Source organism: Accipiter gentilis, chromosome 18 (genome assembly GCF_929443795.1).
Source record: "Accipiter gentilis chromosome 18, bAccGen1.1, whole genome shotgun sequence".
NCBI classification, from domain to species: Eukaryota; Metazoa; Chordata; class Aves; order Accipitriformes; family Accipitridae; genus Astur; species Astur gentilis.
Window position 1 is genome coordinate 5,368,879 of NC_064897.1, and position 288,358 is coordinate 5,657,236.

Genomic DNA, 288,358 nt, shown 5'->3' on the forward strand with positions numbered 1-288,358 from the left:
TTCCTTTTGTTTCTTCATCCTTTAGTTTCCCCAAATATGGCGGTTGTCAAGGATTAGTACTAGTTTGGAAGAATGCCAATAATTTATACTGGTGCTCTGTCCAGATCAAGGTATTCAATGAACTGCAGTGTTACACAGTAAGAAAATTTTTGTTCTACCTCCTTGGGGTGCATTACAATAGGAAATACTCCTAAAATATAAGGGGCATTATGCAGGGAGATTTTCAAAGTTAACTGTTGAGTGCCTTGAGACAGGTCTGCTGAAGTGAAAGTTGAAGTAGATTCACCAATAGCAGCATATTTCAAGGGCTACAGTGTGGCAACTCAGCAGGGAAGATGATTATCAAAACAAAACCACATCAGACCCCAAGGAAACCATAAAATACAGATACTTAGAAAATTATAGACTTAAAGGACTTTTCCCACTTGAGTTAATTTGGGAAAAAAAACCCCAACAAAAAAACAACAACCAGAGATAGAGGCTTGTGTTACAATTGATGTTGAAATTGATTTTTGGACAAGCTAAACATTATTGTACATGAAAAACCTTAATATTTGATTTCTTTTTGGAACTGTTTTAGTATACTAGGGACACTTTCCTCTCTTGTGATGCTGGTACATGAATCAAGGATAGAAGATACTTTTGCATACTGTTTCAAGAAATTTTTGAGCACTTTAAATCAAGGAAACATACATTTAATAGTTTATGAATTTGTTTTCTAGACCAGTATTAGTTTACTATACATGCACTAGAAGTTGCACACTTAATTTTTAGACGCTAGAAAAGTCTTAGAAGATTAGTGACTATTTAGATTGTAGGCTTCAAAGAACTCTGTAAGATACTGTAATTTTACCGAGTATGTACTTAACAAAATCACAGCCTAATTTTTATCAGTCTTCTGCAGTTACTGAGAGCATAGCATTAGTGGTGTCATTTTCTTAGCACAGAGAAAAACTGAGTAATAACTACATGTCATCTTTCATTGATACTTATTACCTGTCATTAAAATAGTATTGAAAAGTATTGAGATATAATATTAATGTAATCATTTTAGTGGAAAATCAAAAAAAAAGTGGTTTCATTTTTTTCTCATCTACCAAATTCTGACACAGAAAAAAGTAACAGACATCTGATAATGGTCACTATAAACCATTAAACTTGGAAAAATAAATAAAAAATTTATAATAAGCAATGCATTTACTCTTACTTATTTTCAAAATGGAGAAAATGAGCTAATTAGACAAGTCTGCATTTTGAAGGGACATTTTCCCTTACATAAGAAGAAAAGTATAAAGTTAAGTATATTATATACTAATTCTCATAACCCAAAAGATACAGCTGTGCTTTAAAAACACAGTGAAAATGTAATTACCTAATTTAGCTTGGTAAAGAGCTACTTTTTCTTGACTTTTTGCCCAGAATATGCTTATTCCTTCTGCAAAAACAGTATGGCAAACTCTAAAAAGAAAAGGAACATGTTGCAGAGGCAGAACAGTATATGTTCATTACAAACTTAACATACTTAAGGATTACTGCCTTCAGTAATCAGTAATAGAAATTTGCATTGATCTGTACAAAGAGAATGATACCTTCATAGTCAAAAAAGTGAAATCTTCAGTTTATTGACAAAACAGGAGCAGGCAGTCCTGGCTTGAAAGTATGTTTGAACACCATTCTGGAAAGGATCTCCTTAAGTCCTGAGAATCTGAATTTTCACTTTTAGTATTATAGAAACCAATGAGGTGACTACTGACTCAAACTTTATTGGACTCCTTGAATGTCCACATATTAATATAGAATATTCAAAAAGTTCTCTTGCAAAGATTTTTTTTCCCCCTTGTACATCTAAGAAGATGGACTGACTGACCTATGTAATGATCTTTAGCTGGGATAATACTGCAGTGGAAGATTAACTAATGCAGAAAACAAGAGCCCTTAGAATTGCTGTTTTTGTCTGCTGAGGATGAATGTTTCAGAAATGTCCATCAAACTTTCAACTTTTATAGTCATTGAGGCACAACCCTTTTATTTTTTTTTAATGCGTGGTGTAACTTGTAAAGACTGATAAAGGTACATACGTTATTTACAGAAAAAATCCACGTTCTATGGCCACCTTTGGTAACACTGCTGTCAGGTGTAATGGGACATATAGCCTAGACCATCACATTTTCTGTTTCTTCATATAGTATGGAATAAGAAAACTACTGCAGTGTACCATTCCAGTGCCATAATACTAAATCTTTTTCATCGTGTCTTTTAATGCACTGTTCATTAAGTAAGTTGTACCAGATGCTCAATCTGTTTTGTTCACAGAATAGGTTCAGTAGTGAAAATAACCCGTTAAGCTTCCCCAGTTCATCACACCATGGTATGTCTTTCATGACTTGGATGCTCCACCTCAGTTTCTGCCACTTGACGCCACGTCCTCTCGGCCCTTCACAGCAACCACAGAGAGGACTGCCCAAAAGCTTGTCTTCTCCTCCTGTCCAGACCAGGGCAGGGGGTGGTTTCATCTTCACTGTCCGGTCAGTTCTCGATTCATTTTCGGTGATGACGCAGAAGGGTGGCAGCTGGTACTAACTAAACGTGCTGCTGCTCTTTGAGGAGCAAGCTTGAAGCAACGGGCCCAAGCCACCAGGCAGGCAGGCCGAGCAACCACGTTTTGAGTGCACAACCCAAGGCCCAGAGGCAAAGGCTCCATCCAGGGGCCGGGGCTGCTCCGAGACCGGCACCAGCCGGCGAGTCCAGCGGCGTTGGGTTTCCGTGACGAGCCCGATAAGGAACAATAAGGCCCCGTCTCAGGACAACCCGCCGCTCCCTGGGTCGCCCCATCGACACCGGCGGGGCGGCCGTTACCTCGGCGGGTGCGGCCGTTACCTCGGCGGGTGCGGCCGTTACCTCAGCCCGGCGGCCGTTACCTCAGCCCGGCGGCAGTAGCGCGCCTCCCGCCCCCTGCGCGCGCCCTCAGCCGGGCACCCAATCAGCGGCCGCCGGCTTTCAGCGCGCGCGTGCGGGGGGGAGGGGGGGGGGAAGTGCCACGTGACTCGCGTGGTGCCGGAGGGAGCGGCGTGAAATCCACATCCGGGTGAGGCCGGGCTGGCGGGCGGGCGGTTTTTCCCGGAGCGGGCGGCCGGCCGGCCCTGAGGGGCGAAGCGCGCGTGCTGCCTGGGCGGGAGCGTGGCGGCGGCGGCGGCCGCCGGGTCCGTCTCTGACTGACCGGGGCGGGCTGAAGCGGAGGGGGGCAGCCGCCTTCCGTCCTCCTGTGTAGAGGCTGCCCACCCGAGCCGAGTTAAGCCTAGCGGGGGGTGGTGGGGGGCGAGGAAGGCAGGCGCTGTTTCCAGCTGGTTCGCCGCCCTCCCCTCAGCGGGGTTGCGGAGCCTGGAGCTGGGCTGGTACCGGCGGTTGGCGGAGCCTGGCTGGAGCGGTTGCCGCAGGTGATCGATTGTCTCTGCGAGGCCTGCCTTCATCTGCCCGACTGTTCCTCCGGTACTGCCCCCGGGGTCCAGGCCCTACCTGTGCCACAGCTGCGGCCCGCCAGTGTCGACAGCCGTGTGCTGAGGGGGCTGCTCTTAGTGACGAGACTTAAGGGTTGCTACGAAAGGGGATTTTAAAAGTAGCTTAGAGGAACAACAGGAGCCTTCCTTCCCTGCACCAGAAAATTGATATCCCTGTCAACAGGAAGGAGAACCTTGTGAGTAGTTCTCTAGCCCAGAGGTTTGGAAATCTTGGCTATCACTTCTCTGCTCCCCCGCTTCTGAGGCCAAACTGTGCCTGGCCAAATTTTCAAACACTGTCCAGAAGCTTAAGTTGTGGTGAAATATCTAGTTCGATTTTTTCAGAGGTGCCTGTGTGCCTCATGTCTGTTACTCTAAATGGAGTTAGATGTTGAAATATTTCTGAAAATCTGTCCAAATCTTAAAGCATCTAAAACATTTTCTGTAAATCTGATCTTTAAACGTTTTAGTTTTTGAGGCTTCTCATATGTATAATAGGGTTGACTATATCCTCTTGATACCTCAGCACCTGAGCTTAACCTTTTGCTCTGGGATGCTCCCTTGATGAACTCTCTCTGCAGCTTTGGTTCGTCTCAGGAGACAATAGTTTATCTTGTAAGCCATTTTCCTTTCCTACCTTAGCAGTTCTTTTTGCTGAACACCTACATATTGTGAATGCATTTCTTGTCCGTCTTACTGCAGCATTTTGGTGGAGCTTTGGGTAGTTTTTTGTCACAGTGCTTGAACACCTGTTTCTGTAGACTTGCTTAATTGTTTTTGTTCTTGGTGCTTTCTGGCTGTTTTACTTTCTCCTGCTCTTCAGATTTTGCTCTTCTGCATATGTTTCTTAAACTTACGACTTTATTCTGAGTGCCTCCATATCCATGGCTTGAATGTCTAAGTAACTGTTGGTGCTAATGTTCTAGTAATTCATTGGTTTTTCGTCTTGGATGTCAGTTTCTCAGTCACTGATACAGGAAGCAGCCTGATGACTGTTTTCAAACAGAGTTTGCAGGACAGGCAACGTCTATTAACAAGTGTAGTAGTGAACTCCATGTTGGTAGTAGTTGAAAGAAAAGAATCACAGCAGTGTTCAAACAGGTGATGCCTGGATGCTCAATGAATATTAGATAATCCCAGAGCCTATTTCAGAACCTCTTAAAGAGATTCTTGAATGTGGTGGAAATTTATTTTGTGCTATTTTGAAAGGAAGGCAATTAAATACAGGAGACTAGGAGAATAACTTCTGTGCTGTGTGTCTCAACATGTCTTCGTGAATAGCTTCACCAATAATGCCTTCTGCTGTTAGTCTGGGATATCACAGCTTCCGCATGCTGAGATGGTATTTTACTGTATCTCATCTGAGGAGGTAGGTGGATTTTGTACACACCAAATTGAGACAGTGGATATTAAAATAGAGTCTGTCACCTTTGGATGTGTTTTTAGCCAAATCTTTAGTCTGACCATTGCTATGATTAAGTTGAAGTCTTCCTTCCAGTTTAATTCTACCTAGAGATAGAAATGACTGAAAACTGAGTATACCTGATGACACATCTACATCTGTGATGTTCGTACATAAACTTCCACAAAGGTTTTGAGACATATTGATTAGCCAGTGCCTCACTAGAACTCTTAATGCAGTTTAAGTACTTTTCCATTTAATTACATTCCCCTTGATTATTTTCTGCATGTCTTCGAATGCCATGGACTGTTAGACTAGCTCTGTTGTGTTTCTTTCCAAGTGACACAACTACTGCCAGAGCTTAGTGAAGAATATATGTTGTCTAGACAATGTTAGCTGGTTATGTGGTGTCAGACTGACGTTCAGGGTGATGATAGCTACATAGATTTGTAGGTGCCAGAATACAATTATGTTATAATGCATTTTTCTGGTCCAGAGGCACAGTTGGATTGCAATCTTAAGGGCAATAACTGGCATTCTCCAAATGTTTACAGAACTGCTAAGACATCTAAGTATGGTGTGTATCTGAGCAGTTGGCTTGATTCCTCCTGACTTACTGAAAACCAACTTCCAGGAAAGCTTGCAACACCAAATGGAAAAAAGATTGTGGTATGATGGAAACAAGGTTTTTGTGAATCTTTAAATGTAAAGTTCAGAATACCTCTTGCCCGTGTTCATTTGAGTCCATTCACGTTCACAAGGTGGTTGTTTCAGTCTGCAATGGTCTGATATGCTTGTGTGTTTTGTAATCTTCTATTGTCCATTTGTGCAGTTTTTGACACTTAACTGCTCTTACAAGAAAGTACTTTCTGCTTATGTAAAACTAATTTGATCATAATAATGAAGGAAACAACTGTTGTTAAACCAATCTTGATACTTTTTCAGTGATGTTTTTTTCTATTGTATAGGGCTTTTTCCATGGCACATTAGAGGTCTCAGGCTGCAGACAGTCATACCTTTTAAGTCATGCAGACTAGATCTACCTTTAAGTGCTTGTAAGTGGTAGATTATCTAAAAAGTGTTGCAAGGTTAACATCTGTTACATTTCACTACTTTGTTACTTTGATACTTACAAGAATGCATCAGAAATTCAAGGTGGGGGTTGTTTTTCTGTTTTGGTTATCTTGTGCTTCTAAAGACTTAAGGTTTATGTGGAAATAACCCTTTCTCGTGTTAGTAAAAATAAATACCTTAAATTTTAAAGTTGGATTTAAGTTTTCTGGTAAGGTCTGTTGCAACCTTTACCTTCCTTTATCCCTTTGTGTCCCTTAAACAATGGTACCTGCTCTCCAGACCTGAGCCTCCAGAAGTGGTGCTATTTTTGCAGAAAGGAATTAAATGACTTATAATTTTCTTAATGTAGCATAACATAGTATCTAGACTTTCTTAACGTACAGTAGGATTTATATTGTTTCTTCCTGAAGAGTTTGGGATTGACCAATGTGAAGAATTTTGCTTTTCTGACATAGCAGGCTTTTTTCCTTTACATTGTTCAGCTGACAGTTTTATTTTTGGATTGTCCAAAATTAATTCTGGGGGTTCTGTCCACTCTTTTGGTGAAACCAAGGCTTAAAAATGTAATTTCCATTATAGGGTATGGTTGGAGAAGCAGAATTATGTAGCCATAAATTTCTTTTTAAGCAATCATAGAGGGCTTCTTGAATTAAAAGAAAGTGAATTAAATTTGTTACTTTACATGTACTTGCTTGTTAAAGTGGCGATGGATATTCCTAAAGAGATTTTTATGGATGGCATTTTTATAGAACTCTTCTGCAGTTTTTCAGCAGCTGAATGTGGCATCTGTCTGCCTTGGTTTGTGTATGTGAGGCTAATATTTCCTGTTGATCACATTGTTACAGGTACTGTCTAGTAAACATTTCAAGCCTTTGAAACAGAGCTAGAGGAATGGACAAAATATTTACAAAGGTGTTCTGGATCCTCAGAAATAAAAATGGTTCTCATGCCTGTATAACACCTATATAAGAAAAGCAGGTTTTGCTATTTGTCATTAAAGGGATCACAGTTCAGTTTTTGTATGTCTTTCAGAGACGAATCTGGAAATGGCTTTAGTTTAAGTTGCTGATTTCAGCCGATATAAAAACATGTCTTCTGTTATATTTGCACAAAGTTCCAAGTTTTAATTTTAAGAAAATCAAGCATGTCCAAACTATAGTGCAACTTAGTAAAAAAGATCTAATATCTCAGGCAGTTTATGGAACACTGGGCAATGTTTGTGTATGCTTATTGGTTGTGTTTCAGTTTTTGTATGCATTGAGGAATTGTACTCTGATTATGAAGTATTGCATTCTTAAGAGCTGTTGTGTGGCAACACAGCCATGCCAAAGCACTAGATTCTTTTGATCTGAATAGAAGCAGAAAAACATGCAATTTGCAATCACGTGTTTCAAGTGATGATAAATGTGTATGAAAATGTAATGAAAATTTCATACTTACCTCAATATGAATGTTATGAGCTGGAAAGCATCTCCTATGAGGAGCAGCTAAGGTCACTGGGTTTGTCTAGTTTGGGGAAAAGGAGGCTGAGGGGCGACGTCATGGCTCTCTACAGCTTCCTGAGGAGGGAATGCGCAGAGGGAGGTGCTGAGCTCTTCTCCCTGGGATCCAGTGAGAGGGTGTGTGGGAATGGTTCAAAGCTGCGCCGGGGAGGTTTAGACTGCATGTTAGGAAGCATTTCTTTACCAAGAGGGTGGTCAGACACTGGAACAGGCTTCCTAGAGAGGTGATCGATGCCCCAAGCCTGTCAGTGTTTGAGGCATTTGGACAATGCCCTTAACAACGGGCTTTAACTTTGGGTCAGCCCTGAAGTGATCAGGCAGTTGGACCAGATGATTGTTGTAGGTCCTTTCCAACTGAAATATTCCATTCTGTGAACACTCTGGGGAAGAGATGGAGCTCTGGGTGAATAGATGTGAGCTGAAAGGGATGACAAACATTTGCTCTAAGCTATGGACTTTTCAAGAAAATAACTGCTGTAGATATACTTGCTGTTGCACATGTTCTTTTGGGTACACTGAATGGAGGTGGGAGAAATTTGTAAGAATGTGAGCAGATTTATAGATGCTTCATCTGTTGTTATGTACCCAGAATAGGTACCTGCTTTCTGTGAAAATCTTGTCATTAATCCTTGCTGAGGTTGGGGTCCATGTTTCCCTGGTACAGTTTGGGGCTTTTTGTTATGTACAGGGTGTCTCTCCGTCAGGAACTACCCCCTGAGCCTGGCTGCAGAGGATTACTGTTACAATCTGTAAAGGCTACTTTTAAAGTCCTGGAAATTGCTTAGGGATTGCCCGGCACCTTCGTTGGGCAAAGTATATTCTTAAAGATTATGGTGTGTAGGTGCCTCCTACAAATGAAGAATTGGGCTTCTGAATTTTCTGTCCATATATTTACATGAGACATATCTTCTGTAATGCTGAAGAAAGCTTAAAGCTTTTGAAATTTCAGTGGATAAGTGGGATTTCTTCTGGCTTTAGGTCAGCATCTAAAGGGAATGGTAACCTCAAGGCAACATAATTCTGCAGTTTATATAGGCTATATGGTAAAGCATTAGGAAAAATGAAAAGGAGGCAAAATGTATTTAATTTTGTTTCCCCACACAAATTCATTGAGATGCATTGACTCCATTTTAGAAACGGGTTGTGGAGTCCCACAGTTAGTCGTTGTTCCTTGAGAGTCTGGTGGATTTCAGTTTGTTATTGTAGAATTGTCACTGTTTCCAGTATGCTTTGCTAATGTTTTTATGTATCAATAATGTTACTAATAATGAATTAATGAAATGTAAAACCAAAAAAATTAAACATTTTATTAGTTTTTATTAAAGTGCTTATTTATTTTCTTAACTAAATGTAAAAATATTTTAAAAATGTTTTGCCAATTGTTAAACTCATTAAAACTTAGAGGACCACTCATGTTAGAAAGGGGCAGGATATGGACTGTAATTTGCATTTAACAGCCTATGGAGATACAAGAAAGCATTAGTAGGATCATGTCATCATTGTGCTCATGCAGATCCTGTTCTGAAAAATAATTTAGGGACTCAAGTCTTTCTAAGAGGCTTTGTTTTCTAAGTTGATTTTTTTGTATTTCTGATGCTAATTCAGTTTTTATAATATGGTTGTGATGAAAATGTTCTCAATATTTAAAACCCAATAAAGGTTACTGCAAAAGGTCTAAATATCTATCAAATGGATTTTTTTTTAATGGAATAGGATAAATAATTTTATATTGGAATTTTGTAAATGTATATATTCATAAGGTGAGAACAGATTATAATATGATTTTATAATTAGATTTCCAGATTGGGTTCTATCTGGTATTGAGACAGGTCTTTATCTTCTTGTAGGTGTATCTTTTGCCTTGTTTGGTACAGCAGCCCTTGTCTGGAATGCTTGGATTTTAGAAAGACTGTTTTTACCTGAGGTCTCTGAATGTCAGTTTTCATTCCTTTTCCACGTTAGATTTGTGATTACTCTACGAGTAGTAGTAAGAAAATGGAAAGTATTTGATCTGTGATGTGGTAGGAGCTTGTGGCCAATGACAGTCCTGTTTAAAAAAAAAAAAAAAAAAAAATTTTCTGTGTGATAGGAAAAGCTTTCTGCATTTCACTTCTAGAGGAGTTACAGACTGACTTTAGAGAGAAGTGTTTGCTAAGACATGGAAAAAAAAAAGGGCAAAACAGACTACATGCATTCTCACTGGTTAGCACAAACCAGTGATTTTTATTTGGTGTCCATCTGAAGTTTTCTAGAAGTGTTGCAGCTTGTATGTTTTGTTTTGGTGGTGTCTTTTTGTTTGTTTGTTGGTTTTTTTTTTACCAAAAATGTTTATAATGACCTTCTTAATGCATGAGGGTAGGGCTTATCGGAATGTCTTGGGGACATAGTGATGGGGGTCCAGAATCTATCACCTCAAAATCAGTGGTCCAAATTCAGTCCAGCTTGTTAGCAGACAAATTATTTTGTTTAAAATGAGCTGCGAAGTTGACCATGTCATACACACCTATGATTTCCATTTGAGTTAAGATTTAACTGCTGTAAGTCAGTAGCTGTAAGATAATTTTAAAATTTTAGGACTGGCTGTTCATCATTCATTATCTTAGGGTGGTTTTTGTTTGGTTTTTGGTGGTTTTTTTTTTGGGGGGGGGGGGGGGGGATTATTTAGTCACTTCCTTATGGCCAAGATGTCAGAGTTTGATACAGGTTTAGTTGGGCAGAAGTGATATAGCAGCTGGGACTAAGACTTTGTATTTTTAATGTCTTTTTGTGTGTATTTGTTGTGAAGAACTCCAGGCACACCTGATGTAGGACTTAGAATTTAAAAACAACTGAAACTGCTAACAAAGAAAAGGAAGTTGATGGTGGTTTTTTCTGATTGTTTTTTTTTTTTTTTTTTTTTTTTTTTGTAAGATAAAGATCCTGTGTCCTCAAACACCTTAAGTTAAGAGGTAAGGGAAGAAATACATTGCATAGTCTGATCAGAGAAAACTATGAGGACAATTGGTGACCCTTTGAAATGTGTTTTATGCCTTACTACTCTAAGCGGCAGCAGACTTCAGTTTGAGTTAATGGTGCCTACTCACTTAACCCAACTGTGAAAAGTGAATATAATCCCCTACTCCATTTAAATGCAGAGCGAAACAGGTTGCTTAACCTAGCTCTGAAAGTAGCTTAACATTTTAAAAAAAACCAAACAAATGAAACCCCTTCATCTGAGAAGCAGAAACTAACAACCCATTGCAGCAACTCAAAACCAATTTGAACTCAGTATACAATATGATGAAGGGATTCTCTGTAACAATGTGTTACAAGCCTTAAAATTAGAATTTCATAAGCAATTTTTTATGTCCTTCCCTGGGGATTATATTCAAGTGAAATAATTCAAGATAAAACCAGTCTTTGTTTCACTGGTACATTGTTTAGATTTCTGTTTTCTACTGGGGTGTAAAGTTAGGGGGAAAGGAGCTGTCAGAAAACTAGCCTAATGTTCTGCATATGGTTTTGGCTATGATGGGTAAAACCTAGGGATCTAACTTCACTGACTGATAATAGACCTGTTAGGACGATAAAACAAAAATGCATATGGTAGAAATAGGTAACTATTGACTTAAGCTGGGGCAGAGAGGGATGACATAAAAAAAAAAAAAAAAAATTCTGAGTGGTTCACCTAACCTATTTGTTTACAAATTATATTTTTCTACAGCAATTTCCTGATGGTTTGTGCAAGGGACTGTCAGTGTCTTTAGTTAATGTGTGTCTGTGCTAAGCCAGGCAGCAGATTCTTGTGTCATGAGGCTGCAGTTAAGCCCGGGCAGTGGACATTGGTCAACAGGTAGTATCACTGCTGCAGTTACAAATTTTCTCATGACCTTCTCCAAGAAGTTTGTCCACAGAACAAACTTATTTTCCATTTTTAGTTCTGTGTATTCAGGCTGAATATGTGGGTATTATTTTTCTGACTGCTGTCCCCTGCAATAGGGGAAGAGACTAAAAGATTGCTGATTTAATATGCTTCTGATTGTGAGGGTATCTGCAATGTATGGGCTGTGAAGAACAGTATAACTAATTTAAGTTACCATGTATCATGCTTTACCATCTACTTCCTGCAGGTGTTTGTGTCTGATCACAGTCCATTGAAAGGCCATGCCTTGCTACAAGAAGTGTAGCTCCTATTTAAAAGACACTGTTATTGAGTGGTATATAAAGATTTTTGGGTGTTGAAGAGATAAGTCCTGACTACATTTGCTGGAAGACATCCCTTGGTACAATAGTTGGTGAAATTTATATTCGGAGTACCATCTAGATCAGAGAAGTAAGTGAATCTGGATGTTAAGTAAGTGTTATTTGTGGGAATTAATGTGTGTGAGGGGGTAGGTAATAACAGTAATAGATTACACTTATTAATTGAGCTAGGCAGCAGGTAAAATTTGAAGATTCAAAATGCAAAACTTCCAAAGGTTTGGAAATGTTGTAGATAGTTGAGAGACCAAACTAATTTGAACTTCAAATAGGGGACATGAAAATAGCACTTATTCATTCATTGCTAGTCAGTTCTTTTCTCTTCCAGGCCAGCAAAAAGTTAGCTTTTCATGCAAATAGCACTGGCTGTGCTTTTCTGTTAATAGTTCTGAAAAACCTTTGAGACAGTTTGCACCTAGAGGTTATTTAGTGGCTATGACAACGAGTCCTTAGCTCAGTTTGCAGTGGTAATGGCAAACTTAGTCAGATTGAGGTACAAAACTGCTAAACCAAAACTGAAGTGCTTTGAGTATTCATATAGAAGTCAATATAAGCAATATTCTTTTGAAGTAGTCTTGGTGTCTATGCAAATATGTATAGTGCCCTTGACAAGTAAAGACTAATGCTAAATTCACTCTTAAGCCACTCCTTCTTTCCATTAGACATCCTATAGGATGATTTAATTTCAAATGTTTCAGGGTATGAAAACATTTTGTTGCTTAAAGTGCTTTCTGTACGTGCTTTAGATTCTGAAGTTCCGTTAGCTTGTAAATAATTAAATATACAAAATAACTGCTAAATATGCTGAATAATGTACTAAATAATTTTAAGTTCATTCCATGTCTCCTTCAGGTTTTTGAATAAGGTGGATGTAGGTAAAAGCTGTCCGATGTTCTGTGTACTGTTGCCAAAACTTGGTCTTGTAGTTCTTTACAGTTGAATTTTTCCTTATTAAATACTTTGCCAGAACACACTGCTAGACTTGATTTCATTTATCTTGAGGTGGGCTTGAGAGAAAGGTTGGAATTGTATTACTTTGAATTTGTTTTAGTATCATTTTATATTAAATACCTACGTTTTCACTTTAATATCTTTTATTCATTGCAGAACACAGGACAGTGATTTTTATCTTTCTTTTAATTTCTGAGGAAAAGAGAGCTACAGTCAACTTCTTTACACTAGGCTTACTCTTTTTTCAGAACTTCAACAACACTTTCCTCTGTTACAGTTCTTGAGTTTACTGTGTGTGTATAGAGAGAAATAAACTGGAAATCCTGTCTCTGAGGATTGGAATTTAGTGTAGTTTTAGATGGAAAACAAAATATTTTAGCATACACTTGCCAGTTAAGCTTTTAAAAGGACTTTCCATGGGGTGCAACTTCTGAAATAATGCAGAGTTTCTAAAGAGGTTTCCATGTGAGATATATATATATGCCACAGTCTACTTGCTTTTAGTTTATAAGCTGCTGGAGTGAAAATCAGTATCTTGGACTGATCAACTGTAGATTGTAGAAAAGTTGTACTTAGTTTGAAATGATGGTTTTCAGTGAAGTCTTGTGGCCTGTGATATGTTCTGCTGGTGGGTTCTCAAGTTTTTCTCATGTTTTTCTGTGTTACATGGGAAACTTTAAACATTTTGGTTTATTCCGTCCCCCCCGCCCCCCCGACAAGTTCTTGCACACTTGATTAGCACTAATGTATAGTAACATTGTAAAATGACTGGAAAGAGTCTCAGAAACTGAATTTAAACCCACTTTTGTTTAAAAGTTACAGTCCACTTAAAAATTATTCATACAGAAATTTAATATTACTGTATGATGAATGATAAAATAATGAGATATTGATACTCCAGGATCAGACTGATTTTATTATTAGAACATAAAAAATAGTTTCTGCTTTAGGATTTTTGTGAATACTTTTTTTCTAGTTAATGAGTGCTTAAAAAGTGTGTGATACAGCTGTAACTATTGATACTGAAGGTACCTGAGATTTGGTGGAGTTATCCTTATAAATACATGGATGAGCTGCCTTTAATGTTTATGAAGAGGCCTGACTTGCCCTTTGTTGAGGTTGAAAGAGCAATATTGGTTTGAGAACCATATTCTCTTTAAAAGGAGAAGAGACAAGAATTAATGAGCTTGAAAATCTCAAAAATAGAGGCAAATTGTATTCATTGCTGGAAACTATTAAATTTAAATTGACTGTGTGCCCTGAAGACTTTGGTATACATAGATTCCTTTTGTTTTACTATTTGCAAATAAGTGTGTTCTCTCTTCCCCCCCCCCCCCCCCCCCCCCCCCGCCATGTTGCCCCAGTGGTACGTGCAAAGGCGAACAAAGTTATGAGCTGGGTTTTTTGGTTTTTTTTTTGTTTTTTTTTTCTTTAAATTATAGCAAGCAGAAACTTATGTAATATAAGTCCTTAATATTTTCAATGCATACTTTTCAAAGTAAACCACCTCTGTCATGCATTTGAAAGGGGCCAAGGTAATACTGTTAGAAAATGAACTTACCAGTAAAAGGTTTCAAAATGCTTTTTTACAAGGGTAAAGATACTGACCTGATGGATTGTCTTAATGTATTCCAGAGTGTGTTTAAGAAGGATTTAGGAAGTTAACTTATCCAGTTATTGTGATGTGGACTGTGTTAAAGATGTGTTTTGGTAAAATGGATGCATATCAAAGTTGAGTAAAGAATACTGAGTAGTGAGAGTGCTCAAAAATAGTTATTAAAAAAAATTAAGTCACTTTTCATTTGCTGCTGGTCTACATAGTATATGTAAAACACACACTCAGAAATTAAGTGATTACCTTTCTAACATACCTGAATCTTTTTTCTTAAAAAAATAAAAATGTTAACAAAGTTGTTGCAAAAACATAACACATTTTTATTTCAAATGGTTGTTTTCAGGTAGCAGCTATGCTTACATTTTTCAAATTTCCTCATAGCATAAAATACACTGTGATCTGATTCCAGTGTCTAGTTTAGAAGTCTAGATAAGAAATAAGAGTTTTTTATTTAAGAAAAATGAAAATGTATTTAATTGTATGTCAACATTGGATCCCATGGAAAAATGCACACATCTGTATTTAACCTGGTTAAACTATAAATGACTGTAGAACATCTGGAGTTAGTGAAGGTGATGAAGGATAGAGCACTGGCAGTATCTTTGTTACAGCAGGGGCTACTGTATAGTTCTTGCTTATTAATCCAATCCTGGTTTCTCCATTAGGTTTGAATTATAGAACCATGTGCTAAATAAAAAAGTGAGGGAAGGGTGAAAGAAGACCAACAGTTTGCAGAGTTGAATTTAGTTGTAGTCCTCTGGTACACTGCACCTCCCATTCAGTACCCTGGTGACAGACAGCCAGGCTGTATTCTGAGCTGCTCTCAATAAATGCACTAGGCTTGAATTTCTTAAAATTGTTTTGGCATTTGGGATTAAAAAAATAATTGTCTTTGTTCTTATTTAGTGAAATGTTTTATGATAATAATCCATATAAATTGTGTACTCAGCAATAGTGGTTTGATTATAGAAGTAGCCTAATGTACTACTTATTATGAATGAAGGAAAATAGTTGTGATTTTTCTGTTAATGCTTTTTTTACAATCTGACATTTATAAAAAGACTGGATTAGCTGAAGTTATCCATTCACATGAATTTTTTCTTAAAGTCTCTACAGAAAATTAGCAATTACCTGAAACTTTTAATTGTTAAATGTATTGGTTTTTTTATTATTATTGAGTGTTAGTATAGGGTATTAATGGTTCTTGTTCAAATATTCAAGCTTTTTCTTGCTGACTTTAGTCAAGCAAAACTTGTCTTCATTGGGAATTTTGCTGACTAAAGACTATGTAATTGCCCAGTAATTAATGTAGTTAAAAGATATCACTCTACACATAGTTTACTCTTTGGAACCTGAATGTTCTGCCTGTTTACTCAGTGTTGCCAGAAGGGATCACTTCTGCATAGTAATTTTTGGATAAATTTCAGTGGTTCTCTTTAAAAAGTGCTGGTTTAAAAGCTATTAAGCTCTGTGAATATATAAGGTCCATGTTAACTTAAATAATTCCATGAATTCTCAAGTATATTATATACAAGTTCACTATATACATATATAAATAAATAAATGCCCACTGTAGTTTGTTATTATTTTGTCTTGTATATGTATTCAACATGCATGGTAGCTTTATACTTTAGGATGAATATCTCTTAGGCATGCATTTATTTCCAATTTAACAAAGGTCTTGGAGGATATACACAATTGTGATTTAAAATAAATTACATGAGAGAAAGAACAATTAGTTTCCGTTCGACTGGAAAGATGTGGAGCATTTTGAATTAGGCACACTGTCATGGATGAGTGCTTGTCAGCATATATTGCCCATAGTTCATGAACTTTGTGCATTAAATTTATTCTGCATTTTAGCTGTGAGGCAATGTATGTTTTTATGAATTATCTGGGGGTTTTGTGTGTGTGTGCTAATGTAATGTGGTGATGGATATCCTTACTCCTCTAATACCACGTTGCCATCAATGCCATCATTGCTGCAAAGAGAAGTACTGTAGAAGGCAGAGGCATTTTGAAGGTGATCAATGTCTGTGTAGTGACACAACAGATTATGTTGGTTTTGCTATTTCTGGAAGGATCTGCTTGCTAAGCCTTGTTATACGATGATATTTTAACTGCTAAGGGAATTGAGGAGGAGTTGTACAGATCTTGGAAAAGAAAATTGTTGGGTTTGTGCTTGTAGGGCATGCCTGGCATGCTCCCTGCCTAGCTTTGTAGGCTAGCTAAGGAGACAAAATTGGATTATAGGATGGGTAGAGAATCTGGCTGGTATCATGTTGTCTGTTTGGGTGTGGGAGGAGTTTAATTCCTCTTGAATGAGAAATAATTTTTGCTTAATTAACTGATGAGTAATATTCTTGATATCAATGCCCTCATCCCATACTTGGTACTTAAATTACTTAAACATTCTGGTAACTTGCTGGATACGGGACCTCTTAGAAATGTCTTCCTCTTTCTGAAATGTGTATGGTAGTGCCTATCCATCTTTGTCAAAAGCTTTGGGGCTAGAGAAGAAGAGTATACTAGAAATGCATAGTAGGTATAAAGAATCAACTTGTAGGAAGAAATTATTTTAAAGCATTGTGTTCTGACTGAAAAGGAAAGGACTTAAGTGTTGAGCCCTAATCCCATCTTCGTTCTAGCCTGATCTATGATCTCTGCTCCCAGCTTCTTCATCATACTACAAAGGCATCAAAGACAATCAACCTTTTCCATGAGTAGTGAATGTATGTTCTCTGTTGCAATCAAGAAAAATATTATTATGATAGTATCCTTTTGGTCAAGGGTCATGTGATGAAAGTGTTGTGTTACATGCTTAGGAGTAGACCAAAATGAAGAAGAAAAAAGGAAAGATAATGTACATAGATGTTCTGGCAGCAATGTTTTCTGTTGGAAAGCAAATCAGCGTTTTTGTTTTACTTGTTTAAGGGTTGGGAGTTGTACAATGTGAAATCTTTCCAGTTTGCTTCATAAGAGTCATATGAAAATGAATTTAAAATCACATCTTGGGTTGCTTCTCCATGAATTGAACCTTTTCTTTAGGAGAGTATGAAAAATCAAATTCATCTGCTTCATTTGAGAACAAAAGGTCATCAAGTCTTTCCAACTATTTGTAAAGGGAGAAAAAGGTGCAGTGATGATGCATTCTTCTTTCTGTGTGGGAGGGAATGCCTGGTCTTTTCTGCTTCTAACAGTACCTCCAGAACTTGCAAAACAAGGGATTAAAAACTTTTTTAAATGACCAGTCATGTTTTATTTCATAGAACCTGAATTTCCAGTAGGTGGTTGGTGTGGAAGGAAGGGGGAAGAATGTTGTTACAGTTATTTAAGGTGTTCTGTTTCAAGACTAGCAACTGAGACAGGTAAAATCACGAAGACTTGGAAATCTGAGACATAATTCTTATTCTTTTTCATAATATCATCTCATGTCACAGAAATATGTTAATATATTTTTCTTGCCTCAGATTAGTACTGTGTCCCCATGAGAAAGAAGTACTGTACTTCCCAAGTTTGGAGGAAGCTGAGGGAAGGAGTTTTATTAATTGGAAAAGTGAGTCTTCCTGTCCATTAGGAGACATACAGTAATAATAAAGCAATGCTATTTATTTTTATTTAGTATAGTTGGTATCGCATCCTGTTGTGCATAATAGAGTTACACATAATAGAGTGCTAGTGTTTGGGTTTTTTTATGTATCCATGGTCACCTGTCAGCTTTTCTAACATAAAGATAGAATAATATTATGTAAACTGACATTTTGTAGTGTTTGCAAACTGTCTATATACAATTAAAGGAAAACAATATCCTTTTCATACTGTTTAACTCTAAGGTTTACTGAGTATCCTTTATATTTGGACCTTTCCTATTTTATTTTTAATTAAGAGAAAAAGCCTCATTTTAACTACATATCAAGGTGATCTACTGAATTTTTAAGCTTTTTTTTTTTACATGAAAGATTCATTTTCTGGTGGAAGTAGTGTTGGTTTTTAGAATCAGTGATTCACTCAGCACTAAGTTTGCATCATAGTGCATCATGCTAGAAATCTAGTATTACCCTGTTTCTTGTGTTTTTTAAAATGGTTTTTTTCTATAAAATATATATTCCTTCTCAATATGTAAGGACTTGAGCACTCCTCTCTTAGCATTAATGACATTTATTTGTACAAGTTACCACACATCCATATGAGCATGTATTCAGAGACTTATGTTTTTGTTTGACATGTTGTTATATTAAATTGTGTTGCTATGATGCTCTAACTGTTACTAAGATTGTGTCAAATCTTTTATTTTTGGATATCTAATTATGTAACAAAGTTCCCTTGAGGTAGAACTTGGTGGTTTTTACTCTTGGAAAGCTTCTCCCTTCATCATACAGACACCTCTTTCTAAGTTCTAGAAAACACATTAGTGTGACTTGGGAGTAAAAAGAATTGATTGCATTTAGGAACACTGGATATTAACAGAAAAGAACAGAGAAGCAGAAATATTTCAGATGTTAGTCTGAGTTCTTGAAGCTTAATAATGTTTTAAGTGGAAATGCATTTGAAATACCTATGATCCTTCTATTTTACTTTTAACCCCTGTTTCTTAAGTTTATCAAACATGCACTATAAAAAAAAAGACAACTATTTATCCTAGTATTCCCACACCCTTAACAGTGGATGTTTCTATACCATTAATTTCTTTGCTTCTAAGTAAAAAGTTTGTGTTACATGAATAAGCACTTTACAAAAACTAAGCATATAGTTGGAATGCCCAGTTGCATGAACTGTCTGGAACTGATATCTAGCTCTTCTTTTGCGAGAGAAGCAGTAAATAGCAAAGCGCTGTTATCTTGCAAGGCCAAGAGGAAGATACAGACTGAGACTACTAAAACTGGCTCAAAAAGCCATTCTGTCATTATGAAACATTAGGTTTTCTGAAAAAAAGAATTGCTATTTGTAGATGGCTCACCATATTCACAGTCAAATCATGCAATTTAATGACTTTTAGGGAGGGTTTTGAACAAATTAATGAATTAACTAAGTTTTCTATTACTTCCACAGAAGAAACATCCCCATGCAATTTTTCTTCCTTGTTAAGATTTTTTTTCTTAATGCTAAGTTTACCTTAGTCTTCTTTAAGAAACATCTCTGAGTACAGAGATTTATGTAAGACATTTTTTCTTTGAACTCATGATGAAAATATTAGGGTTTTGCTACTTTTGTCCCTCCTACAACAGTGAAGATTTCTAGAGGTACTCTTTCTCTTTCGTGCTTCTCTCTTGAAGTTGGTTCATTTGTCATTAGCAAACCCAATCCTAAAATGATCCTGGACAGATATTGGTAGTTATTAGTACAGTTCAACTGAAGAACAATCTCAAAGATGGATTCACTTTTTTACAGCCTCTGCTTCTGTGATTCTGGATATTTTTTTTTTTTTTAACTATACTATTCTGGATAAAACTGAAAGCAATGAATCATAGACCATGCATGGAAGGGACAGACATCTGGAGGTTTTCTAGTCCAAACCTCTGCTTAAAGCAGGTCTGGTTAGAGCAGGTGTTTCAGAGCCCTGTCCAGTTGAGTTCTGAATATCTTCAGGGATGAAGAATCCGCAATGGCTGTGGGCAGCCTGTTCCAATATCTGGTCAGAATTTTCATCATTCTGACTTTTGTCCTATGGATCTTGTCCTAATCCCCATGCAACTCTGAGAACAGCCTGGCTCTGTCTTTTAGAGGATTGTGTCCAATTTTATGGTCTCTAGTATAATAAGAATACTTTAAAAATGAGAGTTAGTATTTAGCCTACTGTGGTCACTTTTGCTCAGGTATTTGCAGGGCCATTGGTTTCTGTCTATGTGACCTAGTTAGTGGATAACAAGTCACACTTCCCTTTTTTTTTTTTTTTTTTTTTTTTTTTTTTTTTGTAGAGTACAAACTAATTTCCAGGGCTTCTGATTATTATTATTCTGAATAAGGGTTACAGAGATTGTTGATCTGGACTTGGATGTTGATTAATTATAGATATATTGTATTGCCTAGCTGTGCATAACAGAAATGTTAATTCCAGTTTAATTCAAGCTACTTTTGGAGGGTTTTTTTTGGGGGTGGATGGGGAGAAGGCTTGGTGAGGGGAGAGGTTTTTCTTCCAGAAAGCACAATATGTTTGAATTGTATCAGCTTTGTCAGACTTCTCAGAGCAGTTTATGTACATTTTGTAAAAGTGGCTTTTGAAGTAAAAAGATATTTGTGATAGAGAAAGTTTATAGAGGGTTATTAGAGAAATTTAAAAATGAGTTAGTTAACTGTGCGATTCTTTATTTTTATAGTGAAACAAAAACTAGTCTTTCCATGTTCTGTCCAGAAGAAACCAGTTATGTGAAGACTGAAGACCTTGGAAGGATTTTCTATAAAATCTTGAGTTACTGAAGTTGAAGTTGTTAGAATTAAGTCTTGAGAAAGTGTCTATAGATTTTGGAGACAAAGAAATAAGCTGAATAATAAGGCGATATGATACTTCTGCGGGAGTTGATAAGGTTTTTTTATTTGAACTCATCTTTGAATATATAGAATGAAAAAGTTGGTATTTTCTAACTGGAAAATTCTTAAAGTTGGGAGAAGCTGACAAGGAATTATGGGCAAAAATGTAAAAAAAGATCCTCAGTCAAGAACTACATGTTACTATAATTACTCATGTTAGTAGGTAACCCTCTGGAATTAAATCCACATTTGTCTTGTTAGAGATTAGTTTTTTGCTTTTGTCTGTCTGTGTCCCCCCCCTCCCCCCGTCCATGAATAGATGTCAGTGACCAAGACATTTGGAAGCCAAAGTATACAGAGCTTATCTCTCTTTAGCCTTTTAATTGAAAATACGTGCTAAAAGTACCTCTATGATACTTGCAAAGTCTTTTCTTCTGAATGATGCTATCCTCTGAGTACTTATGGTTATGCATGGAATCCCTATGCGGTCCTTTGGTTGTGGTCTGGTATAGAGAAAAAAATGGTACATGCATGTGGTAGATCTCTACCTCAGGAAATACTCTGAAGTCAACCTTGGCAGTTATTTCTGAATCACAAGCAGAACAGTATTTTAGATGTTGGCCTAAGGTTTGCGCCATTTTATTGATCTAGGAGAAGGCACTTCACTCCCAATTTATATTCATTCTTTCCTATACATAAATGCAATTTTACATATGTGTTTTACATATATGTAGAGTTCAGAACAATGAGTGAAAGTCATGAAGTTTGTATCTAATATTGCACCTTTTTTTCCCCACTAGTACTTTATTTTGCTCACAGTCTATATCCTTTTGTTTTTTGTCACTCACAGAATAGTATTCTAAATTACTTGAGTGCACCATACCTTTTACAACTACATTTCTTAACAGCTTTTCAGAGATTGGAATTCACAGAACATAGGTTTGGTAGCTTTCTGATGTTAGTTTCTTCTAGGATATGTCTGAAGAATTGCCTGTTCTTGAATGCATTTTTCACACAAGGCTGTGGTGGTTTTTCCTCTCCTGTGTCTTAGGTGAATTTGAAAACCAGTACCTGCCTTCTCTGTAGGAGCTATCAGAGCCCCTTTTCTTCTTGTGGGTAAAAATGGAACTCTCACTTTCTTTTTTTTGTGAAGCTGTATTTGACCTAGGGAAGTGAAATGGACCTGGTGTTTGCACTTTATTGCTTTTTCCTGCTTTAAGCACTGTTTAAAAAGCCCAAAGTGTATGCTGAAGAAGAGAACCCACAAGCTCTAAACCACAAATTTTTGTGGAACTGATTTTGCAGATTATCTTACTACCTATTTTTGTGGAGTTTCAGAGATTTTTTTTTTTTTTTTTTTTGCTCATATTAGCTCAGTATCTTTTAGATGAGAATGAATTTTAAAGAATACTTTTATTCCAATTTCTTTAATAAGGATTATGTCCAACTAAAGAAGAGGTTTTGTTTTGTTTGTGATTTCATGCAGTTGAAAATTTTGCCACCCTTATGATGCTTATAAAAGGTATATTTATTGGTGTTTAAACATATGCTGTGGTTCATTGTTCTTCTAAATTTTTTTTTTTTAAAATAAAGGTGGAAGTGAAAACTCTTGCAGATTGCATAAGTTGTTCTTGTTACGTGAAACTGATACAAATGCTACAGTTTTGCTGCTACTGTTTTGTTACATATGGTACTGTTATATGTAAGTAGTGTTATTTCAAAATTATTCGTGAAGCTAGGCATGAAATTTCATATTATAGGATATAGAATCTTAAATGCTTCGTACAGGATCTGGATCTTTTGGGCCATGGGGTGTCTCCTGAGAAAAGGAATAAGAGGTAAAAAAAAAAATTGTCATTGGTTGGGTTTTTTTTGGGGGGAGGGGACAGGTGGGGAGTGGTGGTGTTTTGTTTTGGTTTGGTTTTAGTTCTTAAATTCACTGTAGGAATTGATAGGAAAGTTTTAGCTATTGACTTTTATTTTATATACTCATATTTTGTGTAAATCAATCCTTGACGTTTATTGTCACACTCCTTAATGTGCTGTTCTCATCTCTAAGCATTGAAACTTTCTGGAGACTCTTCAGAATAAATGGATAAATTAATAGATGACCAGTGTGAATGGGAAGAGAAAATATCTGGGTATCTGCTCTAGTGTTTGCTGTCACCTTCTTAGACTGGAGTACTTGCAGATATTCTAAACTTGACTGTATGTGGCATTAAACTGCCTAATATAGTGTCTAAGGTGGCCTTGCTTTCAGGTGGGGTTGCATCAGGTGTCCTCCTGAGATGCTTCCCAAACTAAATTTGTTCTGTGATTCCTTGAATATATTCAATTGTATTGCTTTACTTGGGCTGTGGAAAAGAATTGCTTACAAAGGGCCAGACTTGCATTTTTCTTTAGAAGTCACATAGATTCAGTTGAATCGATTGTAATATAAGCAACTGCCACTGTAAAATAGGTGACGTTTAGCATCTACTTGCCTTTTTTTTTTTTTATTAAAAAGGTATTTTATTTACTAAGTGTTTATTAGTCAGTATTGGGATTGAAATGAACCAGCTTCACTTCCCAGAAGATTGCTGTGATGTTCTGTGTTGTCATCTTTTTTCATTTTCCCTGTAACCTTGAAGTCTCTTCCTTTAACGTGTGATTGGGCTTGCTTCTGTTGTGTGTTCAAATACAGGTGCTAACTGCCATACTATTGTGCCTTTTATTATGGGGCTGATACGCATACTGCTTCATGGTAGGGCTTTCCTACAGGCCCGTTATGACTAAATACACACTGTAACATGATGGAGAACATAGGCATTTTGGTGATGCCTGATTTTCACTGTCTTGTGATAGGGGTAGGGCATACAGCCCTTGAACAACTTTGTATGGGGTGGTATTTTCTGTTTGATTGAAAGAGAAAAGGGCAGTTGTTTCAGTGAAGCAGCAAAATACTTTTGTTTCAGTCTCAGCCTTGCATCTTAGATATTACAGGTTCTCAGTCCCCTCATCTAAGCACCTTCTTTAACAACTGGCATGGACAGACATGTTTGTATACCTACAGGGTTTTAGATGTTCTGCTTCAAGAAAATAAAATATTGTAGGCTTTCTTTTTCTAATGTAGCATGAAAAAAAGTTTGCATCTCTTAATATAGAGAGATGTGGATGCTATATGCGTTTGGCAACAGTTAATTGGTTCAAACAATATTAAACGATACTTTCCAAAGTAGTTAATTTTCTCCTATTAAAATTTTGAAGCTGTGTTTGCCTTGTATTGTGGTTAAAAATGAGTTAGAAAAACTCCCCAAACAACCCAAACCAAAAATTGAGAATCATATACCCTCCTTTCTAAAAGTAGAAAACTTAATTGAATTTCCAAATTTATTTGTGCATTTCATTCTCTGAAAAGATAGAAAGCTTGTATTTCTATTTTTTCTTAAAATGTCTTCCTAATGTTTACCTTTGGTTCTATAGGTCTTATAGATATCTTATTAAAAAATTATAGCTTATCCAAGATTCATTAATGAGCACTCAAAGCAGCATATTTCTTAATAGTCCAAGAATTTTGAGTATCTCTGAGGAAATAATTAGCCTAATTTCTTCTTATATAACTAACTTATTGTAATTTTGGCACAAGCTCTTAATTTCTTATGGAAGTCTTGTGTTAATTTTTTACTTCCAGGATTTTATTTTTTTTTAAATTATGTTTATTGTAATTACTAAGGCAGTCTAGTTTTCCAAATTGTAAGGCAGTCCTAAATTTCCCTCTGGTCTCATGTCCTCATGGTCTTGTGATATTAGCCCCTGCTCAATTGTATACTTTCCTTGTTAGATACAGATGATAAATACTGAAAATGTAATGCAGAATTTGGGAGCTGTTAAGAACTTTCCTGTTAAAACCAATACAGAATACTCTTTTTCTGTAACAAGACTGTGAACTTTATTCATTAAATAACAAACCACTAAGTGAATGTTAACCACATGAATCATGCTATCTTTGTAGGAAATTTTTCCATTCAATTTTACTGTATAGTCAGCTGCTTTAATAAGGAAAAGAAAAAAAAAAAAAAGGCTGCAGAGGCTTTTCATCGCAAACAAGATATTGCTATGAGGCAAATGACAGAATTGAAAGTTACAAAAATAAAATACTAAAAGGATTGAACTTTCCATTGATTTGAAGGATTGAGAATTACTGCATCGTGTTGTTTCATTCTTTTTGAAGAAAAAAATGAAAGTTGCCTACATTTCAGTACCTTGTTACAGCTACCATTTTTAGAAATTCATACCTGACAGATATGCTAGAAGAATTTAGCCTTACTCCTAGGAAGGGATAGACTTCCTCAAACTAAAAAAAATAAAAAATAAAAAAAAATCTGCCAGTGGCTATTGTTTCATTTTTGTTTTGACAGTGGTCTTTGGTAATTTTTATGTTGTTTTTCATGCAACTGAATTCCTGGCCATAGTAAATAAAAAGTATTCCTCTGTTTATGGTCTAAGTGGTAGTAAACAGGTTACTTTTAGTGCTGAGATCCCAAGTAGGAGTGAAGTGAGAATTTTCCTTTTTAGAAAATTTTACAGATGCTCTAAATTTATTTTAATTTACATTATGCTGTACATTCATATTCTGGTCTTTCTTGGGCTATATATTCTTTGGGATATTTGTATTCTGTAATCAAAAATTTCTAATTAATGACTTAGTAGCTACTCTAAGTTGTTAAGATGCCACATGCTTTTATTGCAGCTATAATTGGTATAGATCAGGAGAAAAATTTGTATCAGCTGGGTAAAAAGAAGAAAGTTAGTTCCTGTTTTAAAATTGCTAAGAGGTGCTTGGAGTTTTAGCAGAAGAGCCATGAGGAAAAGTGCATGTCAGCTGGTTAGAACTTAGTGATACAGAACTTTATCATCTGTTCTGCTCTCTATCACAAAGGTATTGCTGTATATATGCTTTCTAAATGACTACTTTTTATTCTATTTTATTGGTTTTTGTTGTTTTTTTTTACTCTCATACTTATTTTGGATAGGCTTTTTGGAGCCTGCAGTTTCGGCCAAAGATTTATTCTTCAAATAATGCGGTCTATGTTATGTCCGGTGAAGAAACAGCTAATAAGCCTGTCCTAGATTGAACACATTGAATGAGTCATTTAGTAAGCATAAACATGCAAGTAAAACCGATACGTTGTCATAGGTAGGGGTTAACCACTGGCAGTGTTTGCCAGAAATACAAATGCAGCAGCCCCACCCTCAGCCAGCTCCACACATACTGTTCTGACAAAACAAACAGCAATATGCTCTGTCAGTTGTTCCTTTAAAATGTACAAAATTCTGCAAGTTAGCTACTTACTCAAAATTACAGGCCAGGTAATATATTGTCCAGTTGAATATAACTGACAAAATTAGTTGTCTTTATTACTGAGGCAAATTTATGTTTGATTCATCAAGTAAGATAGATCAGGACTTGATTAATTTGAATTCTTACTAACCAGAGGTAGACTTGTAAGTGAATAAAGAATCCTCCTTAATTCACTGTTTGATCTCTCTACCACTTTTGCCTTTTGGATATAAAGAATAATGGGATTTCTGGTGGGATTACAACAGTCCTTCTCCACCTAACAGTTGGAATGGGAAAAGGGGCTTTTTTCCCAGCTTACATTTTTCTGTCTTATTCCTTGTGAATGGCTCCTGATCTTCCTATATATAAAAACATGATTTTGGTATGTCTGTCAGGTAAGTGCAATTCACAAAGTTCTCATGATCTATATTAAGCTGATGGTCTGGCTTTGGTGACTGCATTTTGTGTAGGACAGCTTGCAAGCATCTCAGATATGCACAGCTGTCTGTGTTTGAAGATATTCATCATGCACTGTTATCAGTTGTAGATAAGGAAGTCTTGAACAACCTGATCTGAATGCTCTGCTTTGAGCAGGAGCTTGGATTGTATGACCTGCTGGTCTAAGTTATTGTATGATTTAATGAATATAAATTTGTTGATAAAATACTGAAAACGCAGTGGCTTACATATTCATGATCCATGAAAAGTTTCCTTCTTTTCACAGGACTGTGACTGGAGAGGTTCTTAAGCCTTTTAGGACATGACTGTCTTGAGAACTGTAATGTTTTGGAAATGGCCTGGGCTGGATGACCTACTGTGTCTTTTCCAACCATAATTTCTATGAATCTGTAATTTTGAGGTTGACTTCTTGTTGCCCAATTTTACAGTTACTTAATTCCAGTATCAGGCATATTTTAAGCGACCACATTTAGTCATGGTAAGACTGTGTGGGTTGTTTTGTTTTTTTGTGTTATTTTTTAAATCCTTCTGCAGATTGTCAGCACTTAATGTATTCTTTCCTATTCTGGTGCCACAAATAATGTTCCTAGTCTGTGAGGAAAGAAAAGTCTGATTACCCGTTTTGGAATAGATGATGGATTAAAAAATGCTGCTCCCAAAATTGTTGCAGCTCTATGTGAGGTGTTAGGCTAGTTCTGCTGTTTGGTTATACCAGAAATGCATTTCCATCACCAGAATAAGGGGTGGAATTGAGAAATTGTGTATTTGGTCATATTTTCAGCATTGTTATCAATAAGCTTATAATGAATTATTCAAACATTTTTTAGAGCTAAATGCACGTGTACTTTTGAGGGCTATGAAAGACTCCTAATTAAAAATAGACTTGATTAATTTTTATTTTTTTAAACAGTTCTTAAAACATTGGTGTGGCTCTGTTGCCTTCTCCTTGTAGAAAGCACCCTTTTCTTTTTATGCAAGAAGAAACATCTTTTTGGAAAGACATCTCCTATTAAGAGCTTTTGCACTAACACTTTTTGAAAAGTACACCTCAGCCTTTGAGTTTTTGAAGTGCACTATGTCAGCATCCCTCAGGACTTAATCCATACTTTCTATCCTAATTTGCTTCCTGCTTACTTGTGATACATGCCAAGTTTGCCAGTCTCATTCTGATGTTTGCTGTAGGCAAAATAAAAAAAACCAACAACCACAAAGCATGTAAACAAATCAGGATTTCTTTTTGATGGACTAAAGACTTAGTTTTGTCTTTTAAAACAGAGGTGTGTGTACATGTGTGAATATATATTATACATAGACAAATAGCAAACAGTCCTTCCTAGCTGGTTGAGAATCACTTAGCCTAGAATTCCTGTGGGATCTCTGATGAACTGGAAATTGGAGGATTAGCAGTTAGGTGTGAAAACACTATTGATACTACCGAGACTTGCTTGGAGTCTGTTTCTCTTTTATTCCATTTAAATGATGTGTGGAATAACTCGTACATTAATCATGCTGTTACAGCCATGGAATGTCTGTGTTAAAATTTGTAAAGTAAGGTAATCTTAGGTCAAAATAGTCTTGTGATTATTACCAGACTTATGAGAACTGTGTATGAAATGTAATAACAAAGGTGATGGATTCAACAATAGGTTGTTTTCCATTTTTTTGTTCTGCCCTACATCCTTATTCTCTATCAAAAGTTACTTCTCTTTTGTGTATACATAGGTTCTTATAAACTTTCTTGTAGGGGTTTATGTTGCATTCCTGGAAATCCTAGCTAGTATTTAACACACATTTTGCCTGCAGAGGCTTCTGTCCTTTACTGCCTTATGTCAGTGCTGCATTTGATGGTAAATGAAAGTAGTTAATCACTTCATAGAACATTATTTTTCATATTTTATAGATATTTGTTTGCCTTTTTTAACTTTAAAAAAAAGCCTCTCCATTTTAGCGTGCCTTTCCAAAATTGCTCTAACTCCTGTTGCACTCCTTTGAACTTGTTCTGGTTTGTCTTTTTAGAACACACTGCTGGATATGGAATGTACTTTCTCCAGTTGAGACATAACCAGTTCTGAGATGAGGAGAATAATGTCTCTTGCTCTTCAGGGAGAAAATCTGCTGTGGTCTTTTGAAGTAATGACTGTGGTCCTTTGAAATAACTGAGCAGAGCCTGTAGGACATGTTGATGTGGTACATAGTGTATAGATAAAATAGCTCTTTGCTTCTCTAAAGCCTCTCTTTCTCCAACTGACTGCTCTGTTCGCTACTTGAATGCTGCATTTTGCAGTACCTAGATGAATCACCAGTCTCTTTTGGATGGCGTTTAATAGTAGGTAGCGTGAATACGTTGACATTCTCAGTTGTTTGCGCATTGCTGTGTGCTTCATCAGTGGTGTTCTACCTATACAACTTCCATTGCTATCGTTTGTGTTTGAATGTGTTGGTTTTTTTGTCTTATATATTAAACTCTGAATGTTAATGGAATGCATGAATATTTTACAGGTTAAGGTTAACATTGATGGGAAAAATATCCAACTACCTTCTTTCTCTCTCAAAAAATAGAACGGCACAAAACCCAACCAACACAAAACCAACAAAACCCCTGGTAGTCCCTAAAAAGATATTTAGTTCTTATACCACATGTGAATATTGAACAATGGTCTTTAATTTAATTAGATCTGTCTGCTTACATTGTGGTAGTGCTGATTTAAACTAAGTTCATCAAGAAGTTGGAAATTAATTTGTTAAAATTTGGAAGATGTGTGTTTGAATTGAACTCTTTGTTGGTAGTGATTTTCAGCAGTGGATATAAACTGAAAGTGTCCCCTTCTGACATTTTAATACTTTAATTTGGAGATTTCCTCCAAACCCTTGGAATTCTAATGTGCTTTCACCGTAATAAAAGTTTCTCCAGCCTGTAGTCTATTTTAACTGAAGTCAATTCACTCTACAAACATTTCACATTCTATAGAGACCCTAAATGTTTTTTGGATCATCCTTCATTCGCGTATCAGAATGATACTTTTTTTTTAATACATATTATACCCTTCTTTGAACAGCCATATATATCTTGAGTTACTTTCATTAGCTGAGTAACTTATTCTGCATTTTTCTAAAAGGAACTGCAGTTTAACTATAAATATATCAAAATGCCACAGAATTCAGGGCTACAACTCAAAAATGCTGATCAGTTTGTAAAATCTAAATCAGCCCCTCCATGAAACCTAGGGAAGGACCTCTGTGGTAGCAGAAAAATTTCCAGAAATTCACCACAGTCTTTTTCTAAGTTGCAGTTTGTGCTGATGTTGCCAGACAGCTAAGAAGAGATGGGAAAAGCAGGAAATCTTTTTGGATTTAATCACAGTGCTGATTTGGAAAAGCAACTTAACAATGGAAAATATTTTTATATTTTAAATCATAAACACAAAACTATGAAGTACATGGTAGACCGTGATTGCATTAAATTGGATTGTCTTCATTACTAATGAAGAAAATTATTCATTTTGGAATCTGATGGTCAGAAGCCCTACTGCCTGGACTTTTTTTTCCTTTTTTTAAATGTATATCCAGACTAGGTTATTTGCTGTTTTCAGTACTATTTTTTTGAGGTACTGGGGACTTGACTGCTATACTTGAGAGTAACAGATATAGTTTTTAAAGTACCATCTTTCTGTTTTCCTACCTTGGAAAGCTTTTTCTACATTCTTGCTTTCAAGAGATGTTTAACAATATTGATAGACAGTACTTACCCTTTCCCTTGTAGATATTAAAATTCCATCATGCAATATCCAATTTTTTCATTTATCTCAATCCATAAAAAAGTGCTTTTTAAGGGAGATCTTGCAGTTCTATGTGAAGTTCTATGTGCAGTTCTATGCATCCTCTATGTGAAAAAGTTCTTATTTAGGTCACTTGATCTTTTGTAGAACTCGTAAATTAGGAAGACTTCAGGTAACCTATGGAGATGGGTATTTCGATGAAAGGCTGAATACTCATTTCTAAATGAGAACAAGATGAGGTTATGAAGAGTACATAGATGAGCTAGGTAGCAGTTGTATCCAAGTGAAAGTGTCTACTCATCTGTCATGTAACTGAAGTACAAGTACATGAGTCATTTTGTCTTTTGACTCCTAGCTGATCATAAAATCAGCATATTTCTCTTATGAGACTGGCCAATGAAATATACCCATTTTCCTGCAGTGTAGAGCATTGTATTACTTCATACTGCTGGGCTTTTAGGGTTTGACCACAGTGACTTGTTCTACCCGAGTCCGTCCTTTAAAACTAACACTATACCATTGGTTTTACAAAGTTTTTATTGCTATTTTATGTGTAAATGGGTTATAATAATTTAGTGGTTTTGTTTTTGTTTTTAGATCAGGATTTCTGCTATACTCTAGTACCAGTTGAAAGATGGATGATGATGACTTTGGAGGATTTGAGGTATGTTATTTGGATGACTTAATTTTGAAATTTAACTCTATTCAACTATTTAGGTAGAAATTTATAGCGATTTATAAAATATGTAACAATAATTTTCTTCATGGTTCTAGGCAGCAGAGAGTTATGAGTTTGGAAATGGTGAAAAGCAGACTACATCCCCTGCTATTGCCTGGGCAGCATTTCCTACAGGTATTGATAAAATCACTATAAAAATTCTTAATAATGCATTGCTGTCCTTCTGTATTCATTGTAACTATTAGTACCCGGGAGGGTGTATATACACAGTAAAAGAATAAGCAGCAGTGAAAACCTAGCATCAGAATGTTCCTGAGTAATTATTTTGGGCAGCTGCACTTCTCAAAGTTAAACTTTCTTGAGGAATGAAAGTGAAGTACAGTTTATCCAGTTAAAAGGCTGATTGGCATCTCATGGGAAGAAGAAACAGAGCTTCTTCACTCAAAGGATATTCTTATTTTTGAATATGGAATGTCTGTTTCAAATGATGGGAAAACATACAAGAAGTAAACTTAAAAAATAGGACTTGAACATGTTGCTTCCTCCATTAGATTTCTTTGAGTGCAATAAAGTCTTTTAGTTGCTTTGGGGGAGAGGGGGAAATAATCTTTTTTTACTTAAGCATTTTTTAAAGTTAGCAAATATATTACACTTCCTTTATCTCAAGCAGAAGCTGAAACATTGTGGAGCTACTTCTATTACTTTGTACAAATGCCTGGTGCCTGTCTGGATATTAAGAATTTTAAAAAAAAGCTCATTGATAGTGGATAAATGTACAATATCAGTAGAACTAAAAGATTAAGGAGGTGTTACTGATTGGCAATTGATTTTGTTGTGGGGAATTTAGTCTAGATTTCACTGCTTTCACAAAAAGAAACATCACTTTAGCAGCATTAAGAAAAAAAATGCCACATTTCATTCTTTGTTCAGGAACTAAAGTTTTCTGCCTGTTCTTATACTATTATGCTGAATAAATTATGCAAATTATAGTTTTAAAAATGAGACAGGGGTTTCTCTCATGAGCTCTCCATAAATCATGTTTTTCAGTTGTTTTTATTTATTTCTATCACTACTGGCTTTCATCTGTGGTAGAATAATTAGTTGTTGTGGTTTAAACCCTGCAGGCTGCTAAATGCCACACAGCTGTGTGCTCACTTGCCCCCAGGGGGATGGGGGAGAACTGGAAAAAAGGTAAAACTCATGGATTGAGGAAAAGACAGTTTAACAGGACAGAAAAGGAAGGGAAAATAATAATAATAATGATAAAAGAATATACAAAACAAGTGATGCGCAATGGGATTACTCACCACCTGCTGCCTGATGCTCAGCCAGTCCCCAAGCAGTGGGCCTCCACCCTCTGGCCAACTCCCCCCAGTTTTATTATTCAGCATGACGTCCTATGGTCTGGAACATCTCTTGGGTCAGTTGGACTCAGCTGTCCCAGCTGTGTCCCCTCCCAACTTCTTGTGCACCCCCAGCCTTCTTGATAGCAGGGCAGTATGAGAAGCTGAAAAGTCCTTGAATTAGTGTAAGCACTGCTCAGCAACAGCTAAAACGTCAGTGCGTTATCAACATTCTCATCCTAAATTCAAAACACAGCACTGTACCAGCTATTAGGAGGAAAATTAACTCTGTCCCAGCCAAAACAGGGCAGTTTGTCATTGAAATAAAGGAAAACAAATAATAAGGAAACTGTGTTTTCCCAAATAACTTTATTATTCATCTTGTCATTTTGATTGTGACTCAAAAATACTGCTTAAATTCATTAGCATGTTTGAATGTGTTTAATTAAATTAAATCCAATATAGCTGTGCAGCATTTATCTCATGAAGTCTAATTTAAATCTAGTACACTGTGTAGAATTTAAATGATTTATAAGTAACACAAGTTTTTGGTATGATTTTGACACAGAAGTCTTAGCGTAGGTTATACCAAGGTATTTTAAGTATTTCAAAACTGAAAGAAAACCTCTTTCATTCAGAATATTTTATTGCTGTAAAATCTTTATGTGACTTTTTCATGCAAATATTACTGTGAATAAATTAACTTATTGTAAGAGGCAAGATTTTTAATAGGATTGATCAAAATGCTTGTTAAGCATCGACTTGTAAGTTAATGTTTTTAGTAACATAAATACTTGATTTTCCTGCCCAATAAATTGTTCTTGTCTTACCCTAGAAATCTGTCCTTTGGTAAGGTTGGCTGAAAAATGTCAGAAATTCAAATGTATTATGGTGCCATTGAGATGATTTTGATAAATTTGGAGTGTGATACCATTATATACACCCTAGATTTGCTGAACTTTATGGAGGAGTATGTTACTCATCAATTTCCTGCATGTCTGATGTTCGTAAGATATAAAAAGTTATAAAACAAAACACTGAAACCTGTTACAGTATTTCTCAGTGTGCAGGAAGAAATCAGAAATTATTTCTAAGGCCCTAGCGTTGATTACAGTGTGTGATGGGTTGACCCTGGCTGAACACCAGGTGCCCACCAAAGCCGTTCTATCACTCCCCCATCCTCAGCTGGACAGGGGAGAGAAAATATAACAAAAGGCTTGCGGGTTGAGATAAGGACAGGAGAGATCATTCACTATTACCGTCACGGGCAAAATAGACTCAATTTGGGAAACTTAACTCAATTTATTACAAATCAACCAGAGCAAGGTAATGAGAAATAAAACGAAATCTCAGAACACCTTCCCACCACCCCTCCCTTCTTCCTGGGCGCAACTTCACTCCCGGATTTCATCACCAAGTCCCCCCCAGCGGCACAGGGGGACAGGGATGGGGTTTATGGCCATCACACGTTATTTTCTGCTGCTTCACCTCCTCAGGGTGAGGGCTGATCACACTCTTCCCCTGCTCCAGCGTGGGGTCCCACCCACGGGAGACAGTCTTCCACAAACTCCTCCAACGTGGGCCATTCCCACGGGCTGCAGTTCTTCACGAACTGCTCCAGCATGGGTCCATTCCACGGTGTGCAGTCCTTCAGGAGCACACTGCTCCAGTGTGAGTCCCCCACGGGGTCACAAGTCCTGCCAGAAAACCTGCTCCGTGGGCTCCTCTCTCCACAGATCTGCAGGTCCTGCCAGGACCCTGCTCCAGCGCGGGGTTCCCACGGGGTCACAGCCTCCTTCGGGAACCCACCTGCTCCGGCGTGGGGTCCTCCACGGGCTACAGGTGGAGATCTGCTCCACCATGGACCCCCCTGGACTGCAGGGGGACAGCCTGCCTCACCAGGGTCTTCACCACGGGCTGCAGGGGAATCTTCGCTCCGGCGCCAGGAGCATCTCCTCCCCCTCCTTCTTCACTGACCTTGCCGTCCGCAGGCTTGTTTCTCTTACATGTTCTCACTCCTCACTCTGGCGGCTGTTTCTCTCCGTCCCAGCTTTTTTTTCCCTTCTTAAAAATGTTATCACAGAGGCGTTACCACTATCACTGATTGGCTCGGCCTTGGCCGGCGGCGGGTCCGTCTCAGAGCTGGCTGTTAAGGGCTCGCTCTCTCTCGAACACAGGGGAAGCTTCCAGCAGCTTCTTACAGAAGCCACCCCTGTACCCCCCCCCCTACCAAAACCTTGCCAGACAAAACCAATACACAGTGAGCAATTTTGCCCTTGAAATTTAACTTGGGCTTCTTTCTATCTTTTTGAACATTGATTTCACTTTTTCAATAGACTTACAGTATGATATGTTTATTGGTATGTGCAAGAATTTGTACAGCAGAAATACTACACCATTCTTTCCCCTTCACCATGACAGTTACCAGAGAGCATGCACCTCTTTCTGTTAGGCTTTTCTATCAGTGTCACCTAATATGAAAACACTGGTTTTATTCTAAATGGTAAAAGCAAGAACAAATTTATTTTTTATCTCTCGTGGTTGCAAGTTTGAATTAGAATGCATTATACTGAGTGCTATATAAACAAGGAAATGAAGAGTAGGGCTGGTCCAAAGACCTTAGCTCTGTGAGAAAGTATGCGTTATGAATATGAAGGAATGAGCAAGCAGTAAAAGAATAATAATTTGCATTTGTGCAGTCCTGGTACTTAGATGTCTTTGCTACTGCTGTTGGGAAAGTCCAAAGATCCACCTGTTGTCTTGGGTTTATTCCTTCTGATTGTTTAACTGAGGTAGAGACAAGTAGTCCTTCTTACTTAGTGTCATTATATATGTGATGGATTTCCTTTTTTCTTTCCAGTCTTAAGATGAGGAAGTACAAAATGCCAGGACTTTGGAGAGATGTGAGGGAACTACTTAAACTTCAGTGTTTTCTTAGCTTGGAATCAGTAAATATATTTGTAAAGTTGAAAAATAGGAAAATCTATTTAAAAACAAACAACAAAACTCTTTGGTAATAAACAGTTGTTCTTTGGAAAGATGAGATGTCTCTAGGAACAGTAGTGGAGTACCAAGTCTTACGTTTAAGCCTCAAACTTAAATACAGTTCAGAACTGAAAACAAAAATTTAAGTTTTTAAGAACTCTGAAATGAACTATGGAATATTCTAGTGCCTTCTCACTAGTCTGCCTAGTTCCCAGGAGAGGTTCAAAGAGGCTGGCTGTGTTAATTATTATGTCTGGCCAGAAAACTCATGATATTTTCTTGGTTATTTTAAGACACTTTTCAGGGGTTTTTGCTCTTTGGATTCATAAACTAATATTTCTGAGGAAAAAAAAGTAACAGTTATGCTGTTCTCAAATAATTTAATTTATTGAACATTAATATTAATATTTAAGCTGAGCTATTTTTTTAATGCAGTGGCCAAATCTAGCTGTGAATGTGATGTTACTGACTTCAGAGATGTTAGTGGGGGGTAACTTGATACACTCTTTTATTTAAGAAAGTAACTCAAGTATTTTAGACTCTAGGATGGTCCTTGTGAGTGATAAGCAAGATATGTCAATGAAAGAAATAATGATTTGTAAGTCAGTTTTGCTTTGTTTCTTCTTCACATTGTTATGCAACTTCATAAAAATGAGGTTTTAAGAGCAATGTCAGTTTGTAATTTAGTAATTGTGTACTGGAATATTGAAGTGCCTACTTTTAAAATTTGTTTGTTTTTTTTTTCCTGAAGAAGAGACATACAAACTGTCAAATTTCTTGCACTTCCGTAGGTGTCAGGTTGTGAACCTTTATGCCTGTAAGGAGGATCTTAAAATTTAGCACTGTGCTTGCATGTCAACAGATTCTGGTGTTATCTCTGCATTTCTAAGGTTATGAATAATATGTCTGTTGTTTATAGTGAATAGTAGGAACAGGATCTGGATCTCTACATGCTGTGTCAGTGTTTCATTTTGGCAGGAATTCTTCTCTGGATGTCTGAAGGAGCTCATGTAATGGAGCAGGTGGAAAAATCAAGTAGATGTTCACCAAAGGAGGATGGTTTTGGCTGAGATGGAGCCTCATGAATCTGTCTGTTGTGGATTGTTCTAAGTAAAATAGAAGTTGTTTAAAAACAAACAAACAAAACAAAACCCCAAAAAAATGAAAAAAAAAAACCCACCCAAAAAAACCCAAACCCCAGACTAAAACAGAACAGGGTGAGGGATGCTTTTTCAGTGAAATTAAGACAGAATTCCCATCTGGGAATGTCTTGGAAGTGCAGTCTGAGCAGGTGTTTTGATTCAAGCTGTGTGGATTCAGAATGATTTTGTTTGCAAGTGTTAGGTGAAACCAGATTCATGGTAGTGTTAACTGTGGATAAGGTGGAGAAATTTTTTAAAATATTCATTTCATGAGGAAATAAAGCTTATGCTATTGCTTTCAGTCCCTGTTCTCCCATTACAGATTTTGAATATGTTGCTCAGTTTTAGTGAAATCGTTTATAGTCTCAATTAATTACACTTCTCTTTTTAATCAGGAACTGAGTAATGATAGAGCTTGACTGCATGCTTCACCAAAGAAAAGGAAGGTTGAATCCAGTCACTGTAGATTCTATAGAAGCTGTCTGGTGTTGAAACATATTTGGAGATTTAGAAGAGCTGTAGCCTATAGCTACCATGTAGGACCACGGGAGATGACAGAATTAAAAGAACTAGGGAACAAGAACACACCTGTATGGAAGCCAGCACCGAACATCTTAATTTCACTGTTTAACATGACCTAGGTGACTTTCATTTGTTTAATGGAAATTAATCAATTCAGTCCGTGAACTGGAGAGCTGTTCAGATAACCAAAAGCTGAATTCAGCTTTTAGGGTGAGCTTGAGTAGCTTCTTTGTGTCCATCAGTTGTATTGACTAAGTCTCTGCTGACTGTAATGCTCACGTAGCCATGTAACTGTACATGTCTTAAAGTGCAGCCAAATTGCATTCCCAAGTTTCATTGTTTTGGCTGCTTACAGCGTAACACTTTTCTTTAATTTTCTTTTATCCTTTGGCCACATACATTAGAAAAATTGTTAGTTTTATATGTGGTCTCCAGTCTGTATTGAGACAAGTCTATTTTACTTACTAATTTTTGACTGAAACATTATTTCTGTACTTCATCGAGCAAAGGTGTGTCAGAGGAGCTCTATCTGTTTATTAAGTTCTTTTGGGAATCTTTTCTATGCTTTATGTCATGTCAATATGCTTACTTTCTGTAAGAAGATCTGGAGCTATATATGTAATTTTGAAGCTCTTGATTTATCCTTTGGATTAATTTGGCCAAGTTTTGTTTTTGGTCTGATAGTGAGAATTCTCAATGTGTACTTGAATAACAGAAGATCCTCCAAACTACTAGAGAAGATTTTTCTCCTTGTTCTCATATTCTTTCATTGACGATGCAGATGGACTGGATGTATGCAAAGCCTATTTTTCATGTTTCAACTAAGAATTCAGTATTCCTGATGGTCTTGTTTGCCGCGTTGAAAGAACAGATATTTTGAAACCTATACAATATGAGATGGGGTGATCTGTACTAGTGTGACATCTTCATGGCTCCAAAGGTGCTGTTTCCAGCTGTTGTGTTGAAATGGTTGTTTTCAGTTCTTTCTTTTCGTAATAGATTTTGGGTTTCTGCAGAATACTTATGTCTTGACTTGGGAGGAGTGGGAAATAGTAGTAGGAAACTAAAATATCCCTAAGGAGATTGGAGGGGACTGGTTTCATTCCTTGCCATGATAGGACAGGGTTCAAAGGTCTTTGTTGATAATGGTATACAGCCTTATTTACTCTGGGATGGTCTTGTTTTTCGTTTGCTAACATTTCCATTACCTGGAGTTCAGCTGGTTTGAAACTGAGTCATACAACTTTTCATATTTGACTATCTAGAATTTACATATGGTTAAAAGATTGTCTTGTTGCATGTTTATTAGATTACATACCACCTCCTTTCTCTCTTCCTTACAGTTGCCAAACTGCTTTAAAAGACAGTCATATTGACTGAATATTTTGGCAGTTTTCTGGAAAGCAATTTCTTTTAAAAAACAAAGCAAAACTGGTGGGAATGAGTTCTCAGTTTTCTTATGTTGTGTAGTCATTGGATACTGAAAGATTTGTTTCTGAGGTTCAACTAAATGGATGCAGTATTGTAAACTTTTAGTAGTTGTGTGTAAGTTTTACTTAAATAAGAAGTTAGGAAATAAAATCAGTATTTCCATAATCCTAAAGATTTAAGATGTTGGAATACTATGTGTAGTTACTTATTTTCTAGAATAGTTTGGCTTTGGAAGAATAAAGTGTGGGGAAGAGCTTTCTTCTGTGAACTATGAGAAATCATCCTGAAAGTACATTAGAGTGTTTTTTTCTCTGTTGAGGATATTCACGCTTATTGAAGTCAACAGAGAAATTGCTATCAACTTCAGCATTATGTAGGCATTTACCTGTTGATCCTAATTCTACTTCCCCAACAGATGTGGAACTGCATCTCATTCTGGTGAATCAGTGATCTGTAAATACAGTGATTAAAAGTGGTGGTTTCAGAAGTAGAAAAATTGGGAAATTTGCTAAGGAAACTACTAAAACTCCTACAGCTTCACAGAATGCTATGCATGCCATCTGAGACTCTTACAACATTTGTTATGGGCATATTGGGTGTCAATTGTTGTCTATTAATGTATCCCTCCACTTATTCTTTAAGCAATGTAATGCTTTCTAATAGTTATCCATTTACATTGAGCTAAAAGCAGTGTAAATACAGGAAATACTGTCTATTTTGAATTAAATTTATTAGTTGTTGCTTTTTGTTTTGCAGGAAATTTTTTTTAACAGATTCTGGTTTTGTTTCATAAAGTAATTTGGTTTTCACTTGTAATGATAGGTTAATTTTATTAGGTGTTTGTTATTTATGTGTTTTAGAATGCATTTGACATATTGTGTTGTGTGCTAGTTTGCTGTGTATTGGCAAAAGTAAATTGGTTGATGTTTGTAAATACAGTAATTTTCAGGTTTTTTTTTCCCTAAGCTGCTTATTCAGCATTATGCAGGCTGTAGATCCCTGTGTCCTAGCTCTGACATTACAGCTGACAGAAATTCCTGCTTTGTAGAATAGGTTCCTGTCTCTTACAGCCGTGCTTGAGCAACCATATATGGGGCTGGGACTTAAGCAGGTCACTGAAATTTGGACGCCAGTCTTAAACTTTCTATCTGAATGTTACTTTAAACTGAAAATGTTCAGTGATACAGTTTACAGTGTATACAGTATAATTTAATGGGTCATTGAATTGTATCATCAAAGACACGGGTAGTTGAGGATGGAAATTTAGTTTTTGTTTCTTGGGTTTTTTTATTTTTAACAGCTGAAACCCACATGTAGGGGAACTGTGCTGCAAATAGTTTGCAATGTTCTACAAAAGTATGTCAAAGAATTATTATATGGTCTTTTGCTCAGACCCCTGCTGACGTATCATCTCTTAATTGCTGGATATAAATAACATCCAATTAGTAAATGTTACTCATGTTTATTTTTTCAGTGGTATATTTCATATGTAATGTCTTCATTCTTAAGCTTGGTATGAAGTATACAACTCGTATGGAATGTTGATTTAACAGTTCATGTTCATCCACTTGTGTTTGTTTTTGGTTTTTTTTTTTTCAGAATTTCTGATCCCCCAGTGATTTTAATAATTATTTCAGCTTCATTACTGCGATAAAGATAGAGAATTTCTCTTGTGTGAGCAAGATTGCAGGCTGTTACTGATCTCTGTTTCTATTAACAAACTGCATGGTTTTGTCAGTTCTTGCATACAAACCTATGACAGAATATTGTTAATATTGGAAGTCAAGGGTTCAGAAACGATCAGATTATTTTTTAAGTACAGTTTTGGCAATAACTTATATCTGCATCTTATTTCAGCCTTCTTGGGCATATGACTTTTGATATACCTGTAACTGAATACATGATGTTTGTTTTTTTTTATAGTACTGTAGCTTTTATCAATGAACAATAACAGTTTTGTTTGGAAATTCATCAGAACTGTCAGACTCCTGCCTTGCTTACTGAAGAAGTTAAGAGGCGATATATTGGATCGGGGCAGAATACTGTGGAAGAATATTTTGTCATTATTATCAGAATGGCTGGGTATCATAGCAGGTGGTACAGCAGTTGAAGAGGCAAGGATCTGTAAAGTGATGCTGAAAAGCCAATATCCATACTAGATGTGCTTTAGGAGTTATTTCGGTCTAGCATTAGCCTGGTCCTGTGGACTTGAACCTCATTAGCTGTTGGAGTCCAGTCAGGTAGTTTTATCCGAGGCAATTTTTTGTTTCAGGGATTCTGAAACTGTTCCATTATGATAACTAAAGCATGGTAAGGAAGAATGATTGAGGGGGTGTCTTCATAAGCAAGTTCTGAGCTGAACTACAATGCTAATGCAATTTTACTGGTATATACACAAGAGGAATGAATGGAGAGAGCTGGAATTACAGACATAGCACATATAATTCTAGGAATGTCTACTTTATGAATTCTTAACATTGCTGAAAGTGAATAGAAGGTTTTGTAAAAAAGGTGCTTGAATGATACCTTGGAGAATTGCTGCCTTTTCTTGTCTTCTGCAAGGTCATGTATTTCGTTGAATAATTTTAAACCACAGTGTTTAGAGGTGGTCACCAGTTATTGCTCCTCATTTCCTAGGCTTTATTTTGACAAGTTAAGAGGTGGGGTTTTTGTTTCTGTTTTTACTTCCCCCTCAAAATGCTAAGCATTCATTACTATAACTGGAATCACTGGAAGCTTGATTTGATTGTAGAAGGTTCCACATAAAACTGTATTATCTGAAAAATGAAGTCTTATGTCTAGTATTGGATACCCCAAAATCTGTGAATACTTTAAGTTTTAATCTCTGTGAGTCTCCATTCCTCATCTGTATCCAGATTCAGTTTCTGTTTTTACTTTTGTGATGAATTATTTATATGTAAACCATGCCTATACTATGGTGATCCTCACCAAAGGATGATCACTAATGCCACAAAGCTTAGTGTCACGCTAGGTTTTTCCTTGTAAGTTGACAGGTTTAGTAAGAGAAACAGCTTGTCTGCTCAGTCAGAATTGCCTGGTACATTATTTTAGTTGGTTTTCCACCTGTTGGAAATTGATTTAAAACTGAAATTCAGGATATTAAGTGGTAGCCTAAACCAGAGACTTTACTGGCTTTTTTTTAGAAGCAAAAAGGTCATCTTATCTGTCATCTTACTGTCATTTGAATTAACCAAATAGGTAACGGTTATAGGAAGCTGCCTTTATAAGCAGGTATTTAGAAGGGGAGGGGGCTTTCACAGATATCTTACGGTACGTAAAGGAAGCCTAAAAAATCCCGTTTCCAATTCTGGATAAGTTCACTGTTAAAGATGCAGTTGTGTCCCAGTCCTCTGTTTTGTCCTGGTTATCTGAAGTGGTTCCTGTGCTGTTTGCTGAAATACTGTCCTCTAGGCTTTTCATCCAAGTTTCCATTTTCTGCTCGGCTGTTGTTCCCCCCGCCCCCATCCAAATCTACTCTTGCTGCAGTTAGCATCCTGATATTTTTCTGTCTCGTGGTCTTTCATCCAGCAAAAAGAAGAAAGAAGTTTGCATGTTCGTCTGTGTTAACCTGAATCCCGGAACTGGGAGTCGAAGATGATGGGGCATGGAGCGCCTGGGTTCAAGATTAGCTTGTCATTTTGAATGCCTTTAGGCCTATGTATACACTTGTTTGAGCTGTGTATGCATACTTACGCAGTATTAAACAGTGATATTGAGAGGCTGAGCCTTGCTCCGGGCTAGTGGCATCTTTTACATTTTACCAGATTTGTAATGATAATGTGAGCTGCTTTTTCTACAGCAAGTGGATACACTTTTTTGTCTGCTGCAAAGGCATACCTAGCTGACCATATCAAAGTTTGCAGGACTCTGCTGTTAAATTAAAAAAATGTATGCAAAGCTTTCTTGCCTCCTATTCTTTTATTTTGTTTATTTCTAAATATTTTGTAAAAGCGCTCAAATTTCTGTTGTGCTGGGCTGATAATGATGATGCACTCTTCAGGATTTTTATGGTGTAACTGGAAATTGCTATGGGAGAGCTCTCATTCCAGTATTAATTACACTTAAGGTATATTAGCTAGACAGTTATTTACTTTATCTTCTGATATCTTATAAAATGTAAAACTGCTTTTGTTATGTGTCTTGGTAAGCTGTTTGTATATATCTTCTAAGGCAGCTGAGGATTTTTTTACCTTTAAAATTTATAAAACTGAGGAAAATGTAAGTACGGTTTTACAGTTGACTTAAACTGATTAAAGATCATACTGAAGCTGAAATGTTATGTGAATGGAAGGAGACAAAAGTTAAAACTGCTGCTTTTAATGCAGTTGTCTTGTGAAACCTCTGTGTAAGTTACAAGTCTAAATTTAGTGTTACTGTACAGTTTTGAATGTCCTTAAGTTGATAGTACTCAAAATTACTGGAAACTTGTATGGAATTGTTCTTTAGTGCAATTATTGTAAGAGATACATAACCTCCCATTAGTATGACTAGTTGCTAGTGTGATGGGTTTTGCTAGGTATAGATTTCAGAAAGAGAATTATTTTTTGAATGCTTCTTCATATTGTGTGTGGCTTTTTCTGTTTTTATTGCTTGCATTAGTGTCTGAAGTCCGTATATCTCCGGATGTTCTTCTGGAGAACCCTGTGCTTTCTTCCTGCCTGGTTCCTTCTGACTCATTTGGTTTATCAGGTGATAACGTGGCAACAGCTATTCAAACAGTCAACAATGTTATAAACACAGCTGTTCCTGAAGAACAGGTAAAACCACAATTTTTGTGTTTCCGTATGGGAACTTGATGTATTAAATGTCTTAACATTGTATCTTTTCTGTGCAAATTTAGATTGAATTGCTTTTTAGAAGCAAAAGGTCCTTGAGTTTCTGTGATACAGACTTTGAAGTAAAATGATTTTTAAATTGTGCTTAAATCCTATAACCGGGAGACACCGTACTACTTTGGTGTGGAGTACAAGAGAGATAAGTGTGTTAAAGACTTAGTATATGTTAAAGGCATTCTGATAGTGCTAGGCATGAAAGTAGGAAACAATAGCAGGAAGGTTCTCTTAAAAAAATTTGTTACTGTTAAAGCTGTAAAGATTACGGCTGTACATGTAAGTCAGACTTTTATGTTTTCTCAAGTGGTTTCAGGATTAGAGAATTAACATTTAATCTTTACTTAATTATAATTAAATCCATTTTAGTTTTATTTTTTATTTTATTTTACTTTATTTTTTCCCCCATTAAAGTTGATTTTTTTTTTTTGGTCATCTGACACTCTCCTAGTTGTGATCTTGATCTCTCCTTGTGGCTACAATACTGCTGATAACTGATCTTAGCTTTTTGTTGGGCATGAAAGTGTTTAGTTTTTAACTAAATGATCAGGTAAGCAAGGGAGGGAAAAGAATTTCTGCCTGGAGATTAGCACAAGAATTCTAGATTGCTGTGGATGAGAATTAATTAGATTTACCCTCCCAAGTGAGTTTTTATTGCCATTGATTGTAGTGACACCCATTTTAACAAGTTTATTGATTGTAAAGTTCCTCGTTTCAGGATGCATGGAAGTATATACTTGAATTAGAAAGTGCTCTTGTCTTTCTCTGAACCAATCAATATTTTGGGCTAGTTTGTGACCCTCTGGTTTTCAGTACTTGGTTTCTTATCCTTCAGGTAGTCTGATCAAGTCCTAGGGCTACTCATGGTGAAAGTTGAATTTGACAATTAAGTCAGATTTCCATAATCTGACCATTTAAAAGCTTTTCTCTAGAGCTATTTAAACAACTTGTACAAATAAACTGACTCTTACTGGTTTTCCTTTGAGTGTCGTCTGTGTGTTCATACTTCCAGAAAGGCTGTGGCTAGTACAGTTCCAATAATTCAGTCTTAGTAATGAATTAGTTACTGTTTTGTATTTATTCCTAGCCTAATGTTCTGGGGAAAGCCAATATATAAAAAGTAAAGAAGAGATGTGCCCAAATGCAAATGATACCGAAGAAATTGTCTTAGAAATCTGAAAGTTGTGGCTTTTTTTCTTGAGAGGGGGGAGTGTTTGTTTTCTTTTTTGGCTGATGCCAGCCAGGGCCATTTTCTATGTTGAAAGCTCTTCATCTGCCTCTCTGACAACGTTTTGATAAGTAAACTTCTATTCTGGCACAGTGATCAAAATACGCTCTTCTTCAGCCACAACAGATCCTATGCTTTTTGATTTTGGCTATCAGTGAAATGTGAATATCCTGTATCTTTTCTTGTTTGAGCTAGGCCAGCAACTTCAGCTTGTGTCTTTTCTGGAAAGAGCACTTTGGATATTCCAGAATACTAAGGCTTAGGTGTATTTTTTTAAAACTAAAAAGTCATTTGGTTAGGTAAACTTACTAAAAATAAGAAATACACTTTGTTACTTGTGAATAATTACATATGCAAATTCTAGTTGTAGGCCATGTTTCAGTTTTCATCATCTTGTTGTGGTCAGCTACTGACAGACCCATGGCTCCATAAAATCTCTTCTTAATGCAGGAAATAACACAAGCTAGAGAATACAGTATTATCAAGTGTTACTAAAGGAAGAGATGGAGTTGAAAGGAGGTCCTTTAGCATTATTTTGAAATGGAGATCAGACTTTGCACTTTTGAATAAAACTAAAGGAAAATGATGGGCATAAAGCTGTAATAAAATATTCTTACACCTGTTAGAGGAGGATGTTAGGATAACTGTATTCTTCTATAATTATATCTCCAGAACCTCCTGAGGTTTCATGTTAAAAAAACTTCAATGTTTCAGGTTCCAACATCAGAATATTTGCAGTGCCAGACTCTAATCTTGAGTAGTACTCAAAAGTAGAATTAGCACATCTAGCTTCTCTTTGCTTCTTACAGAAGGGGAATTCTGAGCAGAAACTGCATTCTTTCTGGCTGTTTTGTCTACTGGATGTTATGTATCCATGTATGGTCAAGATCTCAGCTATTTTTGTTTGTTTCTTTCTTTGAATCCTTTAAGATATACTTATTTATTGAAAAGTCAATATATTATTTGAGTGTCTGTTTGGAATAAAAGGTGTTAAGGGAGTGGACTAAACCAGATCAGTCAAATCTCTCTTAAACACATTGAGATATTTCTTTCACCACCCCTCTCCAAATCTCAAGCACTCTTGGCTTCAAATTGTTGTTGAAAAGTGGCAGCTGAAGTTAATTTACCAGCTTTTTCCTTTGAAGTTCCTTTGCTGTGATATAAACAAGTTTTTGCCCTTTTTTTTAAGAGGAAAAAAAAAGTTTTGGCTCTTGTTAATTATACCACAAAATATTTTAAACCTCACCTAATTTATTTTTGTGCTTTTCTGAAAATAAGGGCTTATTATTAGTGTTTCATCTGGTTTGGGTTGTGAATTCTAGAAGCCTTCGTTTCAGTTTTTGTACTTCTACAGTTCACTGAAATAGCATTAACTAAGTGTTGTAGACATGTCCCAATTACTCTTATTCTCATGGTCTGGCCTGAAGATGATATATTTATTTTAGCACAAAAAAATCTGTATTCCCTTTCTATGGCTACTGTTTGCAGTCTGCATTGGGTGAAAACATGGCGTAACTAATCCAAGGAGAATTTATTTCCCTGTAAGCCTGATGCTTTGAGATGGATGATTCAGTTTCACTTCTGTCTCTTTTCACCTCTTTTGAGTGTTTTGACCTCATTGGAAACTGAGGTATCTGTGCCATCTTCCTCCTTAAAGCCTTCTCCTAAAGTATTCTTGAAAAGCAGTTGAGGAGATTGGAAGGATTGATGTGAATGCATCTAGAATTACTAGCTACTGTTCCACACTGTTGGAGCTTTCTTTTTGGCCAGCACATCCTACATATGAGAGTGTGCATGGCCAATTTCAGAGAAGTGTGGTTTCAAAAAAGTAACCTTAGTATTTACAGTTCTTAAGTTCTGTAATGTCATCTGGAAATGAAATTTGACTTGACTGGAATGTTAAATTCCCTTTACCATTTCCTTTACCGTTTTGTTTCTCATATGTATTAGATTCAAGCAGGTATTCCAGTTGCCTCTTTGAATGTAATTGAAGACAAGACTTTAGCTACATCAACCGTTGCTTTGGCTGATGCTGAGACACAGAGAACAAATGAACCGAAGAGCTACCTTCAACAAGCTTTTGCAAACCTAGAAATCAAGCTTTGCACTGCTGAAGAAGAAAAATTAAAAATTAAAAAGGTATGAATAGTTTTTTAAATGAAAATATTTGGCATTTATATAGGATTTAAATATAGTTGGAGCTGGCAGAGATTTGCAGTGCAAATTTTTGTAGAAATTAGCCAAATGCCAGAGAAATCGGCCAAATTTAGCCAACATACTTTTTTTTTTCCCCATGTCTGGTATCTGTTTTAGGCTGAATTTTTCTAAAGTTTCAGAATATTTTTTTTCCTGGGGGCGGGGGTCAGGTGGAAAGACAGGTTTTCTTAACATGAAGCCATGTGGTTAGAAGGTATAGTGATTCCCTCATGTTTTGGGAGTGAATGTGCGGTCACTGAAGTTGAAAATGTCTTTGGCTATCTTTATGAACCTAACACATAACACTTTTTCTTTCCACCCCCGGGAATTCTGGTAACTAATTTCTTCATATTCCTTCTGAGCTGAATATGACAGAGTACCAAGCAGGGCTGTGCCTGTAGTTATGTGTATGAGTTAGGAAAGGTCACTGAAGCATGGGAAAGTAAGTTTAATTTCTGCTATTCTTAATGCTGTTCCTTGATAGCTATCAAGGTGTGCTAGGGAAGGAGGAAATGGCTTGTTGGAAATGAAAATGAGGATGAGTAACCAGAGCCAAAGATGAGGAGGTCTGGTACGGATTGATGTTGCTTAGGAATTAAGTGTATAGAGGAGGGCTGGAAGGGGAGCATGAATACAGACTGTAAGAGGAGACAGGTTGAGAGCTAGGCTCTGAATTGAAGTGTTGCAGTTTCTATCTCTACAGTTGAATCAAAGACTTCAAATTTTAAGAACTGTTTTGATTATTTTGTCCAAAAGCAGGATTGAACTAAGCAGACCTGCTCTTTCTGTCCTCCTTATGACCCTCTCAGTTGTGCCTTTGTTTGAATAGCTGTCCAGTGATCTGACAGGTCATTTGTTTCTATACTGGCTTCCTGCGTGGCTGCAGAAGTAGTTGTTCTTGAGCAACTGAAAGAGTTCCAACAGCTTATGTATAGTAGGAATGAATTTGGTAGGAGCAACAGCTGCATTAAGAAAAAAAAAAAAATTACCTCTTTGTATAGCAAATAATGTTGAAGTTTATTGTCAGTAGTGTCATTCTCCTTCCTCTCTATTAGTTCATGCTGGGCAGGCTTCTACAAGATCACAGACTATTTTAGAATTTATTCATTTTGGAGATGTAGGTAAAGATCATTAGGGCTGTATGTAATAGGATTTCTGCCTTTTTAGTGAAACCATTTCCTAAAAGTACATTTAATATGCTGTTTTTCAAATGCAGAAAGACAGAACAAGCTATTAGAAATATGGAAATAATTAGGATAGGATAGAATAGTTCCAGTTGGAAGGGACCTACAACAATCATCTGGTCCAACTGCCTGATCACTTCGGGGCTGACCCAAAGTTAAAGCCCGTTGTTAAGGGCATTGTCCAAATGCCTCTTAAACACTGACAGGCTTGGGGCATCGACCACCTCTTTAGGAAGCCCGTTCCAGTGTCTGACCACCCTCTCGGTAAAGAAATGCTTCCTGATGTCCTGTCTAAACCTCCCCTGAAGCAGCTTTGAACCATTCTCATGTGTTCTGTCACTGGATCCCAGGGAGAAGAGCTCAGCACCTCCCTCTCCACTTCCTCTCCTCAGGAAGCTGTAGGGAGCCATGAGGTCACCCCTCAGCGTCTTTTTCTCCAAACTAGACAAACCCAGTGACCTTAGCCACTCCTTGTATGACGTGCTTTCCAGGACATGCCTTTTATTTTAAATATCTTATACTTCTTGAAAATATTGTCTCAATCTAAGGACTGTAATCAGAGTTTTCTTGCACAACCCTTTATCTCTGTGTATATTATGATAGCAAATGTCATTGTCTTCAGAAATGAAGTTAGTTGGAATGATCAACTGAATCTGTATTTTGCAAATGTTTGTAACTTAATGTTTTTTATTTTGTAAACTTTATAGAAATTAGAATATTTACTGGAAAAACATAGTATTCTAGAAATGGATTTCTTGAAGGAAAAAAAAGAAAAAGTAATTTCACATCAAGATCATTACAAGACGCTCCAGGTAATTTCTTTCTTGTAGTATCTTACTCTTTGTCAGAGGGTTTTGTATAGAGTATATTTATGTCTGACAAATAATCTGTTAAGTGTCGACAGGCCTGCTCCAAAGCCTTTTGAATTTAAGGAATTTCTAAGGTCTTTAGATCAGAGTCTTACTTTTGACATTAGTGGGAGTATAAGTTTACTAGCCCACTTGCATAAGTACATTGTTGTAACTCAGATCACTTATCCTTATTATGATCTATTTTGTAGAACAGATGAAGAAAACCCACTTTGCACAGTAGATGTGTGTTTAACAGCATGACTTAGCACGTTCTAGAGTAGCTATGGCCAATTATTTGTAAAGCATTAGCTGACTTGAATATGAGATAGTTTGTGTTGGGTAATAAAGATCTGTAAAGTGTAATTAGATGCTAAGCAGTGGAATTAAAATTGCTTCCATTGCAAAAATCAACACTATTCATTAAATACAAGTCTCACATACAATAAAAATTTTTCATTGACATTTTCAGTCTTCTTCCAGTATTATAGCAGGACAAACTAAATATTATAGGCTTACAACATTTCAAAAGTTTCTTGTTGATAATTCAGCTTCATTTATTTTTTTTTTTGCTGCTGTGGATGGTTTTTATGTAGCTACTGCATTGTTTCCCATTTGTACTTAAGGGTTGCTGTAATAATTTATTGAAATACTAGCTGCAGTACTTCCTAGAACTTATGGTAATATAATCATCTATTCTTTTTTTCTTTTTTTTTTCTTGTTGATGTGTGTAACATCCTACTCAATGAAAGAAATGTTTGCTTAGCTATGTTATAAAAATAAGTTTTGCTTAAAAACCTTCTGATTTATGGAGTATCATACTGGCTGAAGTTAATGATCATCTAAACTCTTGACAGTAGAATTAGTGGGTTTTATTTTTTAATACTTTCATGATGCTCCTCAAGCAGAAGTATTTAAGTAGTGGAAATGTTACTGAGGTTTGCAAGTATCAGTCTGTCTGTATCATACCTCTCAGTCAGGTACTACAGTTTTCAAGAACGGCAATGAAAGGGTCATACTTTGTAGAAAACCTCATTTACTTCCTCTTGTTGTCTTCTGGATATAGCCTGAATCAAATCAGAGAAGAAATGCTTCTAAGAGTTGACAGTTAAAATTACTTTCCTGAAACTTGAATATTGGATGCCTTCTGTTAGTACAGCTTTTAATGCCAGTTCCTTTTGTCTTTCTCCTTTGGCTTCTACAACACTAGGGTCAACACCTGTGGCCACACACTGAGTAAATCTGGCAACTACACAGTACAGATGTCTGTCTCACTAGCATTTCTTTTTCCAGTAGAAACAGCTGGTTATTAGTGCTGTTAACTTGAAAAACTTGAAAGCAGACTGTAGTGGTGACTCTGGCATAGCTTTGGGAAGTCTCAGGATAAGACTTCCAACTGAACTGATTCAGACATCCTAAGCTGTAGGTGTGCGTTGACTTAATTCCTCTTAAATTAAATTTCTGTGTTAATATTTGAGTATAATATGTAAAACAAATGCCTCATGAGATGGTTCTAACTATTTTTTACATGAACATGCATTATTTCCTGCACCTTTATATTTACTAATTAACTGACTTCCTGCACTTGTGACATTCTCAAAAGCTAGTTTGGAGGTAATAGAGCCAGTCAGTCAGATCTTTATCAAGGTGATATTTAGATTAGACTCTCTTCTTTTTTTTGTGAAGCTATTGTGCTTAGTCCTGAGAGAAGATTTCGTCAATCTTTGTCAACTAAGCCAGTAATTTTTTTTTTCTTCTCTTCCTATTGATTTCTGCCTCAGTTAAGGGTAACAGTTATGTTACCACAGTTTTGTTGTCACAAAATTGCTTCAATGAAATATGCTTTCAGGTTTTTTGATATAAAAAATATATTTTGAAAGACAAGGTAGGAACATAAAGCATATTACAGATGTTTTCTCTGAGCTGGGTTAGCATGCTGATGAAGTAAATTGTGTCCTGGACTAGTCACAAACTTTCTTCATCGCAGGTGTGAAAAAAGCCTTTTACTTAATTTGGTAGTACTGAAAATAGAAGAACTGAAGGGGAGTGATAATCACTGTTCCTAATCGGGGGGCAAAATTCCAAGTCTAACCAATGGATGACAATGGAGTGTTGCCACATTTATACTTGTGTAAAAGAGAAAAGTAAAAAGTTCTGTGTTCTGTCTAACTAAAATTAGCTGTAGAAAATCAAGATTGAACAGAGCATGTAGTATTTTCACATTCTTAATGTTGTTTCCATGTTATTACAATGAGAGACAGTAAAGGGGCCGCAGTGGGTTCATAAATAGAATAAACAAATTGCTATTAACTAGTATTATAGAGTTGTTTGGATATTTAATGCAATTTTCTCTCTGAGATCTTCAATTCATACAAGCTGGTAAAATTAGTGTTATGATACCCACATTCCGACTTCTGTCTTTGTAGTATTTAAGAGGCAGAATAACATACTGTAATTCTAACTTCTTTGCATACAAAATGTAGTTGAGTTAAAATTGCTGTGGGAAGTGTAATTTTAGTTTTCCTGACTTGTGTGCAGTGTTACGACCATAAAGTAGCATAAATGCAATGTTAGCCTTATAACTCCTTGCTTATTTAGACAGGAAGGAAACAGGTGCAAATGTATGTCTTGATTTTTCTTTTTTTTTTTTTTGTTGGTATGTCAGTCTTATTTTTTCCCTTTTTTTGATCACATTCATTTCAACTTTTAGCACCTCAGCTTTTCTCTAAATGTGAAGTGCTGCATATTTTCAAGACATTTAATGCTAGTAGGTAATACATGTTTTTGACTATAATGTAGGTTTAGTGGTTATTTTAATCCTATAAATCTAAAATTTTGCTGCGGCCCCATTGCAATATGTTGTACAAATGAATAAATGCTGCATTTTGAAACTAACAAACCCCAATTTGTAATATAGTGAAAAACCATCAATAGCAAAATGAATACTCCTATTTAGGAGTTGATGTTCTCTTATTTGCAAATCAGAGAGGGAACATTTGAGAAGGGGAAATATTGCCTGGGTTCTAGTGCTCTGGGTAGGAACTTAATTCTTTGCACAGATTGTTTAGTTGATAAGACTTCGGATGTTTGGTCTATCTACAGACAACTGGTTTTGATGATTCACTAAGAATTGGATCATACTTTTCCTCTGCTATTTCTTTGATTTACCACACGGTTGCATTTGAAGTAATACTGCGCTGCTGCTGGAAAATTCTGGTTGCGGTTATATGCATTTTTTCCCATCATCAACCCTTTCTGGAAGTTAAGTAGGCTGTTTTTTTGAAGAACAATATAGTTAATGTGGTGTGATCCTTCTTTCTGAAATAGATTCTTTTTTCTTTTGGCAACTGACATCTATTCTTCTAACTTAACAAATCTATGGTTGTTTTGAAAGCACTGAAAGTGTTTTCTTTTGGAATCCTTTGTTTCTGTTCTGCCTGTTTTTATGGAATGTTTTTTAAATTTTTATTGAAAAAATGACTTTAATGTGCTTATTTTATTTAGCAATATTCCTGTTGTTGCAAAAAGTCATGATTAAAAATGAATTAGGTTAGTACTTTGATTTCATTTTGAGTGATATTTTTGTGTGTAAAAAACCAGGTCAGCTAGACTCCCTGTTTAAATGATCTTTTAGAAAGGTAAGACAGGAAGCTTATACTGAAGAAAACATTGACAGATCAGTATGTAATGATCCAAAGAAACTTCACTAGGTCACGCAGTAGCACCTAGCTGGGATTAAATGGCATGGTAAGCTAAGTACAATCATTGCTGCTATTAGATGTTGTTTCATTTATTTATTCTGTAACTGTTGATGTTTGTGGAATTATTTCATTTCAGTACATCAGATGTCACATTTCAATTATAAAGCTTCAAATTATGAGGAAAACACTTTAAGTGCAGTTAAGTAAAGACAGGAAAAAGGTAAACTTGAGACTTTGGGCTAATTTCTTCCCTCCTAATTCTGAGGGATGAGTGTCGTGGTTTCAGCCCGACCGGTAACAAAGGACCACGCAGCCGCTCGCTCACTCCTCCGCCCCCATCCCACCACAGGAAAAAGGTAAACTTGAGACTTTGGGCTAATTTCTTCCCTCCTAATTCTGAGGGATGAGTTTATTTTTATTCTGATTAATATTGCCTATTAATTTGGGTTTTTTATATATTAGAACTATATATCACACACTTTCATATAAAACAGAATGCATACTTGGTTGTCTGTCTCCTTTTTGTTTTTTTTGGAGATGATGCTTCAAAACTTCAATATACTTTGTAAGGCATATAAGAATTAAAACTTTGTTAATGCTAGATTCATCATACAATTTTGCCTTTAAGTAGAATTGTACAAACAGTGATTTTGATGTACTTAAAATTTAGAACTGAACATAATATGAATCTCAAAAATTGCACCTAATACATGTAAAAATTTGCTTGTATTCATACAGTGTTGAAATAGGAATGCTAAATAATGTGGCTGAATGTGATGATGCCTGATTCTATGCGTTTGGATCCTTTTGATTTTTTTTTTTTCCTGTCTTTCTTTTAGTATTTAAAGTGATGTGTCTTAGCTGTTACTCCCCACCCCCTTCACGCAGTTTCTTGTTTTCAGAATTGAATTAAGCTTCATAGTATTTCATAATGTATCTTAAGATCTTTGATTTTAGATTCAAACAATGTCATAGTAATCTCAATAAAATAAATGGCTGAATAAGTAAATACTGGCTCTAGTGGTTACATGCTGAACGCCCTAGAATGAAAAGAATTTCTCTTGGAGGACAGTTGTAATCGCAAAAATGTAATGCCAAGAAAAGAAACAAGGTAACTAATTTTGTCTTGGTAGTGGTAAAATTCAGTTTTGCAATGATGACAGAAGATGTTCCAAAAGTAAGCAGGGATGTTGGTTGCTGAGAAGAGTAAAGCACCTTTGGAGAGCTGTGGTTTCGAGGGTTGAAAGTTCAGTGATGTTTCAAGAAGGGGAGGAGGACAGCAGTTAGAAGTGAACAGAAGGTACTAATAGGGATTGAGGAGTGGGAAGTTAATGGTAGGTATTACCATTCCTCACTACTCCCAGTGTGATCTTGTCCAAGGGCTAGTACTTCTTCTAAGGGATCCTTGTCTTATAATGGTGATGCCATGTGGTGCTGACCTGGACACAGAATAGCTGGTGCGCATGGGGCATCGATGACTGTGAGTTACTCCTAACTCTTCTGGTTTGTGCCTTTCCTGAGGCACCTCTTCTTTCCCAGTTCCCTGCATCATTGGATTTTTGCCCTTCCTCCTCCTCTGTTTGTATTCTTTCTTCTATTTCCCCACTTGTTCCTGGCCTTGCTTGCCTAATGGATAAACTCAGGCCTTCTGTGCTGTCTGTCTGCCTTCACCCCTTCCTTTCTTATCCAGTGTTGAAAACTGGGGAGTATAATTTTGCCCCTAATATGGGTGCTTCCTAGCATTTGAGAGTACAAACTGGGGTCTCTAACTTCCCCAGCCTCTGTTTTGCTGTTGATACAGGAATGGTGTCCATTTCTAGCCAGTGCTAGACCTACAATAAGTGATCCATCAGCTGTCCATCCTGTGAGGATTCTCAGTGGCTGAAACCTGAGGACACGCGAGAGAAATATGAAATGCACATCTACCTTGAATAATAGGCCTGTTCATGTTGAGAATAGGAAGCTGTCAAAGTTTGTGTGTTTGGAATGAACACAGATGATCCCAAAGGTTAAGCTCCCTGTTCTGGAAGACCCCTGTATTATGCTTTTAATGTACATAAGCAATCCTGGTCTTGTATGAACATTCATTTCCTAAAGTAACTTCAAGAAGCAATCTTGCAGTTGGTTGTCTAGCAAAACAAGCTCTTAGAAGCACTTGCAGTTGAAGTGACAGGGTGAAATGATTGTGTTTCCTAATGCTGGTTGGCCATATGATGAATAAATTTTGTATCCTGTATTGGAAGATGTAACTTTCTCTGGAGGAAGTATTCCCTGTGTGTTAATACTGTAGTAAATATAGTGTACCTCCATACAAACAGATATGACTTTACCCTGCTTTGACAGACTAATTTTTCTGTTTGTGGGGGTAGCTCTTGGGGGGGGGAATGATAGTGATGGCAGATAACATCCAAGAATTTGTCTGTTGCCATTGTACTGAACCTAAAATAAAAGTATAGCCTGAGTAATCATGCTCTTTCTTTAAATTGCAGTTCACCTTTGAAATTAATGTTGTATCATTTTGACAGCAAAGGTTATCTCCATTCCAGAGAAACTGGTGAAGCAGGGGCTGACATGTTTACTTCTGTTTGCAAGCTAAGTATACCTTGATGTGTTTATTACAAGAAATCTGTGAACATGGTAATTGAAAGGAAGAAATTATTTATGCTTTTCTGAGATATTCCCCTCCGCCCCCCAATATCTCTATATGAATTTGAGAAAGTTATTGTTTTCCTTTACTGAAATGTGATAGTGTATAAGAATGCTTATAGCAAAAAGCGCATAGTTGTAGCCTATTTTGTGCTACAGCTTCAATTATATTTTAAATATTTTGACCTTAACTTCAGTTCAGATTGGGGAAGGAAACCTAACTGCTTCTATGCTTGCACACTAGCTGTGTTGAACTGGTTTAATGGCTATTTCAGTTTTGCCACACATGAACACTAGAAATAATGTAGGCAATTTTTAATATAATCTACCTGGGATTTTAAATGGGAATTGATTAACTAATTCACATAATCTTCATAAATCTCTCAAATTTGAAAATGTCTTGTATTTCTTAATGGAAGCTGCAGACTTACAGTTGATTCAGAGTCTTGGCCTGGAGTAAAAGATATCTGATGTATTGTTGTGACTGACTGCTTCTTTTGATGGCAACATTAGCAGTAAAGCACATATGACAGCTCAGTGCTACTTTGTTTAATTAATAAATATCAGTCAAATGTTAATGACTCAGAGAAAACATCTGATGGTATTTGACAGTTATGTCAATATTATATTTTTGCTATGATGCTTTGTAGTGAGTTTTTTGCTTCCTCTACATATCAGTTCTTAGTCTGAAAAATACTGTTCTAAAAATAATTGTGGTAAAGTAGAAAAATTACATCTAAAACATTTATTTCATTCACAGAATCATTGCAGTTGGAAGAGACCTCTTGAGATATGGTTTCCCACAACATTCTTGCCTCTAAATTGGAGAGATACTGATTAGATGGATAAGGAATTGACTGGGTGGCTGTGTCTAAAGAGTTACAGTCAACAGCTCCATGTCCAAATGGAAACCAGTAATAAGTGGTTGCCCCTCAAGGGTCCATACTAGGACCAATACTATTTAATAACTTCATTAATGACATGCTGAGGGTGTACTCAATCCCACCACGTTTGCGATTGACACCAAGCTGGGTGGTGTAGTCAGTACACGAGTGGACTAGCTGTCCACCATTGCCCACAGGTTCTCTGCAAAAATGCTTTCCTGCCATTTGACCCTCAGTGTGTACTGGTGCATGGGGTTATTCCTGCCCAGGTGCAGGACTTAGCAGTTCCCTTTGCTAAACTCAAGCCTTTCAAGGACCCACTGAATGGCAGGGCAATCAGATGTATCACCAATTCTTCCCAGCCAACTTGCTGAGGGTGCATTCTGCCCCATCATCCAAGTCATTAAAGAAGAGGTTAGACAGTATTGGCCCCAGTATCGACTCGTGGGATACACTGCTTGTCACCAGGTAGACTTTCTGCCACCCTCTGGACACAAGGCATTCAGCCAGTTTGAAGTCCACCTCGCTGTCCCCTTACTTAACATACTTGTGAGCTTGTCTATAAGGATGTTATGGGAGATAGTGTCAAAAGCCTTGCTGAAGTAGAGATAAACAATATCCACCACTCTGATCATAGAAGGCTATCAGGCCGGTTAAGCATGACTTTCCCTTTGTAAATCCATGCTGACTACACCTTCTTGTATTTCATGTGTCTGGAAGTGATTTCCAGGATCAGTTGCTCCATCACTTTTCTGGGGACTGAGGTGAGGTCGATGGATGGACCTGTAGTTCCCCAGATCCACTTTCCTGCCCTTCTTGAGGACAGGCATGACAATTTGCTTTTTTTCCGGTCCTCAGGAACCACCCTGATCACCACGATCTTTCAAAGATAATTGAGAGTGGCCTCACAATGACAGCAGCCAGCTCCCCCAGCGCTTGTGGTGCATCCTGTTAAGGCACCATGGACTTGTTTAAGTCTGCTTTGTTTAAATGTTTCCTAACCTGGTCATCTTCCACCGAGGGTTTAAGTCTGGTCTATAGCAGGCAGATGCAGTAATGTCCACTGTGCTGGTCTGCCTGCTAATCCTGACCCCTCAGTTCTTCACTGATCACCTACCCCAAAACAGAGCTCCATGCATTCCAACTCCTCTCTCACATAAAAGGCAACACCCTGTTGTCACCTTCCTGGTGTTTCCTTCCAGAATAGTGCATTTATGATTCTGGAAAAGGTGTTCTGCAGGAGACTGGAAACAGGTCTTGGAGGTAGGTGCTTTTTGTGGCTGGAGTACTAGAAAATGTATGTTTTCTTACAAAACTAATATATGACTTACATCCTGTTAAATACCATCTTCTAAGAAAATATTTAGGTTGGGTTTAGGTGCAGACATAGAGGAGACAGAATGCTAATAACAAAAAAATAGGTGTGAAAAAAAGTTATCTACTGTACCTGCAACTAAATTTATAAAAGAGATTCCAGGAAATTTCACAGGTCACAGCAGGGTTTAAAATTATGGAACACAGAAAATGGGGGACTTCAGAAAAGGCACTTTCACAGATAGCAATGCATCTTTTTGCTGAACTGTTAAACGTATTTATGGGTATGGCAGCAATCCCTTGCCCACCTCTTTTTTCAAGTGTGTGCCAGATACCTCACGTTTATTTCTTCACCTTTTAAAAATTTTTTTAAATGTTACTCTATGTACTCTTCTTTCAGACACACATTTTTATTCAAACTCTCTATTTTATTAATAATTTCAGAGCTGTTTATCTTTTGGCCATTTCTCCCCCCTCCCCCCCCGTTTTGATGTCTTCCTGCCTCTAAATTACTTTTCCACAGTATGAGGAAAAATAACTTTTTATTTCTATTAGGAAGAGATTCTGCTCCATTGCCTTTATGTTTTCCTCTTAAATTTTTTTTTTATGAGTTATTTTATTGTCTTGTTTCAGAATGATTAGTGGATATAAGACTAAGCATGCTAATTTTGTTTTAAAAATATGCTGTGTTCAAATATACCTCTATTACACTATTGTGCTGTTACTTAACAGCTTTGAATGACTAACTTGTCTTGTACTGTGGAATTCAGTTACGGTCATATAGTGTGCCTAGCATTTATTCTTTTACAATTATGTGCTCTCTGATTTTAAAGATAAGCAAAAAAATGTGCTCAGCCAACTTTAATTTTTCTAGTGTGTAAGTCTGTGCAAGTAAAAACATTTTTTCAGAACCAAGATTTCTGTCCTGACTGCTTTCTAACTGGCCTGACCTGTTTTATGCCAGTGTATCTTAGATTTATTTGAATACATTGACTAATTTATGTTCAGTGTGTCACAAGTCCATCACAGCTACTGCACATCTCCATTTGTGCATTCACAGTGAGTGCAGGATGATTCATCTTTTTCTTTTTTTTTCTATTTAATATGGAAATTCTAATTAAGATGGTTGTGAAATATCCAAACATATGTAACACTGATAAATTGTAGTTCTTTACCACCAAGCTTGTCTCATCAAGATTTTCACTGGATTTAGCTTTTGTAGAAACAGTATCTTGTTGAATTCTTGGGGGGATAAAGGACATGTGCAAAATGTACTCACAGTGAAGAAACCCCTGTAGAGTAGAACTTGGATAATTGTACTGTGAAGGCAGTGCTTCTAGGTTAATTGTCTCTTACTTGGCATGCACTTTCTTAAAAAGCGTGGTGAACAGTGCCAAAGCAACTCTGTGTCTCTGGATTCACTTGAGTCCTGTTTGTGTTCAGTTTAAGGCATCTGAGACAGTGTAGTTATTGTAAGTATTTGACCATTCTTCACTATGAAAATACTGAATCTTAGCCAATATTAGTCAAAATTAGTCAATACTTTTAACAGCATTTTTGTATTGCATGTTTAAATACTTCAGAGAAATAAGATGCATAGAAAATATTAGGATGATATTTTGAGAACAATTTTGAAGAATTGTCCCTTCATTGCCCTTTAACTGCTAAATCATCTTAATTGGTTCATAGTTCATTAGTAAACTATGAATAGCTGCAGAATACATCTTACTACATTGGTGAACATTTTATTGTCTAATTAACCTATTACTTAAACACCTTTAAATTTACTTCTTCAATCTGTATTAAATTTTATTTATGTATAGTACACACTTGGTGTTGGAACAGTTTGATCAGCTGAAATGTATAATTTGTCAAGTATTAAACAACTTTGTATAAATATATTCTGATCTAAGTAATTCATACACTGGAGGTTAACACATAACTAAGAAAAACTCTTGTGACTTACATGTAAAAGTTAAATTTATTTATGCATTCTCTGTTAACTTCGAAACTTCCTTATTAATTATGCCTTTAAGAGTTAGGCTCTTTTTACTTGAGTAAACTGCCAAAATTGTAATATGTAGGCAAAATGCATAGCATCTTAATTTCAACAAATAACTAGTGTTGTAAACTACTGCAAAGGTGTGTAACAGGTCATTTCTATATAGCTCCTGATATTGGGAAAACAGTTACAGTGGTAAAGTATTAGTTATTGCAGTGATCACAATAGAATATAAATACAGCAAATTTATATCATCAAGGTTTTAAAACTACCATCTAATTATGAGAAACTTTAAAGGATAAAATAATGTTTGGGAGATGGAGGAGATAAGGGAAAGTAAAAGTCAGCTCTAATTATATACCAACATAAGTAGATTGCTATTCCATTTTTTTTTTCTACAAATAAAAATAAGTGTTTATAAGTTTTCTAGTGTATATTCTTGCACCAATTATTTTTGATTCTGCTTAGATAACCATAGTGACACTAATTACTTTTAGTTACTTCAGCGTTACTGTTCTTAAGAGAAGAAAAAAGTTGTGTTGCTGAGACTTGTATAATTTTTTTCCTCATTAAAGGCTTAAAAGGTCCAGAACAGCATGTGACATTTAAAATAATCATGTACTTAAACTACTGAGAACTCCTTTACTTTTCTTGGCTAAACTTTTATCATTTAAAGAAAACTGAAACTGATGAAAACTAGAACATCTGTTCTTAAACCTGATGGATGTTGAGATAAAACAGACTTGCTGAGTCCCATGCAATTCATTAAAAATAAATCTATTACTTAAATGTATTGTTAGACAGAAAATATTTTGGTTTTGGATATGCATTACAAATTTAAGCATCCTCAAGCAAATATATGTTTAGGATGATCAACATCAACTTCCAGAAATAAATACCATAATGAATTTTAACTTAAAATATGAAAATGGGAGTCTGATTAATGCTTAAAAAACAAGCCATGATGCTGTTATATAGGACTGATAGCAATTTTGAATTTCTTCATTTATTATAATAGTTTTCTATATATTAAGAATAATTTCAGCTAGTAATTCTGCACTTGATGTAGGCCCTGTTTATGTAGGGAAAACAATCCAAGTTCCTGTGCTAGGTTTTCAAAGGGCTGAGGGTATAGTCTGAGTTTCGAGATAAGTACGTAGAAAGAAGTGAGTGTGACATTGAAAAGCAAATTTCCATTCATCTGCTAAGTAGAGAGTTTGAAATAAGGCTAGGTGACTTCAGGGAAACGAAGAAGGAAAAACATAGTTTGAGCTCATAAGCAAGGAAAAATGAAAAATATTCTGGACCTCCCTTATATTCAAACTGTATAACTGGAGAAGTCATTTTTATGATTGAAGAGCCTTCTTGATAGTGATAAAGAGGAAAAGGGGAGATATCCATTTCCATCTTTGTGAACTAAGCCATAATTTCAGGCATGTTTCAGTTTGTTGCCTGCTTTTGTGGCACTGTGTTGTGAAATATTGTGCTTAAAAAAACCCAAACAAAAACCAACCCCCACCCCCCAAAAAAACCCCAAACCAGAAACAACTCTTTGTACTATTAATAACTACTATTTAAAACTACTAAGAAGATATTCATATTATTAGAGTTTAATAGTGTAATTTTTGTAATTACTTTTGTAAGTAAGATGACACTTGATGCTTGTTTCCGTTAAGGAATATTTAATCTCATGCTTTTTATTTTTATGTAGCAGTTGCAATTTTCATTGATTTTTTTTTTTTTTTAATAGTGAGTTGTGCTAAACACTTCAGCTTGAACATAAGAAAATCCTTACTAGATTGTGGTGTAATTAGCTACTTCTAGGGAGACTTTTCTCTCCTTCCTTCCTTCTTGAGTTTTCCAGTGTTTATTGGGTATTTTTCAATATTATTATCACTTCCGTTGGCTCTGCTTCATTCAGGAACTTCCCACTTGTAAGTAGAGACAAATGTAATTTTGGTCACTAGGGGAGAACAATTCCTGAGTTTCATATGGAGTGTGTTCACATCTCTGCTACCTGGGAATTCCATTACCTGCACAGAATCCCCTGATGACTAGCCGGAAAGCAGCTGCATTCAGCTGGAGTGGCGAGAAATTGCTTCAGTGAATGGGACTTGGACCCATTGCTTAGAAAGATTCATTTTAGCCATGTGTCACTTTACCACATTCAATTTTATTGTTTTAAACTAGATTAAGCAGGTCTTAGATATCCTATGCTGTTGGTATTTACTAAAAATATGGTTACAGTGTTAACTGAGGAAAATCATTCAGGACTTTATGATATTAATCCAAAAATGCAGCGGACGTCTTGCATGAAGGGAAAAAGAGGATATTGTAGCTATCCTGTAACAAAGACTGCAGGAGTAGTCTGAAGATACTTCCTATTTCATATATTTTCATGAGATAGTTCTCACATGGATGAAGGTCTAGTGGCACTTGCCTCCCTTTTTACATCAAGATTGTCTGTCTTTACTTGCACATTCTTTTGAGAACCGAGTATTTATTGAATAAAAATAGCAGCTCTTGGAGACATGTTGCAATTCCTATGGCAGCATTTCATAAACTTTCAACACATTCCTATTCTGTCACCACCAATTAAATTATCTTATCATATACCAATCACTGCCGTAGTTGATGAATCTTTCATTGCACAATAGAAACCCAATAGTATTTTTGTAAGGAAGAAACCATTTTTTATTCATTTCTTGATATTTTGTATTTTTAATCTCTGCTGCACTACTTTAGGTTTTTAAAAGTGGCCTCCAGTCTTTTAAATCCGTTTACATATGCTTAATAAATCTGCATGCATCCAGTTGAGGAAGGCTATATTCCAGCAGGATTTGCTTTCACTTTTTGAAAAGACTTTTAGCCAAGAGCCTTACTGTAAGCAATGTTTGTGCCCCTCAGAAGAGGGGAGCTGCTTAGAACAAGAACGTGTCTTAATCATGATTTTTCTCATCTGGATTAGCCAGTTTGTGGGAGGTCTGACGCAGTGTAAAATACCAAAAAGTTTCAAATAAAATTAAAGTACAGCTAAAGCTTTCCGTCAAATTCAGTCCTAATGCTACAGCGTTTTAAAATCTATTTACATTTTAATTCGTCTTGTACAACAAAGAAAGCATGAGCTTGTTTCTGCATCCCTGCCAGCTGGCTTGTAGAAAGGAACCAGGGGACTCTCAAAAGGGGTGGCATATGTATGGTCTTAGTTTATAGAATTAGAGGAAGTGATATTTGTGTCCAAATTAGAATCCCTTTGCTTCTCCCTTTCACTTTTTCAGCAACAGAAGGGTTCTTGCTATTTTGTCCTACTCTTGAGTTTTTTGGGGGAAAAGCGTGATCTCTGTTCTTTCTTTCTTTCTTTCTTTCTTTTTTTTTTTTTTTTTTTTTTTTTTTACTGTGGAGTTTTGGTTAGGTTTTTTGGTGTTTTGTGTGTGTGTGTTTGGGTTTGATTTTGGTTTTTGTTTTTTAATTTTTTAAAGTGCAGCATATTGAATAGGTTAAAAGAAGGGAGCTGTTGAGAAAGTTACTGTGTTCCAAAGATGAGGACCATGGTTTTACCATCCTTGGAGGGGAGGGAAGAGTGTATTCTAGAAAAAATATAATGGCAAAGTGAAAAAGATCTAGGGAGTGAATGAGTGTTAGATACAGTGATGGAAAAGTCAGTCACTGTCTCAAGAGTATGCATGTGCAAGTCTTGGACAGAAGTGCAGTTCTCAAACTGAGACAACAGGAAAAGGAAAGACTCAAGACAAAAATTTAAATTTTATCCATGTTAATTCTGTCCATGTCACTTTTCTCTGTTCCTTGTTTGGGCAGGAGAGAAGTTGGTAGGCAGGTTTCTTTTTTTTTCTCTTTCCCCCCTTCTTTCTTTCCCCCCCTCTTTCTTTCCCCCCCTCTTTCTTTCCCCCCCCTCTTTCTTTCCCCCCCCTCTTTCTTTCCCCCCCCTCTTTCTTTCCCCCCCCTCTTTCTTTCCCCCCCCTCTTTCTTTCCCCCCCTCTTTCTTTCCCCCCCTCTTTCTTTCCCTCCCCTCTTTCTTTCCCTCCCCTCTTTCTTTCCCTCCCCTCTTTCTTTCCCTCCCCTCTTTCTTTCCCTCCCCTCTTTCTTTCCCCCCCCTCTTTCTTTCCCCCCCTCTTTCTTTCCCCCCCTCTTTCTTTCCCCCCCTCTTTCTTTCCCCCCCTCTTTCTTTCCCTCCCCTCTTTCTTTCCCTCCCCTCTTTCTTTCCCTCCCCTCTTTCTTTCCCTCCCCTCTTTCTTTCCCTCCCCTCTTTCTTTCCCTCCCCTCTTTCTTTCCCTCCCCTCTTTCTTTCCCTCCCCTCTTTCTTCCCCCCCTCTTTCTTCCCCCCCTCTTTCTTCCCCCCCTCTTTCTTCCCCCCCTCTTTCTTCCCCCCCTCTTTCTTCCCCCCCTCTTTCTTCCCCCCCTCTTTCTTCCCCCCTCTTTCTTCCCCCCCTCTTTCTTCCCCCCCCTCTTTCTTTCCCCCCCTCTTTCTTTCCCCCCTCTTTCTTCCCCCCCCTCTTTCTTCCCCCCCTCTTTCTTTCCCCCCCTCTTTCTTTCCCCCCCTCTTTCTTTCCCCCCCTCTTTCTTCCCCCCCTCTTTCTTCCCCCCCTCTTTCTTTCCCCCCCCTCTTTCTTTCCCCCCCCTCTTTCTTCCCCCCCTCTTTCTTTCCCCCCCTCTTTCTTTCCCCCCCTCTTTCTTCCCCCCCTCTTTCTTTCCCCCCCCTCTTTCTTTCCCCCCCCTCTTTCTTTCCCCCCCCTCTTTCTTTCCCCCCCCTCTTTCTTTCCCCCCCCTCTTTCTTTCCCCCCCCTCTTTCTTTCCCCCCCCTCTTTCTTTCCCCCCCCTCTTTCTTTCCCCCCCCTCTTTCTTTCCCCCCCCTCTTTCTTTCCCCCCCCTCTTTCTTTCCCCCCCCTCTTTCTTTCCCCCCCCTCTTTCTTTCCTTGTTGAAGACCTTCTGTCGTGGGAATGTTTTTCTTTGAATATCTATATACAGTTTTAACTGAAGTAAAAAAAAGTTTCAGTTGAAGGCCAGATTTGACTTAAATATTTTTTTCTAACATTGTCCCTAACTTCACGTTTCATCCTTCAATTAATACTGTGCCCTTTTGCTTTCAGAAGGGCTTATTTCTGTTGCAAAAGAAATGGTATTGTTTCTCAAAGAACCTTTCTCATAATTTCTTTATTTAAGTGTTGATATCATCAATATTGAGAAGTAAATGGAGTCTGTAACATAAATAAACCAGCCACATCACTGTCAAGAATCTTGGGCTTTGTTCCTCTTAGAGTGTCTTTTGAAAAGCACAGGTATATCTATTTTTGTTGTTTTCACTATAGATTTAGAATTCCGGATATTTATCTGTATAAGTCCATTTGCCTTTTGTGGTCAATTTCTCCAATAGTAACATTTTAAAAAAAAATTATTAGATGACATAGCTTAATGATCTGTAATTTTTAAAATCTAGCAGCTCTATGTGTTTTTCAATTTAAAAACCAAACCAAACCAAAAACCCCAAACCCAATTAAACTCCCAATATTATAATAGCTTTTGGCTATCTATAAGTAACTTAAGGCGGTATCAATCATTGCTGACTTTTTCAGAATGTTACATCTGATGTGTTCTGGCTTAAATAAAAAATGATGATTTTTAGTGATTTAAGAGACCTCTTTGCTTAGCAGAAAAGAATAGATTAAATATATCATCCTTTTAATAGATTGATTAATTTTCCACCCACCCCACCCCCAGAAATGTAACTTTTCTCCTCTGGAGTAAGTAGTTCTGCTTTTAGTTCAATCACATCAGTGTTTCACAGTAAGTAAAACAGAGAAAAATATAAAAGCACGTTGCAGTTTTCACATGGGAATGCTCTTTAGATATCTAGGTCTGTATCAAGGCTCTGAAGTATGAGGGGGGGTTGAGGAGGGCCAGGGGTTTGGGGGGGTTTTTTGTTTGTTTATTACAAATACCGTACAACTGGAACTTCCTTGATGACAGGCAACTAGAGGTTGTTGTCATCTTTGCTAATCAAGCCAAAGTTCTTAAACACAGACTTAGGAACTAAACGCTGTCATCTCTTTGTCCCTCTTGCGTGTTGTTTGCAAAGGAGGGAAGCAAGGCTATCTTTATTTTCTCATGTATGAGTTTATCATCTATTTATTTTTAAGAAGCGTGAGTTTAGTCACCTCAGAGGTGGGAGGTGGTAAAAGAAATAACCAAAACCAGACTCCTACTCATCAAGCAACACAAAAATTGAATGGATTTTCAGGGGCCCCTGGCAAATGCCCATATGCAAATACATGCAATCTGGGAAGCAAGCAGGAGGAGCTAAAGCCCCATGTGCAGAGGCTGACCTATGACATTGCTGAAATAACAGCAATGTGTTGGGGTACTTTGTGTGGCTGGATCTCTAGTATGAATGATGGATATCACCTCATTAGAAAGGCAGGGAAGTAGAAGAGGTGAGATTGTCATTTATAAAAATGAGCAGCTTCCAACCACAGAATTCAGGAGAGCAGACTGGTTTAGTTAGGTGATGAGAGAGCTGGCTGCCACTATGAGAGTTCTGTATTAACTTGGTGACTAAGGAACGTCTCTGATTATTGGAAAAAAGCAAGAAGGATGATGTATGGATCTAGGCTTGCTAGCCTTTTGGTCCTTGGGAAAATCATGGTGCAAGTGCTCTTGGCAGCCATTTCTGGGCACATGAAGAAGGTGATTTGGTAAATCCATGTTGGCTATTCCCAAAGATAGATTATGCCTGCCTGACCAACCTGATTGCCTTCTGTGATGAAACACCTAGACTGTGGATAAGAGGAATGCAGTGGACATTGTGTATCTTGACCTCAACCTGCGGAAGAGAAGGCTTAAGGGAAACGTAAGACCAGATGTCCAATACCTACAAGGTTGTCAGAAAAATGGAGGCAGGCAGGCTCTCCAGAGATGAATAGCAGGAGGACAAGTGGAAATGGTGATAAACTGGAACATGGGAAGTTGTAACTTGGTATAAGGAAAAAAAAAATTTTTGTGATGAAGACAAGCATTGGGATGTGTTAGCCAGCGAGGTTGTGAAATCTCCATCCTTGGAGGTTTTCAAGGTCTGACTGGACAAGAATCTGAACAATCTGGTCTGAATTCAGTGTTGATCTTGCTTTCAGTAGGAGGTTCAACTAGATGATGTCCAGAGGTCCCTTCCAACCTGAATGATTGTGTGATTTTTGTGATTTAATACTTTGGTCATAAACTGAGAAAAATAAATAGCCCACTCCCAGTCACTAAAGTCATAACTCGAATCCAGGGGATACTCCCCAGGCTGAATTATTTGGAATATTTTACTCCAATCTGGCCTACCTCATTGCCAGCAAAAAGACATTAGTAATTAAGGGCAGGGCCAGGAATGCCTGAACCAAAAATCTGATTAATACAGTATTTGAAATGTTAAACTAATCAGAATATGAGTTACTGTAAACTTAAATCAGTGTTGTATGGAATATAACGTTTGTGGTGTTTTTAAATATATCTGCCTTGTTAGAATAGGAGCTCATACTATGCAACATATCTATGTTGTGTGTGATGTTTTACAGTGAGCAAAATATAGTCAGTCAGAATGTGGAACTGTATGACTAGTTCCCCAAGACACAACAAGAAGTGAGAAGGATGACTTATAAAATATGCGTATGTGCCATTTGGGTACCTTTTTATAGACTGTGGGAGATGCTTCCTTTTGGTTGGAATTTTTCTGAGGTTAGGCAACAAAGCCTTTCCTTCAGAAACCATAGTAGTACTATGGTATCTTAAAATAAGGGAGAAGTTAGTTCTTCTTTCTTGACTGACTTTTATGTTGTCGCTGGTGAAGGTGTAACGCGTATCTCTTTGGATTGTAAGGGTTGTTTGGTTTTTTTTTTCCATACATGCTTAGATTATTAATGAATTTGTCAGGTGTGTAAAACAACCAACAACTTAATCTAGAAGTTTACAACTTGATAGCAGTTCTCTGGATGCAAGGAAAATGTTCGAGTAAGTTGCAGATGTAGTTTGCATTCTGGGTTGGGCAATATGGTCTAACTGACAAGTGTTCGATTTTATTTCATAAACCTCTTCTCTGCTGAACAAGGTCAAGAAAAGCTTGGTTTCAGCTGAGCAAGCCTATATAAGGCTTTGCTGTCATCTTCTTCAGTACCTGTTTTTCTTGGCATTTGTATTATCCCAAACTCTGATTTGATGCTCAGTTTCCTAAACTGTTGTTCATTTTGTCTTCTGACCTAAAATCTTGTCACCTTTCTAATGGAACAAATACAACAGCTTGATGAAAAGATGATTCCTTGTCTCTCTGGTTGTCCTAGAAGTTCTGTCATTTTTGTTAAAGTTGCATATCATACCCTTCATCCGCTGCCTTCAGGAAACAAACAAACAAAAAAGCATTTGTGGCCCTGAATAAATACGGCAACCAGTTTGTGTTGGAGCTGCTTTGCTTGCACTGTGGTGGGAGAATAGCTCTTGATCAGCTGGTTTTCAGATAGTATGTCTGCTTTGGAATGTTTTTAGTGTTCCAAAATGTATTTACAAATCGGAACAGGAGTTAAGATTGGAAGAAGATGTAAGTATATCACCATTGTTTGCTTCCTGAGCTTTGTATCAAGAGGCAGCCAAAAAAAGTAGTTCAGATACTGAAAATGAAAAGGAGATTCAAATATAAAGATGTAACTTCTTTTTCTGTTGATTTTGTAGTAAATAGGATTGTTTGCATTATACTTCAACTAATTTTCTATACTGCAAAAACAAGGAAGGAAGAAAACAATTTGTTCTTTTATTACACTGGAAAAATTTCAAAGATAGGTTAATCTTATAGTCTTTACATATGATGATGCCATGAGTTGTTACTTTATATCTTCTAGAATTAAATCTTAGAAGGCTTTTATTCATGCTTAAGTGGAATTTCTGCTTGCATGCTTCTGAAGCTATTGGACTGAGTGTCAAGTTTCTTTGTAGTCATCTTGGGTTTTTAAACATGTATGAAAAGACTAAAGCTATTCTCTAGGAATGTGCTATGAACATCATTATATGTTATGAATAGTACAAGTCTATGAAAATTCAATATGCATTATTTCAATTAGTTATATTTCTAAAATGTATGTTGATGACTTCTCAAAGGTTAACAGAGCTGCGGATGGAAATGTTACCAATTTTTGGCACAGAAAGTATCTTTAGTTCAATTATAGTTTTGTTAATATAAATGGTGGTTTTGATTACTATTCAATGTGTGGTCTGAAGTTTCATATGTTTGAAACTAGGATTAAAAGGTTGTATCCAGAATAAATATTGGAAAACAGCATATATGCTGTAGTGAACTGTAGGCAGTGGGTCCTTTGGAAAAGTTCACCTGTAATAGGTCCATAAATATGCAGCACTCCACTGTTGTTTGCTTTGTAATAAAATAGCACGTTCTTTTTAGTACTTTCGGTAGAGAAGTTTTGGGGAAAAACAAGTATCCTCATGATTAATACCTAGTAGATTAAGGCTTGGTAAATATGATTGTGGTTCACAGAATGGTTGAGGTTGGAAGGGACCTCTGGAGGTTATTACTCCAACCTCCCTGCTCAAGCAGGCCTACACAGAGCCAATTGCCCAGGACTGTCCAGATGGCTTTTGAATATCCCCAAGAAGGGTGACTCCACCACCTTTCTGTGCAACCTGTGCCAGTGCTTGATCACCCGCCCTGTAAAAAAATGTTTCCTGGTGTTCAGATGGAGCCTCCTGTGTTTCAGTTTGTGCCTATTGCGTCTTGTCTTGTCACTTGCACCACTGAAGAGAGCCTGGCTCCGTCCTCTTTGCACCCTTCCTTCAGGTATTTATATACATCGGTAAGATCCCCCTGAGCCTTCTTTTCTCCAGGCTAAACAGTCCCAGCTTTCTCAGTCTTCCCTCATGTGAAAGATACTCCGGTTCCTTAATAATTTTAGTGGCTCTTTACTGGACTCTTTCTAGCATGTTCACGTCTGTCTTGTACTGGGGAGCCCAGAGCTGGACACAGTACTCCTCGTGTGGCCTCACCAGTGCTGAGTAGAGGGGAAGGATCACCTCACTCGAAATTGGGGCAATACTTTGCCTAATGCAGCCCAGGATACCATTGACTGCCTTTGCAGCAAAGGCATGTTGCTGGCTCGTGTTCAACTTCTTGTCAACTGGGACACCTCAGGTCCCTTTCTGCAAATCTGCTTTCCAGAGGGGTGTTCCCTAGCATATACTGGTGCATCGAGTTGTTCCTCCCCAGGAGCAGGACTTTGCGCTTCCCCTTGCTTAACTTCACGAGGTTCCTGCCAGGCCATTTCTCCAGCCTGCTGAATCCCTCTGGACGGCAGCTTGACTGTCTGGCATATCAGACACTCCTCCCAGTTTTGTGTCGTCTGGAAACTTGCAGAGGGCGCACTCTGCCCCATCATCTGGATCATTAATGAAGGTATTAAAAAGAATCAGACCCAGCATTTACCTCTGGGGTACACTGCTAGTTTGTGGCCTCCAGCTATAGACTTCGTGCCACTCACTGCTACCCTCTGGACCTGGCAGTTCAGCCAGTTTTCAATCCACCTCACTTTCTGCTTATCCAGCCCAGGCTTCAACAGCTTCTCTGTAACAATCTTACAGGAGACAGAGTGAAAGGCCTCACTGGAGTTTAGGTAGGCAATGTCCACTGCTCTCCCTTTGTGTACCAAGCCAGTCATTTCACCATAGAAGGTGATCAAGTTGGTCAAGCATGACTTCCGCCTTGGAAGCCATGCTGACTACTCCTGGTGGCTTTCTTGTCCTTCCTGTGCCTGGAGGTTTCCAGGATTAGCTGCCTCGTCACCTTCCCAGGTAGTGAGGTGAGGCTGATGAACCTGTAGTTCCTTGGGCCTTTCCTCCTGCCCTTTCTGAAGGCAGGAGTGGCATTTTCTTATCTCCAGTCCTCAGACACTTCTCCCAATCACCATGGTCGGTAGAACAGTATTGAGAGGGGCCTCGCAATGACATCAGCCAGCTCACTCAGCACTTGTGGGTGCATCCCATTAGGCCTCATGGACTTAATTATGTTGTTTGCTTAAGTATTTTCTGACATGATCTTCTTCCACTAAGGGTAAGTCATCCTTGCTCCAGACTTTTCCCTGGTCTCTGGAATTCCTGAAGGCTAGTCTTGCTAGTAAATGCATTCAGTACCTCAGCCTGTTCCATGTCCTCTCTGACCAGGTCCACTATCTCCTTCAGCAGTAGGCCTATGTTTTCCCTAGCCTTCCTTTTGTCATATTTCCTTAGAGAAGCCCTTCTTGTTGTCTTTGACATCCCTTTCCAGATTCAATTCCTGCTGGGCTTTGGCTTTCCTTACCTCATCCCTGCATGCTCGGACAATGTCTCTGTATTCCTCCCAGGTTCCACATCCTTGCTTCCAACCTGTGTATGCTTCCTGGTTTTGAGTTTTGCCAGGAGCTCCTTGTTCATCCACGCAGGCCTCCTGGCAGTTTTGCTTGACTTCCTACTCGTTGGGTTAACCTAATCTTCTACAATCTTTTTTAGCCCCTTTGCAGTCTGCAGGTCAGTTTCTTCTCTAGGGAAAGAAGGAAAACTCTCTTTGTGTAGTTATTTTCATACATATGTATATATAGTTATATAGTATACTATAGTAGAGTAATACATAAGTACTAACATATTTTTAAATATAGGTAGTATATAAAATTGTGTTGGTATTATAACTGGCTATTGATGACAGCTGGCAAACCTTTCCGAGTTAATATTTTGTTCTTTAGGAACAATGGTGGAATTTAATTTAATCTGAAGACTGATGCTCTTGAGAAAAAAACATGAGAATGTCCTAATGAAGATGAGAATTCCTTTCATGCTTACCGTGTTGTTTAATGGAAGCATTCTCTTTTGTCACCTTCCCTGGATTGTTCTCCTGTTTGCTCTTCTTTTGTTTTCGCTTGCTATTATGTCCCATAATTTAGATTATGTGGGGAAGTAGGAAAGCATCAGTGATATAAGATGTCCTGGCACAGCTGTAGCTCTATCTCAAAGAAGTAATTATCTATATAATGTTTTAGAAACTTGAAGGCAGTCAGAGAAGGCTTCCTGAGCCAAATGTACTGTGCTATTTACCATATCATAGAGTTTTGCTAGCAAAATGTATGTTAATACTAAGAACACTTAGTATTAATTAACAGATTGTTCTGCATATGCGTTAGTCCTTCTTCTTCTTGTTTAATGTCATCCTCAGTGGAGAGTCTCTGTATTTGCATCCCGTGGAATAAGTGAGCAGATATAAACTGTAGTTGTTCTTCACACAATATTAATGTCTTAAATGTGACAGCATAGAGATCCATTTTATACACTGCAAATAGTTGAAGAGTTTAGTTACATGTGGTATGGGAACTATAATTATGTTTCAGTTTGGGGCATGTACAGGCTCCTCCATAGTATTTCCTTTACATAGTTTTTCACATTTAATCAGTCATAATGTCTCCCAGCAGACTAGTCCATTCACACTCACTCAGCTCTGGCTCAGCTCAGTTCTAACTGAGCAGGAAATGTCCTCACCACTATATTAGAAGTTGGTCATGAAAATTTGTTCACTACCTCACTTCATTATTCACTTCAAAGTCTTCTATTGTTGTATACTCTAGGTAGCAATGATATTTACTTGTATAAAATAAATACTATTCTCTCCTTGGTTCCTCTGGTGAGCTTAAGGTTGCGCGTACGGTGTGTTCTTTTGGTTATATAGGGAAATCTGAAATCTTTCTTTCCTTCCTATAAAAATGTTTGTCCTTATCTCTAGGTTCTCAGCTCTAATCTTTCACTAGGATGTTGGTGATATGACCAAAGTGAAAATACTTGCTTTGGTATGGACCTGGAGGCAGTCCTGTGTCTTAGTTCTGGAGAGCTCACATTCTTATTTCACAGCAACAGAAACAGTGACCAATCTGTATTTTATATACAATAGCACACTCTAGTGTGTATATTAATTAGCCATTATGGACTGATTCTCATCATATTTAACTCAATTTTTCAGAGATTTAGTTCTGTTGTTCTCAGTAATATCATTTTTTTCTCTATACCTGCATGAATTGGAGGAAATGTGTATCTTCAAATGAGAAGTTACCAGTTTCTTAACAGAGTCATTATGATACCAGATGTAATATATTATTTTTTAAAATAATGCTTTGAAAGAAAAAAAGAACTGATAATTTTTGTGGAGAGGAAAATCTTGATGTAATGGAGGAATTGAGTCCAATATGAAGAGTCTTAATGATGTAATTGTATACAGCAAAACTGTGTAAGATGGATTTGAAATTTGTCTTCTAATTTAGTTGCCTGCAGGGAACTAGAGTTTGCCTTTTTGCATTACTACAGAAATTAGGAGGGAAGAGAGTACATCACTTTAAGATGTTGGTTCAGACTTGCAGCTAATTCTGAAGATAACCACAGCCTTTACAGAAGATAGGCGGTCAGCATCAATTCAGATAACCGGCTTGCATGTTATATGTAGTAATATAGGACTCTTCATGGGTGTTATAGAAACATTGGTACAGTTAAAGCGTGCGTGCTTTGTGTTAACTTAACATTTTATTGACGTTTTTCCTGACTTTTTTAAACGGGGTTTATGAATAAGTATTGCAAAATGTAAAAAGCACATAATATCAGTTGACCCCAAAATACAGAATTTTATTTGATGGAGCGTATTTGGTTATGTTTGAAAGTGGGCAAAATTTTGTGATCTTTTCCTGAAATGATTTTATTTTATTCTATCAATTTTTCCCACATATAAATGTGATCTCATAGTGTTTCTTTGCAGTACTGGCTTTTGCTTTATTTGTGTATTACTTCTCTGTTTTTTTTTTTAATGTTATAAATTGTGATTATTGATAAACTAATAAAAAAAGGGGAAGTATTAAATTAAATTGATATGCTACAAGAGAAAAATCAGTGGGGGAAAAAAACCACCTGTGGAGAAAATGTCATAAATTCAATAGGCATGATATAAATTAATTTCTTCAGTTATTTTTAAAACTTCAGGGTATTTTGTGTTAGTTATGCCTGCTATAGAACTAGGATTGTGAAATTATTATGGTGTTTACTGTTGTGGGCTGATTATTATCAAAATATACTTTGACATGTAGCCATTTGCTTCCTTTTCAAGTGGCTGTGTTTGGTGGCCCTAATTTGCAGTATCAAGTCTTTTTTTATTATGCTGGTTTTGGTATGTGTTAAGAGCACTGACAGAAAATAATTTTTCTAAGCATCCACTTTTGATAATGAGAAGAATTGTGGTTGCTTTGAATTAGATGAGAAGAAAGTGAGACAGTGAGCCCTTTTTTTTTTTTTTTTTTTTCCCCCTTCTTGTATAAGCTTTCACTTATTGCTGTTACAATATGTGTGACATGCAGACATGCCAGAGTGGAAGGTTAGTAGGGAATGTGTGCAGAGTGTGTGGGTGGCATGTGTTTTTCCCCAACAATTCAAGACAGTCTACCTCTTAAAAAGTTAGCAGAAAAATATATCAACTTAAGGGTAAGTAAATATAATGAAATAAAATAAGTTTGAGGTCTTTACTCTTTCTTCTTCCCCCTTCTGATCTCACAAATCTTATTGCAGATCTTACATAGTACTCTGAGAGCTGTTACTCTTACACTTCCCAGTATGCGCAAAGACATGCCCTGCATTTCTATCGAAACGCTGGAGGTCAACAAAGAAACCTGTTTATGCTAACAATGGTTCACTTAGACTGAAATTATTTAGGAAGCAATTCAGCTAAAAGATCGAATAGAAGAGCTAATGCAATTGGCAGGCAGTGACAAGCAGCTGGATGGCGGGTGGTCAGTAACCTTTCCTGCTGTCACAGCCACTTCAGAAGTCTTCTTTGCCCAACGGCATCCATGGGAACTGCACCTCTTGGAAGCTCACCAGGCATTTGGATCCATCTGCCTCTACAGTGCTTTGATTCACAGGGGCCTAAGAAAAGAATAGGAGAGTCTGGAGTCACTTGGATTTTAGATTGTAAGAAAACTTCAAAGTTTGATCCCATTTTCTCATCATTCATTTGATGTATTTCTGAAGGCACATACATTTGGTGGCATTAAAGCATCTATTCTTATGCATAAAGTGTTTGCAATGAAATGTTCCTCATATAAGAGTCACTAAACAGAAAGAATTGAAACACTGATAACCGTTGAGCAATGTATTGCCTGTTACTTTCGTACTGTGTCCACCCAATGCCTCAAACTCTCTGGAATGATTGTCAAGATTTTGATCTCAAAATAAAAGAAACCCCTCTGTCTTCTAAGTCTATGTTTATTTACTGTCAACATTCTGATGTGAGATTCTGTCCATCACAAGGCATAAGGCGGGGGGGTGTGTGTGTGTGTGTGAAAGTCCTCTGAAGATGATTTTACTTGAAATTTCAAACTTTTCAACTCGTGTTTGATTCATTTCTTAAAAGCATTTATTAAGTAAAGGAAGGGAACAACAATGTTCTTTAAAAACTTCTCCAAGGTCATGCAAACCATGCAGGAGAATTCTACAAGAGCCAGAAAACAGAAAATTCTCTCTTTGATAGGGAATCTGAATATTATATTTTAATTTCAGGTCTACACCATTCAGAGCTTTTCACAGAGCTTCCCTTTTCTTTCTTGCAAGCAGAGTAATAATTCTAAGACTAGTTACGTCAATTCATTAAACTCATTTTCCTATGGAAAGTACACATTTTATTGAGGATTTGTGAAGAACTGACATGACCATTGTTCACCAAATGAGTATGCTGCTGTTCTTGGAATGTTTCTGTTGAGTTCATAGCCAAATCATGAAACTCAGGAACTTTGATCTATCTTCACTGTTAGACAGTAGATCAATGCATACACTTCCAAAATGTGTTACTTTGATTTTGAGTCTTCTCCTTATTGGATTACAAGGACCAAGCACACATTCCTTTGAGTGACGTATCTATAAGATTTTGAAACAGTATTTTGCAGACTTTCAGAAGAAAATGCCAGCCATCCTCAAAAGAATCGAAATGCACCCTAACGAGTTAAAAGAAATAAACTTACAGGCCTGCTGTCTTAGCTGAAGAATCTTGCAAATAAACACAGAAAAAAGGCAGTGTAGTGTTCATCAGACTGGATGAAGCCCTTACTTGGAGGGAGCATTGAAAAGTGACCTTAAACTTTTTGTCTCTGTACTTATAATAATGGCCTTTCATTTTCTCTTCTACCTCTGTTGTAGAAATTGACTGCTGGTCCTAACCCAAGCAAAACTGATGCCTTACTATTAGTTCTTTACTAATGACTAAAATATTTCCTTTACCTTAGGAAATATTTTAAGAAAGTAAGTACTCTAGAATATGTTGGAAAGAATCTTCATGTTGGTGGTTACATGTTGGTGTTGATGCTTCAACTTGTGTTATCAGTTTGCATTTAGTACCTCACTTTGAAAAAGTGACTAATTCTGAAAAACTTGATTTATTGTAAGAGGACAAAGTGCATTTTTTGTCTTTGTTTCTTGATTTGCCTGGTAACTGTAGTGAGAGGCACTGTACTCTATCAGAATGAAATGTTACTTCCTCAGTCAACACACTTGATGCACTATGTCTTATTGTTGCATTGAAGGTAGTTCTGACAGATCTTAGATGGAAATCTTACTGTTTTAGCTCCTCATTTAAAGGCTTTTCTCAACACAGAATGCTTTCTCTTCAGTTTTGCTTTTGTTGTTTTGGGTTTTTTTTTGCAGCTAGAATAATTAATTACTATTAACTTCCTCTTTCTCTAAGCCTTTTTTCTTATTTGTGAATTCAGGATATGCTACTATAGTAACTGCTTTTTTTTTCTCATTCCCCTCCCCCCCCCCCCCCCCCCCCTTCACTTTTCACAGGGAACGTATTTGTTAATGATTTGTGAAGATTCGGAGTTAAGCACTGGACCACATTTTCCCCCCTTATACCAATTCTGTAGTTTTGTACTGTAAAAATATTTCTAGCTCAGCACTTTTTTTTTTGATTTTACATATATATAACATCTGAGTTTAACTTCTTTGTGGTATCAGTAATACCTGTGCATCACAATGTGATTAAACAGATGTACCCAGATGTTGCACATTATGAGATGTAGTATTTTATTTATACATCAAAATACTTCCATCTTCAATTCTTCTGTTTCATATCAGTTGTTCTCACAGGGCTTCACAAAAAAACCCAGTTCTATTCAAGAGAATCCGAATGTCTCATTACATTTGGGCCAAAGATAAGAAGTTTGTATAGCTATAATTTCAAACTTTTTGCTCAGATGACCCTTTCAGGAGAAAGGAAGTGAATGACAGAGGAGAAACCTCTAATCAAATATGGAGTTACAGACAGATTAATTTATTTTTAATGGTTTTATATGGCCTTTCATAATAAAATTGAATATACTTTGTTAGACATTAGGTTTTGCTTATTTAAAATATACAAATCTTAGAAAACATAGAATTGTAATAATTACTTTCAACTTGAATTCCAACCCAAAAGCAATAAATATGTAGTGTAAGTTGTATATGGTTTTGCCCTTTAATCACTGCAAAGTAATGTTGTGATTAATGTCTTTCTGCTTTCTGCACCAGTTTTCCAAGGTGATTTAAAGCACCTATGACCTGCTGTACTAGCTGATTTAAGAACAGATCCCTGAAGCAAAGAATGAGGGAGGAGGGAAGGTTTTTCATCATCTTACTAATTGGTTATTTGAGAAAGTGGTGCTGCTCACTGATAAGCGTGAAATGTTGATGAGAATCTAATGACGTGTTCACATTGCAGACTCAGATAGCAAACCGCAGGCAAGCATTTTTATGTAAAGGCAAAAATTTTAGAATGTTCCTGTTCATGTTATTTTTACATAATACTGTGAATAAAAAAAAAAAACCAACAAAAAACCAGTAGAGCTTTATTTGAAAAACATATCCAGGATGTTTTATGCAAGAATGCTTTCCTGGGAACCGTAAGAATAAAAAAAAAGACAAAAAAGGAGCTATGTAATGACTAGGGGAAGGGTGTGCTTTTTGGGGAAACTGAGTCTGATACTAGTCCATTTCAAAATTTTTATTAATATAGGCAGTAAATAACATTTACTAAGAGAGTGATTTGGAAGTCTTGCCATCCACAGGTGTACAAGAAACCAGAAAAATCCGAGTAACAAAGAAAATGTTTTAAAAATAAAAAAAATGGAGAAACATTTAGAATTATTTGGGGACTAATAAAGTAAAATTAAGAAATAAAAATGAGATTAATACTAGGACGAGCTGGAATTGAGCTATATATTATATCTAAAGAGCCAAGATGTGTGCATTTCTTCATGAAAGATACCAAAAATGAGGAAAATAATTGGTCTTTACTCTCCTAATTAAAATTGTTGTCGGGCGCCTATCTTTTATATAATCTTTCCATGTTTTTGTACAGGAAAAGCATAAGCAGGAGTTAGAAGACATGAGAAAAGCTGGACATGAAGCCTTGAGTATTATTGTTGAAGAATTCAAGGTAAATGAGTTGTTAAGATAACACAATTTCCAAATAATATTATTGTAATAGTGTATAATAAGTATGCACTACAGGCAGTCTTCTTGAGCAATGTGAACAAGCAGTACTAAACCTGTTTCACTTTAAGACTGTCTTTTCTGTCGTTTCCAATTTAGATTGTTTGGCCTGAAATTTTGTATGATGTTTTTCACTCTGCACTTTGGGAAACTTCAGATAAAGTAGGTTAGCCATTTTCAGTAATGACACTTAAAACCAGAACACAACAGAAATGCTCAGTTAATTGTGGTAAACTTCGAGTTTGATGATTTATCACATCCACATTTTGGACATTTTCAGTCTCAACAAACTGCACTTGCAGGAAAGCAGCCTCACAGAGCAATTCAGCAGGTTTTGATCTACAGAGCACAAGAGAAGGAGTTAAGGATGAACTAAGGTTGAATCTGTAAATATCTCATGTTGTTCCTAGTTCCTCTAAGCTGATAAGATGAAAGAATTGGATGTTACCATGGAGGGTAAATCTGTGTCTCTTGTACTGTTACGGAAACTTTCTAGTAAGAAATGCACAGAGGGCAAAAACTGAATCAAGTTAGGAGAATGAGTAGGTAAAGCTAAGAATTCTAATTAGACTTAAAGAGGTAAAGAAGATCTGACAGTGAAAAAACCCTGATAATGGGAAATGGAAAAGGCGCTGGTTTTGAGAATGAGAAAGGAGACATAAGACTTGGTAAGTAGCTGTGAGCTGGGAACACAAATCTGACAATGTATTTAGTGAAGGGGAAATTAAAATTGTAACTGCTCAGCAATGGTAATTTGTAACCAAGGAGTGATCTGGCATGGAGGGGAAGAAGGCCCAGCTGCAGAATGGTTTAAACTTGCTGGTAGCAGGAATGCCAGAGACAGGACTCCATGTAAAGGAGTGAGGTTTTCCTTGGAAATAAGATAAAAAATGTCACAGCATTTTCTTGTAGCAATCCACCCTGGGATGTGAGCGCTCAGGGGCCACTTTTGGTAAACAGAGCTGACACTGAGGGATGAACTGAACACTAGGCTAAGGTGTCCCATGCTGATGCTCATATGGTTGGTGCTGGTGTAAGCGTATATAAGGAATTGTCTCATGATGCATCTTTGCAGACTCCTTGTAGACCAGCTTATGGAAGTAGGACTGTCCAATCCATTGTTTGTTAAATCTTTTTACGTTTAAGCACAAACACATTTAATTTGTCTAAAGGCAAATTCCTTTGATAAAGGAATGATAAAAATTCCCCAACATTGGTTAGTGTTGGAATGGAACTGGTAAGGGAAAAAGGATGAGATTAAGGTTGGGTCTTGTGATTCAGGTAATAAACTGGAAGCTTGAGTCTAGGACCTCCTGGTCAAGAAGCTTGTAATACTTTGTTGGGGAGGGTAGGCAGGTTGGTTGGTTTGTTTTCAGCAAATACCCAAGACTTGCAATTTTTGTTTCCTTCTGGTGGTGTCAGGATCTGCAGCTTAAAGAGAGCTATCTGTGCCAGACTCCAAGTCTGCTGCAAAATTTGGGATCATAACGTTATGCAAAGCTTTTCTTTTTTTTTTTTTTTTTTAATTAGGTTCTATGGGGCTTGTAGACTTCATTCCTCACATGTAAGGTAGGCCTCCCAAGTTCCAAGTCTGAGAGAGCACCACTCTGTAGGGGACCTGCTGATGGTTTTAGGACGCTCTGCTTGAAGGCAGCTCATGTCATAGGCTGCAGAAAAGTATAAAGTAATTCTAGTCATCATAGATGTTTGCAACAAGTCATAATACAAAAGCCTTTTAATAATTTTGCTAATAACAGTTAGTAGTGTTATAGCTAATATTGAAATTGGGCTATCTGTAGAAAAATGTCTGTCTCCATCAATACAATTTATACTGATTTCATCTAAAGGGAACCTATTCAGAAAAAAGTTTCAAAAGTTTCCATTCCTGAGAAAAGTTAAGCATGGCTACTGGTGATGTCCCATTTCTCCATACCTCCCTCATTTCAATTCTGGAGGAAAATTATTGCATTTCTTTTCCCTTACTTTTTCGACCACTTTGCAATAGAAGTTCTCAAATGGGAATTTTCTTTGGACTATTCCTACTTTGGATGGGCTGCTGAACATGTTGCATATCAGCGTTTTTCACTTCTGTTTTATGCTAGATGCATATAAAATATTTAGCTGTTTCTGTGTGGACATGTTGTGGTTTAACCCCAGCCAGCAACTAAACACCACGCAGCCGCTCACTCACTCCCCCCCTGCCCCTGCCCCCAGTGGCATGGGGAAGAAAATCAGGGAAAGAATTAAAACTCGTGGGTTGAGATAAGAATGGTTTAATAGAACAGAAGAAACTAATAATGATAATGATAACACTAATAAAATGACAACAGTAATAATAAAAATATTGGAATGTACAAATGAGGCACAGTGTAATTGCTCACCACTCACCGCCCGATGCCCAGTTAGTTCCTGAGCAGCAATCTGCCCCCCTGCTCAACTCCCCCCCAGTTTATATACTGGGCATGACATCCCATGGTATGGAATACCCCTTTGGCCAGTTTGGGTCAGCTGCCCTGGCTGTGTCCCCTCACAACTTCTTGTGCCCTTCCAGCCTTCTTGCTGGCTGGGCAAGAGAAGCTGAAAAATCCTTGACTTTAGTCTAAACATTGTTTAGCAACAACTGAAAACATCAGCTTCATCAACTTTCCTCTCATACCTAACTTAAAAACATAGCACTATACTAGCTACTAGGAAGACAATTAACTCTATCCCAGCTGAAACCAGGACAGACTTGTTTTCTGAAAAACCCAGTAAGCTATTGGTAATTGCTGTACTTATGTTTCCAAGTTTTTATTTCTGAAAATATAAAAAAATTGTGAAGTGCAACAATTTTATAGTATTGAATGTAAGTTCTGTATGTTTTCTAGCTACAATTTTTCACCATTTTAATGCCTTTGTGTGAGCTAAAGGAGAGTTTTGCATGGATGATATTGTCCTAAAAGGAATAATTTCTTCATGTATGGTTGGGTAAGGGAATATACTCATATGCCATATTGATTTTTGCAAACTGTTTTACCAGTCAACAGCAGCTGGGACGATTTGATATGCCATGTGGAAAAGAAGACTTATGTTTATCAGTTTCTGTGATTTGGCACAAAAGATTAGGGATTGAATTGAATACTGTGATTCTAAGCAGTATTTGTATTTGGCATATTATTTCTCATAGACTGTTTATATTCAAGTCATATAAAGACATTCTTTAATACCGAGGAACCATGAATATACTGCATACAAGTCTTCCTGTTGCCTCCTGTGGTTAGTTGCCATATTGTGGTCCATGAGATCACAGTACTCTGAGGAGAAATAACATCAGATATGCCAGCCTCTGGCTAAAATACTGCAACCAACCTTCTTTGCAAACAGGCAGCGAGTTCTTCTTCAGGGTAGGAGGAAAAATCGAAAAAGTTTGTTAGGTTTAAAAAAAATCAAGCTTTTTTGGTTGTGTGTTTGTAGCTTAAATACCTTTTTGTAGCTTAAATACCATGTTCTTAAAAACAAACAAACAAACAAAACCACCCCCAAAAAACCAAAACCAGTGAATCGTCAGAGAATTCACTGAAGGCCAAAACTGTTCTGTAGTTCTGTTTGAGAAAATAATGTCATGGATTCTTTTAAAATGTTAATTCATAGTTAATATTTCAATATGAAACAGGGTTAAGAATATATTTTTTTCTTAAGTAAATGAGTCAAATGTGGTTTTGTAATTATAAAAGTAGTATTTTACATTCTGGGGACTTTTTAACACTCATATCTTTATGAATTTGTTACATTTATCAGACATGTTGTCAGTAGTCAGATAACCAAATAAGGTGTCCTACATATAGCATTTCTTTGAGATTGTAAAGTAAATCTGATCAGTCCTTTTAATGAAATACAGAATTGTGGAATCATTTACTCTCTTAATTCACTTATGATTAACCATGTTTAATTTTGTGCTGAAATATGTCTTCTTTAGGATTTAAGACTGTGTTACAGTAATACGTATCGTTTATATGCAGAAGTGATTTCCATTTCCAGTAGATTTTCTAAGTACTACCTAATTAATCCCCAAATTACCTTGAGTTTGGAAATTCACCTAAACAAGTCTACTGAATTGTTTAAAAGATATAGGAAGGAAAATCTTTCTTATGATGAATAGAGTCCTATTTTGCATTTCTTGGGCTCTAATAAAACGAACTGATGCAGATTATTCCAATCAAGTGCTTGCTCATGGCCCAAATTAAGTTCTGTTGTAGTCATGACTGTTGGAATTATGACTAATCCTCTCTGATACCAGCCAATTATAATTTTGTAATGCCACTCCAAGCAGAGTTGTAGCATGACTGAATGTAATGTCCAACATTGGTTGTTTAAGGATAGCTATGTAAAACTATAAGCTATTCATCATTAGTCCCAGAAAAGAATCCCCAGAATCCCTCAAGCCTACAGTCCTCTAAATTAGGTATTGAAGCTTTGGGCTGAACAACGATGGAAGAGTTGACTACTTGCCTTTTCTGTATTCTCGCATAGATAAGTCTTCCTACTGGTAGGTTTGTGACGGTGCCTTTGTTTTGGCATACAAAGGAAAAGAGAGTTGCCATTTTTTCACTTCTGTCTACAAGGTTGCCAAGTTAGTAACTAAAAGCTCAGATTTTTCTTACATTTAGAGCTAATTATTACTCCTTGCCGACTTACTGCAACAGAATTTCTGTTGTTGCTGTATCTTTCTATGCTTGAGAATGAGTTACCCTTTCTGATAATCACTCTCCTGTGTTTTGGGGAATTATTTGTTGTAAAAGGGACAATGTATCTTCATGTTGATATTCCATTAGTACGTTATCCCTAGGCAGACCAGGCACTCAAGTTTAAGACCAAACCCTCTCAATTCCTACCCTTGTTGTGACTAGTCCTTTTTAATATGGCAACAGTATCAAAAATGGAGCTTGCACAAGAAGTCAAATACTGAATGATCTGATTTCAAGGACCTGAATATACCAAAGCCCTTAGAATTATTGCAGTTGTCTTTGGAATAGCAGCTTGCCAAATGTGCTGGGAAATGCATTAACAGAGACCATTAGACACTTTGTAGCACAAACCTCAAAAACCTTGGCCATTGTTAAGCATCTCGCATTCTTATCTTCTTTTTAACAAATAAACCATCTACAACACGGTCACGAAATTTGTATTAAAAAAACATGGGAAAACAAATTAAAAATGAATTTGATGTTGTGTGTAGGCCAAGTTTCCCCTTCTCATGTTTACCTAATTTTGTTTAATTTCTGTCTTTCATGTCATTATTTTTTTAAACTTTTATCCCTGGTAATTAACTACAGTAAAGAAAAGTAAATGTAGGTCTTGGAAATGATGCTTGTGCTATCATGTCACATTTTAAGATATTTACCACAAGCAACATAAGGATTTTTCCTTTGCTTGTTTAGTCAAGCTTTTGTTCTGAAATTGTCATAGTTCTGTAAATAGACAAGTTAAGATTTTTAATCTGTTTTGTTTATATTTCTCACCATATAAAATATCCTCTTATGTAAGCTTTAAAGAATATGAGGTTACAGGCAGGTGTATTTATTTGATGGTATTTATTTACTTAGATTATTTTATGCAATTATTAGTCTTCTAAAAGACAGCTTGCATGAATCAGAGGCTTCCTTTTATGGAAATTAACTTCAGGATGCAAAGTCCTTTCCAGCACTTCCTACAGTGAGAGTTTTGTCTATCAGTTTGGTGGTGGTTGGGTTTTTTCAGCTTTCCAGAATGTAAGAACAGACAGGTTTGCAAAGTACAGGATATGTGGGGGCCATGAGATTGTCTTTCAAAAATATTTGTGTCAATAATAGGCCTCTGAACTGAAAGGTTACCCTCTAATAAACAAAGGAAAATTTAGAAGATTTCATTACAAAAGAAGTTAATCTAGAATCACGGTATCTTTTTTTAGACGTTGTTTATCCCTAGTGAGGAGGGAAGACTCTTGAAATGTGGCCAGTTCTCAGCTCTTTAAAACACCAGCTTAGTTTATTAAGTTTCCAAGATGACATGCTGGCTCAGAAAGACTTGACACATGAATAAAAGTGTAAATTCAAAAGTTGTTGCAAGGGCTTGTATTTCACCTCCAACTTCCATACTTGTCTATGTGTACGGTGCATTAGAATTCAAGTGGGTCTTGAAGATAATACATTATCGTATTTTGTCATGAAGAGCTGATGGCTAGAAAAGGAGCGATTCCTTGTCATTTTTACAGTATAGGAGTACTCATATACAATGGTGATGTTACTATAAAAATCTTTCTATGGAATTCTCATAAAAGCAAGGTACAATCAAGTCTCAATGTTCCAAAGATCTGGCTATCAAAAATATTTTATTATTGATTAAAGCATCTTGATAGGGAACAGTGTTTTGTGGAAAACAAATCACTTAAACTCATGTGCTAGTAAAACTGAGATATCTAGATAAACTGAGTATAGTATTCAAACTGTAAGTTGTTGATCATTACTGGTATACCAAAAGCAGTTGAAAATGAAACCGAAATTGTTATACCACTTTACAAAAAACACGTTACCCTATTCTTGTATTTAATTCAAATGTCTTTTATGTTATATCTTTGAAACACCTGACTAAAATTCAGTTCACATTGTAAACAGGACAGTGGTTAGTGAAACCATGAAGCTTCTTCATACCCTAATGCACATCAAAATGTGTTGACCTTTTGTAAAGAATAACTCGTGAGAAGAATTTTCCGCAGGAAATACTTTTTGACTCGATATGTAAAATTTCACAGCACGAGCTCTGTTTAAAGCTTTGGTAGTAGCACCTTCTGACTATGAGTGGAAACAATTCGGGAGATTCAACTCAATATTTTGTTTTATTTCACTTAGAACCTACTTAATTGTAAATTGCAAGTTGACTCTGACCTAAGCAGGAGTTTAATTGCTTTCACTTTGGTTAATATTTACTTGTACAAAAAACGGCTTGATTCCATAGCACCTAAATGGACATGTTTCACTTAAAGGGAGGCTCACATGAAAATAGCCTGATCATGAAAATATGCAATATCTTGGGAAGAAGTGGATAAGTTGGATTGTTGAAAAATACATTTTTCAAAAATCTTTAAAATAGTTTTATTTATGTAGTATGTATACTAGCTAATAACTGAGTTATAACACAACCAGTCAAATAGTACGTTTTATTGAGTTAATGTATCTTCTCCAGGGATCAGGAAAGAATTTTTATTGTATCCTCTGCTCTGTTTTATCATTCAACAATTGATTAATTGTATTTTGCCCTTAAAGTAGTAGAAATTAATTAATGGTGGAGACAGGGTGATGAATTAGATGAATCATCATCTCATGCTATGAAGCACAGAAATTCTTATGTACTATTGCTGAAATTAATGCTGGTATTTAATACAGTTCATATGTTTGAAGTAGTATGGTAACTTGTTTTGGCCATCCCGACTCAGCCATTTTGAATTAAAGAAGGTGTTTGATGTACTGGCTTGTATTTAGTTACTTAAGCAAGTTAATGCTGCTTGAGCAGGGGAAAGAATCCAGAGAGGATATTCTTTTGGAATGATGAAGGGTTTTGATGCAGTGCTTTTAAGTACATTATAGAATATAATGCAGCATCCTGTACATCATGATCCATGTTTCATACTGTGTTTCATGTGAGTTGGTTTAACATTATAAAACAGTGTTACACATCCGAGAAGTCTGGTTTTTGCACGGATTGAAATTGATTTTATACTGTTTTTCAGAAGAGATGAGAGGGGATAATAAACTCTGTTCTGTTTTTCCTCCTTTTTTTTTTTTTCCTGACTAGTTTTTTCCTCCTATAAAAAGAGGGAGTTGAGAGAGATTTGGCAATTTGTTACTGTTAGGGAATTTGGGATGAATTTGGGGGTAACAGTCTATATTTTGGCTATATAATTCAAGAAGGATTCTCATAAATTCTAGCTTTTGGCCATACAATAAATCCTGTTCTGGGCAAGCAGCTGTGGTATCTATTGCCAGTAGAATGAAGACAGTATGCACTAGGGCTGGGCAAATAGGTTTGTATTAAAAATGAGCTGGAATGTCTGTGTTATGGTTTTGGCAACACCATAATCATTGCACTTCTGCCTTTCCAAGGATGAGGACAAATTTTAGAAAGCATCTAGTACTCTATAAATAACACAACCTGTAGAAATACAGGATTAAAATGTTGTGATCATTTGTATTTTCTGAACTTTTCTTCTCAGATTGGGTACAGTATAGTTTTTCAGTCTCTAGTCTGTATGCAGTGGTGCAGTTCTCTAGTGCTCACACTGTACATGTAGTGTGCTGTCAGTTACATTCCAGGAGTCTTTAATTCTCTGACCATTGCTAAAGCATATAATAGAGTAATTAAGATGTGTATTCCCTTAAAGACACCCCAAAGTGATTACAGATAAAGTTCTTATTATAAAGTTTGGATCTACTTTCAACTCAGGGTCTTCCAAAATTATTCTAATGTATGAACCTTAAAGCTAAGGTTAGCTCTTTATCTGAGCTCAAGCAGTTTGGACTGATTTACTTAGTTAAGTTTTATTTTGTTTTGGTAAAATTCCAGCTTATAAAATTAAGATGGGTTCACTTTTAATCTTTCTGCAAACTAATTTAAAAATGTTTTGTACTGTCATTGAAATGTGTGAAAGTTCTGATAATGGTCTGAGGAAACAATGGTTTCTTTGATTTTTTTTTTTTTATTTTTTTTTTTTTATTTCCCATCATATATAAAACTAAAATGGATATGAAGACTCTTAGGAGAACTTGTTCTTAAAGGGTTGCATTCCCTTTGTTCTGTCAGAAGTCACCAGACATTTTTGGTTAGTGAAGGAATAGTAGGATCATTTCTCTGATAGCTTTTGTGGGTTAGGAGAGGGATGAGAAAGGAGGGAAGAAGCAGGATTTCTTGTATGGTTTGGAACATTTCTGATAGTTTAAGGTGCAGAAGAAGACTTGCTTTGCTGTCATTGTCATCCTACAAGTCCTGTTATTTGGAGCGTTCATTTGGAGCAGCCACACTGTATATAGTTACTGTTAAATGTGAGCATGCATATTACTCCTTAGCTTTCCTGTTAACAATGTGAATTTGTTCTTTAAAAACCTCCCCAAAGTTGTTCATATATATATGATGTCCAGAAACAATTAACAGAAAACAAGACAGGCTGCTGATGGAGTATAATGTACATTGGGAATATGAATTATTTCCAAGTGGCAAAATAGCAAGCAGAAGACAGAACTTTTCCCACATGAATTCTAGCATTTAAACTACCTTATCATACAACTAAACCATATAATTTACAGGCACCAGAACATGTTCTGCCCTCCCCCACCCTCCAAGGATCTACAACATTCTAGAACATTCTGCAATTCTGCTATTATTTTCTTACTCCTTGCACCATAAAGGCTGCTTTGCTGACAAGAATCCAGAGATAGAGAATTAGAACTATAATCAACGAATCTTTGAAATTTTACAACTTAGAAAATTTGGCTTCATCTGTAGTGGTTCAAGAGCCATTGCCCTGTTCCCTGGGAAAGGACAATCAGGGCTGAGGCAGAGTTGCAGACTTCTAATTTTCCTTTTTGGTTAAATTCCACTGGTTTTCATGCTGATGAGAGGAGCTTATAATGATTCCTTTCACTTGTTTTTGAAAGGAAGAAAATACATCTGTACATCAGACTGTAATCCATCTGATACCTGACAGATTTTGGAGAGGGACCTAAAGGTTTGCTATTCCATATCTGACTCTGATAGTTTCTCGTCACTTCTTTGAGTCATCTTCAGTTCCTGTACTGAAACTGAGAACACTGAGCTAGATTAATGGTTAAATTAGGTGGTGTTTTATTCTCGTCCCAGGGTTTTTTTACCAAATAAAACCCTCTGGATACCTTAAGTCAGTGTAATTTTCAGAAGTAATTCTGGTTTTAGAGGAATTAAATATAGATATGTTAATTGGGCACCCTTTTCTTCCCCTAATAACTTTCTCAGTGCTACTTACTACTATTCTTTATTTTTTGATCTGAAAGCCAAAACAGCTATAGATTAAAGTCTGAGGCTTAAAACTTGACCAAGTTTTATCTTTGATTATCTAAGAAGATTATGCCAAGTTAAAAATTAATTATAACTGAACCAAGCTTAGGAGAACAATGTCAGCATAGACATTAATTCTTGGCTTTCTCAGTTAGTGGTTTTTTTTGCCCAGTTTAGTAATGGTAAAAGTGTAATGTGAGATACAGGGAAGAAGGAATTGTTAAAAGGCCATGTATATATGTTTGTCTGATTATTTGGGGCTGTGGTGATATTTTTCGTTTTCTTTTCAGGAGTCAGAGGAAGGATAGTATTATTCTTATTATACCTAAATATACATTGATTATTTTTTACATAAGCCTTGTAAATTCTGTCTTTGATTAGTGGAAAGGCATCAGTTCACATGATGATGTACTTATGATCATAACTATGGTTATACAGCCACTATAGAGTGGCTGCAGTTCATTCTTATATTCATGCATGGCTTTGTATTTGAATTTTAAGCAAACCGCTTTAAGTAGTTGTTTATCTAAGGTACCACAGTCCTTTAAACTGTTCCCTGATACAGCGACTTACATAAGGGGTTGGGAGGCAGATCTTTTGAAAGCCGAGGAAATTACAAATGGGGAAAGAAGATCTAGTAACTGCCTGAAAAAGATGACTGTTTATTTGGCTCTAGCAAAGACCTAAAAGGCAACCTCACTTTTGGTTAAAGGCAGATGTAGTTAGGGCTGTGAAATGTGTTGTGCTGAATAAGGAGGGGAAAAAAAAAAGAAAAAAAAGCCAAGAGGCAGTGAGGACTAGTTGGTAAATGTAAAGAAATCCTGAAAATCTGAACCCACCACTTCCTTTATAACAAGTGTGGACTGAGGCAAGAAATGTGATAGGCGTGTAGAAACAGATCCACATCAAGACTGAGGCCTTTTGCCATCACAGTCCTGAAACTGGCTGTTGGTACAGGATGACCCTTGCCACATTGTGTCAAGGAAGTTCATTGCACAATATATAGAAAGAGAAATGGATTACCAGGAGCACCCGTATTGAAATCCTACCCTTTGACTTCACGCAACAGATGCCATAGGCTACAACCTGCTGTAACCTTACTTGAAATGATTCAGCAAGCTATTAAAAGGAGACTGCTTCAAGAATGCTAGCTTGATATTAGGTCAGTGGCCACAGATTTATGGAACATAAGCCTACCAGGATAATTGTGTAATTAATTAAGGAAGAAAGTGGTGTTTCAGCAGTGATAAGTAGTTGTCCAGAATAGCAATTAGTCAAAAGACTTTGTGTCGTCGTACTGAAGGAAGCATGTAACTCTAAGAGTTAGAGATGCCTATCATCAAGTAGCTAGATGTATGTTTTAGTTTAGTAAATTAGATAATTATTAAATCAGTTTTTTAATTTGTAATTGAAGTTGTTCATTATCTTGAAATTTGCAAAAGTTTTGGATGGATATCATGCATCTCTGCTGTATATACCCCATCAAGAAAACTTAAAAGGTGGTTGTGATCAGACAAAGAAGAAAATGACCTCATTTTTTAACTCCATGTTTTCTTTTTTCTTTCTTTTTGTCTTTTTTACAGTCTTGGAAAGACATTGTTTTATGACATCTTTATTTTTTAACTCCATGTTTTCTTTTTTCTTTCTTTTTGTCTTTTTTACAGTCTTGGAAAGACATTGTTTTATGACATCTTTATGTTTATATTTAGGTTTTATAGTCAGCCGAAGCCAGGCAGATGTAGGATATATGCAATGAACATAGTAGTGTCCTAGGCAACAACTGCATGCTGGATTATAATTAAAGGCAATTGTCAAGTTTGGCTTTTATTTTATTTTTAAAATTGTCTTATTTCTGATAATTTATTAAATATGGGACATTATTTCAATGATAAATGAAGAATAATGAAAGACTTAATGGGCATGATACATTTGTCTAGTCATGCCACTTCTCTATGACACTTCTCTGTTCATACTTCAGAAAAGTAGACTTTCTGTTTTATAGAAGTGCCTTATCTGACAGTACTGACAATTATGATCAGTCCTGACTATAAAAATTTTCTCATGAGTATAAAAACATTCTACACTTTAAAATAAATTTGAGCTCAGCATTGTCTTTTGATTGTAAGCATATCTTAGAACCATAAAGTTCTGAGAATCTTCAGATTTCTCTTGAAAAGGGAAATCCTATTTTCATAAGGAGTTATAGCTCTTTCAGGATATTATGTGACACACCTCATCTTCTTCTTTTAAATGACTTGAAAAGATTTGTGCTTTGGCATAAATAATTTATTCTGTGTTTTAAAGGCCTGTTTGACTGGCTGATCTGCTGAATCTCTCCGTAGAAAATAAAGATTTTTGTCTGGAGATTTTTATTCTGGCACAACATGGAAGCTATCTCTGAAGTACTGTGCCACATAGGGGGGGATTTTTCTCTGTGTTTCCTTACTTGGCCAACTAATAGAATAGTCAAATACAGGATCAATTCTGTGGTACTATTTAAACTATATTAGTAGTTTGTATGATAGAAAAGGAAGGCTTTTGTTTCTGAGTGTGGAATTTTATATATTTTCTAAAGAAAATAATAATAATAAATTAAAAGAAAAAAAATTAATGACCTTTACATGCCATCCAATGAATAATAATTATTTCCTTGTAAACTGAAAGTTCTTTATACCATTTAATAGGAATTTAGCAGTCGCCAGTTTAGTTTGCATAGCAAGGTGCATAAAGTGACTCAACCCTTGGCGTTAGCAAGAAGCTATCTGAGAAACAGCATTGCAACTTAGTGATCATTCTGTTACTATTTTCCCTAAGATGAGAATTCGATTTTTTTTTTTATTTTGTCCCAGTTTTTGAAACAATTCTTGCCACAATAGTTTAGGCAAAAAAAACCCCATACCCCAAAGTACAGACTTAATTTTTGCTAGTGATATGTGGCAACTCTAGTTTATGCACAGTGGGATTTAGCATATACAGCTTCACATACAGGAGTTATATTTTGAGAGTTAAGTTTTTGTGATTGCCTGAATGTATATGAATAAGAACTAAATTCAGTTGGCAAGAAGTTGGCTTTTTAAAAAGTAAACTTATGGCTAGCTAAATCCCCTGCAAACACTAGTAAATGTATTCTTACACTTTGGTTAAAGTTTATGTTAAACACCACTTTTTAAATCTTTGAACCTGTGCTGAAAACTACTGCAATACTATAGCATTGCTGAAGAACACTGATTTTGGCATAAGAGGCTAATTAGTGGAAAATTTGGAAAGGTAGTTCAAAAATTGTCAAAAGTGTTTTTTAATACATTTTTTGGCTTTTTTTTTTTTAAGTGTTCAAAATTGTTTTTAATCTGTGTGTTATGTTCCATGAAGTAAATATAACTCTAAAATAAAGATTCTTTGAAAGATGGGGTTTTTTTTCTTTGTCTGCGTTTGGGCCAAAGGTCTGTTTTCTATAAAACTTATGTCTGTTTTAACTTACTCAGTAATTTCAACTACTTCAGTATATTGATTACTAGTTAAAAATAGTTTGCTACATTGTGTATAAATAGCCCAATGAATATCTGGAAAGTGACATAAATATTTTATAATATTAGGGAAAAAGACTTGCATTGCATGAGTTAAGTAAATCCTGCGTTAAAATACCATCATTGTTTAAGGAGTGTAATTCCTCAAATGGTAATTTCGTTTTTCACGTATCTTAAAATTTTTTTATTTCTCTTTTTGCATTCAGATACTGGAAATTTTCCAGAGTTCAGTCAAGTGCACGTGAATACATACTTGTGCGTGCGCATGTGCTCACACACAGAAAGTTCCTAATTTTACCATCTTTTTGTTACTGTCTTGGTACTTTGACTTTCCACACTTTGACTTCCGCTGCTTCACATTTGAGTGTGAACTTCCTGGGGGGGCGTTCTTTAATGTTTTAAATTACTCAGAATTTCCATCTGCTTTTACTTGACTTGTGGTTGTGAAGATCATGCTTGGCCCATGGGATCTTACACTGTGCCGAGAGGATGTGGAGTTTTGTCAGCCAGGGAAATATGTCTGGTTTTTTTTTTTTTTTTGTTGGTTTTTTTTTTTTCTCTTCAGCAGCTTTCATATGCTTCTCTTCTTGTGTGGTCCCACTAAACTGAGTATATTTGACAGAAATACTCTCCCTCTCTATCTTCTGTGTGCTGCTGCCTTTTAATCAGGCTGCATAAGAAATCTGAGATCCAAAAAAATTTTACTCCTGACTGAAAACAAGGTAGTGTTACATAGAAAGGTACTTTAATAGTTGCACATTCCAAATTTATAACAGCATTCCACATTCTGGTTATACAAAAGTATTAGTAGATCTGCAACATACCAGTTATCTTTGTTGAATATTCTGTGCTTTCTTTTTGCAGGCACTGCTACAATCTACAGTTCAACAGCAAGAAGCAGCTATTGAAAAACAGTATATACTAGCAATTGAAAAACATTCTCACAAATGTGAAGAACTTCTTAATACTCAGGTACGGATGTGCACATACAAAAATCTTCGTGATTTTCTTTTAGTTTCAACTCTTTTCAGTTTGAAAAAATATTGACATATATGAGCACCGAAGAAAATAATAAATCTTTCACGTTGTGTCCTCAGCATAACAGTAAACATAAGTATTTAAAAATGCAAAATAAATAATGACTCTTCATCTGTTGGGACCAAAGGTGTTTTATAACATTTAAATCTGCTTAGAACAAATTCAAGAAGAGTATAGCATCAAAACAACTTAACACTTACTCCTTTAACAGCTCCCATTTTTTGTAGTCTTGGAGAAAACATGCAATTATTTTTAATTTGTGTAGTTAAATGCAGGATTTGATTGTATGGAATTTGCACAAATTTTTGGTCCAAATTTTTTTATACTTCTTAGATGGTAGACACATCTGTTGTCCAAACCTATTTTTATTCTGTAGAAATCTTACATAAAAAATACAAAAACTAGCTATGAGGAGTTACATAATAGTCAGAAATATATATACATAAATAGGCCTATATTGGTTCATTTAACATGACGTGAGTAAAAGCACACTGCATAGCAACTATCTGGAATCACATCAATTACTGATGAATATCTGAACAGCGTAAACCTGGTTTGTTATTGAAAATATCTTGGTTAAGTACAGCTCTTGAATCAAAATAATAATGAACATTAGTATATAAGTTTTTTAAAAAAAGCTAATTTGCTAATAGTGTCCTGAAGTTGTTGACATTGTAATTAACAGTATCAACACTTACCTTTTAAGTACTATTAGCCACAATTCTACTAAAAATACAGAAGATAATTGTTTATTTAATTTTCTTGGGGTATATTAGACCTAAATACATCAAAAGTCCACTTCAAGTATTCCACCATTTCCAACAGTGTTTTATGACCATTTCACTGTTCTGACAATATCAATTAACACTTAGTGCAAACATATTAAATATATAAGCATCTGTATAAACAGTATGAAGGAAAGATGTAATAGTTTGGAGAAATCGATTCCATCACAAATGAGGAGTTTATTGCACAGAACTACAGTTATTTAATGCTTACCATAAAGCTCTGCCTAAAAAGCAAATGAAAAAGTAAAAATTAATTTTAAGAAAGTGTTTTGTGTATCTGAAATGAACATATTGTTTGCTAACATTTTATCATTTTCTGGATGTTGAAAAGGGGTGAATCTCATGAAATCTGGAAGCATTATAGGAAGGTTTTTTGTGGCTGTACTTAGAGATTAAGCAAAAATATTGCTCCCAAGAGCTGTTACATTTGCATCGCAAACCAGAAGGTGGGGACAGAAACGTGAAAATGTGTTCAAGAGGTTCAGGTTTACCTGGGGAGAACCCAGCAACGTAAGGGACCTATTCTTGGTTGTAGGACAGGAGAGTACTTATGACATAACAGTGCCCAGTTCACATCATGTCTACATTTAATGCAATTTAACGCCCCCTTTGGATCCCAGAACAGGTTTACATTTGCGTTACAAATTTCCAAGTCATTTCTCATTCAACTTCACCAAGGTTTATCACCTTTAATTGTAATATAAAACTGGGATTTTGAAGACAAGTAGGGTGCTTATGGTAGAACTACCAGGTTCAATAAAATAGGATTTGTACTGGCAAATTTTGTTCACTCATAAATCTTTGTTGGAAGAGATCTGATAAGTGTGTAGTGTGTTTTTATTCTTTCTGAATACATCTATTCTTAAAGATATGCTTTGGTGTTCATTTTAACATCTGTTTTTGTTCAAAAGATTTTGTTGTGTGCTAACAGTTAAGATTGTTGAAATGATTACTAATGATTATACACCAAGTTGATGAATATTCTGTGTTATGGGTTTGTACATGCATATCCACCTTTACATGGAGAGTATCTCTATCTTTGTAAAGAATTTTTTTTGGCACAGCAGTAATCACACAATGCAAGTATGTTCTGTACACAAACATAGCTTCTTTTTTTTCTTTCCCTTCTAATATTCTTGCCTTACAAGCAGTATTTTTTCTTCAAACTTTTAAGCCCACGTAAAACTTTGTCAACTACCATAATTTTTTGTCCTCATTTGCCATTCCTTCTAGGTTTTCTGCTGTTTTATTTCCAGTTGCACAAAATCAAGATTATCTCATGTAATAACTCCTTTCTCATGCTTTCTCCTAATCCCATTTTCCCCCTAAATTCCCATACCCCTCCCTCCCAAAAGTGTCTCTTGGAGAAGGAGGAAAGGCTGTTTTTTTCTGCTTGTCCTTAACCTATTGTTAGAATTTATTTAAGTTTCTGATTTTTAAAGTTGTCAGGGTGTTGTGCCTGTGATGGAGACGCATGTTAGAAGTCTGTTCAGAGAGGTACCCTAGTGCTGATAAGGTCAGTGTACAAGGCTATATCTTCTAGGATAGGGGAAGATGTGAAAAGCCTAGTTCTATGGTTCTACCTCAGTTTCCTTCTGGACAAATTTCTGCAGTTCATCTTTGATAGTTACATGTGAGGTTTTGCAGCATACTGTCTAGCTATAGGTAACATCGCCATCATCTGTGGGAGGGAACCATCAGCACAAGTCTCTTCAGTTCTGTATCTTGTTTCAGCTCTGTCAGCTATGTTTTCACTGTACTATTTTACTAGATTTAACTCTGTAGGTCTGCGGTTTAGGACATTGCTAAAATTGCAGAAACTTCTCCAAAGTAAAATTCTGAGCCATTTTTCTATTCTGGCCCTTCTGACAGATTCCTTCCCCACTGCTCCTAAAGTAAGAAAGCTCTGGTCTATTTTCTAGTTTAGTTTCATCTGCTTGAAGTTTAGTATACTCTCTGCCATACTATACTGAACTGCCTCTCAGGGAAGTGTCCCTCTGTATTAATTGTTGTCACTATTCATTGTTTTTGAAACAAACACTTGAGAGATGAGCTGGCAGTATCAGTTACTATTCAGTTACTGCCTGCAGATGCCAGATATTTCTACATCTACCCTTTTCTTAGTCCGCTAATGTCACTTGTCTTGAGTATCCGATCTCAAATGTCCCTTAGGTCTGGAGCTTATGGGTCCCCTTCCCCCTTTCCTGGAATGTGTTGAAAGGACCAGTTCCCTCAAAGAAATTGATGATCACTCTAATGGATCCTTCCTGGGGACCAATCTCTAGGGCTGCTGGTTTCGTTTAAGGAAATACACTCTCTTATCAACATTTCAAAAAGCAAACCAGGAATTTTCATGGTATATTCAGGGGCACCAGGGTCATGGTATCCTTCATCAATGAACAGGGCAATAAGAACTCTTCTCTATGCCAGAAATCAGTCACATCATATATTGAGTGTTTAGGAGAGCAATGCATGTCAGTTGTACATTTCTAGCATTTAAGGATATCGGAGAAAAAACGCATATCATTTTATTACAAGTTGGAAAATCAGATTTCATCCTAATCTTTTTCTGACACACGAACATATTTGATGTTGCCTCCTGAAAATGAACACCAACTTTGATCTTGTGGTTTAATTCATGTTCTGTATGAAAATGCCTACTGAAAAACATGATCAACAAACTTTTGAATAGAAATTTTTAATACCCAGAAAATGAAGGCACATATAACAGCAAGTTAATAAAAGTCCTTCAGTATACTCAGGTATTGGTCAGTGCTAGAAGTGAGATGCCACATGGGGTGGAACAATGCCTATCTTGTAAAGCATAAATATTAAAAACAAAACCAAAATCTCGAACAAAACCCCCAAACAAATGAGGCATCTGGCAGTAAAATTTCTCTCTCTGGGAGATTACTGACAAATTTAGATCATAGTTCTACCTTCTTTAGTAAGTGCTAGCAATCTTTTATGACAAATGAGGCATGGAAGAAGTCTACAGGCTATGCACACTTTGGTTTTTAGTGGGGAACAGCAGCAATTGCCTGGGCTGGATGCAACTAGCAGAGGCAGGTATCACTGGCAATATTCTGCTGTTCCATCCTTCAGTATGTGGAATAGAGTGTCTTTCAGCTTTCCTTGTTTTCCAGTGTTTGAATAGAAGTAGTCTGTTCAAACATCCAGGTAGGTTTTTCTTCTGAACATAGAGAAGACATAGAGACTGAGTAACTTTAAAAAGCACAGACCATAAAAGGCACCATAAAAAGATGGAGTAAGTAAGCATCTATTATTTAAAACTATTTGCTATGTAGGACTAGGATATTCTAAGGAATTTTCTCATTAAGGTTGCTAGACCATGAGCATGATAATGTAAAAGGAATGACCTGTTTTCACTGGAAGCCTTAGAAATGATGATGTATCAGAAATCTCTCTCGCTGTTCAAACAAAGTAGATGGTGTTAAAAACGTAGACTATATTGAGGTTGATTTTTATATTCTTTTCAAAACAGCCAATGATATGTATATTAAGGTAAAACAAAATCTTAAATACCTGCAGCAAATCACTTCTCATTTATGAGAAATCATTTTCCCTCTGTTTATTTCTCTTGCACTTCCCTTACCTTGATCGTCTCCTTCCTTACTGTCTTCTAAACAGTGTGAAACAGGCATTCTCGGATGGGGAGAGATTAAAGTATATGTGAAGTGAGGCTCAGATCACACATTTCCAACTCTAAATTATACCTTGACAATATTCCTCTTTATGTCTTCCTGAGGAAACAGTATCACAGATACAACTGGACATTCTGTGTAGTGTTTTCATGCTTGGATGTAGCTGAGGGGGATATATTTTACTGTGGTCCTTTATGTTAGTCTGCATATTTTCCATTTTGATTCATATAAAAGAAGAATAAAGACAGACAAGGAGTAAAAGTCTTTAATTCTGTAGTTCAGTTGCATGCATATTCCTTTCCTGGGCTGGACTACTTTTCTTCTGTCCAGTAAACCCTTAAGGATGTGCAGCCTGCAGTTTTCCTTTGTATAGAGTATATTATGCTGAAATTTTTTCCATAGTTTGAGAAGCCAGCGGAGCTGCTAGTGGAATTGCTGAGACAGAACAGTACTGGAAGTGTCACACAAAAAGGAAAACTCAGTTAAATGCTTCCTTTGCACTTTTGCATGTTGATATTTTTCATGATGATTTGATGTGAAGCTATGAAAAAAATCTCGCATTTGTAGATGCAACAACATTTAAGATAAGTAGACTTAGCCCCATGTCCTCAATTCTTTTTCTACTTTATCATGATGTCACCTGTCATTTGTATGATAAATAGTAGTTCGAAATCTGTTGGATGGTGCATGAAATCTTGTGCCCTTTTTTGAGACACACTCAGAGAAGTACTGGTTTAGCTTCAATTCAAAAGCAATTTGCTGAAAGGTCAGTCAGAATAGAAGTTCCATTTGCTAGAACTCAGGTTTTTTTAAGTGTATGATGCTTCCAAGAACAGCTTGTGTACAAGCAGGAGACTGGTGTGACAATACTAATGAGCTGCTGGAATGTGATAGATACCTTCTCCAGTATTTGGTTGATGCATTTTGATGTGTTTTGTATAGCCTTCTGTGAAGAGAACCAGTAAGTGCCCTGGCAATTCCTAAAATGTTGAGTGTAAAAAGTACTTGTCTTGTATAGCGAGTGATTGTTTGTATGCCAGAGAAAATTGTTATTTCATTCAGCAACTTAGTTCCAAAGTCAGGAAGTATAATTTTCTATTATTTCAAATTTTGTTTTTATATCTACTCAAAAGGTACAGCATGTTATTTTACAAATTTCTATTTCCCCCCCCCCCCCCCCTTGTAAACGAAGGAGGTTCAATGTTTTTCCCATCTAATGGTAGTACTTGTGAAATCTATTTAATGCCTGATCTTGAAGGGAGCATATGCAAACTAGATTCTTAGAGAATTTTGGATATTTGCCTTTGTAGGAGACATTAGCCAATTTTTGCAGTGAGAGTAGTAGGTACTTGAATAACCTTGAAGACTTACAGACTGAAAAACTGAAGACTGGTTCATTAATTCCAACTATGATAGCTTTGGAAAGTCTTGAGAGTATTTATCATGTCCCCTTCTTTGGGCATTTCCTCTGAGTTCTCAGAAATCTTGCACTTTGCACTTCCTAGCAGTCATTCCTGTTACATTTTCGTCTCGTTCACTTTGCACCTAACCTCTCATCCTTAAACACAGTTCATCTAGATGCATCTTTTCAGGTCTGCCGCTCTTCTGCCAAGAGCAAAGTTAGACTTCCTCAGAACTTCTTTATTCTCTGGTAGTTTCTGATTATGCAAAGGGGGAAAAGAGAGAATTTATTAGAATCCTATTGTCAGTTTGAGTCATTCCTAAATTCGTAATACCCCCTTGATTTCTGTGTATATAGAGAGAATTAGAGTGGAAAAATCAAGAATCAGCTTTTCCTGTGCTGGGAAGGACTTGTTTGTTTGTTTGTTTTCCTTAAATCCTGAAAACGTTTGATTTATCCTCACTCTGTGTTTTGGTTTTTGTATGTGTTGACTTTGTATCCAGTATTGCTTAGTATTTACCTCCCAAAGGAAAAGTTACATTGCTAAGATTCAAAAAGGCATATCTGTTTTTTGAAAAAATTGTAAACCCTTACCAGAGTCTTCTAGCTTCATTTAAATCTGCCCACTATTGCAAGCTAGTTAGAGGATGGTTTTGCAGTCCCTTTGCACTGTTAATTAAGCCAGGATACTTTCAGAGTCTCAACCAAAAATCTTATTTGGAAATTGCCTTTGCTTCCTTGGACTTGTCAAGTTCCACTTGAAAGTAGCTCTTTAGTGTGAGTTTGGATTTTTTTTTTCTTTCTGCCTTATTCTTATACAAGTTTCCTTAAAATCTTCATTGCTCATTATGAATTTATATCATCAACTCTTGTCAACTGAACAACTAAATAATATAGTATGATTTTTCTCCTCAATTATTTTTCTGTCTGCTATTGTTCAAAAATTATTTTTTTCCTCCCTTTTCTTATCTTCCATTACTGAACATTTCGCTGTTTATATTGCTCATATTTTAGGAGTTCATTTCCTTTTATTTTTCCTGATAGGTGGAGCAATTCTGTGAGAACTCATACAGGCTGTGAAATGAATTAGATCACAAAAACAGAAGGGCTAATTAATACTTTTTTTACCCTTCATATTTTTACTCAAGTTCCCTATCTCTGTATCTTTAGGACCTTGAAGTTGGTGGCTTTTTTAATAGTCTTTATTACTTTGTACATTTCCTGAGAAAAGTATTTTCATTATTAAATGACTTTGTATAGATTCTTACTTTATTTATAAAACAATGAAGCACATATGCAGCAAAATGTTTTATCTTACCCTCAGCCTCTGATGTGCCTCAAATTATACAGTTTACATACTGTTTGTATACTGCTGAGTGGAACCCTGACTACGAGTATAACCTTAGTTATTTTATTACCACTATTATAATTTTTCTTTATATTTTCATTGTTTTAACTTTTCTGGTTTAATAATGTTTTGCTGATTCCTGAGCTTTCTCTTAGAAAAGTTTTGCTGCTTTGTTAGCCACTTGGACCTCAAACTGGCAAAAAGATACAGTTCAACCATGCAGTAATAAGTTATAATTTGAGGAAGTGGAAATATGTAACAGATGTTGGAATTCTTCAGACAGATTTTCCACCTTGCGCTGCCAAACACTCAGATGCCACAGATAGTGAGGACAGTGTAGGAAACCAGTTATGATTACCAGATCTTGTCATTTGACTTAGACATAGTTTAGCAGTGGTGAAGAAAAGGTGCAGAATAAAAGAATATGCTGTTAAATATAGCTACCCTTTCTACAGGAGCAGAAAACTATGATTATTGTTTTAATAAGGTTGCCTTTTTCCTCAGGATAATATTTTGAATAGGATGTAGAAATGGGCATATTTTGATAACATTACAAAATCATGACGCTATAACTGTGTATTTTTCTTATGTCATCTCCTTCTCACGTAGAGATAAAGTTTCCCATGACCTGTGTTTTTTCTTCCTACTGTTAGACTCCTGCATAAGAGATAGAAATAAGAGTTGAATTTTGTGGGTTAAGAAGACTTCTTGATAAAATAGGTGAACAAATTTGAATTGGTGAATTCTTAAAAAGCCCAATCCAGTGGATTATCAGTCCTGCTGATGAATGAAGTACTGAAACACATGCTGAATGTTTCTGAAGGTATTTTTTTCCCTAGTCTTGAGGGACAGGGATTGTTTTACGTCCATATGTAATGAAAATACAAAAAAAATGTACTGGAGATGAGAGATGGTTTTATGATGCCTGTGTTTTAGTCTGGTGAAAAGGAGGCTGAGGGGAGACATTATCGCTCTCTACAACTACTTTAAAGGAGGTTGTAGTCAGGTGGTGCTGGTCTCTTCTGTCAGGTGGCTGGAGATAGGATGAGAGGAAATGGCCTCAAGTTGTGGCAGGGGAGGTTTAGGTTGGACATTAGGAAAAATTTCTTTACTTGAAAGGGTTGTCAGGTATTGGAACAGGCTGCCCAGGGAAGTGGTTGAGTCACCATCCCTCGAGGTATTCAAAAAGCGAGTAGACAAGGCACTTCAGGACATGGTTTAGTGGGCATGGTTGATGGTTGGACTCGATGACCTTGAAGGTGTTTTCCAACCTAAATGATTCTATGATTCTATGAAATGATAATTAGTTATTAATAGCTTTAATACAGTGTTTTAGCTGTAAAATAGCTCATATTCTGCATTATTTCATTGACTCAATAAATTACTATAATATATACTATATAATCCTTCGAAAGATGCTTACCTGAAAGAAAAATGTCATGATTCCTCAGAAATAAATTTAATATATAAAAATAACAAAAAAGACTGACTAGTTGCTATTGTGATTAAATCTGTTTACAGTGTCTTCTGTGACTCACATTCCAGGAAAAAAAGAAAGATTTTTTTGATTTCTTTTTTACAGGAATCAAGAAAAACCACAGGACCTCTGTATTTATATTTGAATCTACATCAAACGTTTTTCATTTGGAACCATTGCCTAGAGAACTTCTTGCAGGGAGGAAAACATTATAACCTTTTTTTGAATATTTTTGAATGCCTTTTGTTTTAAGTTGATTTTCAGAAGACTCTTCTTGACCCTCTCTTGCTACTTTCCAGAGAGTAGGGTAGAAATATTAGGATTTCTCTCCACTTTGGAATACCACTTTTCTAAAAAGAATGGTTTTTTCTTTTGTTGGAAAACACTTTCTTGTGTCTATTTGGGCCATCATGTCCCACTACAATTTGTTCTTCAGAATTTTTACACAGCAGAATTTTGCACTCTTAACCCTATACTCCCTGTCTAAGGAATAGAAGGAAGCAAATTACAGCTTTGTCAGCAAGATGGCTAGGTAAGAGTGCTGGGCTATGGAAGTTAGTTCAGGCAAAGTGATGCATTTAAGAGCTATACTATTTGTTGTACCTAAGCTAAAGGTTTTGAGATCTGGCTGAGTATCTCTGCATAGTGTTCTACTGTCTACTGTGCTTTATACATAACATGCACAATGTGAATGTGCACCCTAGCAAACTTACACTGGCTGAAAACTTTCCTGTTGCACTGAAGTGGAGTTTTCACTGAGATTTATTTTGGCCTCACACTAATTCATGCACCTTATTTCCAGTTCAGGAGTTTTAGGGTTGTTTTCCAAGATTATCTGTAGCCATGACTTTTCATCAATTTCCATTTTTGCACTTTAGTCCAGAGATTCAGTACGGTATATTTGTTTAATAATAGCTGGAAAATTGGATTCAAAGCCCCATCATGTTTAGAATTTTCTTACCTGTTTTCTGGTTCTTGGATTGTTGATTAATAAAGGAAACCCTCACTTCAACTTCCATTTAAAAACTCTGTGGACACTGTCTTACAGTCTACACAGGTTAGGTGCTTTTTTCCAAACATAAGGCTCCATAAGTAGGTCTCATCATAACTTTCACAGTAAAACTGGAATAGACTTAACTATTTATTATAAGACTGTTAGGTCTGATGAACTCATTAGCCAGCTTACAGAAGACTGATCACTCTTTCTTGAAAGCTTTTACTAGGTTTTCTTGTTGAAGCACAGGCAATATCCTCTTGACAGGTACAATTACCAGGAGACCTCCAACTCTGACGCCCAGATAAGCCTAAGAGAAAGTGGCTCTACAATGCTTGGGAAACCAAATTCAGTGTATAGATAGCTCAGAGTGGTGCCTTAAGTCTCAACACTCTTCCTTTTTTCCTTTAATACTGTCTAACAGAGAGAGGAACATGTTCATAATTCTTACCTCTGGAAACTGGAGATGCTGGATGAGATTCATTCAACTTGCATCCTTTCTATAGCTTTTATTCCTGTTGAGAAGGGGAGGGTTGTATGAGATAAGTTTGCTTAGCGTTGGCATTTATCTCAGTGTTTATGATCTTTAATTCAGCAATGATCTGTATTGTTAAGTGACCTTTACTATAGTTGAACAAAAATCTACAAGCCAAGTAAATGAACCTAAAACATCCTCCTATTTCCTGTTAGCTAAAAATACAAGAGCAACTGAAAGCTCTCAAATGTGTAAGCGCTGAAGCGAAACTGTCACCTTTTATATGTCAACCTTCAACTCCCTTTAGTAACTTCATCTGAAAGACCAACTGAGGAAGCACTGACTTTAAATGAAGTTCGTTGGGGCCACTTAGTACCAGAATCCAAAGTCATTCTGCATGCATCCAGAAAACTAATGTACCTAATGCTTCTGTATAATAACTTCTACTTAGAAGGTGTATGGATTATTTTTAATCTGAAGTACGAAGCTACCTGCCCTAATTTAAATACTAGTTCCAGAGGGGTTACAATAGCTTGCTCTGCAGAGACATTTAAACTAACAACTTGGAATTCTATTCATACATTCATTAATCATTTCTTTTGCATTACTGCTTTTTTTTCAAAGCCTGTCAGAAAGCTGTCATTATACAGAAATAGCTAAAATTTCCTTGATTGCTGTCAGAAGAGGGAATGCACAAAAATCTTTACTATACATAACTTCCCACATTTTCTACACAAGTGTTATGCATAACCCAGATTCCCGAGTATGCCTTTGAAAGATCTGTGCTTCTGTAAAAAGGAATTCAGATGGCAAGGTGGTGCATTCTTTTCTATATAATGGATTAATAATACCACTGAGCTCGCATTACATCATTTGAATAAGCACAGCTTTCAAGGAGATTCTGTGGCTCCATATGAAGGCTAATACTACTATGGAGCGCAGTACCTTGGGAAAAATTCTTGATAAGTAATTAAATTGCTTATTATTTACATGCAGAATGGAAGCTTTCATCCTTTTTATTGTGTCTATGCTAACTATGCAATGTGGGCTTTCTGGACTCAAGACTCCTTTCAGGGAGAAGCATTTTGTGTAATACTTTATTCTGCTTTGTCTACTTCCAGTTACTTATTTCTTTTCATATAATTTATGTAATTTAATTGCTTAAGGTACATTTCTCTCTGAAAAAGAAACCTATTTGGCTAAATATTAATTCTGAAGCCAAATAAACAGTTCTTCTAGGACTAGTACAAAATAATTTGCTTTACTGAGTTGTATGGACAGCTGTTGCAACATTTGTGATGATATATGAACTTTTAGAACTTTTAGAAGTTCAGATATGAACTTTTAGATGTTCAGATACGAAGGTAACCATTTATGGAAGGATTATTCCACATGAATAAACATTTACATCATAATAGGAAAGGACACACCAAGCTATTCACAAGAGGCTTACAATCTTGAAATTATAAATTTAACATTTCCATGAGAAATGGGGCTGCTATTATGTAAAAGAAGTTGCATTGAAATATGCCGGAAGTCAGTAGCTTTTATTTTGAAAGCATTCTAAATGTGCTTGCAAATAGTTACCTCTAGTATCTTGAAAAATAGAAACCAGTGTGTTTTTATTCAATTCTTAATACAGTTCTTGCTGAATTTCTGTCAACTCCATAAAACTCAAAATGTAATACCATATAGATTTTCTAATCTACCAAGAAAATAGGCGATTCTAAGCTGAATTAAAGTAATCGTACTGCAAATGGCCGTTACAGCAGCTTTCGTTTTTATGGTAATTGGTTACTTTAGGCGACATTTTTTATAGTTAGTGGCAGGCAAAAGCGGTATGTTGTATTTTGAAGATTTCCCTTTCTGCTTCCAGAAGAAGCAAATTGATTTATCTTACACTGCTGTCTGTATTTCCATTTGTTTTGTGTGCTGTATCTCCATGGAACTGGTATGTCCAGGTGATGTTAAACTCCTTATTACTGTAACAACCAACTGGAGTAACATTTTCTTGTTTGTACAAAGAGTTTATCTCTGGATTTAGTTGTGCGCTCTTCTTTGCAGTGAAGGAGATATATTTTCACTTCAGAGATGTATTAAAGATCAGAACTTCTCAGGTTTCTGTATGATAAAAAAGTTTTGGTCCCAACACCTGTATTTTTCAGGATTGTGGATCTACCACAGGTTTATGAAAAGTAAACTGCTATGTAGTGAGGTTAGGGTCATGTGGAAGGCCATAGCCATGAAATTATTTTGTCTGTAGAGAGAATAGACATTATTTGTCTCCATTGGCCTTGTATACATGTTCTATATTGTATTAATGCAAATGTCTCCATTGTTTCAGGACTTTCAGCGTGGGCTTGAATGTCTTCTTATACATATATGTAAAATAAAATTTTTAAAACTGCCCAGAAGTTTAAAGACTGAAAATTGTAGGTTTGTCAGTTTGTCAGTCCCATGGAGAATGTTGTAAAATACATCTGGTAGCTGGCCCATTATGGCGACTTGAAATATGCATACACAGTCTTCATAGCTAACATAGGAATCTGGTCAGTCTCAAACTGGAATTAACTGCTTGGAAGTCTTACACTAGAAATTCTAATCTTGCTGAACAAGTTGACTGCCATTCTGTTATAGGTGTTTTAAAGATAGAGGTGATTTTCTCTAATGATCTCTCCTTAGAAAGTCTCTTGCTGATTCTTGACTGAAGCAAATAAAGTTTCAGTCTTTTAATTGACAATGAGTAAACTTTGAATTGGGATGTATGTCTGATAAAATATTTGCATATGTTTGTCTTCTACTCTTTCATTCTTTCAAATGAAAGTGAAATAACAGATTTGTAGTTTGTGCAGTCAGTCAAGTGAAGAGTCATGGAGATCATTTAAATAATAAAATCCATTTATTGTTTCACCTTTTAGTTACTAGGAAAAAATACTTTCTATAAGAGCCCTGATAGTTAAAGCTAATGTCTGAAAATACTGAGTCCACAAGACAAGTTAGTTACACATCATTAAGTATAACCATGATGTGAATTTCACCACTCCTTCCACAGGTGTTTTCCATTAGAATATGTCTGCTCCATTCAGACCTATTTTAAGTAAATTCACAAGGAAATGCCTCTTTACATGTTTATCCTGGAAGGGCAGATAGGTGTTTTATTTTATAAAGCAGTCTAGAAGTTTTCTATTCTATTCTTCAAATGAAAAAATATTTTTCAGAACATAGTATTGCAGTTTGGTAATGTATTTCTAGCTGCCATTAGAGACACTTCTAATTAAAACATAATAAAATTCATGAAACAGAAATGACTTTCTTAGAAATGCTGGTGAAAGGGGTATTTCCCTGCAGAAGTGTTTGTGTAAAAATGTTATGTTCGTTATATACACTTTCATTAATTAAAACTCTACTGTTACACTTTCCTTTTGGTGATCTTCTAAAATATTATTATGTATTGATACAATGCTTTAAGGTTATAATATATCATCTCTTAAATATCATGTAAAAAAGTGTACTGACTTGCTAGCAATTATCTCACAACAAATACCCAACATAAATAATTTCCAGTAATAATTTTTAGCTTTGGAAAACACCTTAGCTCTTACAGACAAAACCAACATCTTTCAAATGCTTTGCTTGGTTTAGTGAAAAGCAGATAAATGGGTTGTGATTAAGAACAGTGATAAATTATACATTTACATATAGACTACCTGGTCACTTCAGTGTTTGTTTTCTCCCTGAAAAAATGTTTCAAATTACAAGAAGATTAGAAGAAAGCAGCATTCTCTTTTGCTCTCATTTCCTGGCTTTCAAAGTTCATGGTATCTCAAATGGTTGAAAAAAAAAATAGATTTGCCTTTTGCCCTCTATAAGTATAACTGAGAGATAGTATGAGCATAAGTTAAATTCTGCAGCTGTTTAAATGAAATATTTAAAGTGTGGTGTTGCTTGGACCATCTTTATAAAATTTATAAGTGTTGCTTTTATATAGTGATTTTTTTTTTTCCAACTTCTTTCCTAATACTCTTCAGACTCGGGGAGCTAAACATTTCTTATTATTGTAATTATTTTTTCATAACATGAAATCAATTAAAGGGCTGCTGTATATGTAATTTAACTGAATTTACATTTTAAGTCATATTGTAAGCAACTGATGAACCTAAGTGTCTTGGATGAGTTCTTTTTGTCTGTTTTACTAGCAGACTGTGGTTACAGTAATAGGAATGTTTTCTCCCAATAGCATCAGCGACTTCTGGACATTTTGGAAGAGGAGAAGGAAGTGCTATCCGGAAAGATAGAAGAGGCTTTGATGCAGCAGTCACAAAAACACAAGGTATTGCTTATATTTACCCAAAAAAAGGGGTCTGATCTGCACCACAGAGTTCATTGGGAATGATCCTGTCACAATTATTGCCAGGAAGAGGAAGCTTTCTCAAGCACTTTGATTGTTTGAAGTGATTTTTAGCCAATCCTCTATTGTATATTGCAGTTTAATTTTTCATAATGTTTACAGGAAGTGCTTGACAAATGTTTGGATGAAGAAAGACAAAGAAGTAAGGAGGCTGTGGCAGCTGCTGCAAAGGTATGGCTTGTTAAGTAGTAGACATGCAATGTGGATTCCATGTGTGTCATTACAAATGCCAAGTTTGGCAACTCATTTCATAATTAAATTTGTCAAACTCTGTTATCATCTGTGTTTAAAAGAAGCTAGTTCTGTAAATCATGAACATATCTGCTATATCCTATGCCTTAATACAGGTAGTCTGTGTAACTTACTTCTGTCTAAGATAGACTCTGAATTAGTTTATAACAAGAAGTCATAATATTACAGTTCACTTACTGGTGTTACCTAAGAGTCTGGTTTTGTGGTCTTTCAGTGAACAACATCAATGCATCTTGATATGAAGAGCTATGTAGCAGGGTCAACTGATTATCTTAAGACAATTAGCATTGTGTCTTAACTTTTGTTAATTATGGTCATTTTCAATGAGGACAGAACTATTTTATAGATCATACAAAAATTTGGACATTTTAACAGGTTTTCAATTATTTTATTTAAGTTGATGTTTGACTAAAAGTGAATATTCACTTTTTTAAATATCATTTCTTTTGTCTATTTCATTATGAAGTGCATTGGGGTTAGGACAGTAATTTTGTAAATGTTAAGCTATCTTTTATTTCTAATACTGATGCAGAATCCAGTACAAAAGTTCAGTCGCATGTAATGATCTGGGAAACTAGTGATGTATGTTACCTATCACAGTTGATTAGGCTATATTAATCATTTCTGGTACATTTTCATATGTAGTATATGCACACTAGCTGAGGACCTCTCTGAATAACATTCAATAACACAAGAAACATCTGTTACATGGTTGATAATCTAGGGAAAAATGTGTGTATAAAAAAATATCTTAATAGGGTATTTTTTACCTTACATTTTTATTATATTTTATAAATGTCTAAATAAAAAAATCAAGTCCCAGTGAATTGCAAGAAACATCTTTATAAGTGTAGGTATTTGAGGAACCCAGTATTTTTTGCCATTTAAAACTTCACTTGACCAGTTCCATAACAACCACCAAAGGGCATTGGAATAACCTGTAAGCTTATTAAAATTAAGGGGGGGGGCTGTTTGTCAGCCCATATTTGTTTATTTTAAATTTCAGCCTGCCGTTAGTTATTTGTAGATATTATGCAATGATTGTCTTGCTGATATATATACTTGAGCGGCTCAGCAGGTGTAGAGCTGTCCTTGTTACTTCAAATTCAGTGTATGTCTTCTGATGATATCATGTAATGGTTGAATATAAACATTTAAAAAAAAAAAAGAAACCACACTTTTTGTAGAATGCCTAGCTAAGGAGTTTTCAGAGGGAAGGTGCATTTGTTTTAATTCTGTATTGTCTACTTTGCCACAGAAGATGCTTAAACTGGTTTTGGATTTTAGATACTTGTAGATAAGAGCAGGAGTATTTCATATATGGGAATATCAAGTAGTGTAGGGAGGCCCATGACATACCTACTCTTACGTGGTTCCTGCTGCATGTTTTTTGTGTTGGCATTAAACAAACTTGTGGTTTAAGTAGGTAGGAATTTAAGATCCTTGCTTGTAACTTTCTTTTTCTGTAACTACAAAGTCATTGTCCAGTGGTAATACCTGCTTGGTAGCACCTTAAGATAAGTTTAAGCTCATAGTTCAGAAGTGAAAATATTCATGTCCTGTATCTTGTCAGCTCATAGATCTCATTAAAAGAAGTAACATATATGAGTTAGGCACCCAAGTTGGGTATTTTGGTCATTATCTGTGCTTGATTTGTTTCAAAGGCTGAAAAAGAAGTAGTGCGGGAGGCTGTTCTGAAAGCGGTAGAGGAGGAGAGGAGAAACATGGAGAAGATTCATGCAGAAGAAAGAAAAATGTGGGAAGCTGAACGTGACAGACATAAAGAGAAGATTGCCCAGGCTGTCTGGGAAGCCATGCAAGAGCAAAGAAAGCATAATCAAGTTAGTATATTTTGCCCTTCCATGGACCTGCTTTGTGTACTCTATTTTTAGTTTTGAATGTCTTCCTAACGTTGTGCTAGATTTTTCTTGCGACATCTGTCATTCATCAGTGCACCTAGTTGATATTTGCAATGCAGAGCAATCTTGTTAGTTTATCATCATCTAGACTATGTGTATGGGGAGAAGTTGGCACACACAGAACAAAATTCCTGCAACCTTTTCAGGTATGTATATTGAAATGAGATGAATCGTGCCCTGTAAGTGCCTGTTTTTGTCCACTGACTTCAAAAGAAGTCCAAGATGACTAGCTCAGGTAGTGGCATTTATGTTGTAGACAGTTTAGGTGACTCTTTTATATCTATGGAAGAGAAAAGCTGTTACATTTGTTCCTTATTCTACTGGAATTCCATTATCTCTCTTAGTAAAAAGATACTTTTTTAAGACACAAAATAAAGAGAAGTTTATAAAAATTGGAAAGCTAAACCAGTAATGAACCAGAAATGTTTCCAGAGTTACTTTTTAGAGAGGTGCTTCTATAAGGATAATTATACGTCACTTAACACAAATTGAGAGGGACACTCCCAACATTACTTCTAACAATTGTAGAAATTACGAATTAAATACATTATAATGGTAGTCAAGTTACTCTTCCAAGAGTTGAATTTTGTAGTCTCTGATGCTGGAAATACCTGGGGGAACAGCCTGTAAATTCACTGATTTCTTGGTGGCATACTTGAATGTTATAGTCTGAAGAATTTTAAACAAGATAGGTTTCATTCAGGTGTTGGAACTTGATATTACTATATTTTTTAATGTCCTGAATAACAACAACAACAAGACCTTTAGAATTCAAAGTAAAATAGAAGTAAAATAGCATATCACAGAAGTTTAAAAATCAACTCTTTGGAAACAGACCCATTTCCCTTTCCAGCATTAAACAGAACTTTTAACCTCATACATAATCAACTAAACAAAATGTTGGTTTTTGATCCTAAGCTGCTGTTATACTGTGTTACTTACATTTTTAGTGTAAATAGAATGATTTTTCTTTGTGTATAGCTTGTTTACTGCTTTTGAATGTAAAGGTATCAAGTGGTAAGATACTAGTTTTCAAGGCTGTCATTTTACTATACTGATGAGCCTTCAGGCACTCAAACTCTTCTTTACAACAAAAAGATAAGCAGCTGACTTCAAAGCTAAATGCAAGCTGAGGAAAATTGCTTGGGGTTTAGTTAGATACAAATCATTGAGACTACCCAGAATGAGAACTGGTACCAGTGGTGTAGAGAATCTGTTAACAGAAGGGAGAGCAATAAAGTAGTTGTTTACTACAGTAAAGAAAAAGACAGCAATTTTATAGCCTGTGGAACATGAAGAGATAATAGGAGGACTATGGTAATGAAGTTTGAGGAGAGTTTTGATGAGTCCTGAAGGTTTTTGGTGAAGGAGTCCCATAGCTGGATGCATGAGGTTGGCCAGGGTTCTATATTCATGGATTTGGGGAGCATGTAAAATGTCCCAGGGGTGGGAGAACAGTGGATTAAGTTGACATAGTGACTCAGGGTAGGTTTACCTTCCTTGGGGAGTGTACTGCCAGAGTTTCTTGTTGTTGATACTGCCTTTGAAGTTGTCACAAGACAGGATGATATTAGACAAAGTTTAATATTGATGGATGTATTCTTTCAGACAAAGTTTGAAGTATACTGAGATGTCAGTGGTTTTCTGAGGAAGAAATTCAGGCCTTTCAAAAGGCCACGTTTTTCCTCTCAAGCTGCTAGTTGATCAAGTAGTTGATAGTGTTGGAGTATCTTATCTAGTGGTGTACTTGTTGTGACAGTGAGTAGCACTGAGGTATTGGAGAGTGTTGTGATTTAACTCTCCTGTAAATATCTTGCTCTTGATGTAGTCATGTGGCATTAGTTAATTCCATCTTTTTTAATGCTGAATAGCTCTGACAGCTTTGATAGTAATGATGATGATTTCTCCTTTGAGTTAGGTTCATTTTTCAAATACCAAATCCATTTTCGGTTGAGGAAAATGCAGCTTTCTCTTGAGATTTCCAAAATTCTCTCACATAAATGTATAACATATTTGAAGTTACACTCTTTATTCTCTGATTAACAACTACAAATTCTTTTGGGAGAACAGCCTTTCATGTAGAAATTTGTTTCTTGAAGAAATTTTGATGTGTTACCTCTGCCAAGAACTTGCCGGACTCCTTTAGGCCATTGGTATTGTAAACATACAACTGCTAAAATTCTCTGTCTGACAACAAAAGAAGTACTGCAGAGCTAATGTGCCAACTGATAGCTTATATACGGTGTCAGATGTGACTTTGATTTAGCAATGAAAAACACTTGGGACTGCTGGCAGTTTGTGTGTGGACATTATTTTTTCTGAGTAAAGCCTTCAACTCAGAGTTGTTTCTTATTTATGGTTGTTTTTTTCTGTCAGATTTCTCTTTCAAGAGCTATAACTGTGCTATTGACTTTCTTGCAGTTATTGTTTAGACAACGTAAGCTGTCAAGTCAGCTTTATAATGGCCAGAGGTAAAACATACAGTCTAACATTGTAGACAATGAAATGTAAAATTGTGGCCATGTAATGCTTGCCTCATTTAATTCTTTATGCTGTGCTGTATAATTCTTTATGCTTCCTGCTTCAAAATTGTCACCTGATACTATTCTTATGTTTAGTACCAAGTAATGAAACAACTGAGTGTAGCTGAATGTAAGTGAACATGGAAAATAATCTTTTGGTTTCAGACATATAAAAAGAGCTTTAAGAGCAGTTGTTATTTCAAGGAGATCTTTCTGACTAACACATGATTTTGGAACATAATACTAGGAAAAAGAAGCCTGACTTGTTTTTAACAAGACTTCTCTTCTCTTAGTTTATCTTCTTCATCACCGGAAAAGATAATCTGTGTGTGAGAAAGAAAAGATATTTTTATATTTACCTTTCTGTCTTTTTCTTTTTTTGGTCTTGTATCACACTAGTAATTGTCATAGAAACCTAGATTAAAATTTAGTTTTATTCTGCTGTAAATTAATTTGAAGAGACTTGCCTTACTGATTTGAACTAAAACAAATAAATTAAGCATAGTATTAAAGAGAAGGAATTTCCCTTCACTAATACTGTAAGTCTGCAAAATTGAAAGATCTTTCAGGATAGTTATTATAGTATTAATGAAGGTCAGCATAGTCTTCTGCAAATAGGTGAGGCAGAATGGCTGCCAGTCATGGCACCCATAAGTAACTCTAGGAATAATTAATGGAGCAATTTGAAGACATTCAAAATTTTATGATTTTCTTTGAGACACAAATGCACTTGATAATCTATGTGTTTTAAATATATTTTGGTCTGTGTCAGAGTTGAATAAGAACGAAACAGAAGAAGTTGAGACTCCAAATTTGACAGCCAAACAGGACCTCAAGAGAATTGTGAATCTGGTAGTAGAAGCTAGGTTACAGTGTCAGGAGACACTGAGAATCAGAACCAAGAATATACAATGCTGGCCTTAAGAAAAAGGCTGCAAATTAAGAGCAGAGAAGATGCACATCAATGTAAAACACTGAAAAGTAAAACTAGAAGAACCATTAGGGAAAAGGACACTGTCATATTCATGGGGCAAGAGTTGATAAACTAGATGGGAAAGACGTACTTTAAAAACTGCAGCACCATTACATATCTGTAAAATATTTAAATTATGAACATAAGGGAAAATAAATTTCTATGTCATAATGGTATGAATTCGTTGGCTTCTCCTTTGCCTTCTAGACCAGAAAAATACGTTTAGGAGTTTTGATTCTTTATTTTAAGGGAGGAATTTACTATCCACTGATGTTCTTCATAGAATAAATGATGTTATTTTTTCACCACTTTTTAAACACATGCACTAAAAAAACTTTGTAGAATTTGATTATGTATGAGAAAGCAATTGGAAAAAAACCTTAAAGTATGCTAGTTAACATTTTTTCAGTCAGGCAATTTTAGCATAAGAACAATAAAGCTTTGAAGATCACAGTTCTGCTGAACCAGGTGGTGAGATTTCCCTTCATCTTCTAAGTAATTTGTTTAAAAGAAGAAAAGTTGAATGTTTACTGTGCAGGGATGATACAGGTATTTCTTTAGACTTTTGTTGTTGTTGCAGAGTGGCCAGGAAGGAGAGCCATAGTAGATGCAAATGTGGAAGCTTTATGCACATTGCTTCTACTTGTTAGATATTTATGCTTGACAGAACTTCGTCCTGAAAAAATTGTTTATCCTCACTCAGATAGATGTTGAGTCTGCAGATAAGAGATGCTCCTTCCATATAAGATTTATTTTAATTTAACTTTGCCAGAGAAGAACCTGGGGACTTGGGGACAGTTTAATAAATAATTCACGATTAACATCAAGTATTTTGTTACCAAATATGAAACAGCAGAGTAAAGACAAACTCACAGTGCAAGTAGGAACTAAGACATACTGAGTTAATGTTTCAGCTTGATGGAGCAACTTTGACATACCCCCTTCTTTTTTTTAAAGAAATTAAAGGATTAAAGTAACGTGAATTTTGCTTTTGTTTTCATGAAAGCTTTGACTGTTCCAGTACTTAGGTCTTTACTCAGAGACATGGGATTTTTTAATTAAATTGAAGATATTGTCTTTGAAGTCTTATAACTCTGAAGGGATAAATGAGATATATTACATCACCAAGAAAATGGTAAAAGTTTTTCTAGAGCACTGTCTCAAAAGGCTGTAAGGTATTAGAAGTCCTAAAAGCTTTCCTTTTGGTTGAGACTGGCAGCATCTTCAGGTTTTATATATGTGTTATCCAGGTGCTTAGTGCTTTTATAAAAGAGATTCCCTGCCCCATTCAGAAGAGGCTTCTTAGTTTTGGGGAGGGTGGGCTTGCATTTTAACTGGGGAAAATAAGCTGTCCTTCTTGAAAGATTTTAGTAGTCTTTTGATTAAAGGTAATGTTCATTTGCACAGTAACCTCATGATCCTTTTACAATAAATTGAAAAGTCATTATAGATGAGGAATTCATATATTCAGCAGGCTAGATGTAGCCTGGCATGTCTCCAGTATTTTCTTTTTTATTTTTGATACATTTTATGGCATTTTTTTACAGTGGCAACTTCCCTGCAAGGAGAGTTTAATATGTCTGGTAGTTGTCAGTGTTGAGAGGAATGCTTGGTAAAATTCTTCCACTAGATTTTTTTTTCTAGAGCACTTATTTGAATAAAAAAGTGGTTACCCTCTATATAAGGAGAAACTATAATGGACAATTTAGCTGAAGCAGTAGCATTTTCCCAGAATTCAAAATTGCAGTAAAGCTCTTGGGGTACAACTATAAACTTCAGTGAAAAAACAATGGACAGTGCTCTCCATTGTCATCTTCTTTCTGCTTATTTTTACTCTTTGAAATAACTAAAATAAAAAAATTCTTTGGGGATATGGGATGATGAGTTCCATACAATTTTGGATAAAAGAGAAGGATGATATATTGTATTTATAATTAGTGGCCAATGTAGAGTAGCTATAGCAGTAGCTGCTGTAGCTATAACGCTATCATGCACAGAGCTCTCTGCATGGTAGTTGTCTTTACATTTTACAAAGGTAAATACTCAGTTACATAAATGAGGTGAAATCTGGGGGGCAGGGGGTAGGGGGAGAGAAGTAGCAAAAGACGCTAAAGAGAATTTATGCACCACAATTTTTGTTTTAAAGAAAATTCATTGAAAGTAAAAATGAAAGCTGGCAGCTGCAGGGTGAGCCCTGGAAATTCAGGTCCATGTCATAGCTTGAAATTAATAACTCTCCTTAAGCACTTGAAGCAAAGAATCACCTTTGTCATTTCCTGAAGGCTTAAATTTAAAATGCTATGTATAATCTACTGTAGTTTTCCCTAATTCTTAAGGAAAAAAGAGCCTGAGTTCATCATTGCCATAATCCACACAGTAGATACATTAGAGACTCAAGTGTTCCGAAGGCTGCAAATAATTACAAAAAAAAGCCTTTAATTTATTAAAAGAACTAACATAAACTCTGCTTCCACTTGGACATGAGCAAAAGCACTCAGGCAAAATGATCTTACCAATGGGAAAGTATTTCAGGAAAAGTGAGGCTGCAGTGTTTCATTCAGCCAAGCCACAACTGAGATATACTGAGATATACAAAGAAAAAATATTTTTGCAAGAAAAGTTAACTAAAAGGCTTATGGAAAATAATGTCAACTTCCCAGTAGTCTTTGCTGAGTAAATCTCTAAGCATTCAAGACAGTTGAATATGTTCACACTCCTGAGGGTTCATGTGGTCGTGTTCTTCACAGAACAATAAATTTGTAATTCATGATCTTGGAATGTATTAATATAATATTACTGGCAAACATCTAAATAGTTGGCCAAAAAAATGATTCTTGTGTACTGTATGGGCTTTAAAGTATGTTTAATGTTTTTCCATGAATTTGTGAATACCAGTATATGCCATTGCTTAGAAGGTAAAAGCAAAATGTCTAGAACACATGATGTTAATCCTAAAAATTGATTGGCTACTTAATTTCTACATTATTAAATCTTTTTTGGTATTCATGCTCATTTGCTTGAGGGAGTACTTCTGTTGATAGTTTTGGCAAGCATGAATCAATTTTGTATTGAATGTCTTAAGGATTTCCACACCTGGTCATATATAAGCGAACAGAAGATAAGTAAGTGAAAACATGAAGGTGTTGGCTGTATATTTAAAGAACTGGCTTTTGTTTCTTTTCTACTATTGCTTAACTTAACTGTTAATTTTTTGTTGAAACTTACTATTTGTCTAAATATTTTTCCTCATTGCCCTGTATTTGAGAAGGCTGGAAGAACTACTAAATAGAAAAGTTTGTCTGGAAAGTTATTTTGCACTCTAGCTTTCAGTCAGATTTATTAGCTGTGGAATGGCCCTTTCTTAGCCTTTTAATCTGTAAAAACCACTTCTTTTTTTTCTCGTGCGTCAAATCAGTAGGTGTATAATGAATATTTTGCATGATAGTATGAGGGAAAAAGAAAAGATATGGGGGTTATATATTTGTCTTACCTTTTTATTGTCCATTAAGACTACTGTTGCAAATAGATTCCCTGACATATCTTTTTTTAAGTGTCAAAACTACGGGATTTTGTTTATAGGCACCACAGTTTCCTTGCCTTAAAAAAACAGAGAACATTGAGTGCAAGTGCATGCCCCTTTCCTGATTTTGAAATCTGAGAATGAATTTAATCTTGTGAATCTACTTATCTGTCTTTATTTTCTTCATTTGTTGTACACAGTAGTTTCCAGGGTTGTCCTTGCAGAACTTTTCTTCTTTCATCTCTTGTAATCTCTTTCTATCCTGTATGTTCATCTCTTTCATATATACACTTTCTCCTGAACTGCTTATGTGTAAACATGCATTCAACTGCTATTCCTATGATGATGTTGCAAAAATCTGTTTCTTCTTCTACCATTTTAAGTGATGTGTATTGTGATATTCCTACAACTTTATTATTAAATCATCATACTGTTTGTAAGATAGAGCTCTTTTCCAATGATCTATGCCTCCTGTAACTTGCAGAACTTGCATCTTGGTTCTGCATGATGCAACAGGCAATCTGGTAATTTTGGCAAGGCAGAAGATAGGCTAGTTTGGGAACCCCTGTGTTGTGGAGATACCACTTGGGTACCTGCTCAGCAGTAGTTTTCTGTGGTATTCCATGATATTATGCATCTTTAGCAGGATCAGGAACTATTGCCTCCCTAGGTTTAGATTTTCTGTGCAAGAATGCCACTTGGCTCATATCGAATTTGGAAGCCTAACTCACTTTTTTCTCAATGCCCACTTTGAGCGCTATTTCTGTCTACATGAAAAACACTGATAAATCTCTTTGATATCACTTTATGAATGCATTGCTGTCACTTGAAATTCAATAGGTATCTTAGTCTTTCCTTTCTTCTTTCCCACTCTCCAAATACTTTGGTACCTTCAACACCAACCAAGTTGCTTGTTACTCTGGACTGTATCATGGGATTTTTTTCAGATCTGATTGTAAATATAATTGTTTACATGTTGCTGGCCATTTAGGCATCATATCTGTAAGACATGATATATCATATCTAACAGCATAGGTACAGTCTTCATCCAAGCTCCCACTTTTCCTGTATTAATGCATCTTTTTTTCCTGTCCTAACAATTATAGTTTGTCCTTTCAGAATGCTGCCATAATAACCACTTTCCAGCCCTTTGGCTTTCCATCACTCTCTTTGTTAAATAGACTGTAAACTGCTTTTTGTCTCTGCTTCAGTTTGCTTTTGTGTCTCTCTCATCATTATTGACTCTATTTATAGTATTCATTACTAGGAGATCAACTTTTACCTATATAACATATGTGATATTGGCATTGCTTTCCCTTATTTTATGATGCCTTTGTACTTGGCAGGATTTCCATGTGACATATATTAATTTAATTTCCTTAAATACATCCTCAAAACTGTTCTTATCTATGATGTACAGAGTACTGAGTGCATTGTGAGTGAAGAAAATACAAAATAGTATCAGTTTATCAGTCCTTCTTTGTCCATTTGTTATTTGTTTCATCTTATACATAGGTTACGGAATCCTATGGGGCAGGTAGAGTTTGACATACTCCATTTATTCTGTGTTTCTGAAGTACCCAGCAAAATGGCATATTTGGTATTGCAATTCCATGAATAACTTTGTTAGACTTTGTAGGATTTTGATTGGGTGGAAGAGTGTTAAACTTGGGAAGAAAAAAAGATTTTTTTCAGCAACAGTACTGGACTATCATAACATTGCTGTTCATGTTCAATATCTTGTGGTTCATACAAGAAGTCATTGGTTTTTTTCTCACTATAGTGATTCCTACCCAAATAGACTACTGATAATATAGTATCACGTAATGTGCTGGAGAAGAACTTGCTCTTCAGAGGACCTCTTCTCCAATTTCTATTGCCTTTACTATATTGTTCAACTTTCAGTGGGAGTGTTTGCTTACATTTCTCTCAAGAGGATATCCAACCATTGTGTTCCATTTTCACTTTCTTCTTGTTTTTCCACCTTCTTGCAGAAACATTAGTGTGTCCAGTATTTACAGAGACCACGGCGATTCCATAAGGACACAGAAAAACATTTTTTATTAAAAGAAAATGTTGTGTAATCTTGAGTGTGTGAGGAAGCACACAACTTAGTAGCACTGAGTGGAAAGAGATCCCTGCCATTAGATCAGTTTAGTTTTTAATATGCTTGCAAAGTCTGGAAAAGGAGTAGTCCACTGCATGCAGACTTTAACCATGTCTGACTTCAGAAGTAGTTTATAGTAGTTTATAACCACAGACATTATAATTTGAGGGTTACTATTTTCTGAAAAACCACTAACATTGCAGTCTGTGGTTGCATTTCCTAGATAAAACTTAGTACTGCCACCTGATCCTTGTGTGGAAACAAAAGAATTTTCCTATAAAATTGCAAACCATCATATGGTTGGGTTTTTTTGTTTTGTTTTGGTTTGGGGTTTTTTTTGTTTTTTGTTTTTTTTTTTCTGGTATATACAGTACACTGCTTTTTCTTTCTGTCTTCCTGCAGATATATATTTTGTGATTATGAGGTTTTGATTGCTAATACATGGTTGAATATGATTTGTCAGTTGAGTACTTGAATAACTTTATTTTTTATTAGGTATTCTAATCTTTTAAGTGGTGTCAAGCACATGTATATAAAGTCGTGTAAAGAAGCTAACTTCATGCCTATAATGTAGTACTCCAGCCTCTGATCAGATATTTAAAAAAAAAAAAAAAAGAAGGCAGGGCGGGGGAGAGTTGCAACTCAAGTGCAATTTGTGGAGTGCTCTTCCTCAGCTTCTTATGGGAAACTGGGCTTTCAAATAATGCTCTACCCTTTTTAGCTGAAGGTGAAATAAGGGCCAACTTTTACCTTTGCAACCAAAATCTAAATTAGGATAAAATCTAAAGGTAGATATAGCATGACAGGAAAGAGCAAAGAAAGAGATGAACGAGAAGTAAGCACATATGCTGACAGGATGTACATGCAGCTAAGACTTTGTTAAACAGCAATAATAGGTAATATCAGAATTTAGATAATCTGCATATCAGTTGGTAATTTACTGTAATGACTGACAGAAGTAGGGCAAAGACAGACAGTGACTTTGAGAACTTAGAGGAGAGCACTTCGAGAAGGGTCATACAGAAGGAGGGAAGATTCTTTTCACAGAAGGAAAAACTGATGTCACTAATTAATTGGAAGGACAGGGCAAAAATACATGACTGAGTTGGCTAGGGGACTGGGTGTTGCATGATGTGTTTTCTTTGATGCCTTCTGAAAACCGGATAGAAAGGATAAAAGAGTTTCCTTCCCAGTTCATTGATACCACAGCAAAGCTGTCTTTTGCTAGTCTTTAGCAGTCTGCCATTGTTACACAGAGGTCTACATTTGCCCATTGTGAGCTGCAAGTAAGGGGTAGTGCAAACTAAATCAGCCAGTTCAGTGTTGTTAGTGGTTGTAGTGTCCCTTCTTAAGACATAAGCCTGGGAAGAAAGCTGTGCATTTTCTTGTACTATTTCATTTCTCCTGAATTAGTGAGCAGGATAATGTTTAAAATCAGTTGAGAAACAGACAATCAAATCACAGAGTAATAGAACCATATGATTCATCCTAGAGCACGGTTGGTGAAGTTTAATCGCCGAAAAATAAAAGTGTTCTGGAGTATTACCAGGAGTCTAGTAAATGGGATGAAGCCCACTAAGTACGAGTCTTTGTCTGCAGCCGTATGAGATTGTGCAGTCTGATGGCCACATGATCTGTCTGTTGAATTACCATTGTCATGGCAGACTGTGACTCTTGAGATGATTTTCAGATTACTAGTATAGTTAATATGTATCTGAAATAGTGAGATTTCAGTTCTGGTTTCATTATGCACATTATATTAATTTTGTATTATGAAGTAATAAATGTTTATATATTCAGAAGATATATCAGTACTTTTGGTTAACTAGAATGTGGTAGATGAAGCATAGAATATCTTAGGTTGGAAAAGACCCTTTAAAAGATCATACAGGCCAACCGTTAACCTAGCACTACCAAGTCCACCACTAAACCATGTCCCTAAGCACCACATCTACACGGCTTTTAAATACCACTTCCTTGGGCAGCCTCTTCCAGTACTTGCCAACTCTTTTGGTAAAGAAATTTTTCCTAATATCCAATCTAAACCTCCCCTGGCGCAACTGGAGGCCATTTCCTCTTGTCCTATCACTTGTTACATGGGAAAAGAGGCTGACCCCCACCTCACTACAACCTCCTTTCAGGTAGTTGTAGGGAGCGATAAGGTCTCCATCCCCTCAGCCTCCTTTTCTCCAGACAAAACCTCCCCAGTTCCCTCAGCCGCTTCTCATAAGACTTGTGCTCTAGAGCCTTCACCAGCTTCGTTGCCCTTCTCTGGACACGCTCCAGCACCTCAAGGTCTTCCTGTAGTGAGGGGCCCAAAACTGAACACAGTACTCGAGGTGCGGCCTCACCAGTGCTGAGTACAGGGGGACAACCTCCTCCCTGCTCCTGCTGGCCACAACATTTCTGATAGAGGCCAGGATGCCGTTGGCCTTCTTGACCACCTGGGCACACTGCTGGCTCATATTCAACTGGCTGCCGACCAGCACCCCCAGGTCCTTTTCCACCAGGCAGCTTTCCAGCCACTCTTCCCCAGGCCCAAGCAATGCTACAGGCTCCTTGTGACCCAAGTGCAGGACCTGGCACTTGGCCTTGTTGAACCTCATACGCTTGGCCTTGGCCAATCGACCCAGCCTGTCCAGATCCCTCTGTAGAGCCTGCCTACCCTCAAGCAGATCAACCCTCCTGCCCAGCTTGGTGTCATCTGCAAACTTACTGATGAGGCACTCGATCCCCTTGTCCAGATCGTTGATAAAGATATTAAACAGAACTGGCCCCAGTCCTGAGCCCTGGGGAACACCACTAGGGACCGGCTGCCAACTGGATTTAACTCCGTTCACCACAACTCTTTGGGCCCGGCCATCCAGCCAGCTTTTTACCCAGCAAAGCGTACTCCCGTCCAAGCCATGAGCAGCCAGTTTCTCCAGGAGAATGCTGTGGGAAACGGCGTCAAAGGCTTTACTGAAGTAAAGCTCTGTTTACTATGTTCACTTAAAAATAAACTTAGTATGTGGTATGGCAATTGTTCTCATTCAAATTTTGAGTCATCCACTGTGTAATTAGAAAATCTATATAAGACAAAAGAAAGCACAGGGATTCAAGAAATGGGAATAGCTGTTCAACATACTAGCTATTCCTGGTACGTTTTGGAATAGGTATTTGCTTTTTGAAATATTGGGATTTTGGAATATCCACTGATTCAGGGTTATTCAAATTTTTCTGAACTGCTGGATGCTGGGAATATATAGGAAAACTAACATTTGTGCTGTAGAGTGAGGCATTGAAAAACAGTAAGGGACTCAGCTGGATTCTTAAATCTTCCATTTTTTGGAATTTCTAGGGAAGCTAAGAGGACCCCTGGATCTCATTATAAAACTCTTACTTTGTAAGTAAGTATTGTGAATGTGACAAAGGGGGAAAAAAAACCCCAAGTAAGTAAAAAGTTAAGGCAACTTCTTTATTTAATAGTATAGGAGTAATCAGTAATGTTTTGTTCCTTGTGGTAAAAAAATAAGGGTATACAATGTTAGAAAATATTTTTTTAGCACCTTGTTGCTCTTGAAATAAGTATTGGTAACAAAAAGTAAAAACTAGCATAGTTATGGTATGCTTTGCATATTGCCTAAACAGGCTGTTATACAACTTTGCTTTCACTGTTATCCGTAACAATATATTCTTCAGAGAATTAATACTGGTTTTAATTTTGGGAACTTGCCGTTGTAAATGGAAAAGAAGTCTTTCCAATTTTATTTTTTCTGTTTTAATCCTGGTGTAATAAAATAGTTTTCCATAAAAGTATTGCTGGTGGTTTCTATTTTCTTGCGGTTTATTTTAATAGACTTGTAGAATTTAATTGTATTGTTATTTGGACTTTTGCTCATACAGTGTTTCAAGTAGCATGATACCAAGGAAAGTTAACATACTTTAATTGATTGTAAGTATTTTATTGATGTAAAATTTTCTACATACTAAGATATATAGCACCTTATCAGTTCTGTTGTTTGCTTTTAAGAGTTTAATGGGGTAAATGATGGGATTTTTTTCCATTCTAATACAAGACATTATTTTGGGACCTTTGGACAAATTAAGCTGGCATGAGAATATAGTTATAAGAACAGCATATTTCTACAATATGTAACTTTCTGCTACTTTTTCTGTTAGCCTTGCCAGAGTTCTGTAGTGAAAGAGACCTTTGTCTCAGGATTTTTCTTCAGTAAACTGAATTAAAGTACAAAAAATGATAATCACTTTTCACAACCATGGTTTTTCATATTTGCTGTATTCCAGGACAGTGGGGACTACATTGTTGAGCATTTCAAATTTGGGATTTTAGACTTTTTCTGTTATAAATATAGCAGAAGCATAGTTTTGCAGAAACTGTTCAGTTTTGGCTGAAAAGGAGTAAATAGCGAAACGTAAGACAATAACATTTCCTTTTTTCAGTTGAAACACTTTCACTGAAGAGTCTTTAAAAAAATGGGGTTTGGTCCAATTCAGTGGTGGTATTCTTCATTTTGTACACTAATAGCATATGGTTAAATGCCACTCTTACATGTACAGATGAATTTTGTAACTTCATAAATGTCTTCTACTTCCAAAACCTTAGAATTGCACCTGTTCTCCAGAGTGAATCCATTCAGTACCGTTGAGTTCCTGCAAAAATACTTTCTGCAAAGATGACAGAATAGTAAAGCACCAAGAATCCATAAGTTAGCATTCTGAGATTCTGTATTTAAAGCAGGTGTCGCTTTAGGTTGACAAATGTTTCTTAAACCAGTAAAGACAGCAATAAAATGGTTGTCATTCTATCTCACAAATGTTTGTAAAGTTATGTATTTCTCCTTATGTCAGTCATTATTCCCATATAAATAAGCACGGCGCTTTAACTGAATACTTTCAATACTTTAAGTACTGCAGCAAAGTAATTGATGTCTTCTAAACTCGACAGTGTATGTACAAGGTAGACTCAGTCATTTTGGCAAGAGCCTGAAAGCCTGTGAATAATTAAATCCAAAAAAATAAATTAAGCTATCCTTGATTTTTATCTTTTTTCTTACTGAAGTGGTGAAAAATGTTTTTTAGTTTTACTGTCTGTGTAGAAACTGTGTTGCTTAGTAGGCATTATTCTGATTTAATATTTAGTTAATAATGGATGATGGATCACATCTGATAGTGTAGCATATAGGAAAAGAAAGAGTTTGAACTTTGTTTAGACCTTTGGTCCTTGACCAGTAGAGATCGGGGGGGGAGGAAGGGGAAGGAAAAACCATAGACCAACCTTCCCCTCTCCCACAAATCCTAGTTGTAAATATGTATCATAAAATGTCTGTATTACTCTGCAGTCAAGCAAACCTATAGACAAACCTTTTCAGCACCTGCTAGTAATGCAGTGTTATGTCTAATCGGTGAACAGTAATAAGGAGGATGGTCAATGTATATTTACTTCTCATTTTCAAAAAGTTTTGATTAAAAAAAAAAAATCATATATGTGAGTAAATACACTAGAAGTCTTGGCGTGTTCCTTTTTGAACCATAGTTTTTTCTATTATTTCAATTTTTTTAAATTTCCATTTTTCCACAGCTGCATTGCTTTGAGTTTTGTAAAAGTCTGCACTTATAGGGAAATTGAGATTCGTCTTTTCCATGTGCTGCCCTCCAAACCCTCCCTCAGAGCAGCTGCAACATGGCCTGTCTGTTTCGCTTACCCACTCATTTTGTTATGCACTGGATCCTGAGTTCAGCTCTCTCTGTGGTGCATGGCTGTGGTGCAGTAACAGGGGAGGTGAATTTTGGCCCATAATAAAAAAATAACATAGCAACATTATTTACAATTGCTATGAGTATTGCAACAGTTACCAGGGTTTTTTCGCCAGTTTTTATGCATGTATTTTTGAAGGACTGTGGAGCTTCTTGCCAAAAAAACCCAAACCAAAACACCACCCCTCCCCCCAAAAAAAACCAAACCCAAACCTTTTTTTTCTGACGTAATATATCTGAATAGCTATTAGGAATACAAATATGGCATATTTGTATTCTTTAAAAAGAAAAGCAAGTTTCATCCTATGAAATTCTGATTATATCTTACTGTTTATGCTAAATGTGAACGCACTAAGTAAGCTTGGTGATCCTGTTAATAGAAGCACATGTCACAAATCCCTGCTTCGTTCTACAGGTGCACTAGTATTTCTGATTTCTAAGACACTCCGTCTCCCCCTCGGTCTCCCCTCCAAATCATTTAACATTGTGTGATTATTTTTACTGGATGTTTTGTAGCTTTCTGAAAATGTTACATTTTGGTATGGTTCATTTTCAGGAATCTTGTGTTTGTCACTTTATTTTCCTGAATTTCAGAAGCAAAACACTTGGCTAAACAATGTTATCACTTATTGCATGAGTGGCTTTGGGATGCTGGGACTTAAGTTTTAGGACAGTGGCTTTGGTCCGGGAAGTTGTTTCCTGAGCTGGTAACTTACACAGAGAAGCTCTACTGGAGGTGATAGAAGTGTTTTCAGAAGTGGTTCCTGGCTTTCTCTACTGTGATGCATTTCTAGTACTGAATCAGATTTGGTGTAAGGTAATGCTAATTTGGAGTGGGGGTGGAGGGGTGGTATCCGTTGTTGCTTTTTACTGCTGTGTACAGAGTGTCCCTGACAATTCCCAAGGTTTGGAAACAAATTTATTGTCATTAGGACTCTGCTTACTGCGATGTTAGAACAGCCCTTATGTAAGTTCTGAACAGCCGTGCAGTATGGAGAAAAGGAGGCTGAGGGGCGACCTCGTGGCTCCCTACAGCTTCCTGAGGAGGGGATCTGGAGAGGGAGGTGCTGAGCTCTTCTCCCTGGGATCCAGTGAGAGGACGCGTTGGGAATGGTTCAGAGCTGCGCCAGGGGAGGTTTAGATGGGACATCAGGAAGCATTTCTTTACCAAGAGGGTGGTCAGACACTGGAACAGGCTTCCTGGAGAGGTGGTCGATGCCCCAAGCCTGTCGGTGTTTAAGAGGCATTTGGACAATGCCCTTAACAACGTGCTTTAACTTTGGGTCAGCCCTGAAGCAATCAGGCAGTTGGACCAGATGATTGTTGTAGGTCCCTTCCAACTGAAATAGTCTATTCTGTTCTGTTCTATTAATAGCAACTAGTACATCCCTGCTTCAGTTGGAATGTAATACCTGTATTGCTTCCTTTTCTTCTGCTCTCAAGGAACATTATGTACCTATTAACACGGCTTTAAAGTGATTATTTCGCTCTTCTCTAGGCCCTTTAGTGATTAAAGTACTGAATTTATAAATTTTTGTGAAGAGATTGCAGACATTTAGGATAACTGTCACTAAGAAAGGAGTGTGGTCATGATAAAAATTTAGTAGGCATGAAAGGGTTGACCTGTATTACATTTGTGAAATACTTGTGATATTTACACTCTCATGTTTTCCTTTTAAAAAGGAAATTGTCAAGGAAGCATTAATGGAGGAGCAAAAACGAAGTGAAAAGGCAATTGAAGAAGCCGTGAAAAGGACAAGAGAGGAACTGATGGAATATATTAAAGAGCAGAAAAGGGTGAGTTACCAGTGGCTAATGGGTTTCACTTCATGCGGTGAGAAATTGGAGAAGTTTATTAATCCTGTCTTAAAATGCACAAGGGCACAGAATCAGGAGTTACATCTTCAGATTCGTCACTCCTTTTTTCAAACAATTTGTTACTATGATATATTTCTTCATATATATTTATAGAATTGTCAGTTCATCACAAGCCGAAAAGCAGAAATGAATACGTGGGTTGAAATGTACAGTATTTCTTATTACACTAACTTAAAGCTGGGGCATAAATGCAGTCTGTCAAATTCAAATTGTGATCTGAGTTCTGTTCGTTGAAAGTATTTCAATATCAATAACACATGCTATTTTATGTTCTCAACCCATATTATATGGCAGCCTGAAAATGTATTGGTGTTCTATTGAGCATGATTTATAGTCAGTGCGCTGTTCTTGTTATGAAATGTTGTAATGTTCTGAAACTTGGGTTCAGTTATTCTGTTAATGTCATATACTTGCAGTTTAATGCTTATATATACTCATTTGTATAAACAGTAAAATGAAACTTAAAAGACAGTTCGATTCATTTTCAGTAGGAGGAGAAAAAATAACACACTTCTCCCCTTTGAGGTTCTTTAGAAAAATAAAACCAAAAAAAAATTTAAAAAACCTCTTTCATATGGCAGTAGCAGTGCAAGATCAAATTCAGTGATTTCAGTATTCTCAATAAATAAAATCACTAAGCTTGAATCTAATTGGTAATCTTGTCCTGAGAAGGAAGTAGAAATAATGTGTTTGGCCTCTTCTTTTCCCTGCTTTTATGAGCTGAATATTAGTATGGGAAATAAGATTTAACTTCAGAAGTTTCACTCTAGTACTAGTTAAGATTAATGTTGGGTGAGCTCTCTTCCATTATGCTGTGCGTGGAGAAATTTCCATTTAGCAGTATGAGGTTTACTGGCAAAGGCATTTAAACAGATGTCCAGGGCAAAACACGATCCATAAGGGTGTTTGAGCTTATTGATATCTGAAGTTGGTCATTTACAAAGGATAAGCTGTGGGGAAAGTGAAAATGGGTCTACTATTAAAATAGCTTGTATCATAAGTAAATTGGTTAATAGGACCACTAATGCAGATCATCTAGTGCATCTAATGCAGACTCATCACTGTTGACAGCTAGATCACACCATTTTGAATTGACAGGTAGTTTCCTGCAGGCACATCAAGAGCAACTTACCTGTCCTTAATCTCTTAGGTTTCCATTTTTGTCAGGAATGGAGATTTTCTTCCACTTTATTTCCACCTACACACACAGTTGGAGCTCATTGCCATTATCCATTGTCTGACCACTGTTAATGTCTCTTCTTGTTGTGAAGTTTTCATAAATCAGTGAAACAATGAAAATACCATCTTCAAAGAAACAAAATCCTCTTTGGCTTTTCTAGTAGGAGCATCATTTCCATTCATTTCATCGAGTTCTTGAATATCAAAGTATTTCAGTCAACTTTTTTCCCTTATTGATAAAAAAAAAAAACAAAACCCAAACATATGTATGGACAGCTAGCTTTTTCTGGCATAAGATTTATGAAGTCTATCTGTATTTAAGTTGAGAGTGGAAGATGGTTTTAACTCCAAATCATTTGGCATAGTGGCTTCTATATGATTACATAAGAGGCAGAGTAAATGGACCTTGGTCAAAGCCCATGCACCTGTCAGAGTAATAAATATACTTTATGGGCTATACTAAAAAGTAACAGCTTGTGGAAGGAATTCCTGGAAGGAACTCGGGGAAAATGGCTCGCTTTCCTGGCTGAGATTCAGTGATGGGTTTTTTTCTTGAGTGATGCAGGGAGTCCCACTTACACCCTTGCAAAGGTAGTGTACACCATATATGTTTCATCATCACTGTTTTGAAAATAAGTTTGTATTGTCCTTCAAACCATGGGACATGGGCACAACAGTATTTGTACTTGGTTAGCAGTGGTTAAGTGCTTCAGGAAAAGACTCATAAACAGATTCTTATCCAGCTTATTTTGTAATAGTACAAAGTACATTTCATCCCTCATGGTAAACTTACTATATACAAGGTTTCAAAGTAGCTTGTAACTTGCTTAGTCATTTATTCCATTAAAACTTTCTTTTAGCAAAAGTATAATAGCTGTGAAATCAGTTTAAATCAGTTTAAGAAAATTAGTTGCACGTTGGGCCAGTTATATATTTGCTACAAATATTTTAAAATATTAATGAGCATTTACAGATGTATCTGTGCTTGGATTCTTAGAAGAATTTCTATAACAGTTTATAAAAGTTGGATCTGACAATCCCACAAGTTTTGCAGTACATTATAAATGTAGTCGAGCATTACACGGTACTATATATAATAGTAAATTTTTACTTTGAGTTAGAAAGAATTGATCGGGAATAAGTCTTTTTAAAAATAGATTGATTTGATAATTATTTGTAGAAGTCATTTGTGTCAACATAACATATACATTGAAAATAAACCATAGAAATCTCGTGTTGCAGCTCGAAAACTGACTTCAGTTATATTCTAGCTAACCATTTTTAAATTTTTTTTCTTTATTATACATTCCTGATGATCAGTAAACTTAAAATCTTGTAGGGGAGTGGAGGAACAGTAGGAAATATGAAGTTTGATTATTTTTTTATTATTTTTTTTTTAAGGTCAAGTTCAAACCATCTTTATTCTGACAGGTACTAAGTACATGTTCTGAAACAGTCTAACCTACTGCATCTCAGGATTCAAAAGAGAACTTAAAGTTTCTATCACAGTCTCTCATTAGTCTTTCGTCAGTAAGAACTGAAGCAAGAACTGAACCACAGAAATCGCCCCAGCAATTTAGTAATTATTGACCAAGATATGATACTTCACAAGTCCAGGGTTTGTTTAAAGAAACATGTAGTGATGGTTGTGGGGGTTTCTATTCATTCTGTGTCAGATTGTGTGATTTTGCACATTGGCTTCTGAAAGCACTTTATTTATAACTAGATTTTCTGGAATAGGATGGTTATAAGACTGGAATGGACTTTTGGGGTTATCAAACCAGTCTTCTGCTGTTATAGGTAATTCTTTTCCCAAGTGGTCATAGAAGCGTCATTTTGAAGCACTTAGAGTAATCCTTTTCCAATTTATGGCATGAGCTGTATTAGGAATCAGTCAGTTCATGAATTTGCCGTTCAGGTGGAGATACTGTAGGGACCAGGATGATCCTTGGCAGTGTGGGCCTTTTTTTCCTCCTAACAAATTTGCTAGCTTAGTTCTCTGGTCACAAGGTCAACCACTTCTCACTTCTGCTCCTCTACTGCTTTCTTCAGCAGAGGGTCATTGAGTCCTAGCAGTGCAGTTATTACTCTCCCAATAGTTGGTGTTTCTGTCCATTGTATATATCTGTAAAAGTATTAGGAGACAAAATAATACTGTAGTAATAATTTTGCATTAGTTTGTTCTGCATCCATACAGAGGATTAAAACATGGTCACAAAGTTGAGAGATTTGTGCCCTTCTAAGTTTCATTCTCTTATGTAATGTGGCCTTAGTGTAAATATTTGTTATTTTTGTGTATGGAATTGTTTGGAAATTCTTTCTGTAATCACCAATGAAGAGTCTTATGAACCTTTTTGTGTAAGGAGCTTTATCCAGTATGCCTTTAAATAAACAGTAAAAGTCCCATTTGATTTTGGTGTGAATACAAGTGCCTCAAAAATGTCAGCTTTATGCCGGAATGTAGAACTTTAATTGAATTTTCCTAGTTATTTTACAGGAATTCTTACTCTTTCAGTTATCCATGTTGGGTTTTTTACTGTGGGGTCATTCGATATTTTAAATAATTTAATTACTTGCATTTTTTTTCTCTTTATGGTTACTTATTCATACTAGATTTTGTGCAAGACATTTATGCACTGTTTTCTCTTTGTGCTTAATTATTTTTTTCCATTCCTGTGGTTGACTTTTCAATGTCTACAGTACTGTGTGCACTATGTGTTTTAAAATAATTATTTCCAGTAGTGTCAAATAAAGAATTGAACTGGCTTCTGAAAGGATGACTTCACATTAATTTGGAATAGATTAGATCCAGTGTGAACTGAAATATCTTGGTGCAGAAATTTTTATTTCCTCTAGTTTTTCTTTATTGACATCTTTTCTACCAACTTTTCATGTATAAAGTGTATAAAACCTTTATTGTTTGTTTGTTTAAAATTAAGCCAAGAGGAGGAGATCCTAACTTATATTCTTCCTACTTTCCTGTTTCCAAAACACTGGAAAACTATTGAAATCCTGTATTTATCCTAGAAATTTTTGTGCCAATATCTAAAATTTTATAGGAAAAATAGCTTGAGAGAAATTTGACTAATTTGGATGGGCATATACATCTATTGGATCTGCTGTCTTAGAGACTAAAGGTTAAAATAAGTTGAAGAGCATGAAGATGTGTTGCACTGAGCATCTGTCAATCACATGCTTAGTGTCACCTCCGTTCAGTTGAGGTGAGAGCACATCTTGCTTGATTTCCCCCTCCACCACCTTTTTTTATACTGAAGGTAAATTTAAATATATTCTCCATGTGTCATCTGAAATGCCCTTCTGTTTTTGTATTTCTAGTTATAGATCATTATTCTGTTCTAATTCTTTTATGTTTAAAAAAGGTTCTTTTAGTAGGACCCACGTAGTTCTTTCTGTAGGTCACTTTGCTTCAGACCTTTATTTCTTTTAAAAGCTATGTTTTTTTAACCTTTGACTGAGATTTAGTTGTTTATGATTTAAAATGCAGATGATTAATCTTTAAAATACCAGTGTTTTGCCACAACCATATAGAGCTAGTTTTATAAACACTGAACCATGTACTAGGGCAACAATGTTAAATACTTAGTGTAACTGAAGCTCAAAAATAATAACAATGAATTTTAGTCCCCATCATTTAGTCCCTCAACAATTTTAGTTCCCAACTTAATGGATAAAGCTGCTTTTCAGAGAATGTTCAAGTAGAAAGTGCATTAAATTACATTTTAGCATGAAGTTAAGTGTGAATGATTTTTAATCTTTCCCTTGCCTTCAGCATACCAACCATATATTAAGGAACTTAGTATTATTTACAAATTTGCAACATATTTTTGGTTTGGATATTTTATTCTATTTCGTCTTTTTCTAGGTCACAAGAGGAACTTGATTTAGTTGTATTTAATAGTATGTTCAAATTCTCATTCACTTGAATCCACATGGCTGCTGCAGGGAAGAATAAATACAAACATGAGGAGTTCAGTACAAAAAAAAAAATCACTCAAACTAGAATATGATTTTATTTTTTTTTAAGACAGGTTGAAAATTAATTGCTACCGTTTCTGTTTCTTAAGGTATGGAAATACTAGGTATGTCTCAGTTTATAAAGTGTTAATAAAGCAATTATTGCTTGATATTGATTTTTATATTTAAAGATACGCTATCAAAATTACCATTGTTATATTGCTAACTCATAACTCTTGCACCATTTGTGGTACTCTCTGCACTTCTATAACTTTTTCTCATCTTAATTGAAAGACGTCATTTAAATACTTAAGAGGGGATTTCTCTGAAACAGATGTTTGGCACTTCCAAAGATGCAAGTTAATATTTTCCATTAATTTCAATTTTATTGGAATTTCTTGTTAAAAAAAATCGTCATATGGTTTTGGTTTCTGCATATGTCATGAAGAAGCAGTACACAAGAGCATGTCTTGGCTTTACCCCCTACTTTGTAGTTGACCTGATCTTTTGTGCAATTGAAATACTTGTTATACTTTTTTTTTTTACTTGTTTTGTGGACACAGTTGAATTTTCCTTCATCATGTTGATGGTTTTTGTTTAGATATCGTTGCTGTAAAAGTATTCTTTATAAAAAGAAAGGAAAAATACAAGCATTCAGAAGTGTTTGTCTCTTAAGATAGGTGCTGTATTGTGTCTGTTTCAAGAGGTTGCTGTGATCTTATTTTACTGGAAGCCTCAAAACTGCTATTTTCTAACTTGGTCAATACAAAAGAGTCTCTTCTGATGACAAAGTTCATTCTGTTTGCATGCAAACATGTTTGCATTTGAACACTGCGTCACTCTCTACATCAAACTCTGCAATCAGCAATACTTAAAATATGACATTAATGATTATAAAGTGGTCTAGTAAATACAGTTAGATGTCACCTGCAAAACAAGCAGGAAGATATACTTCTTCCCATAATATGGAACTCCTTGCCACCAGATGTTGTAGATGCTAAAAGCCTAAATGATTCTTTCTAAAAAGAAAAAAAAAAGACTAGATAAATGTATTGGAAGAAAATTCCATCAGGAGTGGTTAAATGCAAACGTATTCTGCTCTGGCTAAGGTAGCGACTGCATCAGTGCATGCTTGTTCTGTTATACTCATCTAGGTGCTTGCTTTTTGCCTCTGGTAAAGATAGATGCTGTGCTAGATGGCCCTTGGTCTGACACGTACTGACATGTTGTGTACAGCCTATTCTTATGTTCTTGCTATGAAAACAAAGTGAATAGAGAGTAAAAATAATTTACACAACTGTATCTTTTAAAAAAAAAAAATAAAAATGAAGGTGATGTCTGTAAGAAATGCCAAATCCACTGGCTGTGTGCTGTGTCATAGGGAAGTACAAAAGGAGGCACTTGGTTGTTTTCCATTTCCTCAAGGAGCCCAGTGTAGTAGCAGCAGCTGCCACACTTGTAGGACCTACCTGTGACTCATGTACAATTTGTTGCTTCAGTACTAAATATGGACATAATCTGATTTGAGTTCTTAGCTTGGCATATGTGCAATCAACTCTTCTGTGTCCACCAGAAAAGAAAAAAAAAAGAAGGGATTTGTGGAAAGTGGTAGGATGCTAAAAATTAAATTATGACTCAAAGTCTAATTTCAAATATTTCTGCTTTTAATTGTCTCAGGAAGCTTGAAGAACCACGCTCTAAATAAATCCATTATGCTTTCATGTCATGAAGTAATACATACATGGACTTCATTAAGACTTTTTCTAAATGAAATTATGAAACTAAGACCTGGTACTTAAAAGTAAAAACTACTTGTAATATGCATGCCTTCAGCACACCATCCAGGCCAGGAGAGTCAAATGTTAATTTAAAGCATTTCTGTAAATGTTTTTAGGAGTGAAGACAAATAACGACCTTAACAAAAGCTTATCAGTTTAACAGCCTGCTTTAGCTATTGTATTTTCCTGGAATACATTTTTTCATGAAGCATATGTCTTGCTAGGCAATGTAAATGAGATTTACTTTGAGAGTGGAGATAACATCTCTGACCAACTCTATGAATCTGCGTTCGGGAGGATTACCATAAGTGTTCCTATGAATTCAGCAATTTTACTCCCCGTATACTATATGTATTTTCAGTGGAAGATATAGAACCGCAGCAAGATTAGATGAATAAATGCATTTGCTATTATTCCAAGTTGTCAGCCTCACAGCTGTCATCTTCTTTTGGTCAGCAGCTGCAGCAGCATGTAGAGCTTGTTGTAGTTATCCCCGTTTGGTTCCTCGTTCATGCTACTCATGCTGTGGATCCCACAAGCTATGTAGCTATCATGGTTACACCATTTTTTTAGGTGGAAAATAATGAGGCTTTTTTTAGGGTAAAAAATACCTCCCAGGAGCCATTTTCAAAATTACTTTCATTGTAAGCTTAGTGCCACAACTGAAAAAATACAGTTCCTTACTGAGGTACGAAAGTTGCACAGAAGGCAGCCTTACTCAGAGGAAAATACACAGTGCTGCATTGAGCTTTCCTTAGAAAGAACAAGGAAAAAAAAAAACAGTAAAATTCTTTTATTATGACATCAGGAGATGGACTCAAGGAATATTTATGCTCCCAAAGGATATCTTCCGCCTGGAAAGCGGTCACTCAAAGAATCTGCTCTTCTAGGCTCCTAACTCAGGACATCAGATCATTTAAATGTTACCAATTTCAAGCTGCTGTGCAATACTGACTTCAGCAAGTATATGTCTGTCTGTCAGAGGCGACATCTGTACAGACTGGAACGCCACCTGACTTCAGGCTGAGTGTTAGTTCCTCCTAATATCTACCACTCTGTTGCACGAGAAAGTTCAACAATATCCCCGTCATACTTGCTTCCTACCTGTTTTGTGTATGCCCGCGTCTCTGCCAGCGGCTACCTCAGAGTAAGTGAGGTCTCACAACGTCTAAAATACCTGCCTTATCAGTGAGGAAAGGAAGAATTTAACTCCTGTGTTGTGCAGCAGTTAGCCACTCTTTTGACTCGTGCCAAACTGAGGAAAGCAAGACAATTTGCCTTCCGGTCTCCTGTTGTTCCATCAGTAAGTGAACAGTAGGCAAACTGACAGAAATAGCGTAATGGTTTGAATTGTTTTGACAAATGCACTTCAGTTTTGGTCACCTTAAGGGTTACGTACAAGTAGATATGAAGCTTTCAGACAGAAGTGTGATTTTTCCTGTTGCCCGTGTCCTTGTAAACCGTCCAAAAACTAAGTTAGGCTAAAGTCAATAAAAGTAAAAACCAAAATATTTCCAGGTGTCTTATAAAAATCCTAATGATCAAAGCAGTTAATTGGTCACTACTGTACTTCAAACTAAGATCTGTTTCCAGTTATTTGTTGTTAGAAAGGTCAGGTAATTCTTTGCCGTGCTTAATTTTTTTTTTTTCAGACTTGGACAGTGTTCAGGCTTCTTCTACATAATCTGCAAATGTTGTTTGCCTTTTGTTAAAAGCTAGGCATTGTTAACTCTTAAAATCACACAAATGTTAGGAAATTTTGTGGAATGGTGGTCTGCAAAAGTATTCTGTTGTCCAATTCCAGTATTTTTCATTGTCAGTGCTACAGATTGAAAGTTGTTTATATATCTCATAGTTCAGTAATTTACTGTCTGACAGTACTGCTGAGTACTGCTATTGAGTGCTTCAAACAATATTCATTCAGTATGTTATACTTTGCAGGTTTATAGCTGACAAAAATGTAGTACTCTAATATTGTGCCTATTATTTATGTACTTTTTAATTTCTGTGACCATTAGCTGTGCAGAGAAAAAAAAAAATTTTGTAGTTGGCATACATAGGAGAAAGTAAGCCACAAGACAGAAAGGTTTCTACCAAATAAATCTTGTTCTGAATAGGTTCTTTAAAGAAATTTTCTAAATGACAAAGATTTAATTCATAAAATAAGTACTTAGAGTAAGCATTTCTTATATTTCTAGTTCCTGAACTGCTACCCACATAGCCAGCCAGCAAGGAAATTTTAATTTTTCCTTTTTACATTGACATTCATCTTCCTTCAGGAAAATTTACTGCTTGTTTTCTGACAACAAAACTAATTATATTAAGCAGTCACATTTTGTCTGCAACATTGTACACAGCTCTTCTTGACTTTAAAGGGCATATTTTGGCCTACAGGGGAAAGCTGACATGTTAGGACTTGAGTAATCATTTGAATGACAGACTTGTTTTTACACAGCCCGTGTTTCCCTGAAAAACGCAGACACTTGTTTCAAATGCACTCCCATCCCGATTTCAGGGACAGAAGCTGGGAGCAAAGATAAAACCATTGTAATGAAATTCACTGTACTACTGTGTGTTCCCATAGGATTTGTGCAGCTGTGCCTCATAACCTTTAGAAGAAAGCATAACTAAACATTGCATTTCTCTGACTAATATGTACCAAAAAAAATAAATGCACACTTCAGAATTGCGAATATCCAAATGAGATATTTTTGGGGTTTAGTATTGAATAGATATTTTTTTCTGATATTATGGAAACTAAGGACCTATTTCGACAACCGTATTTTATTTTTATTTAAGAATCACTGGCCAGCTGGTATAAGCCATATCTGCCTTACCGTAAAGCGAAGAAAAAGCTGGCAAGTTTCTCTTCTGGCTTTGTATAGAGAAATTATTCCTTTAGTTTGGCAATAATACAATTACTTTTGGAAACCAGAATTCCAGGCTCGTTTCCTGAGTTCCCTGACCAGGTGCTTTCTGTGCAGTTTTGTCCAGCCCGCGGGATGCGTGGGACGTTACCTCTATGGGGTCTTGGTATGTGCTAGGACAGACAGCGTAGCTATTTACCACCTAACTAGGAAGAACTGGAAATATTTTTGCTCTTGTCTGAAAAAGACTTGGAATATCTGGAAAATACTAGTGTTTACCCTAATAAATGATGTTTATAGAGGGTCAGCTCATCTTGGGCTGTACCTTAAAGTGCAAGTCATACATTTTCCCAGTTTCAGTGCGATTATTCTGGAAAGAAACAAGTATTTAGCATTTGGAGAGGGAATTGTGTGTTTTGTTCTGTGCACAGATGAGTTGTAGCCACAGTGCTTTTTAAGGAGGAAAAATAGTGATCAAGTTATACCCAAGACAGCAGTAAATATTTATAAGTCAGATTAACACTGCTAATTTCCTCCATGGCCATTCTTGTGTATCAGGGTTATTTGCAATAATGTACTAGATTTGTGGAGTGTATTTTGAATGTTTATTCTGTCTGAAGAAAACAACTAAACCTTTGTTTTGGCCTTTTGAGTAGTCTTCTATCTGGTACACTGGGTTTGGTTACGGTACAAAATCCTATTTCAGTTTTTTGAAGTTCCATGTGTTATATTTCCTACCTACATATAGTCATACAGATCTGATTTATCATGAATGCACTTCTAGAAATGATTATTTTTTTTTACCGTTGTTTTTGTAGATAGGCTGCAAAGCCTGTAAAATCTATCTTGAAAGCACCTTTACCAATATAGTTTGTGGAAGATGATCTACGTTACAATTCCTGTAACCCTTGTTATCTACATAGCTTTTTTTTCCTAATATGTGAAATACTTTCTTTGCAGTGTCCACAGAGAATACCTTTATTGTATTCTTTCAAATCAGAAATACATGGGTGGATGGATATTCTGCAAAGCTATCTGTCTTCTCAACTCCCATCACCTGGCTATTATTTGAGTCATATGCTTATAAAAGACAGTGTAGTAGTAGTTTATGTTCAATACTTGTTTTTGCTGACACCACAGATAATTGTTTTTATTGCTTATAGATCAGAGAAAGTTTAAAAGATCAGGAGTTCTAGAGGTGAGAAGTATCTAATATTTTCAAAACAAAACTGAAGTATTCTATTTAAAAAAAAAAAAAAAAATCTAAGCCCAAGTATCAACTGCATGTTTTTATTAATGATTCTCCATGTGTACTGTCAACATCATGTAACTGTTCTAAAATCTGAGTAAGGTTATTACAGGCAAGTGATTCTAGTAATAATGTACCTGGAACTACAAGTCTTATTTTTACTGCTTAACACACAGAATTTCCCCAATAAATCAAATTGTCTAACAGTGCAGAAAGGAAAGTGAACAAGAAGAAAGAGGATTTCTTTACAAAAGCAATAAAGGAAATGCGCTAAGAGCAATAAAAATCATAGAAATGGGTGATGACAAACATTCCATGCAGAACAGTTATCATGTATTAGTGTTCAGACCAAGATTTGCAGTTGAGCTTTCAGTTTCTGATTTCAGAAACTGAAACATATAACTTTGGTTTGTTAACCGAACATTTAACAAAGTCAGGCCTTTTTTTAAAGGTGATGTTGGTTGGTATCCTGAATCATCAGTCAGTTCAGAAAAGCATGGTCTATTAAGGGCAGCGATGTGCTAAAAGACATGTAAAGTCTCTAAAGTGAAATATGAATGACCAGATGTTGTCATAGTTATGTCAAACATAATTTTGTTTTAGGTTTATGCCTTTGACTTCTATTGCAAAAAGTAACTTACTCTGTGGGTTGGGCTTTCTGTATCTGGCTTTTAATCAACAATTGTGAACTTGTCCAGCAAAGCGGGGCAGTGAATATTTTTGTGCCTTTATTATGTAAATTGTGCATCTCTTTGGGGTTCTTTTTTACTATGAAACAAGTTCTTACAAGTATTTTCAATTCCGATTTTGCACTTTTAGCTTTGTTTAGATTCAGGACCAAAGAACTAACCAGTGGTAACTCACTTTTATTAGTAAAGTACAATAATAGAAATGGAAAAAGGTAATGAAGGGACTTAAAACTGAAAAGAAGTGCTGGTATTTCTCCTGATACTAAACAAATGATACCTTACATAAAAATCACTCTTAAAATAATCTGTAGAGTCAAGAAGTATAAATGCCCACTCATTCTTCATTTGTAAATTAGATTTTCAGATTTGCTTACCTCCTATCTCAGTTCATACTCCTTGGGGAAGAGTGGTTTTTCTTATCAGCACATTTTACTAATACTGGAACAGGCCAGAGTTTGTTAGGACTAAGTCTTCTAAGGACTTAGCTGTTTTTTGAAATAACATTCATCAGTTAAAAAATAATAGTAATTTGGGATAGTGAAGATGGCAACATTTTTTGACAAGACATCTCAAACTTTTTCACAAAGAGGTAGTTTTGGAAGATATCTAGAAAGAAGCCTCTGTCTAAACATTCATCCTTTAATAATTTAGGACAAGATTTTGTGGTGAAAACTAATATCTTGCATTCAATTATTCAAAGTAAAGGCTACAAAAGAATGCTTGATGTTCAGGGTAAATGTTCACTTTTATTAGATTTGTCCGCCCTGTTAAGGAGAGGCAGCAAATTCCTTTGGTTCTTCAAATTGTCTGAGGAACTGTCTGTAATTCACTCCTGAGGGCTGGCTATACGAGAAGATATGTGTACCTCTATGTAGTTGCTCTGTTATTTATCTATCAAAATTGTCACAGAAAATGATCAATGAGGTTTTTCTTAAACAAATCAGACTAGAAGTTCTCCCTTTATATATCTTAGTACTGCATTTGAAATAATATTTTAGTTCTTTACAATATTGGCAAAAATGCCTTAGTATATAGGCCATATAGTCTCCATAAGGACCTTGTAGTTTTTAACCCTTTTTATAATAAGAATTAGATCAAATTAATGGGGAAGATCAGCACAGTAGAAGAGAAACAAGAAGTCTGTCTGGTAGCTGAAACTGGCTGTGATTATAAAAAGTCATTTGAAAACAGTGTTATTACCAGAAAACACCTCCAAACATCACTTCAATAGAAAATTTTTTCGCTATCTCTGTTAATGATTTTTAATTTTCTACTTTCAAAGGTGACATTATCTCTGTAGAAAAATCTATATATGTAATTGGTGTTTCTGCCACTGAAGAAATGACACCAGGCTGCAAGCATTTTTATCTTACCCATACATCAGTCTTCTGCTATTAAAGCAGTTTTTATAGCATTTTGGCTTTCTGTCCAACTAAGAGTTGACGTGGAGTTCAGCTATTGCTTATCTATATTCTGTCTTTCCTGAAATTATTAAATTGGTTACCTTCTAGACATTTATTGTATAGGTAACTTCTCTCAGCTTTATTTAGCTGAGAATTCCTTGACCTTCTCACATTGACTGCACCTTTGCTTTCCTCTTTGTGCTTCTATACATGCATGATGGTATTTACATTGGCGATACATCTATTGGCAGTAACCATTGCAACTCAGCAAAATCTCCTCTTGAAACTTGAATACTAATGTAGCTTTAAATCCATTATAATTGCACTAAAGAGCTCAGATTCTTGTGGTGATAATCACACTTAGATCATAACTTATCTCTTTTACTTTATTTATATTGCCTAAACTTCCCAACTGTACCCATCCAGTCCTTTTTTTAATCTTAAGTAAACTTGCAAAATTATTCACTATTTCTAGTAAAGTATATATTTATAGAATTGACTGGCATGAAGATGAGTGGAGTAAAAGAAGGAACCCTTTACCTGCCTTTCAGAAATACTGTGTGTGAATGTGAAATGATATGCTTCGAAAGGCTTCTAAAATACCTACTAGTGTCTTGGGTTGAACAGAAAATAACTGTTACCATAAAATACTACAGTAACTTCAGTAACCAGACTGTACATATATAATCTGCAGGTTTTTAAACTGTATAGTTGACTTCATGGTTCCAAGAAGAGCGCTGATAGGGTTCATGTTGAGTACTGATGTGCTTGCATAGTTAAAAAGTGTTTGCTGCCAATCCTGTTCAGCTATATCTTAGAACAATATTGAGAATCCAGCACTCTGCCTTCTTTCCAATTATATACTACAGGAAAGGCATAACAAGCATGCAGCATCTGCTTATCCAGTGCTTTCAGACCAAAACCTAGGAAGTCTGCAAATAAAAGTGGGGGGTTTCTACACAGTGAAGTAGGCTAGGCCATGAATTGGCACCTAGTTGGTCACACTTTGTCACTCATATTGCCAAGCTGGTTTTAACAATTACTTTTCAAAATAAAGACCCCCACAAAAAATCTTGGAATTCACTCGGTATATTGGATAGAAGTCTAGAGTATATCATAATCTCATATTCTTCAAGTGACCACTGTGTGTTAGCAGTGGAATGAGTCCTGTTAGAGGTCCTGGCACACCCTTTCCTCTGTCTCCTTGGTAAATTGGTGATTTCACAATCTTCAGACTTTCCAGTTCTCCAGCGGCAGGTAAGCTATCTTTAAGCACTGCTTTGAGACACAGTTGCAGTCTACTCCGAGTCAGATTAATTTGCAACCCAGATTCCCATCTGGGAAAAGTGTATTAGAGCAGTGGTTATATAAGATGCTCCTTACATCCCATGTAGATCCAGACTGCATTTTTTCCCATATAGGGGATAGTATCTATGTGTCTTGTGACATTACAGAAGCTGGGGATAGGATGGGGAGGGCTGACCATTCCCTTCTTGGGCAAGAGATCCCAATTCCTTACCTGGGACAGAGGATACATCTTACATTTCATCAGGTACTCTCGATCCATCCACGTTGTGAGATTACAGAGAGCTACTGCTAGAGTCTCAGAAGAAAGAGAGGGGAAAAATAATAGCTGGGCAGCACACTCTCACCTTGAATGCAGCGTATTTAGGAAAAGAAGGTTGGAATAAGAGAGAGAACTTAAACAGATGCTGGTATGAAATGTTTCAGTAACAGAGTTACGATGCTAGTATATCTTATCGCTGTGAATAGGAAGGACCTTTCTTGAAAAACTTGTGTTACTGATTGGTGGCTTTCATTTATTGATCAATTTGTGTTTAGTCACTTGCAAAATCATGCATCAAAACCAGAGAATTTATTTTTGAACTCTTGTAGGTGAAACTTATGCCCTGCAGGGTTAGCTGGTTATTATCAGAATTTTTATATGTGTTATTGTTTTGCAAGTGTGCTTGATTTCAAGTGTCAAGCACAGCTTTCTTCTGAAGGTTTATTATTTGAAGGCAAGTGCAAGTGGGAGAGGCTATGAAAATCAGTTTCTTTTAAGTTATTAATCTCAAATGAGTGATTTTTTTATTTTTATTTTTTTTAATACTTGCTATATTTTAATATGACTTAGAACAAAATAGGGTGTCATTACCATTCTTGTTCCTGAGTGTTTGGCTTGGCATTTGATGCAAGGCCTCAATTGCAGGCTGAAGTGCCAGCAGCTGAAGCTGAAAACAAGACTGCGGTGGGCAAACTCAAGATTTAATTTCAGAAAGAGTGTTTATATTTTCCCTGGGGCCACATTAATGAGAGTCCAAACCCTAAATGTTACCACCAACACATTTTAACAGACCAGTTTCCCAGTTTTTAAAGTGTGGTGTCACCTTAAGTATTTTTCTTTTAACTTTTCCCCCTTCTTCTGACTTTAAAAGAAAAGCCATAAAGCTGTATCATTTTTGGCTGAATTCAGTGTCATGTTTGGGGAACAAAGTTCTGTGTAATGCAACAAAGTTGCATTTAAAAACGTTTAATCCTATCTTCTATTTCTGTATCAACTATTTTATTAATTCAGCTTGAAGTTACCAATGCGAAACTTCACGTTACTACAAAACACACCACCGCCTGGTACGTACATACGTGTTACAGGGGTCTACATATCAAAGTCCTGACCCAGGCTGCTACCAGCGCCTCCGTGCTGTGCCTGGGATGAACTTGTGACCAGCAGGTCAGTGCCAAGAGAGACAGCAGTGATGGGGTCACTGGGAGTTCCTCAGCCCGGTTTCCTGCTCCCTCAGCTGGGCCTGTTTTGTGGCTTTAATAGGATTAAAGAAACATTTACATTGAGGCTTTAGGAACATTTTCACACTGCCCCTTTACCCAACTCAAAAAGTAGTATAAATCCAAAGGATTAAGTAAGGGATTTATGTAAAGTTGTAGTGTAAGATGAGTTGGTGCACCTGGCTCTTTTTCCTCCTCTGTGAATAAGGCACGCTGAAGCAGCGTACTGCATGTGATACAGAAGCGAGCTTGGCGGTTTTTCCTGAACTTTTAAGTCTCTATAAGCTTTGAAATGATTGTTTCTAAATATTAAAATGAGCTGGTAGTTTCTGATGAAGGAATGTAGTATTGCAATCTATAGATCCAATTAGACATTGCTCTTCAGAGGGTCTTACGGCATTTTTCTGCCACTTTTCAACACTGAAACATGCATTTAAGAGAATTTTTAATTTCCTGGAAATTACAGTACTCTGTCTTTAAAAATGGAAAGGGGAAAAAATACAGTTCTCTGCCACTTAGGTTCATTAAAATCCAAAGGAAATTCTTAAATAACCAAAATAATAATTTTCAAACTCCTTGCCTAATCGTTTATATTGATGAAAGCAATTTAGTTGAAACTACAAACATACCTATCGTATGGGGTTTGCAATTATTTTAGAGTAAAACTGCTGGAGCTTGAAATTCTTTACTTAAGTTAGAACTGTTTCATATATCCTTTTGTGCCTCACTGTATAAATCTACAAAGACCGAGATTATGCCTGTACTCTTTAGTCAGGCAAGATTCCAGCTGAAACTGAAATCAAGTGGTGTTATTGCTGAGAAAATACTGTGCCATCAAAGCCAAAAGGGGGAAGAAAAATAACAGGATGAGTTATAATGTTCAACAGTGAGATGACTGGTTACTACACTATTTTGAAACTCTTCTTGTGATTTAGATGTATTGTGATTTTAATCCAACGTGCATCATTGTAATTACTTTAAGAGGTATATCAATTTTGGATTTGGTCTGCTATCACATCATCATTCAACTTGCCCTGTGGGTATAGACTGTTCACATTAATAAAGATTTGCAGTGTACACTGTACTAATGTCACCCAGATGTATCCATCGGTGGATAGTGGTGCTGTTTTTCACATCATTAGGTGATTAAGCAACACCTGAGGTCCAGGGAAACGCAACATCTGTCATCCAGGATCCCTCTGTTCTGCAAGTATTTGATAAGGAAACAGAAGAGAGACTTCCATACTTCTTTCTGTGGTCCATTAGGAAGGCTGTGTGTGACAAGAGGAAGTGATGCATCCTTGCACACCTCCGGTCCCCTCTAAGCGAGGTTCTCCTGTATTATTCCTGATTAATCCTTCAGTGTTATAACTGAACAGTATTTTGTAGTGTACTTCTGGAAATCTGAGAATTATAACCAGATCATTTGTTTTGAGATTGGTCATTTTGTGTTCTGTACAACTTTATCAAAATCTGTTTTGAGATTAAATAGAGAAAAAATTCAGTTCTTAATTAGATGTGTGAAATTACTCATTTTTAATGCAGCTTGTGACTCTTGTCCATAGGCATTTTCATGAGAGCATTGGATTGACTAAGACAAGCTAATTAAATAAACAAACAAAAAAAAAAACACAAAAAAAAAAAAACAGAAAAAACTATGGATCCTAGTGTATGAATGAACATGAATACCTTTATTTTACCATCCTAGTGAGAAAGTTAGGTCAGCTGTCACTCCTATTAAAACAAAACCTTTATTCATTTGCTGTCTTCTTTCAAAATCATCTATATGCTTGTAACCAAATTTGTATTCCAATGATTTGTATTTTACTGACACTTCTTAATTCAGAATTTGTAAGTATGCATAATCAGGTATTTTGGTAACACAGCAGCAGTTATAAATTTTCTTTTTTAAGTTAGTGTAATCCACGTTACTTTGTACAAGGAGCAAAGTTTTATCTGTTCAATATGATCAAATGGGATTAATTAAGGCTAAGCAAATCATCCACAGTTTTATTTTCTTAGTCATAGGCCAACTTCTTGACTTTCTGTATGTCCCTGTTGTACCATTCTCTTGGCACCAAGGGGATCCTAAAGAGTCTCAGAAAGTTAATGATGGACGTGCCTCAGGAAGGGCATTTTGGCATCTACCTGCAAGGCTGTCAAACTGCAAGAGAGGAGAGGCAATTGTTCCACTCTGCCATTATTGTGAGTTCTCAGTGCAATGATCAGAAGTTGGGTCAAGGTCTTTTCCATCCCTAGATTTCTGTGATACCATTTTAATAATATTAGAATTGAGCCCCAAAGAGACAAGGACAGACTACAGAAGGCCTTTTTTTCCATTATGTTTCCTTGACATGCAAGGACACTCTTGTGGTTTCCAGATTTGTTTTGGATGTTCATCCAGAGCTCACAAGCATCTTAATTTAAAAACAAACCAACCAACCAACCCCATGGTCTGTAGAATTCCTCTGTCCATGTACCAGGATAGGATAAGCCTACAGAAATTGCAGGGCAACTGCAAAGTCCCATTACTTAATGGATTCTCTTGGCTGTATAGCTTTGCGAAGGAACTATATTTTTCTTTTGTTCATTGCACAAATAGAATGAGTAGATAATGTTGTGCATAAGGATGGATTATTCTGTTCCTAAATGTGTTTTTCTACAGTGGAAGAATATTGAGAGTTCAGTGTTTGTTTGGTTTTTTGTACTGCTTCTCATTTACACCCAACTCCTTTTATGTGGAGATACTTTACCCTCAGTAGTTTAATCCGCTTACTTTTTTTGTTGGGTTTTTAGCTGGGGAATTATTGGAAATGTTTCAGAACTGGTTATATGCAGACATTTTCAAGCTATTTTTATCCCAAATCTTGCAGCTTCTTTGCTCTTCTTTTACGGTTTTTACCCTTCTGCTGCACTTTGATTTTTATTTTTTTAAAAGTAAATGGGAAAGTTGGCCTTACCATATGTGTTTTGATGAAATCTTTCCTATTATTATTGCCTGCAGTTGAATTCCTGCAGCAAAGCCACTGGGGTCAAAATTTGAGACTTAAGTTGTCTATGAAGCTAGAGAAATACGTAAAGAAGTAAATTTTCTTACCTACAGCAATAGTAAGTTTAGATGGATGAAGCAACACAATGTGCTTTCCTGTTTACTTTTTGTATTCAAGTCAGCATGAATAATAAAAAGATCAAGCAGTCTTTACCCATGTGTTAGAAATTGAGCAAGATGCTTCAATGACTTTTATATTTTTTATATATATAGTTTATATATCTGTTATTTTTCTGCTTTGGCTGTAGACTACTGACTCATTATTTGGTCAAGTGTATTTTTTCCCTCCCTTGCCCTCCCCCTCCTCCCTGCTCAGCTTAGCAAGTTTCCCGTCTTTTTTTTTTAATAATGTAAAATAAGGTATTGCCAAGGTAAAAAAGCTACTATTCTATTTGCGGTTGTATGTCCTTGATAATGTTGTTTCGCTCCAAAGCGTGAATATGAATCTGCATCTGTAAAAGAAGCAGAATAGCTAGTCTAGTAACCAAAGGAAGCTGCTCTGGGGAATATAGTCTACTTGTGTTGTTAAGAAGTCTCCACTGGCTGGCAGTTGCAGAATTAATTTGGAGTTGTGTAGAGCATAAAGCCTGCAGATTATTATGTTTTGCTGATGATTTCTTCCTCCTCCTTTAGAATCTTCTGCTTGTGGTATTGTAAGTGATGACCTGCTGAGAGCCTTGGGTGCTCAATCTGTGTATGTTTTGAAACAAGGAGGTCTTGTCTTTGATGACATTGTTGTAGCTGCAGCTTTATGAAATGCTTCTCCAGCAGCTGTCCTGAATTTTGCTGCAGTAGTTTGGCTTCAAATTCCCAGCTGAGGTTTCCAGTAAAATGTGTCTCTCGGTAAAAAGAATTAGCAAGAGCTGCAGTCCCCTCAGTACTGAAGGAGAAGTCCGGTAATAAGTGTGGTCTCAAAAATGCCTATCTGAATAGTAGAAAATTAATTTTCTGTTCCCTGAAGCGTAATGCTTACTTATTTTAAGGCATATATATATGCTTACCACTGACTTAATGCTAGATTTGTCACAGATTCACTGCAGGCTGATTTTCCTTGTTGAACTTCCCCATGTGAATAGATCAACTTTAATCTGCAGTGTAATTTTAGGAAGATATCTGTATGTCGTGTGATATCATCTTTGCCAATGCCTTCAAGTATGTCCTATTTCATCCTGTTGCATCTTATAGTTAAAGTTTCATTAAAATGAAAACTGAAAACCTGACTGTTAAATCAAGTGTTCCTCAAAACTAAGAGGTTGGATTTTTTCTCATGCTACTTCAGTGCGTACCAATTCCAGTGAGTTGTTAGGGGACGCTTTGCTTTAGAGATAGCTAGTGGCATATAGTATTACAATTTCACAGGAACCTTCAGATAATCATGACATAACTCCACTATCCTTGATATCTAAGTAGAATAACTATTTTGACTCCTTACGTTATCTGTAGTTTCAGCTTTCTATAAAACATTGGTTTTCACCTCCCAGTCTAAAACAGTGATTTTCTGTGATGTGTATTATTAACCACCTGTTATATTTCTTCTTGGAGGCAATTGTGCTCCTGGTGAATCTCCTATTAATGAAGAATCACATTAGATACAGTTATTTAGAAAGCAGTCATGGCAATGGAGTAGCAGTTACACAACTGTGGAAAGATTTACCCTATGGTTGTCCAGCCATGCACATTATTAGGATATTTTTTTCAGTTTGTATCCACTGCAAACACTTAAGATGCAATGATTATATCTATTTTACATACTTATTCCCGGTAGTGTAAAATACATTCTCACAGTAATAAAAAATACTGTTCTTATTAATGCCTTGCTTTGCTGTTTGCTTTTCAGTTAGGCTTAATTAATCCAGTTCTGTAGATATCATCTTAATACTGCAAGGCAATTCTGTGAGCATGACTCACCCATCAGATAACATTTTTTATTTGGTTTGATAACAATAGCAATTCTTATATGTAGGAAGATTGCTATTGCTTTTAACCAGACATGCTTACCCTGGATTAATTTGGAACATTTATGCATACTGACAAATGAAACAGATCTTTGGTACCAGATCTAGCACCCAGCTCTGCACTCAGGGCTTTTCAGGAAGCATAGTCTGATAGTCTTCAGGCGCATTCCTGGGGATATGGTAATTTGTGGTTATGAAGCTCCACAGAAGCCTGTGTAATCTCTGCCAAGTCATTTGTAGCCATATTAAAACAGCATGTGATGGTGCCTAAGACTGACTTGGGTACTTAAAACAGTTCAGGATTAAAAAAAAACCCAAACACTATTAAGGACTTTCACCCTCTATGAGGACTGGGAATCTGACCGGCTCGCATAGAAAGCAGTTGGAGTTTCTTACAAATCCTTTAGGTGCTGTTGTATGTCTCTAGTTCCTTCTTCCATATAGGAGGAGGTGATCTGATGAATTTGGCCCTCTGTTACGCTGTGATTATTACTCGCTTTATGCCTACCTTGTGGGGACTGTAATCTAGTGTATATCAGAAGCTATATAGACACTTGCCAGAAGCAAATGCTAACCATTTATCATTTAGAGATTTTGCAGACACTGCTGAGTTCTGTGCTGGGTGGAATCAGGTCTTGTTTAGGAAACACATACAGCATAGATTCACTCGCATGGCTCCATTTGTAAAACAACCATGATAGGATTCATAGAAGCATAATGAGAGTTAAGGTGCTGAGTATCAACAGGAATAACGTAAAAATATTTTGAATAAATAGGGGATGATCAGTATCTCTGTGCTTCGTGTCCATCTCAGATAATTTCTTGCCTTTTTTTTTTTTTTTTTTTTTTTCATTCTCGTAACTAGCAGAAACTGTCTTGCCCAGAGGAAAATACGAATTGGTCCTGTGTGACATCACACGTGGGAAGTTGGGTTTATCTGAAACCAGCCCAGTATAAGCCAGTGTTACTTAGCCTGTAGTCTATAAGCACTAGAAGCAGTCTGCAAAATAATTCCCTGTTCTACTCAGTCATTAATTCAAATATATGCATTTGTCATTTAATGTGCAGGTAACAAATTTAATTGTTTTGTTATTTAAGTAGTGGAACTGATTTTTGCTTTCCTAATTTTTAAGTAGTGTATCTAATACTCTTCAGTCATTAAACAAGAGAAGGATACAAGGTGGTCATATAGGTTGTTGATTTTTTTTATAATATTTTTTATTATTATTTAGAAAGAGAAGCAGGATGTATTGATACTGAACATGTTGGTGTGTTTTAGTAGAGGTTTCCTCATAAGAGGGAACCAGAAATGGCAGAGTGCGCTCTGTTTGAATGCCTGTAAATAGAAGTGAATTTTAACAACTTCACAATTCCCTGTAGCTTTCATGTCAGCATTATAAAATCCTGTGACCTTGGAAAGAACAGTCAAAGGCTGTGCATATCGATAGACGCACAGTGGCATGTCACTCCTCAACAGAGTGGAGGAAGGGAAAGATCAGTATTAACAAAATCTGACTTCCTTCTTGTATTTAATCAGCATTTCCCATGCATCTGATATTAAGCCATGAGGAAGACACTTGTTTTCTACAAGTTCAACAAATTTTTGCAAAAGCTGTTGTTCTGGAAACCTTTAACAATTAATGAGATTTCTGTCCACATAATATACATGGGAGACTTGAATAGTGGGAGAGGCCCTACAGTGGTCAAAAGTTTTGCCTGCATCCAAAAGTTTGCAGCTTGAGGGCCTCAATTTGTACGATTATGCAAGTGCATTTCATTGCGTAAGATATTCAGATGCGTAAGTACTGTTTGCATATATTTCTGTATGTTTGTCTTAAGTATGTTGAATCTGATTGCTAGACCTATCAGCAATTATAGTAGCAATTATGATAACTCTGTAAATAACTTGGTTGAGGAATCCTCTGTTCCTAATCTGTTAAGTAGGTAGGTCACCCCAGAGGTTGCTTATGTGTTTCTACACGTAAATATTTCCATTATTATTTTTGTGGGCTTAGATGATGCCCATTTTTCACCTTCTACAGTAGTCTGAACAGGTGCTGCAACTGGTTTTAGTTCCTTTATGCAGTCAATCTGGTTTCCTTGTTTGAAAGCAAATTTCCTTCCCTTATTTATAGGAAGGAAAGTTTAGTATTTTCTTACATTCCTGTGTCCAGCTGGGAGACAGTGGAGATTCTGAGAGGTTTGACAGGGTGTTTTCCCACCACCTTCAGCAAACTAGGCAAATCTGTTTTAAAGATGTGTCCAACATATGGTATTATTTTAATGGTTTCACTGATCAAGTTCAGAGCATAAAATCCTTAAGGTTTAGAAGTTGCAGCATTATTTATTTAAGCAGAAAGAAACATTTTCACATGGTAATATAATTTATTAAACATCACTCTTTCCTAGAGGTTCAGTCTTGAATGCTGATGGCTTTCTAATGTGTAGCAGATACTGTATAAATTACAGCCATGAAGAACCTTGTTTTTATATACTTAGTAAGTGTTATCAATAGTAGAAATTCACAGGTGGACAGACAAAAATGTCCTGTTCTGGGATTAACTCTAAAATAAGCTCTGCTACACATGTGTACCATATGGATCTGTTTTCTTTCTCATCCATTACAGAAATGAGAGGAAGTAGTTCATTGTTTCCTCATCCAACTCTCAGATTTGCAGGTTCCTCAAGGTAATAATTTTTTTATATGGTCTGTTTAATGTGCTAGAGAATTTTTTAAAGCCTTCTGTTGAATCTGTGGGGAGAAGTTCATGTTAGTGCACTGGGAAAGAGTTCTGAGCCCATAGTTTTACTAGAAGATATAATCACATAGCTGAACCTCTGCAACTACGGAATTTTTCAGAATCATGTCAGGCTCATTCAATACTGTGGAGTAGTTGTGGGGGAAAAAAGCCCAACAAAACCTATACATCATAAAAATTGTACCAAACAAATCCCTCATCTTTGACTTTTCCTCAAAGAAGGACATCTGCCGATCAAAATATGAGAAGACGTTTATGAGTCTATAATTACACTGTGATGTTCTGTGGAGCACTGGGTTCGTTAGCCAATATCCAGTACAGTACATATGAAGAATCCTAACACTAAATTGCAATAGTCCATTTCAATGCATTATTGCACACCATGAATGGGGGCAGGAGGAGCCTGCAAAAGCTAAGGTTTTAATCATACAAGAAAACCCATAATTTTTCAGAAATAATTTTTTTTCTAAAAATGTTTAGAAAGTGGCTACGGATTTAAAATGCGTTCCTTAATCCACTTAGCATTGACGTTCAGACCATTGTTCAGAAAGACCGTAACTGTATTTTATAGTGCAGACTGATGCTAAAAAGATTTAAAGAAAATACTACCTATTATTAGAGATGTACATATAATTAGGCCAAACAGAAATAACTAAATGTGCATTCAGTTGTGACATCAATGGTTGACTCTAAGCAAGCAGTTGCATTACATCCGGATTAACTGCTCCGTGAGCATCCCAGTATATTTTTAACATCATATTGGCTATGTGGAATGAGTCCTGCACAGAGGAAAGACTGCCACTGACAGGATTTTTTAGTAAATTACTTATATGCATGAACAAGTCAAGAGTTATAATAAGTTCTTCCTTATATTTAAGTAAAGTATATTCTTGATTCCGCTAATTTCAAAGGGACTTGAATTTTTTTCTTCTAGTCCTTCATTATTAAATAGGTAAATATTTAGAAAAGCAGTCTTTCATCATCAATGCTGTTGACTAGTATTCTGTTCTCCATAGACACATCCACCAAAGTGTTGATCAAACAATGCTAAGTTAGAACTAGAGAATAAAATGAGAAATTATTCCAGAGTCTTTTCATGGAAGGATGTAAGTTCACTTTATTGTTAATTTAGACTTATATTAGTTTTCTGCTTAGATGAGGACATATAATGAAATTATAAAAAAAATCATAATCTGAAGTAAGTTTATCATAATGCTTTCATTTATATTTACTGTTTTTTCAAAAAAGGTTAGTTAGCAAATTCATATAATAGAAAACCATATGGAAAAATAAGCAATAGCAATTAGTTTATAGTTACTGTGCAAACAGCGAATAGACAAAGCTTTGGTATATTTATCAATAATGAAAATAGAGAAATGAAGACTAAATAAAAGAAGATAAACTTTGACAAATATTACAAAATCTCAAGTTACTTTTACCTACAATGTTAAAATGTCCCTTTTTTCTGAACATTACTTAGAAAGGGCACAGGAAAGATGTAGGATTGCTCATACTGCTAGTCCTTTGAAAATTAATGTAATGATGCCATGATGTCTATAAATAATTACTTGTGGCTAATCAATATTCAACTTCAAAGAATGACCTTGGCAATGAATCCTATTCAACAGCTAACAAGCAGCTACTTGTAAACACTAAATAAATGGAAAGCCTTTATATCAGCCTCACTAATCTAGACCTGCCAAACTCAATCTTCGGAACACATTCTCTTACACATCAATCTTGTGTGTTTTCCATTCCCCAAAACATTCATTTTGCATTTGAAATTTCCTGTCTTTGCATGAACATGATTTTCTTTGAGTGACAAGGATACTTTTCAGGATTTGAAGTCTTCCCCCACTGACCTCCCCCTTTATGGATGAATGTGAACATATTTATCACTGTGCTAGAATGTTTTCTTGATGTACTTTGCACGAGTTTCATAAGAAATCAGCAGGACTCAAAAGCTGATTTCTGATTTTACGCTCTTTAAGGAAAAATGCTCTGCTTCATTAAATTATAATGGCTTGAATATTTTTTATTTATTTTACAGTGTACATATGTGTGATCAACTTTGCTCTTTTTTAATCCCTGGTCATTGTATTTGTTGACTCTCGTGATAAAAAGAAGATTGCAACTTTTACTCATGTCAGTATTAGAGAGCCAGAATAGTGAGCTGAATTGCATTTGAATACATTAATAATCAGATTCTCATTTGAGGTACAGGTAAATTGTTCAATACATATTTGCGTAAATGGAGCTACCATTTTCTACAGCTACAAGTATATTAGGTATTGGAAAACAGTATTATCTGAGAAATAGTTTTGGAAATTATACTTTTAAAGATCTTACTGTTTATACAAAAGGGAAAATTGAAGAGCCATATGTAACATTAATTTTGCTTTCTTCACTTATCTGGGTGAACTTCAGGCCACAGTGAGATTAATAATGCAACATAGCTTTACTATGGTGAGATCAGAATTTCATCCTTAATTCTTCAGTGCTAAACCTGAAGTTATATTTTCCATAAGATATTTTATTAGTTACTAGTAATGGATAATATAATTCTGACATATAGTAGTTAGTTATAGAGTTCTGACTGCGTTTCTTTTCTAGCAATTTGAAATATTTGATGGTTTGGAGAATATTTAGTAGAAGAAGCTAAGCATATATGCCATAAAAAATATATCTATTTGCAGGTAGATACTACAAGGAGAAAATATGGAGGATGTACATGCTCAGTTATTTGTGTAAGAAACTATTTTCTACTTTAGGCATCGGCCATGTAGACTTTCATGCCATTTTACAGAAAATTTGAGCTGTGTGATAAAAGCTAAGAAAATGCAGAGCTAAGAATAATTACTAACTTTGATTTGGGCTATGGGTTTATGAAATGATACAGAGGAAGATGGATTGACTTAAAGTAAAATAGAGCAGCCCAGGATGAATGCAGTCATCTGGTGGCAGTATTCTGGACACTTATGTGTGAGCCTTCCTTTTAATTTCCCAAGTCAAATTCTTGCGTCCAATGATAGGAGTCCTGCTGAGGCCTATGTCTCCCTTCAGGGTATGCCTTGCGTGGCTGAAAGGCACGTCATTCTGGGTGGTCTGGGGGTATGTCTGAGGCAGGATCCCACAGGGAGTCTCATCCACTCATCTTTGGCCAAAAGAATGGTGGAATCACACTTAGACCTTAAAAGTAGACTGAAGGTTTAAACAGAAGGGAAAAAACCAGCAGTGAATGTGTTAGAAGGTCCTGCAAGAATCAGCTCATTTTTGGAAAATGAATGTGTCTCAATTACTGTGGGAATTTCAGGAGTGGCATAGACCCTATGGAGTTCAGGAGCTGCTTTTCCATATCTTATATCGCCAGTTCCTCAGTAGGTTCCATACAAGCACTTAGATAGGCAGCCTCGGGTTCATTAAAAAAAAAAAAAAAAAAAAGGCTGTATAGAGTTAAAAAGATACTATTGAGTAATGTAAAACAATTACGTTCAGGAACATTAAAACTTCAAGCTAATTAAAACTGCACCAATAGAACACAATAACACAATGTACAGAATTGGGAACTTTGAGTGGATAGATTTCATGTGATGGAAGAGAAACATTGATTAGTAATAACAGTGGTGGTGTGATGTAGAAAATTGTCCTCTCGTGGGAGATCTGGACCAACACGGTGTATTTTTCAGTATCTATAGAATGAGAACAGTTGGGTTGGGTTGTTTGTGAATGCTCCATCCCTAATATGTTATTCATACTGATTACATTTGCATATGAGTCACATTCAGTTTGAATTTGCCAGATGTCCATTTATGTTTGTTTAAATAATGAGATCATTCCATAAAGTGAACAGGACCTAAAAATACAGAGGGAAGGCTGTTTAGAAAAACAAGATTTAAAAAGCCTTGCTTACATATTTTCACGTCTCGTGGTATATTATGCAAGCAGAAGCACAGCAATGTTAAGGCACTGTTCAAAAAAAATGTGTCCATTGCTAACACTTCATTAAACGATATATAATAAAGCTTCATGGGATTTGTTTCTATTTCCCAGTCAATTTCTCCATTAATGGGAATGTTCTCCTTCTGAATACATTCAAATGTACTGTTTTCAAAGCCAGCATCGTTTTGCTGCTGCTTGTTTTGTGTTACGTGAAGATTCCAAGTCTTTCCAAAGTGTTTTGTCATTTACTGTAGCATGGAAGAATCTTAAAATGTACTGCTCAAGGCAAAGCTTATACATAAACTGAGCAGACAAGGGGCAACTGAATTCTGAATTTTTATGTTATTGAATTTACATAAACTTTTAACAAGCAATAAACTTTTCTTATGCACAAAGGGAGACTACTAACTAACCACTTGAGTTCAACAAAGACTCCTCAAATGTGTACTTAATTTGTTTGAGACTTTAAAAATCTTTCTCAAGCCTGAAGAAATTATGGTTTTTTCATATTGCAGCCAATCACTACACACATTAAACATTTACATTAGTATGTGGGAAATAAATTTAACCGTATACAATTTGAGATTGCTGCCTTGGTAAAGAAAGTTAACAGCAGCATATCGGAACCCACATCTGGTGAGCTACTTTGATCTCTTTAAAGCAGAATGTGCAAGGAAAGGCTGCAAGAAAAGAAAATGGAGAGTTTAGTCAAAGCTGAATAAAGAACTATCTAGATGATATAATATACAATAAAAGGAAACCACTGAAAATCAGTTTCATGCTAAGCTCCTCCAACTGATATATCTACCAGAAGCAACAGAATTTGATGACATAATACGTTTAGAGAAAGAGGTTTCTCATGTTTGTTCTTAAGACGTAACAGATGATATTATGTGACTTGCACTATATCTGCCCATTCCCCAGAGAAATATGGATCACATGCACAAACCCATCTGCAAGCTTCCCCATGCAAATTGTTCTTTATATATTGGACCAGAGAAGAGGAAGGAGGCAAGATAGCTTTCAAATCAGAAGAAATGCACCATCACAACGGTGTGTTTATGTTGTTCATTTGTTCCAGGCTGTCTTTTCTAGATACAGCTTCTCTAGAGCTTAGTTTACTGTTTCCAAGTCTTTCATTTTCTTGTCAGTAGCAGCTGTTACTTAAATATATCAAGAGCAGACTTTTCTGAAATTTATTTGAACTAGATCTGCTTTAAAATCTGTTGTAAATCAGTGGGCTAGGTTCACATCAGGCTATGTATGGAGCACTAATGTCCGCTTTTGGTAAGACATGCAAAAATTTGCACAACAGCTGGAAATTTGCAGTAGTAGTACAAACAGACGTATTATTGAAGGAGAGTTTTATGATTGTGTGGCTTCTAAAAAATATGTGCATGTTCTGCTTGTGACTAGATTTGACGCATTCATCTCTGTTGAAACAAAATGCCAAAATATTCAAACTACCAGAGCCTGGTTTTGCATGTTAGAGGAACTTAAAGAGCAGCAAAGCACAGGGTCATAAAAACGTTTCCCTTTGTGTATTCAATCACGGCACTGCAGCTGTACACTGAGTGCATTTTCAAAGTGAAGTGGGAAGGTATCACTACCTTTGCCTTGCGTTCTGTATTCCTATTTTTAAAAAAGTGTATCTGTTATAAAACAAAATGTCCTTTCAGGTGACTGTAAGAACAACTAACTGGACTGCTGAATGATAAGCATATATGTGCAGAGAGATACCATAGGATGGGAGTTTTTGTTGAAAGTGATAATTAAAGCTGTGAGTGCTAAATAGATGAGGCACAATACATTTGTTTGAAAAAATATGGCCATTTGCAGGTGATTTGCACCAGTCTGCTAGACTAGTTGCTCTGGTCTGCTAGGGCCATGTGGCCTGACATTAGCATTTTGCTGGTGTTACAGAGTTCGAGACGTCGCTTATGGTCTTGGGCACAACAGTTGGACAGAAGTGCGGAGCTGGACTTCTTCCAAATTCCCTTACTTCCTTTCTCTTGAGTGTCATAACTTTTATGTCCTATTTGCCTTGTACCTTTCAGTCTCGCCCTGTGTCATTGTTATATATGTATTTAGTTGAATTTGTGGCTGTTGAAAGGATAGTTAAGTTGAAGACATCTTTCAGTTGTAATATTATTTGTTTGACATTTGAACTTTAAAATTCAAATGAAAGGAATTCTGCAGTGCATTTTATTTATTAATGTTATGATGTTAAGAAAAATCAAATACCTTTTGGTAAACCATATTTTTATGTCATTTATATGACACAACCTACCAGGTCTTTTTATTGTGTTCTTATCTCTTTTGGTGGCGAAGAAAGGGCCGTTGTATTTACTGCAAGTAAGGATATAGATCACATCATTTGGCAGTAGGGGACTCCAATAAAATGTTGGAATAAACAAAGTAAGCAGAAAATATTACCACTTTTCCTCTGGGAACTATTTAAAAGTGCTACCATTTAAATTAACCGTAGACTTTGAATTTCTGAATATGCAGTTGGAGGTAGTGTTCCTTTTAAAGCAGAAGCAGTATCTTTTATAAAAGCAACAGCTGCAATTTTAAAAGATGCTGTGGGGATTTATCTAGTGTGGCAGCTAGGCTGTTTATCTCTTTCAAATTTTTGGGGTAGAATTTGACAGCTGTTGGAAAGTTACTTTTAATATATTTTATTATGAAGAAACTCGAATACTCTATTAAAAAGTTGTTACTAAATTGCACACATAGAAGTTACTTAGGTTCTTTTGTTGTTGTCGTGTTTGGTTGTTGAATTTTTGTCATTAAATATGGTTGAATTTTGGCTGACAAACCCTGGCATTTATTTCCAGGTTTTCTTAAAGCTGATCTATCTTTTTCTTTTTTTTTTTTTTTTTATTATTATTTCAACAGCTTGATCAAGTTGTCCGTCAGAGAAATCTGCATAGTTTGGAACTTTTCCTCTCATGTGCACAGAAACAGTTAGGCGTTTTATTAAAGGAAGAGCCAACCACAACAGAGGAAAACGGAGACTGACATTCTCAGTAATGCTGATACAGTGTGGTTTGTGAAGCTGCAAGTCTCAATCCAGCAAATGACAAATACATTCTAATCTTTTGGGATTGTATCATTGATTCAAGGTTGATCTGAAACTATGCTTGATAGAAGTATTTGTGGATGATGTTCTTTTATTTATTTATTTATTTTACTCCTATTATCAGATTGCAAATATGGGAGGGGAAAAAAATCCCTGGAAAAAATTGATTTTATTTATGATTTTTCTTTCATTATATTTTCTAGTAGCCCATGATTGAAGTTCTAGATAACTGTAGGAATGATGAAAATGTTTCCCTGTTATGTCTGGTTTAAATTTGGCATCATGCATTGATGTACTTGATCAGTATTTTTGATATTTTAAAAGATGGAGAAAAACATTTAATTGAATATAGATACAAACCCATCTCTACTTCCAAAGTACATGCCCAAGTGCATTGCCTCAGGTGAGCCTGAGGAGCTTCTTGCTTCCTACTACTTTTGATGTGTAACGGAAGAATTGGTACTGAAACGTAAGAGTGTTGACAGGCATTTCTTTAGTCGTTTATAAACAACCCCAGCTCTGGTAATAGAAGAGTTTAAAAACTAAACAGTGCATCTTCTTAGAGTAGTGCAAAATATTGCCATAACTGATGTATAGTATGTATTTTATTTCTGTTTTACAAAGCTAGTTTGATTCCAGAAGTCGTTTTCTCATGCAAGTACGATTAATGTGACTGACCTCAGTTTCAGGAAGAAGATGTATGTAATTATGTGGAGGCTGATACTGCACTGCTTCAGTGGAATTTCTGACAGAATAAGGAGTGCAATTTGCTGACCTCAGATGCCCTTTCTAAACCCAGTGAAGGAAATGGAAAACTCCCCACTGACATTCTTGGACTTTGGATCAAGTCATAGGTCTTTCTAGTCTTGCTAACGACAGCATGGAGGGGAATTTCTGTGCCTACACTCTACTGATGGTAGATTTGGGGCCTTAGTTATAAGAGAGTTCTGAATGAAATAAGGGAAAATAAATGCTCACACTTAGGAAAGTAAATAAACTGAGAATGATATCTCTCGTGGTGAGCTTATTATTCAATGGGGGACCTGTGGGCATTTTTTAGTGTCGTTCTTGTTATTCAGTGGTGTTTTGGGTTTTTTTTGTTTGGCTGGGGTTTTTGCATCAGCAGTCACTTTTCATAAATTGCTTTTTTATAGCAATAAGGAAACACTAAATGGTTGCGTATGTATTTGGCAGTATGAAATATGTATTGCAGAGACTTTAGGGTTTTATTTAAATCTTTTCCTGTGCTTCATTTTTGTAATCAAAACCAAAGGTTTTGTCTTCTGTATGTAAACGTTCCCTGAAGAAGTAAATAATTCTGATTTTCCTAGATGATGACCTCAGCCTACAAATGGATGAAAATCCAGTCTTCTTTTTGATATTTCTTGATTGACTGATCAGTTGCCATTTCTTCTGGCAGACCAAAAACTACTTTTGTGGTAATGAGTTGCCTACTTATTTATCGTTCCTAAACCAGTGAAATTCTTGTCTTTGTCAACTGCACCAAAGGTGACACAGATGTCCACGTGGGTTTTTTTGGAAAGTAGAGGCAGTGTAAAATAAAATTGGTTGTCTAGTGCAGTCTCAAAAATCTATGTTTAATTGTGGAAATGTGGTATGAGCAGTTTCCTAGATGAACTTCAACATTCTTGTTTTTACTTCTAGGCCTGTACATGGAATAGTATTCCATTTTACTGAAGACCTCAAAGTGTTCCCCGTCAAAGCTGGAGCCTTAGCAGTATATCAGCATTCTCTTATTAAAGAGTTCTATATCCTGACTTGCAACAGTATGTAAAAGCACTTGTTGGAGAAGCTTATGACTGGAGTCAGTAAGATTTCACTGGCAACTATGGTATGTCTTTCCCATTAGAACATCACGTGTTCTTTAATCTCAGTTCTTGAATATTGTGATTGACACAGAGAACTGTGGCTATTTTTTTCTTACCTTTGACAGTTTTAGTCCTTCAAGCTTCTTCTCTACCCTGAAAGCAAAACTGCAGAATTAGACCACAGACATACAAGATCAGATTGAGAGCTTGGATTACATTCAAAACTCCCAAGTCTCAGAGAAGAAATTTAGTTACCCAGCAGAAAAAGACTTATCCAGTATGTGAGCTTTGGAGTATGCAATAACCTCCATCTTCTCCACATTGCATCTCAGGCTTTAAAGCTTAGTTTTATTTTTCATTATTGCTGCCTAACCATTGGAGAATAAAGTTTTGTGGTAATTTAGGAGGAGGGAAGGCAGGGAGAAGTTTGCAAAACCCAGTCTAGCTCCTAGAAGGTGTCATCACAATTTTTTTTTTATTTTTTTTTTATTCCTACATACAGACTGAAGAATGACATATAAGAGAAAATAATATGTTCAAGGCCTACAGGGTAGAACTTTTCCTGCCTCTGAGGCATGGCTGCTAGTGTAACAATTTTGGCAAGACTGATATGTAATGGGAGGAACGAGAAGCCCTAGAACTAATCCTTAGAATTGAAATGCAAGAACTAAAATGTTCAAGCTAGTGAGACTGCAGTCTAGAACATCACCAAAGCTCATATAATATACATGTTATATATATATATATGATTGTGTACTTTATATTAGAAATAAACCACAAATCTTGTTACATAGAGATGTATTTTAAACAATCAGTTGTGTGTGTTAAAAGTTACCTAAAAGACAGGGTAACAGTATATCCAGTGAATATAAAGGTGTCTTTCATTGGTGTCAGTCAGGCCCATTCTGTTTTAACACTTCTGCTTGATGGTCTACAGCAGAGAAGATCGGAACAGTGAAGTTTATAACTAATAGTTTAATAAATTAATACTGAATATTGTGATATCATACAGTCCTACACCCTACACATTTGTGTTATACTTCTGTATGTTTCTGTTCACTCCCTATCTGCTTCCATTACAGAATTCTAGATTAGGTGTGAGACTATGTGTGTACAAGTCATTAACAAAGAAGAAATCATTTACCATACACTTTTTGTACGCTGTCTATAGTTAAGATATGGGAATATTTGAATTTTTGCCTTGCTCTAAGAATCTCATTGACAAATGACACTTGAATTCCTTGAAGCATTGCATTCCTTTACTCCGTCATAAGAAGGCAGAACAAAGACAAAGCAGTAGTCATTCCAGAGGCTGAGATTGCATTAGTGTTTTGAGATTTTTGTGCATCTTTATGTTGGCATCTGATCAAATGTTGCCTCATGTCCTGCCAGCTCAGTAAATGGCAATGTTAATTCCTGTCTGTCTGAAATTATCCATGGAGACATGACCTTAAAGAGCCTAATTTCTCTTCATACTGAAACTCCCTTATAGCACTCTAGACCCTCTTCTTCTACTGTGTGTTTTCTATCCCCACATATTTGAACTTACAGATTTTTTCCCCACCCCTTGGATGGAGGGAATATGTGATAAGATTTCATCTTGTTTCCTACTAGGAAATAGCCACTGATAAAAATTGTTCATCAAGGGGACAGATACAATTTATGCTCACTTTCAGATCACGTACAGTGTCAGTGGAGTTGTCAATGGACTTAGTGCAAATGTAAAATGAGCTGGATTGGATACCCAATCTAGCTTCCAGCTAGTTAGCTTTCTTGGTGCCAGATGGGTAGGTGTTAAAGCATAGACCATAGCATGGTCTAACAAGCCATTTACATCTTTCCCCAGCTGCATTACAGCCTACACCGAGCTACCTGAAATACAGTTTCCTTTAACTGGTTTAGGTACTGGAAACTTTCTTGCAGGAGTGACTAACGTGTGGATGAGATTGTCTTAAAAATTTTGACATGGCCGTTCTGAATACTATATAGAAATATTTTATAACATCTGTGGCATTCCTTTTTCGTCAATGGTTTATAAATGTGCCAAAGAAACGTTGGTCTGGAAAACACTTTTTACATGGGTATGATTTGGGCCTTCAATTCACTTCAATGTGCTTGCAGGAACTGACAAAACAAATGTTTTCTTTTCTGTGATCTGCCCAAGAATATTGTTCTTCTAAGGCTTCAAGAATCAATGGCTTACCTGCTAGAATAGCTTTAGCACAGTTTTCTTTATTAATTTTTAAGCCTACATAAAACTAATAATACTGCTGCTGAATTAGAGTCACATTTGAACAGTTGAACATCATGGGGAAACCATCCCAGTTGCACTCTCTTTGGCTCAAGTTTTGTATTTGCCTTTGAAAGCGTATGCTTTGTTAGCTAAAGGGAAGCACTGAGGTATATAGACATCTCACTGTAGACATTACCTAAGCAGTTCACTTGCCATGGTGATGCAGTAGCTAAAAATGCCCTCGTCAAAGCTCCCTCATACGTGGAGGAAAAAGTCAGTCTTGCTTTATGCCATTTGTCACAGATAGACATTTGCTACATGGTAGGTTGTGGTGTTTACATTTCTGTGGGAAGCATTCATTATAAAGACCTGTCAAAATATAGAAGAAAGTGGTGAGAGTCAACTGTAGGTGCTGGTGACAACATAGTATTTAGCAACACAATATGACAATGATTTTTTTATTATTCATCTTGTTTATTGTATAGTGTGTATTTTAAACTCCTCTTGTTTATTGTATAGTGTGTATTTTAAACTTGTGTCACCTTTCAGTGATACAATGTTCCTGTGAAAATAATAATAATAATGACAATAATTTCCTGTGATAGATGTGGTATCAGTATTTTATCCACATCTTAGATGCTGTGTAATTATAATAATTTTAATATGCGTCAGAGATTCATATTTGTTTATATTGCCTGTAATTCCTCACATTTCAGACTTGCTAAACAGGCATTTTTTAGATGCTTTCCATTGTCTGGCATGGATAATACAATACACAAAGAAAGTATTATTGAATAAACACTCAAGACTATTCTACTTCCTTTTCAAATGGCATTTTTAAACAGTTTGACAGCAAACACTAGTAAAAAAATGAGACGTGTATTAGTACACATATCCTAAAAATACAAAATGCTACAAATTTGTGTCCTTTTTTTTTTTTTCCAGATTTGGTAATAAATCTCTATCAATAGATATAGATCATGATCAGATGGCAAGTCATTGGCATTCATTCTCTTTCTTCAAGTTAAAGTATTTTGTCTTCTCACAAAAGCCAAAGGGATTTGCACCTCTCTGAGTTTAAAAGAGAAGCTTGACTTAACTGATCCCCTCTACAGTATAATGGTAGGAGGCCTTTTAGCCAAGGGAGAAACAGAATTGTTTCTGCTGAGTGAACTTTAAAGGAAGTTTCAGTTCTTGTACTACTACCAAATTAGGGCATCAGTTAAGACTTCACGTCGATCTTGCTACATAAGTTTTCTGAAAGATAGCTGGTCATGATGATACGTGGCCAGGTCTCTATTTTTGTGGCAATGATTTTAAAAATTCCATTACTTAAACATCCCGCTCTTTTATTGTGACTGTAGATTACATATTTGGAGAGTGATTGTGAGAGGCTCTGGCTCCTAGGAAGTCAGGAGGAGTTTTGCTGTTGCTTATTTCCAGCTCAAAATTTCATCCTTCCTCACATTTTTTGCAATGCAACTACAATGAATATAATGCACACAGCTTTGTCACGGTATGGTTCTGGAAATGTACCAAGAAGTTGTTTCAAGAGCAGATTTCACGATCAATTCTTTAAAGAAAATGTCAGCATCTGTTCTGTACGTGGTAGAGTGGGGAAGGGAGATAAGCTGTTGGCTGACACCTTGGTGAGGGGATAAGTGTGTCTCATTAGGACTATACTACTGGTAAGAAGAATGTATTTTCATATTCTCATTAAAATACATTGCTTCTCCCTTGGTACATCAGCACTAATAGCAACTCAGTAGTATTCCCTACTGAAATGCCTAGAAAAAACACATTCGGTTGTATCAACAAAATCACTATCACAAAAATGTAAATCAGTCCATTTTAGTATCAAGTTTGACAGTAGTGGAAACATGAAGGTAAATGTAAGGTGCTATTTGTGCTATTGTAGGTAAATGTGAGGTGCTATTTCAACTGACTGATGAAGTTTACAGCTGGATAGTAGTTTGATAAAAAACTGGATGAATCCTGATAAGTTTGTGAGGGTTAAAGAGTCATACAAGTGAGAGCACCTTGCTTTTTTTATGGATTATTGTTAGAAGGAGTCAAAATCTGTCCTGGAGTGTCAGTGGCCAACGATTTCAGCGGTCACCTGAATACAACAGAACTGCATTTGGTCTGTTTGAAACAATAACATTGACATTGGAAAGCATGATTATTTCAGCAAACTGTCTATATACAATTTTCCAACTCTTGTGTTTTTAAGGGGGGTTTGTGTGTTTTACATGTGTTCCCTGCCCTAGGGCAAAAGGAACAGTGTTTTCATAAATGTTTATGAGCATGATGGTGAAACAAAAGGAGGAGTTGTAAGCTAGGTGGAATTTATTTTCTCCATACTCTTTTGGTAGTGAGGGCAAGGATATTTGGAAGAACAGCAGTTCTCTAGATGCAGAAAAAAAACAAAATAATATTATTGTGGTTTATGAATTGAGAGGGATTTGGTGAGGAAGAAGAGACAAAGAGGTATTCTTTTATAACATGAACTTTGTGGTATATTAAGAGCAAGAAAAGATGTGATTTCACAGAATAGAGAGGGATGACAGGTTCAAATGAGAAGTGCAGACAGGAGGTTCTGAAACCTTTAGATATTATTCATCTAAATTTACAAACTTTTCAGACGTAAACAGCAAAATGAGTCAAGAAAATAAGAAAGGTGAAGACTTCCTATGCAGTTTAAAGAGTAATTGGTTTCAGGACTCAGAACTTCTCAAGCTTAACAGTGGTTTCTGTCAGGACCTGGACAATTTAACCAGAAGGTCTTTTCTCTCAGAAAATAGTACTACATGAGAATCTGTACTTCAGAACAACATCCAAAACCTCAAAATAAAATAAAATAAAAGTTAATGCTTTGTAAAGCTTAAAAGCATTGCAAGGCTGACATGTTGACACCCCAATACATTAGTCTGACAAATGTCAATACATATTCCTGGGCATCCTGGACAGAATATTTTGGGAGCTTCTCTGGAGGATTGGTGCTCACTAGGGGTACTACTGTATCAGGATGATGAACATATTCTTGCTTGGTTCTTACACTGATATTAAAAAGAAAGTTATATGCATAATGGAGAAGCGTTTAAATGTCTGCCAAATGGAAAGGGATCCAGATGTTGTGTTCAAAGATAACACAGCATCTATCCATCTTCTTGGGAAGAAGAAATGTGTTTAAGTCTCGGACCAAATAATTTTTCATTTGCAGAGATTGGAATAAAAATTCCTATCAGCTCAAGACGGCAGTGGAGAAGGTCTACAAAAGACTGATAGTTACACAGTTCATGAATGACAAGACTACTCAGAAGAATACAAATAACTACAAGCAGGATCAGCATCAAATTGCACTTGATTATATTAATAGGTAATATAAGTATTATAGTCATAATGTGTATGCACAGTTTTCAAGACAATTTTTCTTCAAAAAATTCTTCAAAGAACAAGTGAGCTGAAGGAGGGGGTGATAAGGTCATCCTCCTCTGTATTTAAGAAGGCTCCAAATGGATGGTTGATTGGTTTATTGTATGTTGGGGCCAAGTGCTAATACCTATTTGGATGCACAAGCATCCAGAAGTGCATGCTAGTTTTCACAGAGCAATCATATAGCACAGCTGTCTGTACCAATTAGATGTTTTAATCATATTTTTCCTGTTGGTTAAGCTTCAATGAATCAAGCTGGTAAGTGGATTAAAGTCTTTTATGTGCCTTGTATACTGTTGGTGTCATGAATAATTTAATTACAGCTGCCTCCAGGACAAAGCTCAGAAATCTCAATTAACAACTTGAAAAAAGGTGTTCTACACTATAGTGAGAGTTTATTCACGCTTTCTAGACTTTCTGTTGTTGAGCTCAGTGAAACAGATACTGTTTTTCCCTTAAGAAGACCAAACTGGGGTGCCAAATTCACTTAATTTTATTACTTAAGAAAGCCTGTTGGTCAGTAATGTTTTTCATAGTGCTCTGAAAAATACATATTATGAAAGCATCCAGAAATCAACCAGAACAGATGTATTCTTTGCTGACTTGCAAGTCAAAGTTTGTTGGTGGGTTTTACCCCTGCTGTTAATCAACAAGGCCTGGATTTTGCTCATTGTTTTTAGCTAATGCCTTGCCTTCTTTACAATGGAGCTTTGAGGGAAAATCAGCAATACCACCCTCAAAAAGGACTCTTTGACAAGGAAAGAGAGAAACACTGAAAAGCATTCCAGCCTGGAGTCCAGCTGGGAACATGGTGCTTCCACCTCCAAAGACGCCATCCTGCCAATTTCTCGCACCAAATCTATCAGCCCGCTCAAAATTTGCATGGACAACTCTATACAAACATTTTTCCTTTAGATTATTCAGGAGAAAAAGGATCGCTCTCCTGCCTTGAACAAATGCCACCACTGTAGGATACGCTAGAAAAAAGAGGGACTTAACTTCGTGTAAAAAGTAGTAAATCCCAATGCAATCTGAGCTGGTAGTGATGCGGTTACCAGAGCACTAGCCTCTGTCTTTAAAGAGAGCATGGAGTCCTCACTAGTTCTTGTTGATAGTCTGCCACAAATGTGAATAAAATCATGCAGACCCTGAATTAATCACTCCCACATTATTTGGCTTATTACATACCAAACTGACAGGCTGCTAGGAAGCTTGGATACAGATAAGGCAAAAATGTGGAAACCAACAACTGCTCTGTGTGTCAAATTTCTGTCGATGATCCTGTTTACAGGAAAGTTTCTTCACAATAGAAAGTCCAGGTCTTACCTCATTCTGATACACAGTAAAACATGATAAAATGTGCAGAGCTGTTACGATCAAAACATATATTTGACTTAAATCTCAGCAATTGTATTTTAAATATGATTGCCAGCAAGTAGAGGAGAGCTTGGTACTGCTGAGGAAAGATAGTAATTCTTTTTTCCCTGTTGATTACCCTGTGGATATATCTAAACTAAGGTTAAAAATAAAGAACATAAATAAAAGTGCCTAATCACAGGTTCTCAGCAGAGATAGAAATTTTTAAAGCATATTGTGTCCTCATAGAAGTTCATCAAAGCAAAGACAATGCAATGGACTTTGACCCATCAGCGCAAGCTGAATACAGTGTCTTTCCCTCAGCTGACTGGAAAACTAGTAGAAAATGACTGGTTCTCATTGTACAAATGAAGACCAAAAGGCAGCTTCTGTCTGTGAATGGAAAAAGGGGGAAATCTGTGGAAGAATAATGATCCATCAGCATTGTAAGAAGCTCTCATTTGGTTCTGTAAAGAATGATTTAGTACTGGAATAAGGCTGAGTTAATAATATTAAGTACGAAGACTCTTTTTTCCAACCCTATGATGTTTGACATGTAAGACGTTGCAAATTAATAAATGGCCGTGCTGGAGAGTCATTTTTATTGTCATGTCAAAAAGCTCTGCTGCTATGCTTTTCCCAAGGGAAGCAACATTGCAGAGAGTGGGAGGATGGTGGAGGAAATGGCCCATCATCATTAGCCATCTTACAGAGACATGAAAAAAACCTAGATAAACTTGCTCGGAACAATCAGGCTTTCAGTGTTGCCTGGGAAAGACCTGTCTTCACCACTTCCAGGTCAGACCATGGACTGGTGTGATAAATCTGATCCATGTGAATGTCACACATGTATGAGGTTCACTCCTTTCAAAGTGCGTTCAGTGCCTGAGGGTTACCTGGTAAGCAAGGCAAAAAGCAATGATTGCAAAGAGTGGTCTTGAGTTACCAATGCACAGGGTGCACTTCCAGGGTTGGTGAAAACTGTATTTATTTCCCACAAGAAAGTAGTATCAAGCAGTAAAGAGAAATTAAGAGCATCCAAGAAAAAATCTGCCCAGACATAAAGGCAATCCAAGACCAAACAAATGGCACAGGCCAAAACTGCAATAAATGTGAAATAAAAATAGCAAGGTTAGACAATTGTAGCCAAGATAAGAAACATGCTGCTAGGCTTCCAAAAAAAGAAGGGAAAAAAAAAAAAAAAGCCCTCAACGTTTTGCAATTCTGCAAATTCTCCTCAATTCTTTTGGCAACGTACAAAGAAATAGGTCAGTAAATCCACCTGCATAAGGTAGAGCTGGTGATTCAGAAAAAAGGCGAACTTCCAGATAGCTGGTGATGCAGAAAAAAGGTGAACTCACAGATGCTGGAACTTAGGGCTTTGTAATAATAGAATAACAGTAAATGCATGCTGTGTTGGGTGGTGTTGTCAAGGTTTTGGTGAAGGGGGGCTGCAGGGGCAGCTTCTGTGAGGAGAGGGCTCTGCGGGGACTGCCCCGTGCTGGCTCCAACCGACCCACGGCTGGGCACAGCTCAGCCCCACAGCCAAGATGGTGGCACCTGGGGGAAAACATGTTTCAGAAAGAGACCATGGTGGAGCAGAGATTCCCCTGCAGCCCTTGGAGGACCCCATGCTGGAGCAGATGGTTATTTCCTGAAGGAACCAAGGCCGGTGGAGAGCCCACGCTGGAGCAGATTTTTCTGGACTGCAGCCCGTGGAGGGGACCCACACTGGAGCAGGGGAAGAGTGTGAGGGGGAAGGAATGAGAGAGAGGAGCTGTTACGGACTGACTCCCTAACCTGCCATTCCCCATCCTTCTGAACTGCTTGGTAGGGAAGGGGTAGAGGGGCTGGGAAGGGAGGGGTGATGTTGAGCCTAGGGAAAAAAAGCAGGGGGTGGGGAGGAGGAGTTGTTTTAATTTTTGTCTTTGTTTCTCACTTTCCAACTCGATTTTAATTGGCAATAAATTAAATTTATTTTCCCCAAGTTGAGTCTGTTTTGCCTGTTGACAGTAAGGTGATCTCCCTGTATTTACCTCGACCCATGAGCTTTTTCATCTTATTTTTCTCCCCCTGTCCTTTTGAGGAAGGAGAGTGAGCAAGCAGCTGGGTGGGCATCTGGCAGCCAGCCAAAGTCAACCCACCAGATGTGGGCTGCCATTGGACCCTCAGTGACAACTTATTTAAATGGATACCCTCTCCAGTCACGTCAACGGGCCGGAAAACCAACGCGAGTCTCCCATAGGTCTTCCCTCATCTCACAATGTTGTTACGTTGTCAGCAAGAGCTAGAAGGATACCAACGGAGGTAAGGGGCAGAAAGAGCATGGTCTAGAGGAAGAGGTCGGCGTGCAGTGCCAGTGGTGAGGAGAGACTGCTCTCAGGACGGACAAAGTCCATCCTTCCTAAGCACACATTTCATTGTGAGAGTCCCGGCAGTGCGAGAGAACGGCAAAGAGAAAGTTGGGTGAACTCAACTAGCATTGACATACTCCATCCTGGAGGTTAGAAGACTAGATGAGAGAAGGTAAAATAAGGGAATAGCAAAGCAGCTGATAAGAGAGGAAGGAGTAGCGTGGGGGGCTGGCGTCAGAGACGTCAGCAAAGCAGGGACAGCTTAAAACACAAGAGTGCAAGGGGGGGCGATAATGAAGATCACAGAGATATCGGAGTGAGCAACGCTGAAAAGAATGAAAATGGTGGTTAGTGAGAGAAAGTCTTGACAAGACTAATCAGAAAGAAAAAAACAAATAGTGACCATTCAGATGTAGAGCTAAGGTTGGGGCAGGGGCAGGGAGGCGGAGGACCAGGAGGGGAGGACGAACTTCTGTGTAATATTTGCTTCCACACATGCACTATTAAAGTTGGAGAGTGGTGCTGAAAGAGATTTAAATAGAGTTGATTTCCTGAGCTTGTAATGAGTCCATGCACTTTGGGTTTGGCTGAATTTTTTTCCATTTTTGTTTCTTTTTTTTTTTTTTTTTTTCCACAGGAAGAAGTAATAACATTTTCAAACCGACTGTAGTTCTGGTCCAAATCAGCTTTAAGATTCTAGTTTGGGAATGACAGGATCAAATTCTCACAAGCCTTCTCAGGAGATTATGGCCCAGCAAAGATTAAGATATTTCTGCTGTCTTGATCTGGATCCAGAAATTCTTTCCACTTCTGAGTCTGCTTTCCAACCAGTGCTGCTAAGGTGTATTTGAATCAGAAGATTAGACTCCAAGCAGTTGTTTTTCTCTCTCCTTTGTCCTCTTCTCTCCTCCCATGTCCTAACCCCCACCGCTCGCCAAAGTTTCACTCCCTCCTGTCTCTACCTTGCTGCCAAAACAAAGGAAAACAGAAACCTCACAGCTCACCCTCCTTTTTTAATAAGATCAGATTTTGAGGCTTTGGTTTTGACTCATGTCTATATGAGGTAAAAACCACTCAGCTTTTTTTTTCCCCCCCCCCCAGTCTTAAAACCTGATGTTGCTTTGGGTTTGTGGTAAAAAGGAGATTAATGTCCTCGTGGATTCCCAATAACAAACATTTTCTTTTCTTTTTCTTTTGCATTCAGTTTTTGCATTGATTCTGCAGAATCACACAGTCTACTGGACTAGATTGATAGCTGGTCTTAAGCCAACATGTTTTTTTCCTATGTTCTTAAGTGTTCCTGCTGACTTCTGTTTTCTGATGTGTTTTTGGATTGCCATGGTACGATGCTGTCAAGCAGAAATATAATTGTCAGTTTGATTTTTTCTCATCTACTGTCAGAATATTTCACAAGGTGGCCCTCACCTTTTAAGGCAGGAAGCACAAATATACACACACACACACAGAGACACATTCATCCGTCATAGATGTTGTCACATTGAGCCAATCGTGCAGTCCATTTAGGAGGCTGTGGTTGAAGGCAGAGGAGGAGTTTTGCAAATCAAAGCTTGACTGCAGAGTCGCTTGAGCAGTGACTCACTGAGAAGTCATTGTAAACAAATTAATTTGTGCCTCAGTTTACTGCACGGGGAAAAATGAAGTGTCATTAAAGTGTTTAGAAGCTGAAACACTATTCTGAAAACATACTGAAGTGCTTTCTAATTCAGATGACTATTGATAAGCATCGTTTTGACTGTATCTCCCCTGAGAAATAAACAAATCGGTATTTGGAAAGCTGCCATTCCCAGCAGCCATGCACTCCGAACATTCCTCCTTCTCCACCGTCTCAGTTTGTTTGTAAGGGACTTTTTGGATGTTTTCTTTACACTGGAAAAAATGAAACACAAAACAAGCATGAAGCAAAAAGATTTGCTAATGAGTGCTAAGAAAGGTAAAACTGTCAGGACCTTTTTTAGGAAACATTTCCTCCATCAAAAAACGTGTGCCTTCTTTTTATGAGGGGGAGGTAGAAAGCAAGGAGTTTGGGGCGGGGGGGGATAGGTTGTATGTGGATGTAATGATTAAATGTTAGCTTTGTGTCTTTTTTTTTTTTTTTTTGGCCTGCTAGGAGCTATGTACCATGGTGATACATAAACAAGAAGTGACCAATTATTCATGTGAAAAGAGGTTTCATGAATCACAGGAAAATGGTAAATTATGTGGAAAAGCACATTTCACACTCTTTTCAGGATCTAATTATGACAGCATGGAATCACTGTAATAACTATGCACATTCTGTTTAATAAGATTTGGGGGTGGGCTGGAGAAGAGGTTCTGATAGTACTGGAATGCTTTGCAACAAACCCTTTCTTCTCTTTTTGAGGCACAAAAAAGTCTACTTAAGCTGCCTGCTCCAGTACAGCTCATTGAAGTATGTGCCAAGTGTGCAAACGAAACCCTGGCAGAACTGGCAAGCCTGCAGAAGGTCAAGCCCTGCAGTGCGTGTTGTTTGTTAGCAGAAGCTCGAGCAGAACACCAAGGGAATGGTGAGTGCAGTGCCACCAGTTAGCTCAAGATGAAATAACTATTTAAGCAGTACAGCATCTCTATCCACAGGAGCGCATTTTTGCTTCCTTAGCGGTACATTGTAAGGGAGGAGTTTTTCCAAGTACAGAGGAGGAATCTACTCCTAAGAGGCCACTTGCATTGCACGGGTTGTTCCTTGCTTGAGGGACTTAAGTTCCAACCTCCCGCACGGAAAGTCCACTGGCATAAACACCCTACCACGCTCTTGGCCTGATCTTGCAATTGGCTCTACCTGGGGACAGATTTGTGCTGAAGTAGAGTCCCTTTGACTTCACTCCATCTCTAAGATGGCACGTATACCCCCTAGCCCCAGAGAAGGCAGTAGGGCTGGGGAGATAATGCTGGCAAATAGCTTTTAGGTAGCAAGTAAATGTTTTTCCTTCTGCTTCTAATGAAATCATGTCGATCAAAATCTATACTTGCCTTCACTGCCCAGGGCTGCTTGGCTTCATGATCTGCTACAGAAATCCATCATCTGTTTCATTCCGTGTATACATCTAGCTAGTAATAACAGGTAGCCTCACCAAACCGTGCAGCATCTCCAGCAGTGTCAGAGCTGTTTGGTTCTCAGGTGCTTTGCTAGTTTAGAGTTGTGTTAGTCCCTGAGATTGCTTTGCCTGCCTGAACTGCTTCGTTACAGAATGCAATGTCTGAGGAGCATTATCTATCTGCTCCTTGGAAAGCCGGGTGGCAAACCTGACACGACAGAGTTTGTGATTCTGGAAGTGTCACTCTTACTGACTTGATGAGAAAAAAACCCAGATACCCCATAGCAAGGACTTTAATAATACCTTTCCATTAGCACCTAGAATCCATAAGGATGAGATCAGAATGGGCATGGAATACATAAGACTTGAGCCCCATCCCTTGATATGAAGTGGTAAAGGGAAAAGGAATGATTTTAGTCTTAAATCAGGATGTATCTGGGAGTCCCTCACAGTGAAAAAATTATGTGCAGAGATGAAGGCATAGAGAACTGCGTGCAGACAGGATAATCGGAAAGCAGCCAAAGTACATGGGTCCTGCTTTCAGCCTCCCTTCAGAGGCTGCACTTCTTTCCCATTCTCTGTGCATTGATTGGCCAGATTTTGTTTTGTACTGGCTTTTTCCCGGGCTGAAATGAAGGTACAGGGCGCCGGTGACCAGACTAGCGAATCAGTCCCGTGATGTGACCTCCTTTGAGCTGAGAGTGGGTGAGGAGAGGGAGGGAAAGGAGGGGCTGGTTTATGCTGGAGGGGAGGAGTTCTGCTAAAAACACTCCTCACATCAGTGGTGCTGGCTGTTATGTCATGTCACAAGTAAGGTGAAAAAGAGCCAAGATGCCCACCAGTCTCCACTTTACTTTTTGTTCTTTATCACCCTTCATCAGGTGCCATGTCACATTTAATATTTTCCATCTGCCTTTGGCCAATATGGTCTGGTACTGCTCAACAGCAGAAACCTGTTGATTCTGGACTGCTAACTACTACTGGCTGGCACACCAAACTGTAGGGTGACTTAACTGTGGTGGAAGACAGACGGAATTGTTTCCAATGTACACCTAAGGAGGCCCTCAGTAAAGCAAACATTGATTTTGGAGAAGGGGTTTTTTATTTTTTTTACCTGTCTGCTGCCAGCAGGCTGTAAATAGGATCCCTATATTTTTCCCTGTTGATACTAACCCACATTGGAGCTCATCAGCAACCTTTAAGCCAATAGAAGTTGCTGAGCATTGCTAGAAGCCGCACACACCTCAGAACAGATGAGGTCCGTAGCAGTTGTCACGGACCGGTTACGAGGAGCGGAGGCACGCAGGCAGCGCTGCAGCCCATGGGTGGCCCGTGACTGCTGGTTCGCTGGGTTCATCTTGCCTTCGTGGGCTAACTCCCACTATTATAAATCATATAGGTATGAGTTTCTTCCTGGAGCAACTTGTTTGCTTTATTTATTTGGAAAATTTCAGTAACTGCACTCACCACAGCTGCTTTTTCTGCTGCTGAACTTGCCATAACTGAAGCTCGCTCAAGAATGCTTAGTCTTAACAGTGTGTGATTTCCCCTCATGATTTCTGAACCACATACTGAATAGACGTCCTGGTAAAGTGTGGTAAATACATTTCCAGATAAACTAATAGTATCTCTGAAATGACCCACTTCTCTAGAGAGGGAATACCACAGATCCGAGGCGCCCGCAGACTAAAAAAGGCCTGGACGCCCTGTCCGGTTCCCCTTCTCCCCCAGTTTTAAGATCAGTGAAACATTTAAAACAGAAAACAATCTATTTTTAGTACAATCACACAGTCACTCTGGGTATTTATATTTAAATTAAAACCAGCTTTTGGGCCTTCAGCTAACCCAGAACACTAATGTTATTTAAGGAGGGGGGGAAGAAAGAAAAGGTTTAAAGTAGCTAAATAATTAATTTGAACCTGGCATCACACACTGAGAGGAAACAACAGCACCCTGTGACGGCTACTCGCTTTAGAAAGTTGGTGGAAAAGAGTCAGATGTGCTATGCATTTATATAAAAGTGGCTACCAGAGCATGGTTTACAGAAGACACGTGTATGCTTTGTGGCAAAGCAATAGTTAAAACATTGCTTGGGCTGAGTCAAATGCCCAGTGGTGCCTGTTTGGAACATTTTCCTTTGAGTCACTTTGTTTGAAATGTAATAGATGGCTGGTCAATCTGTTGTTAGAGCCTCTGTAGTTGTTGCCTGGAATATTATTCCAAAATGTTTACTCCACAGAGGTGTCTCATGAGCGGTACCTCTTACTCATATCTGTCACTTTTTTAGGAGGGGTAATTTGAACTTTCTCTGTTTTTTTGCTCACATCTCGCAGATGTTCAGACAAGCAGGACTGTTTCCTTCAGTCACCCTGTCACTGCAGTTGCTTCCAAGGTGAATTCAGGGCCAGATTTAAAAGTGACTGAAGTGAGCAGAAAGACAAATTAAAGTCAAGTCTATTCACAATAAAAAAATATTTCCAGTACAACCACAGGGCCTGTGAAGAAGTGAAAGGCTCAACATTTCTGCTGACTCGTCCCAGGAAGGGGTCAGCGAGAGGTCCAGGTCTATTGCAGGAGATGTCACGGGAATCAGGGAGCGAAGAGCCTTGACATAACAATCCCTGATATTCCCCAGATCCCAGATTCACGAGGTGTAAATATGTTTTAGTGGAGTTTTGGAAAAGCCTGGTATGTATCTGAGGCAAAGGAGGCTCTAAGTGATTTATCACTTGCTAGATCTTTACACAGCCGTTGACTGTGGTCCTTAAACAGCCGATGTACTCCTGCCACAAACTCCATGCAGTCGGAAACCAAAGAGGAGCTGGAAGGAACATGGGGCTGGTGTGTTTGACCTAAAACTTCTGAGTGCGTGCGCTGCCAAATCCTTTTGGTAAGTGATGGTGAACTGGGGCTTGTGCTGGTGCCCGGTGCCCGCTTGACCTGAGGAAGAGAAGAGCTCCAGCAGCATGGGAGGCATCAAGACCTGGGATGTTCTTTGACATACACGGAGGTAGGTATTATCCTGAGTAAGCTGGCAGCTTCTGAGACTCAGCCTCCTCCTGTAAAGACTAACATACACACCTCACTGCCTGCTGGACGGGCTTTAGGACTGAAGAGCTGGCTGTTGAAGTCCTACCAGACTTCCGTTATTCCTGCCTTCAGAGTGAGGTTGGGTTCATGATCTCCTCTTCAACGTATGGAGTTGGGTCTGGTAGCCGTTTTGGGAACAAAATTAATTGTCTGCAAAGGTGTGCAGGGGACTCCGAAGGAACGTACTGCATTGCTATCCCTCATGGCATAAATAGCACTTGATTCTTCTGATTTCTTAGAAAGCTCCTCAGCTTCATTCTTGCAAAGACCACCATTGTGGAAGGAGCGAAGGTGATCTAAGCTTTCCTGCCCAAAAACAGATGCTGATGCTGAGCAATGATACTGCAAAGATTTTTTTTCAAGATTATATGCTATACCTGCGAAGAGACCGGATAGGAAACCCTCTGTCTCCACAATAGTATCCCACAAAATCTCATCTGGTTGGGTTGATTTGGGCCAGGGGGTCACCAAATTAGTTTATGCTATTTCCATCCACTTGCTGGCTTAAGCAGTTTTCACTGAGAGGTTATTTCAGGTTATTTCATATATAGAATCTATCTGTTAGTTGTTGCTTTCAGAGAAGCTTTGATTCGTGCTTTATACCCAGAATTGTGTTTGATTAACTGTCCTTTTCAGATAGTGAAGTACTGGGGGAAAAATGTTCCCTTTCCCAGTGAACATGATGTAAATTGCTCTAAGGGATTAATTTTTCTTCTGTCTTTTAAAAATGCTATTTCTTCATGCTGTTGACTGGGATCTCATCTTGATGATTCAGATAATTTAAAGCACTGTGTCAACCTTTGCAGGTGTAGCGGATGCCAATATCACACTTAACGTAGTCTCTCAGAGTTACAGCGTGGGCTTGATGGGGGATATCAGCTGGTTCAGCTGGCAAACGCTCTCGTACTGTTCGCTCCGAGGCCCGTTAGAGTTATGAGCTGCCTGTATTACAGCAGACCATGAGTTAGTGTTGGTTTACACAGGGACTCTGGAGAATAAACAGAGGCCCTCACGTGAAAAGATCCCGGAAAGTATCAGTGGGAAAATGCTGAGATCTCTCCTGCTGTCCACCCTGAGAGTAATGGGGTGCTGCAGTTTTACCGGGGAGGGGAAATATGAGTCCCCTGGCAGTAAATCGGGGCCACGCCGTGAGGCCATACTTGCAGCACGGGACTACAACCTTTCTCCGGTACTTTGCCTCTGGGCATAAAATTGGGAATTATAGAGGAGTCTGATACTGGGTGAAGAACTTGTGTGAAGCCTGCACTGTGGCAGGGCTGTCATCGGTGATGAAGCACCCTGGCATCCTGGAAAATCCACACCTGAAGTGAGACGGTTGTCCTCTTGGGAGGGTGGAGGGGCTGGCATTGTCTTGTGCTGGAGGGACTGCTTATAGGATGGATGTTCCCAATCTCTTGGCCAATGTCCCCTTGGCTCCCCCTCTCCCCCACACACTTACCTCTTTTTAAATCAAACAATCAAGCAAACAGCAGAATGCATGTGTGCTGTCAATTCTGCGTTTTAGTAAAATGTCTAGCAATTAACAGGAAGCTGTTGTGACCTCATCTGGCAATGAATAAAAGCAGGTTCTAAAAATGGTGTTTAAACCAGTGACATTTAATTGGTAGCTGCCAGAGAAGGACACACACAAACTTTGTTTAAGCGTAACCTGATTTTCAGCATGAAGGAATCTGGAGATGTTTTGACATATTTACATTATGTAATGGAAATGTTAAATAGGAAATGAGAAGTCAATTTTTTTCTTAAAACCCCCTATTTTTGTTTACATACCCAGACAAAATTTAACACTACAGTAATGCTCTACTCCTCTTTTCCTTTCCATAGTTTTGCCCCATGTCTCTGTTGTTTACATTCCAGTTAATTTGAGCTAGCTGATGGTTGAAGTCAATTACCTCATTGTCCTTTTTTGTGTAAAAGCAGCGGTGTAACTGTAAATTACAGATTTATTAATGAAACATCTGAAGGTTCCAGGAATCATGAGCAGGCAGGATGGAAAGATGTATCCTACGCATGCTGCAGGATCACTTACCATCTTGTGTATACTTAGAGAAAAGCGTCAGAAAATGTAGGCAGCATCATTTAAAGCATAAATCTGGCATTCAGGAAGAATATGCAATGGAGGTAAGAGCTTGGGACTTGGCTGAGCTGTACTCAAGGCTGAGCTTGAGTTGTTGGAGTGGGAAGAAGGTGCCTCTCCTTCATTGTTATGTCCCCCCAGCTTTAACTGGTCCTTACTTGGAGGTAGGAATGAGCTTGGGTGACATTTACAGCAGCTTAAATGAATGCTTTGCTAAATTATTCTGGCCCAAATGCTCTTTTGAGCTTGTGTCTTTGCTGAGGATAATCAGAGGGCAAAGCACTTCTATGGTCTTCTGTTTCTAGTCTCATCCACCACTGTCTCCACATGACTCCACCTCGGTGGCAGGTTCAGTAGGGACTCTATTAATGGCTTTGTATTTGGGAAGGTCTTAACTTTCCTTAGAGCAACCACTGTCCATCTTGTCCCACACAAGGGAAAAGTGAAAAGGGACTGTTCTGGTATGTCTTTCAGGGAATGGTTCAGGGTCTGATATGCTGAGTTTGAAATCAGCAAGGGTAAAGAGCAATAGTAAAAGCTTTCTTATTCAGGTCTATCTCGCAAATTTCTCCATAACTAATTTATAATATTTGTATTGTCGTCACTGGATTTTAAGATGGGCATCTAAAGAACGATCTCATGTCCAGAGACAAATTCAGATCTCTTTGACTAATGGTTCCCAAACCATGGGCAGGTGTTGGTTCAAAGAGCCATAGAAAGAGCATGAAACCTCCTTGCCCTTATGCTGTAGAAAATAGGGAAACAAATGAAGGGCTGACAGTTGTCCAAAAATCTCAAGAAGAGATAAAATGGTTGAGGCAGTTGCATGGGCAAGGGAGAAAATCACTGCTGGAAGCAGAGAGAAAATACTTAGCATGCAAGATAGTGAGGTAGAAAAAAAACCTGAAGGCAATGGTGGGACTCCCATTCATGTCTAGGGAACAAGCTTTAACCTCTGATCTTCTCAGCATTAGAAGAAATCAGGAGAGTTCAGAATTAGGCAAAATATACTCCCGCTTACAGGGAAAAATTGAATAAGTTTGATTCTAAGGACCTTTGCTGCAGTGCATAGATTTTTACCCAGGTTAAAAATGAATACAATAGATGAAACAAAGACAGAAAGTTCAAATATGACAGGCTATGGATTATATTATGGAATCGTGCCCCAAAACTGCCTACAAAAACATCTGCCTGCTTTGTATAAACGTGTTTTCAGCTTCAGCTTTCAGCTGAAGTTTTCAGTGGCAAACACAATTGTAAGGTTATGAAACAGTTTCTAAAGGCACTCCCTGCTTCATTACATCTCTGTTCCTAGGTTTTGTTCGAAAATTTTTCACTCTTGGAGGCTGTCTGAGAGTAGAACTTTTAAAATCCAGTAGATATTTTTCAGCAATTGCTGTGGAGAGGTATTCTGGTGGGCTTTTTTTTTGAAAGAGGGGGTGGGTGTTGGGGAAGAATAGTAAATTTTCCCATAGCAACAGTGAAGGGAATATGAAGCTTGCAAATTTTTCTCTTTTTAACAGAGGACTTGAGCCTTTGCTTGGCCTGATTAAACAGTGCTTTTACTGAAGGGAATGAGGATCTCCTAAGAACATCAGCAGAGTGTAAACACCCAGTTAGTTAGAGCATTACACACACTTACACAAAAATGAATGTGGGGTAAACCCTGACAGTTAGATTTCAAAGCCTTTTTTCCATTTTGCCTGCCACTATTTGACCACTCATATGGTAAAAATATTGTTTTCTAATGTCTGTTTGGAATTTCCTACATTCCAGCTTGTGCCCATTGCCCTTGTCTTATCACTGTGCACCTCCAAGAAAAACGTCTCCATCTTCTCTAAACCCTGTGATCAGAGGGTTGCAGACAGCGATAAGGTCTCCCCTTCACTTTTTCTTCTCCAGGCTGGACAGACCCAGCTCTCTCAGCCTCTCCTTGTACACCATGTGCTCCAGCCCTCTTGCCAGCTCTGTGCCCCCCCACTGAACTTGAGCTCACACATCAATATCCTTCTTGTACTGGAGATCCCAAAACTGGACACAGTAGTCCAGATATGGTCTTACAAGTGTCAAACAGAGGGAAAGGATTTCTCTTGACCTGCTGGCTCTGTTCCTCCTAATAAAGCCCAGGATGTTGCTGGCTTTCATTGCCTCAAGGGCACAGCGCTCCTTCATGTTCAACATGCTGTCCACTATGACCCCCAGATGTTTTTCTGCAGAGCTGTTTCATACCAGTCAACCACCAGTCTGCGTCATGGCATAAAACTACTCCATCCAAGGTGCAAGACCTTGTGCTTGTTCATGCTGAACCTCAGCAGCTTCTTGTCAGCCTGTTTCTTCAGCCTATTCTTGCTGTTGACATCCCTTTGAACAGCAGTACTGCCCTCCAGGGTACGGACTGCTCCTCCTAATTTGGTGTCATCTGCAAACCTGCTGAGAGTACGCTCCATCCCATCATCCAGGTCATTAATGAAGACACTAAACAGTATGGTCCCGGTACTGATCCCTGAGGGATGGCCCTAGTTACTGACCACAAGCTGGACTTTGCATCACTGATCACAACTCTTTGAGGCTGACAATCCAGCCGGTTTTTCACCCCACTGATCCAGCCCATCTGGATATCCCAGCAGTGGTGATGATTAGGAGACTACAGGAGACTGTGTCAAAGGCCTTATGAAAATCAAGGCATTCAACATCCCTCTCCCTCCCTTTGTCCACAACAGCAGGCACCTCATCACAGAAAGCATTGAAGTTGGGCAGGCATCATCTTCCCTTGGTAAATCCATGCTAGTTCCCTCTAGTTGCCTCCTCAGCCTTGAGGTATTTAGAAGTGGCTTCTAAAACCTCCCCAAGGACTGAGGTTATGATGGCCAGCTACAAGTTCCCTGGATGCTTCCTACCCTTTTGGGGGTTGGTGCAACGTCTGCCTTTTCCCAGGCATGAGGAATCTTCCCCAGTTGCCATAACCTTTCAAAGGTGATAGAAAAGAGCCCCTCAATGACATCAGCCAGCTCCTTTAGCACCCTCACATGCCCCTATCTGGTCTTATGGACTGGTGCACGGCCAGTTGGGTGAAGTGATCCCCAAATCTTTTTCCTGTGGGTACTGCTTCATACCCACAGACTGTATTAGGAGGCTTGGAAACTTGGGAGGCCTAAGGAGAAGTGTTACATTTGAAATACAAGCTGCAAAATGCATCTTTTTCCCTATAGCTTGTCACTAGGTCCCTTAAACCACTGAGCAACGGATCCATGCTGTCTTTGGCCTTTCTTCCACCAATGTACATAGAGAAACTGCTGATTTTTACCTTCCTTGCTAGTTTCAACTCTAGCTGAGCTTTGGCTTTGGCCTGACTGCATTCCTCATGCATGTGTAATATTACCATTTTCCCATTTACCATTTACGGGTTTTGCTGTTTACATTACCAGTGCTATCAAGCGAACTGTAAATCAGATTTATTGGTTTTAGTCTCATCTCCTCCACCTCCAGGAACTGAATCTGCAAGCCACACGGAGGGCTTTTCTCTGTATGACTGATGGCAGAGTAACGTACCGATCCTAACTGATGCTGTCAGAGTGCTTTAATTTACATGAGATGCCGTGAAAAGTGTGGCTTTACTGGTTTGGCCCCTGAACCACCCAGGGAAAGCCTGAAGTGGGCCTGAGCGTACAGAAGCTGACCACTTTTAACAAAATCCATCTTGTGGCCTGCAGTCCGTAATCCAGTGTCCTTTGCAGTCTGGTTCTGAGTCAGTCAAACAAAGAGATTTTCCCTGTTGTGGTGGAAGTCCTGCTTTGAAACAGCTCGGTAAAGTCTTAGAAAGGGAGAGGGATCGATGTGCTCTCTCTCAGAGGGAGTGAGCTGCTTGACAGAACAAGGAACTGGCTTGGAATAGCAGATGAAAGGATATTGCGATGTGTCAGTAAGGCAAAGGAGACCCCAGGCAGCTCTGATTTAGGCTCAGCTGTTAATCAAAAATTCTGGGGGAAATCCAAGCCTCCAGAGCTTGAACAGAAATAGAAAAGGCTGTTTCATATTATACAAGCACATAAAGCTGTGCTAAAGGGGAAATCCAACCGGAAAAGGGCTTTTCTCCCTATCCAGCTTGTAGCTTGTGCTGGAGCAGTAAAAGGCACAGAGTGCTGGGCACTCTTCTGGAGTAGCTTACGTATTAACCTGCGGCATGAGTATAGAGAAAGAAATACTCCATGGGTATTCTGCTGGAAAACCTCTTTACATGGCAATCACGTTCTAATGACTTTCTCTTAGTCCTGTTCAGGCTAATTGTCACTTAAGACCCCTCCAAACCCATAAGTCTCATCCAAAACCCATGGAAGATAATGCAAAGATTCTCTTTGACTTTAATGTGCTTTGAATCAAGCCTATAAACCAACCTGACATCTGCAGTACATACACAGGCCTTAATGACCCTTTTTCCCTAGGGCTCCAGAGCACCATTCCAACATCTGGGAACCTTCCCTTTCCCGATGTTTCCCATTTGATATATGTTTTTTAACAGATTAAAAAGCATAAGCTGCAGGCCAATTGGATCCTCACTTGCTGGGTTAGTTCAAGTTCTGCTGCAAATCAGAATGTCAGATAATTCTTTCCAGACCTTACTCTTGTGCTGAGAAACTGGGACAGACTGTAGCAAGGAATGGGTAAGTTAGGTCTTTTATGGTCGAAGGGAGCAGTATTGGATATTCCAGAGAATAGAGAAGGAAAAGGAGGTATCATTATTATCTTTCAAAGGGTAATTGCAGTTTATCTCTTTGAGCAAATAAGAAAAAAAGGTCTGTTGCTGAGTCAATGCACCTGACACCAACAAAAGGCTTGAGATGGTTTGCCTAGCATAAACACTGCATGTCGTTTTGGGCTTTCGTCTTTTTTGCTCCAGCAACTCTGAGAATCGGAAACCACCACTTTTGTCCACAAAAGCCTGACCACACATGCTCACAGCAGGAATTTTACAGGGTTTGTCTTTCAGGGAAGTGGCAAACGTTGCCTCCTTACAGAACAGCAGTGGTGAAAGGGAAAAGGAAGGAGACTAAGCCACTTGGACAAGCCTGGGCTGAATCTCACAGGCTGAAGGTGGCCGCTGAAACATAGAATGTCCACTTGGAGAAGAAAATGGGAGGCCGAGGGTGTTGTCAGTAGCAGCAGGGTGGGAGGAAAAGGAGGGAGATGCAAAGAGAAAGAGGGTTTCCCCAGCTCAAAAACTGGAGCGGTTAAGGCTGAGGGGAATTGAAAGATAATTGCAAGGCAAGTTTAAAGCTTGGGGAGAGGAGAATACCTGTCTAGCCTTTTCCTTTACTGATACTGTGGTCTGTGTGCTGTGAACCTTTTGGTGAAGTGGGCCTGGTTTGTTGTTTTGATCCAATGGTGCTCACAAGAGGGAAATGGCTTACAGGTTGGAAAATGGGATTGCTATCACGAAATCATGACCAGCCCCAAAAATATTTGGTCCTTAAGTTTCCATTCATGGTCTCTAAGACAGCACTCAGGCCACACCAAAAAGAGATCTGAAGTGTGGCTTACCACAAACACTCCTTGAAATCCCAACTAGCAGTCTGGCACTTTCTCTAGCTCACTTCTCATGTCTCCAAGCCACTCATCTATCTGCTGATCATGTTAGGCATGAACAGCATCCAGAACACTCTCCATCTGGATTCTTGCATATGATTTTTAGAAAGGCTCCAACACAGACTGTTTCTTTTCTTTGTTTTTGTTTCTGCTTTGTTATTTTTTCCATGTCCAGATTCAGAGCTTGGATGTTACTGTGGTTGCCTTTCTCACAATGACACTCTCATAATTAATCCCCACACTTTAGAAGCATCAGTGCCTGGTTTAGGATACATCAAGATCTCAGGCTTAGAATATTTACATGCAAAACTGTGCCTGCATTTAAGGAGGCAGCATAGAAATCCCTCTCCCAAGCTTCTCTTTATGCAGGGATTTGAACAGAGTGCCAAGCCAGAATCAAATGAATTTCTTTAAGACTTAGATTTTCCCATGTTTTCTGTTACTGAAAGGTCATGATGTTTTTTTTTAAAGGTCTCTGCTGTTCCTGGGTTAGTTTCTTCTTCTGCAGCAACCTGTAGGGAAGTCATAATGCAGTGTTTATGATGACATCCCTTTCGTGCTGTGGAAAGAATTTTAATGTCATGAATTCCACCTTGTGACTGGAGAGATGGGCTTGAACTGGAATCTCACAATCGCACAACCCCAAACTAGGTGGAATTTGAATCCCCAGCTGAACTTACATTTTAGGAGCCAAAACTCTGTTTTTATCCCCCATCTTCCAGTCTTTGAAGAAGTTTAGATCTGGGATTCTCTGGCTCAAATGCCTGTCTAATGGCGGCTTCAATGCCAGAACAAATGGGGAGGAGAAGGCAGGAAACATGGAGATAAATAAAACCCCTAAATGGAAAAAGTGGTAAGAAAATCTATGAAATAACAATCAACAAAGAAGAAGCTAGTTTTCTATCTGTCCAAGCACTTTTCTCTGCAAAGTTCACTAGTAAAGAATTTGCTTTCTATGTAGACTGTCATTTTACCTACCCACTTGGGTCATTCTTAGTGGCATAGCTTTCAACACCTCACCATGCCATTTTTTAGGCTCAAAAACCCGCCTGTGAGTTAAGGAAGGGCTGTAATATCTCCCCTTTACAAATGGGAAGACCACAGTGTGGGGAAATTAAACAACAGACTCAAGGTCACACTAAAAGTCTGTGGAAGAGGAGGGACTTGCTCTACCAGTCTCTCTGTATAAATGGCTGAACGATGACGCCAGCCTTTTATTGCTAAATACTTTTCATATGGTAGGCCCAATGTTCACCTCAAGAGGGACAGGTGACCATGTTGCAGTTCTTTCTTTCATTTTAGGAGTCACTTGGCAATGTTCATCATCCTAATAATGTTCATCATGCAGAACCTGGTTGGCTTTTTTTTTTTTTTTTTTTTTTTTTAAAAGAACATACTTAGCAAGACCCAGCAGCACACTGAATAATGTACCTACAGGCACACTTAATCTTCTGGGTACTTCTCCACATCTCTTCTTACACAGTCTTCCATTAAAGCCCATGGTCCAGTTCTTTGCTTAATCATTACTCCAGCAAATGAAGTGCTGGAATTATTTAGATTAGATTTTTAACAGTGTTAAGGAAAAGATACCCTGCTATCCACAGGGAATGTAGACCATGCTTCTCACCATAAGAAGTACCAAGCAGTCCTGAGAGCTAGTCAAGCCCATAATGGAGAATTATAGTGTACCACACTGAGAGAGAAAATATTTTTTCTGCTTTCAGGTACCTAAAGGTTGGCTTTTACACCTTGAAGACTGAAACTCTGTAGTCTTAATACCTTGTTCTTTTTATTTTTGGCTCTTTGGAAGCTGCTGATCCTCAGTAATACATTGTGACTGAGCTACCCAAGGAAGTGTGTTGTGTTTAACAGCCAAAGGTTTCATTTCATATTCAGTGGATGTCTTCTTGTCCCTGCATTCTGAGACCAGATCAACGTTATTCTTGCCCATTCAATTTTTGACTGTGTACATGTGTGCCTGCCCTATCTTTGCAGACCTTCTCGCTAGACCAGCCTCTCTCACAGTCCATCCAGCAGCTGGTCCTGGATCCTTCGTCTCCCCTGTTGCCTTCTGCCCAGAGGCGCGCGCGCGCGCACACACACACACACACACGGGATTCTCTGATAGCCAGTTCCTTGAGCTGCCTCCTCCTGCTCCACTCCTGGCTCTCAGGCCACGTCACCCACTCACTGCCAAATCCAGCTTGCGGTACTCACTAGCGATCACAGACTGCCACGCACACCCTCACTTGCTGTACTTGCCAGCACCACGGATATACGGGCCCTCTGACCCACGGTCTCCTCTCAGGGGTTGCCACGTGGACCTCCGTGCACACACGCGCACACAGAAAAGAGGCCCTGTCATCCAGGAGCAGTGTTTCTGAGGAAGATGGGACAGACTTGGGCTGATCAGGCGGAAGGCATGGCCAGACAAGTGTACGGACAAGAAACAGTTTACACATCATCAGCCCCGTTTGTCCTCTTTTCTCCCTAGTTTCCACACTTCCTCCTTCCCAAGCAACCTTGATCTCCCCCTTTCCCAACTTTTGTTTTGTCCACTAAACATCCCGTAGTACATTTTGTACAATCCCGAGATGAAGTTCCCCTGCACCGTGTAAAGTGTCCTATACCCCCAGGCTGATGACCTGGAGAGATGTTCTGGGTGATTCATCTTAATGGGCGTCACTGGTGGACCACAGGGCTGATGCTCCCTTGGGAGAGGCCAGGGTGAGGGCTCATTTCTCCGACTAGTTTTAGGGGTATCCCCGCCTCTCTGCTCCTTCGTGTGTGTGGAGATGAACCACTGATGGGCTGGTGACTCCTGGGATAGTAGCCATTTCAAGGCATTAGCTGGATTCCCCTACCTGCCTTTGTCTCTTTGTGCGCCTTCGTGTGTGTGGAGATGAGCTTTTATCACATAAGCCAATGACAGGAATTAAACATTTTTAGTGTTAGCACTCGCTTTAACGGAGCTAACGGCTCTAACATATGAAATACTTCCCTGACTTTAAATCCTGCTCTGTCTCTCGAGCAACTTTGTCTCTTTGCCCAGTATTATGGATGGAGACCATCATACTGTACGTAGCTAAATTACTGATAACTTGTGCCAGGGGAAGGTCATAACAGAGAGACATGGCACTGTCTCTCCTCTGATGTTTCTCTCCTAATCCCAAATGATGGCTTTCCAGCCCAGACATTATCAGCAGTGTTATTCTACGTCTCTGAATTCGTTAATCACAGCATGGCGATACAGCTGGGAGAGGGCAAAGCGTGTACAGTTTTTGCACTTCACTTGTTCCCCGGTTGTATGTGCTGCTTCGAGGTCAAAGGTATACGTCCAGATAGATTCTTGTTCTAACGGCACTGCACGTCTCTCTCACAAGGAAAACATGCTTTGGTATACATTTTTGGTTTATCCCATATAAGTTTTTCTGCATTGCTGGAATGGGGCACTGGGAGCCTCTTCTTTACCTCAAATTTCTCTCCCAATGTGCCTGCACTGCAGGGTAGTTTTCTAATTCCTGGATACTAAGGTCATTAAAAGAGGGGATAATTTTCCTTCATGCTTACATTGCAATCACTTTTATGTTGCTTTAAATTTTTCCCTACTCTGTTTTGTTTTTCTAAAAAATGTAATTCATAAAGGACTCAAGTGACCTTTTTTTAATTAGGATTTTTTCTTCTGTAAAACATCACACACATTGCTGGTTTATTCAACTGTTTTTAGAAAAGTAGGTGATATATTCTGGTGTCCCTGGCATCTTACATAAGTTTCAGGTCTGAGCACAAAGACTCCATTTTGCAAAAATAAATGCATTCTCTTTCAACTCACGTCCATAGGATATCCCAAATGTACGGTACTATGTTTACTGGGAACTAATATAATATGTAGCTGTGCAACCCATGAACCTATTAGTAAAGCATTAATGCTTAACACACGTCGTTGATGCATCAATTAACTCCATTAGAGTTGGCCCCTCGAATGATTGTGAGTGCTTCCTTGTACAGAATGTTCCTTGCCTGCCTTTGGCAAGGGAGTCCAGCCAGAGGAACTTGCTGTTTATTTTTGAACCAATGTAAAAGTAGACCAGGAGCAGACACCTCCTGCTGCAGGCTAGACCTGACAAAGAGGTCATCTTTGTTGCACATGGCTAAGGAATCACATCCCCTGCTGAAGATCGGGGCTATTTTTAGAAACAGGCTAGAACTCTTCATTCTTGAAATTGTTTTAATTTCCATCTGAAGAGTCAGACTGCATGGCTAGGGAAAAGAAAAAAAAAAAAGGTCTAGCAGGCTGGAGGGCCAGTGTGAGCTGCAAGTCTGTGTAAAAAGAAACCTGATGAAATTGCTTCTTCTGGTGCTGACAGAATTTTGTGTTGGCAGCACCGATGTGCTAATCACTATAGGCTGACAAAGAGCCATTGCCCAAGAGCAGCCTGTAATGATCATGTAAATTTTACTTAAGTATATATGATTACAAGAAATTGCCCAGAATTTTAACAGACATTGTGCTGCCCTGTTTATAGAACAGTATAGATTTACTGGCTCCATTTTTCTACTGTAAATGAAAGCCTTAGGGCTTGGGAGGGGGGCGGGGGAGGAAAGGAAATGTTTTGGCTTCACAGTATATAACTGCCTACAGAATAATTTTAATGCACATTAAAACCTCATTCAGGTCTGCCGCAGATATAGTGAGTTTAAACAATCCAGTGGGGCACCTTCCTCACCTAACTCTTCCACATCTCTTAGTCTGCAGACTGCACGTCGGTGGATGGCCGTATCTCTTCTCGAGACACCAGCACTCTGGTCCTGTTTTCCACCAGTAAACTGAGTTTTTCAGACGTTTCAAAAACCACATGGGAAAATATATTATAAAGTACTCTTGACTCTTACATAGTGCAGGCCACAGCATCTCACCTGGAAATTTCTACTTCAAGCCCAGAGCTCCAGCTGACTGATCCCGTGTGTCCAGGTCTGGGTTGGATTTCAAGTTCTCAGTTGAGAGACAGAGCACCATGATCCCAATGGCTGATTTGTCACCCTGTTAAAAAGGCAAATTCCTAGCCTGCAGGAATTCTAACTGCAGCTTCTAGTCACTGAATCTTATTTGCGTCTTCTTCTGCTAGGTTAGAAAGCTATCTATTATCTGAAATTACTTTCAGACTGTGATATTTCCAAACAGTCTCACACTGAGACATGTATTTGTAATCTCAGGTCATTCTCATAGCTCTTTCTAAACACTTCCCAGTTTTTCTACATTCTTTTGGCAGGGTAGACATCAAGCTGGATAGATGACTCCCCAAAAGCTCTCCCTGGTGCCAGATAGAGGGGTAATATTCTTTTTCTTTTTCTGCTCGGTAGCCTCCTTCTTTTGGAAGCAAAAATTATGTCTACAAAGACAGTATCAACATCTCACCAGAACTCACAAATGATCATTTGCTAGAATCCTCATGTTTTTCAGAGCTACTAATTTGCAGTACTCGCTTGCCTATTTTAAAGGTATGTTCTCCATTCTTCATCATGGGTTTTAAAATGCACGTGTCTTAAGTAAACCCACTTTACCATATGATCTGTGTTAATATGTATGCAGGTTAATATGATCTCTTTCTGATATCACTTGCAGTTCCAATAGCTTTTAATGTACATACTTTGAAATTTTGCTGCCCATCTTTGAGATCTCTGATAAAGACACTGAGTAGCAATCAGCCAGGAAAAGGAGCCTATAGGATACCAGCAGAAACAGTACTGTATGATGATCCTCTTTTTTACAAAAACTGCTGTAACCTGTTAACCTTTGATACATTTAACATGAGCTACACTGGTGTTCATTTTTGTTAGCATTATTTATTTGTTTTTCAGATGAAAAACCTAGTCACACAGGACTATATCAAATGCTTTGTAGGGTGCTAAAAACATGTCTACACAACTATCTCTAACCATCAACCCTGTAGTCTTGAAAAGAAAGGAATTCATCAGAAAACAAACAGAAGCCTTTTATGACAGCATACCTTTAATCTTGCTGTTAGAATTTCTTCATTCCTTTTGGATAGTGTCGCATAGCAGCCTCTCTGTGATTTTGCCTACGATCAGTGTCAGGCTCATCTTGTACTTGCCCCGATTCCCCCAACTGAATTCTTAACTATTATCAGTGGTTGTTTCTTATCAAGCCTCTTGAGTTTCTTGGTGTTCTAGTCTTTCTTAAAAATCAATGTTATTAATGCTTCTGCAATCTCCTTGGACCATTGTTTAAATATTCTTAGGTGCAAATTATCTGTTCCTGCAAGTAAAAAATAAGGTTTGCTTTAATCGTCACAGTTTAACGTCTGTTGCCTAAAGAAATGGTGCATACTTTATTTTCATTGAAAAAGAGAACTCCGTGAGCCTGTTGCTTTCCTAATGAAGAAAAAACAGGTGTGTTGTACACATCTGCTTTTTCTTCACCAGGCTTCATGATTTACCAGCCCCATTCAGCATTAGAATGTTTCAGTTTCATCTCCAAGTGACCCACAGTGCTGCAGACCAAATAACTGGGTGTTATTTACTCCAAATGACCCTGTAATGGAATAGGAAGTGCCTTCATATAGTTATATGAGGGCTACGCTGAATTAGCAGGAGGCGGATGGGATTTGGGAGACAGCCAGGACAGGAACTGTGGGCAGAAGAGATGAGTTGGGATTGAGGTATGCTGCAAAGGCAATAGCAGATATGATCAAAGTAACCCATGGAGAGAAAGAATGGAAGGTCAGAGTCTGAAGTAGCTCTGGACTGGGCTACCCTGGCACAGCCTGGCGGGAGATGGTCCTCGTCAGCAAGCCCAAATCACTTTATGACTTTAATTGGACATCTCAGCCATCACTTTCACTGGCACAAGGTTGACCTAGTTAAAAATAAAATCCAGACAATCCAGATGTCATCACCTACTATTTTAAGCAGGGTTCCCGTTTTGTCTTTGCCCAACAATGTGAGCTCAGCTCTTGCGCTGCCAGAAGGGAATCCTGAGGCTGGAGAATGTTTTGGGGTCAACAGCTTGACTGGTGAGTTCATCGGAGGCAGTGTGGATACACCAGTGGTCCCAGTGCTGCTCACATGCAAGAATCTGCACCAGCCCAGTAGAGCAGTTAAGAAAGGAAGTAAAAAAATGTAAGCAATGTAAAAAAATAGGTAGAAGGAGCTCTGTAGGAGAATAGAGTTATTGCAAAATAAACAATTACTAGCAAAGAACAATGTGATTATTCTACAGTTACATACTCGCTGTGGAAAAAGTATGATTTTTTTTCAGTTCTCTCTAGAATTTAAACTGGAAGAATCACATTATTCCTCAGTGGATTTCTGCAGAAGTTTCCTCAAAGATTAATTTAATATTAGGTTCCTACAAAAACATGCAGACTTTCAAAGCAGAATGAGACTCCTACTGTTCACAGGATACAAATTGGTTTTGGATGTTGCAACAGTTAGGCTTTTGCATTGCAGGTACTGTTACCAGTCAAGTTTGTCATTCACTTTATGTTTGTAGACTTTATTTTCTTGCTACATGTGCACATGCATGAACCTTGTATACTGATAGCCTGGTTCTCCTGCATCACATGTGTACCAATGTAATGCTGAACATCTGATTGGAAGGATTTCTAAATTAGGAGGAACTCTAACTCAAAGCAGAAGTGGATCTTTTAGTTTCCTGGTTTTATTTTAATAAGCTATGTGAAGGTAGCACTCAGAAATATCCGGGTGCTGGTGTGCTAGACATCAGACAGTATAATGGTAAAATATTCCTTCTCTAATCATGCAGCTGAAAAAAGATTCTGAAGTTAGAAATGTCCTGTGAAAGCTGACCTAAGGATAAAAGAAATTATTGGAAAGTGAAAGGAAATTAGAGGCAACTGTTTCCTTTCATTTGCCTAGAAGAACTCTTGTACACTAGGCAGCAGCAGCAGTTGGACACTGGTGTCCTGGTAAAAGGATGCAACACCTCCTCTATTTAGGAGTTTTGTTGTTCTTTCTCTGTATTGACAAGTGACAAAGAGGAATTTCTGGAGAAGGAAAAGATTCTAGAACACAGTGTCTTTTCAAGGAAGATTCTCATTTTACTTCATGTTTATCAGTTTCCTTCATTAGCTGACTGAAGAAGAAATACAACTAAGTGATTCAAAAGATTTTATTTTTAGGAGGAATTTTAACTGTACGTAGATCAAGAAGTGATATTTATGTATAGGAAAGTGTCTCCTACATACTTTAAAGCTTTTGGAGGCTCCTTCATGATCTTTTTTTTGCAAATTTTAGGCAGTATATACAGATGAACATGTGATTGGAGCAAATCAGATCAAAGAAATAGGAATGCCTTAACTGCTTTACCTACCTCTTAGGAAAAGCTTTGTAACTGGCACACACATAAAAGAAATAATGTTTGGGTTTTCTCTCGTGTCAAAGTCATGTATCTACTGTAAGCTCCTCCACAGCCAGTGAAGGGAGACAGGAGCCGCTAGAAAATGATTGATCACACTTAGTTTAGAAACCTGTCTCAGGAGGACTGAATCAGCATCTGGAAGGGTCCAATTCTCCCCTTTGATTAGAGACATCATAGAGACAAAATGACTCATTTATGTATACCCAACAGATGATTTCTTGCCAAAAGTGAGTTATTTGTAGTGATTTAACCCATTTGCTTTGGGTTTTCTGTCTTTCCTTTTCATTAATTTGATACCAACTCCTCTTTCCTTGCATTGGCCAAGGTCATTCACAGGCACACAAGACACTGACTGTTGCAGTTGGCTTCTTGTGTGTTGTTTTGGAAGGTGCAACAATTATGTTTCTAAAATAAAAGAGACAGGATTTATAAGCCAGAGCACACAAGGGAAATCCACTTTCCTTGAAAGGCTTGGCTGCTGTCTAAGTTGCCTCTTGACACAGTTACATAAAAGACCTACTTTATTTTTCCACTTTCTGAGTCAGAAGAGCTTTGGACAATATTCACAGTAGCCCTACTAAAGGTATGGAGCTGGACTCCTAGTAAGACTTGAAGTACACCCAGAAATTTAAATTTTAACATAAGATTTGTTTTGCAGGAAAAAAAAGTAGCTAAGATACTAGCCAAGGATTCAGGAGATGTGGATTCATTTCATGGCTGTGCCACAGACTTCCTATATGACTTTGGGAAAGTCATTTAATCTCTGCATATCAGTTTCCTGTGGTAAAACTTTCTGGATGTCTGTGACGATAAACATGTTAAGACAGATGCTCTGAAACCAGATCCCATATGTCTGCTGAAGAAAAGTAGACAGTTTCTAATCAAATGCTATTTCCATATACAAATATTTGACTTATAACAAATGAATTTAAAAGGATGCCTCTCCCAAACTACCAATGCCATGGCAAAGATTAAAATCTCACTTAAACAGTGCTCCCTGCACACCAATAGTTCCAGCTGCCATGGGTCAAAAGAACATATAGCAACCCCTCCCCTCCCTCACCTTCTCCCCAACAGAGAAGACCCACTTATCTCACCTGTATCCTGTGAGCAATATCCCATCACCCTGAAAATCTTTCTTAAAAGATGGCTGTTGCAATAAATCCAGGAGACAGATAAATACTAACTAGTCTGAATCAAAAGGACTAAAGTTTTCCCAAGCAAAATAGTCATTGCATAATACTGTACCACCACTTCCCTTTCTTCTGGGCCAATGAAGCTCGCAGTTAGGAACTTATGCTGATTTCAACAGCTTGGGGATGTAACAGAAAGATGCTGTCTCCCATGTGGAGAAATACAGGGCTGAATGGGATCTGATTAGCTCATTGTGATGAACAGAAACCCTTGGATACAGCCCAAAATCTGGTCAGCTCTACTGAAACACTCCTTTAGTTTTCACTCTCTTTCAACTCATAAGTGTACTTACTATATTCAAGCCATTTTTATGGCATTTGAATATTTCACATCAGTTAGCTTTCCCTAACGTAGTATGTAATTTTTTTTTTTTTGTGCAGAAGAGACAAATACTGACTCTATCACTTACTCAGTCGGCTTTTTCCTTTTCCAAATACCAATAAAGCATTGCCTTCTACAGAATAAAATTGATGGTAATGTTTGAAGGTGAAATCAACTGTTCTTTGCTGGGCTTTCAGATTACATACTTGTGGCAGTAAATGTGAAATCTAAATCAAACCTACACTTTTCTAAACCTAAAATCAACTTCTCTAAAATTAACTCCCTTCATACGAAAAGAGATATCTCACTTCTTCAGGTGACTGATCTTATTGAAACAAGTAGGACCATGCCGTGTGGGCCAGGGGTGCTGACGAACAGACAACCTAACATACAAAACCCTTCTGATATGGCCTCCTACCTCAGACTGAAAACTCAAGCTTGTCAAGTGACCTGGATTATGTGACTGAAGCTTTCACACTTTTAATTTCAAGTTTCAATTAAACTTCAATGTTGAGCTTCCTCTGTGTCTCTCTTTCTGGCATGAGATTGTTTTCCTTATCAATAAAAGGCAGAGGTGGGGGATCATAAAGGGAAGACCCAGAATGATCTAAGCCCTGATGGAAAAGCTAGTCTGTGGCTACGTTTGAATATACCAAGACAATCAGCACTAAGGATAAAGTGAATCTTAAATCCATAAAATCAGAAAGAGTTCATAGGAGTAACTAGATTAAACAATAAGGAAGTTAACTAATATTGCTAAATACCAGGAAAAAAGCATCGAGGCACTATGAGCTCTTAATTATGACATGATTTCCCAAGAGAAGCAATCAGGTTTCTATTAACCGGGGACTTAACAGTTTGTCTCGCCTAGTTTAGAGGCTACAGAGTGGGAGAAAAGTCCTCAGCTGGCAAACAGAAAGACCTGAGACATTTTAGTGTCTCTTTATATGTCTAACTTTGTTGACCCAATCCTGTAATTTATTAGGCATGGGAGAATGGATCTGGATGCAATAAGGATTGACCTTCCCATAATTTCCAGTGAATCCAAAGCCTTTTCACAGAATTCTGGTTAACTGTTTCCCCTCTTATTTTAATTTCCCACGCCTCTTGACTTCCAGGCTATGCTTGTGACCGGAAGCCAAAATGCCATGAGAAAAAGCTCTTCCTGTGGTAATTTTAACAGTGCCAAGCATAAGGCCTACAAACCACACGGGAAAGCTTGTTCACATACAATTTGCTGCCCAAAAATATCCAAAAAGTTTGGGATAAGAATCCAACCTTTAAACATTAATACAAACCAAACTTCTCAAATATTTCAGAGTCAGCCCTTTTAGTAGTTTTTATCCAGAAGCAAAAAAGCACTTCCATTAACCATTTTAAATGTTTATTTCGGATGCCAAAGCCATGAATCAAATAATTTATTAAATGTATTCATCTGCTTAGTGTAGTTCAGAACATTAAGTGTTTTAAGCAGCAGATTTTTATCTGTTTTGCACAGGGCTGTGGTAAACTAGCGAAGCTCCTTGATGCAGGATCCTTGATGCCAGCGAGATCCTGCATATTTACACAACCTGAGGACTGTTCCTGCATGAACACCATTCCGTCTCGAGCCAAATATTATATCGACGAGCATTGTCTACACAGTAATGTCACATCTTCCTTTTCAGAGGATCCAAGTTGCTTTTCAACTTTGTCTGACCACACAAGAATGGCTGTACTAAAGGTCATCTGAGACAGTCTAGCAAGGTCCCAGTCCCTCCCAGTGGCTAGAAAGAGATGCCAAACTGTAGCCAAGCCAAGATCAATCTGTACTATACTTTCTCCAAATGCTCTCCCAGTCTTAAGCTAGCTCTTGAGTCTGATGCACTTTGTCCAGTTAGTTACAGAGTTGTCCTCTGTATGCTTGTCCAGTCTTCTGAACCCATGAACTTTGAGTTCATTTGAACTCTTTGCATCAATGACCCTCTTTGACAAGGAGCTCCACATGTCTCTCACTCCCAGAATGAGGACCAGCAGAGAAAGCAGTACTAACTCTCCACAGCAAGCAGCTACAGTGAGTTGCTCAAATCTGTTGCTTATTCTTGAGGCTTCCTGCACATTTGCAGTCATATGCAAAGAGGTGAGAATCTAAGGGACCAGCTAAACAACGCTCACTTCAAACGATGTACTTATTGTTGATGCACTTTAATTAGTCAGCATGCATGCTGCTACCAGGGCATCTGCAATGGCAAGGATTGTAGCACAGGCTGGTAAAAGTTGAAAAAAAACCCAACCCAAACCAAAACCAAATGCCATTTTGTTTAAATAATCTGCTGATACCTCATCAGGGGCTCTGGTGTGCCAGGACTGTGTGACTAGCTGTTCTCAAGCTAACTGGTTACAGCTAGCTTACAGCTATATCAGAAGCAATTCTGGTAGCACCTGCTCAGCAGTTCTGCTCTGAAATAGCTGGTTTAAGCAAGTGATAGAGTTTTCTTGTAACCTACCCCAAACCAGTGGATTAATCATCAGATGAACCGAAGAACATGATTAACTTCATTGTATCCTGGTTCAAGTGCAAAGTCCCCTGCTTTCATTTTTCTTCTCTAACAGCATCTCTGTGTTGAAAGCAAAAGGATAGAAAGTCCACAAGTTATTTCAGCTTTGTCTATTTCTTGCTGGAGGAGCACTGGATAATGCTCTTCAGGAGGACTTGTTCCTGGTTACCTTGCACAAGATGATGTCAGTCCCTATCAGATTTATTTTTTTTTTAAGAAGCCTAGGAAATAAATGTACCCTCAACCTCAGGTATCCCTATTCCCTAACTCATTCTTTGGTTGCAAAAATACAAAAGGTTTCTCTTTCACACAGATTTACCTGGATTTCTGTGAAGATGATGTGCTTTGACTTGATATGTTTGCACTGGTTCCCAGTTTTAGGCAGGATGTAGCTGTTCAAAGGCACTGACTAGTTTGGGAAAGCTTCTCAGAGCATTGCTGAGATACTCCCCTTCTTCTCCTGAGGATGGCACGTCCTTTCCCCTCTCTGCCCGCTTTTCCCCTTCATGCCCTTTTACCAAAGGGTTTCCAGCTTCAGGATCATGGACTTCTTATTCCAGTTGTGGCTGTAAGGATTTAGTTTTCATTGCCTAGTTCTCTGTGATTATGCTGCTCATCCTACCCCAAAGGCACTTCTTGGGAATGTCCAGAACATTGATTCCCACTCTATCCCTTAATTAATGCATTTTTTCTGGTTCAACCTTTTCAAGATTTTCACCATAATTTAAAAGTCATATTACGCATTCAGTATTCATATTGATGGACTCTTCATTTCCAGTCTGAAATGAGCCTTCCACAGGGAAAACATATGGCATATTTGATACCTACAATACTTCTTCTAAATACCTTCACCCTCCTCTTTTCCTTCTCTCCACTACCACCTTGTGTCAGGTTTTGGTGTGTAAGTGTGTGGCAGTAGTGAGGGGCTGCTGTTAGAGGAAGAATAAGAATGTATGTAAAAAGCAGCTGACTCATTACATTGCTGAAATCAGTGGGGTTTCACGAAGAGTGTACCCAATTGCAGTCAATGTGAATGCAACATCTGGCAAATATAGCAAAGAACATCTTATCCAGTTAAAGGCAAGCTGTGATGCAGCCAAGATATCGGGGCAAGTACACTTAACTGCAACCTCTAAAGGCATGTAGCCATAGACTAGGACATGTGTCTGTAGTTAGGAAGAGTGAGCTATCACTGACCAAAGGCAACAACAACAAAAATCATTTTGCTTTTCCAAACAGTTTCCTATCTGTCTCTGGTGTTTCCATAGCCATCATTACTAGTAGTCCAGGAGTACGGGTCAATTTGGAGTGCGTTTCTGGTTGTAACACCCTTTGCAATAATGAAGACTTGTGTTCTTGTTTAAGAATGGGATCTGAGGCTCTCGAGACCTGGCCTGAAGAGCAAGCTGCTACCTCACTCTTCCAACACCTCCATGGCAACTGTCAGCTTTCTTCAGGGAAGAAGCCTGCTCAGTAAGCAACGACTATGCCAAATATTAAATCTAAGCCTGCCTGGCCCTGCTCCTCTTTACTATATTTATATAATTTTTTTTTTAATTATTATTTTTTTTCCTTCTTGGACTTATAGTCAACAGGGGCTTAGGAGTGAAGGATAAGGTAGAAGGGTTAATTGCTACAGCAATGACAGGTCCTTCCTGCTTTTTGTTTTGTTTCATTTTAGCTTTTTTTTTAACACTGCTCGGGGCTTTCTTTTTTAATCTACTTTCTAAAATGTCTAGTGCTGAGAGATGTATTTATCCATAATGATGAACACATGGTTTATGCTGCCTAGGTATTATATATCCATGCATTTCACAGGGACATATTGTTTTAGGTAAGTGATGCAGCTTTTTCTTTTTTTTTCTTCCGTTTGCGGGAGTTTCCTGAATCAAATACCCATGTCTCCAAGGCTTTCTGCTCATGGCCACATGCACTATGAGAAGACCACATATCTAAAAGCATTCCTGGCTATACGCCCTCTAACTGGATCATTGTGAGAGCTCCATTTGAAGTTACATGTTTTATTAATAGTTAATGATAATGAGCCACCCTCTGTGACAGCCTTCATACTGAACGTGTGCCAGGTTTTCCTGCTCTGCCCATGGACCACTTCTCAGCATTGCAAAAGGAGTCAGCCAGCATCACAACTTGTTTTCTGGAAGATTATTCTGGACTGATGCAAGAAAAATGGTTCCTAAAATGAGGGGTAACTCAGATAGGTAGGTGAATTAAACTAATCAGCTGATTTCGTATTTGCTGCACTGTAAACATAAAAGTGGTACAATCAGGCCCTTGAAAGCAAGACTTTGGTTTGACCAGTTCAGTTGCTTGTATGTTTCTTGCAGAACCCATCAAGTATTTTAATGGGTCATCCTCTGAAAGTAATTATACCCTTTAAAATACTCCACATTCTGTTAATGTCTTATCAGCCAAAGTGTGGATTTTTGTGGTGACAAGTGGAGGAAAACTATAGTAATTTGTAAATGGCAATGTGAATTCTGGCCCAGAGTAACACGAAGTTCCTTCACCCAACTAAGAATTAAAAAACTGTGCTTCGATGAAATTACTAGCCTTGGTAAATTCTGCATGCACAGAATGGTTAAAAGTGGGGGGAAGCTTTACTCTTCTGGGTTGTCAGGTCTGTTTTGAGAAGGTGTTAAGAAGGTATCGCTCTAAATTACTTGGCAGCTGTCACAAGTATTCTTGAATAATTTGGACTGGCGTCTAAAAGGGAGTGTTTCACTCTGTGTAGGTAAGCGTGGAAAAATAAATGAAAAGCTTAACAGTGATACCGCAGAGTATATCTCCAAGCCCACATCAGAGGAGAGAAAGAGCTGCTAAGGTGGGAAAAAAATCCACTATGGATGTTGCTGACTGTGATTTTTGTCATGTGTTCGAATGGCTTAGAGCTGTAGAACAAGGCTGCAGTTGTCAGGGTATGAGGTCCTGCTGCTTCAGAGGTGTCAAATTATTACTCCTCAGCTGGAAGAAACAGGGCCACAGTGCCAGAAGCCTGTAGACTTTGGCCTATGTCTTATCCACTGCTGGCACGTGTTCTTTGTTGTTCTTAAAATTAAAATATATATATATATATATCAATTCTGATTTAAAGAGGGGACATTGTTGTCGATGTTGCTAATATCAACAGGGTGAAAATGGAATGGGATCATACAAGTCATGAGACTAGCCATAAGGTAAGGAACTTGTCACCTCTAGGCTGCCTGGTTTTAATCTGGTTCAGGTGAGAGCAACTGAAAGTTGCCTCCAACTGCTGGATGGAGTTGGCCTACAGTCTTTGAAACGTCTCCATTCAGGTCATCGGTAAAATGTCCTGAAACAAGAGATGACTTACACAAGTGTTATCCCTGCATTGTGAGTTCTGTAGGTAAGAGAAGGACTTGGCTGTCCAGTTCAGCAAGTTGCATATTTAAATTGAAAGACCTTTTCTGAACTCAGCACTGAAATTATCACAGTTTTAAACTTATAATGAAAGGAAGAATTCTGCACTGAATATTGTCATTCCTGAGTCCACCCCTGCAGTCATCTAGCTGTGTAGCAATAACAGCGTTAATGACATCTGTGGAAATCAGTCGCAGTCATCCTCAAAAATCCATAGGCAGATGAACCTCTGATGAAATGAGTCCAGGTACTGTTAAAACACTTCTCACCTTATGGTCTGTGCCATGTAGCTCACCGCCTAACCTAAGCTGAAATCAATAAGAGGCCAGGTAAACAAGGTTTTACACACCCAATTCATTCACTATCATTAAGAGAAGTTTTTATGATCGTTGTGGTGGATTGACCCTGGCTGGCAGGTAAGCTCCCACCCGGTCACGCTCTCACTCCTCCACAGCAGGATGGAGGAGAGAATCAGCAGGGCAAAAGTGAGAAAAAAGCCTTGTGGGTCAAGAGAAAAAGAAATTAATAAATGAAGAGGGGGGGTAAAGTGGAAAAGGAAACAAGTGGTGCAAAAGCAGTCACTCACCATGCCCAGCCAGCCTCAGAGCAATGGCTACTTGGGAAAAACTCCCCCATACACTTTTATTGCTGAGTATGATGCCATATAGTACGGACTATCCCTTCGGTCAATTTGGGCCACCTGTTTGGGCCGTGTCCCCTCCCAGGCTCTTGCCCACCCCCCAGCCTCCTCGCTGGGGGTGGAGAGTGAGAAAGAGAGATTGCCCTTGAGGATGTACAAGCGCTGATCAGCAACAGCTAAAACACCGGTGTGTTATCAAAGCTGGTTTGGCCACCAATCTGAAACACAGCACCATACAGGCTCCTAGGAAGAATGTTAACTCCATTCCAACCAGACCCAGTACACATTTCTAAAAATATGTCCGGACATCACTCAAGAGAGCCTTGATTGAGTGGCAAACTTACAGTATTGCTCACTCTCACTGGGCTTTCGTGAAACACGAAGAGCTTTCCAAAGAAGGGCTTTGTCTGGGAGCTTTGCACTTTGGCTTCTTGCTTCAGCCTGGAAATTCAGAGATATGACAGGGATACGGAGTCTGACTTTTAGGCTAAGTTTCAGGCCTACACTGTATTAACCAAACTGATGCGCTCGTTCCCAGTTAAACTGAATAAAGCAAGATGGCTTTCTTTTAACTAAATCCAAGGGCCAGTAGGCAGCAGTCTCTCTCTGCAACCTCTGCCATGTAGTCCTTTATGGCATACACCCCATTTTAAAAAATTGCTTTGTCACACCAGCTGCAGAAAAGGCAGGGAATTCTCCACTGCAATGCATTGGGTTTACTGTAGGGAAGGCAAAGTAATTTAAAATTCCTTTGAGGTAGGACTGCTAGAGTCATGAAGTTAATATCATTTTATTATAGTGAAATTTTTGAGGCATTTGCCTAAGTTTTACTCAGCATGCCTTTTTCCAGCTCTTACAGTCCTAGAATTGTCCAAGAGGGGCAATATTCCAGGAGTGAAGGTAAGGGGATTTTTATTGTTTGACCTCATTTAAGCCAAAGTTTTACTTAGAGAGTTTTGCCATCCTAGACTTGTCTTTGAAAGTGTTGCAGTGAACAGGAATTTCTCTCCATTTATTGCATCTCGTCTCTCCAGCTTCCATTCTTAATGAGATTTGGGCTTGAAAACAGGTGTTTAGGTCATACTTCCAACTTCCAAGTTCAGGCTCCCTATTTCTGACAGCTATGAATTCATTCCTCCTCACTCAGGAAATCCTTTGCTGCTTCCATTCATCTGTCTGTGTCTGAAAACTGGCCAGAGGGACCCCAATTGTTCTCATTGTTGGCATTCCCCAGCTAGAAGACAGACAAGTCCATTTGTAATGAAAGGGAGATTTTTCACATCCTGTCCTGCTCTTACGGGCTGCCTGTGCCAGCACCATTTCATGCTCAGAACAAGCCATAAATCCAGAGGAGAAGCCTTTTTTAGATGATAACCAACTGTGTTTTGTATTTTCTTGGAAATATTTTATTATTTCAAAAAATTGAGTTTAAGAAATGCAGATAGTGGAGGCAGTGTTTCACTTGAAGTTACACAGAGCACAGCTTCTAAAGCTCCAAGTGATAGACTTATGGCTACTAAAGTGACATTAATAAATAAAAAACACAGACAGGGTAAGGCTTATTAAAAATTACATCTTCCACTGTCTAAACATGAGTTTAATATGAGTCAATGGTGTTTTCACAGCTTGGTTCATAGCTTGACCATGGTGGTGGTCCATTAGGGAAAGATATAAATAATTAACATGTCCCTCTAGGTTGCAAAAAGAAGGTCTGCTTTGTGTCATGCCGTTGCTCTGTGGCCAAGGAAAGAGACCCGTTACAGTGTGTTCTATGAGCAAGAACATCTAGCTATACAGCCCTCAATGTCTGCAAGGCTGACTCTTTTGTCTATAAAAATATGATTAGTTTAGAAAAACTCTAAAGAAATTATTCCTTGGGTTCACAGCCAAGATTTATTTTTTTTAAATACACACAACTGCAAAATCAGCTCTGAAACAAAACGCTTCTGAATTCATTATTCACATTTGGACAATTCTGACTTGAAGTATGTGTCCTGCTGCCAGACTGAATTGGCTAGTAGTTGAGCAAAGGATTGGGTCATTTTAAAAATTATTCTGTTTCTCAAGAGCAATTATACCCAAAGTGGGAGCAGGGGAGGTTGAGAAGGATGGTTCCAGGAATAATCCACATGTTTCCAAGCGTATAAGTAAAATTTTGAGGCTGCATGCTGATGGTTGTAGAATGAGAGTCGGTTTCCTAGGGGATCATGTAAGATATCCCAAACTGCACACTTAAAGGGTTGACTTCAGTTCTCTAAGCATCCACTTCAAAATAAAAGGTTCCTCATAAGAAATAGGTGCCAATCCCACCAGGGTTGTCTCAACCTTTCATCTTTTATAGAGTGAGAGAGAAGTGAGAGAAAAGAAGTAATCCATTCAGTTGGCCACATAGTCTGAATAATATTTTTTTTTTACTGAAGTACAGAGAGCAAATATCCAATAGTAATCTATACAAGCATTAAAAATCTTGGCCCACCAACAATTTTGCCACAGTGTCTGTGTCAAAAATCTTACCAGCTAATACAGATAATCTGTAATGTCTTTGGTTGCTTATTTGTTGCCCTCCCGCCCCAGAAGCTGTTTCATTTCAATAGACAAGTATCTATTGCATAGTTGCTAGTTGGAATAAGGAAACTTTTTGCTGGGAACTTTAGAGCCCCTGCAACAAGGATATCATTCCTATACGTGAATACCCAAGCAACCCCATGCAAATGTGACCTGTGATACATAGTACTTGATGCCTGCTGGGAGTGAGGCAGAATGCTCTGTATTGCTCCATAGCTGTGCAAATTCAATATACGCAGCTACTTAAGGCTCGGCACAGACGAGCGCCAGAGGACACGTGTGCTGTAGCATTATTGACTGGAGAGGATGGTATTTTTCATGAAAAGGCATAGGTAGGGGCTATTAGCAGAGAGATATGGAGGCTTATCTTGTTAATGTACTATCACTTGTCAACCATTTCATTATTACAGCTGATAATCTATACGTACAAGAAAAAACTAGAGGAGTGATCTTGAACTGCTGTTCATACGATGGTCCATTTGGTGAGGTGTGGTATTGCTTGCCTAACCCTAAACTATTGGGACAAATGAATGGTAGTTCTTCTGAATTACAAATACCTCTCGCTTTCAGTAAACTATTATTTTCTTCTCCTCAGAGACATGGAATGTGAACATCTCTGATCCAAGCTAGCCCATCCTTGCCTAGGACAACAAAACAGGCATCTTCAGGTAACACTTGGCCTGGTGTCAAGCTAAATAGAAAGATAATGCATTTAACACAAAATCCATGCAAACGCTAGAGTTAATTTCATTTTTTTGTTACTAAAGCTAGAATTTAGATCCTGTTTACAATGCAAATGAGCGAGAGGTATAAGTGTAAGTCATAGGCACTGACCTTATGTTGAAAATAACATGGATGGAGTGGGGTTCATGTGTCACTGTGGCTCAACCCATACCGTCTCACATGTTCAAAGCCATTCAGGAAAACAACAAAAAAGCACCTGTATTTATCACAGTAACTACTTAAATTAGCCAACATGACTATCTAAAAGGCTGCTTTTTCTTCTTTTTTTAACTGAGATTTTTCTTCCTTTTTGTGTCTGCAGAAATTTGAGTGAAAAAAAATCAACCCAATTAGCTTTGTAGTAGCTTAAGGCCGTTTCACTTAGATTTCTCAACGGTACAAGGTCTGGATTTTAGATATCGGGAAACATTTTATTTTATTTTTTTTTTTTAACAACTATTGGAGTAAAATCAAAATAACAAAAATACTCCATTAGCTTTGTGGAAAAAAATCTTTAAAAAACCTTCTATTTTGGTCATGTTTTGAGGCTGACAGCTTCCAGTCGTTCCAGTTGGTCACTGAGGAGTCAGTTTTCAGTCCACAATGAAACCTGAATGAACAGACATCGAAGTAGTTCAAACAAGATCAATCATGATAGTCCTTGATGTGTCATCACTCTTCTTCCCCCTAAAAGGCTTTAAGAGGGTTTGGGGCCTCAAACATTCTTAGCAATACACAGAGCAGTACCAGAAACACACAGAAGACGAATGCCGCCTTTGGAAAGAAGCTTCTTCTGTCAGCCTGATTTGCCAGACCACCAGGTGAACCGAGCGAGTCCATAGTTCATATCAGACGTCCAGACTGAAACACAGCCCTAGTTCTTAAGAGCCCAGTCACCTGGCCCTCAGTCTGCCAGCACTATGGCTCCCCAAACAAAAGCCTTCGTGGTTGGAAGAAGCGGAACTCAGGCTGCTCATCAGATGTATTTGGCAAGTCTTTTGCCAGTTATAACTCAGTGGGAGAAAGCACCCAACACCACAGACAGATGGGATCAGACTCTGCACAGAACATCTGGAGGAACCACCAAGGAGGACATTGAATCCAGCCTTCCATAGTTGCAAGCTACTGGATAACAGACAGCCAGGAAGCCTTCCTCCCCTTCCAGGTTATAAGGTCTTCCATTCACATTTATTTATTTAGTCAAATGGCCCAGTTATGTCTGCAGTTCCTCCAGGCACATTTTGAAAAGAAATCGGGTGCCCAATGGATTTCACTTTCATACTCTACGCACCTACTTGCTTCAGCATGCACCATTATAATTACACACGCGCGCATGCTTGCTTTTTTTCTAATAATTAGCTAGCTCTAGGCATTGGTCAAGAGGTGCAGATTCCCTTCAGGCACCTGTGGCATTTTAGCAGCATATGTTCCAGCCTGCAGGAAGATGCAGTGTCCCATCCCAACAATGTAATTCCATACGGCAACATACAGACACTCTTTCTTATTCCTGGTATGGCCAAATCTAAATGTCTGAAAAATCAGAATTCCATCCTCCCAGAATCATAGGATAGAGTTACAAATTAAAAAAAAAAATATTTTACCATGCTTTTATATTCCTTTGGCTCTTTGACCTTTAGTATTAATACCTTCAAATAACAGGGGAGGGGAGCAGGGGTTGGAACACAACAATCACAAAAAAATCTCCCATGGCTGCTGGAGCTAAACTGCATCATAAAATCAGGCACCACTGTATGCTCATCAGCTTCAGCCACAATTTATCCATACCTATGACACAAAACCAACATGTGTAAAACCTAGCAACACAATCATTTCTATTCTTAAAATCTATTTTAATGCTCTGTCAACACATGATACCGAGAAAACATGTAGAATCTGGACTCATATAATTTAGTGGGCTCAGGATTATACCGCTTTGGAATTGCATGCCTCAGAGCCAGTACATGATATCAGCCATGTGCATTCAGCAGCACTTTTTCAGAAGAAAGAAAAGCATAGGAGTAATTTTTGTTGAGCAGTGTAAATAGCATGAGGCAATATGTTATTGTGTCCCTCCCTGTTTGTGCAGTATGTTACACAATGGCATTCCCATACTGATTAGCCCCTTTTTGTAACACATAATCAAAATATTACCCCTGCTTCTACTATTATTACCACCAATAAACACAATAAACAGAAAAGTATTATATTGTGAACTACGTCACCTAGCTGTCTAATTCCAACCTTTGTAATATTAATGTCGGTACTTTAGGTTTCTTTTATCTTGTAATTTTTTTGTTTGTTTATTTAAAGAAACTGAAATTTTGGCTAGCAATTTGTTGGATTCCAGTGTTAAACTGTAAATTTTCAGCTAATCTGACCTTTCAATCCTTTCTGATTTATTTCTCTATCCTGTCAAATGGAGGGATTGGAGAAGTGATGGAAACCACAAACTGAATCCATGAGATTCCAAGTAAATGACAGCAGTGCTCCAGCCTCTTGGGCATCCTGGTTGGTAGCAGAGCTATTAGAGACTTGTCATATCTGAGGAAACAGCACTGTGAATTTCATAATGAAGTGTATGAAATATGCTTTCTGGTTTGTAGTTTGCTTCTTTGCCAATCACCCTTCTGTGAAAATTGCTAAAGAACAAAGGAAACACAGTTGTAGCGTTTGCATCTACCTTGTATCTAACGTTACATTTAGCACTAGCTCCTTTTTTTTTAGAATATGTCAGGTATTTCCTTACTTTTCTCATCTTTTCTTCCTTATTTCCAAGATATCTGAATAATATGTAGTTACAGGATTCAGAAGGAGAAAAAAGAATAAAATAGCTTGACAGCAAATCTTACAATGCTGTTCACAATCAAAATGTTTACATATTTAAAGCAGGACCATGACTAGAAAATGACCTAACATTGAACTCATTCTTAAATTATATACCCCTCGGAAAAAAATGTATCTGTTTCCTTGAGGTTTCTTCTCATTAGACTAGACTTCCTGTTAAATGATAAATAACCAGTAAACATTTAATGCACAGAACATATTCAGTTTACTCAACCAACAGAATAGTAATTTATAGCAATGAGTAAGAATATTAAGCGTCTTTAAAACTGATGGGATTTAAATCATCAAGAATCAAGAGACTATGATGGAAATAAGTATTATATCTAAATAAATTACTTGGGTTTATATGTAGGAAATGAGAGCAAAAGAGGGTAAAGTAGTCAATATGTGATAATTCTTTACGGTACTTGCCATATAAATAAGACTTACAAATGTAAAAAACTAAGGTTGAAATATTTGAATCTAAACCCTGTAGAAAACTTTGAAAAAATTCAGGCACAATGTATCAAGGATATGCAAACTACTATAGAAACTAAGAGTCTGTTTAAAGCTAGCTTTCCTATCCACATTGGCTGCAAATTCATGGTTGCCATCACTTTTGTGAAGAAGATCCATCAAAGCTGTATTAAGACTGTGGGTGTAGGCTTTTTTAATGCAGGCAACTGCACTGTAATGCAATGAAAACATTTCTTTGACCTTGCTCAGTTTTTACATTTAAAGTCACTCTATGGATACTGTACATCCTTTGTTGTAGCATATAATCTTCCCCCCCCTCCCCCCCCCCCCCCCCAGCAAATGATCTGCCATTCTGAAAAAGCTGGGTAAAATTAAGATGAATTGGAAAGTGAGAGGACACCGTAAGTACAGAAGGGAATTACCTCATCATTGAATAAGTGTACTGTACAGATCTGAGTATTCTGCTTCTGTCTAGCAGACAGTTTTGAAAGGCACAATTTTTTTCAGAATTGTGAAAAAAAGTATTTTTCAGCATGTTCAGTATTCTGTACTACAGAATAAAAAACTTAAGCAAGCTCCTTCCCCCTTGAAAAAATCTGAATTGAAAGAAAGCTTGTCTGTAAGTCCAAACCCTGACCTTCCTTGTTTATGTTCTAGCATCTTCGATGTTCCGGTCTCATTAGTATCTCTTCACAAAGCTTTCATTTCTTAAAGTGTGGCAAGGTACACATTAACCTGCCTGCCTCATTAACTATAATAGTTAGACAATGTGCAATCAATGACGCGGATAATCAGATATTTTCTTTTGGTGCCAGGCATTAAATACAGGCTAACTATCTACTTCTAGTCACTCAGCACTGGCTTCTCCACAGCAACAATCTCTTTATTTATTTCATATGGATACTGAAACATTTCACATGGATAGTGGAAAGTATGTAAAGAACCTGGAATTCCTGAGTGCCTACAAATGAGAACTACACTTTATATGTTAAGATATTTGAGATATCGGTAATTACTTCAAGAAGCAGGGCTTGAAATCCCATATAAGTGGAGTCCCACAAGATTTGTTACCAAAGCTGAGCAAAGTATTTTGTTTATAAGCAGGCTGAATATTTGAAGATACGAAGGGTTTAATAGGCTTTGATAAATCTTAGGGTTAACCAGTACACAATTTTTTGTCTGTTTTTATTTGGTTCTGGTAAGCATCTGCATACTTGGATTTCTTGTGTCTAAAGTGGAGGTGAAAATATTCTTTCAGAATTCTGCTGTATTACACCCACTGATATCATGGGGACTCATAATATTTGGAAATAAATCAGCTTCTGTCTCTTCCATTTTTGACCACTGTGTGAGGCAATGTTCCCTTGGCATTGCAGTTTTCCGGTTCTTGCTGGGAAATGACTAGAAAAATATTTTCACACAAAAAGTGAAAAAAGGGAGATGGCTGGTTCAACTTTACTGCTGCAGGTAGGTAAAGACTTGGGGAGGGGGCAGAACCAGAGGTTACTGTGTAAACTCGAAGAGCCATCCTGACAATGCATCAAAATCAGCTAAATTGTTTGCAGTTCAGAGCACACTATCAACATTCCTATGAAGGGAGGTGGCCTGCATTCATCACGGCAGAGGTAACTAAAACCTGGTTTGCTTCACTAGGAACTGCATATGCTACAGTGAAACCTTTCTATTCCTGAATGCGGCATATGAGGCTGGAGAGCTGTTCTAATGTGGATTTCTGAATATACTTATTTTCTGACTGATAGGATGACCCTTTCTGTTGCCCCATTACCTGATGCAAAAAAACCCACCTCCCCTTATTTTCTCTATTTGCCAATGACAGGGAGACAAAGTGTTCCCCATAGGCTGTAAGGAGCTAGTGATTGGGGTAGATCAAGGAATGCGTTTCCTTAGCCCAGCAAACATGACAGCAGAAAAGCAAGAGCCCCCACTTCCAGCTGAGTTGAACTTCCCCTCTCCTTGGGGCTACTCGTCCTATGATACATAATCGTCAGCATCTTCATCATGTAAGTCTCTTGCTCTGTTTTCAATCAGGTTCCCATAATTTTTTTTTTTTTTTAAACATGATACAACCCAGTTCCAACACCACTGCGCTCTTTAAAAGTAAATATGAACACAAATTTAAGGCTTAAATAAATACAATTTTTCATGAAGAACAAGAATCTCATTGTCTAGGTTGGGAAATTTACCCGAAGCTGTTTTTTTGATCCTTAATTGAAAAACTGAGCCTCCAGTGGCCAAAACATACATGGAAATGCTAAAGACATTAGGGCATCGGCTTCTTCAGAAACCCGGCAGTGGTCGCTCCAGCCATGGTGTTTTTTGCTGAAAGCCTGCTTTTGATTTATTTCCATAATAAAGCTCAAATAGCTGTAGCATCATAATGATTTGAGATTTGTTTCTAGCTAACAGGCCTCTGGTGGCCTTACCAATTTGTTATGGAAGCACATACTAAAGAAAATGGAACCTGTCCGACAGGATACCGGGCATGACTCTAGTCGATGGTAGAAAACATGCTTCTAACCATGTCCTTGAGCAAAACTGCTCCAGCACACCTCTCCCTCTCCAGAGCTGTAATCTTGCAACCTTTCCGTCACACCTGCTCTGCTCTATACTTTTACAGGAACGTATGTGGATGAATTCCATGAATTTTCATCTGGTAACACCGAGGCAGAGGATCCTGGCTGGCTGGAGACAGCTCCACAGGAGGCTGAGAAGAAGAGAGGGAACATGGAGGTAAGGGACGGATTAACTGCCCTCCCAAGAAGCAACCAAACTAATGAATAACTATGAAAGACTCTTCTGCCTGGAACATAAATGCGTAGAAATACTCAACAGAAAATCAACACTCTGTCTTCCAAGAGCAGTAATATCTCATTCTCAGGCTTGGGGTCATGCCAGCTCAGAGTTCAGATCCATAAATTTATCTGCTTGAGATACACATTTTTTATGTCTTAATTTGGCTCTTTCTTAGAATGAGTTGTACTTCTCAAAAAGGAATTTAACTGACATCTGGAGGGCTCATGGATGACTCTTTGTCAGCACAAATGAGCGCTGGGTCAAGCAAATGCAGAGCAGCTGAAGTCTTCCTTGGCCCTAAGCATCCCTGGGAGAAATATAATTTAAACCAAGTCTCTCCTATGCTATGCACTATTCATTGGTGCATCCAAGACCAGCTTCAAAAGCGTGTGGTTGTTTTCATCCATTGCATTCCCAGTGCTCTTTTAATTCAGCTAAGAAATCATGAGCTGAGCATAGACATGGAGTAGCAGTCTTAACCATATAAATTTTGCACTAAGTTTCCTGACAATGCTTAGAAAAAGCCTCTCTGAAGAAAGGGATGCATTATGAGCTCCTCCTTCTTTAAACACCAAGGAATTCAATCATGAGATGCAAGGCTGCTGGAAGTCAGGCTTTCTTTGTATCACTCTGCACAAATCTACCTTTTTCTCAGCCTCCCGTTCTCCTATTTGTCGGAATAAACAGCTTGCTGTAAAGTGTTTTATTATTCCTTTGTGAACAATCCCTAATAACCTAATTTAGTTTCTCTTAATGTTTGTGGCACAACCATGAGAAACTTTGAATGCTCTTCCATTCATTTGTTGCCTAGTTGTTCTGTAAAGCTCCATCTATAAATGGCTTAGCTGCTCCCTGTTAAAAATTGAAATTTTAGCTTTGTTCTCCAATTTTAATTGGATGCATGAGTCACATGGCATTGTTTGGTCTCAAGTAGGTCTGTACTGAATGGACATTATTAATTCATTCAGTCTGTCTGAATTAGGTGCTTGCTTCTTATGAATACCCTCTTAGAGTTCCTTAAAATTTGTTGAGAACGTTCCTGGCAGCAAAATGTGTTCATATGGATACTCATGTGAAAGGAACAAAAATGGGCAACGCCACACCCAACACAAATCATTTTATCTGCATATGTACTACTTGCTTCAGATTTCAATTACCACACTCTTTTATTACAATCCGAAAGCTTCTACTCCCCACTACTGTACAACAGTAGTCAATGACAAGATTCTTGCCCCAAAAATGTTATGCTCTCTGACATATGTCTGTGAATCTGTTTTATTGCTTTTAGACCACAGGAACCCTGAGTCTCTACAACCACGCTGTTGTGACAGAACAAGGAATCTGTCCAAGAAACAAACATCTCTGCCTATAGAGAATACTGGAGACACTGCTATTTATTTACTGAGGAGCTTGTCTTCATAGGACATTGGCTCGAATAACTATAGAATTAAAAATGCTTCTTCAAAAAACATTTCTGAGCCATTCTGGCTTAGGGGTCTTTTCTTTCAAATACTTATTCCATTTTAGAAGTATATCAATTATTCTGGGATGCAAGTATCTTTCTTTTCAAAATGACATCTACTTTAAGATATTCTGGTATTATAGAATAATTTATGTCACAATAGCTGACTCATTTTCCTCTGTAAATGAGACTTATTTGTTTCTGTCAGAACTCAACCTTAAGACTAAACCATTCAGGTTTTCCTCTTACTGTAAATAATCTGTAATTGTAGATCATCACTGAAAATATTCCTTGAAGAGCTGTGTTGTGGAATAGGACATGGGGAATTTGGGGAGCAAGAAGGAGAAGACCTAAATAAGGATGAAATTCTACAGCCAGTTCTTCATACTCTAACTCCATTTGTTTCTGTGGAAGAAATATGTGAGAAATGGACTAAAAGACTTGGTCCTAGTGACCTAATGATCTTTCCTCATAAAAAATACTTGATGCAACCGCAGAAGTGGTTGGCTACAATACTGTGTGTTACCTTCCCATGAAAGTATCAAAGGTCAAAATGAAAATGGCATGAATACTGCTTTTGTGTAGCTTCTTGGATACATCTCAGGGTTTTTCCCCATTGCTTGCTACCTATCTTTCTCAATTTTGCCTGGGTTGGAAAATTACATCCCAACCAACACTGAAGGTAATTTCACTGCAAGCATAGGCAAAAGCAAGTCATATTCAATATTTATCCCAGAGCACAATTGTAAATATGTTTTATTCTCATCAACACTTTCATCTAAACAGCAGCCAGTTGTCAGCTGTGTTCATTTTGATGCCAATAGTGAGTGGCAGTTAACTTTTCTGCTCTAGACAAGGCTTTTACTAGAATCTTTCCGACAATCTTCCCATGTTCTGATTTGATTTCAGGACTTGAAACCTTTAACTAGGGTTTGCCATAATGTCATAAAACGAATGACATATTAATAATGCAACTTTTAAAAGGGAGTCCTAAGTTAATCCATTTCTGAGACTTACCGTATTCTTTACAAATTCATCAGAACTATCTGAGGAATGTGCTGAAATGTATGAAAAGATTGATAGGCACTCTAAGACAAGGCTGATCCTCCTCTCGTTAAGATTAAAGATGTTGATTAGTTTTGGTATTTGGGAGGCCTGAATGTTACAATTGACAATTGCATTTTGTCTATGAGAAGGAATAAGCTATCTTGGCACCCACCAGGAGGGGCCCAGAACTGCTTATTTTGCAAGAAAAGACAAAAAGTTTTAATAAAGGTCCTCAGGCAGAGAGGTGAGTGTAACCTGGGGTGTAATAACCTCAGGTCAAATTACAGAATGCAGCACAAAGCGCAATCTCAGTCACTGTTTGGAACTCTTTAGAAAGCAGAAGAAAACATAAACAGAGACCAAGCACCTAAAATACCCCACTAACATCGGTAGGTGCTCCATCTTTTGTCTAAAATCAATATCAGGAATGTGACCTGAATCCCAAGCTCTTTCTTTGTATTACTGGATCCCTCCCATCCCAAGAAAAAGAAGGAAATAAAGTACTAAAAATGTAGCTTTAACTCTATTCTCCCAAACCTCTTTATTTCGCATAAAATTTGTGCTAAAGTTCTGCATAAGCCATAAAAATTTGGGGTTAAGACTGACATGCAAGCCTTTGAAATGCAGTATTATGCAAAGGAGGGAAAAGGAAAAAGAATGAGATTTTCAGAATGGCGGTAGGCAAGCTGTTGGCCTTAGCTGGGAGCCTTGTGGCTTTTGTTGTTCTTATGTCACTATCCCATTATTATTCAAACATCAAATTGATTGTTTTCATATTGAAGAAAAAAGGGGTTTGATTGTAAGGCTTTTCACGTTTGTATTTGGAACTTGGAAAATTAGTTTTCCTCCTCATTCTGCCAGGCTAGTAAAGAAGAAGAATTAGGTGATGTGTACTGTATGTTTGTTGGCAAAATATCTCAAGAATATTAAATGAAACTACCACTTTTTTTCTGAACATTTTGCCTCAGCATGTAGAGCTAAGTTTGTTCAGATGCAGGCGTATTAGAAAGTGGACTGGTAGACTGAACACGGCTGCTAAAATGTTATCACGCTACACAATCAAATTTCTGTCTCAACTCTACTAGAGAAATATGTTTTGCTATCAAACCGCACAGCCCAAAGTGAGCACAATTGTCAATCTTATGCCCTGCAAGCATCATAGGTAACCAAATATTTTCGGTAACAGTATGTCAGGGTAATTAAGGTTAATTATCTGTAACTACAGAGGTCTGCTATTGGCACAACAATCTGCTTCCATGACAACTTGAAATTCATTTGATCTTTCTATGTTTTGAAAGCATGGGTAATTTACCTTTTCTCATGCTCATAGCCAGTGGAGTAAAAGCTTTTACAGTTTTTAATTAAATAAAAACAGTGTATACCTGATGGACTTAGATCAGAAAGCTTGCATTTGGCCTGCTGTGGCTCAAAAACATCCGCAGGTGGTAAAATTATTATGATTTTTTATTGTAAGAAATTCTGTGGGTTTCCTGTTATTCTGCAGGACTAGGAATTAACTCTATTCCACTCAGGGAAGGGATAACAGTGGGTCTTTGGGCTCTAGGCCAGGCATTCAGTAGAAGCAGAAAATTCAACCAGGTGCAGCAAGTGCCAATGAGGGAGGGCAAAGCAGTCTTGGTCATCATGTCTAGCAAGGCCGTACTGATGCTTTAAGCAAAACATGCCAGTTTCAAAATAAGATAGGGAAAAAATCTGGAAAGGGGTAAATGTAAAGTTGGGTAGAAAGTGGTATTCCTATCCTGGCAAAATGCTTGAGATTTCCAAAGTATTCCTAAAAGAGACAAAATCAAATTATTATTTTTTTTATTAGATGTGAGAGCACAAAAGCGTAGTAATTAAGGGGATAATGAAATCCACCAGGAGGTAGGAAAATTCAGATCAAATGCCAATTCTACACTAAAAGCGTTTGCATGGCAGGCATCTTGACCGCCATAGTCTCAGCTATCATACGTGGAGAGGGCCACAATATGTTTACAATATCTGAAATAATTGTATTCTGGTCCTGTCAAAGGGATGATTATATCCATCTACAAGCACAAGGAATGATGTACATAACTGGCTGTATTGGTTTTGTTTGGCAAGGTTTTGGTAGCGGGGGGGGGGGGTTACAGGGGTGGCTTCTGTAAGAAACTGCTGGAAGCTTCCCCTGTGTTCAAGAGAGAGCGAGCCCATATTAGCCGGCTCTGAGACGGACCCGCCGCCGGCCAAGGCCGAGCCAATCAGTGATAGTGGTAACGCCTCTGTGATAACATTTTTAAGAAGGAAAAAGTTGGGACGGAGAGAAACTGCCGCCGGAGTGAGGAGTGAGAACATGTAAGAGAAACAAGCCTGCGGACACCAAGGTCAGTGAAGAAGGAGGGGGAGGAGATGCTCCTGGCGCCGGAGCGAAGATTCCCCTGCAGCCCGTGGTGAAGACCCTGGTGAGGCAGGCTGTCCCCCTGCAGTCCAGGGAGGTCCACGGTGGAGCAGATCTCCACCTGTAGCCCGTGGAGGACCCCACGCCGGAGCAGGTGGGTTCCCGAAGGAGGCTGTGACCCCGTGGGAACCCCGCGCTGGAGCAGGTTCCTGGCAGGACCTGCGGATCTGTGGAGAGAGGAGCCCACGGAGCAGGTTTTCTGGCAGGACTTGTGACCCCGTGGGGGACTCACACTGGAGCAGTGTGCTCCTGAAGGACTGCACACCGTGGAATGGACCCATGCTGGAGCAGTTCGTGAAGAACTGCAGCCCGTGGGAATGGCCCACGTTGGAGGAGTTCGTGGAGGACTGTCTCCCGTGGGTGGGACCCCACGCCGGAGCAGGGGAAGAGTGTGATCAGCCCTCGTCCTGAGGAGGTGAAGCGGCAGAAAATAACGTGTGATGACCATAAACCCCATCCCTGTCCCCCTGTGCCGCTGGGGGGGGCTTGGTGGTGAAATCCGGGAGGGTAGTTGTGCCCGGGAAGAACGGAGGGGTGGTGGGAAGGTGTTCTGAGATTTCGTTTTACTTCTCATTACCTTGCTCTGGTTGATTTGTAATAAATTGAGTATGTTTTGCAAATTGAGTCTGTTTTGCCCGTGACGGTAATAGTGAATGATCTCTCCTGTCCTTATCTCGACCCGCGAGCCTTTTGTTATATTTTCTCTCCCCTATCCAGCTGAGGATGGGGGAGTGATAGAACGGCTTTGGTGGGCACCTGGTGTTCAGCCAGGGTCAACCCAGCACACTGGCTGAAGTGCTAAACTGCTGTAACGCATGCATCACTAATTCTGCAGTGGTTTTTTTGCTGTGATTGGCTGTAAGAAAGTGTAAAACCCAATAGTGTTATGGGTTTTTTATTCTTTTCCTCTAAGTTGTTGGTAGATGTGGCTTTTTTATTGAATCAAGATGGAATTTGTGTGAGCAGACCTATTCCAAGGGGGGAAAAAAAGCCCCACATGTTGTTTCTTTGAAGAAAATGTACCTGTCTCACCTCAGGGGAAACAGAATGATTAAAGCCACAGCTTGATGATGCCTTAGAAATAGCAGAAAAGGTCCGTCAGTGTTTCCTCTGGAAACAGCCACAGCTGGATTTGTGAGTACTCCTAGAGACACACCGGTGCTGGAAGACTACAGAGCAGAAGATGCCTCCTTACTGTCCTGTATGGAAGAGGTTTTACAGCCTGATTCACCCTGTCTCCAAAACAATAAATATGTTTTGAGTGTATGTGAGTATCACAACTTTTCTTGAAGTGACACCAGCTGTGACAGTTTATTAGAAATCTTGCTATTAAATTAAATTAAATTATTAATTCATTAAATTAACAAAAAAAGGAGCAATGCCATTTTCTTCCCCACACCATATCAATATTCTGATAGCAGAAAACATACGCCAAATCACCTCAGAGTTATATAAATGCCTGCTAGGTAGAATCACTTTGGAAATGAAAATCTATCATCTTAGCATTTTGTTCATAGTCAGTTCCTAGAGGGTCTTAAATTTGGGCAAAGGGACAGCAGTTTTTCACAAATTGGGTGTCTAAAAATGAGCTTAGAAAAGAAGATGCCTAAGCTGGAGCAGTAGCTCAGGTAGGGTCCAGGCACTTAGACTTCAGCTTAAAAGCATCTACCATGGGAAGGGTACTAGTCCCAGCTGCTGCCTCCCACCAAAATAATCTGGGAGCTGCTTCCCAGCATCACCCAGGGAAGGGGGTCACCCTCAGCTGTGTGAGGCTAGCCCTGAGCCCAGGCAGCCCACCCCCTGGCAAGGGAAAAGCTCTCTGGGCTTGACCAAAAGCAACAGATTTTCTCCTGTGACAGGACTTGTTGATAAACAATGATTTTCATTTTGAAAATTAGTGAGACTTTTGGCATTTGATTGAGTTTCATGCAGAAGAGACTGAAAATCTTTTTAATTTTTTTTTATTTTTTTTTTTTTTTACAAAGAGAGACCCCTGAGTAACTGATAACTAAGTAAACGTAGAAATTACTATTACTGAGAGAAGGACTTTGTAGTCTGTTGGAGAAAATGATTTCACACAGGATGTAGTAGACCCCAGTTGATTCCCTGCTGCCTTGTAATTTGGGGGATCTTGTTTGACATTGGAGTCTGGCATTATGTCCTTGCCTGAAAATAGAACCTGAATCTGGGCTTACGTCACCTAAATACTGGCTGGTTATGTTCACTTATTTTGGCCAGAAATTCTATTCTGTAATCTGTGAAAATTTCCATCAAAGCTGATATGATTTTGATATGTAGATATTTGTCAACAAAAAAAGTACTTCATTGTCAAATTCCTTGCTACTTCTGTGCAGGTATCTCTGAGCGGAGATTGTGGGAGGCCGTCTCTTTCCAAGAGCAGCTCTTTGTCTTTTGCCTTGTAGTCATGAGTTCAATCAAGAGTCTCAGGTCTTGTGCTGCTATTAAATTTGTTTACAATATGATATTCCAGATGATGTAGACACCTGCTGACAATGATCCACTTCAGCAAGGTGAAACATAGTTCCTTCCAGCCAACCTAAAATAAATATTTCAAGGGCATTTTACACGATGACAGGCTCCAGCTGCATAGATCTCTATTGAAGTCCTTAGATTGTCTATCCTGGTTCATATAATCCTTTCCAGGAGCTACAAATGGAGGTCAAATCTGCTATTCTTGATCAAGTGTCTTCAGATTTACTTCTTACACAATGCACTTCAGAAGGCAGTATGTATTCTTTAATTTAGCTCTTCTGAGTTACGTCTTCAATAATTTTATATGAATATTATATAGTAATAATGGCTAAGAGATTATTCCTCTCCCTCTCCTTGCTGCTTTGATTTAGATGTCCTTGTTTGAAAGTACTGCAATCACCTGCTGGCAGAAGCTTATATGGCAGTCTCTACTTGAAATACATGTGATAATTTTGTCTTTGAAGGACAAGGAGGAGAATCTTTCTCATTCAAATCCAAGCAACTCTTAAAGTTGATAGCTATATCACGAGTTAGCATTCGAGTTTTATTTAATAATAAATTAACTTACTGTGCAGCTAAAAATGGTGATAATGAAGGTGCAGCCCATTGTTCTGTCATCTGAAGAAACTGTAATGCCTATTCATAAGCATGAGAAAACCTTTCTTTTAGATCCAAATAATAGAAATTATTGTCAAGTTTCATTAAGTTGTACTTGATTTTAGTTTTATAAAAGGAAAAAAAATACCAAACACTAGAAGCTCAGACTAAATGCAGGCAGTCCCTGTCTGCTGTTCCATGCCATTTATGTGCTGATTGACTTGGGAATGTGGTGCACAGCCTAAAATTAAGGTGGTTTTAGCTGTGCCTACAATTTTCAAATTAACCATTTTGTGTGTGTGTGTGTGTGTGTGTTAAGTTTTTTTCTTAAACTGTGAATCTTTCATCAAACTTAGGAGCAGAACATCTTGCCCTTTCTGGAGAGAGACAATTTTTTAGAAGTGCATTTTTGCTGGTTTGCTTTCGGTTTCATACAAAGATTTGTCTGCTGTTGTAATCCAAGTGTACATGCCCTGAGAGCACAAAAAGGCCTTCATTTCCCGGAGCAGCTTCACGTGGGGCCTCCACCTACCCTCCTGTTGCCCATTGCCCCACCAGCTCCATTTAAACTCCTAGCCCCGTTGCGCGTCCAGTCCTGTCTGTGCTTGCTTACCCATAGGACTTTCCTGGAGGACTCTAGGTAGCTTCATCTCCACTCCTGCTTCTGGCCTTATCTTGCTATTTTGGACTGGAGATGGATGGACGAACCTGACTCATCACCTTGTCTTGCCTTACCTTAAGCTGTTGATGGACCCCGTTATCAGCACCCTGCTCTGACTTGGTTGTTCAGACCCTCTGGAAGTGTGCCCTGGTTGGTGAGGGCATCGTCACTGCCTGTGCTGGGGTTGTCCCTGACTCTGGGCTTCTTCTGCCTTGCAGAGCAGCCCCAGTCTTGCTGATCCTTGAGACCAAGAGCTCTGACTCTGCTGGCGATGTTTGATGGTAGAGGCGGAAGAGCAGACAGCTGGCTGGTGGAGGTCTGTCCATTTTTTTTTTGGTATGTGTTTACTAGCTGTGTGCTACATAGAGAGTTCTATTATTCATTGTAACGTGGTGTAACGCGTCAGCTTGGTCTTTTAGATCTTTTATGTTCTGAGACTATGCCAGCATATGATCTCACCTTGTTAGTGGGAGGGGTTTTTTTAATGTACTCCTTGAAAATCCACTGGGCTCCTGCACACCTGGTGTAAATCGGGTAGCTCCATGAGAGTTATTGGGGCTGTGCCAACCTGTGCCGCTTAAGAATATGACCCAATGTAAGGACAAATTCCTTTTATGCCAAATCCTTCTGCGAAGGATACTTATCAAGAGATACATAGCAGATCCTGAAGACCAGACTGGAAGGTTACTAGATTTCCAGGGGACACCTTTGGACTCTGAGTCTCCTTGTCCTGTGGTTCTTGTAATAATTTGTACTCAACGCAGGACAAATGTAAAACTATATTAACCTGAGAATGTATGTGTGTTCAAAGTTCCATTTCCAGCATTATAAAGGATTGCATCAGAGGGAGAGAGCAACTGAAGCTAATAAAATCAGTGCTGACATGATGCAGAAGGTTAGAGTAGGCAACAAAGAAGCAGACTCTTCTTTTGCAAATGATTCATCTGTTTGTTAGACATGAGTGATATGTGTCAGGAAAGTGTTTCTAAGCAGCTAAAACTACCACCCTTTTCTGAACAGGCTCTCTGTGCTGCAGGTTGAGGCATACCCCCTCACTGGCATCTGGCTTTTCAATAGCCACAGTAAGGACAGAGCCCAACTATTCTTCCCAAGCTTAACTGTTCTTGGAGCTTTCTCTGGGGGATTCCTCTGTTGCAGCTGCAAGTTTTCTCTGTTCCAACAACATACTCCAAATCCTCTTATATCATGCTTGGAATAAATAAGGTCTGTCTGCCAGCATGAGTCAGCAGTAAACACCATTCCTGTACAATTTTGTGAGCAGCTGAGTGGAGGGTGACATGCCACAAACCCTTTCTATCTGTGCGTAGGATCGCAGAAACTGCCATGTTCTTGGCGGTTCAGTTAATTCCCAACAGTATCTGGAGTTTGTTATTGCTGGTTTTCATTTGTTGTGTGCTTCTGGGTTGAGAAACTGCCAAAATACTGTAAGCAGCAATTCGTGTAGCTCTATTCTCATGAGATTTCCTTTTTTCTTCCCTGATCTCATGCAATTCCCCACCCGTTTTTTCCATGCCCAAATAATCCAGATAACTTGGACAAGGACTGACCGTTCTGAGTGCTTATCCAGAATCACAAGACAGTGTTTTTCATATTCATCCATTATTATAATGTCATGTATGTTTACAGACTTGAGTGAACAAAACAAACCATTATCTGTCTTATAGCTATTCATTTAACTTCAAAAGTCTATTTCAATTCCCTCATTGTACACTTTTACTGAATGTTTGAGCTTTCTTCGCAGAATCCTCATGGAAAATGCATTCTTTTTGTCATTGTTTGAATTTTGAACTGTCCACCAGAATCTTTAACTGCATTGCCAAAAGCAATGTGACTTTTCAATTTTCCATTCAACCATGCAGTTTGTAGTGTCCAATGTCACTAATTAGCTATGTAAGTGTACATGGAAGTGATGTATGTTGCATACAATACTCCACAGTAGTAACAGTCTACTGATGATATTCACAAATGTTTTGAATTAAAGCAGAGATGAGGATTTTGTAAGCTGTTTTCAGGCATCTTGAAAAATAGAAAGAGGGAAATTGACTGTTTAAAGGTTTATTGCAATTTGCATAACAAGCTCAAATGTATACCTTTATTTCTGTGACAAAAGTGTAACATTTCTGACTGCCTTAAGAAAACAAGGAGCTGTAGCTTTATCTTGAAAACAGTGCCTGAAGTTGCAAGCCTTGAAGAAGTCAGTGATGCTTAGGCTCTTGTGTCACAATACCACAGGCATTTTTCTCAGTGACAAAATCAATTTAAATTGTTCCTTGCCCTTCCAATACCAGCTGCTCATTTCCACTCCCTGACTGCCCTCTCAATTGTTCTGCCACAATTACTTGATCCTTTCTAGTCACTCTTTTTTTTTCCCTGATGGAATATTTTCAATCTGCAGCTTTTCCCTAATTTAGTTTCTCTGTTTCATTATGACCCTGCAGTAGTGGGAGGGTGGATTTGAGGTGGGAACAAAAGGGCAGAAAGAAAAACAATGAAGTAGAGCAAAGCAAGAGTCTGGCTTTGCTGCTGAGAGCAAGTCTGATGTGACGATGGTTTAAGGCACTAGGACTAATCTTTGGTCATTTTTAGACCCTTTGTGGGGAGGGTAGGTGCAATTTTAATATTCATCTGTATAAAATCACTGCTAAACTTATATTTTAAGTTTGGACACCACTTCTCAAGATAAAGAGGGCAGTGAAAAGCAATGTTGCCTTGAGTGGACTTTTTTGTAGAAGAACATAACCTTCAGTATGAGTGCTTTGGATCGACCTCAGACATGGCCTGCTTCTGGCACACAGTGATTCTAACTCATGCCTGCTGCAAATGGCTCATGATACTCAATCATATCCAAACCTGCACCAAGTGTCAAAATGTTAGATGACTACTCCTACTCTGGGATACGGGCAAGGATAAATTAAGAATTGCTGATGAGAAACTACTTCTACATTCAACAGTTCTTAGTCAAGGCGATGGCAAAATTCCTTTTGGCTTTGATATTAAAGGAAATAGAATTACTGTTTTTTGTTGTTTTCTGCTGGGTTTTAGTGGGTTTTTTTTACAGATTTTTCCCTTCATTGACTAAGCTCTTCCAGCTTTTCCTCATCTGACCCAGCCTTCAGAATCCTGAACTATCTGCCCAGCACAGAAGAGTCTATCTGTCTAATGCATCTGCGTAATAGATTCCCGGGTTGTGAATCTTTCCTGATGATAGGATAGGATGCCTACTGAATCAGTAACATTCATTTATTCAAGGTCACAGTATCCCATGCACTCTCATAGCAGTATTTTATAAGCGTGGTGATCAAAGGATGAAGTAACACAAGGCATCACGGAGCAGCAAAGACAAGCTGCTCTTTAAGGAGCCGAGAGTCACAGCAAGGTGGGCAGGGGCACAGACCTCGCCAGCCAGGGAGCTGCCCGACCGTACCCAAACGGGTCCGGTGACAGTAACCACAGCCAGCCAAGAGGACTGATCAAAAAGTCCACAGTGACGAGGCAGGTCTGAGATCAAGCCAGAAAGCCAAATCAGTGGGCTGGGATAAGGGTCAAAATTAGGAAAGTGTTAAACCAGGCACAGGTGTCCCAGCAACATAACTCAGGTGAGTGGTAATGGCCTGAGCATAAAAGTAGCTGCTGAGCAAAGGAGGGGCAGAGCCCCCCAAGGGTAGACAGCTCTTTCTCCAAAGCTGCTCTTTCACAGCTGTCCGGACCAGTGGATAATAGGGCTGTGCCGTACCAGAGAGCTGGCTCTGGGCCCAGGCAGCAAAACTCTTTGGGATGGGGAGATACGCTCAGGGACCTGATGCATGGTTTGCTGGAAGCTGTGGCCTTCTTTCATCAAACCAAGTGATGGTACAAAGAGAAAGAGTGGACAGGTTTTCAGGTTCATCAGCTTTTCTGTCCACACACTGCATCTCGCATCACCTCGTCTCGCTGCTGCTTACTCATGTGATTGAGAATGGCAAAGTGAAATGTTTCCCACAGTCACAGAAGTGAGGGCTAGCAGACTGAACATAAAAGCCCCAGTGTTGTTGTTATGTTGCTTATTGAACAGCGTTTCAGTTCCTTAATGATGAGTGAGGTTATTCCAGTATGAGATTATTATGATATTATGAACTTAATATTAAGATATTATGAGATCTCACAATATTTTGTGTTGGAGTCCGTGTTTTGATCAAGAACCAAGAGATTACTAATCCTGTAAAAGCTTTTACATGTGAAAAGAATAAAGAAAATCATTCATCTCTCTCAATTAAAGGGTGTAATCAATGGGGAACATGCCAGTTGCCCAGTTGAAAGATATAACATTCATGTTTATGATGGCAGGAGAGACATAAAAATCTTCACAGTCCTTGGCATACCTTCCATGTAGGTCTTGGCATCCGGGGTAATGCCATTTCACCCAGAAAACTGCTGTCTGTTTCAGTGTGGTAACCATGCACACTAGCCAGGGAGAATTTTGCAATAAATCCTTACTTTTTTCTCTTAAAAAAAAAAAAAAAAAAAAAAAAAAATCATTTAAAAAGAGAGATAGATTTTTGTTTTGGTCAAATTAAAAAATGAAGAAGATGTACTTATTCACAGTGTGAATTCTTTGAGAAGCACAGAGTTCTAATTGTTGGAGTGGAAAAATCAACTATTTAAGAAATTTAAAAACCCACTTTTTATTTCAGGTTTGAAACATAGTGGTTCTCTGAGCCAGGACACACAAATTTTAGCTTTACCTTCTAGGGTTTGGCATCTTGTGTATCCTGGCAATTAGTTTGGCCTCTACAGTAAAATTCTGAGCCTGAGCTTGATTAAGAGAACATTTATGAATAACATCCTCAGAAAAATTAAGGCCACGGCCAGGACCAGGCCACAGTGGCAGTGAAGTAGGTATGCTCTATGGCTAAGCTGTTCCATAAAACAGAAGAACCAGGCAGCTCATAACTCTTTACATCGATAGCAGTCATCACTCTTCTTTCACAACTTGCTAAGCCCAATTGGAAATTCCTGAAATTTTCATTTCACTTCTTTCTAAGTTCATTTGCCAATTTCAGTGGAAAACACCAGACACGGTGGTATATTTATGAATATGATGCTATTGGCATGATGGATGAATCATGGTTTTACATAGGAAGAGAAAGACCAAGCTATTTAATCCTCCTCAAAAGAATTGGAAATTAAAAAGGCTATTATCCACATAGGGCCAGATCCTGCAGCCCTTACTCCCACTGATATGACTGAGAAGAGGACTACCAGTCTTGTAAGTTTTTGGATCTTTTCAAACTTTGATAGCCGTTTCCTGCAAATGTTTTTTCAGTTACCAGTGCTCTTTTTAATCCTTCATCAGTCTGGCTACTGACCTGGTTACTTTGACAGCAGGCAGGTTGAACTGGCTTGTACCTTAAGAAGTTGGCTTATTAGACAGAAAGTCCCCGGAGTTCCCGGTGGCGCACTCCCTGCGCTCTGCACCAGTCCTCAAATCAGCGCGACTGCATGGAGCATGGTGAGGGTGCTGATGCCCATCAAATCCACACACTTAGAAAGTCCTGTAACCTTAAATCAGGGGCACTGGCATATACCTTCCAGAGAGGTAGTAGCAAGGTTGCTGTTTCCATCCATGTCCTGATTTTGGCTGGGATAGAGTTAATTTTCTTCTTAGTAGCTGGTACCGCATGTTTTGGATTTAGTGTGAGAACAATGTTGATAACGCACCGATGTTTTACTTGTTGCTAAGTAGTGCTTGTCCTAAGTTAAGGATTTTTCGGTTTCCCATGCTCTGCCAGCAAGAAGGTGTACAAGAAGCTGGGAGGGAGCATGGCCAGGACAGTTAACCTGAAGTGGCCAAAGGGATATTCCATACCATAGAATGTCATGCTCAGTATATAAACTGGGGGGGAGTTGGCCAGGAGGCACAGGTAGCTGCTTGGCCATCAGTCAACACATGGTAAGCAATTGCATTGTGCATCAGTTGTCTTTTCTTTTTGTTTGTTTTAGGGTTTTTTTTTAATTACATCCCTTTTCATTACAATTATATTATTATTATTGTTGGTTTTGTTAGTATTATATTTTACTTTAGATATTAAATCATTCTTATCTCAACCCAAGGGTTTTACTTTTTTTTTCGATTCTCCTCCCCATCCCACTGGGAGGGGGGAGGAGTGAGCGAGCGGCTGCCTGCTGCCTAGTTGCTGGCTGGAGTTACACCATGACAACCCGTTAGTTTCTCCCTCCCGTTGGAGGAACTTTTGCTACATCAGAGGTGAGGGAGTCCTTCTCAGGCACTCTGTAATAATTAACATTGGTGACTGTTCTCATGCTGTGCTCTGTACAGCTGGGTTTTCTACCCTCTGGTCAGAGGCACTCTAGCAGAAGGCAGAACGGATCTTGATAATGCCCTCCTGGCAACATAAAATCCACCTAGAAAGAAATGCAGGCTGTGCAAAAAATGCCACATCCTCTTCCACCAAGAGATGAGCTATATTGTAATATAGAATACAGAAACAACACTACACATTAAAGTCATGGTTCATATGACCTAACTTTTGCCATTTTTGTGTTAGGAATCTTTTCTAGGGTAGTTGTCTAGAGTCTTTCTATGCTTGTTGAGAGAAATGGTCACTCTCAAGAGGTGCTTAGAATACGTCTGGGCTAAGAGGGCTCTGGGATGTACATGTCTGTTCGTTGACACAAAGGCATGGTGTTTCAACTAGACACCTTGCTTTTAAAACTCGATGAAAAGAATCTCACCCTTACTATGGTAAGGTGGAATGCAGTTAGAGGTATCAGAAAGTATCCCTATAACAAATGGTCGGGACTAGGATTTAAATAGGTAAGGGGTTTTCGTCTGTTGTTCCAGTATCCCGCAGAAAGGAAGGGCCATATCTCAGTATGGTATTAAGCAGGTGACAGATGTCTTTGAGGATCCTCTGCTATCTAACATGCAGAAGGTTCATTTTCATAGCCAAAGGGCTGAAAATATCTCAGGGCCATTCATGAGGTTTTACAAACTTACCCATACCTGAACCTTGTCTGCCAGAACTGCTTCCCTTCTTGAGGTGCTCCCTTGTAGACTTCAAAGGATGGTTCTCACAATACTAGGGTCAAGTCCCTAGTTACTTCTCATTGTCCTGCAACCACTTGCAAGAAGAGTGAGAGGTTATGTTGCTCCAAGGGGCACACATACGTCTGTACTTGTTGACCAGGCAAAACTTTCTAGACGATGCAGTTCTTAGCTTTCTAGAAAGAACTTCTGAGATGTGGCTCAGTCCTCATCTTGTGACTCTAACTTTCTAGTGCCCACCAAAGGAAAGCAAGTGAGATGACTTTTCTGTGCCAGCTGGAAGAATTGACAAAGCTAGGGCAGGCAGTACGGGTGGAATGTATCAGAAATAAGGGACATTTTCAAGCTATCTATCTAGAAGACAGACTTGCTAAGGGGTCCTATCCACAGCTCATTACTAAACTGCCCAACAGCGTTTCAAGGGGAACAACACAACTCTTGCACACTGCAAAAGTGGTTAGGCAGAGTCTCAGAGGAGAATCATTCCAGAGTGTCATGAAGTCATAATGTATGTCAAGGGGAAAAATGGCTAAGTCTTGCTGCAAATCTTTAATTGTATACAATGGGATAACAATACCCCTTCCCACACTGTGACACGGCTCTGAGCCACATTAGGAATGTTGCAAACACAGAGAAAATTGTTGTGGTGGGTTGACCTTGGCTGGATGCCAGGTGCCCACCAAAGCTGCTCTATTACCCCCCTCCTCAGCTGGACAGAGGAGAGAAAATATAGCGAAAGGCTCGTGGATTGAGATAAAGAGAGGGGGAGATCACTCACCAATTACCATCACAGGCAAAACAGACTCAACTTGGGGAAAAATTAATTTAATTTGTTACCAATCAAATCAGAGTAGGATAATGAGAAATAAAACCAAATCTTAAAAACACCTTCCCCCCACACCTCCCTTCTTCCCAGGCTTAACTTTACTCCCCATTTTCTCTACCTCCTCCCCACCAGCAGTGCAGGGTGACAAGAAATGGGAGTTGAGGTCAGTTTGTCACACATTGTCTCTGCTGCTCCTTCCTCCTCAGGGGGAGGACTCCTCACTCTTCCCATGGGAGATAGTCCTTCATGAACTTCTCCAACATGAGTCCTTCCCACAGGCTGCAGTTCTTCACAAGCTGCTCCAGCATGGGTCCCTTCCATGGGCTGCAGTCCTTCAGGCACAGCCTGCTCCAGCGTGGGTCCCCCACGGGGTCACAAGTCCTGCCAGAAAACCTGCTCCAGTGTGGGCTTCCCACGGGGTCACAGCCTCCTTCGGGCATCCCCCTGCTCCGGGGTGGGGTCCTCCATGGGCTGCAGGTGGAGATCTGCTCCACCGTGGACCTCCCTGGACTGCAGGGGGACAGCCTGCCTCACCAGGGTCTTCCCCACGGGCTGCAGGGGAATCTCTGCTCCGGCGCCTGGAGCATCTCCTCCCTCTCCTTCTGCACTGACCTGGGGGTCTGCAGGGTTGGTTGTCTCACATATTCTCACTCCTCTCTCCAGCTGCAGTTTCTGTCCCACAGCAACTTTTTCCCCTTCTTAAATACGTTACCCCAGGGGTCCTACCACTGTTTCTGATGGGCTCAGCCTTGGCCAGCAGCAGGTCCGTCTTAGAGCTGGCTGGCATCGGCTCTGTCGGACATGGGGGAAGCTTCTGGCAGCTTCTCACAGAAGCCGCTCCTGTAGCCCCCCCCCCACTACCAAAACCTTGCCATGTAAACACAATACAATGGTTGAAATGTGAAAACCACATCTCTATGGCCGAAACTGACACTTTTTCACTCTCATCTGCTAATAAATTTTGGCTCTCACCTAATTCATCATATTGCTAGCTGTGAAGACGTGCTAGGAGAAAACTGTCCTAGGCAGTGTCATTAAAAGCATGCCTTTCTCTTCAGAAGGCACATGTATTCTGCACAGTCCATTGAGTCAGCCTGCAAATCATCTGGTTTCATTATTTTCTCCTTCTTGTTTGTAAGACTTTTGTGCAAGTACTTTAACAAATAGTCACAAGTGTTTTCTTCTGCTGATGAGATTTTCTAATGAAACAAATACTGTTCTAATTATTTTGCACTTTTCAGTAATTATTCTTGTAATATTTTTCTTCTCATAATCCCAGACTCTAGGGCCATAGCTATCCACACTGATTTATCTTGCAGTATTCCACACCAAACAATGGGAACTATGCCTTCAGGTCTTGAGTTAAAAGTCTGAATGCATTTTTCAAATACACATGGGGCATTTACATGCATGACTTCATAAAAATGAGTGTAAACTCTATGGCAGTTTTCTGTGCAGCTTGCAAAACTCATACTGGGTTTATATACACGTATGTGTACACATCTTAAATTTAGGAGAGGCTTTTTTCAGAAAGTTCTTTTCTTGTAAAGAACTTCTAGCTTCTTCAGAGAAGAAGTTTAAGATCAAAGTTATTAAGTACATCAGTTGTTGCCATCTATATAAATTAAACCTTGTTTGAGTAGAAATCTGGTGTTATAAATGAAGTGGAAAATTTGGTCTCCTTAGTGTTAAGACCAGTCACTGAAGTTGTTTCACGCACAAGCTGTGTTTACCAAGATTTCTTTCCAACAAGTGCTTATTGTGACTCTTCATCAAAATAGAAGTTGCTGCTAAACTGAGCATTCAAAACACAACAAAAATGTATTACTAAAAAAAAAAAAAAAAATAATTGCCTAGAATTTACCAGATTGCAAAGGACATTATTAATGTTCATATTATTTTTTATTTTGAAAAAGTTTTAATTGAAAACTGTTTTAAATTTTAAATATCAAGAGTTTTCAATAGAAAGTATCTTAAGTAGTAAAAAAACCTTTTCAAGAGGGTGTACTGTGACAAATAAAGTATCTCCCTTGCTTTTTTGATGTTATCTTTGATTCGTGGGAAGGGCTTCACTCTCTGAAGACAGTGCACTGTTGGACACTCAGAAAGTAGTTCCTGTTTTAGAGGAATTTGGTAAGAATGTTACTTCCAGAATCATCTTTTTTTTTTTTTTTTTTTTTTTTTATTGTATATAACTATATAAATGACTACATATTTAATATTCCTCATCCAAAAAAATAGCTTGAAAAAAATGAATTCAGAAGGCTCAAACAGAAAAAGCAGTAACATTGATCCCCAAACATACTATTAAAAGAACTCTTGGGAGCGAACTGTTTTTCAGCCAGGCTTGGGATTTCGGAGTCTGGCTCAAGATCGTTAACCTTTTGTATCAGCAACAGTGGCATGGCACCTCCCAACACATTCGTATGTTCATTTGCTCACAAACCACTCCCTAACCGTGTTTGTGGTTTGAAGGTTAATAGTAGTTATAAAACACTAATGTTACCAAAACTCTATTTTGAAATAAAGGCAGATGAGTAAATCATGACTCACTATTATCTAAACTTTGAGAGCAATGTATAGAATAGATTTTTTTTCAGTTAAAGTGACATTCTCAACACTTGTATGCTTGGAGGACAAGCCAGTTCCATAAAAATGCTATTTTTGTGGTACTGTTTGGGATTTATTTGCCCTTCTTGGATTAAAAGTATACAAATACTCAGTAACTCAGGTCCAGTCCAACTCAGGCTGTTGCTGATAGTAAACATAACACCTTTTTGGTCATAGCTATGCTTTCTCCTCTGAAAGGTACATACTCTGGCAACCCAATCTAGTAAAAGATGTCCCTCCCCACAGCAGGAGAATTGGACTACATGATCTTTAAAGGTCCCTTCCAACCCAAACCATTCCATGGTTCTATGCTTACATGGACACAGCTTTTGATACATCACCTTGAGTTGCATCTTAGCGTGGTTGCAATAATGCATACAAAACTCCTTCAGATGGCAGACAATGCTCTAGTATTGACAGTCCAGTTCGCCTCACTGCTATCTTCACAGTAACCTCTTTTTGACAGTATTTTTTTTTTTTAAGTAGAAGAGGGATCGAGGCTAAAAAACACCGTACAAAGGCGCTTAAAATAACTGTCCCAGAGAAAAATAAAAATCTTCAGCATTTTTGCAGATTATAGATTAGGTTATCATGAGACCATAGTACTTACAAACATTTCTCTCCCTGCCTGTGAAAGACAACTGGGCCTCATCCCAGGTTCTGAAGGATGGGACAAATTGTGCCAGTTCTGGCTGAGGTGAGAGGGTTGCTATTTTCAAGAACTTGAATTTCGCACCTATGACAAGCCTGCATGGGAAAGAGGGATGGGACGATACTACATGCAAATACTTTAATTTCCATGCAACATGAAATGACAGAACTACAGAGTAACAAAAAATAATATTGTTGTCCCTTTTTCCCAGCCTGGCACTAGGTTTTTCCCTTTCCTCCCTTTCTGTGAGTGAAAAGCTTTGGAGACTTCCTTCTCTGGCTACAGCTTTGCTTCCAGCAAAAGTACTATTTCACCTTCTACTCCAGTGATAGGTGCTCTACTTCAGAAAGCAAAAAGAACAGAAGTGGTCTGAAAAACTGGAAATTTAAGTGGAAGTTGGAATCAAGAATTTGGACAATGTGTGCTGGAAAATAGTTGGAGTAGCTTCTTTTCTAGAGGTTGGCTCCCATGGCCATCTTTCTTGTGAACACAGACTGATTAGATGTTTCTGCTTACAACTTGTGACTTTGCCTGTTCTATTTGTGCATTGCAGTCATAATCCCAGAATCATTCAGACTGGAAAGGAACCAGGTCACCTAATCCAACCTCCTGCTCAAAGTGAAATCAACACTGAATTCAGGTGAGGCTGCTTAAGAATTTGTCCTGTCGGATCTTGAAAACCTCCTAGCACTGATATTCCACATCTCTGGGCAGCTGTTCCAGTGCTTAGTTGTCCTTACCATTATTTTTTTTTTTTCCTTATACACAACTTAAACCTCAGTTGTTTCAGTTTATGATCACTGTTGCTCATTCTCCTGCTGTCCACCTTCTTAAAGTCTTGGCTTCATTTTCTGCGTAACTTCCTTGTAGATATGGGGAATTATTAGCCCCCCCCCCCATCTCCCACCAAGCCTTCTCTTCTCCAGGCTAAATAAGCCATGCTCCCTCAGCTTCTTGTCACACTTGACAGGTCTCAGCTCCATGAGTATCTTGGTGTTTTTCAGCTGGACCTGCTCAAGTCTATAATTATCTTTCCTGTTTGAGAGGGTAGGGAGGTGTGGGGACAAATCTAGATGCAGTATTTCGGATGAAGCCAAGCAGGTGCTGCATACAGGGAAATAATCACTTCCCTCAATCAACTGACTACGTTCCTGTTGCTATCAGCCAGGGCACCGTTAGCCTTCATTGCTCCCAGGGTGCAATGCTGACTCCTGTCCAGCTTTCTGTCCACCAGGACCCCAGGACTCCCAGGTCTTTTTCAGCAGAAATTCTACCTATCCCATCAGTCCCCTGGCTGTACAATTACATGGGGTTTGTCCATCCCATGTGCAGGACTTGGCAGTTGTCCCTCTTGAATTTCATAATGTTCCTGTCAGCCCAGTCCTCCAGCTTCTCTAGCCCATTCTCCAGCTGAATGACAGCTCTGTGAGAGGACTATATCGACCGTCCTCAACCAGCTTGGTGAGGCTGCATTCCCTCTTCTCCTCTAGGTCACTGATAAATGATGGAATGCTGGGACTCTAGCTCCCACTATTTTATGGATAAATGAGAATTTACACACTGCACTGGACTTTTGAGGGAACTAGAGACCTTTACGTGTGCATGCATGCCACTTGTATGGCACTTACAGAGAACAAATTAAGGTATATGTATAGACTTTCCCTTTATGAACCCAGAGGGCCTGAGTCCTTGATGTAAAATTATTGCTCCTGCAAGATTCTTGTTAGGAATCTCGAGTGACTGAAAGGCATCTGAAGAGTTATATGCAATCAGGTCTTGGTATTGCTATCCCTAAATGTTTCCATATACTAAGTCAAGTCTCCTTAAAGCATTGAGGTTTTCTTCAAATCAAGTCTTCTTATGTGGTAAAGGCTTGGCCCTTTTTTATGTCTCTTGAGTTTTGAACCATATCAAAGTTTCTCTACAAAAAAAAGTAAAAGTCAGAAAATGGCAAGTGTCCCCAGGACTATAAGTGAGACAAATATTTTACTGTGAAATTCAATATAAAAGTGTGAAGGCTTAGACCTCTATAATCCTCTAGGAAAGACAGTTCTTCCTGAGTGAATTTAATCATGTTAATGTCATCTTAAATATTTGCAAACCCTGTCCCATGAAGTTCTAGAAAGAAAAAAAAAACTTCCTTTGCACTCATCAACCAGTGGCAAAGGGGAGGAACAGCCACAGAGAGCACTTCATTTGGATAAGGTTTCTGCCTGGAACTCTTCTGGTGACACAGGCAGAGGCAACTGCAACTTGAGAAAAGCTTAGAATTGCTTGGGTGATAAAACCGTGGAAAAGAGCTTCTTTGGTCTCTCTCTTTCTTTCTTTTATTACTTTAACTAAAATTTATGGATTTTTTTTGGCTGTTGTTTTTATCTTTTTTAAATTAAAGAGTAGACAAACGGCTCACAGAATGTAGGATATTTCTTTCTTAAGGTGAGGACTTTAACTCTAGGCTACAAAGTCACACATCTAAGCTCTGGTGAGAGACAAACTTCGATACACAGCCCATCCTAAACTTTTCTTGTCTAGAATCTCTGGGTAGCTCCCCACCAGCATGTAATCCTCTCTTCTTATGTGGAGGTGCCTAATTGTCTTCATTCAGTCTTGTGGAAGCCTAGGTGGCTAACAAAACCACCTGCATTTCCCTTTAGGACTCAAGGTGCTATAACTTAGACACTTTGTTCTTTATTGGATCTAGGTCTTGCATACTTGATTGATTGTAAGAATATCCCCGATTCAGTTGAGGCAGAAGTTTTACGGGTGCTATAGCTGAACTGGCATAAATCAATGCATGGAGGTGCATCACCTCTTCCACGGCTCTTAGGCAGAAATTTGCCCTAGGACAGTAATTGAACATAGGCATGCAAGTCAGTCTTTGCACTGATATGCTGTAAGGTAGTGGTAAAGGCATCCAGCATGAGTAGAGCTCAGTTTTGAACCCTCACCAAGCCCCTTTTGCAACAGTGCAGTAGAAGCAGAGGCAATGAAGACTGACTTAAAGAGTGCTCAAATTGCTCTCTTTTCGGTAGGAAGCTCTTCAGTAGCCAAGAGCTGTCACTGTGGACCTGTGCTATCCCCTGATACATAGCAAGCATGCTGGGGTGCTTCCTTGACTCTAGGTAAGTGTGCCGGATTAATGGTGGTGTTCTCTCACCTTCTTCTTTCCCAGTCTGCATATAAGGGTTGCTAAAGAGTGCTGTTCTTAATGGCAGAGCTAAAACCAGCAGCTGAGGCTATCGGGGAACATACTCAAAGAGCGGGGCAGGGTGGGGGTTAGAAACAGGATCTTAAGGAAGCTTCACACAAAGTCGTTTCTCATCTTCCAGAAGCTATGGGTACAGTATACAAACAACAGTCAGCATCAAATCCTTGCAGAATGTGTTTCTCTTAAGAACTCTCCTAAGATCCTAATAAATGCTGGGATTTTAGTAAAGAACATATTTCTGATACGTATCTTTCCCCAGACCACTTTACTTGAACAAAGACAAACTACCCACTGACTCCCCCCAGTCTTGTGATTTAGAGCTTCAGCCACGTCTTTGTATAGTTTCAGTGCTCAGCTCCTTGTCTTTGCAAGGACCTCAGGCACTGGTGGCAATTCAGTCTCTCCTGGTCTCCACTGGCAGTACTGAGACTGATCTCTTGGGAACAGAAACTTTTCAGCTCAAGTGTCTGGGTTCACTATGAGGGGATTTGGGTGTCGATAAGCAACACTGTACAGGAGATGATTCAATGGTCTCTTGTGGCTTTCAAATTTTCTAAATATGTGAAAATCTAATCAGGTTTATCCAGCTCTCCAACCCCAAAATGTTATCATTAACTGTTGTATCAATAAATAACAGTGATAGGGTTGTTATTCTTATATATATATCAACCTTGTTTACATCTTGCTAAATTCTTTATTTCAAGCAAATCCTGTAGCAATGACCAATTATATGTTCTGCTAAAAAGTGTTTAATTTCACCATATTTAAATGACTCACCTTTTAACTTCCCTGAATGTGACTATTCTCCCATTTCAGAGCATCTGCAATATTGTATACTGTTCTCTCGTCCCTTCTTTAAAGTGAAGAAATCCTTTCTTTTTCACTAATTTTCTGAACTTGGAAACTATCTGATATCTTTGCTGAGGCAGAACTGATTATAGATAAGACCACATGTGATATAAGTGGCTTTATACCAATTTCTGCATTATTTATCCCATGTGTCCTCAGGTTGCCCAATTCTGTTGTCTAACAACTAAACAATACCCTCTCTTGCTTTGAGGGACAAAAACCCCAAAAACCCTAAGTATTTCACATGTACTCATTTAAAAACAGAGCAAAGCAGATGGAATATTTGAATAGCCCTAACCGTTATGCTTCAATGTCAGAACTTTTGGTTTGTATTTCATGGGGTGCACCCATGGCTTTAGTGTCCCAAACCGTCAGCCTGCAGGCTCATGCCAACCCATAAAGAATGTGAAACATTGAAACATTGCCTTTTAAATTTAATTTATGTTTCTTTGTTTGCAGAGAAACTTTTGTTCCCCAGCTTCAAGCAGAGTTTGAAGCTGCTTCCATCCTTACAGCATGCTGCTTCGCCTCCAGAAGATAGCATTATAGAAAAAATTATATTCTAATAGTGTTAATCTGGGTTTTTTTGAGACTTAAAAGCTGATTCTCTTGAGAGAAAAGTATCTTTTAAATAGTGGTAGTTAGGGAGGGGTTGGGGAGGCAAAAAGACATTTCACCTTCTTGAAGACCTCTCTAATTAAATCTAGGGTGATTTAAAGTGTCCTCAGCATATGGCTGAGTCTAGACTATATGTAACACAGGACTGGAAAACTGTACAAGTAAAATGGAAATCTTTATTTTATCTCTTTTCTCTATGTAGTTGGTTTGGGTTTTGTGGTTTTTTTTCACCCCCAGGTAATTACATTATAAGTCATTAAGGGACGGATGGAAGAGGATGGAACTAGGGCATTAATCTGGGATCTGGAAATACATTCAGCTCCTTTCTTTTCCGTGAACTTCTGGTAAATCCTTGGTTGAGGCCTGTGATCCCAATTTGTCAGATGTACACGAGTAATTAAATACTCCTGAACACCACAGAAACTGGATACCTTACTAGGATCCTCATCTTTGAGAGTCTTCAGCTCTTCACCTGAGAAACAAAAATAAAATCACTTTCCTACTTTGCAGAGCAGAACATATGGTTTGTAGAAAACACATGAAAGATAGTGAAGAGCTTGGAACCTGCAATTATGCAGAAATGGGGATGGAGGGTCCTACGTGTGCAACTACATGAGGCATATATGTCTACACATTAATGTATTTTTAGATGGGAAACCCAGAGGAATCTAAACCCTTCTTCACTGACCACCCTGACAGCCACCTCAGAAGACTCAGAGAAGCTTAGATGAGCCTTACACAGGCGAGTAACTTTAGTTATGTGAATCTTAGGTGAAAATGAAACCCGCTGTATCTGCAGAGTTGACTCATCAGCACATCTGTGGCTAACTCTAGTTTTGATTCATTTACTACTGGTCTTAGAGGCTTCTGTCATAGGGTTATTTTTAGGCTGATTTTCTAAAGAAATAATGTTTCTGTGAACATACGCTCTGTCCATCCAACCTTCCTAATAACTTTTGAACCCACTAGTCCATTTCAACTCAATTAGGCAGTGGGGTAGAAATGCCTGTGAATTTTCATGAAAAGGGGTAGCTGGGTAGAGGAAGATTAGTGCTTTCACTGAAGAAAAGGCAATTGTAACTTCATTCCTTATCCGCTTGAAAAAGTAGCAATCAGCTGAGCAGGCAGCACGTGCAGTGCCCTAAGACAGCTGGGACCGCTGCCCCAGCTGACGGCTAAGAAATACGGCACGTCCCCGTGAGAGGGGAAGGAGGGAAGATGCTGTGGATGCGATAAAGCCAGTGGGAACGGGGAATACGGGAACATGGGACGGGGCATGAATCCATAGGAAACCAGGCATCCAGAGCTGTTCTCTTCACTTTTTTGTGTGTTGTTTTCTCTTGTGTTGGTGCTAGCAAAACCTCTTTCTGTGAGGGTAAAGGCAAGGAGAGAGAAAAGCATATAGCAGGTGCTAACTTAAAACTTATAAAACAGGGAAGCAAGCTGTGACTGATGCCTCTGGCAAGGAAGGTCCTGGACAGAGAAAAAGCAGTTGCCCTGCAAGCATGTGAGTTAGAGGTCTGGTTGTGTGGGAATGGGAGAGAGGATACGGTGGCAAGCCTCCTATTTAGTTTGTGGGACTTAATAGCTCTGCTGTGTGTTTGAGGCCCACCGAAAAGCAGCCAATATTATCTATACGCTCTACTCTTTTCCTCAGGGGTGAAGTAAGGACAAGCTTTCAGTCAGACCTTACTGTGTTTCCCAGTTTCTGTGGGTTTCGGTCAGCCCCTTGTAGTTTAGTGGAGGGGATTTTTTTCTTCGCTGTGGTTTGAATACTTCAGGAATATACTCTAACGTACCATTGTAATTTCAATTGGTTTGCATGTTAGCCCGATTATATAAACCTCTTGGTTTTGCCTTCCAAATGCAAGGAAGTCCATTAGACAGTGTGTAATGTTCACCCCCTTGGTCTCATTTGTAGCCGTAGGGAGAGCGGGGGGGAGGCGGGGGGGGGGAGAAAAAGCTATTGTGTGAAGAAACAAGAGATTGTCAGAGAAATGTGGTGATGCATGCCATATTGTCGGAGGGAAGCAATGGGAGCCCTGGTCTGAAGCACATGAAAATCTTCGGATCCACTCGTGAGCCCCTTCTGCACCCTTTGTTCACACAGGAGCCTGCAGCGGCAGCCCCTGCACCAGCTTCGCGGGGTGCTTCGGCCAGGATATTTTTGAATACCCGATGCTCCATGCCAGCTGTTTATCTAAATACTCTGTGAATAGCGTCAGTCAGCTCCTCAACTGGGGCTCCTTCGTCTCTGGTGTTAGCCCGCTGCTGCAGCTTGACAACACAGTTGTGCCTGGGCTTGCGTTCGGCACAAGTGGGGCCATTACGGTGTAGGTTGCTCACTGGCCTGATGGTGCAAATATTCTTTCCCTCCCAATGGTGACAAACAAAGTACCTTTTTTTTGTATTTTAGGAAGAAATACTCCTCAGGATCCCCTTTCTTTACAAAATGTACCAATCGTTTTCCCATTATACTGACATATTTCTCTGTGGGAACTGCAAGGGAAAGAATTCTGCCAAATGTATTCTGCTTTTTCTTCTTTTCTTAACGTATGTTGTCTTGAAACAGCGAGAGGTCTCCTATGCCCAAACATGATTAAAACCCATATAAGTTCAGTCTTTCTGAGCTGAGTGCATGTTATAAAAGCCGCTGTGAGTCAACGGCAATTTTACAGTTTTAGTTTTGTGTGGTCCTTGTTTGGAGAGTATTAGGCATAAAGTTGTCATACTGGAGTTCTAATGGGTGCACTCAGTAGGTGTGATTTATGGGACTTGTTTCCTTGTGAGAATGAAGTCATGTAGTGTATCGGGGTTGCCCTGCAAATGAAGCAATTAAATTTTGTCATCTTTCTTCCAAAGGTGTCCTGAGCGGGGGTAAAAGCAAGCATGGGGGAATGTAAAATGGGGGGTGGGAGAGAGAGGTGATTAGATTCCATCTGTTGATGAACACAACATTTTTTCTAAAGTCTTTAATTGAATTTCATTTGCTGAAGCCTAGTGCCACGTCTGGAGGCAAACAGCACATCTTTTACTTGCCAGTTGTATTTATATGCCTGTGAAGTAGATCATTGTAATGAATACAGATGGGCAATAACTACAAAGTTATTGCATATTTTTTCAAAATTTTATGATTGCCTTTCCTACTTCCTCTTAGAATAATGGCTCCACTGTGCAGCCTGCAGACCATTCACTATATCTTTCGTACATTTTACCACTTCAGCAGATTTTAATTTATTGGAGACACACTAGAAGTGGTAGGTAAACAATCTACAGAAAGAATCCGATTTATAAGACAAGGAAGACTTGAACCAGTATTAAGTTGCTTTGGAGATCACTTGGTGAATGCAAGTATATATGATTTTTCGTCTTTCTGACTTGGCAGCAAAGGGCAGTGAGTGTGTGTGTGGGGAGGAAGTCAACTGAAAGCCACCCACCGCCAGCTTTACAGAATATAGAACAGGTTTGTAATAGGATGTCTAGTCGGATGGAAAGTGGTTTTGTACAATTTGCAGGTTTAAACCTGCCTCAGGGAAAGTTTCAGACCTGCTACGAGAAATCCAATTCTCTTTCACAGGGATGAAACAGGCTTGGTTTTGCCACCCTGGTGCTAGCCGGAGTAGTCTTGACCTGTGACTGTCATTCTGCTTTCTCCCCGCTCCAGTCCAATCCATTTTACTTCCACTTCTGAAATAATAAAGTGGAGCACTTTTTCCTGAGCTATCATTACGAGTAAACTGACTTCTGAGAGTACGATCCATCTCCCATTTAAGTCAATGGAAGTCTCTGAGTTGATAAAATGAGTATTGGATGTGTCCCTAAAACAACTGGGTTTAAATCCTGGCCACACTGAAGCTGATGGCAAAAAGAAATTGGAATTTCACTCCAGTGTCTATGCATCATCTGCTGTATTGGCAAAGATTACCACGAAGTCTGCTTCCCCTTGAAGGCAGAGCTAAGTGTTTTTGAACCACATGCAGCTTTTCTTAGTCTCACTTCTGAAACCAGTCCCAAACTCAAGTCTGCAATCCTCAGGACCACCAATAATGAGCTGTATGAACGCCAGTTAAGCTGGTCTTTGAACCCCATTTTGGGACTGGCTTCTGATTATATAATTGACTCTCAAAACCAAAGACCTTTGACCTAAATATGCAGAAATGTATTGCATTTTGGGTGCCCAGCTAGAAATCTGTCAGAGACCCTTGATTTTCAGAAAGGTCCCTGCATCTAAAAACCTTGACTTCTCAAATTGCTTCTTGGTATGTAATAAAAAATCTTGATACCTCAGACACTTTTGGTGACCGAAACATCCTTTCATTTATCACATTTTTACAGCACACAACAGCAATGAATGCTTAAACCATAGAAGAATGCTTTGGAGTTGAACTCCCATTCATTTTTCTTTGGTTGATCTTTCTAAATAAAACTATCAAGACTGCTAACTGATTACGGTGGCAAAAGTGGTTCTGTAAGCTGGTTTGGCCAGCTCCAGAGAACACTATATCCCCATCCAGCAATAAAGATTTTTGTCATTGTTGTCTGCTTTTTATTCAAACCTGGGATACAAAAGACCATTTCTCATTATTTTTTTCCCCATGATTTTGTGGTATTTCATTTACTATCTGCTATTGGAATAACTCTGACCTTTGCTACCCACTCTGAATAAAGGGCATCTGTTGTGTTTTGTTCGCCTTTCCCTGAAGCATAAGGACTCCGACTTCGCTAGATGAATTGTCTCAAGAAACCACAAGCACATACTTAGTACTGCGCCAGCAACTTCATAATAGTATTGTGAACAGAGCTAAAATGTTTTTTGATGCAATTTTTTTTTTCATTTTGATCAACAGTTTAAAATTGGAAGAAGGACTGAAGCCCGCAGTTTCGCAGTCTCTCAGCAGCCTCCTGTCCTCCGACTGGAATCTTTCAGCCTTCAGCCTGAATCGTGCATAGGACAGAGGAAGATAAAGCTGTCTAACCTTCACCCCTGCTCCAAACCTATATTATCAGCCTTTCAAATCATAAGTTTCCCTTTCACATGCAGAAAACTGTTTCCTTCATATGAGGTCACAAGCATTTTAGATTCCCGATCTCCTCAAAACATTTTACTCTTGCTTTTCCCTCTTTCTATATTTTTTTAATACTTTGGCATAGTCGGTTCTTTCACCATATGGAACCACTTCTACCTCCTTATCCCCTGTACACACTTTCCCACTCAACATGATGACATGTGACCACTCAACTCATAAACAGGAGTTAGGGAAACAGAGGTTAAACCACGGGCACCAAAAGTGGTTTTGAGAATGCAAATGTGGAAAAAGTGGGATAATCCACAAGCGTGTGGTTTGTTACCATCTGCCTCATGCTCTGAATGTATAAGCACATTCACCCAGAGTTTACAATTGAAGGGATACAATGTTTTTTTTTCCTGGTAAAATACTGTGCATTTTGGCTTGAAAAGCATGCTTGCTTCCCTTCCCGTGGTGAGATTACAGGTGCTGCACGCTGCTATTATGGTTGATCTTTTTCAATAAAGATCCCACGCAGGCCAGGATACTAAACACGCAACTCGGCTTGATCCTGATGGATTGCCTATAATCCCACATCTGTCTTCTTCCTCCTCCAGCCCCATCTAGCGGCTCGCTGCCTCTGTACATCTGCCATATTGCCTACGTGCATACGTGTGCGGATGACAAATGTGTAAGTAAAGGTATACATATGCGTTGAAATACACATAAGCAAATGTGTATCTTCACCCACATGCATACGTGTCGTGGTTTAACCCCAGCCAGCAACTAAGCACCACGCAGCTGCTCACTCACTTTCCCCCCACCCAGTGGGATGGGGGAGAGAATTGGGAAAAATAAAAGGTAAATCTTGTGGGTTGAGATAAGAACAGTTTAATAGAACAGAAAGGAAGAGACTAGTAATGATAATAATAACAATAATAAGATGACAATAATAATAATAAAAGAATTGGAATATACAAAGCAAATGATGCACAATGCAATTGCTCACCACTCGCTGACCGATGCCCAGTTAGTCCCTGAGCAGCGATCCGCCCCCCCAGGCCAATTCTCCCTGGTTTATATACTGGGCATGACGTCCCATGGTATGGAATATCCCTTTGGCCAGTTTGGGTCAGGTGTCCTGGCTGTGTCCCTGTCCCAACTTCTTGTGCCCCTCCAGCCTTCTTGCTGGCTGGGCATGAAAAAAAGCTGAAAAATCCTTGACTTACTTAGTCTAAAGACTACTTAGCAACAACTGAAAACATCAGTGTGTTATCAACATCCTTCTCATACTGAATCCAAGCCATAAGTCTATAGCAGCTACTAGAAAGAAAACTAACTCCACCCCGACCGAAACCAGGACAATACAGTATGGGGCAGATTTCAAAAGGTGATCAGCATCACTTGGGCATTACTTAGGTGACTGGCAGCTGCCATGCACAGACAGCAAACTTGCCCTGCAGCGGTAGGGAGGGTTATAGCCAAGGTAGCATAGTCTATAAGGTCGATGGAAAATGCCATCCCCTGGGTGTACTTACTGGGCAGAGCTCCAGGCTGCTCGGGATGCGCTGTTACCGCACCACTACTGCACGGACTCGCCTCAAAAAGGACCTGACTTTTCAGAAAGCTTATGCCTGGCAGATGATGAGTGGCTCCAGGGTGCCACAGCATTTATAAATCTCTTAAAAGGAGTGAAAGTTAGTATGTACCAAAACAGTATAATGCATACGAACAGGGGAAAAGAGGGATGGCTGCATATAGAAGTAGCTCCCCAGCTTTTGCACTTTGACTTTTCTTTGCTGTAAATGTCCCTCCCACAGAGGAACACTCAAAGCTGAATGCTTCTTTCTTAACTTTTCTTGTTCTTTTATTCTTTCATTAATTTAGAGTTACCATTGAGAATAGGCTGAAGGTGATTAAACAAAGGAAGAAGACTGGCTAAGATGGTGGGAGAATATAGGAACTAGTGGGGCATCTGGTGGGAGATGTGGTGTCTAAGGCAGGACTCAAAAACAGATAATGAAACGTGGATCTAATAAGAAGCTGGTGAAACAGCCTCGCTACCCAAGTCTTACTTTTGGGAAGTGACGCTTGGTGCCTCTTTCTGAAGAGTTGGTCTTCAGCTTCGGACTTCACCTCCTTTGGCTGGGACTCGCTGGCCAACACAGGCGGTCCTGGGGGCATCTCTCAGCATCAGCCCTCCATGCCTCGGCTTTGGGCACTCAGCGACTATTTCAGCTGAGACATTTCACCGTGGCCACTTGTTTGGGATGGGGCGGTAGCTGGAAGCAGGAGGGGAAAGGCTGTGTGAGGCACCTGAAACAGGTAGAGAGCCATTTCAGAGGAGCACTAGACCCAAAAATTTGTCAGAAGCACAGAGCTGGCTTAAATGCCTGACCTGTTCGTGAAATCTGGCACCAGAGGTGTTAGCAATGGAATATCTCGGCAGACCAGAATCAGGGCTGTGATTAACTCCAGAGGCTGCAATTAGTCAAGAGCTGCTCCAGGGTCTGGGGGACACAGGACACAAGGCTGTGTTAGCAGCACAGTCCAGGGAATCGCTCCTCCTGCCAGCCACACTTCTGTCGTGTGGGGGACACACTACACGGTTTCTGGATCTGCTGTTCAAATTTTCACAGGCTTTCATCATAGTCCACGAGGTAACCACGTCTTTTCACGGTACGAAGGTCTAATGAAGCAGGGAGCTGGTGAGCTGAAATTTGTAGGTTTGGGGCTCAGGTCTGCTGCTGACAGACTTCATCCAGGTCATTTCACCCTCTGTGTCACAGTCTCCCACCTGCAGAAAACAGTGTTAATAATATTTAACTACCTCATGGTACTAAATTGCAGCTTAATTAATGGCTTGCAAAGCACTTTGAAATGCTCAGTTGAAACAGGCAAAGGATAATTAACATCATGTATTTATTTAGCGAGCTTTCCTTGCCAGGCACAATCTTCCTAAAATTCCCCTTGCAATAACTGTTTGCACTGCTCTAGGAAAAACAAAGTGGTTCAGCCAGTATGTGTTCTGTGGGGAGACTTTTTGCTGCATGAATCAGATGGTTGAAAATTGAAAAGAGTGGCTTGCCAAGACGAGGGGCAGACGTTCCTGAATGGCGGGGAGGGGGGAGACGAACAGATGCCCAAGTGTTTGTGCTCCCTCAGAGGCGTGTGCATTGTACCAGGCAACCTCAATGACACAACTGCGAGGCTGTCGTTCACTTCTGAGCTCGGCCAAAACAGGCCCCCGTTCTTCTGCAGGGACTGCTGCTCATGTCCTTCTTCTGTAGGACCGCTGCTTGTGTCTCGTGGCTGAATGCGGGCATCAGCTAGACAGCAAGGTCTTCAGAGCTGACCTGTTTCTATGAGAGATTTCATACCTCCCCTTCACTCTGCTTTCCAAATTTTGCTAAATATGGAATGACGGCTTCAAGACCAGGACAAGAAAGTTCTTAAATCTGAATCGCTCTTGCCATAGTGAAGCTTGCACCTCTGCCCAGCAAAAGTCACAGACTAAGAAAGCTGCCATACCAAGCTGCACTCTCTGTTTGTGCAATGGATGCAGCACAAGGTGGGATGCAGCCCCCCCCACATGCATCAAACAAGGCAGCACACAAGAAAACACAGCCCACCTGGGAGTCTTTGCGGGCTCCTGATTTCTAGGTGTACCTGCAGTGTTGAAGAGAAGGTTAAGTGTTAAGTTTGGCTTGAATGATGTACAAATAATTTCCAGTAAGCAGCTGCTTATTCTTGGCTAGGACTGTGCAAACTGAATTTTAGGTCTACATTTTGGGTTGACCATGGAGAGGTCATGATCACTCGCTCCAGAAAGGAACGACTGACGTTTTCATAACTCCCTGCTGATGCTCTGTCTTTTTTCACTTCCTTGCCCCTGAGGTGAGATTGGGAGAAAATACTCAGACAGTTCCTACAACCTTTCCCTGGCGTTATAAGTGAGAAATGGGAGGTTCAAAGCAAACAGAGGAATTCGATGCCTAAACCAAGCACGCTTTGCCTAGTTAGTCTGTGCAATAATAAACACTGAAGATTGCTCTTGAGGCATATTGTGAAATCCTGCCTCTAAATGGGGATAGAGGCTTGGGATAAATTGTAACTGCATTTCACTGGTAGTCTGGGTTCAGGATCTCGGTTCCATAGGTCAGGCCTTGAAGAATGGTAAATAGGAAGATAAGCCCAGTGAGCCCTCTGTGCACGTGCTGATAATTTTGTGCGACTCTTTCGAAGAGATCACGTCATTGAAGAAAAGCACGTATTGAAAAGGCTGCTTAGAAGCTTTTGGATAAACTAGAGCTATTTAATTACACTGATGATTTTTGTTTGCTTATGTCAGCATTGCTAACCTGAAACTTTCATAAAATGTGGGTCAGCACCCTCAAAATAAGGACATTAGTTGAAAAGTCATGGCATTTCTAAAATAAATAAATAAATAAAGCTTGAGTTTTTCCTTTCCCTCCTGATGACCTTCTGATTTTTAAGTTTTTAGATCTCCTTTTCAAGCTTTCCTCTATAATTACACAGGTTGGAAAGGTTTATTTGGTGTTTGGGGTTTTGGGTTTTTTTCAGTGAAAGCAGAGATTATAATTCAATCACGTGCCTTTGTCAACAGAATCTGTAAAGGCATCAAACGTAGAAAGACTCAAAACAAAACCGGTGAAGCTGTCAAAACTGTAACACCTGCCCGTTGCAGCCCACATTGAAGATCTCGCACCCACCTTTGATCCAGCACCCCCAGCCCTGGGTGGGAGCTCACAAGGGCAGAGCCATTTTGGTGCGGGGACACCAGCACGTGGGGCAGGACGGGAGCCCACATCTCAGCCTCACCTCCCCGAGCACTGACCTACTCATAAAGCACCGGGTCCCACCTTCCCTCGCAGCAGGTCATGCCTTAGTCCGGGACCGGCTTTGATGAGATCAAAGAGGCCGCCTGCAGAATAAGTTATTAATCCGGGTAAGGCTGGAACAGATCTCCGGTTGCCTCTGAATTCAAGAGCAATTCAGCTGGTAAGGTCAGGCGTGTCTCTTTCTTTGACTTAAGCCTACCACAATGCAGAAGTGCCCTCTAATGTTGTTCATGAAATAGAAGGCCTGTATGCTCAAGCAAAGCTCCTGATAGCTGCAGGTGTATTTTTCTTGGGAAGCTAAATTGCTAGAGAAACAAAAGTTTTGGTTAGTTTAATTTGGCAAGACAAAAATGCCGTCCTAGGGGAAGACTTTATTTAGAATCTTTATTTTTCCCCTGTTAACTTAGATATTATGTTGAAAAAAAGTTTAAAGGTTCAAAAGTTCACAAGAGACTTTTTTCTGTTGTATTAAAAAAAAAATAATAATAATTTCCCAGTTGGGCAGGATGCTCCATGGATTAATTTATTGTTACAGAACACATTGAACCCAAAAGTGACATTTCACTAGGTTTTGTGCTGTAGTTTTAAATCTTTTTCTGTATAACTCATTTGCCTAATATTGGAGTCTATAGCCCCAGTGCAAAAGGAAAAGGGGACTGCTTGCTTCTAAGAAAAATCCTGGCTCTGCTAGCATGAGGTATGCAACATGTAATTCTACCAGCTATTCTTTTTCCTTAGTAGAATGAGGTCTAGTGATTTTAATTGCTGACATTTCCTTACTCTAATTAAGAAATACTTTGCACCATTGGAAGCCTGATCATGACATGAATGATTCTTCTCCAGACAAAGCCAAGAATGTTCAGCCAAGCTCAAGGTCAGCTACTAGGTGACAGCTGGCATTCGAAAACAGGAGACGAAAATAGTATTACAGTCTTCCTGTGTGCCCAATGGGCAATGTCTCTGCAGGCTGGTTTTGGTGGGTGAAATACGGAGGTCACCATGGAGTGAAATATTAATGTGACTTTTTTCTACACAGCCTGAGTTCACAGAAGCAAAACAATTGCTGCATGCAGTGCCTTTTAATATTATACTAAAAGTAGGATTCCCCTACCAAACGCAGTATATCTCATTCTGGGTCCTTTGGCTTTAGGAATACTGCAGCACAGGCTTTGATAATCAAGAGAAGGCCCAGAAAAGACAAAAATAAGGTTCACTACAGTCTTAGAAAAAGAAAGAAGCCATAGAGGAGCCATCACCATCTAACTAAGTGGGATGGAGCTAAAAAAAAAGAAAGAGAGCCTGGAGGAAAGAGGCAAGAACATAACACAGGATAATTAACAAAGAACTCCAAACAAAGCCTGCTGCTTCGGCTTCAGTAAATATTGCACTGTGTGCTGCGTGTGCCTGCTAGGATGGGTGAAAATGCCATTTCTGAGCTTGCTCCTTCTGGCCTCCAGACGGTCAGTTCTGGGGGCGGGTTCACAGCACAGAGAACGGCAAGAAGATTCATCAGAGCATCCAAAAATAAACCCGTGTATAAAAATGTAGTGAGTCCTTCGAAGGGCACTTGTGGGGAGTGCGGGGTAACGTCTGGCTCGTTGCATGAGTGGCAGGACACATCTGTGCCTCCTTCTCTGATCAAACCAGGCAAACGCTGGCGGAGGGGGTGCATGGGAAGCGGCTTACTTGGGACTTGGGAGAGCCTGGAGCTCTCTCACAGGGAGCCTTGACCTTCGGAGGTATTACTGTGGGTGGTTTCTTAGTTTATATTTCCTCAGAGAATCCTCAGACACATCAAGCAGCTACAGCCAGATTAGATGACCGGTCAGCCTTTTCAATTCCCACTGTATAGCAGGTGAAACAATAAAAAAAGTATTGAGTAAGGAACATTAATCTGTATTCAGAGCTTTTTAATAAATTATAAATAAATATATCTGCTTCATTCCTTTGAATTCTACCCGCTTGTGTTTAGCTATGTATTTTTAGTGGCAACACAATCTCTGTGAGCTGTAGGCCCAACGAAATCATGAGCTATTTTTAAAAAAATAAAAATAATCTGAGCTGGGATTTAAAATAGGGTGTGGTGGAACAGCGAGGGTGAAAAGTTTGACGGCGTATCAATAGGCGGTTGGGACCTCCTGGCAATCCCTTCACTTCCTCTTCAGTGAACACAAGACTTTCGCAGAGGTGCATTTTTGCTGCCACATTTTCGCAGCTTCCCATTTCAACCCTAGTTTATGCATTCCCCAGCAAGAAATCAAAAGCTATCACATGTTACCTCTCATCCTCTGAACAAAATTTTTCTTTCAGGCACTTTGGCTGAAGCAGGCAGAATGCCACAGAATTTTAAATTTAAAATTGAAGTGTTCGCCTTAGCATTATGTTTAACTCCTTGTGGGAAAGGGTCTGGGAGGATATTTCCAAAGTAGTTTCTGGCCTGCCTGAAGCACAAGCCGGAGGAGACATGTACCCGCAGGAAGGGGAGAATGGTAAAGGAGATGGGAAAGGAAGTTGTTACAGAAATTAAATAAAGTGAAAGCTTCGGGGGTGGGGGAAGGGGCCAGGGGGAGATGGGATAGGGCAGGGAATAGAGGATAGAGTATCCAGGCAAGCCGTCCATCTGATGAGGAGGAGGGAATAAGAATTACAAACCGAAGCTTAAACAAAAGCCATCTCAAAGTGTAGATGGTCACCTTCATCCCCTGTTTTCATTGAACTCCATCTGGATAAGGGGAAGAATGAATGCTCTAAGAGCTGTATAGGACAAAACAGGTTTGACAAACCAGAGTAACCATTCACTGCTTTGCTTGTAGTGATTTATGAACAGGTTTCATGACCAAGACTCCTGCCCTCTCTCTTTGAATAATATGTTAGTGTGAAAAACTTTTTGCAAATAAGTATGTTCAGTGAAAATTTAGGTTTTGGTACTTTATTTCCTTGCAGTGTCTCTTCCCTCCTTTTCCTTAGCCTTTTTTACTTCCAGTTTTTTTCTTCAGCCACATTTGTGAGGACATGGCCTCATATCTAGGCATGGCAAAGTACAAAACAGAGGCAAGAAGAGTGGCTGACAGAAGGACAACATTCTATGAGTGAGAAAGTTAGAATTAAGTGTTCATTTCCATTCACCGTTGTTGTGGGGAAATATCTTCTTTTTATTTACGAAGCGTTCCTGCGGTATTTTTGTGTTGGCTGGTGTTGGTATCAGTGAAATCCAATGCTGTTGGTTAAAACACTTGGTTATTTTTTGGTGAATCAGGCATCATTATAGTTTTAGAAAAAAAGTGATAGTGGTTCCAGGCAGCTATTTTTCCTGAATTCCCTGTAGCAGATTCTTTTTCTCTAGGCAGGAAACTCTAACAACTCTAGGTGAATGGGCCAAAGGAAAGCAGTGGTTTTGTACACTTCCCTAACATTCATGTGGCTTGGGCCGTTCCAGAGGCTTGGAAGTCTTGCTTGGGGACTCTGAAACTTGCATTTTCAGAGTACTCGACAGACATTTTGGATAGATGACAACCACCTCTTTTCCCTGAAGTCCTTCTTTCTAACTTTTCCATTAATATTTACTTTTTCCAGTTGCCACATCTCACAGAAGGGCTGGGGGTTTTCATTCCCTGCTAAAGCTGTCCGTCAAAATTGCTGGTTTTCTCTTTTTTTCTTTAGATTGTCTCTAAAGTCCATCTTCCCATCTCCATACGGAGAATTAAAGTTGGTGACAAAGCTCATGTCATTCAAACACTGCGTCTTTCTTCTGTGCAGTCTCTCTGATACTAACATCTCCCCTCACAACAGTCAGGTCTTTTTTATCTCACTTTCAGCTTTCTTCATGGTTTCTTGCCTTCCACATCTACTTAGAGATCATTCTCTGTCTTCTATGGCAGATAAGTGTGAACATACTGAAATCTGGGGTGAAGCAGCAAACACCAGGAGCCTGTTGCCACCTTGGGAAGGAAGGTCCTGAACTAGTAGGGCAGATCAAAATGAAGAGGAAATCTTGGACACTCTTACTGAATATATCAGAATGCTATTCCAGCTCTCCCTCTCCTAATGTAAGAAGTAATACACTTTTTCCCAGGTTCTCACCTCATTCCCACTGTCCTGCAAGCAACATTTCTTTCTTACAAAACTGGTGATTTGAAGAAAATATATTTTGAGAACTAATTTTTTAAGGTTGTAAGCCAATTAAGGACACCTCCAGGCTTTCTCTAGTTTTTCTTTATTAAGCTATGGTGGCCTGAAGAGAACTGCTCTCAATTCAATTTAAGATTATCATGAAGAAACAGAATGCTGGGGACTGGGCCTTTAAGTAAATCTTCTCTGAACACGGGGTCTCAGGAGAGGTAAAAGGTTTGGCTCCTTCATTTTGATTAACCCATTTATTCACCAAGGCACTACACTTCTCAGGTAACTATCTCCTCCACCATGTCTTTCAACCATATCCCCAGTGCGTATTCTTAAAAGGTGCTTTTGAAGTCAGACTCTTCCTCTTTCTATAACAAGAATAAGAACAATTCAGAAGTGTCAACACACAAAACACTTCAAATAATGTGACTAACACACCAAAATGGTTAGTCTCAGTTCTGTCATGTTGCTTCACTCAACTGTACTTGTGGATGTTAGCTGGCACAGTGTAACCTGTCTGGATCGTGATTAGCACTCATTTGGGCACAGCAGGCAAGTCTGTCTAGTAGATGACCCCATCTTTGTTGAAAGTGCTAATCCCTGAAAGGCCAGAGGATTGTGTAAAAGAGTGGAAAATCAAGGATCATCTTAAGACCAGTTCACAAAAGTTACATTTATATTGTCCAGGGAAGGACTTATCTTCTCTCTGAAAATTATCCTAATGCAGATGTGTGGGAATACTTAAGCCACATGTGGCATCTGGTGAAAATAAAGATTTATTTTGGCTGAACTGGCTGTATTAGCAGATAGCGATCCGGCTTTGAACTAGATCTGAGTTCATAGCCTGCTGCTGCCTTGGGATTAATTTCAGAATTTCTGTTTATTTTTAATATGGAAAAATTACTTGCAGCTGATTTTTTAAGGTCTTTGTATTCTTCAAACAGGCAAATTACAGAAACGAGATGGGAAAGTCAGAAAAGCCTGAAAATGACAGTACTTTCAGATTACATCAACTACAACTTTTTGGTTTCAGTTTCAAAGAAAGGTTATCCTAATCGTGCAGAAATTAATAGCCGTCTTGACAAGAGATGGAGTTTCATGCATTTATTCTTGCCATGCTGTGCCTTCACTAGAGAATACTTTCTTGCTTTGTGGACACGTTTGGGCTGCACCACTGCCTTCTGCTCAAAGCATCACTATGACAATGTACAGACATGTTTTCAGTCTGTGTCCTGCTGTCTTTTGCTGTGACTCTCCTTTTCCAGGACATTCTTTGGGCTGCTGGACTGTCTTTGCCTGGCTTTGTCCAGGAGGCAAAGCGACCGCTTGCAGAGGTAGCCAGATAGGCAATGAGATATCTAGTGTTGCTGTTGACTCCTGCTGTTTTGCTCTGTTTTAAGCATGTCTTGCTTCCAATGGCGAAACAGAAAACATAGTGGGAGTGGGTGGCGGTGGAGGTTGGCAGGGGGACTTAGCACAGCAGCGGAGGGGAGGAGAGCAGAGCTCCTTTGCTGGCAGAATCCAGTTTCAGTGACAAAGAGTGAGACTCAAACAAGCTTTTAGACTTTCACTCACACACGGATAGGCCTATACTTGCCCGATTACCTCTGTAGCACCTCTCACCTTGTGATGTAGCTGGTTGCCTCATCTGTGACTTTCCTGCATCTTGCACACAAGCTTGCAAATCAAGAAAGGGGTCCCAAAGGGTGTTGCCAGTTGGGCATGCCTACATTGAAAGTAGCATTACTAACAATCTCCAAATGCAACCCAGCAGTGTTGCCTGTCCCCATGTGAAGTCTCCCTGCTCCCCGGCTTCCACACCTCCAAATAACCTAATGAACATCACTGGATTAAAAAGAAACCCCAAGGTTTAAAGCTGTGAGAATGTCTTTGCATACTGGGAATATACACGCTCATGGCCAGTCTGAGTTTCTGTCCCTCAAAGCTACTCTCTTCCCAGCATATCTGCAAGCAAGACAAGACGAACTACTGGCATAGAAAAAAAGAAACCTGTTTGCCTTCCTCCCACTAGAAGGAGGGGATTGTGGGTGAGCAGATGAGGTGGGCAATGAAAGATACTTCTATGTCTTCACTCCATGTATAATACTCAAACTGAAGTAGTTTTTCTTCTGTTACAAAGATTTTGAAGTAGTTTATTATGCATCCCACTTCACTGTGGGATCTCTTCAGATCTGACAAACCAACCAAGTGTATGTCATCATTAGGCCTTCTAGGCAAAACACAGGATACTGTAGAGAGGGTTTTGAGTGGGTGGTATTTATGGCTAACATTAATGCCTAGGGAAGTTATTAAGAGACTAAAGCTTCCTGGGAGTTCATTCTTCTGATTAAAATGTCGTATTTCAAGTACTGACCACAATTTATAATATCTCTTATTCAGAGACCAGGATGTTACCATTATAAATGTAATTTGTCTACCTAGAGCTCACTCAAAGTTTTAACTGAACTTGGTTTACTTTGAATTTTCTCAGCTAGATTTCTGTACTGCATGTAGTCCTACTGAGCTCACTTCTCTGCTGGAAAAAATTAAATAGAAGGAAACCTTTAAGAATTGCATAGATTTGTCTGCATTTATGCCATCATGTCTGATAGTAAAGTTTGACCTATACAGAAACAGCTTGCTGCTACAGTCCATCACAGAGACTGGATGAAGTGATTTCACCTGAAAGTATGTACCGTAGAGAGCTATAGGATCCCTCAGGAGGAAAGGCAACATGTGAAAGACAATGCAATCCAATCCAAGATAGGTGGTTTTAAACCATTTGCACACTCCTTCCAGTTCCCCAGCCACAGGTAAATGAATCTGTGGAGCCAACAGTCAATTGAATATTTCAAGGAGTAAGTGAAATCCTAGCCTTCTGAAAAAATATAACTATCATCTTTTAGACCTGTAGCCACCTCAAAACAGACTCTTGCCTCTTCTTATACTGTTCTAGTTCCTGAGGATTTATGAATCATGTTTCCACTCTGCATTAGCTCCAAATAATTGAGATAAATCTGTTTCTTGCCCCAGCTGAGCTCTCGCCCCTGTGACTTTACCAGTGTACACAGTCCCAGCCATCCTGTGCCATACTTACAACTGGGCTACTCAGGGGAGCAAGACTTCCACATTGGTGTAGAGCTTTTCACCCTTAATCCTTACTTGAGGTCCTGCTTAGATTGTTCAGACACTACTGCCAATCTGATGACTGGTCTGTCTGAAGACTTGCCTGTCCAGTCTATGTGAAATTCATCTGTGACCTCAAACTAGTTCCATCTGAACACATGCAGTTTCCTTCAAGCCACTATCATGGATGGCTTCGATCGAAGAAATCAGAGGAGTGATCAAACCTCTTCTTCCAAGAAGAGGTGGTTACAGGTACAAAGCCGCCTTTTGGGATGTGTGCAGCAAGGTTGTAATTGGAGGTTGGGCTCAGCTGTGACAAGGTTGTCTGCCTCTTTTCAGGGCACATTTGCTGAGGGGACAGAAAGGGTAAAAGGATTTATGTGGAGAAGGATGAGAGAAGGGGGATATACTATCATTTCAGACAATCATCTTGAAATGCAAAAACTAGACTTAGTCTTGCTAGAGAACTCTGCCTGTCCATCACTCCTGACTTAGCATCTTTCGTCAGTAATGTATTAATAGTACATTAAGTTTAAAAAGACATCAAAGAAGGAAACTGGACACTAATGAAAAACAAGGCTTTCTGTTATACATAGAACTTAAATAGCACTGTAGAGACAGGCAAGGTGAAGAAGTTTGGGGAAGGTCAGGCTTTAGAAGATGTGGGAAGGATGGATTACGTTTTGCTGATTTAGATTCCTGGCTTCTCCACTGCCCACGAGTTACTTCTAGATGGAGAGTACCATGGAGTCTGGAATGGCAAGGAGGTGTCTTATTTTACTTTGCATTTAAATCTAAATATGTAAAGACAGACCTTTGCCATGGTCTTTTTCCCACTGAAAGAAATCTCACTGGCAAATATTCAAAGTGAGCAAACAGACAAAATAGTCTCATCTCAGACTGCAAATCACAGTAGTTCATAATTTTTAAAACCAAGCACAGAACAGCTAGGGAACTTAACAATTTACTTTTTTATTCTCATTCCTAAAATGCTGAATTCATTTCAATCACAGCTGGGGACAAGGACAGCCAACAACAACACATCACTCCTAGCGTGATACCTTTTTATGTCCTCTTCTGGGATGCATCAAATGTTGATGACCAAATTATGACCCTTTCCACCTCCCTTCCTGAAAGCACAGCATTTTTGCCAATAGCCATCAGCGAAGGTTTGAAAAAATGTGAAGCATAGGATTATGCCTAAAATATTCAAGCACCTTTCGTACTATCAAACAGGTTGGTTCTTAAACAGCTGCAGGTGACCTCAAAGCCGTCAAGTACTTGGCACCTTAAAGATAAGACGGCAGTTAGGTATTGGTACAGGTTGAGTACGTCAGTGCCAGGTTCCTTCTCTGTGAAAACTTCAGGCCGGTGGCCTTAACCCTACCTTTGACTTCCTTTACAGAGTGGTAGTGGCTTTTTTAAATAAGTATCCCCTGTTTCCAACAGCAGTAAATCTGTACAGGAGGTGCAGAGTCAAATTTTAATGTCTTTATGGTACAGAGAAATTGTGGAGCACTCCTGTTTACTTTCCAAAATCGTGGTGTACTCGTGGCTTATCCAGTGATACATTAGATATTCCCTGAAGGAAAATGAGACAGAACGTGTCACTGAGGCTCATGTAATTTTGACTGAGCCACTGGGATCTGTTCCATTCTGTTCTCATAAGTGGGCAAGCAGTGATAATGAATGACCTGACAAAGATTTAGCTGTAGAACTTAAAGAATCACTGAAACATTTGTTTCAACAACTTTACAGTTTATTCAAGGCTTTCAGGTTTTCTGGCTCTGCAGAATTGAGTGGGATGGTTTATGGAAATAAACTTCCTTGTGAGGTTAGGATCAAATTCTGCTGTAGCTATTCCAGAAAAATCTTCAAACTTTCTTCATCCCTCCACTTTCAAAAAAAAGGCTGGGCTAAGGAGCAAGGCAGTGGTGGAAGGATCTAACCCAAACCTTCCTGAAAGAGAAGGCATATTGGCTTTTGTTCAGGGTTCTTCATTCTCCCATTTGTTCTGCTCCAGTTTGTTGTGAAAGCATCTGCCTACAACCAGAAAATGTAATTTTGTCTTCTCAAAAAGTAGATCTCAGAAGTCGTACTGAAAACTCGATGTGTGATCACCGAGGTAGAAAGTCTTGGAAGGACCTCAGAGGAGTATGAGTTAGGTCATGGGGCAAAACCTGGAGTCCAGTAAAGTCAATAGGGTCTTGAACTTTAACTTAAAGTTTCACACTTCTGTCTGCCAACTTGATAAACTTCCCCTGTACTTCAGACTTTCCCAGAACAAAATACAGGAAAAAACTGCTCCCCAGCCCCAGGGACATTTTACATTTCTCCAACAGGAGAAAAAAAAGAAACAACAAAAGAGTGTTTAGTGCCTGGGTAGTGCAAAAACTATTTCTAAATTAGAAATTAATGTAGGCTGGTCTTTTCACTTTTGACTACTTCTGAGTCTGAAGAAAACCAGTAATGATGCTGGCAAAATTTCATCAGCCAGCATCATGACATGAATTTCCATGAATGCTAGTGATGTTTTGGCTACAAAACTTTTACTCATTAATGATGTATGGAATCATTCAAAGGTTTTCTGATTTATTCTTGATGAAATAGTTAATGAGTTTTTTCACCCTCAGCTGTTCTATAACAGCCCTGTGGGAATCCTGAAACTGAAAAATCTGTCTTTATAAACATGTTTTTATTTCAATGGGGCATACATGTTAGTCTGCCATTGAAGTGTTGCTCCAGAAATAGTGAGTTGTTCCCAGCTGACACGCTGTTCAAGGGCTGTTGTAACAGTGTTCATGTGTGCTAGAGTGTGAAGATCAATTTGCTTTAGGGACTAGTTACATGTGCTGAGACACATGACACATTAGCTGGCACTGGTTTTGATTTAAAAATCATAACAGAGAAACCACTAACAACCTTTAAGCAATGCCTCAACTATTTAGAGTGCATAATAAGAAATTACAGAAAATTTGTAAACTACACAAAACCCCACTAGAATGTCAAAATTTATTACAGCTGTGGGACTAGGAGTCAACTAGTTGAACTGAAAGGACTTAAATTACCATGTTTTAATTAAGTTCAGATAAACTAATGACTCAAAAGCAGCAATCTATCATGGCTGTACAGTAAACTATCTGAAATAAATGTTGACACAATTACCTTGAAGACAGGCTTCTTCCTTAGCATTAATATCATAGTGCAACACGTTGTACAGTCATAAGAACTCTGAAGAGAAAGTGAAAGAATAAATAGATGATATCTTAGCTACAGTCTTACCATAGGAGGAAGACTCGCTGCTCACAAAGGAGGTAAATTGGCCAGTAGCATCCCTTGTGACGCCTTTGAAAAATCAATGCCTGATACCTTGCTCTGTCAATCAGATGCCCTTCATGGGGCCACCAATCCAGCTTCTTTATTAAGCACTAAACCACTTTCTTGAAACAGATTTATTTAAAATAATTTGACACTTCTTATCCCTTTCACGTGTCCTCCCTTTGAATGTGGTGTGTAGTTCTTTGATTTGCAGGTCAGACACACTTGCTTCTTCAATACATCCAGAGATTGCAGAATGAGATTGGTCTTGTGTTACTTCAGTACAGTGAAAAGGATTAAAAAGAGCAACAGAACTGGATTGAGTTACCATCATCTCCAGTTTTGCCACAGAAAAACAGAATATCAAATCCATTTATGAGTATACATCAGTTTCAAGAAACTCAATAAGTAGGCTATGGCCTTAAAGTAGTATAGTCTACTGTAGCCAGAGGAGAAACACAGCATAGAGCCATGGATCAGTCCTCTGTTTGGAGCATTTTATGGAAAACTATGGCACATTCCATTCCTTTCTGTAGGAGCTCACACAGACATGAGAAGTGAATGTCTTTAGGGAAAGTTTTGGACAGCTGAGCTATTTGACTCATTAAGTAAAAATTTCTGCCTCCCCCCGGTCTCCTCCTCTCTTCTACTCCACTCCCCCATTTTCAAAATGGCATGCTGAACCACCTCCTAAAATGAAAGGCTACCTCTGATTAAAACACAACTAAAGTGGGCAAGATCCCTGCAGAATCAGAAAAACTGTAAAGTATTCCAAGCTGCTGTTGCCCGATTCATTTTGTTTGCTTAGAAGGTGGTGCAAACACTTGTAAGCTTTTCCTCAGGTGCAAACAGAAGGAAAATAACTATTCACTCAAAATCTGATTAAGGATATAAAGTCATCCAGTCATCCCACGCTAGGCTGACTCAGCCTGGTCTGTAAAATCCATGTATGAACTTAAGGAAGCCACAGACTTACTAATACCCTAGTCTAAAAACTTTATCTAAAGAGAATGTTGTTTGGTTGTTTCAAAACTGTTTCATCTTTTTTTCCTATTCCCCATGAAGTATGAATTTCAGAGGAGATGAAAGCGTTTCAGAGTAAGTGCTTGATCTAAAGGCCAGATCTAAAAGGCATTTAGTCCCCTAACATGCATTTGAATAATTTGCTTCCACTGAGAAATTACTATTCTACTTTCTATGACTAGCATACCAGTAAGAATACCAGTAGGAGAAATTCAAGCAGCTTTTACATGCACAGTTAGAACCTTATATTGTTGTTTGTGTGGGTTTTTTTTCTAAGCCACACTTCAGTAGTCAGCTTCCTTTTCTCCTAATCTGCAGCTGCTTCATTGACTATCCATCATCTTTATTACAGTGTCATTTCTATACGTCATTCTCTTACACTAATCAGAAGCAGACCAAGTGGGAAAGAAATTGCTCCACAGGGATGAGGTCTGTTGCTGTAAACGATAAGTTGAATAAGAGTGGAATTCAATGCAAGAGACGCTATGCTTGTTTACACATGTAGAACTGATGTCTTTTATCTGTAGGACACATTGCAGCTCTTTGTTGTAGTAATTTATGGCCATAACCCAACAACGCTCCACAGAAAGCCTGTAAGCGGTGAAGCAGTCCCACTATTTCCACTATTGTCATTAAGTAGCATAAAGCCAATCACCCACCATAGTGCCGTGATGAATTGGGGCCCAGCGGCTTGAAAACAGAAGTTGGTCTATGAACACAAAGAGCGATGAATCCTAGTTTCTTATAGACACACATTCTGCATGCCCTATATCCTTAGACTACAGTAACCCCAGCCTTCTGCACCGCCCTGAAGAACTTTCCCAAATGTGACAGTAATTTGTCCCACCTTGCCCAAACCACCCACTCCCATGACATCTGCAGCCCTTTTCACCTCTTTCTTACCCCTGGGAGCCTTGCTGGCTCAGCAGGGGATGGGCAGTACTGTGAGAGTTTCAGACTAGGGCTTTCCTGATCGCTTGGCTGACTGCTACTTCTCACTTGTTACAGGCAGCAAAGGCAGCAAGAAAAGGTCAAGCCCTTCCTTCAGGGCTCTGTCAGGGTGTCTTCCTTCCTCCTGCCCCTGAGATATCAGTTTTCACAAGTAATAATAGCTTACTCTCTTTGAGACCACTATTCCTCTGTCAGGTTTACTTGATGGATTCAGCCTGTGGGTTTAAAGGTTTTTAGAAAGATGCAGATGGTCAAACAGGTAATGAGCAAAGTCATCCCATTTCCATAGAAAACCAGGCTAGTTTTTATTCTTCAGCTACGACGGCCTTCACTGTAGTTGTTCCACCACTTTTGCCTTCAGAGCAGATTTTGTCATCTTATCAAATGCCTATTTTGCAAGGCAGGGATTATTATTAGTGGAAGTGCTTGAAATAGGTAGTCATGGTGAACAGCAATACTTGGAATAGGGAAGATTTTAGGAACTCCATTTCTTCACTTTTAAGTCATGGTGTGGGTAAAAGCAAGGGTCAGCATGACCAGATAGGACATTGCTGGGGAACTGGAAATAAAAATCGATAAAGATTAGGAAGTCAAATAAAAAGAAGTTAAAACAAGCATAAACAGAAAGAGAACCTTGAAAAAAAGAAGAGTTTTTAGATTGTGTTTTACCGCTTGGGGCCATTACTGGCCACCTGTCACTTGGACATGTTTTAAATATTAATGAGAATATTAATAATAAGTAGGAGTTTAATATATATAAACCCCAAATGTACATTTTCTTAGTGGTTTGCATGCAATTGTTCACTGCAGGCTAAGTACAATGGTAATGTTTTCAGCAAGTGACTCTGGTGTCTAAATCAAAGATATTCTGTGTAAACTTCTAGGTGGTATTGGAGCTTTTATATCTTTATCAACTAGTGTGTGACTTCAAGAGTGTAGCGGTGGTTATGGGTGTCCTTGTTTCGGCTGGGATAAAGTTAGTTTTCTTTCTAGTAGCTGGTATAGTGTTATGTTTTCGGTTCAGTGTGAGAAGAATGTTGATAACACACTGATGTTTTCAGTTGTTGCTCAGTAGGGTTTAAGCTAAGCCAAGGACTTTTCAGCTTCTGATGCCCAGCCAGTAAGAAGGCTGGAAGGGCACAAGAAGTTGGGAGGGGACACAGCCAGGGCAGCTGACCCCAACTGGCCAACGGGGTATTCCAGACCATGGGACGTCATGCCCAGTATATAAACTGGGGGAACTTGGCCTGGGGGCCGGATCGCTGCTCGGGAACTAACGGGGCATCAGTCCGCAAGTGGTAAGTAACTGCATTGTGCATCACTTGTTTTGTATATTCCAGTTCTTTTATTATTATTGTATTACTATTGTTATTGCATTATTATTATTATTATTATTATTATTATTATTATTATTATCATTATTAGTTTCTTCCTTTCTGTTCTATTAAACTGTTTTTATCTCAACCCATGAGATTCACCTTTTTCTCTCCGATGTTCTCCCCATCCCACCGGGTGGGGGGGAAGTGAGTGAGTGGCTGCTTGGTGCCTAGTTGCTGGCTGGGGTTAAACCAAGACAGTGGGAAAGTCCCAGTCACATCTTTAAACAAAATATATAATTATACTTAATTATACATGTCCAATTTATATACTTATAAATACACATATAAACACAGATAAAATACATAAACACATTATTCAATGCTGCTGAAAGGCATACTGTGATTTATGAATTAATTACGTATGTTTTGCCACCCACTACTGCCTTTGAAGACTTCTTCTCACATACTAAGAATTATTTTTTTCAGTAACTACCCAGCCATTAAATGTTGCTTTGCATTCAACTAAGCCCACTGGAAATTTGGATTGTTGATGCAGTTCAGCAGTTTAGTCCTTAAAAGCTGGATGCATTGGCAGTGATATCCCTAAGATGTTCTCACTTATGATTTTATAAGTCAATTGCCTAGGATAACTGCAGATAAATAGGAAGACATTGGAAGGGGAAAAGAATGCAGCAACAAAAAATATACTACTCTTTTGGCTGTCTGAAGTCATAGCTTTTTCCTTGGGTAGGAGTAATAACCTCATCCAAGATCATGTTGGGCACTTCGTCCAAAGCTGTAAGGAAAGACACAGCTTTCTAGTCTCTTCCAGGAGCAAAAGTAGGGAAAGAGGGTGTGAGTGAAGAGAAATTAATAACACATCTGCTGAGGGAAGGAGGTTCTTCCTTAAGCCTGAGAAATGCCATGCCCTGAAGCCTGGGAGGCATGACATTAGGCTTCTCACAGTGAGGAGAAAGGAAGATTACATATGTGAAGCTCAGTAAAGGAAACCAAAAGGAAAGCGAGGGATGATTTTCTCTTCTCACGTTCAGATGATGCTGTGTTGTTTGCTTTAGAATCTGGATAAATTTTAGACATTTCCAACCCCCTCTTATTTCTAAATGTTGCCATCCTAGAGCATCTTTTCTACAATTAGTTCCAATATATACTGTTCTAAACTATCTGAAATATATTGACAAAGCTGAAATTTAACTTTCATAAGGAAGCTGAACAAAATCCTCAGGATGCCAGAGGCCCAATTTGTATAGCGTTGCTTGAAGCTTTTCTTTCTTGTACAGTAGTGTTCACTCCAAATTTCATTAATCCACAACACACTCTTCGAAGGACTAGGCCCACTCCGTGGGTCCCATTTTCCTAGCAAATGCCATGCTGTTGCCTATGGAGGCCACGTCTCTTATTAACGGTGCAAACGGTGCCTGACCAGCAGCACAACAAACTTGCCCTCTTCTCCTCCCCACTTCCATCCCCAAATTCTCACCAAGTGACTCGCCTGAACCCGTGAGAGCGCACGTCAGTCCTCGTGCTGCAGCTGCCAAGAAGCCGGCGAATGGTGCTTGTGGTTTCTGTAACGTGGACACCTGCCCCATAAGGTCTGGCCTGAGACCACCAGCTAATTCTGTGCTGGCCACCTGACAGTACCGCGCAGCCATTCTCCTTCCTTTCAAAGCGTGTGTGTGTATGTGTCTGTGTGTGCGTGTGAAAGGCCGTATTTCTTCTCTTTTATTGGTCTTTTTTTCACCTACTGCCAGATAAACAGCATGGGATAAGAGTCCGCTTCATGCCTGACATAATTTTGAATTTATTAACTTGCCTTTCTTTTTACTCTTGATAGAACTTGACAGGCAAGCAGACAAGCACCTAAATTAACTTAGCTCCCAACCGGCACCTAGACGGGCCAAGAATAACACAGAGATAAATTGCAGGGGGTGAGGATGGCGATGGAGTCAAAAAGGAGGGGGGGAAGAGCATGAGAGAAGGGAAAAAAGTGAACTTTGGACTGGAGAAGTTCTAAAAAAATAATTATTCAAAGCATAACAACATGACAGAAGGCTGCCAGAAAAACCTCATCTGTGTGAGGAGGGCAGTGCATACGCAGTGGGAAAAACCCAGACGCACATTTGTCTCTGGGACAACACAGATTTAAACGCAAGACGACTTCGTAAATGGAAATGAATGCAATGACCTCAGCTCAGGTCGCAAGAGAGTAGAAGCCCACCAGGTTATGAAACTACTGCCCAATTAGGCATGTTTGGCAGCACGAGCTTTTGGGAGAGGCCCAAGGATGAGCAAGTTCTGAGGATTTGATTTCATTTCGAAGGAGGGTGGTCTTTCCATTTCAGGGTCAGCAGCAGGACAGTGTAGTGGGTGTAGAGGTGGAAAGGGAAGCACACAATTTGGCTGACTGTCATGACCTCCGGATAATTGGAGATTTAACTTTCCATGTCTCAACACTCCCTAAATCTTCCCACACAAGCCAAGTCACCAAAAAAATAGATGGAGGAAAATCTTCCTAGGTGGAGGAAGGTGCATAATAGATGTGTTATGACATTCCTCCTTGTCAGCTGTCCTGTCACAGCTGACACCAGTTATTAAAGTCTACAATACAAGGGGGAGGAAGGGGGCTGCTCACGACCGAAGCTGTAATAGGTAACACGTCAAACTGAAAGTACTTGCAGGACGTGGGAAGAGAGTCCAGTGAGTATTGGTTAGACTCGTAAAGAACAGTGAGTTATGTCTGGAGCAAAGGGGTGTGTGCACACACACATATACTTGGAGCTACAAGTCGTGTTTCACATGCATCACACCTCCTTTAGAGCAATCTTTATGACTTCATCCCATGCCCCTTCATGATAAGGCAAGGCAGAAGCAGTAAAGCAAGGCAAAATCAGTTGCACAGCAATAATTATAGGGTGCATGCACCTACTTCTACAGCAAAGAGAACAAAAAGCTCGTCATGTAGATCAGAAGCAAAACTCCCCAAAGCTCACAGTGGTTTGACAAACAGGTTCGAGTCTGGGATGAAAAGAGGGCTTCAGTACTGTTCTCTTTGCTATACAAAAAAACGTAATTTGGTAAGGTGGCTAGTGAAAAGCAATAAACTTTAAAAATGTAGCTATATGTGAAATAAGAGGTGGAACTTTACTTTTATGAAGAATGAGAGAAAAATGTCCTGGCCAAGCTTGTGAGTTTGCATTCGCAGGAATCGTATAAAGTACTGCCACTTTAAATGTTTTCTCAGGAGAAGTAAATATTTAATGTTATACTTACATATCCTAAGTAATTACCCATGTTCCCCTAAAAAAGCGCCCCACAGGGTGTCTCAAGGCTGTCTCTTTCTGATAGACAGTAGCTCTGCAGAGAGGCACCTCATGCTGACATCCTGTTTCAGGATCTGCCAGTGAGCTGGAGGGTGGAGCACGATTGCTACAGCAACAGCACGTCCAGCTGCAAATGTACGTGCTACCATGAGTTTAAGCAGAGGACACATAGGTAGGCAAAAATACCTGTGGTGATAAATTACGCATGAGAAAATAAGTGGCCTCCTTCCTGCGGATGCTATCAAACCTGCTTCACCTGTGCCAGTGGCGTATCGGGTATTTTCACATGCACAGAAGCAGAAGATTTACCAGTTGGACGCATGGTACTTGGCCTTCATTACTTGCCTAACTGTGGAACCAGTCTTAAAAGACTTCGTTGTGCTGTGTCAATGTTTCATGTTCCTTGAACTGTAAAAAGTGGTATCAGCATAAAGACAGAACTTTTCCTAAAGAAGTATTCCGTTTTGCATTAACTGCATGTTTTGGCTAGTTCCTTCCCCCATCTTCTCCTTCCTTCTTTCCCTACCAAAGAAATAAAAAAGGAAAATCAATGGCTAGCCCTACAGGACTCTTTGCAAATTGGTTCAGCGTACTGAACACCCAAGAGAGCCATCAATGTTACATGACACTGTAGCTGGAATGGTAGAGGGTAATCCATATTAGACTATTTGCTTGCTTATCTTCTGTCTCCCTGTTCCCACAACATGGCTGTGCCTCAGAAATAGGTTGCCAGCTGGTATTACATGGTTATTTCCTCTTCTAAGCACAATGGTCACAATATATCCCCTTTTAATTCCTGAATGTGACTTCGAAAGAGCCAAACAAATGCTTGCCCCTCAAGAGAATTCCTCGCAAGTTTTCTGCTAATTAAGTTCAAAGCGTGCTTGGGCAGGTCTTTGAGAGTTTAATCAGTGTAATGTAAGAAATGATGCAGTGCAGACAGAATCATTTAATGCTTATGATGAAGTACCTACTGTTGAATATCTGAGTTTTGATTTAAAGAGCTCAGAATAATCTAGAATGTATTTAATGCAGGAGGTTTGGGGAATTTTGCTTTACTCTTCAATAGCAAAATTGCTTGCTTATTCGTCTGGGTATGGGGGAGGCACCAATAAACTATCTGCACTTCAGCAGAGTCATCATCATACATCGAAGATTAGAAACTATAGCTGATAATTCTTTGCCTATTGTATGGAAGACTTTAATAATGTTGCCTCTTTATTGTCTATATCTTGCTAAATAATTTTGTGGAAAGAAGACACACTGCATAGCAGTGATACATCCAACTCCTAAAACAAGAGGGCTGAATAGATAGTAAATGCAGCTTTAAGTCTTAACTTCTGGCCTAGACAATAGATTCATTGTGATGTTTCCTAATTTCTTAACTTTTCTTTCTGAGAAAGATTTAGAGAAAACAACAACAAGTTTTAGGGGGTAACGCTTAGTGGGACTGATATAGCCATTGTTGTATCGTGACATGTATGTCCATGAGTTTAAAGACAGTGAAGAGATACTTACAGTGATGACTGACTGATACTGAGCTTGGCTTGAGGAAGAGCTGGGGTCCAACCAGCCAACCAGCTGCTCACAGAGAGTTTGGCCATTCAGGCAATGTCATCCTAAGGTGTTGTATGAAGGTGAACCATGCCGCACAGAACAGCAGCAAAGGTTTGTGTATATCCAGGTTCCTACAACTGCTTGTTGGGAAACCTAAGATCCTGTTAGATATTATTTTACTTATTGGGTGGTAGAAGCCAAAGTGTTCTTGGCACAGTAGGAATAAGAAGACATTCCCCTTGCCCTCTTTAAACCTACCATCTGGATCTATTTATGTTTGGTGTAAAGTTCCTAGGAAATGACTCAGTATGACTGGAGGTTGAATGCACCCTCCCAAAGAAGCCAACATAGACAGAAACAAGTGATAAGTCTGACTGTTCCTTTTTCTTATTTCAGCAACTGATATATTGAAATGTTTTGAGCAAAGTTGCGGGTAGAGTTAAATTCTATATTAAGTCTGACTCTGTATCCTAGACTGAAGTGTTAGCTCTTCTGCGGCTCTCCTTGCTAAAACTTTTGCTCCACACTTGACAGCCACCTCAGCCAGGCTCTGAAAACTGCACACCCCCAGATCAGGACAGCGCATCACCTATCTCAGTCTTGGCTTCATCTCATGTATTCTCAGTTTCAAGTTGCTGCAGTCTGCTTTTAGGGGGAATTTTTCCCTCATCAAGCATATCTGTAGGAGAATACCTAGTTCTCCTCCTCAACAATACTCACCTGTCCCTTCTCACTCTGTCAAATGCTTACTCAAGTGCCGAAAAATAAAGTCTCCGTCTAGCTTTAATTTAAGCATTTGAAAATACCTGAAAATTTGGAACAACCTGCCTGGCCAAGACTGCAGAATAAACTAGGGGACTTAAAACTTTATTGAAACTATTAAGGGGTGGCAAAAACGTTTGCTAGTTTCTCTTCTGCTTTTTCTAGCCGTGGCTGGCTGAACTTCTGAGCTCAGGGCACAGTCTACTAACATAACAAACAGATGAGTTCCATATACCTGCGTTAGAAGGATACTAGCAGCATTTCTCAGGTACTTGTGGCTATTTCCAGGAGTCTTACTCCAGATGCTGACTTTTTCTGTTGCAATATAGGCATATAACAAGTGCAGTTTGGGACATGAAACACCTTTCTTACATAACCGGTGAGTTAGAACTAGAGTTTTGCCCTGGATCGTTCAGGCAGCCTGGGTATCACCTAGATTTGAAATTTTCCATGACTACTTTTGTTACATCTGGAGCCAAGTGTTTATAGCTGAAGGAGATGAACCCATGCAAGGTTCCAATTTATAATTCCACTGAGTTACCCTTTACTTGCCTTTGGCCTAGTCTTCACACTGGCACATTGTACTATTTGCGAAAGACAATAAAAATGTCTTAGTGTTCTGTGACATTGTGAAATAGAAGGAAAAACCTGATGCAGATAAAGCACTGTCTAGGCAGGAAGAATGAAGCGTAAGCCTTACATGCTTAAAATATGTGAGTACACTTGCTTTTATGTGTGAAGGTGCAGGAAAGATAGCATAAAATCCAGCATAGTTACAGAAAGAATCAATTACTCTATGTGTGAATATGCTAAAATTTTAAACATCTCATGGTAGAAATAAGGAATGCAAATAGGCTCAACCATTTCTCACATCTTTTCCCCTCATCCACCTCCCCCAATTTTATTTATTCTGCACGCTGTATGGAAAGACATCTGTTTTCTCTTCCTTACTTCACTCAGTACTTACTTCCATTAGAGCGCCTGGGGAGTTGTGGTGCATCACTGTCACTTCTGCGGGCAGTCTCTCCAAGGGAAGCTGTGAGCTCCTGCATTCCCCACCGCCTCTGGCCCAGGAAACCTCCGTGCCACAAATTGCTGGAGACATGGGAGAGTAGTCTGGGGAAGCGTCACTGTATTTGCGCTATTATACTCTTCCTTAGACATCCAGTTTGACTGCTGGTTGACACAAGATACCGGGCCAGTTGACTGAGCTGCTGTGCTTGCTCTTTTGTTCACCCAGATTTTAAACTCTACTAGAAACCCTTGGTTTATTTTGATATTGCAAACAGTAATGAACAACGGGGTAGGCCGCCCTGGCCACCAAGATATTCCTCAGTATATGTTCATGAAATAGGACACACTTTCCTTCGTCTTGTTCCCCAAGACCTTTACTGTGCTCTTCCAGAAGGGCTAAAAAAGGGGCAGCAGCGGCCCTAAGAGCGCAGCTGCCTACCTGAAAAGGGGCCGCGACACAGACAAGATTACAAAATCCTCACCAAGCCTGGGGCAAGCAGAAGAGCAATAATGCAGGGCACTTACTCCATGTCTCATACATGTTTGAAAACATCTAGACCACAGAGCCTTTTTTGTGCGAGGTAAGAGATGGATGCCGGCCAGTGTTTTTCCGTAGATGGATTGACAGGCAAATATGCCATGTGTAAAGGCTGGATGATGAAGCAAAGCTGGATGATGTAGCAATTGCACAACTGCAGGACAGTAGTTTGACTGTGAGAAAGAAAGAGGCCTTGAATCTCTCCCTTTCAACATAGGTCTCCCTAATTATAATAAAGGCTGTATAAGAAAATCAGGCAATATATTTAAACTGGCTTCATACTGTACATCTACTAATACCTTTGTCCAGAACAGTTTGTAAATGCCATTTTAGTGACAGGAATACTTTCCTTATTTCTCATCAATTTTTCCCAGCTGAATTTAATCCTATTACTCCACAGCGCGAACCCTCTAAGTAATTTCTTTCCCTTCTAGCATTTCTATTTTTCAAGCTTCTGTAGAGTCTTACCTTTTTCCCCCTGCCAGTCCCCCTCCTTCTGTCTTAGTTATTACTAAGCCAGGCTGTAGACAAGTGGTTGGTTGAATCCCTAAAGCAAGTTATGACAGACATTCATAAAACAAATACACGTATACACACCCTCAACCGCCCAGAGCGTAGACAGGATGCAGTCAAAGCTCAGCAATTACTGCTCCTCGCTGCTTCAGACTTTGACACATAATAACATGCTCTGACCTAGCTGGGAGTGTCCCACTAATCCTAGAAAATTTTTAGTCTAAATTGCACAAATGCAAGAAGCTGACACATCTCCAGACTGCATTAAAATCTGGAGGAAAAAAAACCTGTAAAACTATAATAAAATACATGTTCTGAAGCTTATTGGGTCTGATTAATTCCTTGTGCAACTTCTGTCAGATCCATAAAGTATAGCAGGGATGTATTTGATTTAGTACTTTCTGAACAAGGTTTTATAAATCTAGGTTACTGACATAGATATAGGCAGATAGATAAGCATACACACAAGTTTTTAAATGTTCTGCTTTTTTGCCAGATAAAATGTCAGGAAACACGATGACTGGTTGTGGACTTGGGAGATTCCCTGTTTTCTTTGCCTTGTCCTGCTAAAGATTTTCTGTACAATGGTAGTCAATCCATTTCAAGCAAGTTTTTTTATGATATCCAGTCACATAAATATGCACAGACAGCCCAGAAACATTTTCAAAGCTGTCCATCTATCTAACTTTGAAAGCTAGGCTCTTCTGAAAGATCCTATGCAAAATTTGGTCTCGATCTCTTTTGGGGGCATTCTTCTTTCTCCTGGCTAGAAAACAGGAATCATAAATTCTTTCTTCAGAGTGCAGGGAGGATGATGCAGAAATTAAGGTGAGAAAGCTCACTGAGGCTTGAAGCAAAAAACAGCAGCTTCTAATAATGGGTTGGGATGGAGAGATCTTGTATCAAGAGTGTTCTCTGTCATATTGGGACCATCACAGAATGCTTCTATTCTATACTTATTTTTAGTTAATCTCCATACAATTATGGGAATGTGTTCAGCTTTTTAACTGAAAAGTCTCTCACTCCTTCAGCTGCAAGAATAATTCATATGCCAGTGGAAGTTAAGAGTGATGTACGTGATCTGACGCTTTGCTAAGAATAAGAATTACACAGGGAACTGGTTCTGGTGATGTGTTTGTGGAACAAGAAAGCATTTCCCACCATGGCCATCCTTCCTGTTTGAACTGGAAATCTCTGTATTGAACCATTCCCTGCTTGATCTCTTGTCTCTTCCTGAGACCATTCCCCTTCCTCTTTTCTGAGTCCCATCTGCTTAGAGATAGGAAGTTAGCTGTCCCTGTTTAAATACAAAACCAGGTTCACCTCAGACCATTCATCCCTTGTGACAAATGGGCCTTGAATGAATTACAGCATTGTTAAAATTGCTAGATTGCTAAATTGCCTTGTTTGGGCCTGCCTTGCTGGCTACAGTCCTCAGAACTGGTAATAGTATTAACAAATGAACAGGGACCACATCTTCGAGCTTTCTCAGCGGGAAGACCTTTTAATAAATAGTATTCAGCTAAAATATTTAAAGCCTGTTCTGGACTTCAAGCAAATTCTCATATCAAACACAGATAAACCACTAAAGCAACTGGAACAAAAACTGTTGTTGAATTAGTCCTCCCCTGGAAAACTAGAAAAGCCTTTACAGAAGAGCTGCCTACGAAGAAGCTTTCATATACATTTCACTTGCTTGCAAATACATAGAGATGCCTTTGCAGTTGTGTGACTGCCTTTTTGATTTTCCCTTCACTGCACATCTGTTTCACAGCATCTGGGCATGCTCTTTTCAACAATGCACGTAGGACCAACACCAAAAAGAAGAAAGAAAAGAATCAGAGTCAGTGCGCTCCGAGGACCAGTGAAAGTCTAGATGAGAAAGAAATTTCTATCCACTGGAACCACAGGCTTGTAGGTATCCTGAAGGAAGTTTCTGAGGTAAACACAGTACTGATAAGGTTTATCAGCAAAAGTGTCATCAAACACCACACAGTGCAAAACAGCCTTGCTGTGAATTTACCCACAGAGACTGTAGGAACTGTAGTTCTTGCTCTACAGCAATACCCGATGATGTCTGCATTTTTGTGGTCCTCTGATATGAAAGTGTGTCTTGCCCAAGTCTATATCTGCCTGTGCCTGCCCAAATGTACATGTTGGGGATGTACGCCACTGTAGCTGCATGAATGCCCAAAAAGCCTCCTACTAGAGATGATTCTTCTCTTGTGAAAAGTGCAGATAAAAGAGAATTCTTCTTTGAATTTTTCAGAGAATTTTTCTCTGAAGATTTTAAGATATTTTCAGCAAATATTCCAGATGTTTTCATTTCATGGAGTTATACAATTTTTTAAAAAAAATTGTATTAAAAAAAAAAATCATGACTTTCTGATGAACACTTTCATTTACTCGACATAAAGTTTTTCCCAAAAGCCTAAACTGAATTGCTTGGGTAGAAAATATGTGATTTGTTCCACTCACTGGAGGTAAAGTCCTGTGACAATACTGACAGATCATCAGCTCTCTCCATCACCAGTAAAAAAAATATCTTATGATCAGAGTTCTCCTTTTTTTTTCTCCCTCTATGCAGTCTTTCTGATATCCTTAGCAAGACCTGGAAAACAGTTGATAAAAACATAACTTTTATTTAGGCTGTATAGCAAGTGGGGTTTTTGTTGAAAGAAAGAAAGAAAGAAAGAAAGAAAGAAAGAAAGAGGGAAGGAAGGAAGGAAGGAAGGAAGGAAGGAAGGAAGGAAGGAAGGAAGGAAGGAAAGAAAGAAAGAAAGAAAGAAAGAAAGAAAGAAAGAAAGAAAGAAAGAAAGAAAGAAAGAAAGAAAGAAAGAAAGAAGATGGATCTTTGTTCCTCTGAAACTAGAATATTGTGACTGCTGTCTATATGGACTAGAAAACTATGAGTGCTGTATAGGTAAGAAATTGCCTTGCACAGTGTCTGCAACAATATTTCAAAATTACCGAACCAAACTGGGGTAAAACTTATGTTGAAAATCTGAGACCTGAGCATAGCTGTTGACTAGAAAGAGTGAAGTCATAACAGCATCAAAGTTAATGGGAATTCTGCCACTGATTTCTCAAAGAGCAAGCTTAAAGCTTTCTACCCAATGGCACTACATTCTTTTGTCCCCAAAGTATCCTGAGCTACATGGTCCCTTTTTGACTTACACCTGCAATGCTGCTGCTCTGTACTTCCCTTTTTCTCCTACATCCTACATCTGCAATGACACAGAATAACCTCTAAATAGAAGCAGCAGGTAATTACAATACTTTAAAGTAAATATGGTTTTGTTAAATTTTACAGGTGAAGGGAACATCTGCTCTAGTTAACATCCAAAGTCCATTCTAACATTATTTTTCAGATGATCCTACATTTCTTCTGTAACACTGAAATTTTCAAAACTTAGACTCATGCCACAAAGAAATATGTTTCCATCCCCTCGTTCTTGAATTCTTACACAAAACAGCATAGAAAAGAGACTATCTGTTCTCTGTGAAGAAGGTTTAAAATGGCTGAAGCAAAAATCTTCAGGGGATGTTGCTTTCTAAAGTCTAATTTTGTAAATAATGCCAAGTTTGAGAAAATGGTTCCGTTATTATCATATTAAGAGAGTTAAAGATAATTATCTGAATGCACACAGTAAGACATTTCTATTCTTTATCTTTGATGCACTTTCTGAGGATATTAAGGGATATAGGCGTTGAAGATTTGTTCACTTTGCTTTCTCACATAACTGTGTAGTAATTGAGACTATCCTTTCCAGACAATCTGATTTTAAAATCTGACTGCCACTGATGAGCCAGATAGGTCTTTAAGTTGTTCTGTTCAGCTGCTTTTGAGTTTTACCTTTCTAACTAAGCTCACAACAGCTATGGATAAGAAACCCACCATAAGGTGGATATGTGGATACCTGCAAAGTGAACACAGACTGGGAGTCTCACTCCATGCCTGAGCTGGAGCTGTTCTTGCGTGCTAGGAGCCTCCCATAGCTGCTTCCAAAAATCTCACACCAATGCTTTGTGAAGGTGCAGTGTCCTCACATACTGCTTTCCATGCCAAACGTCACAAAAAAAAAAGCAATTAACAATCAAAATTCACATTATATGATTTTCCAGATATTTATATCCAATCAAGTAAGTAGCTAACCAGCACGGTTTAGTAAAATAAAGTTCCTGCAGATTCTGGCATTGTTGTGTACACCTTCAGGTCTCCCTAAAATATCTTTATCATCTTTGTCTGACAGAAGCAATTAGTAAATCTACTAATTCTATCTGTGCTGTTCAACTCTGGAAATATTCACTGGCAGCTCTGCTTTTGTGTTTTACTGCCACGGTGCCTCAGTAGTGCTGTCCAAAAGTGGAACTTAATGTGCATGCAGGTGGATGCTGTTTTCCAAAGAACAGTAGCTAGCATAGAAATGCACAGATGATGATAGAAAAATATTTGGCGCCAGACTTTCCTCCAAAGACATAGCTCCATATAGAGGACTGCATTCTCAGGTTATTTGCATCTGTACATAAATTAAGGTTTCTGTTCTTTTCTACCAGGTTATGTGTCAGTTCTGTAGATTCTTCCATTAGTTCTGTGATTCCCAGAAAATGACCTTACCTACAACAGTACCTTTCTTATATCTCCTTTACAGTCACAAAGGGCATAACGTGGGACACCTGAGTCCTTTCTTGTCTACACTCTTCAAAGAAAATCTTCCCTGTCCTGCTTCAGTAAATTCACACAAACACACCCCCCAACAAAAAAAAAACTTGTCACTTCTCTTTTTTTAACTCATCAAGCATATTTTTTCCCCAAACAATATTAGAAATGGTGATTTTTCCATGAAGTTACTTACTTTTAGTTGATATTATTCTTCAGTGTGGGTTAGCATTTAACTTCACCTATTTAACTTCTATTACCTTGTAGCTTTATTGCAAAGATAGAGAGGCTTTCTGTCTGGACCATTAAAATGAAATTAATTTCGTTTGCAGGCTCATGGTCCATTCCAGCTATGAACAATTTGTCTGACGAATGTGAGTCTTTGAGTGTCAAATCTCTCAGAGTCCTCTTGTCTTTCTCCAAATACTGATCATTGTCTTGGACTATGATGTGTGTCACAGCTCTCTCTACTGATTTTTGTGACTTCTGACAGGCTCCACAAGGCATTCTGCCATAAATCTCTGTTTTCAACACTCCCCCAGGCCCATTTTTTACAGCTTTGGAGCTTTCTTTAGAGGAGTCAAACAACATGTTTTATAGTTTTGTTTTTAAACCATTTTGCTTGTGCTCCTTTTTCTCATGTCTTTAATACTGTTCTGTAACAAAATAGCCAGAAACTGCTGAAAGCAACAAGTACATCAAAAGTAATTACTGTCAAAAATCAGATTATCAGCTGAGGGTCTCTCTACAGTTGGTATCTTTTCTTTACAGATGTAGACCAAGGTGCTGTTCAAAATATTATCACTTGTCCTGCATATACCTTACAGAGTCTAACTTGACCAGAGCTGCTCCATTTTTCAATTACTCAGTTAGTTTTACTGCTGATATTATATATTACCCAACACCGAAATCTGCTTCAAATGCTAGCTTACTGGCAGCACAAAACATGCTTTTGCAAAACATAAAAAACCAATTTAGGTCAGAGCCTTTAAAAAGCGCGGATCCCTGTGGTTGCTTGGTTGAATGGTGAATGTTAAAGGCCATAGCAGGAATGCTGATGGGCAGTAAGAACTGAACTGTGAAACGTTTGTAAAACAGTAGAAAAGCATTCCATGGTGGCCGAGATGCCTCTACCATAGTTAAAACTGGGTAGGTTTCCAAAAGCTTTGAGTAGATTTTTCAAAAGACTTGGGCTTGACACAACTGAAGTAGGGGAGTAGGAGATTTTAATCTTTGCATCCTCTATTCCATGTCATCCTCCTCCACTTCAGCTTCCAGGAAAAGGGATGGATAGGGATGAGTCACTGTCACTCTCCAGTAGGGCACTTGCCACATCAAGACTGATTTTCAAGAGCTGCATTTGTTGGCCAAAGGAACTGGCAAATTTCAGCCTGGTGTCATGCCTGTGCCCTCCTCTCACTTCAGAAATACCGCTGTGGAATCACTAAATAACAATAGCATAGTCATTACCATACTAAACTGGCTTTGGAGAAGAAAGAGTTTTGTTATGCATTTACAGCAGCTTGAAGTGGTTTATTAAAGTGTTGCTCGTAAGATTTAACCCTCTTGGGTGTATGTACCAGAGCATGAGAAGTTCACATATTCTATGAAGAAAAGAATAAAACGAGCCTTAATCTCACTGACTTTCTCTATGCAAGGTAGAAGGTAAGGTTTCATGCAAGCTTTTAAAATGCTCTAGGAATATATTTTTTTTTTACAGTTTGGGGGGAGAGGGAGGTGAGGAAAGAGGAGTTTAAATATATAATTTAAACAGCTTCCAAGAAGAAATGGAGCCTTTCAGTGATGTTTGAGATGGCAACTGCTTTTCTAATGCCATACTGGCATAGCAGTAATGGAAAATATGCCTCAGTGGAAAAAAAAAGAAGGAGGTTTCATCATTAAAGGTGTGGCAAAAGGTTTTGTAAATTAAATCATAAATCAGTCAACTTTTAGTTCAATTAGCCCAGCCAAAAATACTCCTATTAAAAAAAGTCACTTCAGAGTTTAAGGAAAGCCATAAATCATTGCCTAATCACAGTTTTTAGTACCTTAGAATAAAGTACCCTCCCAGTACTGCCCACCATGCTGGCATGTGAGTGGAGTTAATAGGGAGCTTGCCAAAAATTTTGAAGTGAAAACCATAGGGGTATTACTCTTTCATTCAAAAAACACATTAGAGACCTTGGCTATAAATCTTAGCGTGACCTGTGGCACTGTTTAATCAATTTACTTCATGCCCTCAAGGGAGATAGTGTGTATGTTAGCCTGTGGTCCCTTTCTGAACATACATAGTAGACCTTACCACCTTCCTGACAAATGCAACTGCTAATTATTGAACAAATTCTCTCTAGTGTTTTAATTAAAGCAGTATTTCTTATTTTAATTTGTGACACTGTGTCAGGTTACTCAGGGCTCTGTGTACAGCGTAGAGAACGTGTGGAACAAGTCAAGATGTTATGGCAGTCAGCAAGCTCTGAGAAATAAAAGTTGGTTTCCTTTGTAATATGCAGTAACATGTATTATGGACACCAGACTTGTGCATTTGATTCAGGATAAAACTTACATCCCGGCTTTCAGAGAAAATCATCCACACCTCAGACGGTCTCTTGGAAGGGGACAATGGATGTATGCCAGATAGCATAAAACATTCTTTTTCTGAATCCAGCTGGTTCAGAGAACAGAAAGTCACAGAAACACTGCAGAAAAAGTGACTGTGCTGTGTACTGTACCTTTGATTAGTGACAGAGATGAGCCCATCTGAGCCTCTTACTAATGCTGAATATCAGCTCCTCACTCAAGGAAGGAAGCCTTGCCACAGTTGTGCCTACTCCTCATCCTCCAGAGCACCCAACGATTAACTGTTGCTCATTATCACCCAGCATGTAACCTGCTGCTCTGCAGGTCACTGCACAGCTTAACCGTGGCCATCTCCATCTACAGCTCAGCACTACCAGCACGCTAAAGCCCATAGCTCTATCGGGACAAAGAAGGAGCAAGAATGGGAGAACCTGTGGCTCGGAGTCACATCACGGTGTCTATGTTGCTGAGACTTTCCTCAGCAGTTCACGTAGGACTTCTGCTGGCCTTCCTGCAGGCGATAGGTTTTCATTAAGCTGAGAAAACTGGTTATTTTTCTGTCATTGCTCTGATTTATGACCAGCAAACTCTCTTTCTCTCCCAAGCCCTTGGGAGCTGAAAGCATGTATGTAATTCCATCACCTTGTTCTACAGGTAGAGGGTGTTCCTAATGGCAACATGAAACAGTAATGGAAAGATCCACTATTACTTATCACTTTCACAGCAGACATGAATAATTAGCTATCTCCAAGCTATCAAGAGATTTAGCTGATATTCCTCTGAGCTCAGCAGTTAGTGAGGTGGATTTGTTCAGGGGAAAAGAATCTCTTCAAAAAACTGTCTTCTAATATGATGTTGTCTTCAACAAAATAAATCTGATCTCAAAATGTTATGACCGTCTGCAACTTTGATTTTCTTCCGAAAGCCAAATATTTCTGACCACAAAACAAAACAAAACAAAACAAAACAAAAAACATCCTTTCCATTTGCAATTGGGAAAAAAAGACTAAGGCCAGCCTAATGGGTTCAGGATTAGTCATTATGATTCACTTCATAAATAGCAGTCCTGGTTATTTTAAGTTTCCTATATCTAGCTATCTAGTTTCCTTCAGGAAACCTATAGTTAGTTGAAAACAGAACAAATCTAAGGCCTCAGTCTTTATATTTTAGGCTTGATATTGAGTGACATTTTGTGGCCTCTTACAGGCTGAACATCCATAACTTATTTTCAGTGGAAAGTCCAACAACTCCCTTCTGACTTTAACAACCATTAATCTTCAAAGCCCTCCATTGTTCTGCATTCCCACCAGGCACAGAGCACTGTGGTCAAGACAAGCTCTGTGCTAGTAGAGAAGACTGCAAAGTTATTGTTTGGTTGTGTATTAATTCCTCTTTTAATGTGTAAGGTTTTCAGCATGCAGCCTCCTTTTGTTTCAGCTCTAGGGTTGGGTTTTCTTTCAGTCATTAATGACTTGATTTAGTTTTCTCTATTTTTCTTATACTTTTCTCTCTTTATGATGCTGTTGCCTGCTTCAGAGGGAATTGGATTTCTTTCATGGTATGTTTCTAATGCTGGCTTTCTTTCATAGTATATTTTAAAATGTTTATCGGCTTTGACTTTTTATTTATAGTGGTTTGAAAAATGTATTTGCTGCTCATGAATGGTGCCAGACCGTGACAGCACTGGAAAGAGAAATCTTCTCTTTCTGCTACCTTTAGAGTACTTACTCGAATCCTACAGCACGAGGCACTTCTATAAAGTTTTCCATCTTCACAACTACCTCAAATACTGTATAATCCTCCACATGCTACAAAAAGGATAGGTTCTCCTACCTTAATGAACAGGCGGTGTGAAGGTCTTGATTAATTACAAAGAAACGTCCAAAGTCTGTGCATGATCTTTAAAGTTTTGCTGATACCCTCTTATGGGAGGCAATGAAGCAGAAAATAAGGAAATTAAATAGCGAAGCAGAGGCCATACCCAAGAAATTTGCCAGTAGCAAAGGGGGAACCAGTGCGGTAGCCACAAAATGCAGTCAAAAGGATCTGTCTTATCTTCTGTGGTAGGCATAGAGGACAGGACTAAATGTCCTTTGCCTAGTAAATAGCTCTTCCCATTACTCCACGTGTAGCTTGGAAGAAAGTCCCCGTTTGCCTTGATCCAGGAAGTCCTTAAAGCCTTAATTACAGAGGTCTAAGAATAGGCTGAGAGAACTCAAGAAGAAGACAGAACAAAGAGCCATGACCAGTGTAACATAGCCTGCTTATGTTTGGAGGTGTTGTGTTATTATACTGGCCAACATGTGCTCCATGTACGTTGTGTGTCATTTCTCAGTAGAAATAGAGTCTTCCTTTCAGGGGGCTGAGACCACCCAGGTGAATGGGAAAGTACCTTGGGATATATGGTCACCTCAGGCGGGTCCGCTGAACAGGAGTTTCCCTACTGCTGTTGAGAATTGAATTCCTACTCATAAAAGGGTCTCAAGACAGCAGATCTGGACACCCAAGCCGGAGAGACGCCCTTTCCAGGAGTTTCTTAGGACTCTTGTATAATTCAAGTTTCTGCTTATATACCACCAGTGAGAGTAAAGAGCAGCTGTTAAATTTTTTCCCCCTGTGTGCGAGTAATAAAAACTCCTGGTTTGCCTTGAAGCCCCTCTAACTGACTCCCTAATTCTGCCAGTGGATCCCATATAATCCTGCACTCTGCCTGCTTGAAAGTCGGCAGCGGATTCAAGCATTTCAGGGCTTTCCAAGTCTGTGCGGTCACCCCATTCATTACTCATGAAAGAGACAGCGAAAGACCCAAATCTCAGGGGACCCTCTCATCTTTACTTTACTCTGTTTATTTGTTTATTTTGCCACAACACAAGCAGTAGCCCAGGCGGTCTCAGAGGAGACCACTGCTCTTAAGACCAGGTTTTCTAGAAAGAGCATTCAACTTTTGGGTTGCCATGAGCCTTGTTTTTGAACTAGTTAAGCCAAGATTTTTCTCCCCTCCACCACACCTCCTTTCTTAGCATGAAATCTAGTAGAAGCAAAGTAAAAGTATCTCTGTTTATTTGTTTAGTACATAAAAATAACGATAACACTGTACATAAATGAAAAGGAAAGGTACTTCCTGTAAATTTCTGAAAGCTTCTGAAAATAGTCTCAGAACTCAGCCAAAATTAATACTGTTATGTAGCCAGAGTTTCCATGAAAGCATCTGTACCTGGGTGTCTGTAGAACTAAAATCGTGCAAATAACTACAGCCTCTTTTCTGGCCAAAATTCTGTTACATCTCAACAAATGAACTCCCTTTTTTTCATACTGGAGAGACGGCAGTAACTTTTTTTTTTTACTTTTCCCCAAAAGCTACTCAAACCAGTTCTGATATAAGGAAAAATGTACTGTTTCATTAGCAGTTTTATTACTGTCATGGTGTATTCAGTGCAGTAGCCAGCTGCCACCGCTTGGCTGTTCAAGGCACAGACTCGCATGCACTGATGCCTTTAGCATGCCATGGCCATCTGGAAGAGTTTGCTGCCAAGTAGAGGGAGTGGTGGGATAGGACACATGCCCACAGCTCAGACTACTCATTTCAGGGTCCAAAATATTAGCGCAAGCTTTTCTTCTCCTCCAGTATAATAAATTACTAATGAAGACAATGCGAGGCAAGAACTTGTAGCCCATCCTTTTACCTCTGCCAGAGGGGAGCAGTGCCCCATGTCACGATGGGTCATCCATGGGAGAATTAGTATCTCAAATTGCCTGAGCTTACTCCCAGAGGACCTTTTTGCCAGTGTCCAGAGACAGATGGGATGTTAAAACATTACAGCACTAAGTGAACTGCCCAAAGTCACAAACAGAGCCTGTGGCACCCAGAATATTGAAAAAAGGGGTAGCACAGCATTGCGGCTGGTGATGTGCTGGCCTAGAAAGTGCTTTGTATTGAGAAGTGCTGCCAGAAGCTTGCTCTGCAGCCACTGTCCCCTGAATCTCCCCTCCATCTTCTCAACTCTCAGGATCCCCCACCATCAAATGACTTGACATCAGATACAGCCTGTGACATACAGCTTTCTGATGTCTTTCCTCTGCTTGGAGAGATGCTGTGTGCTCCTGCTTCCAGTCTTCCCCAGTATCCTGGTATGGTCATGAGCATCCTGGAATCCTGGCAAAGCTTAGCTTGCGTCTTGGGAGAAGGATGGCCTCTGGGAAGGAAGAGGGCAAAAGAAGGAGAAACTGCAGTTTCCAAAGGTAACTCCCTAGAAACAAATAGTGGGGGGTTATGCTTTGCTGTGAGTTCTTAGTGGTGTCACTGTCATTACTGTTGCTACACATTGCTCTTTGAAAGACTATTTTGTTAACTTCTATTACCAGAAGAGTGATTTTTTTTCACATCATTTGTAATTATTTTTATAAATATGACAAATAAATAAATGAAATAACTCCCCAGTCAAATAGAAGCTCTTCTTCCCAACTGCTTTCATAAAAAGTTAAGTAAACAGATGGGCTTCCTGGCATGTCTGAAGTGGATGCGTATATCACATTGCAGGCAATGGCTCTCTATATCACCCAGTCAGGATTCACACCTTTGATATGCAGAAGACAGCACTTAAGCTAAATCTCTAGGCAGCCCTGAAATCACATGCAGTTGGCTCAAAAATAGAGGCTGGACTAACTACTTCCTCTCATGCTGTACTGGCTGGTTCACATTCAGGAGCCCTTCTTCAGTTTCTCTATACATCGTCCAGGTCAAGCACATCTGGCAACCTTCACTCTCCAGGAATAAGGAGCCCCAACCATGGTGATCAAAGATAATTACTGCTCTTTCCCAGCTGAGAGATCAACAGCTTCTTGTGCAATGCTATCTTTCTCTTTACCACACAAGAAGATAAAAAGTCAAATATTGTAACAATATCTTTAAAAACCTTTCGAGAAGGTCAGACCTCTTGTGATTCACCCTTGAGAGGGTATGAGGCAGACTTCAGAGCCTGGGTGCAGGAAAGCAGCGTGCCGTAGCATGTCATCGCATTTTTTCATCTGACAGGACAACACAGACACTGGTGCAGTTTTCTCACTTGAAGAACTTCCCGATCTATAAAACAGTTACCAGGCAGTTATCTTGACATGATCTGAATATTTAGAGTTGGATACATTGGTCAGAAGCTGAAGGATGGGGGAGGAGACACCAAACTGGGTTCTATAGAGAGCATGCTATTTCAAAAGAACAAAAAATGAGGAAGTTTTTCTATCTTGTGACAGGAGGTTTCTGTTTTACTTGAGTACAAGACAGTCTTCCTCGGTATACATCTTAAGGATGGAGTGGATGGGCAATAGAAAGAACTGCCTCTTTTCCTTGTCCTGACTGCTGGACAAGAGAGAAAGGGGGAAGATTGCTCCTTCCCTGCGAGTATCTCAACAGATACACCCTGGGGTAGGGGGACTGCAGGCATCAACTCTGAGTGGGGGAGAAAATCGTGGACTGCTGAGAAGAGCAGGGAGCAGACACAGACCCAAGCATCCCAGGCGATGGAAAGAAAGGGACTGTTCCTAGGGACCCAGAGAAATCTGTGCAGAGCTGCTGGAGCCCAGGAAGCAGATGTTGCACATCAAAATGATGCTGTGCTATGAGCAAACCTGAGGGAAGCGGTCACCTTGCACAACTGGCAGGCAGAATCTTGTCAAATTCCTTTATTTTTGTTCAAGTTAACCTGAAGATCTTATTTCTCTACATTGTAAAAAGATCCCTAATTTAGTTTAGGTTCTCATAAATCCCGGCTCCAGAGTTTTGAAATTCCTTCTGGTGTTCTGTGAGGATTCTTGCATTAAGAAAAATATACAAGCGAGTCTCCCTCAAGTTTCTGGCTGATTCAGGGTCCTGCCATAACCAGTTTAATCCTAACTCTGCTCAAGTCTAAGTCTAAAGTAAAAGATTGTGGCATTGTTTACTAAAAGAGTGGTAAGAAATTGCTATCCTCCAAAACCATGTTGGGGAATATATAGCACTGTATATAACTCTATCTTAGTTTTAATTCCTTCTCCCTTTACCACAACTGACTTGAAAAATCACTTCTCTGCTTTAATTTTTCCAGGAAAACTCTCCAGTGTAGGCCATTCCTGAAGGTGGTAAAAAGTGCTCTACAAAGACATGACAGAAGCTGAAAAGAAGTTATTGCACTTTTTTTTTTTTTCCTTAAATTTGCAAAACTTGATATTGGTGTGAATGAAATGTGTGCTTAATAACTAAAAAAAATGCAACTGACAGAAAAATATGTTGCTGCTGACTTAAAAAAAAAAAAAAAAAAAAAAAAACAAACACAAAACCAACCACACAAAACAACCAAAAAACCCCAAACAAACAAAAAGCAAAACAACAACAAAAAAAGATGAACCCGCCCCCCTCCCACACACACAAGGATTTTGTAATTTTGACAATAAGAAAATTATGCTGGCCATAATGGTCCCTCAGTCCTAGTATCTTGTCTCTGGCAGCAGACAGTAGTGTCTGCTTGCAAAATGGCCTGAGAAACAGGTGTGTATTTCTTCCAATCTTTTCCTTCATATGCTGTCGCATCTTCTAGAAGCCAACAGTTTGGAGATTTCCTGATGAGAGGATGAAATGGCACTAAGCATCAGATTCATAACAGGGCTTTCTTCCACAGCCTGTTCTGTCTACCTTATATCCACCATGACACCACAATTAGTAAAGAAACGCTACCAACCATTGCTGCCTGTTCAGCCGTTCAGATACTGAACCAATTGAGGAGGAAATGACTATATCACAAAAATGGTGCAAGAAAGCTGTCGTGCAAGGTTGGCCTTCAGAAATGCCATTACCTTAAAGGTATGACTGCAGCCTCACTTCCTAATGTTTTGGTTATAGTTCTAATCTCAAATTGCAAATAAGATCCTGGAACGCATCAACTTGGAGAGCCAGTGAAAGATAACTATCTGCTGAGAAGAAATACTTATCTGGCAGGTAACCCCTGAACAACTGGAAAAGATTTCTGGAGCATAATAGATTTAAAATTTGTTCCCCAAATTCCTTGGGAACTGGGAAATATGCTTTGAACAGAGTAACTGCAGCTATTGGGCAAGAGTAATTCACTTAACAGCAATCAGTGGTTGTGCCTCACAAAACACAGCATACTCCCATAATGAAACTGTGTGGTGGGAAAGAAGAGAAAAAGGCCAAGTTCTTATTTAGTTTCCTTCTTTTACCACACATGGCCTGAGTTTGCTCTGGGAGGGAAAATGGGACCTTCTGGGTACTTAGCTTCAAAAATAAATAAAGTCAGTTCTTCTAGCATTTGTCTTAAGAATTATTAAACACATAATTAAATTACCTTTTCCTTTACTATCTCTTATTGAACCAGACTACCATGAATTTTGTAGGAATATCAGAAAAAAGATACCGAAACGGATTGCAGCTTTCAACCCTTTTATGTGCCTAATGCTAAACATGAGGATATAGGTTTTTGTTAAGCACACATTTCTTAATTATCTTCTTGATTTTATACTTGAGACTAGCAGAGAGAGGAGAAATTGGGTGATGTGCCAGATGGACTCAAGCAAGGAAATACTGAGTGAAGAGGTGAACACCCACAGTTACAAGCAGAAAAGAGATCCCCTTCTTCTGTTTCTCTGAATTTCAGTACTAGTGTGAGGTCCTGGATTGACAAGTCCAGAGACTTGGGTCTCCTGTTTAGCCACAGAAACATTATACTGTGGGTTAGCTTTCTGTTTTTTTTCCAAAAAAACAACCACAACACTAGAAATACTTCAAAAGGGGGGGGGAAGAGAGGAGGGAAGAAGAGGGAGCTGTACCCAAACATTAACTTGATGGTACAAGGCAGCGGGAAGTGAAGGAGGCAAGAGCAGCCCCATACAATATTTCACCTGGGGTTGTGTGGGAGAGGGAGGGAAAGCCGGGTTTCTCCCTGCCCTCCCTGGGTACCACGCTTTTTCAGCCTTCTTGACGGAAAGGAGCAGTTTACATGGGACACAGGCTGCTCCTTGGAGCAGAGCTACAAATGATTAATTGTATCAAGAAAAAGAAACAGTGTCTCCTTGCTGAGCTTTGTAACGGGCTTCATATAAATTTGCGTGAAATATTATGTGGGATTACTGCAGCCAGCCAGGAGTTCGGCTGCAGGAGCCAAGAGGATGGGAGCCCAGCCAACAGGAGAAGCAGGAGATGAAGTGGATCGTGTTTGCCAAGGCCAGGAGGAGAGCCAAACCATAGCTACAGTAGCATAGTAATGAGAAATGGGAATTGCATTCGGCATCGGTTCTTCTTCTTATCATGATCGTTACTGCTCTGAATCGAATTGTCCTGCCCTCCTCCCCGCCCTTGCCGCAGGCCCCAGCAGAATGTAGGATAACAACAGAAGGTAGAGAAAATAGCATAGAGGAATTTAAACATAATCCTGCTGGAGCCCACAGCTGGTGTTGCGTGAAACCACTTACCCACCCACTAGTGCAGACCAGACTGCTGCAACAGATGCTCTCCTCACCTGGGAGGGATGCAGGGATGGCGGTGGGGGCAGGGGAGAAGGGAGAAGGGTGACACAAAATGCCATTTTCCAGCTATTTTAGTCACAGCGGTGCGTTGAGGACAATTAGGGAGAATTGGCACTTCAGGACGACATTTTTTGGACCCTCCTGCTTTCTCCTACTCCTGCGCAGTTAGTGCTCGCTTTGGTTCCCATCTTGTTCCCATCTTTGTTCCCGTTCACCCCCAAAGATCCTGCCTTCGGAAACTAGAGAGGGCTGCGAAGGCAGCTGGACCACTGGCTTTTGTCCTGTCCGTGCACACGGGGAGTCCCTGCTTGATTTAAGCAGAGGTCTCACCTGGAGCTTCGCATCTATGAACACAAAAGGTATGGCAAAGTTTGAACTGCGTAGCTCACCCTTATTTCCTCTGGGGAACAGATTGCAGTCCAGGAGATGAGCATCCTTCCCGGAAAGCTGCGTCTGGATCCAGACTTGGCATCCTCAGTCTGTAATGGCCTGAACTCAGGCTCTTCCCCCAAAATAGTTCAGATCTTGAACAACTTTGTGCTTTGGGACTCTTTCTAGGATTTCGGATTCTGCGCAAAAAAGCCTTGGCCTTCGTGTAACTAATAACCGGTGATGAAAGACCCAAACAGACTTTCCGAATATGCGTATTATCACAGCTTAGCTACACGCTGAAGGTGCTCTGCAGGCAACAGCCCCTCTTGGCAAGCCAAAGGGGAACCTTATCGTTAGCTGTGCCAAATGGAGCGGCACTAAGCCCGCCTCAGCCAGACATCGTGCTTCGCCTACCTCCGAGGCCTTTACACCATAGGACGTGCTGCTTTCCCCTGGGACCGAGACTTTCTCGGCAGGGGTGGGAAGTGGGGTACACTCAAACCATTGTGGAATAACCTACAGTCCCAGCCTGTGTGCGCAGACAACCTCCAGCCTGGCTAAGAAAAGGGTGTGTTTTTTCTCTCTCTTTTCCCCTCCAGCTGGAATGAAATGTGAAATCTTCTCATAAACGCAAACTGAGAGATTCTTGTTTTCTCGAAGGACACAGGGCAAAGACTTGAATTTCTTCTCCCAGCCAACACTGAGGGAGTTCCCCTCGTGGAGGGCGGGTGCTTGCCAGCCTCGCGGGGCATCAGAGTGCCTGGAAAAGGGCAGCCCGACCGAGAGCACCGTGTGCCGCCGGCTGGGGAGTCATCCCTTTGCTCTCCAGCGACACCTCCGCAATGTCATCCCTGTCTCCCGTCGTATCACCTGGTTGGTGTGGTTTCTCTCCTGCCCTTGCTCCTGAAGAAAGGCATAGCTTTTCTGGTATACTGTGTCGACACAAGTGCAAGCTCTATGCTTTATTTGAGACTGCCACTGTCCAGAGAATCTTTGGAAGAGGTCATACACGGCTTTCATTAAATGTTTCAGGAACTGTTATGTTTCCCTGTGCATAGAAATATATATTAAAAATTTGGCCTATGTCACACGTGTAGTCTCACTGGGGACATAAATAAAACTTAGTATGTTTATAAGAAAAATCCACCACTAAAGTAGCTCCTCTTCAAAAAAGGAGATTTGAAAATGAACAGTTTTGAGGTTAATGAAAAAGATTCCCTGTAGAAGTAGACATCCTGAAAGAGTAGAATTTACACAGATGGGATATGTCTCTTGTTTTGTTTTCATTTCCTTTCGCAGTCTCTTTGCATTTTAACAAGTTAATTTGGGCACTGCAAGCCAATGTTGGCTGTGCATCTGCATTCGCTAGACCTCCTCTGGGTCTCCCCTTGTAGAAGTCAGATCAACACCAAGCTCTGCGTAGAATCACCTGGACTCTGGTAGTGGTGATTTTGCTTTGTTTTGTTCATCACGTTCTGCCCTTCTCATAGGACAAGGTTTCTTAACTTGGTCTGAACTGAGACAGAGTGAAAAGTAAATTGTTTGCTCTTTCACCTGAGGCTGAGCCCAGAGTTTTGTTTTCTTAAAGTGTTCAAATGAGCTTCAGGTTTTGTGATGTGGCCAAATACCATGATCTGTATTTCTCTGTTTTAATAAAAGCAAATTTTCTTCCACTCCCTACACCTCTTACCCGCGCTCATGATAAACAGATGTGTTTCTGTCCATCAGCTAGCAAATGATAAACTTTTTTTCCATCTCCTTCGGCACCGTCTGAGCAACCGTGTAGCCTTCCTCTCTCTTTCCTCTTCATACTTGATAACCACGTATGTAGGGTTTCAGGCAAAAAAACACTCCTCAGAAGCCAGTACCTGCAAGCTACTCAGGTCCTTTACTGCACACCATGCTGGAATATAAGTAGCAAAGATCAACTCCCTCTACAGAGTAGGTCCTCACCTTTCTGGCTTTCCCCGAGAAGCAAAAGTCTTCCCCTTCACCTGTGAGGGTACCTTTGCATTTGCCTACAAAACCCAACAGTTTTGATTAAATGGTCCTGTATAGTTGGTTTTGCTGCCTTTCTTCACTCTGCATAGAATGCCCTGATAAATAAACAGACGTGTACAAACTGTACACCCTAGCAGAGAGGAGTGTCTGTATTGCTGGCAGGCAACAGCCTGATACAAGGTGAGATTAAGCAGCAGCAGGAACCGTAGCAGAGCTGTGATCTGAGCTATACAGAATTGGAGTTGAAAGCTGAGTAATAAGTCAGTTTATCTGGGCTCCTCCATAGAAGAGCTGCTGCCGTGACACATATGCAGCCTAATGGCTCTTGAAGGGGTTAATACACCTGGAAAGTGAGTTTTCAGATGAATTCCTTTTCCTCTTGGCCTCAACATAAGGCACTGCTCTATTAGACTTGACCTTTCTTAATGTGAATTAGCAGCTCAGTGGAACAGGATCCAGAACTCAAAGTCCCTTCCCTCTTCACATCCATGCATTAATGTAACAAAAGCAAAAAGGTGTCAGCAAGGCTAAGAATAACTGAACAGATCTTGTGCCAATTTGGAATAAAATATAGGACCCTCCAGAAGTGGAAGTAACTTGGTTACTTGTGAACTCTAGGTAAGGCAGGCATTTCAACTCACCCCCCTCCAAACCGCAAAAAAAATGAAACATGGACAAATTCAGGCACTGAATTTAAAATAAAAAATAAATAAAATAAAATTAAATGAGTCAGTTCATCGTTTTGGTAGGACAAACAAGAGGGAATGCCAAATTATCTCTCTAGACTATAAATTACATTTTCCCTCCTGAAACAGATTTGCTCAATGACTTTAAAACATAAAAGTGCCCCCTCGACCCATTTCCACTGCTGTCCTGGGAGGGTTTCCTCACCCATTCGCCTCGCTCAAAATGTTTCATCAATCTTGTCGCCTTGGTCCTAACCTGTCTCATGAGGTAATGGATGGAGCCCAGCTAGACATGAAGATGTGCCATCCAGGAAACCAGACCAAAACTGGTATGTTTAAAAACGTGTTTGAAGAGAGCACAGGATGACAGGGAGGGGGGAGAGGGAGCAGGGGATGTTTTTCAGCCAGTGCTTTCCTTTCCTTCCCCCTTTCTTCTCACAGACGCTTGCTGTTGTCCAGCAGCCCAGAGAAAGAAATATATATGTATTTCTTTTTTGGTGGGGGGTGGGAAGGAGGAATGATAACCAGATCCTCATGGCACATCTGTCTTTCAGTCCTCATGGGAGCCACAGCTGTGCAAAGAGGGGAGAGCAAGGGGAAAGGGCTGGGGGATGGGGGGTGTCCAACTTCAACTTTCTAGAGATGGAGTTATTTTAAGCAATATCTTTGAAACAAAAAAACATGTGTTCTCCGTTCTGCAATGCGCCAGGCAAGGCTCAAACACCGGGCTAGGTTGCCCGGGGTCGCAGGCCCCGCCAAAAAAAACAGAGAGCTCTGAGGTGGGTCTGAGGCGAAGCTGGTCACCACCGAGGAGCGGTGACGCGGCCAAGCCCGAAGGAGCGTGCCCCGGTTGGCAAACAGGGACGGCAGTGTTGACTGCCCCGCCGGTATTTCCCTTCCAGCGCGCCGCGCGCTCGGCACGCGCTGCTACGAGCAAATGTTCCGTGATGCGTGGATGAAGGATGGGGGCTCGCGTACTGGGCACGAGCTTTGTGTGCCTTTCAGGCTGGAATTTACTTTGATTTAGTTTTGCGGGTTTTGATCCGCCCGGGCTCGGCTGGACGCTTTGCCGGCGAGGGGAGCGGTGACACATGGCACCCCGCGGTGGTGGTGCGCTGGCCTTCTGGCCCACCAGTCTCTGTGTGGCCAAGTCCGGTCGCACACCGCTTCCCCGGTTAGCAGTTCACACCGTCGCACCTTGGTGCCTCTTCTGCACCTATAAAAACCAACTTCCACATGCCCTCAAAGGAAACATTTAACTACGGTTATACATCGAGCACAGGTCTGGATGTCAACTTCCTCAAAGGCTAAGTGTTTTCAGACAGGGAGGCGTTGGTTCAATCGTATTCCCAAAAGCCAGGTGTTATTGTTAATTGAGTTTTAAAAGCTGTCTCAGCCCAGAGAGGAGTTAAGCTCTATTTTCAAGTAGAAATAAACCAGCTGCTTTTATGAGAAAGGACCAAATACCCCCCCCTACTCAAAGCCGTCATATTGGTTTTGGCCAGGTGGAAAACAACGCTCTTCACCCAGCACCTTATGAAGGAAAAACTGGTGCAAGGGAGAATGATTCCCATCTGCCAGTGGTTTTTGGAGTGTACTCACACCCTGCTGAAGGTCTCGGGACTCAGGAATACACATGAGAGGGAAGGGGAGGCCCAAGGCCATCCTCGAGATTGGAGAAAGTAATGGCAAAATCCTCACCCTTTTTTCCTTCCTGGCTGCCTTCTTGGGAGGCACACAAGGACATTTTCGTGGGTTGGGGGAACAATCAGATCAGGAGAAAAGAGATAATCCCTACTTTTTTTGTATTTTAAGCTACAAATCTCCAAGTTTTACACCTAGAATGCAGATGCTACGGCAGTTGAGCTTGGTGAAACTTCTTACGGTAAGGGTGTTTGCATTCGTGAAAATGTGCAGGCTGAGGAATAAGGCTTCATTCAAATGCCTTTTGTTCACTAAATGATTATTTTACATCTGAATTTGCTGAGTGCCCACAACTCGGAGTCAGTGGGGAGCAGAAGGTACTCAGCATTCCTGAGAATTAGCCCCAGGATGTATAAGTATTGCATTAAGTCTCCTTAGCATTTTACAGATTTGGCTGATTTTCAAGACCTTTAAAGCATGACACCGTACATTTGTCCTATTTTTTCCTTTGGTGTGGGTGTGTGCCCATGGTGGGAGTGCTGGTGTAGGAATTTACCTCAAATGCAACCTCTACTTCCAGCCTCTTCTTTTCCCAGGGGTATTTGTTTACACAAAAGGCTTTGTTATGGCAGTAAGCACTAATGTGTTTGAAAATCTGTCACACAGTAATTAATTTATCCTCATTGCACCAAGCTGTTAGATAGGTTAGCAGTATACCCATGTTACAGGAAGAGAAGTGAGGAACAGAAATTAACCCATGAGGGGCCTAAAGAGACTGTAGGGGAGCCAGAAAAGGAACACAAATCTCCAAAATTAACAGGCTAATGCCTTAACCACATGAATATCCTTTCTAAGGTTTTATTTGTTGCCATATCCTTTTTCTGCTTGATCACTTAGGACAAAATGACCTGTCCCTAGATAACATTTTATACGCTGGAACTAAAAATAGGAATTCTCTTCTCCTACTCTTAAATTTAGCATTGTAAGCATACAGCATGGGAACTTGTGTGAAAAAAAAAACTCGTAGGGATCAAGGGTAAAAACAGATAAAGGCCAAGTGTGGGAGAAGAAGGCAGCTATGGAGGGAAAGAACCTTTGGAAGTGTCTGCAGGGCATCCAGCTCCAAATACTTTTCACTGTTCAAGACTTTTCTTGCACTTTCCCTCCATGCCCTTTGGAGAAATAAACACAGGATTGAAGAGCATTTGTTTTAATCCTCACACATGATGCATGTACGTGCAAAGATTTGCCATGCTATTTCTTTAACAAGAATTCAGCCACCTAGTTGGAGAGGCACAGACCAAAAGCCGCAGGAAAACAATCAGATCTTCTCCATTCACTTCATTGGGTTTTTGTCTTTGCCTCAAAATACAGCTTTGCTATATTTTTCAAGTGACCGTAGAGCTGAAAAAAGCCTGGGGCTGGTGGTTTCTCTGTAGTCTTTGTAAGTATGAGGAGTACAAGATTCTTTATATACCCCACTGTCACCTCAGGCTAGTTTTGCAACAGTTTCGCAGTGCCGGTCCCAGACGTGCCAAGTCTCACAGTCTCTGGTTGAAGAGTCACTCCGCTGGCTCCTGTCTCACAGCCCCTCATTGCAGCGCTGGCACTTCACTTAGCATCACATCACAACTTCTCTCTGCCTCTCGGACCTTCTTAGACCAGATGGAGCCAGTTGGCCTGCCAGCCATCCAATCTGGGACCTGGGTTTCCAAATAAGAGGTGATTCATCTACTGAGACTCTGTCCCTCTGACTCTACCTTCCTAGTCTTTTCCAAGGAATCTGCATAGAGAAAAACCCCTTTGGTGCAGGATGCCTTTAGCCATGGCAAGAAAAGCCTGCCCTACCCCTCTGTTTCTGTTGTTCTTTCACTTTGCAGGAATCTGGGTAGTGTTTATGTGTTTTGTTAAGCATTGCTCACTGCCAGTGCCTGCTATTGTGAAATCAGGGCTGCACAGAAGAGTGTATGCAAGTTGAAGTAACCTTCCTTAGAAAAAAATGGGGTCCCAAATTGTCTTTGGGTCTTGAGGGAAAAGCTGTAACACGCCTTAGAACGAGGGTTCCCAAAAGCTCTTGGCTCTGGTATCAGAACAGGCAGCAGCTGTCACACATGTGCATGAGCAGGAGGAGGCACTTGGCCGCTCACAGAATAAGAACACTCCACCTTTTTGGGAACCCCAGCCCCCGAGCAGATTCATTGCCATATACCGCACGCTTAGTCCTCTCTTATTAGTGTGGCTCTGGCGTAAGGGTTTTGCATAGCAGCCACAAAACAATTGGTGGCATTTTGCAATAGTGTAACCTGGGTGGAAATTTCTTACTAGTCATCTGACCGACACGAAGCCAGGTGTTATCTGAGATAAGGTCCTGCACATGGGCTCCTTTTGTTGTCCTAAAAGCGGACTTGTTACCCGGTGTGCAGTAGCCTGATCTCACACACTCAGAAGAGATACTGCTTTATTCTGCACAGGGTGCTCGGTGGACTTTCCACAAATCAAGCACACCAGATTCATCAGGGATGTCTCTTTTATACGGTAACAATTGCATTGAATTTATTAAACTACTCCTACCTAATACCTATACAAACTATGCCCATGCATAGGGTTACGTAACCATGACACATCAGATGCCTTTTCCGCAGGTCTCTCGGGTGGTCGTTTGAGGAGGTGTCTCCTCCTTATTTTGACCGCTAAGTCTCTCCGCATCGGGTCAGTGGTTCATTTTCCTGCCAAGAGGGCTGCACCATCAATCGGGAAGAATAGAAAGGATCAGAACTGGTGCACCATTAAACAAGAAGAATAGAATGAGTCAGAATTGCTGCGTCATTAAACAAGATGAATAGAAAGATCAGAATGATCCTGGCTACTTCTCTAAGTATTACAGAACTTTCTAATCTACCACAGGATTCCTTCTATCTCTGATATCACTTCGGGTAATCCGATGGACTTGCTGTCTTCAGATTGCAAGGATCCTGGTTTCAGCCTCTAAGTAACTGGCAGGGACCACACGCAGCATAGCTCCTGTGCGATGCAGCCTGCAAATTCACTGCCAAAGTTTATCTAGCGTCTGACCACCAGATACAACAGTTGCCTTCGCTTAGGCAAAAGTGCTAACTGTGGTGCTTAGAGGTTATTGCTGTGCTAGCGGCTGTGATGTCATGGCTAAGGGTAGCTACAACACATTTGCTCTTGAAGCCAACGTGCTAATAAAAGTATATGTAGAACTGAAATAAGTCTAATTACAGGGTTCAGCTAAGCCTTTCAAGAGGGATATCTACATTCATCATTGAATTCAAGATAAACCTTTCTGTACCACACAGAAAACAAATTTGTACAAAAATGCCTAAATACACCGTGGAAAAAATTTAGTATCTTTTGATAGTGAGCACGAGGTCTATTATACACAGAAATGGTGGAAAATGCCTTAGTGAGGGGCTACCGGATTCCAGCCGAACCCATATGGCTACGAGCAACAAGTCACTTGACTGTTTTGTGTGATGTCCCAAGAACTGGGAGAGATGAGCAGGGCTTGGGCTCATGCTTGTAGCTGTGCCCTCTAAAGACGAACCAGGAATCCACACATGTAGGTCCATGGTCATCTGGGAGAAGTCCAGTCAAAGAACCTTCCGTCTCATTAAAAACAAACCCCCCTCAGCTGCTGTGATCGGCAAGTAATCTGAAGGAAGCAGGTAATGCTGTCCTTCAGCAGGAACTGTTCATGCATAGTTAGCAGGATTGGAAAAATAGAGCATAATGAGTTTTTTGTGTCTGGGTGGATAATGAATGCTTTTTTAATGTCTACAGGGCTTTTACAGGTGAAATTTGAGCCAGCAAATTGGCATTAGGCCAAACCCAGCTCGGCTCCCCTCTCAAACTGGCTGCAAGGCACAATTATATTCTCTGTTCCTTCTCTCCCCTTTATCTCTTAAAAGGATAATTCCTGAAAATTTACATTAACAGGCAGGCTCGGGGAGGGGAATAGGTAGGGGGAGTTTGCTTGCTTACTTTCTGGAAAGAGCTTAACTTGAGGTCTTCTGTCTCCTCTCAGGAGCCATTTAGGCCTCATTTACTTGCACAAAGGGAGGTAGGAAACAAAATATCCTAATATTCCTCACCCTCTAATCTTTCTAAACGGGCTTAATGCAGAGCATCTCCCTCCCTCCTCAGCCTCTGTTGTGAGAGGCAAAGCTCTGTTTTGCAGAGCTCCCCTGACCGGCTTCTAAGCAGATGATACCACCGTCAGAGCCAGGGGTGGAAGTGGTAATGTGGAGAAAGAGGGAAATGGCTTTCCAGTTTCACAGTTGACAACCAGTCGGTGACACTGTCGGTGCTCCCTGGGGAGGTCGTGCTGTCTCGTTCGGGGCTCTTGTTGGACATGCAGCCCAGGA

The 288,358-nt window shown here is 38.7% G+C and overlaps 1 protein-coding gene across 7 annotated transcripts; it reads left to right on the forward strand.

The window, feature by feature from the left end:
- The first annotated feature begins 3,034 nt into the window (after positions 1–3,034).
- On the forward strand, positions 3,035–158,127 carry CCDC91 (coiled-coil domain containing 91). 7 transcript variants are annotated; one of them, XM_049821940.1, is made up of 13 exons: positions 3,035–3,085; positions 30,895–30,961; positions 31,072–31,150; positions 43,020–43,177; positions 46,428–46,616; positions 48,565–48,669; positions 77,678–77,755; positions 92,238–92,345; positions 106,798–106,890; positions 107,071–107,139; positions 108,885–109,061; positions 125,702–125,815; positions 156,424–158,127. In XM_049821940.1, exons 2-13 carry the CDS (start codon positions 30,932–30,934, stop codon positions 156,544–156,546), a joined length of 1,323 nt encoding a protein of 440 aa, XP_049677897.1. In that variant the 5' UTR covers positions 3,035–3,085; positions 30,895–30,931; the 3' UTR covers positions 156,547–158,127. The 7 variants fall into 7 exon arrangements, with proteins under 7 accessions (XP_049677897.1, XP_049677896.1, XP_049677898.1 ...); XM_049821939.1 differs by lacking the exon at positions 3,035–3,085 and adding an exon at positions 3,189–3,691; XM_049821941.1 differs by lacking the exon at positions 3,035–3,085 and adding an exon at positions 3,189–3,434.
- Positions 158,128–288,358: the final 130,231 nt, after the last annotated feature.

Excerpts from the sequence above, each read along its gene's own strand:
- CCDC91 (XM_049821940.1), top strand. The coding sequence starts at position 30,932 with ATGGATGATGATGACTTTGGAGGATTTGAG. Across the intron at positions 30,962-31,071 it reads ATGACTTTGGAGGATTTGAG|GCAGCAGAGAGTTATGAGTT; the intron begins GTATGTTATTTG and ends TCATGGTTCTAG. Across the intron at positions 31,151-43,019 it reads CTGGGCAGCATTTCCTACAG|TGTCTGAAGTCCGTATATCT; the intron begins GTATTGATAAAA and ends TGCTTGCATTAG.